General features: G+C 35.9%; 28 protein-coding genes, 1 long non-coding RNA gene and 1 pseudogene across 42 annotated transcripts in view; 13 read left to right on the top strand and 17 right to left on the bottom strand.

Annotated features, from left to right (window-relative positions):
* Nucleotides 1-7,428: 7,428 nt before the first annotated feature.
* Nucleotides 7,429-10,944, top strand: LOC121261585 (G-type lectin S-receptor-like serine/threonine-protein kinase SD2-5). 2 transcript variants are annotated; one of them, XM_041164021.1, is made up of 3 exons: nt 7,432-7,588; nt 7,705-7,706; nt 8,631-10,944. In XM_041164021.1, exon 3 carries the CDS (start codon nt 8,703-8,705, stop codon nt 10,746-10,748), a length of 2,046 nt encoding a protein of 681 aa, XP_041019955.1. In that variant the 5' UTR covers nt 7,432-7,588; nt 7,705-7,706; nt 8,631-8,702; the 3' UTR covers nt 10,749-10,944. The 2 variants fall into 2 exon arrangements, with proteins under 2 accessions (XP_041019954.1, XP_041019955.1); XM_041164020.1 differs by having other exon boundaries at nt 7,429-10,944.
* Nucleotides 10,945-11,676: 732 nt separating this feature from the next.
* On the top strand, nt 11,677-15,626 carry LOC121260729 (putative L-ascorbate peroxidase 6). Of its 2 annotated transcripts, none has more exons than XM_041162724.1 (10): nt 11,677-12,045; nt 12,151-12,268; nt 12,473-12,600; nt 13,481-13,551; nt 13,841-13,883; nt 14,005-14,071; nt 14,328-14,411; nt 14,484-14,605; nt 14,943-15,000; nt 15,402-15,626. In XM_041162724.1, exons 1-10 carry the CDS (start codon nt 11,802-11,804, stop codon nt 15,502-15,504), a joined length of 1,038 nt encoding a protein of 345 aa, XP_041018658.1. In that variant the 5' UTR covers nt 11,677-11,801; the 3' UTR covers nt 15,505-15,626. The 2 variants fall into 2 exon arrangements, with proteins under 2 accessions (XP_041018658.1, XP_041018657.1); XM_041162723.1 differs by having other exon boundaries at nt 11,678-12,045; nt 13,975-14,071.
* A 9,100-nt stretch (nt 15,627-24,726) lies between these two features.
* LOC121259786 (protein WVD2-like 6) lies at nt 24,727-28,921 on the top strand. 4 transcript variants are annotated; one of them, XM_041161531.1, is made up of 9 exons: nt 24,727-24,880; nt 26,257-26,521; nt 26,607-26,849; nt 26,949-26,989; nt 27,201-27,269; nt 27,399-27,501; nt 27,587-27,658; nt 27,740-27,850; nt 28,131-28,921. In XM_041161531.1, exons 2-9 carry the CDS (start codon nt 26,270-26,272, stop codon nt 28,608-28,610), a joined length of 1,371 nt encoding a protein of 456 aa, XP_041017465.1. In that variant the 5' UTR covers nt 24,727-24,880; nt 26,257-26,269; the 3' UTR covers nt 28,611-28,921. The 4 variants fall into 4 exon arrangements, with proteins under 4 accessions (XP_041017465.1, XP_041017464.1, XP_041017462.1 ...); XM_041161530.1 differs by lacking the exon at nt 24,727-24,880 and adding an exon at nt 24,905-25,199; XM_041161528.1 differs by lacking the exon at nt 24,727-24,880 and adding an exon at nt 25,244-25,487.
* Nucleotides 28,922-29,149: 228 nt separating this feature from the next.
* Nucleotides 29,150-31,106, bottom strand: LOC121259787. Of its 2 annotated transcripts, XR_005939633.1 has the most exons (4): nt 30,516-31,106; nt 30,252-30,424; nt 29,763-29,897; nt 29,150-29,650 (listed from the first exon to the last, which is right to left on the bottom strand). XR_005939633.1 is itself a non-coding variant. In XM_041161532.1 (3 exons), exons 1-3 carry the CDS (start codon nt 30,996-30,998, stop codon nt 29,825-29,827), a joined length of 729 nt encoding a protein of 242 aa, XP_041017466.1. In that variant the 5' UTR covers nt 30,999-31,105; the 3' UTR covers nt 29,150-29,824. The 2 variants fall into 2 exon arrangements, 1 of the variants encoding a protein (XP_041017466.1); XM_041161532.1 differs by having other exon boundaries at nt 29,150-29,897; nt 30,516-31,105.
* Nucleotides 31,107-32,824: 1,718 nt separating this feature from the next.
* LOC121259195 (EIN3-binding F-box protein 1-like) lies at nt 32,825-37,315 on the bottom strand. The gene is made up of 2 exons (XM_041160701.1): nt 37,031-37,315; nt 32,825-35,584 (listed from the first exon to the last, which is right to left on the bottom strand). Exons 1-2 carry the CDS (start codon nt 37,053-37,055, stop codon nt 33,663-33,665), a joined length of 1,947 nt encoding a protein of 648 aa, XP_041016635.1. The 5' UTR covers nt 37,056-37,315; the 3' UTR covers nt 32,825-33,662.
* A 6,751-nt stretch (nt 37,316-44,066) lies between these two features.
* LOC121260877 lies at nt 44,067-48,557 on the bottom strand. 2 transcript variants are annotated; one of them, XM_041162938.1, is made up of 6 exons: nt 48,271-48,557; nt 47,932-48,054; nt 46,240-46,498; nt 45,518-45,605; nt 44,474-44,540; nt 44,067-44,377 (listed from the first exon to the last, which is right to left on the bottom strand). In XM_041162938.1, the coding sequence occupies exons 2-6, from the start codon at nt 47,938-47,940 to the stop codon at nt 44,324-44,326; spliced, it is 477 nt and encodes a 158-aa protein (XP_041018872.1). In that variant the 5' UTR covers nt 47,941-48,054; nt 48,271-48,557; the 3' UTR covers nt 44,067-44,323. The 2 variants fall into 2 exon arrangements, with proteins under 2 accessions (XP_041018872.1, XP_041018873.1); XM_041162939.1 differs by having other exon boundaries at nt 46,240-46,493; nt 48,271-48,542.
* A 1,241-nt stretch (nt 48,558-49,798) lies between these two features.
* Nucleotides 49,799-52,263, bottom strand: LOC121260319 (phospholipase D alpha 1-like). The gene is given in 3 exon segments (XM_041162143.1): nt 49,799-50,307; nt 50,395-51,885; nt 51,888-52,263. Coding segments are annotated over 3 exon segments (2,301 nt in total). The 3' UTR covers nt 49,799-49,873.
* Nucleotides 52,264-58,868: 6,605 nt separating this feature from the next.
* Nucleotides 58,869-63,829, bottom strand: LOC121258977 (phospholipase D alpha 1-like). Its single transcript, XM_041160437.1, is given in 5 exon segments — nt 58,869-59,429; nt 59,432-59,554; nt 59,657-61,505; nt 61,637-61,690; nt 63,734-63,829. Coding segments are annotated over 5 exon segments (2,433 nt in total). The 5' UTR covers nt 63,827-63,829; the 3' UTR covers nt 58,869-59,115.
* An 8,224-nt stretch (nt 63,830-72,053) lies between these two features.
* LOC121259033 (phospholipase D alpha 1-like) lies at nt 72,054-76,443 on the bottom strand. Its single transcript, XM_041160512.1, has 6 exons — nt 76,354-76,443; nt 75,964-76,128; nt 74,822-74,899; nt 72,845-74,696; nt 72,291-72,742; nt 72,054-72,260 (listed from the first exon to the last, which is right to left on the bottom strand). The coding sequence occupies exons 2-5, from the start codon at nt 76,060-76,062 to the stop codon at nt 72,303-72,305; spliced, it is 2,469 nt and encodes an 822-aa protein (XP_041016446.1). The 5' UTR covers nt 76,063-76,128; nt 76,354-76,443; the 3' UTR covers nt 72,054-72,260; nt 72,291-72,302.
* Nucleotides 76,444-87,078: 10,635 nt separating this feature from the next.
* Nucleotides 87,079-94,954, bottom strand: LOC121259076 (annotated as a pseudogene).
* A 9,338-nt stretch (nt 94,955-104,292) lies between these two features.
* Nucleotides 104,293-112,185, bottom strand: LOC121259036 (phospholipase D alpha 1-like). Its single transcript, XM_041160515.1, has 5 exons — nt 111,987-112,185; nt 107,658-107,711; nt 105,673-107,518; nt 105,091-105,571; nt 104,293-104,456 (listed from the first exon to the last, which is right to left on the bottom strand). The coding sequence occupies exons 1-4, from the start codon at nt 112,077-112,079 to the stop codon at nt 105,129-105,131; spliced, it is 2,436 nt and encodes an 811-aa protein (XP_041016449.1). The 5' UTR covers nt 112,080-112,185; the 3' UTR covers nt 104,293-104,456; nt 105,091-105,128.
* Nucleotides 112,186-113,647: 1,462 nt separating this feature from the next.
* Nucleotides 113,648-114,836, top strand: LOC121259002 (ethylene-responsive transcription factor SHINE 3-like). The gene is made up of 2 exons (XM_041160469.1): nt 113,648-113,929; nt 114,063-114,836. Exons 1-2 carry the CDS (start codon nt 113,850-113,852, stop codon nt 114,595-114,597), a joined length of 615 nt encoding a protein of 204 aa, XP_041016403.1. The 5' UTR covers nt 113,648-113,849; the 3' UTR covers nt 114,598-114,836.
* A 2,259-nt stretch (nt 114,837-117,095) lies between these two features.
* Nucleotides 117,096-130,046, bottom strand: LOC121261372 (RNA-dependent RNA polymerase 6-like). Of its 2 annotated transcripts, none has more exons than XM_041163712.1 (3): nt 129,798-130,046; nt 118,757-121,503; nt 117,096-118,244 (listed from the first exon to the last, which is right to left on the bottom strand). In XM_041163712.1, the coding sequence occupies exons 2-3, from the start codon at nt 121,478-121,480 to the stop codon at nt 117,369-117,371; spliced, it is 3,600 nt and encodes a 1,199-aa protein (XP_041019646.1). In that variant the 5' UTR covers nt 121,481-121,503; nt 129,798-130,046; the 3' UTR covers nt 117,096-117,368. The 2 variants fall into 2 exon arrangements, with proteins under 2 accessions (XP_041019646.1, XP_041019645.1); XM_041163711.1 differs by having other exon boundaries at nt 118,757-121,497; nt 129,798-130,045.
* A 5,903-nt stretch (nt 130,047-135,949) lies between these two features.
* LOC121261336 (SPX domain-containing protein 1-like) lies at nt 135,950-139,075 on the top strand. The gene is made up of 4 exons (XM_041163658.1): nt 135,950-136,015; nt 136,215-136,697; nt 137,797-137,923; nt 138,486-139,075. Exons 2-4 carry the CDS (start codon nt 136,395-136,397, stop codon nt 138,920-138,922), a joined length of 867 nt encoding a protein of 288 aa, XP_041019592.1. The 5' UTR covers nt 135,950-136,015; nt 136,215-136,394; the 3' UTR covers nt 138,923-139,075.
* A 1,217-nt stretch (nt 139,076-140,292) lies between these two features.
* On the top strand, nt 140,293-141,360 carry LOC121261334 (probable carboxylesterase 17). The gene has a single exon (XM_041163656.1). The coding sequence runs from the start codon at nt 140,332-140,334 to the stop codon at nt 141,268-141,270; it is 939 nt and encodes a 312-aa protein (XP_041019590.1). The 5' UTR covers nt 140,293-140,331; the 3' UTR covers nt 141,271-141,360.
* Nucleotides 141,361-142,354: 994 nt separating this feature from the next.
* On the top strand, nt 142,355-147,597 carry LOC121261333 (DEAD-box ATP-dependent RNA helicase 15). Its single transcript, XM_041163655.1, has 12 exons — nt 142,355-142,389; nt 142,548-142,663; nt 142,912-143,012; nt 143,769-143,941; nt 144,062-144,293; nt 144,388-144,506; nt 145,002-145,058; nt 145,143-145,327; nt 145,685-145,829; nt 145,908-145,991; nt 146,087-146,150; nt 147,176-147,597. Exons 2-12 carry the CDS (start codon nt 142,551-142,553, stop codon nt 147,184-147,186), a joined length of 1,284 nt encoding a protein of 427 aa, XP_041019589.1. The 5' UTR covers nt 142,355-142,389; nt 142,548-142,550; the 3' UTR covers nt 147,187-147,597.
* A 3,781-nt stretch (nt 147,598-151,378) lies between these two features.
* Nucleotides 151,379-153,576, top strand: LOC121261335. Its single transcript, XM_041163657.1, has one exon. The coding sequence runs from the start codon at nt 152,383-152,385 to the stop codon at nt 153,286-153,288; it is 906 nt and encodes a 301-aa protein (XP_041019591.1). The 5' UTR covers nt 151,379-152,382; the 3' UTR covers nt 153,289-153,576.
* A 10,755-nt stretch (nt 153,577-164,331) lies between these two features.
* LOC121261332 (probable sugar phosphate/phosphate translocator At5g25400) lies at nt 164,332-165,822 on the top strand. Its single transcript, XM_041163654.1, has one exon. The coding sequence runs from the start codon at nt 164,505-164,507 to the stop codon at nt 165,552-165,554; it is 1,050 nt and encodes a 349-aa protein (XP_041019588.1). The 5' UTR covers nt 164,332-164,504; the 3' UTR covers nt 165,555-165,822.
* Nucleotides 165,823-166,025: 203 nt separating this feature from the next.
* LOC121261331 (pentatricopeptide repeat-containing protein At4g21065-like) lies at nt 166,026-168,607 on the bottom strand. The gene has a single exon (XM_041163652.1). It carries the CDS (start codon nt 168,555-168,557, stop codon nt 166,704-166,706), a length of 1,854 nt encoding a protein of 617 aa, XP_041019586.1. The 5' UTR covers nt 168,558-168,607; the 3' UTR covers nt 166,026-166,703.
* Nucleotides 168,608-177,621: 9,014 nt separating this feature from the next.
* On the top strand, nt 177,622-180,969 carry LOC121261330 (adenine nucleotide transporter BT1, chloroplastic/mitochondrial-like). The gene is made up of 3 exons (XM_041163651.1): nt 177,622-178,477; nt 179,884-180,045; nt 180,124-180,969. Exons 1-3 carry the CDS (start codon nt 177,935-177,937, stop codon nt 180,595-180,597), a joined length of 1,179 nt encoding a protein of 392 aa, XP_041019585.1. The 5' UTR covers nt 177,622-177,934; the 3' UTR covers nt 180,598-180,969.
* An 859-nt stretch (nt 180,970-181,828) lies between these two features.
* LOC121261329 (cellulose synthase A catalytic subunit 1 [UDP-forming]) lies at nt 181,829-190,098 on the bottom strand. 2 transcript variants are annotated; one of them, XM_041163649.1, is made up of 14 exons: nt 189,804-190,098; nt 188,478-188,673; nt 188,143-188,324; nt 187,695-187,827; nt 187,409-187,595; nt 186,627-186,893; nt 186,178-186,523; nt 184,870-185,007; nt 184,652-184,777; nt 184,183-184,395; nt 183,819-184,083; nt 183,506-183,702; nt 183,062-183,412; nt 181,829-182,820 (listed from the first exon to the last, which is right to left on the bottom strand). In XM_041163649.1, the coding sequence occupies exons 1-14, from the start codon at nt 189,882-189,884 to the stop codon at nt 182,233-182,235; spliced, it is 3,270 nt and encodes a 1,089-aa protein (XP_041019583.1). In that variant the 5' UTR covers nt 189,885-190,098; the 3' UTR covers nt 181,829-182,232. The 2 variants fall into 2 exon arrangements, with proteins under 2 accessions (XP_041019583.1, XP_041019584.1); XM_041163650.1 differs by having other exon boundaries at nt 187,695-187,815.
* Nucleotides 190,099-192,479: 2,381 nt separating this feature from the next.
* LOC121260318 (60S ribosomal protein L12-like) lies at nt 192,480-193,490 on the bottom strand. The gene is made up of 2 exons (XM_041162141.1): nt 193,400-193,490; nt 192,480-192,790 (listed from the first exon to the last, which is right to left on the bottom strand). The coding sequence occupies exons 1-2, from the start codon at nt 193,488-193,490 to the stop codon at nt 192,480-192,482; spliced, it is 402 nt and encodes a 133-aa protein (XP_041018075.1).
* On the bottom strand, nt 193,287-195,498 carry LOC121261327 (transcription factor HY5-like). The gene is made up of 4 exons (XM_041163648.1): nt 195,284-195,498; nt 194,726-194,906; nt 194,452-194,608; nt 193,287-193,774 (listed from the first exon to the last, which is right to left on the bottom strand). The coding sequence occupies exons 1-4, from the start codon at nt 195,378-195,380 to the stop codon at nt 193,703-193,705; spliced, it is 507 nt and encodes a 168-aa protein (XP_041019582.1). The 5' UTR covers nt 195,381-195,498; the 3' UTR covers nt 193,287-193,702.
* A 7,839-nt stretch (nt 195,499-203,337) lies between these two features.
* Nucleotides 203,338-206,013, top strand: LOC121261326 (UPF0481 protein At3g47200-like). The gene is made up of 2 exons (XM_041163647.1): nt 203,338-203,513; nt 204,530-206,013. Exon 2 carries the CDS (start codon nt 204,566-204,568, stop codon nt 205,871-205,873), a length of 1,308 nt encoding a protein of 435 aa, XP_041019581.1. The 5' UTR covers nt 203,338-203,513; nt 204,530-204,565; the 3' UTR covers nt 205,874-206,013.
* An 8,905-nt stretch (nt 206,014-214,918) lies between these two features.
* LOC121261325 (UPF0481 protein At3g47200-like) lies at nt 214,919-217,710 on the top strand. Of its 2 annotated transcripts, none has more exons than XM_041163646.1 (2): nt 214,919-215,184; nt 216,227-217,710. In XM_041163646.1, exon 2 carries the CDS (start codon nt 216,263-216,265, stop codon nt 217,568-217,570), a length of 1,308 nt encoding a protein of 435 aa, XP_041019580.1. In that variant the 5' UTR covers nt 214,919-215,184; nt 216,227-216,262; the 3' UTR covers nt 217,571-217,710. The 2 variants fall into 2 exon arrangements, with proteins under 2 accessions (XP_041019580.1, XP_041019579.1); XM_041163645.1 differs by having other exon boundaries at nt 214,919-215,249.
* A 3,782-nt stretch (nt 217,711-221,492) lies between these two features.
* LOC121261324 (TATA-binding protein-associated factor 2N-like) lies at nt 221,493-222,995 on the bottom strand. Of its 2 annotated transcripts, none has more exons than XM_041163643.1 (3): nt 222,843-222,995; nt 221,912-222,426; nt 221,493-221,811 (listed from the first exon to the last, which is right to left on the bottom strand). In XM_041163643.1, the coding sequence occupies exon 2, from the start codon at nt 222,416-222,418 to the stop codon at nt 221,927-221,929; it is 492 nt and encodes a 163-aa protein (XP_041019577.1). In that variant the 5' UTR covers nt 222,419-222,426; nt 222,843-222,995; the 3' UTR covers nt 221,493-221,811; nt 221,912-221,926. The 2 variants fall into 2 exon arrangements, with proteins under 2 accessions (XP_041019577.1, XP_041019578.1); XM_041163644.1 differs by having other exon boundaries at nt 221,912-222,422; nt 222,843-222,964.
* A 5,257-nt stretch (nt 222,996-228,252) lies between these two features.
* On the top strand, nt 228,253-233,910 carry LOC121260317 (mucin-2-like). The gene is made up of 4 exons (XM_041162140.1): nt 228,253-228,462; nt 228,550-228,787; nt 230,510-230,785; nt 233,594-233,910. The coding sequence occupies exons 1-4, from the start codon at nt 228,253-228,255 to the stop codon at nt 233,908-233,910; spliced, it is 1,041 nt and encodes a 346-aa protein (XP_041018074.1).
* Nucleotides 233,911-235,365: 1,455 nt separating this feature from the next.
* On the bottom strand, nt 235,366-241,116 carry LOC121261323 (acyl-protein thioesterase 1-like). Of its 3 annotated transcripts, none has more exons than XM_041163642.1 (10): nt 241,010-241,116; nt 240,307-240,398; nt 240,038-240,152; nt 238,922-238,958; nt 238,702-238,771; nt 238,368-238,472; nt 237,426-237,576; nt 237,173-237,255; nt 236,366-236,459; nt 235,366-236,277 (listed from the first exon to the last, which is right to left on the bottom strand). In XM_041163642.1, exons 2-10 carry the CDS (start codon nt 240,335-240,337, stop codon nt 236,196-236,198), a joined length of 768 nt encoding a protein of 255 aa, XP_041019576.1. In that variant the 5' UTR covers nt 240,338-240,398; nt 241,010-241,116; the 3' UTR covers nt 235,366-236,195. The 3 variants fall into 3 exon arrangements, with proteins under 3 accessions (XP_041019576.1, XP_041019575.1, XP_041019573.1); XM_041163641.1 differs by lacking the exon at nt 241,010-241,116 and adding an exon at nt 240,866-241,000; XM_041163639.1 differs by lacking the exon at nt 241,010-241,116 and adding an exon at nt 240,851-240,994.
* Nucleotides 241,117-245,343: 4,227 nt separating this feature from the next.
* Nucleotides 245,344-246,273, bottom strand: LOC121260316 (U-box domain-containing protein 2-like). The gene has a single exon (XM_041162139.1). The coding sequence runs from the start codon at nt 246,271-246,273 to the stop codon at nt 245,344-245,346; it is 930 nt and encodes a 309-aa protein (XP_041018073.1).
* A 1,342-nt stretch (nt 246,274-247,615) lies between these two features.
* LOC121261322 overlaps nt 247,616-248,366 on the bottom strand; it is a 1,184-nt gene continuing 433 nt past the window's right edge. Inside the window, exons 2-3 of the long non-coding RNA XR_005939872.1 lie at nt 248,173-248,248; nt 247,616-248,082 (exon numbers count right to left, since the gene is read on the bottom strand). This is a non-coding gene — a long non-coding RNA (uncharacterized LOC121261322). The remainder of the gene's footprint in view (nt 248,083-248,172; nt 248,249-248,366) is intronic.

Genomic DNA, 248,366 nt, shown 5'->3' with positions numbered 1-248,366 from the left:
CAGTTATCGCCATGTGTCAGTCATGACGAGTACTTTCAATACCAAGTTATAAGTTTTGGGCTGGGTTCAGTTGGGCCCTACTCTATTGGATGTGAGTTGTAAAACCCATCATCAATCAGGCCCTCAGATTCTAAAACAGAAGGTCACTTTATCTCTGGGCCCAGACAATACATATGACATACTTACGCATGATTCACATCCGGCCCCAAACTCAAAAAGGTGTTAGTCTCTCTCTTTACTTTTCTTTTTTAGGAGGAGATAACGACCGAGACCAATCATATATAATACAATCTCAAAGGCTGCCTTTAAAAGCAGCATCATTCATTTTGAGTTCGGCCACTTGTAAGTTGACGTGTAACTGTGTAAAATGTAAATACATGGTTTAAATGGGATCGCATCACCTATCTTTTGTTGCAGTCGTGAATATATAAGAGTCGTACAATCACTTAAAAAAATGAATAAATATGAGATTTATATGAAAAATTAATTAATTTTTTAATAGTAGACCATACTCTTTTTCAAAATGACTACATAGTAGGCTTGTGCATAAAGGGCTTTGGCCTGCATCGTCTGTAACATCCGATCCGTCCAACCAGAATAAATACGGGTTTATCGGGTCAAAGTTTAATAACGGGTTTAGAGATGTCGAAACCGAAAACCTCTATGAATCTCCTCTCCACTGTGAAACTCTACTCATTGTCGCCCTCTTCAACTTCTCTCCATTTCATTTCAGTCCATTAGTCTTCACGTCGAGCACCACCAACGCCTTGCCACCGGTAATCTCTCTCTCTCTAGACTAAGTCCGTTAGTCTATCAGTCTCTATGAATTGATTTTTGCTATATTTCTTGATGATATTTGCCATTTGGGAGAGTTGTTATTTTTCTTTGGGGCCGATTGCATGCATAAAAATGGGAGAAAATCATCTACCTTTACAAAATAAAAAATTAAGGAAAAAAAAAAAGAAGAAAGAAATGGGTCTGGAAGAATTACCTCTCCTATATGCTTTGGGTTGTTTGGATTTGACAAGCAGCACAGCTTCAGGGTAGGCCAGGATTTGGGCTCTTCAAGCAAAGGCATGTATCTTTGCCTATCATCTGCTTTGGTGCATCTTTGTTGGGAAAAAACTAGCAATAAATGAAAGTGAACCTTGTTTCACCAAGGTCAAAGTCAGGCTAATCCTTCAAATAAATCGTTTTGGAAGATGCAGAGAACGAAGTAGTAGTAGAGGAAACAGCCCCATTGAGTTCATATAGAGGAGCTTTTAGGAATCTTGTAGAAACATCATTTCTAAACGGAGCACTTTTCTAAACCAAGGCCAACGTGAATTAGAGCACTTCACTTTCTTGCATTTCTTGGCAGTACTCTCCTCCAGAGCTTGCTCTTGTAAGTTGGATCTAAAGATCTAGGTGAGATTTGAGATATTTATCTCTTCGTCTTCATGTTTATTGATGTATGGTCCCACTCTTCATGTTTCTGTGCATGACTTGGGCCTCTAATTAAGTTTGATGTAGCGGGCAGAAAAAAAATAAAAATAAAAAGACTCGACCCGACCTGTTTAGTACGGGGCGGATCGGATCGGGTGGGCGCGTAAATAATGTCAGGTCGAATTGGGCCCAAACCTGGTTACTGTCCATCAAGTTGCAGGCCTACTACATGGCACTTTTGTACGTCACGATTGTATGTAGCATTATTCTATATAAAAATAAGATAAATATATACAACTTGATGGATCGAATCCCACCTGGCTTATGAGCCGTTATATCCAATCCCAATAAATCTTTGCCCTCGCGAGTCTTGAAAATTTCCAATTCTTTGTTCCATGATAAATTAATAAGAAAGACAAAGTTAAAACTTATTCAGCAAGTAATAAATTAATAACTATATATCTCCCTCTCTCTTGGCTCATATAGTCTTCCCCATTTAGCTAGCTATTTAGTATAATAATTGGAAATATAGAATATCAAAGAGAAAGAGGCACATTTATTTAACAAATAATTTGGAAATTTGTGATTGGACTATGACCGCTAGTGACTTTTTTTTTTTTTACTGTACTCTGAGTCTCTGACGTTGCTCATGAACGAAAGCAAAACGCAAAGTTTTGAAATTAACGAACTGCGCACAATTATTATGCAGAAGTTCAACCATTTTACAATAATATTGCATGCCTTTGTTGAAAATTGGGATGGAAGTTTTAAAGACTACCTAATGCATATTTTATGTGCAAGTTGTTTTTGTTTTCTTTGTTGCAAAGATGCCCACTTTCGAAAGTAGGTATAAAAAATGTGGTGCATTTCTTCATGACAATACAATTAGTTGAAAATCCCATGCTCAGTCTCTTTCAGTGCTAAGCACATTGACCTCGACCCTTCCATTTATCTAATTATAGTACTACTCTGAAAGTCAAAAATATAATTTCCAGATTTCAACTGAGTGACCTAAGATGGTACTACTTTAATTTTCCTAAATCCCACTCTATTTTAATTAATGTAGTTTTATCGATCGAGATGGCCGTACTAATTATGATGGCTTTGACACGACTATTTAATATGACTAATGATCAATACATTATTAAATTTAATATACACTTCGATATTCATTTTCAACATCAAAGGCACGAAAATTTAGACCCAGTCTTACTTTTAATTAATTAGGTATCCGACGTCGATATAAGATGAAATGAGTAATATTATATGAATAATAATAAAATAATTTGTAAATTATAATGAAATAACTTGAGTTTAGATGTTTGATGGAGTTTTAGAAAATGAAAAAGAAAAAATTGAATAAAAAAATTATAAAATTAAATTAATATAGTTAGAATATAATTGTTATTTTGAGATTTAAAAAGTTATATTATATTTTATATTTTGTTTTGAAATTTAAAAAAATTATAATAATTGGATAAAAAAATTTAAAATTTAAAAATATTTATATTTAATATAGAGATGAGATGAGATCGATTCATAACATTTCAACGTACAAACGGCACCTTAATTTCAAATACATGCTCATGCGGGCATTAATTCCTTCCCACGGCCCCATGCATGCAAGTATTTCGTATTTTATTCTTAGATATTTTAACTCCTTGTCGTTTCTCCTCAATATCACTATAATTACTACGGGAGACAATTAGGATCGATCGTATGTGGAGTCGATTTGCGTACGTGGCTAAATTATGTATTATATATTGATCAAATGATATTAATATTTATTTTTGTTTCATATTTTCAAAATCATCGAGAAAAAAAAAAATTATAAAAGTGATTGTTGCATTGCCGATCGAGATCTATAAAGGTTGGTAGACATACAATTGGTCCGAGTCATTAATTAAATAGAATAAAATATGGCAGTAGGTTCATGTGTATCATGCAGCACTAGGGCATACGTGGTGCAATCTATGAGCCATGACGACATCATCATGACTGAAACTCCAGCTGGCTGCTTACCACGTACATTTGCCTTTCATTTACTAGTCATTTACTAGGCAGATCGAAGAAGGTACGTAAACGAAGGTTGCATTGCAAAATAACGTTTAATTTCTAAACCCCTGGAAAAAAATAAATCCAATAATTCATTATATATATATATATATATCATATAAATATAAACGGGTTAGATCATTAATATTCTATCTATTTGTCACGTGGCTCATTGAAAAATTTATGTTTTATACTATTAATTAATATATCATGATCATGAACAACCATATTGGTTGCATGTGAGTCAGTACTACTCGCAAGATTTAATTTTTTTTAAAATTTTTAAATTTTCTTACCATTTTAATTTATTGAAAATTAATGTAATTCATCATCTTATTAATTATTATTATTTATTTTCGTAATTAAAACTTAACAATAATTAAGATAAATATCCTATATTATATGTACCGTACTAGCTAGCTATATATTTAATTTGCATGAACTGGCATGTGCTTGTACTAGTTCGGCGTAGTCGAATCAGCTAGCTTTAACTGTTATATATAGTGCTTAGCCATGATATATTCATTAATAAAACACGTACGGGGAAGGATTATTGAAAGTGACGTGGACAGTTATTAAATACAAGCAAGCTTCCAAACAAATTGACACTACGAATCCAACATCAGTTGTACTAATTACATCCAATAGAAACAGGCCAATACAACCTTGTACATGAAATTAACATGTTCATAAGTATGCTACTTAATAATTGAAATTATGAACTTTGGATATCAAAAAGTCACATTAAATCACCAAAAACATTTTAGAATAATTATTATTACGTAAAATGGTTAAGAACTTCAATGATGTGATCTGTCAAAACATCCACAGAAGCCGGCATGGATCAATCTTCTGGACAAATTGCAGCAGCTCCTAACTGCAAGAACTCCTATGAAGGCAAGTCAACTAGTAACATATGCACACCTCATATTTGGGAGGACTGATATGATAAATATAGAAGATGTGAAACAACAAAGAAGCAGTTAATATTAGAATCATAGTTGTGAGAGAGTATTGGAAGAAAAGGAGACAGATGAGAGGCAGAGCACAAAATCTTTAGCTTAAAACATGAATCAAAACCCATTTCATGTTAAGCATGAATCAAGCATCAAACAATGGGTTGATTTCCTTATTTGTTAAGGATCAATTAACAAATAAGCATTTCAATGGGCATGAATTAACAAATAAGCATGAATTAAAACCCATTTGTTAAGCATGAATTAAAACCCATTGGTTTTAACAAATCAAGCATCCTTATTTGTTTATTTATTTTGACGCTTAGTTTGGATTTTAATTCATGCTTAAACCCCATTTGCATATTTGATTCGATGCTTAGTTTGATGCCAAAGACATTTTAAACCATATCAAAATAACAAATGGGTTTTAAGCATGAATTACTTTATAGAAATGGGTTTTAACTTCTTTATATCCCCTGTACTACTGAATCATGGGATAGATCTACAACCTAAACTACTACAAGATATGAACCCAAAATAAATATATACGGGACGAGCTCAATAAACTAACCTGGGATTGATAAGCAACGAAAATCGTACCAATGCAAAATGGGTTAAACTCGAGCTTTAGTTGTCCCAACACCTCCAACCTTCCATGCGAACCAAAAAATTATAAATAAATACTAAACTTGGGCTCATTTCAAACATCCAAACTGTAGACAGGCACTTACCGAAAGGCTGACGATGAGATACCCACTTTCGAAAGTACGTATCATAAAATAAAATGTGGTGCATTTCTTCAGGACAATACAAGTAGTTGAAAATCCCATGCTCAGCTTCTGTCAGTGCTAACCACAATGACCTCGACCCTCTGATTATAGTACTACTAGTCTATCTGAAAGTCAAAAAATATAATTTACAGATTTCAACCGGGTAACCTAAGATGGTACTATTTTTTTAAAGGAAAATTCTATATACTATACTACTATTTTATTTTTATTTCACTAAGTAAGATGTGACATATTTATCACCATTAAATGATTATTTATTATATATTTCTTTATCATCTAATATTGATAAATATGTTACATACTATTTAATATGATCAAAATATGTTAAGAGTATAACGTATAACATTACTTATAATTAATATGACTAATGATCAATACATTATAAAATTTAAAAAATGTTTGTATTTAATGGTATTCAATATGATTGATATACTGCAATAGACACTGCCACAGACACTTTTCTTTCGGGGCCTCAGATTCAAGAAATATGCAATGGGGGATAGTTGAGGGGGAGGGGGCAGGTGTGAACCTGTGTGTTATTTGTTGAAGATGAGCAGGGTGAAGGAATTGGGATCGAGGGCAAAGAGGGACAAAATTGGAAAGCAAAATGTTAGATAAAAAAATACTATTGCTTTTCGGATAGACGCTTTTATATATAAAAGATTTATATACTTTTGTTTTGGGACAAAAAGTATTTGTGTATATATATATATATATATATATGTATGTATGTAGATTTTTCTATGCCAAAAAAGAAAAAATAAAAAAAGATAGGTTGAAGTATTGAGAAAGCTAGCTTCCGATCCACTTCAAGATCGAGTTGATCTATAATATCCTCCCTGGATACATGAATGATGATCCCAATTAATTAATGCTGTTAATTTAGCCTCCTGCATTCGGCCTCTTTCTATTTGCTTTAATTTTTATATCCTGTGCTTTCGTTTGTTTTCATTGATGTAATGAATTGAGATAAAAGTTAAAAGTTAAATAAAATATTATTAGAATTTTTTTTAAATATTATTTTTATTTTAAAATTTTAAAAAATTAAATTATTTATTTTATTTTATATAAAAATTTAAAAAAATTATAATAATTAAATAAGATAACGATTACTAACTTACAATACCCAAGATATATCGAAGGAATCCCGCAACGAACCATGTTATTGCAGGTTCATACAGCAAGCGTGTATTTGTTATTCGCATGATATCAACAGCTAGCGTGATCGATCCAATCGGTCATGGCCTGCAAGCTGATTGACTTTGTTCAAGATGAGGCCAAAAACTAAAAATAAATAAATAAATAAAAACATTTCAGAATTGAGATTATTTTGAAATTAGTAGGTGGAATGGGAATTAGTGAGGGGATTTCACTTTTCTTTCCCATCAGTTTGACAATGGAAATTAACAATTAGGGATCAGTGAGAAATGGTCCAATATCCTTTGATTATCATCGATGAAATATTTAAGTTACGTACCCACAAACATATATATAGACAAAATTAATATTATTTATATATATATTGACATATTAAATTATGAAAATGTGTAATATTATGGATAGTAAATATTATTGACCACCCTGTCTGGTTGGATGGGCGTATTGTGACGTAGTTGAAATAAATTTTCACAACCTCTTCACATCCCACACTTTATATTTTTTTTTAATTATTATTATTTTTTTCTTTTATCAAATATTTATTATATGAATAATGAATAAAAAATTTGAAATAATTTAAAAAGAATAAACTAAAAAAAAAATTTAAAAAAATATTAAAAAATTAAAAAAATGTAGAGTGTGGAGTGTGGTGGAAGTTGTGTAGCAAAACTCGACGTAGTTGGTTGCAAAAATTTCCAACCCTTCCCCAACTTTCTTCCTAGTTGTATTTAATTAATCCCAATTTATTAGTTTATAGCATAATTTGTTTGGAAAGATGATTGATTCTCTCCTGCTCACATATATTGTCAAACAAACAACCGTTATAATACCAATTTCCATTTTCTTAGTTAAAATATGATATATGCTTTGAAGATATAAGGGGGTTCATAATTTTATAGTTTTATAAGATTAAAAAATAATTATATACCGCAAATTGCAATAAAAAGGAAAATAAATAATCGTGTATTTTCATTCTGCTGGGGAGAAAATCACGTGGGAATATTATTTCCTAGACTGTTACTGTATACTATACTGCCTTTATAATACGGTCCAATCTCAGATCTCCAAACCTTTGTGACAGAAGCAGAAACAGATGTAAAATCCTGAGAGATCCATGTCCGCAAATTCATTTCTTTCCTTCAATCTCACCAACGTAATGGGGTGAGAACTCCTCCGTCTGGTATATACTTGAAGTCTTTCGTTGTTTGTGTCCCATCTTTTATCCACTTCTTGTTGTGTGTTTGATACTTCTTTTGACATTATTTTCTGTGCTTTCTGCAACATGCTCTCTCGTGCCATGGCCAAATGAGTCAAGTCAGTGGTATCTATTAACTGTGACTTTTCCCTTCCTCTCCCAGCCTTTAATTCAACTGATTGGTTTTCTTTCAATTTATGGCTAAGTGAAAAGATCCCCCATTAGGTGCCAGAACAGCACCCCCATTAACTGTGGGCGGTTCTGTTTTCAATTAATGGCCAACTGAACAGCACCTATTCATTCTCACTATCAGAGCCCTTTATTTTCTGGCCTTTTGATGCTAAAAGACAGAACTTTTCTGTAATTGTAGTGCTTGAGCTGACGTTTCCTGTTTTGTTTTTTCAATTTTATGACTTTGGAGCTTTTCAAGCCCTGTAGTCAAAGTTAGGATCAAAAGAGATCTGGGTAGATAGAAAAGTTGAAGATACTTTGAGATAATTGTGAACATATCCATCCACATATAGTCTGTTTTCCGCTGTATTTAGGGTTTCGGTTCGGTTATATCTTCATCTGTAAACGGTAGAAGGGCGATGTTGCTCTTTTTAAATCCTCCTTCCCCTCTTTCTCCCTCTGTTTTCAATACTTCATTGTTTTCATTGTTCTATTCTTCTCCCTAGACTTTCCATTTTCCCACGTTTGGGTGAATGGAATATTAAGTTCTTACAGTAGGCCATGGACACTTGGAGTTTCTTTCGTTTCAAGGGCTTTGTGTGGTTTTCTGTTGTCCTTCTGTCTGAAAAATGTTTTGCTAGCATTCAAAGTATTGGAAAAATTCAGCCTGGGTTTCAAGCGTCTCAGATGAGATATATTGATAATGGTGGGAAATTTCTTTTATCGAACAACAGTCAATTTTCTTTTGGCTTCCACCCAACCTCAGATGTCACATTATTTCTACTAGTAATCATTCACACGCAGAGTTCAAGAGTAGTCTGGTCTGCCGATAGAGGTTCCCCAGTTGCAAATTCTGATAATTTTGTGTTCGATGAAAAGGGGAGTGTGTTCTTGCGAAAAGGAGACAGTGTGGTTTGGTCAGTAGAAACTGGTGACAGAGGAGTTTCTGCAATGGAATTGCAAGACTCGGGGAATTTGATTTTGCTTGGGAATGAAAGTACAGTAATTTGGCAGAGTTTTAGTCATCCCACGGATACCCTATTATCTAACCAAGATTTTGTTGAAGGACTTGAACTTGTAAGCAATCCTAACTCCAAGAACTTGACTTATATTCTTGAGATCAAGTCAGGCGACATGATACTTTCTGCTGGTTATCAAACTCTCCAGCCTTACTGGTCTATGGGAAAGGACAGCAGAAAGATTGACAATAAAGATGGTGGCTTGGTCGCTGTTGCATCTCTCAATGCTAGTTCATGGAGGTTCTATGATAAAAACAGAGTCTTATTGTGGCAATTTATTATTTCGGGCAACACAGACTCAAATGTCACTTGGATTGCAGTCTTAGGAAATGATGGCTTTATCTCTTTCTACGATCTCCAAGATGGGCCGTCAAATGGTGCTTCACCAACAAAAATACCAAGCGACCTTTGCAGCACCCCGGAACCTTGTGATGCGTACTTTATATGTTCCAGTGACAACAAGTGCCAATGCCCTTCAGTTCTTCCCTCCCATTCTTGCAACAGTGGGATTATCTCTCCGTGTGATCCCTCCAAGGGTTCTACGGAGCTTGTAAATGCTGGGGATGGGCTCAACTACTTTGCACTTGGGTTCCTTCCACCTTCTTCTAAATCTGATTTTAATGGTTGCAAAGCCTCCTGTGATGGTAACTGCTCATGCCTTGCTTTGTTCTTCCAGAACAGCACAGGAGATTGCTATCTGTTTGACAGGATAGGTGGCTTCCAAAACTCAAATAAGGGTTCTGACTTCGTTTCATACATTAAGGTCTTGAGTGATGGAGGCCGTGGCGTAAATACTGGAGGAGATGGTAGCAGCCAAAAGCGCTTCCCATATGTTGTTGTTGTTGTAGTAATTTCAGTTATTATTGTCGTTGTTGGTCTGCTTATTGTGGGATTTCGATACTACAGAAGAAGTAAAAAATTGCCCGACTCTCCTCATGGGTCTTCTGAAGAGGATAATTTCTTGGAGGGCTTGTCCGGGATGCCAATCCGTTTTACTTACAGAGATCTTCAAACTGCAACTGATAACTTCTCTGTGAAGCTTGGGCAAGGAGGCTTTGGCTCAGTTTACCGAGGGGTTCTTCCTGATGGGACTCGACTGGCTGTGAAGAAGTTAGAAGGAATTGGACAAGGAAAGAAGGAGTTTCGAGCAGAAGTTAGCATCATTGGAAGCATCCATCATCTCCATTTGGTCAGGATTAAAGGCTTCTGTGCTGAAGGAACACATCGGCTTCTTGTTTATGAGTACATGGCAAATGGATCTTTAGATAAATGGATTTTCAGGAAAAATAAGGATGAGTTCCTGTTGGATTGGGACACTAGATTCAATATTGCATTGGGAACAGCAAAAGGACTAGCTTACCTACATGAAGATTGCGAGTCCAAGATTGTCCACTGTGATATAAAACCTGAAAATGTGCTTCTTGATGATAAGTACCTCGCCAAAGTCTCAGATTTTGGTTTAGCTAAGCTAATGAATCGAGAACAAAGCCATGTTTTCACAACCCTGAGGGGCACCAGGGGGTACCTTGCACCGGAGTGGATCACAAACTATGCAATATCAGAGAAGAGTGATGTCTATAGCTATGGGATGGTGTTGTTAGAGATAATTGGGGGAAGAAAAAACTTTGATCCAACTGAAACTTCAGAGAAATCCCATTTCCCATCCTATGCTTTTAAGATGTTGGAAGAAGGGAAACTAAGAGGCATCCTCGACTCATGGCTAAGTACAGATGTAAATGAGAAAGTTTTTGCTGCTACCAAGGTTGCATTGTGGTGCATACAGGAAGATATGCATCTAAGACCATCAATGACCAAAGTCGTCCAAATGCTTGAAGGTCTCTGTGCTGTTCCTCAGCCTCCAAGTTCCTCTCCGCTGGGTTTCTTTAAATCAATCAGTGAGGAAGGCACGTCCTCCGGACCATCGGACGGCAACGGCGATGCCAATCTTTCTGCAGTGCGGCTTTCTGGCCCAAGATAACAGTAACTGAAGATATCATGGTTGAGTTTGTCATGGCTTAATTTCCACATTAATGTTCCTGTATATTTGTGAGAATACTCTAATTTTGTGATACTAGCCATTGCTTGCACTTTCTCACTCGTTCAAGCGCTTCTGCTTGTAAATAGAGAAGGATGATTATGACTAAAACAATGCAAATTCCAGGAATGTTATTCCATTTCATGATTTGAAGTGAATATAAGACGTTATGTCAAGCTGTCAATTCCACCATCCACAGAGCAAAACAGCCCGAAAAGAATCCACCGAAGATGCATCAGTTATGTATGCTGAGGTTTTAGCCACAAACCTAGTCGAAGGGAATAAACACCTTGCCCATTGCTTTTTACAAAATGCATGCGTCCGAGGATTATTTGCAGGGCCAGAAACTAATCGAGCTGACCCTGGTACTTTTGCTCAATATTAGCTTCTTTAATAAATAAATCAAAATCAAACAAAAATTTTGGTTTATTTATAAAATGAGACAAATTCGTAGAAACTTCGTTGTATATATTGTTTTGTGTATTAATACTTTTAATTTAAAAATATAAATATCTTAAAATTTAGGCCTAGTTTGGATAGCAAGTATTATCAAATTATCTCATCTCATTTCAATATCTAAATACCCCAAACACAAATACTTTTTAATTTTAAATTTTAAATTTTTTCATATAATCATTACTTAATTATTATAAAATTTTCAAACTTTTAAACAAAATATATCCCAAAATAAAAATAATTCCAACAAATTATATTATAATAATATTTTTAATTCTATAATATTTTTTTTTCATTTCTTTAAATTCCGTAAAACATATTAATTCTAATATTTTACTATTATTTAAAAATTATTTTAATATTATTCTCGTATTATAGCTCAATTCCCAAATCTCGGCGGCCAAAATCCGCGTGGCACTGAATTTCGCTGAACTACACCAATCTACGCTACTCGCTCCCTCAACCTTAGCCTAAACAGAACCCCATCCAATCACCGCCATCGCCACGACCTTTCCAAAGTGCAGGGAGTGAAGACTAGCAATGATTCATTCTCATCCGTCCGTTAGAGATCGTATCCTAATGACGCCCTTAATACCTCTCTTCGACTTCAACCTCTCTCCCCTTTGCTCCGCCTCTTCTTCCTACTCTCGCTCCTCCCAATTCAAATTCATTTCTCCCTCTGTATCACAACGTTCCCTGCTCACAACGGTCGAATCCCGCGCCAGTACGCCTAGAGCTTCCACACGCATCGCCATTGCCACCAATAATAATGACTCCGGCTCTGGCAAGCCTTTTTTGTTTTCCTTTACTTGATGAAAGTAAACTTTTTTTTTTTTTTGTCCTAAACTACGACATCTTGATTTTTTCCCTTTATTGCTTTATATTACAGCTCGAAATCGCTTTTGTGTTTCAAGTAGAAGGAGAGCGCTTGCATTTGTAGCAACACTACCGACTATTCTTCTTTTGAATGAACCATCGTTGGACGGCTTTGTCGCTAAGGCGGATGGGTTAGTGGAACTTGGAATTCCCACTTTCATTCTTTTATTTACGTGTTATTGGGTTCTATCATACGTTCAATTTATGAATTTGTCGGGTGGAGAGAGTAGTTAAACTGCCTAATAATATGTTATAGAATCGTGTAAGTATGTTTCTCTCTGACGAGATTCTGTTTTCGTTTTTGTTTTTCTCGATGCTCTCCATATACATTGAAGCCTGCCTACAAGTGAATATCTGCTCATGACGGAAGAGGTGAGGAAGGTTTTGTCTAAAGGAAATGCCGCTGGTGTACTTCGTCTGGTTTTTCATGACGCGGGAACCTTTGATATGGATGACAATTCAGGTATTAATTTCGAGAAAATGATCTTGGTAAATTGCCTTCTAGAGTGATAATATAATGTGCATGATGCTTACTAGGAGAATACCTTATGCTTCTTTCTTTTTTTAGTGTAAATTTTACCTATCTGATTGTCTTCAAATAAATTATGAGTCTGAATTATAATTAGTCACCGGATATATATCCTGACGGGTAGGAATCATGTTATAACTGCCGTGGGATGGCAGCAAAGAGAACTTTCCTGGGTAAATTGGTTTTCAATTATGGGGAAAAGAATTAGATGCTTTAATGGTTCAAAGTAGGCTTCTGGAAAAGATTGAATCTGAATGGCTGATTTTCCTTATTTTATTTCCGGCAAGGGAAATCAGGGCTGTTTGGTGTGTTTAATGGAGGCTGAAGTCTAAGGTTTGTGAACGGTATAAAGAATGGGCCATGCTTTTTATTTTCATTATTCTGTCAACAATGAGCGACTCGTGATACTCACGCATATGTCCAAAACGTATCTGTGGTGCCCTTAATTTTGATATCAAGAATGTGGTATTCATGATAGGTACCTGGCTAAACCCATACGCTATTAACAGAAGAAATATTTCCAAATACTACGTGCCATCTATAGCAGAGCTTTCAGCTTTTTATATTCAAAATTCATCTCTTTCACCTTAATGTTCATATTCATAACTGGAACATGCTGCAAATACCAGTGAGTGTTTGAATTTCAGTTGGATTGATAACAGAAAAGACCTCTGAGTGACTAATTTCTAGTAGGCTCTGTTGAGTTGAGTTAAATTCTGCTCTGTTAGCTGATACCAATATAAAAGACAATTACTGATTTTATTATTTATGTAGTCTTATCTACATTTACCATGTATTCTTATTATAACTGCAGGTGGCATGAATGGTTCCATTGTGTATGAACTTGATAGACCAGAAAATGTGGGTCTTAAAAAGCCTGTGAAGGCATGCTCTCTCTCTCTCTCTCTCACACACACACACACACACTCACTCACACTCACACTCACACTCACACTCACACATGCCTTTTACTATCTTTCACAACTTTTTTACTTATAAGCAGTCATATATTGCACACATGTATGTATCTATACACGTATCTATACACGTCCTCTTTTTCATTTTCCATGTGAAATTTATTTCTCTTGAGTTTCTTGAATGCAAACATAAATCCTCACCGGATAACTCAGATGGTTTCTGACCAGCTAACACCCAGCATATGAATATTCTTTAGATTCTAGATAAAGCAAAGACTGAAGTGGATGCGATACGTCCAGGTTGTTGTCGGAGATGCTAATACTTAAAGGTTTCATTATTAAAAGAATATTGTGGTGCCTGCTAACATGTTTTGGATTTTTCAATTATTAGCATCATGGGCAGACATGATTGCTGTGGCAGGAGCTGAAGCAGTTTCGGTATGTGGAGGTCCAACAATTCCAGTACCGTTAGGCAGACTAGATTCAATGTAAGAGGCTAACTTTTTCACCTTAATATATATGACATCGAAGAAAGCTGAAATCAAGTCCACTCAATATCTCAAGATGCTTCAGGAAATTACTCAGGCTCCTTTTTTAAATGAGTATTTGAGTTGTTTAACACTTATGACTACTTTTTATATTGAAGAATCATAAATTTTAATTTTTTCAGCATTTAATAAAATTCGGCAGTATCTATTTATGGACGAATTGCTCATAATTTTACTAGTTACTTGTTCTTACTAGGGAGCCTGATCCAGAAGGGAAACTTCCTCAAGAATCTCTGGATGCTCTTAGTTTGAAGCAGTGCTTTCAAAGAAAAGGCTTAACGTAAGTTTATATATAGGCCTAACTTCATTGATGTCCTAGTTGGAGCAACCTGACTATTGATTTTTTGTGCAGAACACAAGATCTTGTTGCTCTGTCTGGAGCCCATACTGTTGGAAATAAAGGTTTTGGAAATCCAACTGTTTTTGACAATGCATACTTTAAAATTCTTCTTCAGAAGCCATGGAAGTCTTCAGGTAGATAACTGAGATAATATTCGTTTTGTTCTAATTACCATTGGCTTTTCCTCTTGGCCTGAGATATTTGTGTACTAATTCATTCTTTTGTTTTTTTAAATCCTGACATATGCTTCATTATTAGCTTAAGCTACTGGCTAGTATCCAGCCTTTGTAAATGATTAAGATTACTGCATGTTACATTAGGTATGAGTGAAAGAGAGGAGCCAGATGGGGTTGTTTTATTCACTATTTTGTCTTTAACAATCTGTATACATGCTAAACCTCAATGTCAGCAATTTTCTTGTCATCATTTTCTCTAATTATTCATCTATTGATTCTGTTCTTTTGCATCTAGGTGGCATGATTGGGCTTCCTTCGGATCATGCAATTGCCGACGATGATGAGTGCTTAAGGTTCTGTCTTTCAAAAACCTTTTGAGCTTCCCTTGTGACCTGCACTGTTTCACAGTTTCCCTATTTTGCTGAGCACTCAAGAGCTATAGTAGGATATGTGCTTGTTCCACAAAATGTTATAAATATGGTCAGGTGGCATGAAATATAAAATAGATGCATGCTGACAACTAGGTATGGTGCAAAACGATAGCAAACAATGCAAATAATCTATGAACTGTAGATAGCCATGCATTTGTTTTTTATAATTAGAAAGTACTTCCACCTCACTTTGGTTTGAAATCCTAGGTTGTCGAAATTGGTTTGACAATTTTAATATGGTCTTTTTTTTTTTTTTTTTCTGGTGCAATATCTTCTTTATTTTTTTGGTACTTAACTGAAGGGAAACATCTTTAAATCTGCAGATGGATCACAAAGTATGCTGAAAGTGAGAATATGTTCTTTGAAGATTTTAAAAACGCTTATATCAAACTGGTGAATTCTGGTGCAAAGTGGAAGAATTCGTGATATTGTTCTCTTTAATCAGATTACAGACGTATTTACAGAAATTGTGTGCAGGGAGGGAACAGGTACTTCAATGTGGTTAAAAGTGATGTACCAGGAGGGTGTTGTAATTTTTGAAGGAATTACTCTCAACAAGTATATAAACAAGTAAATAAATTACAAATAAAGCTCTCCAATTTAAATTCAATTTTGGATGCTCTGTTTTTGGTTGGTTGGTAAAGTTGCATTAACTTGCTGGGTTGTTAAACTTAAGGGCTTATATGGTTACACAAAATTAAATTATTTCATCTCATCTCATTTCATCTAATTATAATAATTTTTTTAAATTTCAACACAAAATATAATAAAAAATATAATTTTTTTAAATTTTAAAATAAAAATTATATTAAAAAATTATATTAAAATAATATTTTATTTTATTTTCAATAAAATATCTCATCTCGTGGAATGCTTAACAAAATGAGGCCTTAGCAGACGAGGTAGTTGTTGGATCATGTGCTACGTTTTGCTGTTCTTAAAAATTACATTTGTCTTGAACTAATTGGCACATGCACTCAAAACAGGGAGAACTATAATAATTGGCTCTTGTTGTCCCGTTGTGTCGAAGGTGAGCATGACCAAACCTACTCGACAGGGTAATATCGTAAAACTACATTTTTAGAAAAATAAAAAATAAAAAAGTGGCTAATGATTGTAAAGCCAGGTAAATGTGTATATTTCAACAGATGGCATGGTTATTTTTCTCCATCATAATAGTTTATATTTCTTTGCCAAATGAACGATATATATGATAATTATTTTGGAGATTTTATATGATTAATGCCTTGTTTGGTTATACAGATAAAATGAGATGATATGAAAATTAAACAAAATATTACTAAAATATAATTTTTATTTGAGAATTTGAAATAGTTAAATTATTTATTATATTTTATGTGAGAATTTGAGAAAGTTGTAATGATTATATGAGATGATTTGTGTACCCAAATAAGGCCTAACTTTCTCATTTGGATTGAGAAGTTATCTCAACTCATCTCATCTTATTTCATCATTACGACTTTCTCAAATTTCCATATAAAATATAATAAACAATTCAATTTTTTCAAATCTCAAAATAATAATAATATTAAAAAATAATATTATAATAATATTTTATTTAACTCATTTAAAATCATCTCATCTCATTTCTCAATCCAAAAGCGGGGGTCTCATCTTCCACTTATAAAGATGATTATTATTATTTAAATAGGATATAAAATTATAAAATTGTAGTTTTATGGTTTACCTTTTTTCCAAACATAATTTCAAAGAGAGATGTTATTTTCTATCATAAATTTTATTATTTCTAATTATTGGTATGACAGTTATACTTATTATCTAAATGGACAGTTGTATTAAAAATAGAAAAATATCATTTATCACTTTATAAACTTCATATCTTAAATTAAATTCTGAACAATAATTAATTTGCATTCTTAGAACACAGGCTTTGTTAGATTAGGGCATTAAATTGGACAGATGAGTCCCTTTTACGATCAAACACAAAAGGCCGTACTGATCCATCGAGAGGTTGCATTCACCCCAGTGGATAAGGATTCTCACTCATCAACAATTAATTAATTAATTAGCACAGATTAATTGAGGAGATCAAAGGTGCATGATTTAAGAAGTTGTCCAATCACACGAAAATATATCTTAGCCACATCAACCCATGCAAATTGATTTAAAACTGTCGTAAGCTTTCGTTTCTAATTTTTAAGTTCCTATGATCTGTATCCTGGAATCGAAAACAACATGAAGAAAAATCCTCTGGGAAAAAGTAGGAATTGATGGCAACGGATCGATGCAAAATACTGAAAAGTATCCATCATCTTTCAATTTCAACTGCTCCTATCCGATTCAGACCAGGAATCCAATATCCTTCGAATAAATGCTTGCCTGAAGCACGAGATGAGAGTTCATTTTATTGGTGGCTTTTCAGCCATTTTGGCTCTGCTTCACACCTTCATCTGATTATGAAATGAAAGTTCATCAGAGCTAATCCTTGAGCTACCATACAGAAATGAATGAAAAGTACTCGAGAGCATTAAATTAAGGAGGACCCTCCAATACGATAAGGAATATCGATCAGTAGAAAACAACATGAGCATACGTCCAAATATGCCTGTACGACGTGGGTCATGAAGCCTAAAAAACTCAACTTCAATGTCTTAACCTTTGGCTTTGATCCAACTTATTTAATTCTGAACCAACCACAAAAAGAGTACTAAAAGATCACAAAATAAAAGAAAATAGCCAATGCTTCTACATGCATATGAATGAGGGTTGATACAATTATATATTATATATGGGTAATAATATTCCTTTATTATTAAAAATAAATAAACATAATTTTATGTATCGGCTCACATGCAAGGAAGTTTATTTATAGTATTTTAATTGCAAATAATTAATTTTATTTTATGTTAATTGCTTAGATGATCACTCGGACATTATGGAGATCTAGCGTACGTGAGCTTAGGTACTAAAGACAAGATGCAGGAGAAGAGAATGTCATGGGCAGGCTACCCCAGCAAATTAGCACCTCATGAGGAGATGATCAAGTACTATACTACTACTACTTTTGCAGCCTATCGAGTGAATTCTTCAAAAGTTGGCTTTTTTCGCAATTCATTTTAATTCCTCTTATCTTATAATTATAATTTTTTAAAATTTTTACATAAAATAAAATAAAATAAATAATTCAACTTTTTTAAATTTTAAAATAAAAATAATATTAAAAATATATATTTTAATAATATTTTATTTAACTTTTAACTTTAATCTTAATTTATCTAATTTCATCTGTAAAAAAACGAGGTTAATTTCTTCTTAGTTTTTGAGAGCGACTAATACTATTGTCTGGCTGGCCAGGAAAATATTTCCAACCCCCCGCGGGTCTCTTTCATTCGTATAATAACAAAAGATCAGAATTATTCTCTCGTCTAAGCTGCTGTCATTAGGATTAAAAAAATAAAAAAGTGCTATATTTATAAATTTTAAAAAAAAAAAAAAAACCCAGAACACTAATTCATTGAATAAGTCCATACATGTAATTAATAAAAACCATACCTACTTCTTAACATCAAACTTATTTCTCTAATCATAAAATTTAACGTAGGATTAACTGGAAAAAAAAAAACGTGGCATTGACGAGACAGACCCCAAACAAGCATGCATGCCCTATGATTTCGTGGCCCCCGACCTCCAAACATGCCACGTGTTGGAAGACAATCGGATCGAGAACAACCCACTTCGCACCTGCAAATGCTAGGAAATGTTGCGGAGACCAACCGAGGGGAACGTGGTTTTGTCAGCCCCCATGCATGCACCTTTGCCTTCCCTATGCCTCCTCATACTCGTTATCCTTTCCGGGATCAAGTGACCTAGCTAGCTACTGGAATATCATGAAATAAATAAATAAATGCAAATGCTAATTAGAATTTCTAGTCTAAAAAACAAAAAAATAAAAATAAAGCTACGTTAAGAAAAACAAAAAATAACATTTATTTAACAAGGCATATATGCAGATTTCTTAATTATGGTTATTTTTCTTCATCAGCCTCTATCTCTTTTACATTTTTTAAATTGTCATGATTACAATTGATTTGTGCAGGACTAACGCGCGTCATATATAACTATTGCTCAATAATATTTATCAAAAACCTTATTAATTTTTATTTTGTTAACCAATTGGCTTTAGAAGCATTAATAATTAATTACATCTTGTACGCATGCAGTAGTACTGCTATATATATATATATATATATATATATATATAGCAAGCTGGTTGCTTACGTTGATCTCTTGAGCAAAGCAATTCGTATGGTTAGACTGATCAAAACTGTCCGACATGATTTAGTTGGAAGTATATTTTTTTGAAAGAAACATGATATAATTGGACGTATATTGAAAGTCAAGAGAAGCGAAACACAACCACGGTTGGGGGCTTATAAATTTAGGATGACGTTGCATGCATGAGTACTGACGTTAATGCCAATCAGGGGGGGATAAAAAGAGAGGAAGAAAATGAAAAAATCATATAAATACATATATACACATATATTGGGGGCCAAAGTTGTACTGAACAAATTGAATAAATTGTAGGTCCGACTTGGTTTGCCTAACGATTATTTTCCCTTTTTCAAATTCCTAACTGCCCGGTCAATTAAGTATAGGCCAGCCAGCCATGCATGCATGATTGTTCTGTGTCGGGTTTAATTGGTTTGTACGTATTTCAAGTTAATTGGCTCCAATTTATCACCGTTGGCAATATCAATAAGATTTCACCGTCGACGGAACATGCAGATCATTCTGGTATATATATATATATATATATATATGATGTATTTTGGTCGATCGGACATAATTCGACGTACTCATGCTGTATTTATCATATCTTTAAATTCGAACTTTATCCGCAACCTAGAATTCTAATTATGATCTCAACCCAACTGGTCTACTAGTATATTTGACATGCGGTATTTTCTAATATCATCACTACTATAAGAAATAAGGTTTTTTGCGGCGATTTTATGTTTATTGAAAATAAAATCGCCGCAATAACCTTTAATTGTGGCGTTTTTTTACATTGACGTGATTTTTTTACATCAAGTTGGAAAATGGTTTTTTGCGGCGATTTTTATACTTTTTATAACGGATAATTTCACCGCAAATATTAAATTGATCTTTTGTAGCAAATTGTCAATTTTTGTGACGAAAAATTTGCCGATTTTTTTTTTTTTTTTTTTTTTGCGACGGTTAGTTAATCGCTGCAATTGTGAAAGTGGTCATTTGCAGCAATTTTTTATGTTTAAAAATTGCTAAAAAAGATTATTTCCAGCGATTTTAAAATCGTCGCAAAAGTATTCGCTGCAAATACTACTTATTTGCTACGAATTTAAATTTCGCCGCTGAATTTAGCACGAAGTTTAAAACTGTCAATCGAATTCACTGTAAGTGTTTTTCCGGTGACTTTTATTCGCCGCAAAAGAGAAATTGGATCGATATTGTTTTCGTTTAATGACTTTTCCTGGCGAGGTTTGAGGTATTTGCGGCGAGATTAAGACGCCACCAAAAGCTAATAAAATTAAATTGCCCACTCGTCCTCCATTCATTTCCCTCCAGCCGTTCCCCCCTCCCTCCCCTTCTCTCTCCCCAACTCATCCTTTCTCGAGCACAACCCACACCGGTAAGCATTGTCCGGCGCCAACGACCCCACCACGCCACCGCCACCTCACCTCAACGGCCACCCCCTCCTTCTCCCCCAGCCCCCCGCCGATCTCTTTCCTCCCCGAATCTAGCCTCACCTCTCTCTCTCTCTCTCTGATTTCTCTATATTGCCGCCACTAGGGGCGCTGTTCGCCACCACCCACACGTCGACGTCGTCGCCAGTTCTCCGTCGGAGCCCCCTTCTCCTCCACGCCCAGCCCAACAGCCGAGGCCCTCCCTCTCTCCCTAGCTCTGTTCGCAACCCATGACCACCAGCTCTCCCCAGCACCACTGTGCTCCTCCCGAGCCACCACTCCACACCAAGCAACCACCACGACCACCCCTCTCAGCTTCCTCGTTAACAGATTTGGCTTACCATTTCCCAGTAGACGGTATACTCAATTTATATGATGTTTTACAATATCTTTTCTTTGATATGGTCCTCCTTGTATAATGTTTATGTGGGGAATATGTAGGACATGTGGGCAGAGAGCCAGAATGAAGATATGGATCGTGCTATTGCACTTCCTATGTTAGAAGAAAGTCAAAAGGAACTGTGTTTCGATGTAGTTTTTTTACCTGCATTTTACTTTTCTTTCTCTAACCTTATCGTTTGTTTGTTTTAAGGATATTGATGAGAGTAATCAGCAGAATGATCTTGATATGCTACTTTCTAAACCTTTTAGAAATGCATCTTATTTTGTCATATTTCCTAATTTTTATGAACCCAGACACATATCAGCTTTGATATTTGACTAATGAGAACAATTTAAAATGGATTAAGTCAACTTAATTTATTTCCTTCCTAGTTTGTCGTTAATTTTCCTTTTAAAGCAATATCTTTACTTTCTTGGATAGATATATATTGATCTCCATTGTAAGAGAGAGGGACGAATGATTTAATAATAAAAGTTTGTGCTGTTTGCTCCTTTGTTTATCTCTGGTAGACACAAATCTTCCTTTGTTTTATTTTATCTAGCTTCCGCTATGTCACAACTTTATGAACATCAAGGACTAAGTTAGAACCTTAGATGTTTTTCTAGGATTAGTATTTGTGAATGGAAATACATCAATCTTTCTAGTGATTATAAACTATGCATTTGGACTCATTTGCAGGTGCCATTGTAGGCAACAGAAGAGAAATTCTTTTTCAGGTAAACGTTATGAGGATGTTGCCTCATTCAACCTTGTTTTATTGGATCTTAGCTAGTCTTGAATGCTTAAAAGTTAAAATTACTAAAAAAATTGAAGCACATAGATGATGACTGAAAAACATGCTCTACAGGCATTTCAACTAAGGAATTATTTGTTTTTGTCTCAAAACCTTAGGTGGTACATTTGTGGAGAGATGGCACTGTGTATCTTGACATGCATTTTGTACATATCATACCTGAAGCCTAATATATGAAGAGCTTGGTATGTGTTTTTTTTTTTTTTTTTCTATTTTTTAGCTTCTTATTTTATGATAACGTTTCAGTTTCAGCTATAAATTCTTGATGGACTTCATGCCTATGGTGTTGTTCATATGGTTTTGTTTCCTTCTGTAAAACTTGAAGCATGGAGATTAAAAATCATTGCCAATTGTTGGTCTGGATTTGATAGTGTAATGATAGTTAAGGAACGCATGATCGATCAAACCAATATTGTAGCGAGTGTTGACAATGTGCAAACATAATTTATCCCTTGTTAAATAATGTGGTTGGGGCTTTCTTTCCACTAGCCTCACTTAATTGGAAATATAGGGTTTAGTTTTTTTCAAGTCCATTTTGTCAGCAAAATGTAAGTGTAACTGTAAGAACAGTTTGGATTCCATTAACCCATATGGCAATTTTGACTAGATTTTACTAGAAGAGCGAGTGGAACATAACTATGTTTCAAGGTTATGAACTATGGTTGCAAAAGTGTTGTAATGGGGTGTCTGAAATTTGTTGTAACCAGTAACCAGTTGTACGAGAACTTGTCACTTGGTGTGATGATTGTGAGCACCCTTTCACTCTTTTTCTTGTTTGGGTGTTTTTTTGATTTAGTAGTTTGTACATGTATTGAGTGGAGCTAGGTAATGTGAAAAAAAAAAAAAAAAAGATGTGGAATTGGACCATGCATGAGTGCGGTGGAGATTGGGATTGTGTTGCCCCTACAGATATCCTTTCTACTTCAAATAACCTAACTATTTAACTCATAAACCAAAGTGTCAATTGATTTTTGCCATGATTTTTCATATTAATTCGATATATATGTTTATTGTTCTTAGGCACCAGAGTTGCACATGGAAATTCACAAACAAATTCTTGGTCAACAGACTATGGGTGGGGCATCTTCTGCTTTTGCTTTCTGGCTGATGATAGCTGCTATGGATGGATTTGATAAGTGAGCACTTATTTGAAGTAATTCATGAATGCTAGTAAAATAGGCTGTCCAGAATTTATATTGTGAGTCTCACCTTCCTTTTCTCACATCTTTCTTCTATATCTTATGTATTTGAGTGGATAATCATAAGGAATGAAAATAGAATCTGTAAATAGGATTAAACCCACCTTTAAGAGCTCAAAGTATCAAAGGTCGGTTTCCTACTATTGGCCGACTGATTCTCCACCAGTTTTGGACTCCGGCAACCGGTTCTCATCAGCGACGGTCGGTCCCCTCGATTCCTTTCCATCCTATCAGTTAGCATTGAATGGTAACCCGGAAAACATGGTGTTTTTTCGCACTCCTTGGCAAGCCCGACACATATGGCATAATTGGTCGGTTTGTCACGACCTGCTCACTCTCCTATGTACTCTGCCCTAATTATATATATATATATATATATATATATATATGCTCAAACACTAGTTTATTAGATTACGATGAGTGATAAATATTACAATCCACTTTTATATCTATCACTCTCTTTTTATAAATTAAAACTTAATTTAGAGAATCTAATTTTAAAAATTAAAAACCATAAGTACACCCAAGATTGAATTGGTATGGTACAATACAATTTTGGTAGGCATATGATTAATTGTAATACTTTATTTTTAAATTTTATCAATTTTAATCATACTTAACGTTATTTTATAAATCAAAATGAGAAATATCAATTTTACACTTTGTATAGATAGTTGTAATATATTTAGATTATTCTCGGGCTACTCTTAATTATGATCATGCAGTAAATGCCAATGCCAAATTTGGATTAGGTAATTTTCTAAGGAGGCTTTTGCAATACATGCTGAGGGATGGTTATTGGAAGAACAGTAGTCAAGGAAAAATTCGTAACTGATCCAAGAAAAAAAATTATTCGGTTTTATCCAATACAGAAACAGTAGAGGAGGCAGTAATGCGTTTTTACAAAGGAAAATGCTTTGTCTCCCAAGACTTTCTCCCGATATATTATTTATTTAAAGATAATACTAGTCCTCTTGCTCCGCTTTTTTTTTTTCTTGTTTTTTTACTTTATGATTAAAGAAATATTTTTTAATGATGTTGTGATTTGTTTTTTAAAAATTATATTTTAAAGTGTTAAAAAAATATATGTAAAAAAAAGTTAAAAAAACACACTAAAATAACTAACGGGAACCAGTAGTAACTGTAATGCCGCCCTAAAAATTAAAAAAAATGATACTCTTATCACTGGTTCTTACTGCTCGGTGTTACTGTTGGATTTTTTTTCTTTTTACTTAGTGTTTAATGAAGTATTTTTTAATAATATTGTGATTTTTTTATTTTTTAAAAAAAATTAAAAATGAAAAAACATATATGTAAAAAAGACAAAAATAAAAAGAAGATTAATTAAGCCTAAGTAGCTCCTAGCGGAAGTTGAGAGTAGGGGACGTAGCACCGTTCTTTATTTAATGATTAAATAAATATTTTTAATGATATTATATTTTTTAAAATAGAAATATTATTAAAAAAATACAGAAAAAAATGCATTAAAAAAATATGAATTTAGACCAAAATCGGTGGCTGTATTGCCAGTTGCCACCCATTTACAAAACCGTATAACCTGCGGTATTTCCTCGGAAAACCGTATAACCGTAAATACAAGAACCAAACCGTCTTCGACAATCGCACACGCTGTCCCTACAAACCGAAGTATTTCTCTCTCCTGGAAATGGGTTTGAAACTCGACGGCCTCTGATATAAAGTACGCCTCTAACCTTCAATTCCTCTATACCTTTGGCTTTCAATACTATTAAAAAAAGAAGTTAAAAGTAAAAAAAGAAAGGAAATTACCAAAAGTTTCAAATTTTGAATCGGACAGATCCTTTCTTAGGGTTCGGTTCTTCGATCCATTGTCGCCATCTTCATTATCATCTTCTCTCTCTCTCTCTATCTATCTTCTGTGTGTATGTGATGTGTGTGGTGTGCTGCATAGATCTTTCAAAGCGTTCAAGTAAATCTCCGTGATTAAATCAAAGCTAATTCCCCGTTAATGGAGATTTGATTATTGCAAGTTTCTCGAGGTAAGAGCAACGATTTTGAAATATCTGGGCCTGCCCTTTGGGCTGCCCAGAAAAATGAACGAAATTGAAGAATGTTTTGAATCTAATGGTTTCTCTGTTGTTTTCGTCTTTGAAAAATAATGTCTAGATAATCTCGACTGAGATTTGGGATTCTGGATTCTGTTTTCTCTTATTTCCTCCGCAAACAAACAGAGCATCGATTTTCTTTTTTCTAAAAAAGATTTGTCGCATGTTGGTGTATTTAGCAGATCAGTGTGAAGTTTTATCTTCGGAATGTGCTTGCGTTTGGTACTTGATGTGGAAATCCATTTATTCTTAGAATTTTCCTCTTTTTTTTTTCCTTTTCTTTTCCTCTATCTTGCTTATTTGGATATCTTGCTTACAAATTTAATCTGACGTGTTTGATTAGTGTCTGAGTGAGTCCTTAATTGGATATGGTTGCTGAAAAAACGGAAGAGATTAAAATTTTTAATTTTAGTTTGAAACTAGGTTTTTGTCTACTCAAGTGGCAAATTTCCGTACAACTTGCCTTCTTCTACACTTCTGCAGTGGCCAAGCGAGCGTAGAAGGATAGCTTGTGTGCTGATGTGGTGTATTGGTTTGCTATTAATGCCCCAAGCTTTTAGCTTGTGTTTTTTTCCAAAATCTTACGTGGTCAGAGAGTCTAATGCACAGCGAATTCCACACGATTTGCTGAAGATTGTGTCTTTCCAAAGGACATCCATCTGTCATAGTATCCTCTGTAGGAAAATGAACAGAATTGGCTGGACTGCACATTTGATTGCTTGTGTTTGTGTGTGAGATTTGAATTTTAAATGATTTGTTTTCATGCACAGAAGTGCGGTCATTTGAAAACAGAAGAATATGGTGGTGTCTTTATTAGGACTAGCAGCTTATACATTTCCTGCCCCGTGTTGTTTGTCTCTCTCTCTCTCTGTTTTTTTTTTTTTTTTTCCTTTTTTTTACCTTTTAAATTTCGTTTCCCTCTTCGTTCTGGAGTTCTATTCAATTTCTTTAGGAGTAAGCTCATAGTTCCATCCATTTATGCTTTTCGTAGTGTTCTTGGAGTGATGGACTCAGGTGATCTTGTACCTGTGGACGGGCTTGAGACAACACATCAAAATGGTGTTCACGAGCAACTTCCTGCCTATGGAGGGGATGGCGTTGTTTCAGATAATGTAAAAGTGACTGCCGCTGGAAGTTCAGAGACTGCAGTGCCAAATGGGAATTTGGAGAATGTTGCTAAGTTGGATGCTGATGCAGCTATTAACTCATCTACAGGGGAAGTCAATGAGGGATCAGATGTTCCCTCCACATCTAAGGTAGGACGCTTTATTATGTTTGATTTGATTTGTTTGCTGAATAAACCCTTATGATTTGAATACCAATTGTGTGCCCATGGTACAGGACGGGGAAGTGAAAGACGCAGATCATTCAAAGCAATCCAAACCTCAAAAGGCTCAGGGAAAGAGCAAGAATGCAAAGGCCCCGAGCCTGAAAAGTGCTTCAGCAGCTGCGGTGACAGAGATCAATGATGGAAAAGATTTCGAGAGAACATCTACTTCAAATGGTTCAGTTGGTTTGAATTCACGCCCAACACAGCCTAGTAAAAGCAGATCATTCAATGACAGACAGGCTCAATTATCTAAGGTAAACTTTTAAGGTGGCTTGCTTTTTAGCATGGCTGTATTTTAAATTCAGTTTGCCACTTCTACTTCATCTTTTTTTGGCTGTATCCCCTTTTAACAGCAATCTGGAAAGTCTGTTGCAGCACTGTCGGAAGGCCTTGTGTATGTATTTCTTAACCTTGAGTGTCATTTTCTTATCTAACTTGTATGCGTTGGATGCTCTTAACCTTTATCGCCAAATCTGACTAATGTTAAGTTTGTGAGACTGGAGTAGGATGCTCTTACTAACCATCTATGTTTGAAATGTTTGATCAAGTAAATTGATTAAGCTATTCTCTGTGCCTATTTGTGAAATTTGATTTACTGGATGCAGAGATAAGACAAAACCGAAGCCCTTGAAAAAAGAACCTGGTGGTAAAGCTGATGACACGGAACCTTCCTCGTATCCTTTGGATTTTGAACATTTATCTCTCACTCTGTGGGTAAAAGGGAATCAATTGGGTGTCATTGACATTTATTTCTGTGGTTATGAGAATATACTGCAGTCCATTAGTTTATCCTTAAGCACTAGTAAAAGTCCCTCAGGAGGAGATGCCAAATCTCGGAAGGCCGCTGCACTTCCAAACTATGGTTTCAGTTTTTGGTGTGATGAACGAGCTGAGAAGCGGAAAGAGGTTAGTTTTACACTCACTCCTGGTTGTATTACTATGTGGTCTTCTCCTGCTTCGTAATATAGTCTTCTGTTATTATGTTGTACAGTTCTATTCTAAACTTGAGGAAAAGATTCATGCAAAGGAAGTAGAGAGGAATAACTTGCAAGCCAAGTCCAAGGTGATATTTTTGTATGTGTGATGAAATGTTGTCTGCATGCGCAATATGTCCTTACCATGAAAACTTTTCAATTGTTTGAAGGAAACACAAGAAGCTGAAATTAAGATGCTTAGGAAGAGTTTGGCCTTTAAAGCAACCCCCATGCCAAGCTTCTATCAGGAGCCTCCGCCTCCTAAGGTAGAGTTGAAGAAGGTAAGGTTTTATGCTATTTAGCATAAGGCATTTTTTCCTGTCCACAACATGAAACGTGCCATGTATGGTGACATCTATATAGATTTGCTAGCCTGTTCTGGCATACATATTCACGTTTTTTTCCTTCCCCCCCAAAAAGAAGAAGCACAAACCAGCTTACGTACACATCCTCTATGCTAATTCTTTATGCCATGCACAAATGAGACTGGATATTAGCATGTGGGATTGTTATTACATTGGAATTTTTTTTGTTCATTAAGCCTGTGTTACTTCGAAGCAGATACCACCAACAAGAGCTAAATCTCCCAAGCTTGGCCGAAGGAAGAGCTCTGAGACTGAAGGGAACAGTAGCAGTGATAGAATAGGCAGGCTAAGTTTGGATGAGATAGTAGTCACGGAAAATCCTGGCAAAACTCTCATCCATCTGAAGAAGCCACAACGAAAGTCTCTCCCTAGACTACCTTCTGAAAAGACTAATTTTTCCAAACCAGTTGCAGAAAAAACCACTTCATGTAAAGCTAAACATGAGAAAAATACCACCTTGCTCGACACAACAAATGAAGAAGAGACCACCTTGGACAATGCAACAAATGAAGAGAAGATGGATATGTCTGCTGCAACAAATGAACCTCCATCTAACACTCGAGAGCCGGGGGCAGCTCCCACAGCCGAGCCAAGTGAAACTCAAGTGTGTAAAGATTACGGGATGTTGGTTGAAGAGCAGCCTCAACCCACCTTGATTCAAGAACCCACACAATAGGAGCATTAAACAAAATGCAGCAGTAGAATGAGATGTGCATTAATGGAGAAGCTCTCTCTATTTCCTGAAAATAAGAGGGTATAAGACCTGAATTATTTGACGATGAAAGAATGAAGGATTTATGCATTATGGTTTGTAATGTCGTCTTGTCCATAGTCAGCAGCATTGGTTATTTTGTGTGCTTGCTTTTAAAGTTGCTGGTCTTGTCATTAAAGTTTGCATTCCAGCTTGCAGCACTGTATGTAACTATTTGTGAGGTTGTTTTCATTTGTAAGTTTAGCATCAGTTTCCTCGTCTTTGGAAATGTTTTTTTTTTTTTTTTTTTAAATTGGGAGATTCTGCCATCGTATACTTCAGGACGAAATGGTATTGTTTCTTTCTGCACGAGTGGGTATTGACGATGGAGGATTTTGTGTTGGGGGGATCTTGATGACCGTACGAACTCTGAGTTTTTCTAGAATGTTTTAAGAGCAGAATGAAGTTCCAGACCGCTTATAAATTATGGTTTTTTGCCGTGGACTTCGTTATTCATTGGATCCACTCTGTGCGAGTAAAGGATCTCCAATAGTGCTACCGGCGGGGCTTAGGCGGAGGTTTGCGCGAGGGCACCTCTCTGTGACTTTTTTGTGTTTTTGGGTTTGGCTTGAAGATTGGGCCGTTGGGATAGGGACACGTCTACCCAAGCTGAATCCCATTTTCTACTCCCATGTGCATGACGACAAATATCAAGTACATGCTGAGAGTGAATGCAACGCGATCGCATGAAAAGTCAGAATCTTTGTCAACACTTGAGTAAGGAAGAGGATATCGACTATTAAAGGGTGTATACAAGAAAGACGCAACCAAGCAATAGAGGCAACATTGGAAGGCAAGAATATCAAATGCAATGGCAAGGATTAGGATGAGACAAGGCATATCATCATAGGACGAGGACAAATCTGAGTTTGAGAATATCTGTAGCACCAAGGAAGAGTGTGATAGCCATCACAAAGATGGTAGGGATATTTAGAGATGGATCCGTTAACAGGACAAGCAATTTCCTGCTTATTATAACAAAAGGTCCAAAAGCACTCAACCAATGTATTGAACAAAATTCGGGCAAGAGAGATCCTTAAAAAAATGAAGAGAAAATAAGGCTGGAAAAGATGCAACCTTCATATTAGACATTGGTCTGGGAGAACACCCTCGGGAAACATTAATCTGGGATGTAGATTCTAGGGTACTGCCTGCGAACCATCATCTTCATTAGCGTCCCAAAGATATTTAGCGTAGGAACCAAGAACGTAACTGCATCCACAGATGAATCATATTCAGACAATCAACGTTAATTCTTTTATTGGGGAGATGAAGTCATTCAAATATGTATCTTTCTAAATCAAGTCATATTAAGTAAAATACGTAACAAAGATTGATCATTTTTCGGAGAAAGCCAAACCATGATTAAAATTAAACTTCTAAGCAATAGACAAATAAAAATAAAATCTTTGGGGAAAACCAACGGTGGATTACGAAACCGAGCTCACCAAATTTTCTAACAGAATTGAAGGAAATCCATCTTATAAATCACTGAAAAGGATAAAAAAAAAAAATTGTAAACCCATAAATTGGTAAGAGTTCTTTTTTATTTAGTTTTGTTGTTACCAGTCATTAGGGGAAGAGTGAATGGCTCTATCAAAGTAGGACTGAGCACGAGGAGCATCCTTGTGTTTATGCCATATCAAGTCCCCGTAGAGACACAGAACATTCTCATAACCGGGGTCAGCCAAAATTGCTTTTTCACAGTACTCTCCTGCTTTCACAAAATCATCTCGCACCTGAACCCACCCAAAACCTCTCCATTGATCAGAACAACAAATGCATGCACTTTTCAACGCATAGTTTTCGTAGATTGACGGTGGGCTTTACCTCTTTTAAGAAACTGGCATAGTTTCCGAGAAGAAGAGCGTCGCCAGGGTACGCCATGATCATTTTCTGGTAATACTCATCCATCTTGTCACTCCCATTATCCCAATGCCCATTACCTTCGTTGCCATCTCCACTACCGCCACGCCCAACAGTACCACCACAACCAAAAAGACACCCTTTATCCAACCCAACCGAACTCCTCGACGACGCCGTTCCCGAACAAAGTCCCGCACAGAGGTTAATCTTTGTCTTCTTCGCTAGAGAAAGGCTCCTGGGCCTTAGATTGCTGTCCGGCATCGTTCTAGATATCTTCATCGCCCGGTTCTTGTCGATAGGAGAAGATGAAGAACTGGACGAGAGACACATGGACAGGGATCGAGAAGTTGAGATCCGGAGAACCTCATCCGATTCCGGAAACGGTTGGAAAATACTCCTACTAGTAGATGATTTTAAGATTGGTGAGGAAGCGCTTCTGAGAAGCATTTTTCTTTCTTTGTTGGGGTTAAGAATGAGAGATCCTGGGCGTGGTGGAAAAGAACAAAGTTAAGAAACAGGTATGAGTGTGATAGTTGTTTTATAGAAGAAGAAGGAAAGTACCTGGATATTGGACACAACGCTCCTTTTGACTCCGCGTGATCCCTCGACATAATCCGTTGATCTTGATCTCGCTTCATAACTTCCGGCCACGTAAATAAAGTTTCGGTTGGTATATCACTACGCAATCGATTTTGTATTATCTATAATTATAAAATACTCTAGCAAAAAAATGATTATATAAGAATAATCTCACAAACTGATATGGTTTGATGTGATTCATCAAATTGTAAAGTTATTTTATTATAAAATAAATTTAACAGATCAGATGAAGACACATTAATTTATAAGATTATTTTTATGTAATTTCTTTGTGGATATAGTAGTCTTCTATTTAATAATCCACTCACAATTCTTTTATAATTTTTTTTATAGAATCCTATTATAAAATAAGAATATTTATTAAAGTAGTATAAAAATATCTCTAATTTAAAATATATTTGTAAAAAAAAAAAAAAAACTATATGTCTATCATTTAGATTCAGACTTTTGAATCTTATTTTGTTGATTTCATACTTCACATTTGATCAACCCATAATCATGGCCCTCCAAACTAGACGCTGAGATTTCCAGCGAAAATATATTAACACAGATGGATTTCAAAATATTTACATTTGAGAGAAATATTACTTTTTTTTTTTTTTTTGAAAAAGAGAAATATTACTCTTAATTCTACGTCTTGACTCTTGTATTTTAAATAGTACTTCGATAAACTAATTAAATGGCAACATGGTAAATATGACTATAAAATTTAAAGAAATGATAGTTACAGTGAGTGCACAAAAATCGTATAATTATTTTAAAAAAAATGAATAAATACGACTCACATAAAAAGAAATTAATTTTTTTAATAGTAGACCCTATTCTTTTTTAAAGCTACTGCATGATACTTGCGCACTCCATAAATATATGTGTCATTGCTCTAAAATTTAATAGGAAGAAGAAGAGAATTACTCTGAATTTAATTTACATAATACAGTAGGCGGAGTGAGCTTACAGGATTAGGCATAGGCTTATTAGGCAGCCAACAACGCGAGAAAAGCGGTCCTTGACTCAATTCTGAAACAAACGAGTCAGTTACATGCTCTTTTTAAAGGGATTTGGGTGCCAACAACTAGAAAGAGGCAGTCCTCGATCCATAATTTCTTGTCGTTGGTGTGAGACACGCATGCAGAATCTCTAAGTAACTACTGTTCAACAGAGTACAAGTTACAAAACCCAATTTTCCTTTGGAACAAACGTGAGGAAGGAGGAAGGAAGGAAGAATTTTGCCTAATGATTAGAAATTGATGGAAACAAGCAAAAGCACATACACCAATCCATTGCATAACAAGAACATAAAATCTGGTCCATATTTCTTTTCAATCCTGTTTTTGATTGGAATCATAGGCACCGTGACGGATGATGAAAACCGCCACATTACAATCAGCCTTTTCTTTCAAAAACTTCTTTCCCCCCTATAAGTTTTCACGTCCCCAGGTTCTTCAACCACCTAAAACCAAAGTTTTCAATTTCACGCCCCCAATTTGTCCAACACATAAGCAGAGAGAGAGAGAGAGAGAGAGAGAGAGAGCTTTTTCTGTCCAGACGGACGTTCTGACAAACTAGCAAAATTTCCACGATGCTAGATCAAGGGGGTCATGTCCAAAACAGAGATCGTCAAGAAAAAGATTCTTGAATAGGCAAGCACCAGGTTTCATTGACATCCACATCTCTAAACAGAAATAAAGACTACAAATTTTATTTATCATCACCCAAAAGGATGTGAACAGCTACAACACAAAGGGCAGATAACAATTTCAGTACATCGTAAGGAGGTTGCCGATCACAGTTCGCAAACAAATGAAGCCTGAAAAACTAGGGCTTGGTGAAAAAAAACAATCCTCCATGAAGAAGAGATTGTCATGGCAGACATTGTATAACCAGCTGCCACGGCCAAAGCCCCAGAGACACAAGGCACCAAAAACTCAAACTGCCAAGAGCAACCGGAACAGACACCTTAGGAACATAACCTGCCCTTTGAGGAAAACAGAGACCAAACCATAAGTCCGTCACGTCCAGACGACAAGTTAAAAAACGTGAGACTCGGTAAAAGACAATGGACAGACTCGCAACTTGTACAACAGTACAAAAGACTTTGCTTTGATAATAGCTTAGCATGCACCAGGGCATACATATCCGATACAAGGCTAAGCTAAAAACAACAGGTGCTGACACCCAGCAATATAAAAAACCACGATAATTGTAAAGATACCTTAATTCAGAGCCCGGTAACTATATTCTCAGGGAAATGCAGCCATTAAGAAAATGAAGCACCATCATTTGGCGCAAAAAACTGGAAACAGATTTCCTAATGAAGGAAATCTGAAAAAGAGTTAATGGCTGTATTCCCTGGAAAAAGGAGCCGAGTAACTGAATGACTAAAGACCCATAGCTGATGGACCAAAAAACACGACCTGCTAAGCACAACCTGACGGGAATTACTGACACCTGACTAATTCAACCTCGACCTTTCATGACACAGGAATTAGGATTTTTCAGCCCATTCCCAGCTTAGTGAAGGATGTCACACCTCCATAGCTGATCCACAAGCAGATCAACTGTGCTGATGCTGATTGCATTGCAGTGTTGGAGATTCAACCCCAAAAGACTCTGACCCAGTTTTTCCAAGGCAGGCAAGCTTTTGTCTGTCACTAAAGAGCACCCCGAAACTGAGAGGATCTGGAGATTGAATTGGTTTGCCTGGGCCAGGGCTGCAATCCCACAATCTGTGACCGCACACTTAGAAACATCAAGATCACTGAGCAACGGGCAGTTATCAGCAATTGCAACTAAACTAGCATCACTGATCTTGCGACAACCATCAAGATTTAGCATTTCAAGAGTCCACCCATGCAACTCAGCCAAGGATGAAACCACTTTATCAGTCAAATTCACACAACCACTCAGATTAACCTTTACCAGACCAGCTTCACAGCTTTCAAGCAGGGGGAGAAACCCAGCATCTGTTATTCCTTGAAGCCCACTCAGGTCTAAATGCAGCAGTTGAGGGCATAGCTTCCCCAGCATTGCCACACTAGCATTACCAAACCCAGGGCAGTGACGGATGGACAATGATCTCAGGGAGTTGCAAGGTGATGGAAGATGCAATCCCACATTTAGGTCCTTCATACCCAGGCAGTTCACCATGGCAAGGGCCTTCAGTTTTGCACCACAGTTTAAAAGTGCACCAAAAAGACCAACTTGGGTAATCATGTGGCACTCTTCCAGTTGAAGGCTCTCAAGGGACCCAGCAGCTTTAGCAAAAGAGACCAGCCCACCGTTGGATAAAAAAGCACATTTCCGGAGACACAACTGTTTTAGGTTTGGGCAACCTTTCCCTACAGCTTCAAGCCCAGTATCTGTAACTCCTCGGCAAGACGTAACTGAGAAGGACTTCAATTTCTGCAATCCAAGGCCACTGCCCATGACCCAGAAGCCCCTCTCACTTACATTTGGAAGATTAATAAGGACAAGATCAGTTACTGCCTTGCCGTAGTGTCCGAGAACAGCCAGAGATACATCAGTAATGTTCAATGCCTGGAGCTTCAACTTAGTCAAAACATAAGAGGTGGAAGATAACAAGCTTGCAATTCCTTGATCCCCGATATGGGGGCAATCTTTAATTGAAATGGACTTCAGATTGGAACAACAGCGTCCAATAGCTTGCAGACCTTCGTTCCCAATTGAACATGACTCTAGTGTTAAATCAGTCAGATTAGGGCAGTTTTTGGCAATTGCAAGCACAGCCTTATCAGAAACTTCCGGACATTGGCAAAGGTCAAGCTTTTCAAGCAGATGACACCTATTAGCAATTTCAAACAGACCTTCATCTCCTATGGAAGGAACATTCCAGAGAGAGAGGCTTTTTAGGGAAGGGCAGCCACGAGCAATCGCCTTGAGGCCAACATCAGTCACCCTGCAAGCAGAGCTGCTTCCCTTGATCAAAAGCTTGCCCAGTCCACCGCGACTGGCAGTTCCAACAGCAATGGCAGCAAGTCTAACATCTGTTGCTTTCTTTCCTTCCAAGCTCCTAGTAAGGTAGCCATCAGTCTCAATTTCCTGATCTTCAGCCTTATTCTCAATGCTCTTTTCTTCAGGCCTCAAATATCCAGTGGTTGAGTTGCTGCAGAATTCATCTTGACAGATATTGCTCAGAAGCGTAAGCCAACGCTTGGAAACAGAAGCACAGGCGCTCCTCTCCTGGCCTCCAGGCAACCGCCTGAAGATCTCAAAGAAGCATTCATCTGGCAAAACTTCAATAGAGGCACGCTTCTTCTGCTCAAACCTCTCTCCACTGAAAACGAACGGTGCACGGATGCGAGACCTCTTGCAAGGTGGAAAATAGACATCCACGCGATGACCAAGCGGCAAAAAGAGGCTAGATTCCTTGGGGTTTGGGTAAATTGACCCCCCAGTGCAAGAATCACCATTTCCTGAGAGCCAAAATAAACTAATTCAGACTACATACTCCAACCAACTCAAATTATTATCAGCCTTCAATTCCCAAATCAACATCTTTGTGTATATTAATGTGTGTGTGACACTGCAAGGTGTATCCACGATAAATGAAAGGATTATATTAAACAAACAAAAATTTAAGAAAGTTAAGAGAATAGACACCTCAAACTAGATAGTGGAGTTGTATATCTAATGAATATCTTTTTTCGATAAGTACATCTAATGAATATCTCATAATGATTCAAGAACATAGCCATTAATGACGATGCGTTTCACTTTCTACCAGTTGAAATCCAATGACACCAGTCATCTCACAGAGGGCCGCCCTTAAATTGTGATCTTGGAACACCACAGAATTGCATGCAATAAAACTGCCAATCACACAAATCTCAAAAGACCACCTCCAAGATTTCACAACATTTCAAAAGATTACAGTCCAAATTAACTCAATTAAACAGAGCCACAAAAAAAAAAAAGTAACCTTCAAAACAGAAGTTTACAAGTCAGTTATAATATTAAAATCGACTAGTACTTCGTTAAAACTTTTTCTGAAACACATCAAATCAAATACTCCCTCGTGAACAATATACCTTCTAGGAAAATTTTATTTAACGGTAAAAAAACTTCTTGGAAAAGATAAAGGAGGCGAACTTAAATATTTACCGTAATACTCGTCATAAAAAATCCCCGCAATACAGTTTGTACCGTGACGACCCAATCGGCCAAAAAAATACTCCCTACAGCCAGTCTAACCCAACTTTAACACTTATAGGAAACAAACAAAACAAATCACGAACCTCGATCTAGTTTCCTTTTCCTTCTTTCTCACCCACCAACATAACATCAACCAAAAGAGTATTATTAACAGCATAATCTAAGATATCTCGTCAGATCCAACATAAAAAGTGGCTCTCTCTCTTCCAACACATCAATCCATCTTCATCTACTTTAACGAAATAAGGATTTCATGAGAAAACGCATGAATCGAACACATCTGACATAAGTAACACATCTTAGCAGGATGAACATATTCACAATTACAAAGCAAATGAGTAAAAAAATTAAAATGGAAACATCCGAGGCTCTCCCGTGAAAACTTAAATTACACAAATAACACGGCCCACAACCCATAACATCATAGAAACCAAAAAAACCCATCTTATCAACCTCAAAATCACAAGAAAACTAGTTGTATATACTCATGAATTAAAAACAAAAACAAAACGAAACTTGACCCATACCCACAATCCCCATAACCCAGGAAACCCATCTCAAGAACAAAAATATACATCTCTGATCTAGAACTATACCAGCCAAACAACCACAGAATCAGAGATTCCAAACGGACCCACGAAGCGAATCATCATAAAAAAAAAAAAAATGAAATTTGAAACAAATAACCGAAGCAATCGAGAGCTTACCGCTGAAACCGAAGATCTTAGACATGGGTACGGCTGAAAAAACCCCGGGAGGTCGAATCCGCACCGTTTTCCACCAGAAAACCCTCCAAAGAGAGCAAAAAAGAGAAACCCAAAGAAGACTACGGCCAAAATCTCTTCGTACAGAGCTTTAGGGCAGGAGTTCATGAGAGAAACAGAACTACCAGGACATGAAAACCCTATGAGATAGGGCAAAAAAAAAGTAGAGAAAAAAAGAGAGAAGAAAGAAAAGGTGAGGAGCAAAATGATAAGGGCTGGGGTGAGTCAATGGGGAACACTTTTTATTCGTGAGAGGAACGTGGGAGGTTGTGTACGTGACAATACACACAAGGGAAACCCACATGCAATGTATTTGTGCTGAGAAGTGGATTCTCCCACCAAATGAAAACCAGGCATCCTTAAAAGCGGTTTTCGGTTTTGCCTTTTGGTGAATTATGACTTGTTTGGATGCTCGGTTAAGTCTGTCTTCGACCCGTTACATCCTTAGATTAACTACTCTACTCGCAACACCATCAGCATGATATAACGTCATATTTAATACATTATGCTACCTTAATGACACGTTAATTATATTACAAATAACATTATTTTTCTGTTAAAAAAAACATTATTTTCTTAAATTCTCTATCTTAGTGTTTTAATAACAACAAATAGAATATTTAAGTTTCTCTAAATCGATCAAGAGTTTGATGATATGATAGTATATAATTCAGTTCTTTAAATAAAAAATCTAAATTTCCTGTTCCCTGTCTAAAAAAAAATTAAGAAAAATTCATATTTCTCGCGAGAAAAAAGACTTAGATATAGAGGATATATATGAAATGAAATTTACCAATAGAAGGGGGAGGAGAAATAATGGTACGAAAATACACTGAATTTTTGACTACGCGTTAATTGACTTGAAAATGCTTCGTGGGATGCGTTTTGAATAGAAGTTAAATTTCTGCGCAGTGGGAGGCAATGACGCACTGCCTTGTAATAAAGCCAGCGCCTAGATGCATGCACGAGCATAAATAAATATATTTTACGTCTGCGAAACTTCCAGCTTGGAATAAAGCTGGTGTCACGTACGTACGTTCGTTAAACTTGCTAATCCACCTAAATTTGTATTTCTATTTGTATTTGCGATGAAAGGAAATTAATGTTTCCATCGGACTTTCTTGGGGGCGGGGCCCCGAATAATCATCACATACTCCAAACTCTGTTATCTCACCCTGTCACATTCACGTGTGGATCCCATTTCCCATTTGTCTAAGTCCATATCATCTTTTATTTATTTATTTATTTATTTATTTATTTTGTAGATTATCTTCCACAATTATCTTCCCTCTAAATAATTATTTATTCATATATAACTGACGGATCATGAGTTTTACAATATTTCATATTGTAATCATCATTTATTTATCATATTATAAAATAATTTAAGTTCACCCCTTTTTTCACATGGCCTGATTAATATATATGTGGCCATAGCCTCGTAGGTTCCTCTCCCTTGAAAATGGGACCATCCGGCTTAATGATATATGATATTGAAAGTTGAGTAATATTAGTCTAAGTTTAAGGCTTTTTCCAAGTACGTTCCATATATATACGAAAAAATAAATAATACTTACAATCGTAAGAGTGTAAGCGGTGTGTAATTATTTTAAAAAAAATAAATAAATACAAGACTTACATAAAAAGAAATTAATTTTTTAATAGTAGACTTCACTCTTTTTTAAAGCGACTGTACAGCGCTTACGTACTTTATGACTATATGTAGCATTACTCATAGAAAAATACTCTCGTCACAAAATGATTACATAAAAATAATCCTACAAACTGACGTAACTAGGTGTGATTGATCAAATTATAAATTTATTTTTATTATAAAATAGATCTAATAAATTAGATGAAGTCACACACACACCACCTAGTCCAACTAGACATTTTTCAAAGTGTTCCCAACATCGAAAGTTGCACATGCATCAATGATTCATTTGAGCCATCCCGGTACACCTCCCTACCCACACAGATACACTCACACATATATTATGATTCTTGCCAACTTAAAACTCCCCCAAAACTTTACATATTTTTAATGAGTTTTGAGGGATCCAGTTGTGCAACAATGTCCTTTTTCATATAATATATATGATCGAAATCCTTGCTTATTCAGGGGACGACATGTGGGTAATTATGCGCACACACATGATATATATATGCATATATGTATATAGGCAGAGTATCGGGAGCAAGTGGGAGGGCCAGTTGCATTACATTACATGTGAGATAGCTAATTGAGATCATGAAAATAACATTCTTAATTGCAAGTGCTTATAAGAATGGTTTTGTTTTCACGTTTTTCAACACATGAAGGTTTTGCGTAAAAACCATGTCTTATTTATTACTCATGGCCCTGCCTTTTTTCTTATATCTTCTTCCAAAAATTTAAAGCAAAGCCGCCTTGTCACATTTATTAAATTTATAACCCTTTTATTTATATTCTGAAAATGAAAATCCAAAATAAATAAACGTTTTAAGAGGACATAAACATTTTGCCATCTTCACCATAGACAGATATATATAATATATAAATAATTATTTTACAATTCATTCCACAACTAATTATTAATGTAATTTTATTAAAAAATAATCTTAATTTTGCATAAATATATTCAATATTCTAAATAGAAGTAGTACTACTTATAAAAGATCTTTAAGTTTATATTTTTCTAATAATTCAAATGTAGTTGGAATTCCCATTGAAAATATCAACATGCAATTTCAAAGGAAAGGAGACAGAAAGGGCCCAGCTGGCTATCAGGGGTTCTGTATGCAATGCAATTTGCATAGCATGGACTCCCCATACATATATAAGAATAAGAATGGTGGAGTTGTACGGATCATTGGGGGGAGACAGACCTTGTTCATCAACTTTTTAATTAGACCAGGTCCTCGTACCTGTAATATATGTGTGTGTGTATATATAATATTTATGTGGCGTTTTCAAAGTGTAATATTGTTCGACCCCAGCTTTTTGACCCACTTGGGAAGTTGGAACCCCACGCATTCAATCATGTTTAACTTGCTTGTCCAACTTGACAATAATCTAGTATATATTTCCCATCTTAATTAGCAAAGTTATCCCCAATTGCACTTTCTTTTTAATTTTTTCGTGCTTACAATAATTGAATAATCTAAGCCAACTTTAAACCCTATTTATGAATTATTCTTATTGACACTCGCACAAATTAACCATGGTTAACACATCTAATTAGATCCAGGCTCCACCATAAACTTATGATGCAATTTTAGCTAAAGCAAGTGGGTTGGCTCCATTAGATTAGATTAGATATATACGTCATTCATAAATTTAGAGCAATATTATTATATTTTTTTGAGTGGTACTAGATACAATCATAAGATATATAAGTCTTGCATATTTTTTTTTTAAAAATTAATTTTTTTTATGTAGATCTCATATTTACTCATTTTTTTCAAAATAAATATACGAGTCTAGCATATTTTATGACTGCAATTATCATTTATCTAATTTTTATTACAAATAAAATAATAAAAAAAGGAAAAACAAATTAGTGGTAAGTGATATGGAAATTCATCTATGAACTCCATGATCTTTGCCATATGTAGATAATCATGTCGATACTCAAGTAAAGTACGAAGGCTATATATAGACAGATGGGGAAATGGACATTTCTGATTATATATGGTTTTTATCGATGATGTTCATAATATTATTGTATCAACGCATGAGGTTCTTGTCTCGAAACCTGAGAGTGATCAAGGGCATGCAGTAAAATCTTAAATGGAGTAACGCGAGTGGCGTTATGAAAAACACTTGACATTATAGCGTGCGGGCGTGCGAGGCTTATGCCTAATTTATAGATTGAAAATGAATTACTGCTGCTGCTTGTCTTAACCAAAAAAAGAATGCTATCAACTATCAAGCCTTGTGGGGAGGAGAAGTTTGCCTGTGGGACTTTGTGGTAAACTCTAAACTGTATCTTTGAATGTGTGGTAAACTGTAAGAACGCCCCCACCCCATTCCCCACTTACGTACGTACAGGTCAATGTCCCATGTGATGTGCCAGTGCCACCAAAGAAATCCACGACTCCCTTCATTTTTTTTTTTCCTTTTCTTGTAAAATATGGACATTTTGATTAGTCTCTACAGTACTAGGCTTTAGTTTTTTTTAATATATATATATCTATATATTTATGTAGACACACACACATGAACATTATGGGCATCTGATCAATGACTTTTTAGGGAATATGACATATTTATAAGTAACATGGCATAGAAGCTTTTATTTTATTGACTTCAATTACTTAGCGTCATGATTTTCATCACATTATAAAACTAAAGCACAAACACGTACAACATGAGCGGTTCAGCTGTCTGGTGGGAATGTGGCATATAGACAAGCCTCTTCCTAAGCCCCATCTAATGCCATTTGGTAGAGGTTCTAAAATCTGTGACAAAAGGAAACCTCTCCACACTTTCATCAAGTCTACATCCTTCTTCCTTCACCTTTCACCGACTAAGAAGCAAAAACATTTTTGGAATTGAAAAATGATAGTTGTAGTTATGAATATATAAATATTGTACAATCACTTTAAAAAAAAAATAAATATAAAATTTACATAAAAAATTAATTTTTTAAAATAATTATATGACGCTTGCACACTCTACGATTATACGTAACATTACTTTTAAAGCCGCTCCATATCAAAGACCCACGTTTCATTTTTCTGTTGGTATTATTTAAAGCTAAGCATGGCATTATTAGCATGGGAGCAGCCACCCACCTACTCAGAATATTACCGGAGAACTCTACCACGGTATCCACGAGGATTACATAAAAATCAGCCTCTCCGGACTCTCCTTATAACTTAAAGCATATTAAAGTTGTGTTTGGATCTTCTTAAATTGATTTTAGATAATTTGTAAATAATAATATTTTATAAATTTTGTTGAGATGTATTTAAATATAAATAAATTGAAATATATGTTTGAATATATAAAATAGGTTGAGATGAGTTTAACTATTTATAAAAAATTAAAAAAATAATATATCTTATTAGTGATCAATTGGAAATGAATTGAAATGATAAACCTACCCTAACTTTTATGGCCCAAAATGCATCCCAACTTATTCATTTTTCTGCTTTATCTGACTTTATTTTTTTATTATTACAGTAATACACCACTTGCTTCCATGCACAAATATATACTCCATTCTAACGTCTGGAAAAAAAAAATATTTATAAAATGTGGGAGTGCATCATCTCAACAGTTGTAAAAAATATTGGTATTTTAGTATTTATTTTAACTAAATGTGTTCTACAATAAGTGATGTACTAACACGCCAATTTATCTATAACAAAATTCTTAAAAACTGTATAAAAGAAAATGATAAAAATATATTTTATATCTGTCAAGAGGAAGAGTAGCTGCTGAGCGTGCCGTCTAGGTAAAATTTATTTTTTTTAATTTTTTTTAACATTTTTTTTAAAAAATATAACAATATACTAATAGTCATTTTTTTAATTAGTAAGTAAAAAAAAAATTTTAAAAATTAAATGGAATCAAAATGAATAGATAAAATGAGAGTACATGCTAACATAACAACATTATTCTAAAAGGAAATGAAATGAAAGATAACGTGGTATTGCTATAGTATTGATTACGTGTTTGCAAGAGAAGAAAGCAAAAGACGATAAACTCCTCCTAATTCAATATTATTAGAAAAGTGGGCCCAACAGAGGAGTTCCTTTTTTAAAAGAAAGGTTCGTCAAATTCAAAGAAGGGATTTTCGCTCTCCATCGTCTTCAGAAGTAGCAACGTCCCTTCGCACATGGGATGTGAGCCTTTCTTGTTCGAGAAAATAGGGAATTCTTCGTTTCTGCATAATTGTACCATTGGTCTGGGCGGTGAGAAAAATGGGGGTAAATAAACGAAAATTGAGTTTTTTTTTTAATAATAAATTTTGCAGCGTAAATGATTTAAGAAAATACTTTAGTCACAAAAAAATTACGTAAAAATAATTTCATAAGCTGATTTGCAGTTTTGGCTTGATGTAGATTGTCAGGTTAAAAAATTATTTTTATTATAAAATAAATCTAACGAATCAAATGAAATTAAATTAATTTATGAGATTAATTTTATGTAATTCTTTTATATATATAGCAGTACATATGAGTTGAGAGTTGAGAAATTTGAAGGGAGTGATAGGAATGCCCTTGAAATACAGACACGGACATAAATGGAGTACGTTTTTAATAAAGCATGAAAGAGTTTGAAATCAACACACGGTTTCAGACGCCACTAACTATAGTTAATATGATATAATCATATGAACTTAGTTACCCTTTTTTTTTAGATGAACTTAGTTACCTGAAACATAAAAAAGACAGATATTGCATGACCCGTGGCCTCATATTGGCAATAAAAATGTGAAACACACTGCTTTAACTTTATGTCCGCTTATGGTGGCTGGGTTCATCTGCACCAGATTTCCTCGTTTCTTCAACCTTTCCCATTATTCGTATACCATTAACTCATTCGTATACCAGTAAAATTTTATTAAAAAAAAATATGCGTTTCTGAGCACTAAAATCATTGTCATCGCAGCATCAATATAACAAGGGAAAAAAACAAAAGGAAAAGAAGGATTTTAATAGATCAGTTGGCTCACATATTTTCTGATTTTAATTTCAATAATCCCAGAATAATCGAGTGAGTGAAATGATTGTAAATTGTTGGAGATTCCAAGGAATCCTTACATAGTTAAACTAAAAATACATCCAAATTGGAGAACTCGGAAAGGGTAACCAACCCCCCTCACCCATTTCCTTGTGTTGTTGCTATGATGGATTGATCCGGGATTAGGAGAAGAATTATTAGACTACAAAAGAATTGATGAACAATTAACAGACAAGACTCTTGGCAACAAAGAGAGGCTGGACGACTACTTTAGTTAATTAGTAAGCCTCTAGGCAACATACAAAACCCTCCTGCATGGCAAGCTGTGATTTGATTTGTATCTAAAAAAACAGGCTGACAGAAAGCCAGAGAGAAGATGCCACAATAATACAATATATTTCTTCAAGCCCATCCATAGAGAACCTAAGCATTTTCAGATGAGCATAGATTGCAAATATACAGTAGTACTCAGATATGTAATTAGTACAAATGGAGAGTTAAAGAAGAACAAGAAGAAAAAAAAAATTTATACAGGTTTCGAGTTTTCCGGGTTTGTGCCCTCAATCATACAAACCCTCCTGATCCCAAATATCTACAAGGAAATCTATCATTTCCTGTCATTTAAAATCAGATAAACAGTCAGGAAATAGGGTAACCAACATTTATGACCTGTAAAAATAGAGGAAACAACATAGTTAATGACATCTTACAGGAAGGGGAATGGGCTGGGGGAAAGGCTTGTTGGTCGTGAGTAGACTTTCATAAGTAGCATTCCAACTGCAGCAATGTAGTGTTTGATCAAATATAGATAATAAGCACCAATGAAAGATATTAAACAACAAAATAACTTGACTCAGGCTTACTAAAGCTGCGGGATTGTAACTATTTAAGCGTTCACATAAAGGATTCAAGACCTCTAAAACTGGTGCACATTCGTGCAAGGGCAAGTATTAAAATAATGTAGAAGTAAATAAAATACTAAAGATTACTTGATTAGGTCACTACAACTGAGCAAATTATACATGCTTGATATTGTTAACTGTTAATACTTTTTTTTTTTTTTGTGTTTTTTTTTAGGGGGGGGGGGGGGGGGGGGGGGGGGCAGAGACAACCCCATTAGGCTCAGTTTGGATACCAAAATCATTTCAACCCATCTCATCATTACGATTTTCACAAATTCTCACATAAAATACAATAAACAATTCAGCTTTTTCAAATTCCAAAACAATAATAATATTAAAAAAAATATTCTAACAATATTTTTTTCAACTTTAATCTAAAACCATCTCATCTAAACCCCACCTAAATCAACAGAAGAATCTATTCCATATAAACTTGCATGACAACAGCTAAATAGAATACTCTAAATAGTCAGTATTGAACAGTTGAAGTTACTCTGGGATAATGTGATGCAGCGCTTTTCTCTTATGAACTGTGAAGTCCATCCAGCATGTGTATCAAGAAGGTATCAAAATTGCAGATGGGCTAGCAAACTCGGGGGCTGCAGGTATGTGGAGCAGCTACCTAAGGATCTGATTGGTCATTTTCCCTTAGACAAGTCTGGACTCCCAAGCTTAAGAAACTAGCTTCTGCTTTTTTTTTTTTTTTTTGTCTGGTTCTCACTTCTTTGCTTTATAATCCCTTTGTTTGATATATACAAATCTTATACTAGTTGTAACCACAGTATTCCTCCGCCACATGTCATAAAAGTGAGGTATAATTCTCTTTGATTAAAAGAAAAAGAAGTTATTCACCTTATTCTGGGTTCTAGAACTTGCGGATGGCTCTTTGACCTTTTGTTTCCAAGCCACTGCAGCCTTGTCTGGTTCCATAGAAGCAGACCTGTGTACATCAAATTTTGAATATTAAAAAGAGTTGGCTTTGACAGACATGTTAGCAAATGGAAAGAGAGAATTAATGGTGAAATTTGTTTTTTCTTCTCTTTTAAGAGAGAAACAATCTATAAGACAACATAAAAATCAAGCCACTGTATTACATCAAGGAGCAGGAGCATGTCAAAACCTATTCACTGTCTCCACTATATAGGTGCCGAGAAGTACAATCATATAGATCATTAGAGTGGTTAAACTGACACCAGGGAGATACAGAGGTTGCAGAGAAAAAACAAAACAATAATATCGAAAAAAATTAAACAAAAATGAACAGAGAGAGGAATAACAAGCTCGAGAGACCATTTATCATGGTCTTATTTTTTATTCCTTTTTTAATTATAAAAGAGTGGGACAACAAGAACAGAGAGCAGTACTAATACATGAACCACACACAATTTGGCACAGAAGCTTCTTCAATACAGTTGATTAGAGTTCCATCCCAAGGCCCTTTCATATTCGAAACGATGGGTGCAAATATAGAGACAGCTAGCTCAGAAGGTCTCTCATAACCACTAGTCTTGGCAAGATTGTTATAAACCCTAATGCCAAGCGTCAATAAAAGAAGTTAAAAAATAAGAACTTGCCATGATTTATGAATTCTGATGGGTTGCTCATGCTGCCACCACAACCCTGGGGATCAAGGCAATGGTTTGGCGTGATGACTGATGAGATGCTTCTCTGGGAGTGAATTGCACTGATGTCCATTTCACAAGTGCTGGTGCTCCAGAAGTCCTCTGATACACTAGATTTCTTCAAAGATCGACCTTGATTTCTCCCCTTTGCTGGCTCATCTACTGTGACAATTAATTTAGGTTCAGGATAGGATCCAAGGCAGCCCCTGCTCTGTTACAAATCAGGTTTTAACCACATAAAAAGATTAGTACCGTATACAGCATATGAAATAAAAATAAAGAGTTTTCAAGCAATTATTTCCCGATTTCCTTACTGCATCTCACCCTGCCACGAATATACCCCTCCCCCAAAAGAAAAATGAGGAAAAGAGAGACCAACTCCGCCCAAACTTACATTTATTGATCCCACTATAATTACTGAAAAACATAAAGAAGAGGAAATTTAGTTATTTATTTATTTTTTTTTTTTTTTTGGGGGGGGGGGGGGGGGGGGGGGGGGGGGGGGGGGTGGGGGGGCCAGGGATGAAATGATTTTGCAATTGATCTCCCAAATATATTAGTATTTGGCAAAGCAATGAAAACTGAGAGAAATCCTTGCTACCAAATTGCCCTATGAAAGCATACGAGATTAAGAATTGAAATCACCACATTATGCCATAAACTTAAAATGACCAAATATGCATCACCAGATCACTATTTCCAATTCAAGCCATGGTTTGCAACATAATTTATAAAAGCAAACCTCTTGTAGTCAAAAGAAGAAATCAATTTCAAATATATTTTATTTCAACAAAAACACAAGTGAAAAAATTACTCTTTCTTTCACTGAAAAGTGCCTTCCATTTAGTACTGAACCAAACCTTTCCCTCATCAAAAGCATAAGAGCGCAAAGATATGATCCAGGAAACATCATACGAACCGCAGGGTTTCTTCCCAATGGATCTATCCTATTGTATCCCAAATACAAAAGCAAAAATCTGACGTATATATTCTAAACAACATCCCAATACTCCGGAAAAGGAATGGAAAATGAATACAAAAAGGCCCCAACAAATCTCCCTGTTCGCTGTATCTCAAAGATCGTTTACGGAACAAGCAAACACAAACCCGAAATATTCCATAAAGTACCAAGAAATCATAAAACACTTCGAAATTGGAAAGACACAAGTGGTGATTGAGATCGAGAACCTAGCGCCCTTGTGTTTGGACGCACAGAAAGCTAAGGAAAAGAAAAGAAATAGAATCTCAAATCTTATATTTATTGATATCTCATCGCAAAAATTTCCAAATGAATTCAACTGGACCAATCAGAAACCGTCTCAGCCGTGACAAGAAATTTTATACTCTAGTGCGTCAATATAATCACAATTACACAGCATCTCAACTTCTGAAAAATTTTGGTTAACTTGATTAGTTGATTTAATTTGTTTCCCCTTTCTCAGACATTTTTCTCAGCAAGCAAACATTCAAAAGTTATTAAGCCTCCGTTGGTTCGCTTAATAACTTTTGAAGTAATAATATATTTTGAAGTCCTATCTTTTCCTCTCCCCCCGTTTCCACAGCAACCAAAGAGGGCAATAGTTATGTTGATGAATAAATTAGAAAAAATAAAAGGAAAGAAAAGAAAAGGAAGAGAAAACTCACCCCATGCATGCGAGAAGATAAGAGAGCCAAGGTGGAACGTATCTGCAGAGTTGCATTTATGAACGTCCAGGAAGAGATCTCTCCAAGAAAATCCTAAGTCCAGGAAGGATTGTTATTACAGTCCTGCAAATTCTATTACGAAGTAAAACACCACTCAGAACTCAAAAATAACGAAATCAGAAGGGAAAAAGAAAAAAAAAAGATAGAGGGAGAGAGAGAGATAGATCAAGATATAGCCTTGTTTAGTTCCCTAAAAGAAAAAGAAGAAATTTCATCACTTTTCCTCGAAATCTCATTACAAGAAAATAAAAAGGGAAAAAAAAAGGGCTTTGCTCAGACCTGAAACATGGCATGTTTAGATTGCGTCTTACGGGTTCCCGGCCACGATGAAACAATTGGCCCTCTGGTATGGGGAGTAATTCAACCAAAGGGCTCCCTCTTGCTTTTTTTATTTATTTATCCTTTATTCTTTATTCATCTATTAATTTATATTTTCCTTCCATTTCTAAGCAGTAATGCCAGAGCAACGAGTGGAAAGCAAGGAAAGTTCGGTGAAAGGGGAAGAAGGTCACTATTCGTTGGATATAAGAAAGGGAACAGATGGATAGACATCCAAATAGAAAAGCATTTTGGTTTCATATTTTGTTTGTACGTTACAACAAATTAACGCTGTCATTCGTTGTGTTTTACGGGTTTGTTGGGGGGTTCACACGGGATAAACGAAATCGTCTTGCTTCCCATATTTCGCGTTGGGAAAATATAGATAATTCAAGCCAAAGTTGAATTTTTTTTTTGCGGTAAGAATGAAAGAATAAAGCTCGTTTGCCGTCCCAATTATACTATTCAGTTTGACCGCTTACTAAAATATATATATATATTTTTTTTACTTTGTGATTAAAAAAATAATTTTAAATGTATTGAGATATATTTTATTTTTATTTTTTTAAAGCAAGCCCGACTCAGAATGAAAAGCAAGCATAATTTATGGTGGAAAAGTAATACTACAGACTCATTTCTTCTGGAATAAGTTTATTGACCAAAGGATAGTGACTGTTGCAGAGACATTCTCACTTAAGATAATTACTCTTCCGTTATAATAACAATCTTTATGAATTCATCATATATACCTATTGACAATATAATAGAAACAGTACCATAAATTGACTTTTATGGTTTTATATAAGCGAACGATGCATGTATTTGCTCAGAAACCAAAAAAGAAAAAAGATGTTGCATATATGTCCTTTTTGTGGGGTTCTTTCACTCAAAATTCAGAATAATTCTTGTCACAGAATAAATTATTGGAAGTAAAAATGTAAGGTAAGAGGATAAGGAAGACGAGAAGGATCGAAGTTATCAGTTGCAGCAGTTGTAACTACAGAAAACCGATGTAGTCATCGGTTTTGCATCTTAAGAAAACTCCACTGGTTGTTTTCAGACATAGACTGCTAGCTTGGTGGTTTGAAAGGTAGATAATGTCATTTTTCCACGTATAGTTGTTGTCGCGTATATTTTTTAATTTTATTTTATATTAGTTTAGTTTTGGTTTAATTGTGGTTGAAAAACTTGCGCTATAATGCCAATAAACAATTTCTTTCACCCGTACAGTTGGATCCCAAAGCCGAAGGGTAGCGGCATGCATCTATGATGAATACACATAATTCATATAGAAGAATAGGATCAATGCATTAAGTAAATAAAAATATCTATCAAATTAAACCACGTAATTCAAATAATAAATTATATCCCTTTTATTCTTCTGTTTCATTAATATTAATTGTTTACAACCCTTCCAACCGATGGCAGCATTTAATCATGGGTACGTAAATGCCCAACAGTTGGACTTTATGACAAGTACTAAGCTGATTAACTCTAAAGAAATGAGAATTACACGTGGCAGGTGGCCGGTTATTATTGATCTGGTGGGCATGTCGGCCACTAGCTAGGTGGTGAGGATTGCAGGAAGGTATTCAGACTTAGTACCCAGAACACGAGCCTTGGTGTCAGGGAAGAACTCAAACCCTTGCAATGTAGTAATCTCTCCACTGTTCGTAACCTGGACTGGGTAGGGTAGTAGGTGACCTTCCATATCTCCATCGGATTTCTCCTTTGTATATGATTCCCAGTTTCTTCGGGCCTGACCCTTCACCTTTTCGATGCATGACTTGTTTTCTGGATTCAGATAAAACTTGTGAAACCCACCAAGATGCTCTTGCCACAATGCCTTTCTGAATGCGTGGATCTGCCCATTGGCAAGTACGTTGGAGGTTAAATGATATGGTTGGAATGCCCCCATTGCAATCTCAGAGTCCCTTGCTCCATCCATTGACCTTTGGTTGATGTTGGCGGATCCGATGATTATGTACTCATCGTCAACTACAAATTAAACAAAATTTGTCAATTAAACATGATTAACGAAGCATTATGAAAGATTGAAAGAGATAACACAAGTCAATTACTTACCTATCATCATTTTTGCATGAACATATATCATGAAGCGACGAGCCTCCTGAGCTCTACTATAATCACTGTTAAGTTCTGGTTTCTCTGGAGGTACATACTCTCCAGATTTCCTTCCCTCCCGATTCCCAAGACAGAAGAAATTCAGATAGTCCTGGGGTTTGGCATCATTTCCTTTTCTTTGAAGGGCTTCAGAGATATCAGAATACATCATTTCCATAGTCCTCCTTTGCCAATCTAGTATTGCCTGAACAGAAGCACTCTCAGGTAGACCTTCTGGCCACATGGGGATCACAATGTAGACAGCAAATTCCTCCCCTGCTTCAATCTTACTCACAATCTTTAGTGAGAGCTCTTTTGGTATTAGATGCAAAGCACCAATATCCTCAACCTTGATGTCCTTTGATCTCCAGTTGAATGAGCTTCCTAAGAAATACTGGTTCTCGATATAGATGAATTTCTTGGCTTGACGAATAGCATTGATGTATGCATCTTGAATGCTCCGATCGATGACACTGTCCTTCCCACTAACAAGGCCCGCTGCAGATGCAACCTCAGGTTTTTCAGGAAAATCGGAAACGGCCCCACCATCAATGGATCGAAAGATTTGAACATTCCACGTCTCAGAGTCGGTTGTTAATGTAACTGGTGATGGGTCCGTCTCAATTCCATAGACCTTGATTGGTGGAATTGGAAACTTGTCCCCTACTTGTTTTATCCACCTTTGCTCAAAATTTTTTAGAACATCCCAAGCAACAGGCCCTTCCAGTTGGCAATGAATGTCATGCCAGGGCTCCCTTGGACCACCTTTATTGATTGAAGCCCCTGGAAAATTTGGTTGATGGAAATCATCATGGTGGATTGTGCTCAGAGTACTAAATAAAGGATGTGCTCCTGTATCATATCTCCCATCACAAAGATCAATACCACCAATGAAACTTGCAATCCTCCGCTTTTGTGATCCTCCACTAGACACTTCCTTATCAACAACTACGATCTTTTGGTGGTGAGTAAACATGTTAGAAATTTCGAAACCTTGAACTATGCTCTTCCCATCGTCAGGGTTACGAGGGCATAAAAAACAATTCACTTTCGTGTTTTGAAAGTATTCCTCAGTTTCTTGATCGTGAGTTGCCATCAAACCATCGTTCTTAAGTTCCTTGACAGTGGTTCTATCATCCCAAACAAGCATGAGAACCAGGACACCTTCATTAGCCTTTTTCTTAAGCAGCTCCCCCAATGTCAAGTTGCCTTCTTGCTTTGGCCTTTTCGGATCCCTTATCAAGGTTATCTTGGTATATACAGACCATCCAGCTATATAAATTATGTGTCTTGCATTCTTGATTGCATCAAAGATGTCTTCCCAACATCTCTGAGGCATATAATTTTGTCCTTCAATGGTTGTTATGGGGAAATCTGCTGAGACATGGGCATCTTGGTATAGGGAAACTTTGCAACCCTGTCTTTGCTTGAAGAATGTGCGAGGAACTCCCCAAAGTCGGGAGTTCTGATTCCCTTAGACCAATGAATGTCTTCATTCACATTAAAAAATTGCAACTTAACACGGATTTTAGAATATCTGGGATTCTGGTTTTCACGATCTAGTATATCCACCCATCTTTCAACCTGTGACCCTCTTATAACATCTCCAACTGGTACATAAGCTCTTCCAATTAGTGTTGCACCAACAGGGTTATCATCTTTGACTGTGAATACTATATTTGAGATATGATGGGCACAATATATTTTGAAGGACTCGACCCATCGAGGGTTGTTGGGTTGATTTTCTATCATTCTAGTTCGCCCGACACGTGCCTTATCTAAATCAATTGTTGCATAGAGTTTGGATCCATCAATCTCTACCGTCTGCATGGTTAGATCCAAAATGAAGAACATCATGGATAATAAAATTAATAATATATAAAAGAAAAATAAACTATTTTATCAGTCAAGTAGAGGATAAAAGTAATTTACCTTTGATGACCCGCACATCAGCCATCTCAGAAACTGTTGGGTAGATGGAGTTCCCAAATTTCAAGCAAAAGAAAACGCAGAGGGTAAAAAAGTATATAGGAAAACACACTGAAAATGGTATAATTTGCATTGGTATATCAAAATGATACGAGACAGCATAATGCAAACGGAGAAATTCATCATATATATATATATATATATATATATATATGCAGCATATATGAATGATCTGCTAATAATTTTTTCCTGAATATAATGAACAGATGATCAAAAGCTTTTATCACATATATAACATGACTCATCAAAGATGACTTTCCAATATGTTCCTAAGACTAATGTATCTAATATAACTTTCGTGTAAAAGTTGCAATTTGCAGAGTTCCGGCCACTACATGATCATGAAATTGAAAGCTCAACTCTTATTCTTAATTACTGGTCTAGAAATGTAGTTTTGCGTTTCATCATGTGTTGCCATCAAATAATCCGTCAAAAATAATATAACAAATATTTTGTTAATTATTTATTTGATGTAATATAATAATTACTAAAAAGATGATGAATAATAACTTATAATTTTACAATCTAACATAGTATTATATCAATATGTATAAGTCAATTTGAAAATTTATTTTTACAGACTCTATTTGTAGATAAATAATTTCTCTAAACGATAATAAACCTTGAATCCACAAGGTATAGATTTGGCATACATACCAAATAAGAGAAAAAAAAATAAGGACCACTATTTTTAGCGTTAATTGCTTCTTATCATAGAATAAAAACTTATTTTAAAAATGCATGAAAATTATGATAAGAGAAGTTTATATTGAGATCAAAAGTAAGCTTATAAACTAGTGCAATTTAATGCGGAGAACTAGTGCTATAGATACAAAACAATTATACGAAAATAAAATTTTAAAGTGATGTAATTTCATGTGATCCGTTATATCTATTTTATAATAAGAGAAACTTTACAATCTACATCACTCTGTAGATTTATTTTTGTATAATTTTGTTGTGATTAAAGTATTTTTCTTTAATGCGAGATGCTATATATATTTCACAACAAAAATTATAAATTTTTTTGTAAGATCTCTATATATATCAAGTATTTTTCTGACAGTAATTAAAAAACCAAAAGCTTTGCTTTTAACGAGCAAGATGTCCCACGTCAAAAGATGAACACTACTTACTTGATTCTCACATTTTATCCAGGTTTGGAACAAAGGAAAAAAGTATGGGTCTTTTGTGGCGTTACGGATCGATAATTCAGCTTTGGGTCCAATTCAAATGTGTATTTATGTCGAAAGGTTGAGCTTGGGGAGGTATCCGTACTTCTTTCTTTTCTTACCTTTTGCGAGTCGAGCTTGTCATTATTTCTACGCATTATAAATCATAATTTTTTTTAATTTTTTTATTTCTAAATTAATTGAATTTTTTTACTCATAATTCATATATCACATATTTAATAAAATAAAAAATAAAAAATAATATGTAATATGTGGTATGAAAATGATGAATAAAATTTTTCTTTCCAGCAGTGATATGCTAACAATCCATTTACAACTTAAATAACTTTAAATATAATAATATTCTTTTTTGAATTTAATCACATTAAATCAAAAGTAAAAATAAAAATAATATTTAAAATAATATTATTATATTATATAGTTGTATACAAATGATTATTTTGTGGTAAGTTTATCATTTCTCTACTTTTCCACGTGACCAAAACCTTTTTACTTATCATCTGTTTCTCTACTTAATTACAGGTCAGCACCATGACGTCATTCTCATGACTAGGTTCGATACTACGGGCGGACTAGTGGTGTGTTGTTTAATTCTTAGAAGAATCATATCCATGATTTTTTATTCAATCCTTTAAATGGAAGCTTTGAAAAAAATAAAATTCATTTTTAATTTTATGAGATTTTTGTAAAAGTGGTGGTATATCTATCGAAACATTTGTTTAGAGATGCAGGATGCTTTTTATCAAGATTTGAAAAACAATGCTTTTTTATATAAAAAGTTCTAGAAAGAACGAAATGCAAACCCACCACGTTAGCATACAGAAATGTCAAATTTATCCCCATTTAAAAAGCATCCTCGTATTTTTTCAAAAACTCACCCACGAGAGAAAAATCTCAAAAGTAAAGTTTATGATCTTAAGTCATTCGAATGAAAGAATCACGAAACCCATAAGCACAAATCCATTAAAACGAGCTCAAAACAAGTTATAAAAAAAAAAAAAAAAAATGAAGAAATGTGCATTTTTTCTACCAATGGGTTTGAGAGTGTTTTATATGAACAAAAACAATACTGCCTCATGAATCATGATCTGGGAAATCAAAGGGGCATTTGATCCCAATGGATGCTCCAAAAAACAAATGGAAAATAATGGAGAGAGAGAGAGAGATGCTCCTTGAACTTTCAATTTGACGTGTATGGTTCAGTAGGTAAGAGAAAAAGAAAGAACTAAAATAGCAGAGAAATGAGCTTTTGGGCGGGAATGGACGTATGCGTGCTACGTGGTCTTCATTTTCAGGATTGTGACTTTTTTTTAGGTGAACCTGGGCGGGATGATCGGAGAAGCTGTGCGGGAGAAAACATGGAGAAGAAGTCACAAAGGAGAAGCTGTTTTAATATTTTTGTTTTGTTTTGTTTTATTTTATTTTATTTTTAACTTATCCACGCTAGCTATTTGTGCAATTCGTGCATTGGGTTTTGTTATGCATCAGTCATTATTTATCTTTAAATTCCATGCAAACTTCTCTCTCTTATCAAGCGCTTTCTCTCTCTCTCTCTCCTCAAGCTCTCTCTCTCTTTCTCTCTCCGACCTCCCTTCAAGCGAATCGAGATGGAGAGATTGGAACAAGAATCGGTTCACTTGTTAGTAAACACGGTTTGCTATATAGGGTAGGGGTGCTACCCGCCCCCTATGGGCGAGGCCACCCTTATCCCACCCCCGCATGGGCAGGGGTTGGGATTTTTCTCCCGGGGCAGTGGGGGCAAGGTACCCCATCCGTTGACGGGGGTGCGGGGGTAAACCTCCAACCGTCTGCCCCCCCACCCCTCCAATTTCTACAACAAATTACAATTCAGTGATTCACAATTTCACAGCATATTCATTGAGCACAATCAAGCAATTCACAAAACCACATGCATAATCAAATCCTCTACAATTCACAATCTTGTTCTCCTTTAATCCCATCCTCAATCTCCATCCACAAATTAAAAAAATATATATATATATTTATATATATATATATGGGGCGATTGATGAAGAGATTTGGGAGTGAGCCATTGAGCCCTACTTACATTCGCTCGGCGTTGAGGTTGAGACGGTGATGGAAATCTGCGACAACTACGACGACTCGAGATGACAATGGTGATTGGTCATTGGTGAGGCAAACAGCAACTTGAGAGTAGTAGAGAGAGAGATAGAGAGAGAGGAGAAGATGCATTGCAAGGAAGAAGAGAAACAGGGACTGAGGGGGCTTTTCGACTGGGTATTAACCCATAATCAAAACGCCGTCGTTTTGTGTCTGGGTATTTCTTTTTATATAATACGTATTACATATAATGTTTATAATAATATATATATTATAAACAGAGTAGGGCAGGGTATATACGGGACATGGGTATAGATGGGGCAGCGGGCCCACCCCTAATATAGGTGGGGTATGGAGTGTGGAGTAATGAATAGTGAATGATGAGAAGATTTATTCTTTGTGCATTACATGAAATTTCCCAGCAACACTGCTGTTTTTATATATTGATATAGAAACTTGGTGTATCAACTTACTAAAAAAAAAAAATATCAATACTTTTATATATTTTATGAATATAATGTATTTTACAATAATTTATGTGCTACACACCAAGCGATTATAAATATCACAATTCGTTTTGATTCATAGATGAGTTGAGATGGTTTTAGATTAGTTAAATAAAATATTATTAGAATATTATTTTTAATATTATTATTATTTTAAGATTTGAAAAAGTTAAATTATTTATTATATTTTATGTAAAAATCTGAAAAATTTATAATAATAAAATGAGATAAGTTGAAATTAGTTGAGGTGAGTCTCGGATCTAAACAAAGGCTAAAAGGATATAAAAGTACAAGCGCCTTTAAAATTATTAAGAGAAAAATAGAACAACATAAAATAATAAAGAAAAAAGTCAACAGGTATAAAGTCATGTAAAAAGCTAATTAATATGAATCTTTGCAAGGTGAATACACTTGTAATTAATTGGATGATGTGAACATGCAAACGTGTACGTACGTACCTTTGCAAAGCATCCTTGCTGTGGCTGTTGGTGCGTCCTTTGAAGTTCGTATACGGTAGCCGAAAGTGTCCCGTGTAGCAACTGGCCTTCCATTAAAATATAAATACTGTACGAATATATTATTATAGGCGTACGTGTACGTATATCTGTACCAAAAAATTCATATTAAGTTTTGCAATAACAGTCAATATAAAAATATAAGTAATACTACATACGTATAGTCGTAGAATATACAAGTGTTGTACAATCGTTTTGAAAAATAGTAAAAATATTATTAAAAAATTAAATTTTTTTTATGTAAATTTCGTATCTACACACTTTTTTAAAGAAATTATTATACAATATTTATATTTTACGACTATAAATATTATTTTTCTAAATATAATACAGCTACCAGCATGCATGCACACACGGACGTGCCAATATATAAATATATATATATATATATATATTAATGTAGATCATATCACGTAGAGAATTACAAAAACAGGATGAGGTAGGAAAGCAAAAGAAAGTACATGGTGTGTAGGCGGGCGGGCAGTAACGTTAGTGGATAACTTGATTGTGTTGAAGATGAGGTAGCACATGTTGGGGTGGAGAGGATGGATGGATCTACATATATATAGAGACGTACACACCTAAATTATATCTCACGAAAAGAATTTATTCAACTTTTGTTTCAAGCTAGGGCACTCAATGTATATTTACATATACATATAATATATAAGAATCATGTTCTCGCCTTTGCTTCCAAGGACTTGCTTGGAATTTACAATATTATACATATATATATAATATTTATGTATGTATAATGAATTCGTAGGTCGGGGCATCCAAGGCAGGGATAAGGACAACTTAGTTTCCACGGAATCCGGACTTCTACTCTGCTCACACGTGTTCTGTAGCTTCAATTCATTGTTTTCGATTCCGTTTAGATACGTAGTAGGTATCGTGGACTCTCCTTCAATTTGATCTTATGTTAATATTTAAATATTATTTAGATACAAATATTTTTCAATTTCTTTTTACTACTTTTTCATATAATCATTATAACTTTTTCTAACTTCCATATAAAATATAAAAAAAAAATGATCTATTTTTCCAAATCTTAAAACAATAATTATATTAAAAAATTATATTATAACAATAACTTAACTTTATAATATTTTTTTTTTCAAAATTTTCTACCTCCTTTACTTTTATCAAAATCCAATAAAAATCTTAATTCAAACTATTTTATTACATAAAGTACTATCTCTCATTATTATTTATAGATTTTTTATTTCATCTGACTATCCAAATAATGCCTGCCAATCTCAAGTAATTTATATATATATATATAATACGCATACTTCATTCAGGATTATTCGCATATTTCAAAATAATAATAATAATAATAATAATAACAATCTAATTATTTGTCTAAATTTATATTGCTTGCATTACAGTCAAGTAGTATAGCACTACATCCCCATATGAATAAAATAATGGTATTAATTGAAAATATACATATTTTTTAAAGTATTTGATGTCATAAAATCTTTTTTTTTTTTTATTTTTTGTGAAAGTTGATTTATTTATTCTTTTTCTTCATAAAAAATCTTTTGGAAAATGGTCCGATTGGCCAGAAAAATGAATATTGGGTCAAACATGAATAATATGCGATAAATGCCACACAACCTTAATTAATTTAGAGCTTATATGTATATCTAGTCATTTTAAGAAGCATTTGAATCGCAGATTCAAAAGAAAAAAGATGAAAGGCATTCTTTCCACATGGAATAATGTTACGAACCCATGCAAAGGGGGCGCAATATCCTTAAATTATAAGTTTTTAACAGTTGATTGTAAATTAAACCAACTTAATTATTATAAGTATATACCGTCTGACCATAAATTTCCAAATACCAGCTTGGATGCAGTGTTTTAAAGACAAAATCATTCAAGTATATATTATGTCGATACAAATTTATCAAATGTAGCAATGGCAGATCATGTTACAAATAGAGAAAGCACTGAATGATCAATTATAAAAAAAGGAAAAAAAATAAAATCCCTCTTTTTGTGTGGTAGTTACGACTAAAGTGTAATCCAAATTAAAAGGCCGTTTCTTAGAAAGTGAAAATTGAAAGGTCTTTTGAAAATTAAAAAAATGAAAGAGTCTTTAATTTATGGAAGAGATTGTAATTTGAAAAAATGAAATGTTTTATTTAGACAATATATATAATATTAATAGATAAGTACGCACTCCACGTACGTACGTAGTTCAGTTCTCGCTAGCTAATACATGAGTTGCATTCTTAGGTCTTTGATGAGTCTCACAACATGCAGATTACAATATATATATAGAGGTAATCATCAGATTCATGCTAAAGAATTACAAAGGGCATGCATGTATATGATTACTTATACGTACCGGTACGTACTTTGATGGGCATGCATGCATGCCACTAATTAAGTGGTGAGGATTGGAGGAAGGTAATCAGATTTAGCACCCATAACATGAGCCTTGGTGTCGGGGAAGAGTTCGAACCCAGGTAAGGGCAGTACTTTAGTCTTTCCCATATCAATAGTAAGTTGGATGGGGTATGGTAGCAAGTGACCTTCCATATCATGGAATGTCTCTCCCACATATAAATCCCAATATTGTTGAGCAAGAGTGTTCACTAGAGAGATGCATAACTTGCTTTCTGGATGTCGAAAGGACTCCTGAAATCCTCCAAGGTGCTCAAGCCACAATGCATTCCTGAATTCGTGGATTTGCCCCTAGCTGGGTTTGTGGAGGCTAAATGATATGGTTGGAATGCCCCCATTGCAATCTCAGAGTCTCTTGCTCCATCCATTGACCTCTGGTTGATGTTGGCAGATCCAATGATTATGTATTCATCATCAACTACAAGTTAAAACATGTTTATTTTGCCGATCAAATGCGATAATATTGAAGCATTGGGACAAATTAATTAGAAGAGATGACGAAAATTTGTTAGTAAATTACCTATCATCATTTTTGCATGGACATATATCATGAAACGACGAGCCTCTTGAGCTCTTTTATAATCTGTGTCAGGTTCTGGTCTCTCTGAAGGTATATACTCTTCCGCTTTCACTGTCTCTCGATTCCCAAGGCAATAGAAATTCAGATAGTCCCGAGGGTCTTCATCAAGTCCCTTTTTTTGCAAGACTTTAGTGATGTCAGAATACATCATTTCCATAGTCCTTCTCTGCCAATCCAATATTGCTTGAACAGAAGCACTCTCAGGTATACCTTCTGGCCACATTGGGATCACAATATAGACAGCAAACCTCTCTCCTGCTTCAATCTTACTAACAATCTTTAGTGAGAGCTCCTTTGGAATGAGGTGCAAAGCACCAATGTCCTCCACCTTGATGCCATTTGGGCTCCAGCCGAATGAGCTTCCTAGAAAATACTGGTTCTCAATGTAGATGAAGTCTTTGGCTCGCCGAATAGCATTGATATATGCATCTTGAATGCTTCGATCGATGATGTGATCTTTCCCACTAACAAGCCCTACTGCATATGCAACATCAGGTTTTTCAGGAAAACCGGAAACGGCCCCACCATCAATGGATCGAAAGATTTGAACATTCCATGTTTCAGTATCATTTAATGAGGAAACTGGTGTTGGATGGATTACGATTTCATCAAGTTGGTCTAGTTTAATTAGGAACCTGTCCCCAACTTGCTTTTTCCATCTTTGCTCAAAATTGTACAAGACATCCCAAGCAACAGGCCCCTCTAGTTGGCAATGAATGTCATGCCAAGGCTCCCTTGGACCACCTTTTTTAATTGAAGCAGTTGCAAAATTTGGCTGATGGAAGTCATCATGGTGAATTGTGTTCAAAGTACTGAATAAAGGATGTTCTATTGTATCATATCTCCCATCACAGAGATCAATACCACCGATAAAACTCACAATCCTCCGCTTTTGTGATCCTCCATCAGACACTTCCCTATCAACAACTATTGTCTTTTGATGGTGAGTAAACATGGTAGAAATCTCAAAACCTTGAACCATACTTCTTCGATCGTCAGGATTACGAGGGCACAAAAAGCAGTGCACCTTCGTGTTTCGAAAGTATTCTTCAGTTTCTTGGTCGTGAGTCGCCATCAAACCATCCTTCTTCAATTCCTCGACAGAAGTTCGGTCATCCCAGACAAGCATAAGAACCATGACACCTTCATCAGCCTTTTTCTTAAGAAGATCCCCTAATGTGAGGTTGCCGTCTTGCCTTGGCCTTTTAGGATCCCTTATCAAGGTTATCCCAGTATACACAGACCATCCAGATATGTAAATTAGGTGTCTTGCATTACTGATTGCGTCAAAGATGTCCTCCCAGCATCCTTGGGGCTTATAACTACCTCCTATGGATGGCAAAAGCTTAGGCATAACATCTTGGACATGGGCATCTTGGTATAAAGTAACTTTGCAACCTTGTCTTTGCCTGAAGAATGTGCGAGGAACTCCCTCAAAGTCGGGAGTAATCATTTTCTGAGACCAATCTTGGGCAACATTAAAAAATTGAAGCGTGACGTGGATTCTAGAATGTATAGAGTTGTAGTCTTCATCTTGTATGTCAACCCATCTATCAACCATAAATCCCCTCATGATATCCCCAACAGGCACATAAGCCCTTCCAATTAATGTTGCCCCAATAGGGTTATCTTTTTTTACCGTGAATATGATATACGAGATATAATGGGCACAATATATGCTGAAGGACTCAAACCACTGGGGGTGAGATGCTTGATTTTCTACCATTCTGGTCCGCCCAACCCTGGCCTTATCTAAATCAACTGTTGCATATAACTTGGATCCAACAATCTGCAATATAGTGTTTTGATTTGTCAGAAAATAGTTAACAAATGGTTATAATTAATGAGGTTGATATTAATGTACAAAAAAAAAAAAAAAAGATGAGTTCATTGGTTGGTTGCAAAGGAAAAACAATTTACCGGAGGCCTGCCTAGCACTAGTCCCTTGAGTTGGGACAGAAACCTTTTCCCGGACTGTTCCGTGGCCGCAGTTTCCAAATTTCAAGAAAAGAAAATGCACAAGGGTTAGAAAGAATTCTGAAAAACACGCACAGTTAATAGTGGGTGGGTATAGAAAACTTACAGAATTTGATCTGAAGATCAAAATGTTCATAATGATATTTTATATTATATATTATATATATATATATACACATATGTAAATTATTATTGATATAAACAATTTAAGGGCTTCAAAGGATCAATCCCTTTTCTTCTAATTATAGCATGCAGTGGACTGATAAAGAAGAACATTTTACATATGTGCTTAAAATTAAGGAGTACCTTCTTGAAAGGATCATCGATGTTGTTATTATGTACAGGCTGCATGATCCGATGTTAAACGTCATGTGATCTTTTTTATTAATGTGTTTGCCAAATTAACCAGGGATCGTAGTGAAACCGAACTAATTATTACCTAATTTATGAAATGTATACCAACATGGCACATCCATCTTACTGATCGTTTTGCTTAATTTTCTCCGGCCAGTACCAGCATGTACGTACAACAGATCCAAGTTTTTTGAAATAATCGTTCGTGTTCAACTTGCCAATTTCAGATCCAAACACTACAAATATATACAATTTTCAATTTCTGAATACCACAAACATAAACACTTGTCAATTTCAAATATTCTTCAACTTTTTCATCTGATCATTATCTAATTATTACAATTTTTCTAAACTTCTAAACAAAATATAAAAAATAATTCAATTTTTTCAAATCTTAAAATAAAAATAATATTAAAAAAATAATATTATAACAATATTATAACTTTATAATTTTTTTATTCAATTTTTTCTCACTTCTTTCCCAAAACCCCATCAAATATTTTAACTTAAACCATTTATAAGTTATAACTCATCTCATCTCAATTCAAATATTTAAATATTATTTATAAATCATCTCAACTTATCTCATCTTAATTTACTATCCAAACTAATGATCTAGATGAAGCGTAACACTATATATAAATACGATCGTTTCCTCATGTACGTTGCTAGGAAAGGAAGAAGTACAATATATTTATAGTACTTTTACAACTAGGTGATATATGTGTGTGTATATATATATATATATATATATATATATGTGTGTTAAGAATATAATACAAATAAATAAATCTAGATATTTCTATATGGTGACTTCACATATTATCAGATCGAGCAAAGGTCTTGAGTTCGAATCGTGACTTTATACTCTATCCTATTTAATTAAATATTCCACGTGTTGGGCTCACTCATTGAGGGAGAATCTGGCTCACACGTGAGGAGGAGTGATAAGAAATAATACAAATAATTAAATCTATTTATTTATATTAGTTTAAGCTTTTGAAACAACTGGTAATTTTATAATATATATATATATATATATATAGATATAGATATATATGATCTTCTTTTGAACAGGATAAGAACAACATTCAATATTTATATTGATATTAGAATTCAAGTATTTCCTATAATTATGTAAATAGGTGAACGAATATGGTATTCCCTACAAAAAAAATTATTTATTTGTATCAAGTTATTTATTATTAAAATAATTATTTTTTATTAAAATGAGTTTATTAATTCTCGTCACAAATAGTTATTATTTTAATAAATAACTCGTCATATATCACATTTTTCTTGGGTTCATGATCTCCTATAGAGTACTATCAGTAATATCTCGATCATATATAATTTCTTAATTAATTACTAGCTACGTACTAAGCTGCTAGCTGGTACGTACACGGCCGATCGATCATATTCTTATTTATAACTATCCTCATGATCAATCTAGATCTCTCTAATTAACACATGTCATGATCGATTCCTTCATTGATAACGTCTAAAGTACCATCTAACAACTCATGAACTGAGACGTACGTTCATGATGAATTAGAAAGAAATCGAAAACAAAACCTTAATATATAAATATACTAAATCCCAAAAACGATCAAATACAGAAATTAATTATGGCCAAAATCATAAAAAAGTCTTTGATCTTGAGAATTCAAAAAACTAGGTACGTACCTTTTGGAGGACGTTGAAGCCAAGGCCATAGTTTATCCTATCGACTTCGTAAATGGTTGCCAGAAGTGTCCCGTGCAGCAACTCTTGAGCCATTGATCCCAGCTAGTGCTCGTTATAAATTTTCCTAGCTGGATATATAGGAAATGCAGTAGTACTGCAAGAAAAGGCCGGATTATTAGGATCTAATTTAAATATTAAAAAAAATATTCTGTCGTCTAGAATAATTAATTTCGTAATTAATCCCAATAACAGAATTAAATTTACCAGATATTAATATACATTAACTATTAATTAATTAATTGTTAGAATCATATGTAAGAATAATTGAAATAACAATTTATAATTAGATAACAAAAGCAAAAGAAAGGCATGCAGCACTAGCTAGCTAGCTAGATCATCACCTGTATATATAAATGAAAACAAAATACGATGGTAGTATCTGCAGCTAGGGCCGTTATATATTAAGGAATATATTTAGAGAGAGAGAGAGAGAGAGAGAGAGAGAATAGGATGGAGTTTTGAACGAAGGAAGAGGTATTATTAAATATCTACGTTATACAGAGAAGTCAAGCAAGAATCAGTTCCCGCCTTTGCTTCCATCCATTCTTGCTTAATGCTTATATTACTCTCTCTCGAGGGAGAACCCTTTTAAAAGGCCACCTAATTGGTTGCCTCCGAATCGCAACTACGTGCGTCTGTCTTGCCTATTATTATTTACTATAAAATAAAATAAAAAGTTAACATACACATAATAAATTCTTTATTATTTATTTTATTATATATTATTGATAATAAATTACTAATTATATATTATTGCTTAACGTAGTTGGGAAAGAAAAAATCATATTCTCGCTCTCTTCCTTTTCTCTCTACACAGCTGTCCCTCCCCTCAAAAAACTTAGACAAGAAGAGGGGGGTTCGAGCTTTGACTCCTCCCTCCACCCTCATTTCCTCCCTCATCCCTCCTCTCTCTACTCTCTAGTTTTTTCTTTTATTTTTCAGGTTTTGTTTTGTTTTTTTTCGTTTACAGTAGGGTGAAATGCATATATGTTGTTCTCCGAAGCCAGGCGACCACCACGCGCCCCACCGCAAGATTTTCAAAGTGCCGATCCTTCAGAAGGACGAAGAATCTCATCGAACGAAACAACGCGTGAGCCACTCGCGCGGCCCAAAGTGCGCATGTGACATCCAAACGCCATCGCCAGGAGAGCTCTATCGCCGCCACCCGCGGCTTTTCTGGAACCAAGACTATCGGTTTCTTTAGACCTGACGTTCTGCCGTACTTCCAATGTGGCGCATGTGCCTCGCGTGCCACCACAGTCTCTATGTTTGCATTTTGATTTCTTTTAAAATTAAAAATGCGGATCTACAGCTCAAAACATTAAGCTCGCTATCTCGAGAATATTTTCTGAGCCACACAACAACATTGTCAGGGATCATGTGGCAAAACTATCGTAGGACACTTTTATCCTATTATAGCATGCTTAAAAAATTCATGATTATTTAATTTTGGAATTTTAACTATGAAATTCATAATAATATAAGCAGTGTCGTCTAACACTTTTCTGATTACAGAAATTCATCTATTATATAATATAATATAATAATAATATAGATGAAAGAATTATCCTTTGTATTATTCTATTATCTATTCTATGTAATAAGTGCCAATAGAAGCAGGCTTCGTCTAACACTTTTCTGCCAGTTTTGTCCTTGATTTTGAATTTGCTTCTCGTTTCTGTCCCTCAGCTCTATCATTTATACCGATTTTGCCCCTGCTTCTGTCTTTTTCCCCCTTTCTGTCCCTAGCTGTGTTATTTTCTCTTCTGTTAACATAATTTCATTCGGAGACTTTCCCTTCTTCAGAAGGGTCAGACAAATGGAGATTAGACCAATAAGAAAAGAACCAGCAAAATTTTAAAATCATACAGATCCTTGACTGACTTGAGCTCCCCAAGAGCAAGGCCGGCCTATATAAAACAAAATGAGCAACAACGGTGAAAAAGGTAATTGCAGTTTTGGAGAGTGAGTTGAGAATTTTATATTTTGTTTGAAAGTTTAAAATATTATGTTTTAATATTATTATTATGTTGGGATTTAAAAAAGTTGAATTTAGATTTGAAAAAGTTAAATTGTTTGTTATATTTTGTATGGAAATTTAAAAAATATGTAATAATAAGATAAGATGAGATGAGAATTTTATATCTCCTCCCACCTCCAAACCATTTCTTGCTTGCAAAATTTCTGAACCAAAATGGGTTTGTTCCCTTTTTCATCTGTACTTTTTTCTTATCAGTAGCCAAACTGCAACATCAATTTAATAGAAGGATGACAATCATAGTAGCAAGGTAGTTACTCATAATTTCTACTTTTTTTTTTTTTTTCCTTGGATGAGGTTTATAGACCAACCTTATTACTGGGTTGTTCCCACATAAAAGATCTAGCGCCATATTGATTGATTAAAGAATCAATATGTTACATAATACCTTGAAGATATATTTTGTGGAGGGATATAATATTAAGCCCAAGATTGGGCCTAGCCACAGGCCACATTAGAGGACAAGATAAAGGAATAGGAGTGGGGGACAATGGGGGATGTGGAGCAGGCAGGTGGTAGAAGACTTTAGAGCGAGTCAGAGGAAAAATAGGATGAGAACGAAAGCTGACACATGCAAAGGAGTTAGGTCCCATCACTGCAGATTGGCACACGCAACAAGGATATTTATAAAAAGCCTTCAGCCATATGACTAGTGGGCTCGATCAAATCTTCTTCTTCTTCTTGAGCAACCTCTCGAGGAAGACAGTGTATCCAACAGGAAAAACTCTAATTTTATTTGTACAGTCAGATATGAGGGACCATGAGTGGCTATAAACAAATATATTATAGTGGAAACTCCCCTCCCCAAACACCCGTGGACATAGCCCTAGTGCAGAATCACGTAAATCTTTGTGTCCATCTCTCTTTATTTTCTCTGCACTTATGTTCTATCCATCGTCATGGACGTACTCATCGTCAATGTATAGCCGCACCGGAACACTGCTTAGGGCTCCAAACAATACCGATCAAGGCTCAGTCGACTTAGTGGGCCGGAAAAGACTCTTTCTTTCCCTCCGGCCTATTGTGCGATTTTTTTAGCATTAACAATGGCGCCGTTTATGGGATTCGTTTCACTTTCTAAGCTAGAGGTGAGAGAATGAAGATTTTTTAGTTCGCTGAATAAATCTCTGAATGAACCTTCCTCCAGATAAGTGCTCCCAACTTTACTGCTCTTATTTTTATTAGATGACATCGCATAAATCGGGCTCGCCCATAAGGGCCTGCACATGGCACTTGCAGCTCAAGTGATCGGGCCGCTCACCTTTCCGACTCGGGGGTTTAGTTTGTGCCCAGAACATGTGCACTAGTGGGCAAGTACTGCACACCCGATGTGCAGTGCCACACAAGACACTGTGCTCGGTATGCACAGTGTCATGAACGTATCAGCCATGCATGGCATGCACCATGGCAGCAAGATGGGTGCACTTCTCGATAGGGAAGCATCGGCCACCATGAAGTTTGTTGGCCTTCTCTATCGCAGCTAGAGTGGTCATTGGGAATAATGGCCGCAGCTAGAGTGGTCATCGGGAATAATGGCCCTGCACGGCGGGCGCCTTTTAAGTGTTGCCCCGTATGCCTGAATGGCTCAAGGCGGTAACTGTGAGCCCACCAGATCCTCCAACGGTCACGACTTGGACCGTCAGAGGTTTCTATTGATGAGAGACCACCCCCGACGGAGGTAGCACCGCCGGGGGAGTCGCATGCACAGCCTTGCAAGCAGTAGGAGACGTGAAGCCCAGCCCTGCTATGGCATGGTTGGGCCTCCAACGACCTCCAAAAGGGTTGTCGGCTCTGTCTGCCTCCCATGAGGTGGTCTCCGACTAGACCACCCTAGTCGGTCGGCGGCAGCTATTGGCTGCGTGGTTCATTAACTTGCATTTAAGCTCAAGGCATTGTCGTGAGCTACGTGGACTTGATGGCAGTTACCACTTGATCGTCGGGGCTTCTGAGGGTGGTTACCGACCACCCCGATCAACTAATGGTGCCGTTGGCCGTGCATGATCTTAGTGCAAGGGATGTACACCAAACGGATTCGGACCCGCTGTGCAACCAAGAGGTTCACGGCTGACCCCGTGATCTTGTTGGACCTGCTGGCGTCCACCACATGGCATGCCGGTAGTTTCTTTCCTTGACCACACGTCCCCCGTCGACAAAAGTCCCACACATCGTAGGAGGCAATGGGGCTGGATATCATGCACACGAGGGGAGCCCCTCCCCTCCGATGGCCATAGCAGGCTGACAGGTAACCCAGCCTCCACAATTTGGTGCCACTTAGCTTGGCAACCCTGCAACCGAGCTCCTTCTCCATAGCTTTGTGCCACCCCACAACTCTGCAACCCTACAACTGAGCTCATCTTTCACAACTTGGTGCCACTCGGCTCAGCAACCCTGCACCCGAGCTCCTCCTCCATAGCTTGGTGCCACTCGGCTCGGCAATCCAGTAACCAAACTCCTCTTCCACTAAGTGGTGCTGCTCTGCTCAGTCACCATGGACTCAGTAGCTTTACCACTTGCATGCGACTCGAGCTCGGAGCAAGCCCCCATAGCTTTGACCAGGCACTAACATGCACAAAAGCTCGGACAAGGCCCTCAGGACTTGGATAGACTCGGACCAGCTGCACTGCACGACTCGGACCAGTCCTAACCACCCAAGGGCCGACCCTAACCACCCAGAGACCAACTACTATTTGAAACTCTCCCTAGCGGGCTCATCCAAGCTCCCCCAACGGGCTCATCCTGCAAGTCCAAGTGGGCTCACCCTGACTCCCTAGCGGTCTCACCCAGACTCCAAGCAAGTTCATCTAGGCTCCCCCAATGGGCTTGTCCGGACTCTCCCCAGCGAGCACATCCAAACTCTACCCAACAGACTCATCCAAGCTCCCCCGAAGAGCTCATTCGGGGTTTCCTAGCAGACTCGTTCGAACTCTCCCTAGCAAGCGCATCTGGACTCTCCCCAGCGGGCACATCCAGACTCTCCCCAACGGGCACGTACGAACCCTACCCAGCAAACACATCCAAACACTCCCCAGTGGGCACATCCGGACTCTACTCAATGGGCCCATCCAGACTATTTTAGTCGAGCCTCAACAGTGGCGCATCTCCAACCTTCGCCTTGCTTCGACAGAGTAACTCAACACGAACAAGTGCCTCGCACTACAAGCCCAGTCCCTTGGCTGGCCACGATGCATTAGCTAAGGGCCAATGCCTCCTGAGCTTAGCCCCTTCACAGCCAGTCAAACATAAGTCACTTGACTCGCTGACCTTCGTGCTACAAGCCGTCTCTACACTCACCATGATGCATGATTGTTGCCAATGGGTTACCTCCTGGAACGAGCCTTCAGAGTTAACAGGCCTTAGAGCTCCACAACTGTCTAGCACGGATTACCTTTGAAAACGAGCCGACGGGCTCAGCAACCGCCTAAAGTGGACCCAAGGGGTCAACGGACCCTCCGACCGCTTTATGTGAGCTACTTTACACAAACTCCAACACTAACAACAAATAGAAAACAAAGGCATCAAACGAACATACACTTTACAAATAACAATAAACATCCAAGCTCTGCACTCGCACCATATGCTGTCGAGTCAACCTCCCACCACATCAAAGCTCTGTACGTGGTCGAGCCAGTCTCCCTCCACATCCTAGCTCCTCGCTCGCACCATACGCGGTCGAGCTAATCTCCCACCACATCTAAGCTTTTCGCTCGCATTGTATGCGGTCGAGCCAATCTCCCACCACATTCGAGCTCCTCACTTATTTCATACGTGGTCGAATACCTCCCCCCCCCCCCCTAGGGTGAATTCGCCCCTGGAGGCATTTATTACTTAACACAAGCGGATTATTTTGTTGACGACTCTATGCTGCATATTTTATCGTAAAGTTTCTCAATAACTTTGTTAGAACAAGTTGTCCTTAAGAATCGCAGGCTTCTGTGGAGGGATAAAATGTTAAGCCCAAGATTGGGCCCAATCACCAAACCACATTAGATGACAAGATAAAGGGATAATAGTGGGGGACAAGGAGGGACGTGGAGTAGGCAGGTGGCAGAAGGCTTCAAAGCAGGTTAGCAGGAAAATAGGAAGAGAAGAAGAGCTGACACACGCAAAGGGGTCAGGTCCCATCACAGCAGACTGGCACACATAACAATGAGATATATAAAAAGGCTCCAGCCAGATGACCAGTGTGCTTGATCAAATCTTCTTCTTCAGCAATCTCTCGAGGAAGACAGAGTCTCCAACAGGAAGAGCTCCAACTTTATTTGTACAGTAAGATATAAGGGACCATGAGTGGTTGTAAACAAATATATTATAATGGAAACTCTCCTCCCCAAATCTCCATGGACATAGGCCTAGTGCCAAACCATGTAAATCTTTGTGTCCATCTCTCTATATTTTCTCTGCACTTATGTTCTATCTATTGCCATGGACGTACGCATTGCGATTGTACAACCGCACCGAAACACTTCCGGGGGCTCCAAACAGTACCAATCAAGGCCCAATTGACTCCGTGGGTCAGGAAGAACTCTTTCTCTCCCTCTGACTTGTTGTGCAATTTTTTTCCGCAACAACATATTGTGAGCTTGTAATTAGTCAAATATATTTTGTAGAGGTTTGATAGGTGTATAAATATATAATGTAGCTTCACCCCTGAATTACCACCTCTTTTGCATCACACCATCAAAACTTATAAATTTCGTATTCAAGTACAGTTTTATAGCATTATCGTTCGCCATAGGCTGCAGAAACTCGAGGACAAATGCATCATAGAGCATAATCATCATTGAAAGTGACCAATTTTCTACAATTGAGAACATTTATACCGAAAAGAGACTAAAAAGGAACAAATACACGAATGCATTGCCAAAAATTAAAAAAAAAAAAAAGTTTGTGATGCTTGAATATTAAAAAAAATTATTACCTATTTATTGAAACACCAAACAAACATAGTAAATATAGATACACACCTGCATATAAGTTGAAGAATTCTAAAATATAATCATGACGAGTTCCTCCAAGGAGTGAAACCAATACTTCATCGGCAAAAGATACCAAATCACCAGGACTAATGCAGAACAAACTTGATCTTTAATCTCGAGATACGATATGTAATTTCCCAAGGAATCGAATCCCAGAGACAGTACTCGGATTAAAAGCAACAAAATTGATCTTTGAACTTTAAAGGGCCTAAATAGCAAGGGGAGGTCTTGATTTTGGGGGCGGAAAGATGGAAAGCAAGGTGCTGCTACTTTGTTTATACGAGTGGATGGAAGCAACTAGGGCATCAAAGCTAAATACCAAAAACTAAAAACTAAAAACTAGGGCATCAACTCTGAAAGCGCCACATTCACTACAAGATAATGGGTTTTTTGTGTACTATATAGTGTGTAAAATGGACCAATTGGCCATGAACAATATTGGGTCATACATAAATAATATGCGATAAATGCAATACAACCTTAATTAATTTAGAGCTTATAACCTAGTCATTTTAAGATGCATTTGCACCGCATAATCAAAAAACAAAAAACGATGAAAGGCATTCTTTGCAAATGGAATGTTACGAACCCAAGGGGCAACCTTAAAGACAAAATCATTCAAGTATCTTGGATGCAGTGTTTTAAAGACAAAATCATTCAAATATTATGTCGATACAAATTTATCAAATGTAGCAATATATGGCAAATGACTAGGAGTTGTAATATGTGACACGACCCATAAATCCAACACGAACACGACACGAAATTAGCGGATTTGGGTTTGATGTTAACGGGTTCGGGTCAAAATGGGTTGACCCATTGAGACACGACTTATAAACAGGTCAATAACATGTCATGTTAACATATTTCTAATTAATTATTAAACGTGTCAAAATAAATGATACGACAAGACCCGTTATCTAAATATGTTGAGTTAAGATTTAGAAATTTGACATGTTTAACTTAACGGGTTGGGTTTAGATTGACTTATATAGTTGAATGTTCATAATTTGAGATGATACAAACACACGATTTGTCACCCCTAGGCATCATGTTACAAATAGAGAAAGCGGTACTGAATGATCAATTATAAAAAAAGGAAAAAAAAAGTACCTCTTTTTGTGCGGTAATTACGATTGAAGTGGACTCCAAATTAAAAGGCAGTTTCTTATAAAGTGAAAATTGAAAGGTCTTTTTAAAATTAAAAAAATAAAAGTCTTTAATTTATGAAAGAGATTGTAATTTTAAAAAATGAAATGTTTTATTTAGACAATATATATAATATTAATAGATAACGCACTCCTTGTACGTAGTTCAGTTCTCGCTAGCTACTACATGAGTTGCATTATTAGGTCTTTGATGAGTCTCACATCATGATTACAATATATATAGGTAATCAGATTCATGCTAAAACTAAAAGTATTAATGGTGATGAATTACAAAGGGCATGCATATATACGTACATATTTTGATGGGCATGCATGCATGCCACTAATTAAGTGGTAAGGATTGGAGGAAGATGATCGGATTTAGTACCCATAACACGAGCCTTGGTGTCAGGGAAGAGTTCGAACCCAGGCAGGGGCAGTATTTTAGTCTCTCCCATATCAATAGTAAGTTGGATGGGGTATGGTAGCAAGTGACCTTCCATATCATGGAATGTCTCTCTCACGTATAAATCCCAATATTGCTGAGCAAGACTATTCACCAGAAAGATACATGACTTGCTTTCTGGTTGTCGAAAGGGCTCCAGAAATCCTCCAAGGTGCTCAAGCCACAATGCATTCCTGAATTCATGGATTTGCCCCCTAGCTGGGTATGTGGAGGCTAAATAATGTGGTTGGAATGCCCCCATTGCAATCTCAGAGTCTCTTGCTCCATCCATTGACCTCTGGTTGATGTTGGCAGATCCAATGATTATGTATTCATCATCAACTACAAGTTAAACATGATTATTTTCATGTCAGTCAAACATGATAATATTGAAGCATTAGGACAAATTAAAAGAGATGACAAATTAATTAATCATTTACTTACCTATCATCATTTTTGCATGGACATATATCATGAAGCGACGAGCCTCTTGAGCTCTACTATAATCAGTGTTAGGTTCTGGTCTCTCTGGAGGTATATACTCTCCCACTTTCACTGCCTCTCGATTCCCAAGGCAATAGAAATTCAGATAGTTCCGAGGGTCTTCATCAAGTCTGTTTCTTTGCAGGGCTTTAGTGATGTCAGAATACATCATTTCCATAGTCCTTCTCTGCCAATCCAATATTGCTTGAACAGAAGCACTCTCAGGTATACCTTCTGGCCACATTGGGATCACAATATAGACAACAAACCTCTCCCTTGCTTCAATCTTACTAACAATCTTTAGTGAGAGCTCCTTTGGAATGAGATGCAAAGCATCAATGTCCTCCACCTTGATGTCGTTTGGGTTCCAGCCGAACGAGCTTCCTAGAAAATACTGGTTCTCAATGTAGATGAAGTTTTTTGCTCGTCGAATAGCATTGATATATGCATCTTGAATGCTTCGATCGATGGTGTTATCTTTCCCACTAACAAGCCCTACTGCATATGCAACATCAGGTTTTTCAGGAAAACCAAAAACCTCCCCACCATCAATAGATCGAAAGATTTGAACATTCCATGTTTCAGTATCATCTAATGAGGTAACTGGTGATGGATGGATTAAGATTTCATTAAGTTGGTTTAGTTTAATTAGGAACTTGTCCCCAACCTGCTTTTTCCATCTTTGCTCAAAATTGTACAAGACATCCCAAGCAACAGGCCCCTCTAGTTGGCATTGAATGTCATGCCAAGGCTCCCTCGGACCGCCTTTCTTGATTGAAGCAGTCGCAAAATTTGGCTGATGGAAGTCATTATGGTGAATTGTCTCCAATGTACTCATGAATAAAGGATGTTCTGTTGTATCATATCTCCCATCACATAGATCAATACCACCAATGAAACTCACAATCCTCCGCTTTTGTGATCCTTCATCAGGCACTTCCCTATCAATAACTATTGTCTTTTGATTGTGAGTAAACATGGCAGAAATTTTAAAACCTTGAACTATACTTCTTCGATCGTCAAGATTACGAGGGCACAAAAAGCAATGCACCTTCGTGTTTCGAAAGTATTCTTCAGTTTCTTGGTTGTGAGTTGCCATCAAACCTTCCTTCTTCAGTTCTTTGACAAAAGTTCTGTCATCCCAAACAAGCATAAGAACCATGACACCTTCATCAGCCTTCTTCTTAAGAAGATCCCCTAATTTGAGGTTGTCGTCTTGCTTTGGCCTCCTAGAATCCCTTATCAAGGTTATCTCAGTATACACAGACCATCCAGCTATGTAAATTAGGTGTCTTGCATTGGTGATTGCGTCAAAGATGTCCTCCCAGCATCCTTGGGGCTTATAATGATCTCCTACGGGTTCCAAAAGCTTAGGCATAGCATCTAGGACATGGGCATCTTGGTATAAAGTAACTTTGCAACCTTGTCTTTGCTTGAAGAATGTGCGAGGAACTCCCTCAAAGTCAGGAGTTATGATTTGCTGAGACCAATCTTGGGCAACATTTAAAAATTGAAGCTTGACATGGATTCTGGATTGTATAGGGTTGTGGTCTTCATCTAGTATGTCAACCCATCTATCAACCATAAATCCCCTCATGACATCCCCAACAGGCACATAAGCCCTTCCAATTAATGTTGCCCCAATAGGGTTATCTTCTTTGACAGTGAATATGATATGTGAAATATAATGGGCACAGTATATGCTGAAGGACTCGAACCACTGGGTGTGAGAGGCTTGAATTTCTACCATTCTGGTCCGCCCAACCCTGGACTTATCTAAATCAACTGTTGCATAGAGCTTGGATCCAGCAATCTGCAATATAGTATTTTGATTTGTCAGAAAATATTTAACAAATAGTGATAATTAATGAGGTGCTTGATAATGTACAAAAAATAAAGATGAGTTTGTTGGTTGGTTGTAGAGGAAAAACAATTTACCAGAGGTCTGCCTTGCACTAGTCTCTTGAGTTGGGCTAGAAACCATTTCCCGGACTGTTGCGTGCATAGCCGCAATTTCTAAATTTCAAGAAAAGAAAATGCTTAGAAAGAGTTCTGGAAAACACTTACAGTTAATGGTGGATGGGTATAAAAAATTTACTGAATTTGATCTGAATATCAAAATGTTCAGAACGATATATTTATATAGATCCATTAATTCTAAACTGATCTTAACTATTATTGATCTAATTGAAGCGTAGCACTATATAGGTACGTAATTGCTAGGAAAGAAATAAGCACTATATATATCTATATATATATATATATATATGATCTTCTTTTGGGTCCTGTTCAAACAATATTCAATTATATTGATATTAGAATTCGTATATTTCTTATAATTATATAAAGAACAATGCTAGGAACAGACTCCATTTAGAGACTGCAATGCAAGCTTAGACTATTTTAGCTTTAAAATTTTTTAAAATTACAAAACTATCACTCCTAAAATGATGTTTTCTCTCATTTAATAATGTGCCTGCACATGCAGTCCCTACTTGGAGACTGCAAATTGAATTTCTCTTATATAAATAGGTGAATGAATATGGTATTCATGATTACAAGAAAATTATTTATTTATGATAAGTTATTTACTGTTAAAATAATTATTTTTTGTCAAAATGAGTATATAAATTATCTTCACAAATAGTCATTCTTTTTACAAATAACTCCTCATATATTATTATTATTATTATTATTATTATTATTATTATTATTTGTAGTGACTCCTCTTGGGTTCATCTCCTATAAAGTCAGTAATATCTCGATCATATATCATACCTTAATTAATTACGAGCTACTAAGCTGCTAGCTGGTACGTACACGGCTGATCGATCTTCTTATATATATATATTTAAAACTATCCTGATCAATCTAGATCTCTCTAATTAATACATGTCATGATCGATTCCTTCTTTGAAAACTAAAGTATCTAACAATTCATGAATTAGAAATTAGAAATCGAAAACAAAACCTTAATATATAAATATACTAAATCCCAAAAGAGATCAATTATAGCTGAAATTAATTGCGGCCAAAATCATAAAAGTCTTTGATCTTGAGAATTCAATAAATGTACGTACCTTTCGAAGGACGTTCCAGCCAAGGCCATAGTTTATCCTATCAACTTCGCAAATGGTTGTCAGAAGCGTCCCGTGGAGCAGCGCTTGATCATCAGCCATTGATCCCAGCTAGTGCTCGCTATATATAAATTTTCCTAGCTAGATATATAGGAAATTAATGCAGTACTGCAAGAAAAGGGATTAGGATCTAATTTAAATATTAAAAAAAATTCTGTCGTCTAGAATAATTAATTTCGTAATTATAGCATGCATTTACCAGATATTAATATACATTAACTGTTAATTAATTAATTAATTGTTAGAATCATATCTATGTAAGAATTGAGATAACAATTTATAATTAGGTAACAAAAGCAAAAGAAAGGCATGCAGCGCTAGCTAGATCGTCACCTGTATAAATTCAGGAAAACAAAATATGATGGTAGGGACGTTATATATTAAGGAATATATTTAGAGAGAGAGAGAGAGAGAGAGAGAGAGAGATAATAGAATGGAGTTTTGAATGAAGGAAGAGGTATTATTATCTACTTTATATAGAGAAGTCAAGCAAGAATCAGTTCCCGCCTTTGCCTCCATCCATGAATTCTTGCTTAATGCTTATATTACTTACTCTCGAGGGAGAACCCTTTTAATTGGCCACCTAATAATTGGTTGCCTCCGAATCGCAACTACGTCTGTTATATGCCTAACTCTTTTGCATCATTGCATGCCAAGCTGATTACTTAAAGATTTACAAATTTCCATACCAAATTTTTTAAACACTTTTTCTAAATATTTTTTTTGATCTAAATATAATAGATTTGAATTTCTATTTCTAGAAATTCTTATACCAAGAATATAGGTGGTTTCACCTATATATGTATTTCATTTCAAATTTAGATTTCAAGAATTCTTTTGTTTCATTTATCATATCTAGACAATTACTTGTTAGTAATATATCATCAATATACGATGATAATAATGTTAATTTATTATTATTTTTTTACATGTATACACAATGATCTAGTAGACTCGTTTCATATCTCATTTTCAAAATGGCTGGATGAAACTTTAAGTACCACTGTCTTGAAGATTGTTTAAGCCCATACAATGACTTTCTCAACTTGTAGACTCTCTCTTCATATTCTTTAATTTGGAATCCTTCTGGTTGACTCATAAAGATATCATATTTTAATTCACCATTGAGAAAATATGTTTCTACATCTAACTGATGCAATTCCAAATACATCATGGCAATAAGAGACATGATGATCCTTACGGATGTAAACCTCGCCACAGACAAATATGTATCCACAAAGTCTACACCCGGTTGTTGATTATATCCCTTGGCCACTAACTTTGCTTTATACATTTCCAAATTACCATCAACTTTATATTTTTTTTCTGAGAACTCATTTACAATCAAGCCATTTTTTTCTGTTAACTCCCAAATATTATTTTTGTTTATTGATTCTATTTCATCTTTCATGGCTTTAAGCCATTTATCTGATTGATTACCTTAGAAAAATTTTCAGGATCATTTTCTAAATTTTTCAAACTGGTATTTAGCGCATAATAATTTTGAAATAATATTGATGGTCGTTTGGTTCTTTTACTCCCATTATCTCCAACATCAATACCTAAAAATTGATTTTTATTTGACTTTCTTTTATTTTTATTATTCTGTATTTGAATAATATCAGAATTTGTATTGTCAGACTCTGTGAAGATCTATTTATTTTCTAAATCTATCTGATCAACAGGAGAAGAAAATGGCACCCCTACTTTCTATCAATTCTCTTTCAGAATGATAAAATCTGTAACTACTTCTGTTTTCTACATACCAAATAGACATGCATTCCCAGATTTTACATTTTAATTTATCCTTTAGTGCCCTTGAGATAAACACTTATGCCTTACAACTCCACACATTGAGCTTGCTTAAGCTTGATTTATGTCTCATCCATAACTCGTAAGGTATAAGAGGTTTTGTTTTGGTTTCAACTCTATTTAATATATATATATATATATATATATATATAACAGTTAATAATGCTTCACCCCAAAAATGTGTTGGTAGATCAGCATATGTCATCATCGATCACACCATATCCAATAGAGTTCTATTTTTATTTTCTACAATATCATTATGTCGAGGTTTATCTGACATAGTATAAATGTGTCTTATACCATTCAATTTGCAGAAATTATCCAAAACTTCAAATTCCTCTCCTCTGTCACTATTCAAACTTTTAATGGGCCTACCCAACTGGGTTTCTACATCTAATTTAAATTTCTTAAATTTCTTAATTACCTTATATTTATGTTTGAATAAATAGATATGCTCATATCTTGAATAGTCATCAATGAAAGTAATAAAGTACTACATTCCTCTATGACTTTTAGTTTTAAAAGGTTCACAAATATCATAATGTATAATTTCTAGTAAATCTGTGAATTTTCAATTTTTTGAAAAAAGATTTACTACTCATTTTTCATTTGATACATGATTCACATATATCAAAATTATCTGAGTTTATTTGTGGTATTAATCATCTTTTATACATTTTGATCATCTTAATTTTACATATATGGCTTAATCTTAAATGTCATAAATATGCACAATCTGTAGATAAGTACTTTATTAATATCAACATTTAATACATATATATCGTGATTTTTCACGCCTTTCACTGACACATTACCCTTATTTATTACAACAATTTCAGACTTAAACTCAACTGTGTAGCCTTTCTGATCTAGTACAAGTATTGATACTAAATTCCTGCAAATACTAGGTACATATAATACATCATTAAGTAAAATAACAGAATCATTCACTTTAAATTTACATGTAATTTACCCCAAGACATCACAATATGTGTTATTACCCATATACACTATGTGCTCTCCTGTTTGTTTATCTTCAAATTAACAAACATATCTTTATTCCTGCATATATATCTTATTACTGCAAAGTCAGCCCACCATGAATCTGACGCTGGTTCCACTAGTATTACTTTTGAGACTGTCATCACAATTTCCTTCTGTTTTTTCCTTATTAGGACATTATGATTTGTAATGCTCATTCTTTCCACACTTAAAACAGTTTCCAGTAAATAGTTTTTTTTTTTTTTTTTTTTCAACCATTTCTTTTTCTTAAACTGTTTTGGTTTCATCTTGTTCTGGTTCTGTGTAGAACATTTATCTTGAGCCATCAATAAATTGAATGATTCACTATCTTTATTCTTTCTCTTCATCATTTCTCATTCAAGTACTAAAAGTACTGGAAGCGATGTCATTATTATTTCATTTTCACTGTATGTTAAAAAAGTAACAATGTGATCCTAAGATGAAAGAAGACTATTTAGTATGGTTGTAACTTGCATTTTATCAGTGAGAGGATGACCAACATCATGTAATTCTTTTGCAATTAATTCCATTTGAAGTACATGATCACAAATATCATCATTCTCTTTCATACAAGTCCGGTATACTTATCCAATAATAACTATATATAAGTATCTAACCTTAAGCCACACTTCACTTCAACTGCATCTATAATTTCTTTAGCAAATTCATAGTCTTCAAATAGAGGAATAATGTGATCACTCATACAATGCAAAATTAAAACTTTTACCCGTGCATTGTATTCTTCCCATTTATCATCACTTGAAATGCTACTCCCACTTTCATTTGCGCTATTTTCTACAATTTTTAGTGATTTTAGTGTTGTTAATGTATATAAGGTCTTTTTATGGGTTAAAAGAAAAATTATATGCCTTTTCTAGACCCGAAAATTTCCTCCATTCAGTTTTTCTATTGTCGAGGGATCAATGCTTTTCTTCGGTGCCAAGAAAATAAACCTTAAAAAATCAACAACAAGAAGAACGTAGAAATAATAAATGTGTACTATTGAAATACAATAGTTCAGCTGTGAAAAATTAAAATTACTACAAACTTGATAGTAATAATAATCATTGGATTTAATCCAATGTGACAGCCTTAAAATTCTCCTATTATATTTTAATTCTCAAAATTTTCCAATCGAGAATTTCCACAACTTTTCCTTGATGTTTCACCTCTTTCAAAGAATTTTCGACGATAATTTCGACCAACAAGTGCGTTGTAATGTTTTGGCACGAAATTTGGAGTACAATGGCTTTTGAATGGACCAAATCGGACTTGAAATGATTTCGAACGGCTAGAAAAAAGCAAATCTATCAATAATCGGTTCAGAAAATTGAGTAAATCGGTTTAGTCTGTTCATACCAGGTTTAGGAAAAAATAGGCGATCGACGGCTAAGTCAACGACTCGGCTCGGAGATTGGCTTGTGACTCGGCTGGAAGGGATGTAACGGCGCCGTTTGAAGGTGACTGTTATGTCTCTTTAAAGGCCAAAGCAACAATGTCGTTTGGCACTCCCTTGGGCTGAACGACCACTCAAATTTTGAATCTAATGACCATTCGTCTAAGGTTTTCTTCTTTCTTACACTAGACATTTTCTAAAACTATGAAGCTCTTGTCTCCACTTTCGTCCGGCGAGATGATGATCGGCGTTGAGAATTCTGACGTGCTCCTGAGATCCACAAAGTCCAACAGCGGTGATGAACTCTAACGACCTCTCGGAACAGTGACAGTGGGTGATGAAAAATTAGAAAATGCACTATTTCTTTGTGTAAAAATATTCCAATAATTTTCTTCAAAATAATAACAACTTACAAGATTTTGAATATTCCCAGTGTACTTTAATCCTCTCACTGAGATTTGCAAAAGTTTATCTCTTGGATTTTCAAACCTTCGAAGATGATTATAATATATAAGTGTGGTTGTTAAACCAAGCACTTGTCTATTTATCGTCTTCACGATGCACGAAAAAATTCCTTCTAACATGACCTAGCTCTTGATATCACTGTAGAAGTATGAAGAACAAATAGTAACGAAATTTGGCAATATGGTAACACTCCTGTGAGGGTATTTGTTCCACAAGTTGGTGATGGACAAAGGGAATTGAGTGAATGAATTTGTGCACCAATAACCCCTATTTATAGGCCATCATGCACTGGTTGGTAAATGGCACAACCATTAGTAACTTAATAGTTAATTGGCAAATGATACAACCTTAAGAAGAGACAACCTTTTGATTGACTCTTGTTACTTCCTTAACAATCACTTCTTATTAAGGCTAAAGTTGACTCATCATCCAACTCAGCAACATCACAGTCTGAGCTTAGCAAGAAATCCACCTCAGCAGAAAATATTCCAGAGGAGTGCACTAAATGATTCTTCCAGAATACTCTTGTAACAGAATACCCAATACGTGTCTCATTGTAAATGGCCACTGTCCTTAGTTTGTTATACGATGATGCCTTTATAAGGAAATGTTGTCTGTATCAATTCAATGAGAAAAGGAATCATTTCATCGTGCTATTGTTCTCTTGTTCTGCCTATGGCCTTTTCACAAACACCTTGTGTGTGTCTTCCTTTTCAATACTTCAATATGGTATCAAAGCCTGCTAGACCTACGTCTCCTCCATGGCAAAATCAGATAAAACAACCCCACCCTCACCTTCCCTTAACTCGTCCATTGCTACCGCTGCTTCTCATCTAGTCACTGTTAAGCTTACAATCGACAACTATCTCCTTTGGAAGGCTCAAATATAACCTTTTCTTCGTGGTCATCAACTGTTTGGTCATCTTGATGGCTCTGTTTTGGCACCTGTTCAAACCATCGATGGCAAAACCAATCCTGCTTATACATCTTGGTCCCTACAAGATCAATTGATCTTATCAGCTCTTAACTCAACCCTCTCTGAATCTGTTCTCAACCAAGTTCTTGAGTGCAAAACTGCCCAACAGGTATGGCAAACCTTGCAGAACCTCTTTACTGCCCAATCCTCTGCCCACATAATGCACACTCATTTCCAACTAGCTACCCTAAAAAAGGGCTCTGAATCTATTTCCGAATACTACAACAAAGCAAAATCTCTCGCTGCCATTCTTGGTGCCGCTGGTCATACTCTCACTGACCAGGAATTTACCATTTACTTACTTGCGAGTTTAGGGTCCGATTATGAGTCACTTGTTACTCCCCTTACTACCAGACCTGATCCTCTTACCCCTCATCAAATATATAGTTTCCTTCTAAATCATGAGTCTCGTCTTTCTCATCAGACCAGCTCTCTGCTCTCTGGGACGACCATTACTGCCAATAACACTCAAATTCGACCTCCTAACACTGGTTCTGCTACTCGTGGACGTAACTCTCCTTTCTGAGGAGGTCGTCGAGGCCGTGGCTATGGTCGTCGAGGAGGTGGTCGAGGTTCTTCTCCTCAACAAAGCTACTTTTTTCCAAAACTCAAATTCTCGACCACACTATCAAGTCTACCATAAACTTGGTCACACAGCTGCCACCTGTTACTACCGCTATGACCATTCTTATCAAACCCCACCACCACCATCATTTGCTGCTAATTTTACATCCATTCCTCCACCCATGTCTCCAAACACAGCTTGGTTTCTTGATACCGGAGCCTCCCATCATTTCACCCCTGATTATACAAAGCTCAACCTCGACTCTGCGTCTTATCAGGGATCTGATCAAGTAAGCATTGGAGATGGCAGTTCGCTCTCGATTCAGCATCATGGTTCTGCTATTCTCAACTCCAACTCTGGCAAATTTCTCTTACATAATTTACTTCATGTTCCTTTAATTTTGTGCAATTTACTTTCAGTCCGTCAATTCTGTGAAGATAATGACGTTTTCTTTGAATTTCACTCCCGTTCTTTTTTTGTGAAGGATTCTCGTTCCAGGGTGGTGCTACTTCAGGGAACCGTTGAGAATGGCCTCTATGTCCTTCACCCAGCCAACAATCCATCATCGTCTTCCTTGTCTCCTCAAGCCTGTGTTGGTACTCGGACTACACCTTCTCTTTGGCATCTCCGATTGGGTCATCCCTCCTCTCCCACCACTGCATTCACTCTGCACCATTTTCGTCTTCCTACATTGGGTACTAGTTTTTCTGCGTGTTCAATGTGTCCTCTGGCTAAGGCCCATGTGCTTTCACATCTCAGCTCTATGACCCGGTCCAATAAGCCTTTTAGTTTACTTTTTCTTGATGTATGGGGTCCGGCCCCTTTACTTTCCACCAATGGATGTTGTTACTATCTCTCTATTATAGATGATTTTTCCAAGTATATTTGGCTTTTTCCCATGCAAACTAAATCTAATGTTTCGGCCTTAGTTCTTGCATTCTTACGCTTTGTTCAAAATTTCTTTTCCACCACAATAAAATCAATCCAATCTGATTGGGGTGGAGAATTTCGCCCCTTACGTTCAATTTTTCAAACTCATGGTATCCAACATTGTATCACTTGTCCATATTCTCATCCCCAAAATGGAAGTGTTGAGTGCCGTCATCGACATATTGTCGAGACAGGCCTTGCTCTTCTAGCTCATGCATCCATGCCTCATCACTATTGGGCTGAGGCTTTTTAAACGGTTGTCTACCTTATTAATTTTATGCCTACACCTCTACTAAAAAATAAATCTCTTTATGAAATTCTCATGGGTCATGTTCCAGATTATGGATTTCTTAAAGTCTTTGGGTGCACCTGCTGGCCCAATCTCCCACCTTATTACAAAAATAAATTGGCCCTCAGATCTCTTCCTTGTGTCTTCATGGGCTACAGCCCAGACCATAAAGGATATCTCTGCCTCCACATTCCTACAGGTCGTACATACACCTCACGTGATGTCAAGTTTCATGAGTCTAATTCTTCGTTTGCGTCTGGGTCGGGTCCTACTCCTCCTGTTTTGCCTCCCACATCTCCAACTCACGGGTCTTTCTTTCTTCCGCATATTACGGCGTCACCTTCTGAGCCCACTACACAATCTCCACCCAGCCCAAATACCCAACTTGTCCCTTCAACTCCAACTTTTTCTAGGGCTTCATCGCATTCCCAATCTCTCCACTCGTCCTCTTCTTCCTCTCCTATACTGGACTCTGATGTGCTTTCCACCATATCTCTCCCTGATCAGCCTCCTTCCACTACTACTCATCAAATGGTCATCCGAGCTAAGTCTCATATTCATTGTCCTTTGATTCGTACTGATGGTACCGTGTCCTGGCCTTGCCCGAAACCCTCGGCATCTTACTCTCATACCTCACCTTCTCCTCTACCCCGAGAAGAACTTACCATCCCAGAAGAACCCACATCGGTTTCTAAAGCTTCCAAATACCCCGCATGGCGTCTTGCCATGCAACATGAATTTCAAGCCCTTCTTGCTAACCACACTTGGGATTTAGTTCCACCATCACCTCAGTTCAACATTCTTGGCTCGAAATGGGTTCTCAAAACCAAGAGACGAGCTGATGGGTCTCTTGAGCGTCGCAAGGCCCGCCTTTTTGCCAAGGGATTTTATCAACAACCGGGCTTGGACTACTTCGACACCTTCGGTCTTGTAGTGAAACCAGTTACGATCTGTCTTCTTCTCTCCCTAGCCGTTACTTCTAAATGGCCTCTCCATCAACTGGACATTCAAAATGCCTTCTTACACGATGACCTCAAAGAAGCAGTCTACATGAGGCAGCCACCTGGGTTCGTGAATCCAGATCATCCTTCCTACGTCTGCAAGTTACGCAAGTCCATCTATGGGCTGAAACAGGCCCTTCGGGCCTGGTTCGCCAAACTCTCTGACTATTTACATTCCTTGGGTTTTCATGGTTCTCGTGCTGACACTTCTTTGTTCATCCATCGAACTGCCACTGATTGCATTTACATTTTAATTTACGTAAATGATATTATAGTTACTGGTTCAAATTCTTCTTTGATTTCTCAGTTTATTACTTCCTTGAGTCAGTATTTTCCGGTTAAAGACTTAGGAATTCTTCATTACTTTTTGGGCATAGAAGTCACACGCACTCCCTCTGGACTATGTCTCACTCAGTCTAAATACATATCTGACTTGCTACATCGCATAAATATGCATTAGTCTAAACCAGTTAGCACTCCCATGGCTTCTTCTTCTTGGCTCACTGCTTTAGAAGGGTCCTCTTTTGAAGACCCTCAACTATATCGTAGTGTGGTCGGGAGTCTTCAATACTTATCTTTTACTCGTCCAGATATTTCATTTGCTGTAAACAGGGTCTGTCAATATATGCACAATCCTCGACTGCCCCACTGGTAGGCTGTTAAAAGAATTCTCCGCTACCTCAATAATACTCGATCCTTTGGTCTTCAGTTTTCTTCCACCTTTTCCATTAGCTTGGCTGCCTTCTTTTATGCGGATTGGGCTGGATGCCCTAATGATCGTAGATCGACGGGTGGGTTTTGTATCTATTTTGGGACTCATCTGATCTCTTGGGGTTCTAAGAAACAACCCACCATAGCTAGATCATCCACTGAGGCGGAGTATAAAACTGTTGCAAATACCACTTGTGAGCTATTATGGATTCAATCTCTCCTTCAAGAGCTTGGTATTTTCCTCCCAAAACCCCCTACACTTTGGTGTGATAACTTAGGGGCCACTCATTTGGCTATTAATCCTGGTATGCATTCTAGAATGAAGCATGTTGATCTTGACTATTACTTTGTGAGAGATAGAGTTGCAGCCAAAGCTCTTCAGGTCTCATTTCTTTCCAACAAAGACTAGCTAGCAGATATTCTAACCAAACCCTTATCAATAGCACGTTTTCATCAGCTTCGATCAAGCCTCACTGTGGGGCCAGTGCCGCTTGCATCACGGGGGGATATTAAGGCTAAAGCTGACTCATCATCCAACTCAACAACATCACAGTTTGAGCTTAGCAAGAAATCCACCTCAGCAGAAAATATTCCCACTGAATGATTCTTCCATAATACTCTTGTAACAAAATACCCAATACGTGTTTCATTGTAAATGGCCACTGTCCCTAGTTTGTTATACGATGATGCCTTTATAAGGAAATGTTGTCTGTATCAATTCAATGAGAAAAGGAATCATTTCATCATGCTATTGTTCTCTTGTTCTGCCTATGGCCTTTTCACAAACACCTTGTGTGTGTCTTCCTTTTCAATACTTCAAAGCTTCTCATGGGTACCATCACCATGGAGAGATTGTTATTTCATGGGATACATTGTTTAGTGATCACATCCCTTAAAATTACAAGATCCTCCTTAACCTTCAATTTGACGCCTATGGTTCGGTTGGTAAGGGAAAAAGAAAGGACTAAAATAGCAGAGCAATGAGCTTTTGGGCGGGAATGGAGGTATGAGTAGTACGTGCTCTTTAGATTCTGATATTTTCAGGATTGTGATTTTTTTTTTTTTGGGTGAACCTGGGCGGGATGATGGGAGAAGCAGCGTGGGAGAAGCTGCGCGGGAGAGGAGAAGAATATGGAGAAGAAGTCACAAAGGAGAAGAAGCTTCTGTTTTAATACTTTTGTTTTGTTTTATTTTTTTTCTTTTAACTTATCCACGCCAGCCATTTGTGCAATTCGTGCATTACATGGATTTTCCTGTAGCACTGCTGTTTTTATGTATTGATATAGAAACTTGCTGTATCAACTTACGTAAAAAAAATTTATCAATACTTTAATATATTTTGTGAATATAATGAATTTACAATAATTTATGTGCTGCACACCAAGCGATTATAAATATTACAACACAAAAAAGATCTAAAAAGTACAAGCGCCAGTAAAAAGTACAAGTGGTAAATATAACACTTGTAATTAATTGGATGTTGTGAACATGCAGACGTGTACGAATACGTACGTACTTAAAATAATGTACCAGATTTTTTTAATTTTATAAAAGCCTATTTTTCAGTATTTTCAAGAAAAAAACATATTGAAAAAAACATATCACTAATTCCTTGTAGATTGAATATTTTCCAGAATAATAAAAATATACCAAAATAGAAAACTAAGTTTTATTTTATTTTTATAAAAAAACCTATATTTTATTATTTTTTTAAGAGTCATGTTGAATAGCATATTACTAATGTATTGAACATTGTCCAAAATAATAAAAATATCAAAATGAAAAACTAAATTTTATGTCAAAATTAAGAACTAAAGCTAGAAACAACTAATTAACTTTTTAACAAAATGCATATAAAACAAAAGAAAATTCAATATTCATCACGTAACATGCATACAACACACAATACAATCTATTACATATATATTACAATATTGGTATTTATAAATTACATTACAAGACACAACATATATAACAAGAAATGAATTATACAATCAGTAGCACGGTCTTCGATGATCAGTGATATCTCACACCAAATAGTCCATTGTCAATTCATGCTGCCAAGAAATCAGAAAACTCATTAACTAGTTTTGCATATTATATTCAAATAGAATAGTAAAAGAGAGTATAGAAAATGAGTATAAAAATTGATAGTTTTATGTATAAAGATTGCAACACTTTAAAATGGTTTTGAAATTAATGACATCGATACATCAAAATAATGTCAAAAAATGCACCCAAACCGTCTTAACTAAGGGCAGTCAAATGTAGCAATATTAGATCATGTTACAAATAGAGAAAGCACTGAATGATCAATTATAAAAAAAGGAAAAAAATAAAATCCCTCTTTTTGTGTGGTAATTATGATTGAAGTGGAATCCAAATTAAAAGCTGGCCGTTTCTTTATAGAAAGTGAGAATTGAAAGGCCTTTTGAAAATTAAAAAATGAAAGTCTTTAATTTATGGAAGAGATTGTAATTTTAAAAAATGAAATGTTTTAGAAATTATATAGACACCGTGTACGTATAAGTTCAGTTATCGCTAGTACTACATGAGTTGCATTCTTAGGTCTTTGATAAGTCTCACATCATGATTACAATATATATAGGTAATCCGATTCATGCTAAAAGTATTGGCGCTGAAGAATTACAAAGGGCATGCATATATATATGATTACTAATACGTACCGGTACGTACTTTGCTGGGCATGCATGCGTGCCACTAATTAGGTGGTGAGGATTGGAGGAAGGTAATCAGATTTAGCACCCATAACACGAGCCTCGGTGTCAGGGAAGAGTTCGAAACCAGGCAAGGGCAATATTTTAGTCTCTCCCATATCAAAAGTAAGTTGGATGGGGTATGGTAGTAAGTGACCTTCCATATCATCATGGAATGTCTCTCTCACATATAAATCCCAATATTGTTGAGCAAAACCATTCACCCGAGAGATACAATACTTGTGTTCTGGATGTCGAAAGAACTCCCAAAATTGTCCAAGGTGCTCAAGCCACAATGCATTCCTGAATTCATGGATTTGCCCCCTAGCTCCGTATGTGGAGGCTAAATAATGTGGTTGGAATGCCCCCATTGCAATCTCAGAGTCTCTTGCTCCATCCATTGACCTCTGGTTGATGTTGGCAGATCCAATGATTATGTATTCATCATCAACTACAAGTTAAACATGATTATTTTATCGGTCAAACGTGATAATATTGAAGCATTAGGACAAATTAATTAGAAGAAAAGAGGAAAACTAGTCAGTTACTTACCTATCATCATTTTTGCATGGACATAAATCATGAACCGACGAGCCTCTTGAGCTTTACTATAATCTGTGTTAGGTTCTGGCCTCTCTGGAGGTATATACTCTTCCGCTTTCACTGTCTCTCGATTCCCAAGGCAATAGAAATTCAGATAGTCCCGAGGGTCTTCATCAAGTCCTTTTTTTTTGCAGGGCTTTAGTGATGTCAGAATACATCATTTCCATAGTCCTCCTCTGCCAATCCAATATTGCTTGAACAGAAGCACTCTCAGGTATACCTTCTGGCCACATTGGGATCACAATATAGACGGCAAACCTCTCCCCTGCTTCAATCTTACTAACAATCTTTAGTGAGAGCTCCTTTGGAATGAGGTGCAAAGCACCAATGTCCTCCACCTTGATGTTGTTTGGGCTCCAGCCGAACGAGCTTCCTAGAAAATACTGGTTCTCAATGTAGATGAAGTTTTTGGCTCGTCGAATAGCATTGATATATGCATCTTGAATGCTTCGATCCATGATGTTATCTTTCCCACTAACAAGCCCCACTTCATATGCATCATCAGATTTTTCAGAAAAATCAGAAACGGCCCCACGATCAATCGATCGAAAGATTTGAACATTCCATGTTTCAGTATCATCTAATGAGGTAACTGGTGATGGACGGATTAAGATTTCATCAAGTTGGTTTAGTTTAATTAGGAATTTGTCCCCAACCTGCTTTTTCCATCTTTGCTCAAAATTGTACAAGACATCCCAAGCAATGGGCCCCTCTAATTGGCAATGAATGTCATGCCAAGGCTCCCTTGGACCGCCTTTCTTGATTGAAGATGTTGCAAAATTTGGCTGATGGAAGTCATCATGGTGAATTGTATTCAAAGTATTGAACAAAGGATGTTCTGTTATATCATATCTCCCGCCACAGAGATCAATACCACCGATGAAACTCACAATCGTCCGCTTTTGTGATCCTCCATTAGGCACTTACCTATCAACGACTATTGTCTTCTGATTGTGAGTAAACATGGCAGAAATTTCAAAACCTTGAACTATACTTCTTCGATCGTCAGGATTACGAGGGCACAAAAAGCAATGCACATTCGTGTCTCGAAAGTATTCTTCAGTTTCTTGGTTGTGAGTCGCCAGCAAACCATCCTTCTTCAGTTCCTCGATAGAAGTTCTGTCATCCCAAACAAGCATCAGAACCATGACACCTTCATCCGCCTTCTTCTTAAGAAGATCCCCTAATGTGAGGTTGCCATCTTGCCTTGGCCTCATAGGATCCCTTATCAAGGTTATCCCAGTACACACAGACCATCCAGCTATGTAAATTAGGTGTCTTGCATTGGTGATTGCATCAAAGATGTCCTCCCAGCATCCTTTGGGCTTATAACGATCTCCTATGCATGCAAAAACCTTAGGCAAACCTAGGATATGGGCATCTTGGTATAAAGTAACTTTGCAACCTTGTCTTTGCCTAAAGAATGTGCGAGGAACTCCCTCAAAGTCGGGAGTTATCATTTGTTGAGACAAATCTTGGGCAACATTTAAATATTGAAGCTTGACGTGGATTCTAGAATGTATAGGGTTGCGGTCTTCATCTAGTAAGTCAACCCATCTATCAACTACAAACCCCCTCATGATATCCCCAACGGGCACATAAGCCCTTCCAATTAATTTTGCCCCAATAGGGTTATCTTCTTTGACAGTGAATATGATATAGGAGATATAATGGGCACAATATGTTGTGAAGGACTCAAACCACTTGGGATGAGAGACTTGATTTTTTACCATTCTAGTCCGCCCAACCCGGGCCTTATCTAAATCAACTGTTGCATAGAGTTTGGATCCAGCAATCTGCAATATAGTGTTTACTTTTGATTTGTCAGAAAAATATTTAAAAAACGGTACTGCTAATTAATTAATGAGGTTGATATTAATGTACCGAAAATAAAGGACGAATTTGTTGGTTGGTTGCAAAGGAAAAACAATTTACCATAGGCCTGCCTTGCACTAGTCTCTTGAATTGGGCCAGAAACCTTTTCCCGGACTGTTGTGTGATTTCATGAAAAGAAAATGCACAAAGGTTAGAAAGAGTTCTGGAAAACACGTACAATTAATGGTGGGTGGCTATAAAAAAAAACTTTCTGAATTTGATCTGAAGATCAAATTATTATTAATATAAACAATTTAGGGGCTTCAAAGGTTCAATCCCTTTTCTTCGAATTATAGCATGCTGTGGATCATGATAAAGAAGAACATTTTATATATGTGCTTCAAATTAAGGAGTACCTTCTTGAAAGGATCATCGTTGTTGTTAGTATGGACAGGCTGCATGATCCGATGTTAAACGTCATGTGATCTTTTTTATTAATGTGTTTGGCAAATTAACCAGGAATCGTAGTGAATCCAAACTAATTATTGCCTAATTTATGAAACATACACCAACATGACACATCCATCTTACTGATCCTCGTGCCTAATTTTCTTCGGCTAGTACCAACAAGTACGTACAACAGATCCAAGTTTTTTGAAATAATCATCCGTCTTAAACTTACCAATTTCAGAGCTTCCATATAGCTATCTACTTGATCCATTAATAATCCTAATCTAGATCTCTAAGGCTCCTTTTAGAACTTGGATTGAGCTGAAATCAACTCAATTCAGTCTAATTTTAAATTAAGTCTAACATCTAAATACTCAACTTTCAAATTACTAAACTCATCTCAACTCAAAACCTCTTTACGTGTGGGACCCACAACCTTTTTCAACTCAATACATTTTTACAGGTAGGACCCACAATCTTTTTTAACTTCCTATAAATACATTTAAATTTATCTTAATATCCAAACACATCTAACCTCATCTTAGGTGAGCTCCACAAAACTTACTCAACCATCTCAACTCGCTAATGTTCATATAGAACTCAACTCAGCTCAACATCCAAACGAAACCTAAATCTCAACTCATCTTAACTATTAGTCTAGTTTGGACAGAGAGATGCTTCCATCTCATCTCAATATCCAAACACCACAAATACAAACACTTTTCAATTTCAAATATTCAATTATTTCATCTAATCATTATTTAATTATTACAATTTTTCTAAATTACCAAACAAACAAAAAAAAAATCACTTTTTTCAAATCTAAAAAAAAATTATATTATAACAATATTTTAATTTTATAATATTTTTATTCAACTTTTTATCTCTTCTTTCCCAAAATCCCATAAAAATTTTTAACTTAAATCATTTATAACTCATTTCATCTTAATTCAAATATATAAAAAATATTCACAAATCATTTCAATTCATCTCATCTTAAGTCACCATCCAAACTAGTGATCTAGATGAAGCCTAGCACTATATCTTCTATATCTTAAAAGCGCCTGTCCTCTTATGAACAATAAGGTGAACAGTAATGAATAATATTTTCTTTGGACACTTTTTATTCCCCATATACCCCTATATTATTATTATTATAATTGTACCATTTTAGGTCTTCAATTTTACAAAAAAGTACATAAATAGCTTACTATAATTACAAAAATTGCCATTAAAAATCCTTTGCGGTGTAGTATCTTCCAAGAATAATTCTACATACAACTGTGAAGTGTGTAAACGTCGCGTAATCGCTTTGAAAAAGAGTGGGGTCTACTATTAAAAAAATAATTATTTCATGTGGGTCCTATGGTTTATTTACTCTTTTTAAAATGATTACGCGACGGTTGCACAATTCACAGTTATAAATATATTTTCTCATCTTCTAAAAGTTTTGAACTCTTTTAGTGTATTGACAAAAGATGACCCTGACTTTTTTAGATGGGTTGGCGTGCGTGCAGTATGACATAGTCACATAAGCTCATACGTATATAAATACTAGGCAGGCGTAATTGTTTTTGGAAAATATTAGTCTTCCTGTTGTCTCCGATTGGAATTTTTTTTATATTTATTTTTATTTGGTAATTAAAGAAATATTTTTTTAATGATGTTGTCTATTTTAAAAAATATATACATTGAAAAATGTTAAAAAAAATGCATGTGAAAAAAAGTAAGAAAAAAAAAACACATGAAATATACTAGCGGGAGCCCTCAACAAAGCAGCGGTGACTGTAGAGCCACTTTTTAAAAAAAAAAAAAATTGTAGCCAGTGAAAAAGCAAAAAAACAAAAACTAAAAAACACATGAAATACACTAGCGAGAGCCCTCAACAAAGCAGTGGTGGCTGTAGAGCCACTTTTTTTTTTTTTTTTTTTTTGAAAATTGCAGCCAGTGAAAAAGCAAAAAAAAAACACAAAAAAAAAACATATGAAATACACTAGCGAGAGCCCTCAACAAAGCAGTAGTGGCTGTAGAGACACTTTTTTTTTTTTTTTTGAAAATTGCAGCCAATGAATAGTATGTCTTGTTAGAAATAAAGCTAACTATGCTATCATGTATATATTTATGGAGAAGAGTCAAAATTAAATTAGAAAAAGCTAGCTAGCTAGCATATAATTATATATATCATGTGGTGACGATCAAATCATCACTAGCTAGCTAGCATATAATTATATATATATATATATATATATATATTACGTGCATGAACGTAATTGGTGAGTGAAACCAAATTATTTATTTCATATTGCATTATTACTTGATCTCTATCTTATTTGCGTTTCTATCATTTCTACCATGCCCTATAAATTGCCATTTGCAGCGTCGATCAGTTTATTAATCTGATCTAGACTCACTAATCTTATTTCTATCCGACTCTTTTATTATATAAATAAATTTGGATTCGTCGACTTTTAGTTACTACATATCGTACACTGCCATGCATATATTGGACAATTATATTTGATTGTAACTTCAACATGCATTATTATTATTATTATTATTATTATGTTGCTTATAAACTTGATAATATTTATGTAAAAAAAATGTGTTTATAAACTTAGTGATTTTAAATATGCAACTCCCATGAACTTGTCAAGTGAATGGTGATTTTGTATGTTGGCCTATTTATGTAAATAATGGTATTTTTAATTAGGTATTGTTCAGAATCTGCTTTTAAAAAGCTTTTATTTAATTAATGAATTGTTACTATTGTATGCTTTTACAAGGAGATTTTAATTTTGTATAAATTTTTTTTCCCTTCAACCGGATGCTTCTTACAAGGGCATACGTGCCTTGCACATAGCCTCCTTACTAGTATGTGCATATATATATATATATATATATATATGCACACACACACGTTGGTTTCCACAGGTACGTTGCTAAGAAAGGAAGAAGTACTATATATTTCTAGTACTTTTACAAGCAAGTGATATATATATATATATATATATATATATAATACAAACAATTAAACCTACGTCTTCTTATTAGTTTAGAGTTTTGGGACAACCGGTAATTTCACATTATATCAGATCGAGCAGAGGTCTTGAGTTCAAACTCTGACTCTACATTCTATCACATTTAATTATATATTCCATGTGTTGGGCTCACTCAGTGAGGGAGAGTCTGTCCCACACATGAGCAGAGTATTAAGAATATAATTCAATTAAATAAATCTACCTCTTCCTATTAGTTTATGCTTTTGAGACAACTGGTGATTTCACAATATATATATATATGATCTTCTTTCGAAGAGGACCCAAACAATATTAATATTCAATTATATCGATATTAGAATTCATATAGTTCCTATAATTATATAAATAGGTGAATGAATATGTTATTTACTACAAAAATTTATATATTTGTGATAAGTTATTTACTGTTATAATTATTTATTATCAAAATGAGTCTATGAATTCTCGTCACAAATAGTTATTTTTTTAACAAATAACTTGTCAAATATATGATTTTTTTTCTTTGTAGTGATTTATCTTGGGTTCATCTCATATAAAGTCAGTAATATCTCGATCATATATCATATCTTAATTAATTACTAGCTACTAAGCTGCTAGCTGGTACGTACACGGCCGATCGATATTATTATATATATTTATAACTGTTCTGATCAATCTAGATCATCTCTCTAATTAATACATGTCATGATCGATTCCTTCTTTGATAACTAAAGTAGTATCTAACAACTCATGAACTGAGACGTACGTACTTGAACTAGAAATAAGAAATCGAAAGCAAAACCTTAATATATAAATATACTAAATCCCAAAGGAGATCAATTATAACTGAAATTAATTGCGGCCAAAATCATAAAAGTCTTTGATCTGGAGAATTCAAAAAACGTACGTACCTTTCGGAGGACGTTGCAGCAGCCATAGTTTATCCTATCAACTTCGCAAATGGTTGTCAGAAGTGTCCCGTGGAGCAACGCTTGATCAGCCATTGATCCCAGCTAGTACGTACGATGGTAGGGACGTTATATATTAAGGAATATATTTATAGAGAGAGAGAGAGAGAGAGAGAGAGAGAGGGAGAGAGTGGTGTTTTGAATGAAGGAAGAGGTATTATTATCTACTTTATATAGAGAAGTCAAGCAGGAATCAGTTCCCGCCTTTGCTTCCAGCCTTCCATCCATGAATTCTTGCTTAATGCTTATATTACTTGCTTAATTAAAAGGCCACCTAATTGATTGCCTCCGAATCGCAACTACGTCTGTTATATGCCTATTATTATTTATTATAATTTACTATAAAATAAAAATAAAAAGTTAACATGTACAGAATAAATTCTTTATTATTTATTTTATTATATAGTATTAATAATAAATTACCAATTATGTTGAGTATAGTAAGTTGACAGTCATGATCTCTCAACCCAACTTATTATTAATGAGTTATGTTACATACAGTCACTTTTACGTATCTTTTATATATTTTATTGATATAATTGACCAATAGAGTTATTTTATATTAAAAAAATGATTCAACCAATTACATTAATAGAGTGTACAAAAATATACGTAAAATTGACAGAACATTAAAAATTTTTATTATTAATTGTACGCTGCAAGCCCAATAATGAAATTATGTTCCCATTTTTTTGATCTTCTCGGTCCCTAACACATTTGCATCATTGCATGCCAAGCTGATTACTTCCTGTACACATCAGGCCTTGATGAACGAAAGCTGCTTTATTCCAGTCGTCTGCCGCTGGAGAATTAATACTGCAGCACGAAAAAATTCATACAATTCGGCTCACCTGCAGGAGTTAATTAGGATAGAAAAAGGTCCAATTGTAAGGAGTTAGACATTGGGTCCTACGTACATGAAAATGTAATCAGTCCTCTGCATCCTTTGGGTCTTCCCTTCTAACCAAACTACTCAATCCTTACATTCTGGTCTGGAAAGTGAAAGCGGGCAGCAGAAAAGAAAATAACAACAAAAGTCGCTCAATTTAGTATAGGATTCATACTACAAGAAATCGATTCATTAAGTGTTAATTTGTATGACCATTGACATCCACCACCCAATTCACGTTTGTAGCAGAACTCCTTCTAAATTGAAAAAAATAATAATAAAAAAAAAATTAAAAAACAAAAACTTATATTTGCAAAGGCCGGCTTTCACTAATTATTAACTCCCCCACTTGTCCAAAAAAAAATTAAAAATAAAATAAAATAAACTTAATTGCTGCATTCCAATTTCCACGCTCCAAACTTGTGATATTTTATTTTTTAATATTTCATTGCAAAGAAAATCATTTAATCTCCAAATATCCATTGTTGACCTTCAATTGTTTCCTCAGATGCATATTAATTCACTTAACATGTGGGTGCAAATTTATCAATATATATAGCAATTTTAGATATTAGTAAAGATTAGTGAAAAGGATTGTTTCTGTTCTTTTATTATTATTATTATTATTATTATTATTATTATTATTTTGTCTTCGTTGTACTGTGTTGTTCATATATTTCTAACTGTTGGGAACCTATGGTTTGTGCTGATAAATCTCACATTGGAGTGTGGCAAAAGCGCGCATGGGCACGTTCAGCCTCAAATTGGGTGATGAGAATTGAGCTCGGGAAGAAGCAGACACAAACTCTGGAGGATGGCTTATCATCAGGATCTAGTGGACTCGTTTCATATCTCATTTTCAAAATGGCTAGGTGAAACTTTAAGTACCATTGTCTTGGAAATTGTTTAAGTCCATACAGTGACTTTCTCAATCTATAGACTTTCTCTTCATATTCTTTAATTTGGAATCCTTCTGGTTGACTCATAAATATATCCTGTTTTAATTCACCATTAAGAAAATATGTTTTTACATCTAACTGATGTAATTCAAAATACAGTCTGACAACAATAGACATGATGATCCTTACGGATGTGAACCTCGCCACAGACGAATACGTATCCACAAAGTCTACACTTGGTTGTTGATTATATCCCTTGACCATTAACTTTTCTTTATATATTTCCAAACTACCATCAACTTTAAATTTTTTTCTGAGAACTCATTTACAATCAATAGATTTTCTATCTTTTGGAAGATCTGTTAACTCCCAAACATTATTTTTGTTTATTGATTCTATTTCATATTTCATGGCCTCAAGCCATTTATCTGAATCAATACTATTGATTGCCTCAGAAAAATTTTCAGGATCATTTTCTAAAATTTTCAAACTGGTATTTAGTGCATAATGATCTTGAAATAATATTGATGGTTGTTTGGTTCTTTTACTCCCATTATCTCCAACATCAATACATAAAAATTGAATTTTATATGACTTTATTTTATTTTTATTATTCTGTATTTGAATAATATCAGAATTTGTATTGTCAGACTCTATGAAGATCTATTGATTTTCTAAATCTATCTGATCAACCGGAGAAGAAAATGGCACCCCTACTTTCTATCAATTCTCTTTCAGAATGATAAAATCTGTAACCACTTTTGTTTTCTACATACCCAATAGACTTGCTTTCCCAAATTTTACTTTTTAATTTATCCTTTAGTGGCCTTGGAGTAAACAATTATGCCTTACAACCCCACACATTGAGCATGCTTAAGCCTGATTTATGTCTCATCCATAACTTGTAAGATGTAAGAGGTTTTGTTTTGGTTTCATCTCCATTTAATATATATATATATATATATGACAATTGATAATGTTTCACCCCAAAAATGTGATGGTAGATCAGTATATGCCATCATCGATCGCACTATATCCAATAGAGTTCTATTTCTATTTTCTGCAATATCATTATGTTGAGGTTTATATGGCATAGTGTAAATGTGTCTTATACCATTCAATTTGTAGAAATTATCCAAAATTTCAAATTTCCTTTCTTCTATCACTATTCAAACTTATTCAAACTTTTAATGGGCCTACCCAACTAGGTTTCTACTTCTAATTTAAATCTTTTAAAATTCTTAATTACCTCGGATTTATGTTTGAGTAAATATATATGCCCATATCTTGAATAGTAATCAGTGAAAATAATAAAGTACCTCATTCCTCTATGAGTTTTAGTTTTAAAAGGTCCACAAATATCAGAATGTATAGTTTCTAGTAAATCTGTGAATTTTCAATTTTTTGAAAAAAGATTTCATACTCATTTTTCCTTTGATACATGGTTCACATGTATCAAAATTATCTGAGTTTATTTGTGGTATTAATCCTTTTTTACACATTTTGATCATCTTATTTTTATTTATATGGCCTAATCTTAAATGCTATAAATATGCACAATCTGTAGATAAGTACTTTATTAATATCAACATTTAGTACATATATATCGTGATCTTTCACGCATTTCACTGACACATTACCCTTATTTATTGCAACAGTTTCAGACTTAAACTCAACTGTGTGGCCTTTCTGTAATATACTAGTCATAGATTTGGGATATATAAGTAAATCTTCTAGTTATTTTTCTATTATTATTATTTTTGTAATCTTATCATATTTTACATTTATTAATTTTAATAATTAATATTATAATTTTGTTTGAATTTACAAAAGTTCTATTTTTTATTATTAATAATTATTACTAGATTTTATCAGATTTTACGTCCCTCTAGAATTTTGGTTTGAATTCAAATCTTAGTTCTTCCTATCTCCACCGAACCTCATCTTTTTATTTTATAATCCTAAACTCATGCTTATCCTTATCCCCTAATTTGGTAAATTCAAATCCTAACAGGAGACCAACTCATATCTGAAAACCTACCATATATTCTTCCTATCATCTATAAGAATCCCACGAAGCCCTCTGAAACAAACACGTCGAAGACCCAATCCCGTCTATATATATTCACCTTCCTCCCTCACAAAATCTCAATCAAGCCACCTCATTGTCGACCGTTTCCTCTCATAGCTTTCTCTTCTTCTTGATTTCTTCGTCGTCTAAACCTCCGTTTCTTTGTAAAATAAAAAGAGGTCGTTAGTTATGACCTATAATTATGGGTAGGATGTTTTGAAATTACCGAACCTGCCATCAAAAAGTTGATTCACATCGTTACTTTTTCAAAACATTAAAATGTCTTTAGCTTCAGTTATACTCATAGTTAACTTTTCAATATTTACAAAAATTGCCACTAAAAAGTTGGCCATGTAACCCTCACGTAAGAGCCTTAAACTTTTAATTTTATTTTTTACCAAAAATGACCCTATTTCTTTTTAGGATGGGCTGTCTCGCATGACCTCTTCTTCTCCAACAAATATTTCGTTCCCTCAAGCCTTTCAGTTTTATTTTTACTTTATTGGAAAGTATATGTAACTACAAATTTGACAAAGTCTTGCTGCAAGTCGTTCCCTTAAATCCCGAGCCTCTGTTTTCTCCTCCTGATATAAGTTGGGTTTTTTTTTAAGTTTCAGTTTACTGCAAGTGTTAAATAAAGATTATTTCAAAGATCCCTTGATCCTTGATGCGTAAACCCCGAGCCCTTTGTTTTATGAACTACTTGTAGTATTTTAATGGGCCTTGGGCCTTAAGCCCGCTTCTGATTTCCTCATGTGGGCTGTATTTTATTTATTGTTGGGTTGGACTTAATATTTTAAACATGAGTTTTTACTTAAATAAATATATTAGTCATAGACTTATTTTATAAGAAAGTGTTTAAAGAATTGGAAATATGTTTTAAAGTATACTATTGAGCCTAATATTTTAGTTAATATTTCCTTTGTCAATTTAGTAGGATTTTAATAAAATTATTATGTTATACTTTAAATAGAAAAATTAAGGAATTTGTTATGAGTTTTTCAATAATTATATTAAGAAAGGAAACCTATTTTAAGAATTAGGATTTTTATGACTTATATTAAAATAGCTCTAGTATCCTACTAAATTATAATATATTATTAGTATTTAAATAATTTAAAATATCAGGATTTATCGATTATGGTGCTACACAAAGATTTATTTGACTATCTTTTGGATAATGAATTTAATTAAGTAAGATATTAGTACATGTTGTTCCTAGACAAATTTAGTGATAGTTAATATTGCGTATAGGTGACGAGCTACGAAGTGAGATTCAAGAAGAAACACAGCGAGGTAAGTAATTTGATCACAAATTAGGATCATCACAGTTCAACTTATATATAAGTATTATTCAAGCTAGTTCATTTCCAACCATTATTTATGCACCACTCATATCATATGCAAACATGTCATCCAGCATAGCATACGATTATGTCATTCCGTATCATGTTCAAATTCAGAAATTATAATTATGTATGTAATATGTCATGCATCTCATGTATAAGTTACATAAGCTATCGTAAGTTCAAGTGCAAGATAAGATAAGATCAGTTAATTAGATGGTTATTCAGATGCATGGTACCAATGCAGTTCAGTTTTAGGGTGGATGTGCAAGCCACGGGCTCAAGCGTGATCCACCATAGTATGCCAGAATACTATCAGCGGCTCCCCTCGTAGCCGTAGGATGTCAGGCCGGTGCACAACCTCGCACACAGGGTTAAGTGTGTTGGCCAGTCAGATTAATCAGTTAAATCAAATAAATCAGTCAGTTAACTCAGATAAATTAGTCATGCATAACATAAGCATCAGGATGAACAATCATGAATTTAAACTCTCAGCATGAAAACTTTTATGAAAGCCTTATGTTTATTATGTTTACGTTGTGATGGATTTCTTGCCGAGTATTCGACTCATTTGAATTTATTTTCATGTTTTTAACCACCCAGGTGAGGATGATGAATACGAGCAGATAGGCCAGGATTATAAGGAACAATTGATTTAGTTTCAAACTTTCTAGAATAAATTTACTTTTATGACATAAATTTATTCAGTTTATTCATTTAATATTTTTGGAAGACATTTTATTAGACATTTTTCTATAAAATAAATTCTAATTTCATTTATGAAATATGAGATCAATTGCCGGGTCTATTTTATGAAAAATACGTGACACTCCTAAGCTACGGGAAGGGGGTGTTACACTTTCTGATCTAATACAAACATTGATACTAAATTCCTACAAATACTAGGTACATATAATACATTATTAAGTAAAATAAGGGAATCATTCACTTTAAATTTACATATACCTTGCCCCAAAACATCACAGTATGTGTTATCACCCATATACACTATATGCTCTCCTGTTTGTTTATCTTCAAATTTAACAAACATATATTTATTCCTGCATATATGTCTTGTTGCTGCAAAGTCAACCCACCATGAATCTGACGCTGGTTCCACTAGCATTACTTCTGAGACTGTCATCACAATTTTCTTGTTTTCTTGTGCTTTTTCTTTATTAGGACATTATGATTTATAATACTCATTTTTTCCACACTTAAAACAGTTTTTAGTAAATAGTTTACATTTTTTTGTTTTCAACGATTTCTTTTTCTTAAACTGTTTTGGTTTCATCTTGTTTTGTGTAGAACATTTATCTTGAGCCATCAATAAATTGGATGATTCACTATCTTTATTCTTCATCTCCTTCATTTTTCCTTCAAATACTAAAAATACTGAAAGCGATGTCATTATTATTTCATTTTCACTGTATGTTAAAAAAGTAACAATGTGATCATAAGATGAAAGAAGACTATTTAGTATGGTTGTAACTTACATTTTATCAGTGAGAGGATGACCAACATCATGTAATTCTTTTGCAATTAACTCCATTTAAAGTACATGATCACCAATATCATCATTCTCTTTCATACAAGTCTAGTATACTTATCCAATAATAACTATATATAAGTATCCAACCTTAAGCCATACTTCACTTCAACTGCATCCATAATTTTTTTAGCAATTTCATAGTCTTCAAATAGAGAAATAATGTGATTACTCATACAATGCAAAATTAAAACTTTTACTCATGCATTGTGTTATTCCCATTTATCTTCACGTGAAATCCTACTCCCACTTTCATTTGCTCCATTTTCTACAATTTTTAATGGCTTTGGTGTTGTTAATGTATATAAGGTCTTTTCATGGGTTAGAAGAAAAGTTATATGCCTTTTCTAGATCCAAAAATTTCTTCCATTCAGTTTATCCCCGAGGGATCAATGCTTTTCTTCGCTGCCATGAATAATAAACCTTAAAAAATTAACAACAAGAAGAATGTAGAAATAATAAATGTGTACTATTTAGATACAATAGTTCAACTGTGAAAAATTAAAATTATTACAAACTTGATAGTAATAATAATCATTGGACTTAATCCAAGGTGACAACCTCAAAATTTTCCTATTATATTTTAATTCTCAAAATTCTCCAATCGAGGATTCCACGACCTTTCATTGATGTTTCACCTCTTTTAAAGAATTTTCGACGATAATTTCGACCAACAGGTGCGTTGTAATGTTTTGGCACGAAATTTGGAGCACAAAGACTTTTGAATGAATCAAATCAGGCTTGAAATGATCTCGAACGACCCAAAAAAGCAAATATGTCACGAACCGGTTCAGAAAATTGAGTAAACCGATTTAATCCATTCATACCGGGTTCATGAAAAAATAGGCGATCGGCGGCTCTGTCAATGGCTCGGCTCGGAGATCGGCTTGCGACTCAGTTAGAAAGGATGAAACGGCACCGTTTGAAGGTGACCATTATGTCTCTTTAAAGGCCAAAACAACAATGCCGTTTGGCACTCCCTTGGGCTGAACGACCACTCAAATTTTGAATCTAATGACCATTCGTCTAAGGTTTTCTTCTTTCTTGCACTAGACATTTTCTAAAACTGTGAAGCTCTTGTCTCCACTTTCGTCCGGCGAGATGATGATCGGCGTTGAGAATTCCGACGTGCTCCTGAGATCCACGAAATCCAACAGCGGTGATGAACTCTAACGACCTCTCGGAACAGTGACTGTGGGTGATGAAAAATTAAAAATGCACTATTTCTTTGTATAAAAATATTCCAATAATTTTCTTCAAAATAATAACAACTTACAAGACTTTGAAGATTCTCAGTGTACTTTAATCCTCTCACCGAGATTTGTAAAAGTTTATCTCTTGGATTTTCAAACCTTCAAAGATGATTATAATATATAAGTGTGGTTGTTAAACCAAACACTAATCTATTTATCGTCTTCACGATGCACGAAAAAATTCCTTCTAACATGACCTGGCTCTTGATACCACTGTAGAATTATGAAGAACAAATAATAACGAAATTTGGCAATATGGTAACACTCCTGTGAGCGTATTTATCCTACAAGTTGGTGATGGACAAAGGAAATTGAGTGAATGAATTTGTACACCAATAACCTCTATTTATAGGCCATCATGCACCGGTTGATAAATGACACAACTATTAGTAACTTAATGGTTAATTGGCAAATGATACAACCTTAAGAAGAGAACCTTTTGATTGACTCTGGTTACTTCCTTAACAATCACTTCTCATAGAAACCATCACCATGGAGAGATTATTATTTCATGGGATATACTGTTTAGTGATCACATCCCGTAAAATTACAAGATCCTCCTTAACCTTCAATTTGACGCCTATGATTCGGTTGGTTATAAGGGAAAAAGAAAGGACTAAAATAGCAGAGCAATGAGCTTTTGGGCGGGAATGGAGGTATGAGTAGTACGTGCTCTTTAGATTCTGATATTTTCAGGATTGTGATTTTTTTTTTTTTCTTTTGGTGAACCTGGGCGGGATGATGGGAGAAGCTGCGCGGGAGAAGAATATGGAGAAGAAGTCACAAAGGAGAAGAAGCTTCTGTTTTAATACTTTTGTTTTGTTTTATTTTTTTTCTTTTAACTTATCCACGCCAGCCATTTGTGCAATTCGTGCATTACATGGATTTTCCTGTAGCACTGCTGTTTTTATGTATTGATATAGAAACTTGCTGTATCAACTTACGTAAAAAAAATTTATCAATACTTTAATATATTTTGTGAATATAATGAATTTACAATAATTTATGTGCTGCACACCAAGCGATTATAAATATTACAACACAAAAAAGATCTAAAAAGTACAAGCGCCAGTAAAAAGTACAAGTGGTAAATATAACACTTGTAATTAATTGGATGTTGTGAACATGCAGACGTGTACGAATACGTACGTACTTAAAATAATGTACCAGATTTTTTTAATTTTATAAAAGCCTATTTTTCAGTATTTTCAAGAAAAAAACATATTGAAAAAAACATATCACTAATTCCTTGTAGATTGAATATTTTCCAGAATAATAAAAATATACCAAAATAGAAAACTAAGTTTTATTTTATTTTTATAAAAAAACCTATATTTTATTATTTTTTTAAGAGTCATGTTGAATAGCATATTACTAATGTATTGAACATTGTCCAAAATAATAAAAATATCAAAATGAAAAACTAAATTTTATGTCAAAATTAAGAACTAAAGCTAGAAACAACTAATTAACTTTTTAACAAAATGCATATAAAACAAAAGAAAATTCAATATTCATCACGTAACATGCATACAACACACAATACAATCTATTACATATATATTACAATATTGGTATTTATAAATTACATTACAAGACACAACATATATAACAAGAAATGAATTATACAATCAGTAGCACGGTCTTCGATGATCAGTGATATCTCACACCAAATAGTCCATTGTCAATTCATGCTGCCAAGAAATCAGAAAACTCATTAACTAGTTTTGCATATTATATTCAAATAGAATAGTAAAAGAGAGTATAGAAAATGAGTATAAAAATTGATAGTTTTATGTATAAAGATTGCAACACTTTAAAATGGTTTTGAAATTAATGACATCGATACATCAAAATAATGTCAAAAAATGCACCCAAACCGTCTTAACTAAGGGCAGTCAAATGTAGCAATATTAGATCATGTTACAAATAGAGAAAGCACTGAATGATCAATTATAAAAAAAAGGAAAAAAATAAAATCCCTCTTTTTGTGTGGTAATTATGATTGAAGTGGAATCCAAATTAAAAGCTGGCCGTTTCTTTATAGAAAGTGAGAATTGAAAGGCCTTTTGAAAATTAAAAAATGAAAGTCTTTAATTTATGGAAGAGATTGTAATTTTAAAAAATGAAATGTTTTAGAAATTATATAGACACCGTGTACGTATAAGTTCAGTTATCGCTAGTACTACATGAGTTGCATTCTTAGGTCTTTGATAAGTCTCACATCATGATTACAATATATATAGGTAATCCGATTCATGCTAAAAGTATTGGCGCTGAAGAATTACAAAGGGCATGCATATATATATGATTACTAATACGTACCGGTACGTACTTTGCTGGGCATGCATGCGTGCCACTAATTAGGTGGTGAGGATTGGAGGAAGGTAATCAGATTTAGCACCCATAACACGAGCCTCGGTGTCAGGGAAGAGTTCGAAACCAGGCAAGGGCAATATTTTAGTCTCTCCCATATCAAAAGTAAGTTGGATGGGGTATGGTAGTAAGTGACCTTCCATATCATCATGGAATGTCTCTCTCACATATAAATCCCAATATTGTTGAGCAAAACCATTCACCCGAGAGATACAATACTTGTGTTCTGGATGTCGAAAGAACTCCCAAAATTGTCCAAGGTGCTCAAGCCACAATGCATTCCTGAATTCATGGATTTGCCCCCTAGCTCCGTATGTGGAGGCTAAATAATGTGGTTGGAATGCCCCCATTGCAATCTCAGAGTCTCTTGCTCCATCCATTGACCTCTGGTTGATGTTGGCAGATCCAATGATTATGTATTCATCATCAACTACAAGTTAAACATGATTATTTTATCGGTCAAACGTGATAATATTGAAGCATTAGGACAAATTAATTAGAAGAAAAGAGGAAAACTAGTCAGTTACTTACCTATCATCATTTTTGCATGGACATAAATCATGAACCGACGAGCCTCTTGAGCTTTACTATAATCTGTGTTAGGTTCTGGCCTCTCTGGAGGTATATACTCTTCCGCTTTCACTGTCTCTCGATTCCCAAGGCAATAGAAATTCAGATAGTCCCGAGGGTCTTCATCAAGTCCTTTTTTTTGCAGGGCTTTAGTGATGTCAGAATACATCATTTCCATAGTCCTCCTCTGCCAATCCAATATTGCTTGAACAGAAGCACTCTCAGGTATACCTTCTGGCCACATTGGGATCACAATATAGACGGCAAACCTCTCCCCTGCTTCAATCTTACTAACAATCTTTAGTGAGAGCTCCTTTGGAATGAGGTGCAAAGCACCAATGTCCTCCACCTTGATGTTGTTTGGGCTCCAGCCGAACGAGCTTCCTAGAAAATACTGGTTCTCAATGTAGATGAAGTTTTTGGCTCGTCGAATAGCATTGATATATGCATCTTGAATGCTTCGATCCATGATGTTATCTTTCCCACTAACAAGCCCCACTGCATATGCATCATCAGATTTTTCAGAAAAATCAGAAACGGCCCCACAATCAATCGATCGAAAGATTTGAACATTCCATGTTTCAGTATCATCTAATGAGGTAACTGGTGATGGACGGATTAAGATTTCATCAAGTTGGTTTAGTTTAATTAGGAATTTGTCCCCAACCTGCTTTTTCCATCTTTGCTCAAAATTGTACAAGACATCCCAAGCAATGGGCCCCTCTAATTGGCAATGAATGTCATGCCAAGGCTCCCTTGGACCGCCTTTCTTGATTGAAGATGTTGCAAAATTTGGCTGATGGAAGTCATCATGGTGAATTGTATTCAAAGTATTGAACAAAGGATGTTCTGTTATATCATATCTCCCGCCACAGAGATCAATACCACCGATGAAACTCACAATCGTCCGCTTTTGTGATCCTCCATTAGGCACTTCCCTATCAACGACTCTTGTCTTCTGATTGTGAGTAAACATGGCAGAAATTTCAAAACCTTGAACTATACTTCTTCGATCGTCAGGATTACGAGGGCACAAAAAGCAATGCACATTCGTGTCTCGAAAGTATTCTTCAGTTTCTTGGTTGTGAGTCGCCAGCAAACCATCCTTCTTCAGTTCCTCGATAGAAGTTCTGTCATCCCAAACAAGCATCAGAACCATGACACCTTCATCCGCCTTCTTCTTAAGAAGATCCCCTAATGTGAGGTTGCCATCTTGCCTTGGCCTCATAGGATCCCTTATCAAGGTTATCCCAGTACACACAGACCATCCAGCTATGTAAATTAGGTGTCTTGCATTGGTGATTGCATCAAAGATGTCCTCCCAGCATCCTTTGGGCTTATAACGATCTCCTATGCATGCAAAAACCTTAGGCAAACCTAGGATATGGGCATCTTGGTATAAAGTAACTTTGCAACCTTGTCTTTGCCTAAAGAATGTGCGAGGAACTCCCTCAAAGTCGGGAGTTATCATTTGTTGAGACAAATCTTGGGCAACATTTAAATATTGAAGCTTGACGTGGATTCTAGAATGTATAGGGTTGCGGTCTTCATCTAGTAAGTCAACCCATCTATCAACTACAAACCCCCTCATGATATCCCCAACGGGCACATAAGCCCTTCCAATTAATTTTGCCCCAATAGGGTTATCTTCTTTGACAGTGAATATGATATAGGAGATATAATGGGCACAATATGTTGTGAAGGACTCAAACCACTTGGGATGAGAGGCTTGATTTTTTACCATTCTAGTCCGCCCAACCCGGGCCTTATCTAAATCAACTGTTGCATAGAGTTTGGATCCAGCAATCTGCAATATAGTGTTTACTTTTGATTTGTCAGAAAAATATTTAAAAAATGGTACTGCTAATTAATTAATGAGGTTGATATTAATGTACCGAAAATAAAGGACGAATTTGTTGGTTGGTTGCAAAGGAAAAACAATTTACCATAGGCCTGCCTTGCACTAGTCTCTTGAATTGGGCCAGAAACCTTTTCCCGGACTGTTGTGTGATTTCATGAAAAGAAAATGCACAAAGGTTAGAAAGAGTTCTGGAAAACACGTACAATTAATGGTGGGTGGCTATAAAAAAAAAACTTTCTGAATTTGATCTGAAGATCAAATTATTATTAATATAAACAATTTAGGGGCTTCAAAGGTTCAATCCCTTTTCTTCGAATTATAGCATGCTGTGGATCATGATAAAGAAGAACATTTTATATATGTGCTTCAAATTAAGGAGTACCTTCTTGAAAGGATCATCGTTGTTGTTAGTATGGACAGGCTGCATGATCCGATGTTAAACGTCATGTGATCTTTTTTATTAATGTGTTTGGCAAATTAACCAGGAATCGTAGTGAATCCAAACTAATTATTGCCTAATTTATGAAACATACACCAACATGACACATCCATCTTACTGATCCTCGTGCCTAATTTTCTCCGGCTAGTACCAACAAGTACGTACAACAGATCCAAGTTTTTTGAAATAATCATCCGTCTTAAACTTACCAATTTCAGAGCTCCCATATAGCTATCTACTTGATCCATTAATAATCCTAATCTAGATCTCTAAGGCTCCTTTTAGAACTTGGATTGAGCTGAAATCAACTCAATTCAGTCTAATTTTAAATTAAGTCTAACATCTAAATACTCAACTTTCAAATTACTAAACTCATCTCAACTCAAAACCTCTTTACGCGTGGGACCCACAACCTTTTTCAACTCAATACATTTTTACAGGTGGGACCCACAATCTTTTTTAACTTCCTATAAATACATTTAAATTTATCTTAATATCCAAACACATCTAACCTCATCTTAGGTGAGCTCCACAAAACTTACTCAACCATCTCAACTCGCTAATGTTCATATAGAACTCAACTCAGCTCAACATCCAAACGAAACCTAAATCTCAACTCATCTTAACTATTAGTCTAGTTTGGACAGAGATATGCTTCCATCTCATCTCAATATCCAAACACCACAAATACAAATACTTTTCAATTTCAAATATTCAATTATTTCATCTAATCATTATTTAATTCTTACAATTTTTCTAAATTACCAAACAAACAAAAAAAAAAATCACTTTTTTCAAATCTAAAAAAAAATTATATTATAACAATATTTTAATTTTATAATATTTTTATTCAACTTTTTATCTCTTCTTTCCCAAAATCCCATAAAAATTTTTAACTTAAATCATTTATAACTCATTTCATCTTAATTCAAATATATAAAAAATATTCACAAATCATTTCAATTCATCTCATCTTAAGTCACCATCCAAACTAGTGATCTAGATGAAGCCTAGCACTATATCTTCTATATCTTAAAAGCGCCTGTCCTCTTATGAACAATAAGGTGAACAGTAATGAATAATATTTTCTTTGGACACTTTTTATTCCCCATATACCCCTATATTATTATTATTATAATTGTACCATTTTAGGTCTTCAATTTTACAAAAAAGTACATAAATAGCTTACTATAATTACAAAAATTGCCATTAAAAATCCTTTGCGGTGTAGTATCTTCCAAGAATAATTCTACATACAACTGTGAAGTGTGTAAACGTCGCGTAATCGCTTTGAAAAAGAGTGGGGTCTACTATTAAAAAATTAATTATTTCATGTGGGTCCTATGGTTTATTTACTCTTTTTAAAATGATTACGCGACGGTTGCACAATTCACAGTTATAAATATATTTTCTCATCTTCTAAAAGTTTTGAACTCTTTTAGTGTATTGACAAAAGATGACCCTGACTTTTTTAGATGGGTTGGCGTGCGTGCAGTATGACATAGTCACATAAGCTCATACGTATATATATACTAGGCAGGCATAATTTTTTTTTGGAAAATATTAGTCTTCTTGTTGTCTCCGATTGGAATTTTTTTTATATTTATTTTTATTTGGTAATTAAAGAAATATTTTTTTAATGATGTTGTCTATTTTAAAAAATATATACATTGAAAAATGTTAAAAAAAATGCATGTGAAAAAAAGTAAGAAAAAAAAACACATGAAATATACTAGCGGGAGCCCTCAACAAAGCAGCGGTGACTGTAGAGCCACTTTTTTTAAAAAAAAAAAAAAATTGTAGCCAGTGAAAAAGCAAAAAAACTAAAACTAAAAAACACATGAAATACACTAGCGAGAGCCCTCAACAAAGCAGTGGTGGCTGTAGAGCCACTTTTTTTTTTTTTTTTTTTTTTTGAAAATTGCAGCCAGTGAAAAAGCAAAAAAAAATACAAAAAAAAACATATGAAATACACTAGCGAGAGCCCTCAACAAAGCAGTAGTAGCTGTAGAGACACTTTTTTTTTTTTTTTTGAAAATTGCAGCCAATGAATAGTATGTCTTGTTAGAAATAAAGCTAACTATGCTATCATGTATATATTTATGGAGAAGAGTCAAAATTAAATTAGAAAAAGCTAGCTAGCTAGCATATAATTATATATATCATGTGGTGACGATCAAATCATCACTAGCTAGCTAGCATATAATTATATATATATATATATATATATATATATATATTACGTGCATGAACGTAATTGGTGAGTGAAACCAAATTATTTATTTCATATTGCATTATTACTTGATCTCTATCTTATTTGCGTTTCTATCATTTCTACCATGCCCTATAAATTGCCATTTGCAGCGTCGATCAGTTTATTAATCTGATCTAGACTCACTAATCTTATTTCTATCCGACTCTTTTATTATATAAATAAATTTGGATTCGTCGACTTTTAGTTACTACATATCGTACACTGCCATGCATATATTGGACAATTATATTTGATTGTAACTTCAACATGCATTATTATTATTATTATTATTATTATTATTGTTATTATTATTATTATTATTATTATTATTATTATTATTATTATGTTGCTTATAAACTTGATAATATTTATGTAAAAAAAATGTGTTTATAAACTTGGTGATTTTAAATATGCAACTCCCATGAACTTGTCAAGTGAATGGTGATTTTGTATGTTGGCCTATTTATGTAAATAATGGTGTTTTTAATTAGGTATTGTTCAGAATCTGCTTTTAAAAAGCTTTTATTTAATTAATGAATTGTTACTATTGTATGCTTTTACAACGAGATTTTAATTTTGTATAAATTTTTTTTCCCTTCGACCGGATGCTTCTTACAAGGGGCATACGTGCCTTGCACATAGCCTCCTTACTAGTATGTGCATATATATATATATATATATATATATATATATATATATATATATGCACACACACACGTTGGTTTCCACAGGTACGTTGCTAAGAAAGGAAGAAGTACTATATATTTCTAGTACTTTTACAAGCAAGTGATATATTTATATATATATATATATAATACAAACAATTAAACCTACATCTTCTTATTAGTTTAGAGTTTTGGGACAACCGGTATTTTCACATTATATCAGATCGAGCAGAGGTTTTGAGTTCAAACTCTGACTCTACATTCTATCACATTTAATTATATATTCCATGTGTTGGGCTCACTCAGTGAGGGAGAGTCTGTCCCACACATGAGCAGAGTATTAAGAATATAATTCAATTAAATAAATCTACCTCTTCCTATTAGTTTATGCTTTTGAGACAATTGGTGATTTCACAATATATATATATGATCTTCTTTCGAAGAGGACCCAAACAATATTAATATTCAATTATATCGATATTAGAATTCATATAGTTCCTATAATTATATAAATAGGTGAATGAATATGTTATTTACTACAAAAATTTATATATTTGTGATAAGTTATTTACTGTTATAATTATTTATTATTAAAATGAGTCTATGAATTCTCGTCACAAATAGTTATTTTTTTAACAAATAACTTGTCAAATATATGATTTTTTTTCTTGTAGTGATTTATCTTGGGTTCATCTCATATAAAGTCAGTAATATCTCGATCATATATCATATCTTAATTAATTACTAGCTACTAAGCTGCTAGCTGGTACGTACACGGCCGATCGATATTATTATATATATTTATAACTATTCTGATCAATCTAGATCATCTCTCTAATTAATACATGTCATGATCGATTCCTTCTTTGATAACTAAAGTAGTATCTAACAACTCATGAACTGAGACGTACGTACTTGAATTAGAAATAAGAAATCGAAAGCAAAACCTTAATATATAAATATACTAAATCCCAAAGGAGATCAATTATAACTGAAATTAATTGCGGCCAAAATCATAAAAGTCTTTGATCTGGAGAATTCAAAAAACGTACGTACCTTTCGGAGGACGTTGCAGCAGCCATAGTTTATCCTATCAACTTCGCAAATGGTTGTCAGAAGTGTCCCGTGGAGCAACGCTTGATCAGCCATTGATCCCAGCTAGTACGTACGATGGTAGGGACGTTATATATTAAGGAATATATTTATAGAGAGAGAGAGAGAGAGAGAGAGAGAGAGAGAGAGGGAGAGAGTGGTGTTTTGAATGAAGGAAGAGGTATTATTATCTACTTTATATAGAGAAGTCAAGCAGGAATCAGTTCCCGCCTTTGCTTCCAGCCTTCCATCCATGAATTCTTGCTTAATGCTTATATTACTTGCTTAATTAAAAGGCCACCTAATTGATTGCCTCCGAATCGCAACTACGTCTGTTATATGCCTATTATTATTTATTATAATTTACTATAAAATAAAAATAAAAAGTTAACATGTACAGAATAAATTCTTTATTATTTATTTTATTATATAGTATTAATAATAAATTACCAATTATGTTGAGTATAGTAAGTTGACAGTCATGATCTCTCAACCCAACTTATTATTAATGAGTTATGTTACATACAGTCACTTTTACGTATCTTTTACATATTTTATTGATATAATTGACCAATAGAGTTATTTTATATTAAAAAAATGATTCAACCAATTACATTAATAGAGTGTACAAAAATATACGTAAAATTGACAGAACATTAAAATTTTTTATTATTAATTGTACGCTGCAAGCCCAATAATGAAATTATGTTCCCATTTTTTTGATCTTCTCGGTCCCTAACACATTTGCATCATTGCATGCCAAGCTGATTACTTCCTGTACACATCAGGCCTTGATGAACGAAAGCTGCTTTATTCCAGTCGTCTGCCGCTGGAGAATTAATACTGCAGCACGAAAAAATTCATACAATTCGGCTCACCTGCAGGAGTTAATTAGGATAGAAAAAGGTCCAATTGTAAGGAGTTAGACATTGGGTCCTACGTACATGAAAATGTAATCAGTCGTCTGCATCCTTTGGGTCTTCCCTTCTAACCAAACTACTCAGTCCTTACTTTCTGGTCTGGAAAGTGAAAGCGGGCAGCAGAAAAGAAAATAACTACAAAAGTCGCTCAATTTAGTATAGGATTCATACTACAAGAAATCGATGCATTAAGTGTTAATTTGTATGACCATTGACATCCACCACCCAATTCACGGTTGTAGCAAAACTCCTTGTAATTTAAAAAAATAATAATAATAAAAAAATTGAAAATCAAAAACTTATATTTGAATTTTGCAAATGCCGGCTTTCACTAATTATTAACTCCCCCACTTTTCCAAAAAAAAATTAAAAATAAAATAAAATAAACGTAATTGCTGCAATCCAATTTCCACGCTCCATACTTTTGATATTTTATTTTTTAATATTTCATTGCAAAGAAAATCAATTAATCTCCAAATACCCATTGTTGACCTTCAATTGTTTCTTCAGATACATATTAATTCACTTAACATGTGGATGCAAATTTATCAATATATATAGCAATTTTAGATATTAGTAAATATAAGAGAAAATGATTATTTCTGTTCTTTTCATCATCATCATTATTATTATTATTATTATTTTGTCTTCGTTGTACCGTGTTGTTCATTTATTTCCAACTGCTGGGAACCTATGGTTTATCAGAGTTGTGCAGATGGAAACTTTTATTGCAGTACGTACGCACATTTACTTCGACTTTCCCACCAATCCACCGACAGTTTACATAATTGGTCACGCACATTGTTCGTTCGTTTAATCTCCTCCCCTTACTCATTTCTGATCTCTCGTACTTATGATCACTGCAACCCTGATCGATCTCTCTCTCTCTCTCTCTCTCTGACATAAGATGGTGCATTCAAAGAAGTTTAGAGGAGTCAGGCAACGCCAGTGGGGCTCCTGGGTGTCAGAAATTCGCCATCCTTTACTGTAAGTTCACCCATTCCCATTACTACAACGATCCTTATTTATGTATATATTCACCATGTATATATGCGCGCGTCATAATTCTAAATTCTCGTTCTGATCTCTCTCCCACATCTTGTTTTTCTTTCTTGTCTAGGAAGAGAAGGGTATGGCTGGGCACATTTGAGACAGCTGAGGCTGCGGCAAGGGCATACGACCAAGCAGCCATATTGATGAATGGCCAAAATGCCAAGACCAACTTTCCTACGGCAAATGGCCGCCATGAAGACACAAAGGCTTGCGGTGACTACCCCTTGTCTCCCAAAGCTCTTTCGGAGCTCCTTAGCACCAAGCTTCGCAAATGTTGCAAAGACCAATATCCTTCCCTCACATGCCTAAGGCTTGATGCTGATAACTCTCACATTGGAGTGTGGCAAAAGCGCGCAGGGGCACGTTCAGCCTCAAATTGGGTGATGAGAATTGAGCTCGGGAAGAAGCAGACACAAACTCTGGAGGATGGCTTATCATCAGGATCACCGAGGGTCGAGATTCATGATGCTGGAAATGGAATGGATGAAGAGGATAGCATTGCAATGCAAATGATAGAAGAACTACTCAACTGGAATTGTCCTGCTCCAAGTAATTTCCAAGAAGAAAAAGGGAATCTTCCTTGTCTCGGTACTTGGAAATAGCCATATATATTTGTGTCCTCTGCAATATTTTCTTCATTTACTGCGGTACTTTTAGTTTTCTTTTACCTTTTTCTCAGTTTCCAATCACTGACTGCCTTCTCAGTTTACTTTGGAGACACTGAATTCAATACGTAGTGTTGTGGTTGGTGAGTGTGATTACTGCATAAAAAGATAAAGCACACGTGGACCAATATTTAACCAATATCGTCAAGCGTTACAGTGAATTAATACTTGTTAAAGGAAGGCCACGAAGCATCAGGTACAAGTTATGGATCATGTCAGTTTAAGGGTTGCAACTGTCAAAGTGCGATCACATGGTACAGTGTGATCATTCATTATTGCACCTATAATATATATATATATATATATATATGAGAAATGATTGTAAAGGTTATATATATATATATATATATATATATATATATATATATTTGGCCCCCAAATTGTTTGGTATTTCTTTGTCGATGCAAGTATCCTTAAATGAGTGTTTCCTTTGTGAAACAGAACACTTATAAACCCTATTGTATGGTAGTTAATGGCAACACATGATTTGAGTTGCAACGTGAAAATGCATACTTAAAGTAGCTAACTTCTGTCTCTTTTCCATATATATATATATATATATATTAGTCTCTTTGATATCAGGTATCTCTGTGCTAATATGCTATGTTGTTGGGTTAATATATTGTTGTAAATTAATTACTAGTAAGTAATTCTTTTCTACTTTATTTTGCAAGTTATTTAAAACTTGAGTAACTACAATTTTTTGTATAATAAAATGATATTTCTGAAAAATGATGTTACTTTGATAAGTTGTTTTGAAAAAAATCTCTTTATTTAAAATAGGATTATGAAAATGATTGTATGTGTATCATTTTCTTAAAAACTTACTTTCTGATCCGCTGCCATTATTGCTTGCCTTAATACATAATTGATATTAAAAGTTGGCTATATATTTATGAATTATCGATCAAACACTTCAGAAAAGCATGCCCTAAATCATTTACACCCTAGTTTTGGAACAGTACGTATCGACTCTATAAATAAACAAAGAAACCCCCTCATCTCTCACGGAGGTGAATGGCCTTCCAACTCCAATGCCTAGTTTTACCAAAAAAAGATCAGCAATATTTCGATCGGTTTATCTCTCTGGCCTGGACACAACATGTTTGGTAGAAATTATAGGGAGAAATCGTCCGGCCAATGAAAGAATCCTCTGCCGTACATGTCTCCTTCATATATAACCCATCGTACACACTTTCCTTTTAAACAAATTGATATATAAGAAGTAAGAACCAATGAAGCCAACTCGAGAGTAATGCTACTCATCATCTCAACTTTCATTATCCTTTTATTATTTTATGATATCGTATTAGGTGATTAGAAATTATTTATTACATTTCACTTGTGAACCTATCATATAAAACCACATCATATGATGATGAAAGGATAATAAGAGTTAGGATGATGAATAAATTTTTTCTATCTAAAAGAGGATAATGATAGACTTGTTTTTCTCTTACTACTCATTTAATACTACTTTTTTATATTTGATTTTTTTTTAAATTTTTAATTTTACTTTTAATGATAGGGTAAGTAAGTTATAGTTTTGAAATTTATGATAATTAATGCAAAGCAGCCGGCAACTAGTTAATTAAGAAACAAGTCAACCAGCTAGCTAGCTAGCTCATGTTTATTTGGATTTGTTTTTGTACCCTATATACACAAATTTGTATATATGCATGCATGCAGTATGCATATATATATATATATATATATATATATATATATGTATGTATATGTATAATTTCTTCATTTTCGTGTGACGTGCATTAATGATGAGCATATTAATTAAGCACCCCAAATATTGTAGAGCATAGCGATGCTCCAAGTGCTATATAGGGCAGGAAGGATAAGACATAAGTATAGTTGACTTATAATAGGTAGGGTACAGGCACACTAGCACTCTTTTAAGTAGTTGGGTGATATAATCATGAATGCTGGCATACATCAAGGAGCCAACTCATTTCATATATATATCCTTATCAATCAGAAGGGAAAGTTCTCTTGTTATGTTTCGTTAATGATCATCAAAGCAATTTGCAAATTAATGTTTGCTTTAGTTTTGGACTTAGTTATGTTCTATTTCCTGATGGATCAATTCTTTGAGAAATTTGGCTATTTGGGGTCTGTAATTTACTAACACAATGCAATAAAACCATTAGTACCGCCTGGGTTTTGATTCATTTTATCCGTTCATAACTTGCATGCACGCCTTGATTTGGTTGAACATGTCAGGATATAAAATGTTTTCCAGATAAATTAAAGAAATGCATCTTGGAACCACCTATGGCATAGCCTTGGAACCACCTATGGCAGCTATGCCATAGCTGCCTCTAAAGATGCTTAGCCTGTTTAGAGAAACATAATTTAGACATTCAACTTCCATGCGGATACATCATCATATACTATGTACTAACATAAAAAAAACACGCCAGTGGATAATTGTCACTACAATCTCAGAGAACTCGGAGGCAGAAAGAAATATCCAATCAAAGCACAAGTTTCAACAGTTTGACCAAAGGCAAGGAACATTTTGTAGCATCGACTATAACAGGTCAAACGGAAATACCAGGATAGAAAGGGGGGAAAAAAAATGGAAATACCTTGAACACATAGATGCAAACCTTCCTTTAAACATGGCAGAGAGGCCTGGCTGCCAAAAAGTTCCGAGTGGCAACAAGAGAGCTCTAGACAGCACTAAGATCTGGTCAAATTCGATCCATAAGGTACCTTGCCAGAGAGTTAATAGGCTTACTATAGTCAAAATTTACCATCCTGCGGCTTTTAATCTTGATCCGAGCAAGGTAATCAGCTGCAATCCAGGAAAAACTCAACATCACTACATTCTCTGGACCATCTGGCTCTTGCAACTCCAGAGATCTCTTCACCCATTTAGGATGGTAAGCGACCTGATACCATGCTGATGCCTTGCGCTCATAATATACGTTCTTCTCGTCATCAGTTAGTCCCTCAAAATCTGAGTCCATCTTATCAAAAACTAGCCTAAACTCTTTCTTTAGAGCACTGTAAGACTGCTTGAGCTTCTCCTTGAGCTCCCCTTGCTTCCTGCTGTTGTACTTTGGCATGGACCAGATGTGCCCAGTCACAATCTCTTCTTCCCTCTTCACTTTATATTGTCCTAGTAGACCATTCAGCTGCCCATCATAAGAGCACTTCTGATCCCATGCATCCATAATGAAATGGGCAGATCCTGGAACCTCAAGGTCTTTATCATAAGGAACATCAGTGGGAACAACATCTAACCGTGCAGATGTAACAACATCTTCATCATAGGCATCCTTAACCTGGCGATAAAGTCTTCCTAAAATTTTGGTTGACTTGTAGGATTGGTAATCCTCTTTCCCCATAAAATCAGGGTACAATTTTGGTTTCAGATGTTGAGGCATGATGACAATGTGCCCAGTCTTGGGAAAATCAACAGCTTTAGCTGCTAAATCAGCAAGCGTTAAGCAGTTCTCATCCAAAGCCCCGTACTCACTGCTGTCAGCATGAACCACATGTGCATTGCAGATTGTTCCCAGGCTCTCATTTACCATGTTTCTTGCAAAAAAGTCAATTATATCCTACGGAACAAACACAAAATATAAATTTAAGAGAGTTTCTTTGTTGCATACTTGGGGTTCTAATATATTGTATGTGTAAGAGTTTCATCAAATGTCTATCCTATCTTACTTACTCGTTCCTCAAGATTAACTACTGAGAATTTTATCCCAATTTTTTATCGGTAAACAACACTTTACTGATCATAATAATAGGCAAGAGCCCAAGAAGTATACGGAACATATACAAGCAACGCCAACGCATGCTAGTTTAGTGATACTAGAATATTATCCCATTTCATCACATGCTTTTGTCAGTCTATATTGAAATTGCTTATTAATGCAATAATGCAGCAGTTTCTTGAAACCAAACCAACTAACAAGGGAACTCCATCGTGCTAATCTAATTGACTTAGTTGTGTCATTGGCTTACATTGTAGCAACATTCGCGTTATAAATTTCATCAAAACACCATCCCAGAATCCAATTGTTCATAGAATATAGTAAATTACAGTCGAGCAATGCAGATCAAGTACCTGAGTAGTGACCTGGCGTGCTGAAAGTTTGGTTTCTGCCGGAGTATACTTCATGGGCGGCCAGCTCTCCTTGCTCGGGGGAATGAGATTTTCATCCCATGTCACAAAGTAGAGGTCCCCATCAAGGTCACTTCCAGATGCTTCATCCATGTGGGGCCTATCACCCTTTTGAGGGAAAACAAGGCAATCAAATAAATGGTGTAAACCAGGGTCATCAACTGCTTCCAGAATCCTTATATCTCCTGGGTGAAGACAAGGATTTTTTGCTATCACCACATGCCCTTTAATTACTTGAAGATTATTTGCTTTCTCAGTAAACCTGGAACCATGCTTTGAGAAACAGTTTTCCAATGACGGGGTAGACACTTGGATAAAGCATTGGCCTTGCTCAAGGACGCTTAGCTCATCTAAGCAGCCCATTAACCACCTACCTGAAGGAACAAAAATCCTAGCCTTCTCCCTAAGGCCCCAATGCTGAGCAGCTCGTATACAGGTTAACATGCCTCGTAGATGAGGTTCACTTTGAGGCTCAAATCCCGCACTCAGCATAATTGCAGCTGCATTTCCTTGCTCAGCACAGGATGCTGTCAGGACATCAAATGCAACATCTGTGTCCACAAGCATTTGGTTTAGTCTGGAGAGCATAGAGTCCTGCATTTTCCAGAATATTTCATCAGGAACATTCAAAGTTGAAAGCAGTGTCACAATCTGCCTGTTTAGGAAACCAGGCTGAAACCTAGTCCAAGAACAGATTTCAAGAGTAGTATGGTCAGAAATGAACTTGTTCATACTAGGCCTTAAAGAAAGTCGCACTCCATCACCTTTTGCTGGCCAACGAGCCACAACACCCTTAAAACCAGCATATCTTATCTGATAAGCACATGGAGGGTTCCCGTCCAATTTCAGTTTCTCTGCAACTTCATTTGCAAGATCAGGAGTAATCATACCAATCCCATCAGAGAAAATGTAATTATTTCTCTCTACATCAGGAAGCTCGGGATTCACTTCTTTTGGTGGAACTTCTACTGTAGCATACGTAGATGAGAAGCACTGACCCATCCTGGCAGCACACTTCGCAATGTTCTTCTGGGTAAACTTCCCCATCCACTTTCTGATGTTAACAACATTCGTCTTTCCATCTTCAGCAAAAAACCAGGCAGAACGGTCCCTCAATTGATTGGATGAGAAGGCTAGAAAAGAATACTTCCTACCACAAACATGAAATCCACTTTTCAGAATGGTATTCACCCTTTGGAATATTTTTGTTTTTTGTGGATAAGAGTTTGATGTGATAAGCTTTACAATAGGAGCAACGTAGGAGTTAAGAACATTGGAATTCATTGTCTGCAATCCTTCATCCATAAAAGTGACCCTTAAAAACCTATCAGCAACTCCTTTATACTTCCTGAGAACTCTGTTGGAAAGCTCCACTTCTGGTGGAAGACAATATGCTTTTGCTGGTGTAATAACCAACCTCCTAACTTCAACAATATCATCAAGCTGTCTACGGCTCTTAAAAAGCTTAGGATTCCGCAACAACCAATCCTGGACTGTTTTCAGTCTCCTGAACGCATTGAACACTGGGCGTCTGTAAGAACATATGTGCTTTAGTGCAGCAATGTTGACCTCTTTGGGTTGGCTTCTCAATAAACTGAAGAAATTGTCTGACAACTGGTGCTGACTGAATATGCCTTTATGCAAGACAGCATTCACCAAGAACATTATCTCAAAAGCTATCCCTTGCTTGTACTGAATACAGAAGAAAGGATCTGATAAGGGCAGCCCAAATTCAGGTTCATCCCTGATCCTAAGTGGCTTTTCAAGGCAGATCTCGTGCACTCTTTGTTCTTTAAGATATTCCATTGTACTTCTCAACTTGACACCATGGCGGGGTGGGATTGAAACTCTATAAGAACTACACCGACCAATGGCCCCACTTGGTGTAAAATCTGTGGTTCGGATCCAAGGATCATCATCATCTAACAAATCATACGGCACAGATTCTTCAATATCATCATCAGCCGTTCTATACCAAATGCAGGGAGATGCAGCAAGGTGCAACAAAATTACTAGATATGATGTATCATTATAGCGTTTGATCTCATTGATGTCTCTTACCACAAATTCCATCTTAAAATTACATTTTATCTCCGCATACTTGCTTGTGCTTTTAAAAGAGAAAACAGTATCTCTTGTGAAACAAAACTTGCATGTCCCATCAAAGGGATCTACCAGAAAGTCAACCCCATAAGGTGCTCCTCTCCAAGCAACAAAAAACTCATCCCGGCTGACCAAGGTTCCAACCTCGACAAGCACATCAGACAACTTATGAGGAGTTGTAGTCCTCCTCCTCTGCCTCAGGTGGAATGGACTTTGGAAACCTAAACTAACCTTCAATTGTTGCTTGTTCAGAAAAAGATCACAACGCCCTGCAGCATCCAAAGCCCAATCTACCGATTTAGGTGTGGCAAAATGCACAAATGCATGGGGCTCCACCTTTTTATAATCATCTTCTATTTCAATGTCTGAAGTGTCAATGACCTCAAATGTTGGATAAGATTCTGGAGGAGTCCAAGAAGTTTTCAGTCTGCACCTAAAAACAGTTCCAACTTCGTATTCTAAGCATTCCACAAGATCTTTCGCTCTGACATTACTGTCAAACCCACCAAAACTAACTTGAGTCACCACTGTTTCTCCATCCCTTTCATTTCCTTTCAACTCCATTTCTTTTCTTCAAAGTTCTGTCACTTTCAAATGCAAAGATTGTAAAATAGATCACTCTTCCAAAAAAAAAAAAGACCTCAAAGTTATCCTGATACAAAAACCCTCAAAATGCAGAGAACCTAAAAGCACATTAAAATTTTATATGACACCTCAGCCCTTAGGACTAAACAGTTCCTGTAACAAATAAAAGTATAACCCTTCTTTTGGTATCCCAGATCACGGAGGACAATCCAACAGATAATCCACAAGAAAGCAATATTTCAATTTTTGACATTGACAGTTGAAGATATATTTCAATAACTCTCATGTGATGGACTTAATGTCATAAGAAGTCACTGAAAACTAAGAGAAAACTCCCTTTAAAACCAAATAGATCAAAGGGTACAAAATTCTAGGAAAGACTGTTTAGTTGCTGTCTTACAATAGCATGTGGAAAGGTAGAATATAATTTTTTTTGTTTTCTTGATCATTTCCTTTATGTAAAGCATTTCCTTTACGTAAAGGAAAATTAGTTCCTTTCTCTTTTTTTTTTTTTTTTTTTTTGCGTCTGTATAGCAGAATTTCATTTGTCTTGCCATTTTTTTAGCGCTAAAGAAAAAGTACATAAAATATTACAAGAAGAATTCAGTATTGGTCTTCTCCTACAAATGATACAATCTCCCTGTAATATGATGTAGCAGTAAGACAATCAGGCATGGGAAGATCAAGCTTAGACAACATACTTTGTTACCGCTAGTCAAGTCAACTCATCTTACCCAAATCAAGTCGAGGCAACTGCCACATCTCTAGCAATACAGTAAACAGGGGATAGGAAATGAAAAGAGTATACTTGAGGGAGCTTCCTTGACAGCGACCTTGGCTATTCTGCAGTCCCCGCTCATGCTATACCAGGGGATTCAACCTATTGTCCTAGACATCACAAGGTGCCTCAAGTTGCTTAAAGGTTGCCAGGCCAAGAAGATTACTTGGTTCTTAAACCGACTTAAGGATTCAATTGTGCAACCAGCAACAACCAAATTCCAATTTTGTAGCATTTCCCTAATCAAATTACCCCTGTGTACTTGTTGGGTTTGCTCCTTTTGAATCTCACATCGGTAGGAGAAGAGTGAAAGGCAAGGCTCAGGAACGATATAAGGGGGCTTAGTTTCCTTGAGGCTCATCTGATCTCTTCCACCTTCCTATGAGCATATGAAGCCTATTCTGAACATGGGAAGGAGAAAATAATTTTTTCAGAAGTTATCAGTAAACTCTATCTGAAAAGAGAAGACTAGGTGGTGGAAGAAATGGTCCACCTGAGAACTTAGCAATGGTAGCAGCTGGAAATGAGAAGAAGAATAACTCCATGAAGAATAAAGTAGTCTACTGGGTGTGTGGACAATCTGGGTACGTCAGAAAAAATTGTCCAAGAGTTGGAGCAGGTTCGGCAAGTGGCTCCAAGTCAGTAAATAGAGATACTGATGATAAAGCTAATTTTTTCTCTCTCCATGGAAGACAATTTCCTTTGAAGAGAGACATGTACATCATCATGGGATGTCACTAAATCTCAAAGTTGTCATGATAGAAGATGTGTTAATGTTAGCTGGTCCACAAGTTTGCACACGGGCATTGTGGGCCGAAATTGAAATGCTTGGAATTGGTTTATTCTGAGTGGTATGCTTTTATGGTGGAGCATGATAGCGAAAGCTATGAAGATCTTCATTGTGGTGGAGCGTGGCTGTGGGATCAGCCAAAATCGCAAGTTGGAGATTGTTGGGTTTGCTCCTTTTGAATCCCAAATCGGTGGAAGAAGAGTGAGCAGCAAGACTCATGGCCTATATAAGGGGGCTTAGTTTCCTTGATTAAGGCCTCGTTTGTTTTCAGAAAACTTCTCAACTCATCTCATCTCATCCTATCTAATTATTACAACTTTCTCAAATTTCAATACAAAATAAAATAAAAAAATTCAACTTTCTCAAATTTCAATATAAAATAAAATAAAATAATTCAACTTTTTCAAATTTCAAAACAAAAATAATATTAAAAAATATATTTTAACAATATTTTATTCAACTTTTTAACTTTAATCTCAACTCATTTCATCTCATCTTTGAAAACAAACGAGACCTAAGTGCACCAAATCATAAACTTAACTAGTAACTTGTGACTCTAGTAAAATTCCTCTGCTGCCCTTTTGTAAGAAGCGGAAGAGATGAGAATCAAAGTTTTGCTAGTGGCTTTGTGGGTGTCTGTTACACACCAACATCGAAGTGAAGAGAACAGAGGGAGTGAAGTGTTGTGAGGAGTCGGGACTTTAGGGTTCCTTCAGAAGACATGTTCCTGAGTTAAGTGTGATCGTGCGTGGGCTGGGCTGGTGCATGGGCCATAATAAAGGTCAGATGATATGGACATTCGTGGGCCTTGAATGGGCCAAGAAGACCTGATGCATGTTTAATTCTTACTTTACATTTCCTTTGAGTTGTAACCAAATAACCTAAGGGTAATTTGGTCCTTTTACATTTCTAGTATATCTAGCACAGTAACGGAATGAGGAAGCATCCAGAACCTGAGAATCATTTTGTTATTTTCTGTTTTCATCTATGGAGGAGCTCCCCTCGAAGAGAGCCTTATCTTTTCCTTCTCAATACATATGAAATATTCATCAGATTGTGCTTTTTTCCTTAAATCCCTAGTTTGATCTATTACAAGTGGTATCCAGAGCCCCTTTCCTGCCCTGTTCACCATGGCTGAAAATACTCGTATAAAGGAATTACAGGAAGGTCTCAATGCTCAACGAAAAACTACAAAACAACACATCAAAAATACTGATAGCCAGTTTAGTACAATTGGAGTGGAGATGTTGGCTATACGGCGTCAAATGGAGACAATGTTGAAGCAGTTTTCTGGTATGGCAGCAGATCTGCACAGTGTGAAGACAACTCTATCAGGAGATTCATCTAGCCATTCACAGAATAACCAAAGTCTAGAAAATCAAGAGTCACAACTCGTACCTCACAATACCAACATCCAGCCAAGGCCCATTCGATTGGACTTTCCAGTTTTTCACGGAGATAACCCCCATGGATGGCTATTTAAGGTAAAACATTTTTTTACCTATCATAATATCCTTCCTCAGCATAAATTACGTTTAGTATCCCTCCACATGGAAGGGAAGGTACTTGTATGGTTTCAAGACTTGGAAGAGTCTGGGAGAATAAACAGTTGGAAGGCCTTTGTGAAGGCATTAATTGTCAGATTTGGTCCAACCACTTATGATGACCCAATGGAACAGTTGGCTAAGTTGAGTCAGAAGGGTAGTGTGGATGATTACAAAACTGATTTTGAAGCCTTGTCTAACAGGCTGCGTGGGTTATCTGAGAATTACAAGCTTAGTTGCTTTCTCAGTGGCCATAAGGATGATATAAGGTTGTCAGTTAAGATGTTGACTCCAACTGACCTGCTTACAACCTATGGACTTGCAAAAATACAAGAGGAAAAAATTTTTTTTACAAAAGAAACCTCCATACCAAATAGCTACACAAAACACTCAACCATCCTATTTTAAACCTGCCCAACAGCCACAAACCACAGACAGCCACCAAAACCATCCCAAAGCCATTGTTCCAGTCCATAAAGTTAGTCAAACTGAGATGAGAGAGTGCAGGGCAAAAGGCCTCTGTTATTCATGTGACTCCAAGTGGGCCCCGGTCACAAATGTTCAAGTCCAAAGCTATATTTGATTGAGGAAATTAAGGAGAATTATGAAGTGGTTGACATTGACACTAAGAAGGAAGAGGAACAGATCACACAAGAAATCTCTGGTGCAGCTCCAGAGATCACCTTACATGCTATTATAGGGTCCTTGAACCCTTAAACTATGCGTGTTGTGGGCAGAATTGGTAACCAACCAGTGACTATTCTCATTGATTCCGGAAGTACTCACAACTTCCTGGATCCTTCTTTATTGTCAAAATGTTCCCTACATGTGTTAACTAATGACAAAGTGAGGGTGAAAATTGCAAATGGAGACCAAGTTCAAAGTGAGGGCAGAATTAAAGATGTTCCAATGGTTGTCCAAGACATGAGGTTTTCTGTGGATATGTATTTGCTAGTGATGGCTAGTTGTGATGTAGTGCTGAGTGTGCAATGGTTACAAGGGCTAGGGTCAATTCTATGGAATTTCCATAACCTCACTATGCAGTTTAACTACCAGGACACTGTGATCCTTTTAAAGGGGCTACGAGGCAGCGCTTTAATGGAAGAAGGGCCATTTAATAGAGCTACGGCTCTGGAAAAAAAAGGTGTGCTTCTACAGCTCATTGAACAAGTTTCCCAAGCCCAAACACCTGCCCCTGTTCCTAAACCCATCCAGCAGCTTCTTGACCTATATCCTGACATCTTTGCCCTCCCTTCTAGCCTCCCACCAACCAGATCTCAAGACCACAGTATCACCCTATTACCTGGTACTCAACCCATCTCTGTGAGACCCTATCGTTATCCCTATTTTCAGAAAGATGAAATTGAGAAAATCATTAAAGAGCTGCTGGAATCTGGTGTGATTCGACCTAGTCAAAGCCCGTATTCCTCACTTGTTTTATTGGTAAGGAAGGCAGATGGCACATGGCGTTTATGTGTTGATTATCGTGCCCTCAACCATGTCACAGTGAAAGATAAATATCTAATCCCAGTGGTGGAGGAATTGATGGATGAACTACATGATGCCAAGGTGTTTTCTAAACTCGACTTAAGGTCGGGATATCATCAAATAAGGGTAAAAGCTGAAGACATCCCTAAAACCGCATTCCTTACACACGAAGGACACTACGAATTTTTTGTGATGCCATTCGGCTTAACCAATGCGCCTTCCACCTTTCAAAGTTTGATGAATCAGGTTTTTAAACCTCATTTACGGAAGTTTATTTTGGTTTTTTTTTATGATATTTTGATCTACAGCAGGGACGAGGAGGCTCACCTACACCACCTACAGCTCACTTTTGACATTTTAAGAGACAACCAGCTTTATGCTAAGCTCAGTAAGTGCGATTTTGGCTGCATGGAAATTGCATATTTGGGCCATTTAATTTCTGGCCAAGGAGTAAGGGCAGATCCAGAGAAGATAAAGGCTATGTTGAGCTGGCCACCACCCAAGTCTCTTAAAGCATTACGCGGTTTTTTAGGCCTCACGGGCTATTATCAAAGGTTTGTGAAAGGATATGGAGCTACATCAGCAAAACTGACCAGCTTACTCAAAAAAGACAGTTTTATTTGGGATGAGGAAGCCTAAACAGCCTTTAACACACTCAAAACAGCTATGACTGAACCCCCAGTCTTAGATTGCCCAACTTTCAAAAACCTTTTGTCATTGAATGTGATGCGTCGGGTGAGGCTATCGGGGCAGTACTTATGCAAACAGGGAGACCCCTCGCATTTTTTAGTCAAGCTTTAAAAGGAAGATCCTTACAACTCTCTACATATGAAAAAGAATTTCTGGCCCTAGTTTCAGCAGTTCAAAAGTGGCGCTATTACCTTTTAGGCCAGCCGTTTATTATCAAAACGGATCATCAAAGTTTGAAATTCTTACTTGACCAACGAGTGGGGACAGTTATGCAGCAAAAATGGATTGCTAAACTCATGGGATATGACTTTGCGATTGAATACAAAAAAGGCAAAGACAACATGGTGGCGGATGCTTTATCTAGACAAGGGATAGACTCCGAAGTTACTTTGTCTCTCATATTTCTGTTCCAAATTGCGACTGGATGAATGATATCAAATCCTTGTACTCGAGTGATGATAGAATTAAGGTTCTTTTGGAGAAACACAAGCAGGGCCAGCTGCAGTCTCCTTACACAGTGAAGAGTGATATCCTGTTTTATAAAGGCCGAGTTTACATTCCTACAGTTCCTTCTTTTATACACAAGCTCCTGGAGTTGTTACATGGGAGTCCCTTAGGGGGTCACTTGGGTTTTGACAAGACCCGTTATAGAGTCAAGAAGGACTTTTATTGGCCTGGCCAGAAGTTGGATGTGAGAAATTTCCTAAAAGACTGTGACATTTGTCAAACTATCAAGGTGGATAATACACTCCCTAGTGGGTTGCTCCAACCCCTACCAATCCCATCGACACCATGGACTGACATTACTATGGATTTTGTTGAAGGATTACCTAACTTTGCTGGATTTAATGCCCTATGGGTAGTTGTTAACAGGTTTACAAAATACTCCCATTTTATTCCAATTTCCCACCCATATATTGCTAAGACGATCGCCCAACTCTTCCTCAAACACATCTTCAAATTACATGGCATGCCCAACTCTATTACATCAGATCGTGACCCAACATTCACTAGCAAGTTCTGGCAGGAATTTCTGTCCTTACAAGGAGTTAAGTTGGCTTTCAGCACGGCATACCATCCACAAACAAATGGCCAAACTGAAGCTGTTAACAAATGGGTGGAAAATTACTTGAGGTCCTATGTCTGTGATCGACCTACGGAGTGGTCTAAATGGGTGCCTTTGGCAGAATGGTGCTACAATTCAAGCCAACATGCTTCGAGTAAAATAACACCATTCCAAGCACTGTATGGGTACACACCACCTAAGCTAACAAGTTATACAGCAGGCACTGCAAGATTAGAGGAGATCGAGCTTACACTGCGGGAAAGAGACCAGCTTTGGGCCCTGTTGAAGCAAAACTTGGTCAGATCCCAAGAGAGAATGAAGAAATATGCGGATAAGAACAGAAAGGAACAACATTTGGAAGTCGGTGATTCAGAAAGTTGGGGAAGTAGCCTACCGAATCCAACTACCCCATTCTTCTCAACTTCACGATGTTTTCCACATCTCGCAATTAAAGAAGAAGTTGGGCAACCAAGTCAATATCATACCCACTCTACCACCCATGGACAAAAATGGCGTAGTAAAACCGGAACCCGAAGAGATCCTCCAACGCAGACTGAAGAAAGTGAGGAACTTACCCGTCGTCGAGCTCTTGGTTCGCTGGACTGGTCAGACGCAAGACGAAGCCTCCTGGGAACCATACACACAGTTGTGCACCGATTACCCACACCTTGTGGGCAAGGTGTTGTGATGGGGGGGAGAGTGTTACACGCCGACATCGAAGTGAAGAGAACAGAGGGAGTGAAGTGTTGTGAGGAGTCAGGACTTTAGGGTTCCTTCAGAAGACATGTTCCTGAGTTAAGTGTGATCGTGCGTGGGCTGGGCTAGTGCATGGGCCATAATAAAGGTCAGATGATATGGACGTTCGTGGGCCTTGAATGGGCCAAGAAGACCTGATGCATGTTTAATTCTTACTATACATTTCCTTTGAGTTGTAACCAAATAACCTAAGGGTAATTTGGTCCTTTCACATTTCTAGTATATCTAGCACAGTAACGGAATGAGGAAGCATCCAGAACCTGAGAATCATTTTGTTATCTTCTGTTTTCATCTATGGAAGAGCTCCCCTCGAAGAGAGCCTTATCTTTTCCTTCTCAATACATATGAAATATTCATCAGATTGTGCATTTTTCCTTAAATCCCTAGTTTGATCTATTATAGTGTCCTTGGGGTGAGGAGAAAAATTGTATGATTGTAACAATTTTTCACATAGTAGATTTTCTTCTCTGTGCCTAGTGGTTTTTCTCCAATTGGGGAGTTTTCCAAATAAATTCTTATGACATTATTATTTCTTTGTTTTTCCTGATATTCCTTCAAATGCTGGATCCTAGGGGGTAAATTTGGGAGGTCCAAATTCTCAACAGTTCTATCCTTCCATGGCGGTAAAGATCCAACTTCCATGCCATTGTAATCAAACTATGCATTATGTTTTCCTTTCATGCAACATGATTAAAAAGAAAAAGGAAAAAAAACATAAGAGAGCACCTGACCGAGTTAAAAGTCGCGAAAGTAGTCAGATATTACCAGAACACCTCTACAAAAATTGCCTCAATCAATATAAAACCGTTCATAAAATCACAAGAATTGAGATCCATCCATAACGGAAATCCTGTCAATCATGCCATGTGCATAAACTTTTGTTTTTAACTTTTCTTTTCCAACATTTTCTTGGCAACCAAACGGAGTCTTTACCCAGACCAATTAACCAAAAACAAGGCCCAACACACAAACCCCATCATCTATTTCTTTGACCCACATTTTTCCCATCAACCAAACACAGTATCAAACGCAGTGCACATCAATCAACGATAATTATTATAATACAAAAACTTCCACAGTAAAAACCGAAGAAGCAACAAACATATGTTCCCCAACTCAGACAAAAGGAAAAAGAAAAAAGAAAAAGATCACGGATTTACGAAGTTGGGAGAAACCCTTCTGACCTTTCAAGTAATTGATCATGCAAGCATGGAAGCCGTCCTGGAAAACTTGATGAGAAAGGGAGAGAGAATGCGCCGACGTGCGTTTAAGCACACTTACAGACATGAAAGGTCCATCAGTTAGCTTATTGAGCAAGTTTAACTTCCCTCTCACTAACCCCGCTCTTGTAATAGATTCCGCTTCTTTTATTCCTCCTCCTAATAATAATAATCATAATATTTGAGTGCTTTTTCTTGGTACGGAGAAACTTGTTGGGGAGGGGATTCTGCCTTCAAATCATTAGAAAATCACCGTCTTTATATTAAAAATAAATAATAGTTGTTATTTTTTTTTTTTTCCTAAAGAAATAATAGTTGTGATTACTGATTATAACAAGTTTTCTTCTTTCACACTTTACCTTGGCTGAATAATTTCAGTAAAAATAGCACTACGCAATTATTACTAGTGTGCAATTATATAATAAAATATTGTTTTCTATTTGTTGACTATTATTTTTAATTTGAGTGTCTTTTAAATTCAAAAAAATTAACATTTTATTATAAAGAATAAAATAGTTGTGTTCATACTACTTATGGAGATTTAATAATACTAGTGCGGAGTAACGTGTTATTGCCTAGTTTAGTGAAATGATTAATTTTAAGAAATAATGTGATTCTTACAAATATATATATATAATAAAAAATTTCAATTTCAATAAACAATTTGATTGATTTCTATGTTGAACAATACAAGCAATCAAATTATCTATACTTTAAATAAAAAATGAAACAAACATAACAAAATTACAAATCAAATCAAAAAATACTAAGAAAATGAAACCTATAAAAGAATAGATCAATATCACATATGAGAATTCTTAAATAAAATATTTTCCAAAATTTATTTGTTTTTCAAAACAAGTAGCGAATAAAAATTATAAGCAGAGACCAACTTATTATATTTTTAAGCATATTCTTTACATTTTTTAGCAATAACAATTACAATACTTATTATAATATTTGATTAGCTGGCATTTCATAATTTTAGAGTTATGATAATAACTAACTAATTTTTATTTTTATATTTCCAGGTAATGCATGAGTTTTTCTATTGGATAGAGACTTTTATGAAGTTATATTATCCTTATTAATTTATAATTTAGTGATTATATATTAGTAATGAAAAAGTCAAAAGTCTAATTGTCTTAAAATATTGGTAAAAGCGGTTAATTGGTTTAAAATATTGTCTCTTTTTTTTTTCCTTAGCTAGGATTGATTTCTTGGCCATTGATTAGAGGCTTAGAGCAGGTTCATGGGTTGTCTTGAAGAGAGAGAGAGGAAAAAAAAAAAAACAAAGTTAGCAATGTTGCTCTATCTCACATATATACCATATTTTAATGGCCAATGAGTTTGCTCGCAACCCAAGAAAAATATCTCTATATATGTAAAGTTGTAGTATAGAAAGATGAAGATACTCGCAAGTCTGGTCACATTCGTAAACAATGATAGTACAATTTCAACCCAAAGCACAGAAAATGATCATCATGATCTTGGGATTCTACTGTATCTTCTTCTTAGATTATCGTTAATTTCAAAATCCTGACCAACTTCATAATCATGTGGAGAATTTATTAGAGTGATATTATAATAGTATTCTTTGTTAATGGTCATGGTCATGGTCATCTAGCTAGCTAGCTAGAATGTATATCATCAAAAATTATATATAGAATTATCATGATGGCCTGCAACTTGCTTGCCGGATATCAATATAATCATCTATTATTACTTGTAAAACTAAAAAACAATCAGCTGTCATCAATTGTGTCAAGCTAAGTGATAATTTGTCATTAGTTTTTTTTTTTTTTAAAAGAACAATTAAGAAGCTGTAGTATATCTATTCCATTATATATAAGCTAGAGTAAGATGATTTTGGATTTGGCACAATGCAAGTCTTCTTTGTAATTTCATCAAACCCACCATACTCTTGAAATATTATAGAGCAATATTAGGAAAAAAAAAAGAACTGAATGATATTAAAGATGAACAATTACGAAAAGAAACGACGACATATATAGTTACTTAAATATTAAAGCTAGCTAGCAATAGCATAATTAAAGTGGGCACTATTTCTTGATTTTAATGGAGATGGAAGATGAAATCATAAAATCTCTGATCAATTAAAGCTACATAGAGTGTTGATAATTCATGTGTTACCCAAATATGTGCTTTACACTTTTAAGCAATTGGTGGATTTTATTGATTTGAGTGACATTAATATTGTTACATTGTACATCATGTACATTGTAAGCAATTTCATACATATATATATATATATGGATCCAAATAGAATAAAACAAAAGAATTCAAAAAAATTGAGAAAATAAAATTGAAGGACACGTCATGAACAGGGGATGAATGATCATCAAAGATATGATCTGGCGGAGGCCCTCTGTCTATAGCCTCAATATATGGCATCGATGAACTAATCCACGGTGGACACTTTCATTCCCCTCCCCCCTAAGAAGCACATTTAAAAGGGTTCTTCCTTCTCCGTTTCTAATTCTCTTGAGAGCATTCATATTGGCTTGGTCAAATAAAAAAGTTAGTTAAAATTTATATAATTAATATCAAAAACACCTTACATTAGATTGACTAAATCTAAAATAAGATAGACTTCTGTTATAGTTATTGGTCAAAGATAGAGAATCACAATTGATTCATCAAATATTAAAATATTAATTTTTCACTCCAAACAAACATTAAAATATTAGTTTCTCACTCTAAACAAAAATACTATTTGATTTGTAATTAAGAAATTTAAATGAAAATTTAGATGAGTTTAATCAAATATTTTTTGTTATTAGCATTAAATGACTTTTGAAAATATGATTTTTTTAATATTAATTTAATTAGGATATAATTATTATTAATATTGAATTGGTAGAATTATAAAATGTGATACAAATAAATTAAATAAAAAATTATTAATTTAATAATATTTTATTATTATATAGGGAGTGAATGGCTAATTCAATGTGGAGATTGAATTTAAATGGAATAGGCAAATATAAAAAAGTGTGATATTGGCTAAATTTTGAAGATGCATTTGACCAAACCAATGAAAATGTTCTGAAAGCTCTTTCTTTGAGCTCCATGTTTTTGGTCTATGAACAAACAGAAAAAAGATGGGATCCATTGGGTGTCGCAGTGCATGGGTAAAAATTTATTCGTTGTTTGTTTAAAGTTCAATAGATCTACACCTTATAGTCTATATTCAAAAAGTTTGAAGATCTATTTATTTTTATATATTGTTCAGCTTTATGATTTTGACCTTTTAGTTTTGAAGAATTTTTTGTAGACATTTTAGTCTAGATCCAAGAGGTTATACTTTAGATCAATCGTTCTATTTACCTAGATCTATTATCTCGTGTATTGTTCACATCTAAGATTTTGATCTTCTAGTTTTTTTAAAAAAATTGTTATTGTTTGTAAACTTGAACAGATGTACATGTTTAGTGTAGGCCTGAGAAGTTTGAAGATCTATTTATTATTATGTATTATTCAGATCTCTGGCTTTGACCTTTTATTTTTGGGGAAAGAAGTTTTTTTTTTTTTTTTGGTTCTTTGTTAACTTTAACAGATCTAGACGTTTTAGCTTAGATTCGAGAGGTTTTATTTTAGAATTTCTACCGGCTAGTTTTTTTTGTTTAAATCGTTTTTTAGAGAAAGTTCTCGATTTTAGGCACGAAGAAATATGTGAATTTTGAAAAATCTTAAATTTTTTAGAAGTTTCCCTATTTACATCTACATGTTTTATTGATTATTTTAATAGCTTATTTATTTATTTTTTGTTATCTTTAGAAGCTTTGTGACATGTGCATAGTTTACATTTGATAAGTTTTGGTTAATAAGTTTTAATTTTAGTTTAAATTGGAGAAGTTTTAACTTAGATCTGAAATTTAGACCCATCAATTTACATGGCTAAATATTTTTTTACTCTATTCTTTACAATTCTACAAATGAAAGCATTGAGAAATTTACATTTAACTGAGAAATAATAAAAATGTATTTATATTTTAGATGTGAGTATTGGGTTTTCAGATATGAAAATTAGAACTTCTCGATTACTAATCTGTTTAGGCTTAATTTTTATTTCTTACCTGTAATTTCTACTTTCTTTGTCGTGCATATATCTATTCTATTATGAACTTGTGTAAATATCTTGTACTTGTAAGTATTAGATCTGAAAGTATCAAATACTTAAAAAAATCTAGAATATAAACGTTAGGTTGTATATATTGTATGTTTTTTTTTTTGTTTGTGACAAAAATCATTTTTGCCAAACTTCTCCAAAACACAGATTTAAAAACACAAATTTCTTTTAGATATTTCATATATTGTTGATTCTGTTCGAACACAATGCCATCCTTATACACAACACCAACGAAGCCACAAACACAGTATTAAACAGGAAAATAATAACTCAAAAAGAGATTTCCATAAAACATTTGATTTTTAGATTTTTTTTAGATGATTCTTATAATATACTCACAATTTATGTTAGGTTGTATATATTGTATGTTTTGCTTGGTTTGTGATAAAAATCATTTCTGCCAAACTTCTTCAAAACACAATTTGTGACAAAATCTTATCTAAAACACTCACAATTCAATAAAATAGAGAAATAATTATAAAACAAATGACGTTACAAAATAAATAACACAAGATTATATGGAATAAATGTATTTATTCCTCAACCAAAAGACTTGAAGACAAACAACAACAAAAAAAAAAAAAAAAAAAAAACCCTACAGAAGTTAACATTCCCCCCCCCCCCAAAAAAAAAAAAGAGGAAGTCATAAAAGATTATACCAAACAATTGAATTTTTCTCTTTCGAAATATGTTATAAAAAATGTGTTGTGTAAATATAATTGTTAGGATTATGGACAGATTGAAATAAATAATAAAAAATAAAAAATAAATTACAGAAAAAATTTATATAAAAAAGACTAAAAATCAATATTACTTTACACTTGCAAAGTGAGAAATGACCAGTGGTTTTCAAGTGAAATGTGATTCAAGTGATTTTTAAATCAGAACTAAAATTTGTATACTTAAAAAAGGGAGAAGTTGAAACCCATTTAATATTATTTATTATGCATTGCATACAAGTGCTGTTGTTGAGGTTTCCTTTAAAAATTAAATTCAACTAAGTTTATTTCAATTTATCATTACAATTTTTTTAAATCTTAATACAAAATATAATAAATAATTTAATTTTTTTAAAATTTAAAATAATAATAATATTAAAAAATAATTTTAATAATATTTTATTATCTCAACTCAATTTAACTTAATCAATTTAACATTTAAAGGCAATCTGAGTCTTGGTTTGCTGATTACTCTCTGCTGGCTCCCTGCCCATCAGAGTTACTTACCTTTGGGCCTTGAAAGCACGTGGCTTTTGGTCCTGCAGATCATTGTTTTTTGCTCGAATGCGGCTGTATGAGCCACGGATGTTTGCACTGAAGTGTTGGAATAGGTTATTCTGGCAGTATGATCAGACTAGCCACTGGTACATTATATTCGCGTGGCATAAAAACACAACTCTACCCACAACAAAAAAGTCTCGTCTTTTTTCTTTATTTTTTTGTCGTTTAATAAGCAATCCCTTGGAGCAAAAGCAAGATTCCATGTAAAAGGGAAAATAACAATTCGTAAAAAATTGAGATTGTTTTAATTGAGTTGGGTAAAATATTATTTTTTAATATTATTATTTTAAAATTTTAAAATTTAAATTATTTATTATATTTTATATAAAAATTTTAAAAAATTATAATAATAAAATGAGTTAAATGAGTTTACAATCTAAATTGGAAATAAGTGCGAAAGGGGTAAAAATATTCCAAGCCAGTTATGACTAGTAGTTTCGTTTGATTACTCAACTCATCTTAATTTATTATTATAATTTTTTTAAATTTTAATACAAAATATAATAAATAATTTAATATTTTTAAATTTAAAATAATAATAATATTAAAAAATAATATTTTATTATTTCAACTTACTTCAATTCAATTTAATTTAACATTTAAACGCGACCTGAGAGTGAAATAAAAGAGAGCAAAACATAACAACGATTTAACGGTCTCGGCCGACGTGGAAGCTAGGAAATCGAGAGAGAGAGAGAAAGAGATTCCTTTGTAGCTCGTGTCGAACAAACAAGATAATAAAAAAAAAATAATGTTAGATATAAGTTTTAAATAGGTAAATTTTATATAAATATTTATAAAAAAGTAAATTAAATTATACTTTAAAAAAATATTATTTATTAATAAAATTTATTATTTTATAAAAAGTTTCTATAGAACTTGTTTATTTAGATTTGTATATAGTATTACTTTATAAAAAAAAAAAAAAAAAAAAAAAAAAAAAAAAAGGTATATTCCCCAGAATTCCTTTCTTCCGAATATTCGAATTTCTCTGATCTCTACGACCATCCGTTCATTTTAGTTATTTCCATCTTGGCCATCTTCTTCTCTTTCCTTCTCTCTCTCTCTCTCTCTCTCTCTGCGGTCTGTTGGTGGAGGAGGATTTCATCCGGTGCGAGCGGGGGCACCATGAAGTTTTGGAAGATCCTCAACAGCCTAATCGAGGAGACCTTGCCGGAGTGGCGGGACAAGTTCTTGTCCTATAAGGACCTCAAGAAGCAGCTCAAGCTTATCTACCCCAAGGACGACGATACCCACAAGATGCCTGATAAACGGCCCAGATTGGATTCGGACCCCAACGTCGACGCATCTTATTGTCCACCCGAGCTGTCCAAGGAGGTCGACGATTTCGTCAGGCTCTTGGAGGACGAGATCGATAAGTTCAACGGCTTCTTCGTCGACAAGGAGGAGGAGTACGTTATTCGGTGGAAGGTAAATTCTTTCTTTCTTCTTCTTCTTTATCTAGAAAAAACTAGCACTCGTTGAATTGTTTACTTTTTTGGGATATGGGAAACTTGTTTGTTGATTTATGGAGTTCTTTCTTTTTTTAGAAGATTCTTAATTTTCAAAATTAAGGAAATTATCGTTTTCTTGTTGAAGATGAGAATTGAAAGGGTGTGTGTTTCTCAGAAGATGGGAATTCTGAGGGAATCTTTTTGTTTGCGGCTTTCATGTCTAGAATATGAAGGATTGTGTTTCTGATTAGGATTTGGTAATACATGCCTATATGGGTTTCTTCTAAATTTTGGTCCGGTAGATGAGAAATTTGATGGGGTTATTTGTTTGGAAATGATCATTTGACCTTTGTTGGGAAGATTAGGAATTATATGTCTGGTGGTATTTTGAATCATGATATTGAATATGAGATATTACGCGATTGAATGGAAGGCGGATGAAATTCACTCGAGGAAACTTGTGGGTTTTGTTTTTCTTGTAAATTTTGTGAATGACAAAATTGACTGGTAAAGAAGCAAGAAAATAAAAATGTACTAGCTTACTCCTGCAGGAGTTGGAGCTTTATGATTGCCCGAGGAACGAGGATGGTTAGCTAAAGCCATATTCTTTGATAAGTTCAGTTTCATGGTGTACATGTGTCATTGATGCGATTGCCACTTCTCAAGGACTGCTTTGGTAGTTCTTACACTTGGCACCAGTGCTGAATTTAGCTTTTAATTGCTTCAAATTCTGCGTCCTCTGGTGTGTTCTTATCTAATTCAAATCTATATTTTCTCAACTGATTTGCGTGCATGTTCCAATCCCCCTGCTTGTCCTACATAATCATGTATTTCCTAGCACTACTACCCTGATCCAAATATCATGTTTTCTTGTTTGGCATTTAATCACACTCGGTAATGTTGTTCTTCACATGATTCAGTTGGGATGCTGGTTTAACTTGATTTAGAAATTTTAGATTCACCTTCTTGACCATCTTCTACTCATTCTTGTTTGGGGCTTGCCTGTTGGTTAGGCAAGGAACTAATATGCATGGTAAATGTTCTAAACTGTCGTCTGGCTTGTGGTTGGAATGCAGGAACTGCAAGATAGGATAGCAAAGGCAAAGGATTCAAATGAAGAGTTGATGCAAGTAGGGAGAGAAGTAGTGGATCTTCATGGAGAGATGGTTTTGTTAGAGAATTACAGTGCACTCAACTACACAGGTACTTGCCTCTTAGTGCCATATTACTAGCGACTAAATAAGCAAAGTCCGGTACCTATGATGCATGGTCATGAAAAACTTGGAATATTGATCGTGAAATTTTTATGTGAGGAACAATCTATGGTTAATTCTTGTAATGATAGTAATGCAAAATACTTTGCGAGAATTACCCAGTAAACCACTTTTAACATAGAAAATAGCATACATTAGTTCAGTGAAGAGATGAAACTGTGAAGTATTGTGGGTTTAGTTTTGCCCTTCACAATTTTTCCAACATAATTTGCACACCCATGTGTTTTTTCTCTTCTTTGTTTGCCGAAACCCTAAGTTGGCATGGGAAGCTCTGAGTTCTATGTAAATATTAGACAAGAAAGAAGAAAAAATACAGCATGGCTTTTGGGCAGTTAAGAGAGTTGAAGCATCTTGATGATGCTTAATCTTCATATGGACAGCATTAACTGACCGAGCATTACGTATACACATTCATGCAGAACTTCGTTCTGGGATTCAGCATTAAAAAACTTTTCTTCTCTTTGATATTCCTGACATACTATAATATACAGGACTAGTGAAGATACTGAAGAAATATGAGAAACGAAGTGGTGCTCTCATTCGCTTGCCTTTTATCCAAAGGGTCATGCAACAACCATTCTTCACTACTGATGTCCTTAACAAGCTTGTGAAGGAGTGTGAGAGCATGCTGGATCAAATTTTCTCCAGGAATGACCCGTCAGGCCCACTTGAAGGAACCAATAACGAAGAAGGGAGTGATTCTAAGGCTGTGACTGAAAGTAAAAAAACTCAACTTAAAGTTCCCAAAGAACTTGAAGAAATCAAGCATATGGAGAGCATGTACATGAAGCTAACGATATCGGCACTCCGTGTCCTGAAGGAGGTCCGGGGCGGAAGCTCAACAGTGAGCGTGTTTTCATTACCCCCTTTGCAAAATAATACAAGGGAGATGAAAAATATAACAGTTCTAGAACAAGCAGCCAAATAGTTTTGGAATAGTACTTCTCTGCTCCCTCTCACACTTTCACGTTACATTGGACATAGGTAACAACGCATTTGTATGCTAAATACCGCGGTCTTGTTGATACATTGAATAATCCTTCGCCCTCTTTTGTATAAAGTTTAAAATCTGTGCCTGTGATGTTTATTTTTATTATTATTTTTTTTTTGTAAAATGTTGCCGTTAGCTTTTGATCAGGAATATATCTCTAGCTAGAATCTGACCTACGGACTACTGAATCTGAAAGCTGACTGTAATGCGATGGATGTTGTTCTGTACTTCTGGTTTTTTCAATGTGAAATTGAGTTAACCAGTAATAACACAAAGAACGATGCTGGCTTTCCAATTGTGTATTACTTTATATTATTTAGTGATAATTTTGACATAGATTTAGCGGAAAATATGACAAAAAAAGCATTTGATTCTTTACAGAGACATATGTAGATGCATGACTGCCCATCTCAAGGTTCCAACCTGCGAAACTTTTTTTTTTTTTCTCTCTTTCGGAATAATCAAATTCATTAAGAGTATATCAAATAATGAAACCCAAAAAAATGCTCCATAGCCATATTGGTTAAAACACTAGAATCAATAAATGGGATCGTGTACACAAATAATGTGCCCCCATCGAGTTGCATTCATCTTTTTTATAGGGTATCGAGTTGTATTCATAAGCCAAGTAACTACATATTGTCAAGACCAGATGACCCTTCTCTTTTGGGCAGGGAGCACACAACCTTTCTTATAATAAAAAATTATAGTTTGCTGTCATAGATAACCATCGATGATGATGATGATAAATATTCAAAACTCTGCCTTTGTTATCTGATAAAATAATACGTATTTATTTTGTTGACCGGCATTTGTGTCTTTATTTGATCAAACATAGTCATTCTTGTTTCGGTATGTTTGATCATTGTTCATTGGAGTCCATCCGAAATATTTTTATCGGTTTTTGTCGCCTGCTTTCTTTGACTTCTTTGGCGTGTTTATACATCAGTATCACAGGTTCAAAATTCCACACTATTTCTGGCGCCTCTCATTGTAGTCGAGAGGGAGTTTTCTTGTGCTGTTATTTTCCAGGTTTGATCGACTTCTTCGTTTTTTCTTCGCATCATGTATTCACTGTAAAGTTTTTGGCTTTCACGTTTGTAGAATTTTCATCCCGGTAGAGATTTCCTATACAGAGATTCGTGCCATGATTTTCTTTTTCAATTCGGATTCGTTAAAAGTTTGTTGTTTGGCTTGCCTTTCGGGTGTAAATGATGGTTATGTCTAATCGTGACAATCTCAGTTACAGAAATTAACCAATAATTTAGCTGTTTTTTTAATCCGGCTGTAAATTTGGAATTGTTCTTCCGCCTGTGACATTCGGGATTCTGCTAGCATAACAAGAAATGTCCATTGTAGCTGAATTACCAGGTTACCTTCAAGTCTTGTCTGATGGATCTGTAAAACGCTTTGCGCGTGAGATTGTCCCAGCCTCGTCAGAATCAATCAACGGATACAAGTCCAAGGATGTGATTATTGACACATCAAAGCCAATCACAGGAAGGTTATTTCTTCCGGGTACCCTGAGTATTGGGTCCTCAGATCATAAGCTTCCTCTTATAGTTCATTTTCATGGTGGTGGCTTTTGCTTTGGATCCGCTACATCGGTTGGCAGCCATAATTTCTTGGGAGATTTGTGTATCACATCCCAATCCATCGTTCTCTCTGTTGACTATCGTCTAGCTCCAGAAAATCGTCTCCCCATAGCTTATGAAGATTGTTATAGCTCATTGGATTGGCTTGGCCACCAGGTAAGCTCTGAGCCATGGCTCGAGCAGGCTGACCTTTCTCGTGTGTTTCTGTCAGGGGACAGTGCTGGAGGAAACATTGTACACAATGTTGCTATCAAAGCCATTCAGAACAACAATTGTCCTGTCAAAATCAAGGGTCTATTACCGATACATCCTTATTTTGGGAGCGAGCAGAAGACCGAGAAAGAGAAGTCCGAGGGAGCAGCAAGAGATTTTGCAAACATTGACTTGTGTTGGAGATTAAGTATACCAGAAGGCTCAAATCGTGATTATTATGGTTGTAATTTTGAGAAGGCAGAACTGTCTGCAGCTGAATGGAGCCACTTCCCTGCTGTGATGGTTTTTGTGGCTGGCTTGGATTTCTTGAAGGAAAGGGGAGTAATGTATGCAGAATTCCTACAGAAGAAAGGTGTAAAAGTGGTGAGACTGGTGGAGGCTGAGGGTGAGGCGCATGTTTTTCATGTGTTGTATCCTAAATCTGATGCGACTCGCTTGCTCCAACAGCAAATGAGCGAGTTCATGAAGAGCTCTTAACCTCCTCCTAAACGGACTGAAGAATTTATGGTCCTCTATCACTGTCTTTGGAGTTCTAAATAAATCAATGAAAAAGGCTATTTTTAGCAATGCATTGCATGCATGGCAAACAAAAACCCAGTTACTAACATATCCACGCCCCAAAAAATGGAAACGCTAATTCATATGCACAAACATATATCGATCTGCTATGAGGATAATGAGGTTCAAATCATACTTTTATATCTGGCATAAGCACTTCTTTCTACTTCATTCAGCACATGACTTCTATTCAACAAAAGTGCTCTTGCAACCTTCAACAAAACCAGCTCCTTTGCAATTTCCAAAACAATTAAAAATTTGAAACATATCCTATTGAGATTCTTGATGCTAAGAACACAAATTCTATCTTATATTGTTTAAAACCGTGTGATCCAAGAACGTCCTTCCTACTAATGAGCCAACAAATCAGTCTATACAACCAGCAGGCGAATTTTCTTGTGATTTATAGTATAAATGTTTTTTTATAATATGTAAGATTATGGCTTTTTTTTTTTTAATCATTTTTAATTAGAGGATATTTAGGATATATTTATTCTCCTTATAAGTTACGAGTAAGATGAGATGTGATATGTCAAGAAAAATGATATAAGAACAATTATACTATAATTTATTTATAATTAATTATAAAAATTATTATTTTATTTATTTTGAATTACAATAAACATAAAAATTTGGAATTAAAATAAAAAATATTAATACTTTAATGTATAATAGTAAGTTGTAATATAGTCGTGGTCATCATTGTCTTATAGCCAATTATGGTAAACTTGAAGGGCAATCACGGAAATACGGTATAATTCGTGCCTATATAAGACCGTCCCCAAGCTCCAAACCCTAATCAGACGCTACAGCTGGAGTTGTTTAGTAATCAAGTCTATCCATTTGCTATCGACGAGGTCTCCGCTCTCGCGAAATATATAAATCTTTACACAAACTCTCGCAAGATCTCTTTCCCCAAATTTTTAATTTTCAGCTAACTATTTTCCTTTGCAGACTCTACAAACCCTAACCCTAACCCTAACCGCCCCCCCCCCCCCCCCCCCCCCCCCCGGTCCCAACTTATTCACAGCCTCACAGGTAATTTCGATCTCCTCAACCTCTCCCTTTTCCTTCAATTTCATATGCCGAATCCCTAATCCCTCCTTTAACCTCCTGAATCAATTTGATTCTTAATTCCTATCTCTTATTCTATTTCTCGAAACCCTAAATACTGATATCCGTGTGTATGTGTGTAGGATATGGGAGAAACCAGGGAGAACGATGGGTACGAGGAAGAGCTTGTAGACTACGACGACGAAGAAGCCCATGCCCCAACCTCAGCGCTCAAAGTTAATGGCGAAGCCACCAAGAAGTGAGTAGAGTAGTCCTCGGAACATTCATTTCGATGTCGGATTTCTTGTACCTTTTCGGTCGATTTGTTTAGGAAATGATGGCAAATAACCATCTTTTGCTTGGGTTCGATGTGAATACAGGAAATAGTGTGCTTAGTATTAAGATCTGTTCTCTTGCATATTTCCATAGAAAATTTTGAAAAAGATGAGAACGAATTGTTCGGTGTTTGTAAATGCGCTTATTTTGTGCCTTTTTGACCTGGTGCAGGGGCTATGTTGGAATTCACAGTTCAGGATTCAGAGACTTCCTTCTGAAGCCAGAGCTTCTTCGAGCTATTGTGGACTCTGGATTTGAGCATCCTTCGGAAGGCAAACTATTTACTTATTTTGTAACTCTTTTTATTAGCGAAGCTATATCAGTTGATAAACTTTTGGAACCATACCAAAAACAAGTTTAAAAGAATTTTTGAATGGCTTGAACCATATTTGAATATGCTACCTTGTTTGAGAGGTTTCTGTACTTAGTACGTACTTATGAATTATGCTAGAGTTTCCTTTTGTTATTTACCTATAAAAAAAAAGTTTCCTTTTGTTATTTGACTTGTTTATGTATTCACTCAATCCTAATTATTCATTATATTACTTTTCTGTAGATGATTTATCTAATTGCATGTTTACAAAACATTTTTTTTTTCTTTGATAGAGTAACATTTTCTCTGCGTCCTACTATTGTAGTTTCTCACCCGTTGAATTTCTTTGGTCTAAATGAAAAAAGGACAGTCTTTTTTTGGAAAAATTGTTCTTTGTCGTGCATTTGGCCCTTTTGATATGGTGTTCAATATAGATTGGTTCTCTCCATATTTATTGAATCTGGCATGATTAGAAATTGCTAAATATGGTGGTTTTTTTCATTGTTTTGTATCTTATCCTTTGTGTCCTTTTCCTGGATAACATTTTTATTTGTTAGTAATTTTTGGATGCTTTATTTTTCAGGTAATATTCTATTGTTATAAACTTGATTTTGGAGAACTTGGTCTGGTAATCCTTTGCATTAAAGGATCGGAGAGGTTATATTTTTACTTACCGATGGTTCCTTCGATGCAATTTTCTTTGGTTCTTCACCAGTGCAACATGAATGTATCCCTCAAGCCATCCTGGGAATGGATGTCATTTGCCAAGCTAAGTCCGGAATGGGCAAAACTGCTGTTTTTGTTCTTTCAACATTGCAGCAGATTGAACCTGTTGCTGGGCAAGTTTCTGCGATTGTGCTTTGTCATACTAGGGAGCTAGCTTACCAGGTATATTCAATATTTGCCATTGTTACAAGGCTCATAATTTTAAATTCACTTTTGCTTACATTGCTAGTCTTATCAGAGTTTGTAGCCCATCATTTAATTTTGTACCCCTCTATTTTGCAGATTTGTCATGAGTTTGAGAGATTCAGTACATACCTACCTGATCTCAAGGTTGCCGTCTTCTATGGCGGGGTAAATATCAAAGTTCACAAGGATTTGCTGAAAAATGAATGCCCTCATATTGTTGTCGGAACACCTGGAAGAATATTAGCACTGGCAAGAGATAAGGACCTTTCTTTGAAAAATGTGAGGCATTTTATTCTCGATGAATGTGACAAGATGCTTGAATCACTAGGTATGATTTAATATCCCCCCCTTTAAATTAACTTATTTTTTCAGTGTTATGTTTTTGCATAGCCTTAATCATCATGTGCTTGTATGTTCTGCAGACATGAGGAGAGATGTGCAGGAGATTTTCAAGATGACTCCTCATGATAAACAAGTTATGATGTTTTCTGCAACACTCAGCAAAGAAATCCGGCCAGTTTGTAAGAGATTTATGCAAGAAGTAATGTTCCATGGCCCGTAATACTTGAATTTTGAAGTCTTTCATAAAAATCTGGTGCTTCCTTCATGTTAGGTTGCCATTGGCGTTGTGGTTTCGCTATGTATCCGGTAATTTTACAGGGGTTGAGTAGCAAGGTGGAAACCTTTTAGTCCGCTCAAAATTGTGTGGGATCGGTGTCTTATTGTTCCGCACACAAAATTTTTCCTTCACTCTTGTTGTAGTTCCTTTACTTTCTTAACTTGGGTGCTGGGTGTGCCTTTATTTAAGTTATTGAATCAAGAGAAGGGGATGGGGAGGGTAGTTTTCCATCTGGGTTGTGCTGTCAGTTATGTAGTAGATTACTGGTGTTTGATTGGCATGACTTCCTGTGGGGAGATAGCAGATGGAGCAGGATCTTGATTCAGGGGATGTGCATCACTCATTAATTTCGTTCTGGATTCCATTAGCATGAGGAAAGGCCCTAATATGATTTACTGTGACATTTGTTCGTTTCAGCCAATGGAAATTTATGTTGATGACGAGGCCAAGCTGACTCTTCATGGTCTTGTTCAGGTATTATATCCTTGTCAGCTGATCATCAGTTTTGCTTTAGTAGTCTTTGTGGATATAACTTACGTAGCAAAACTTAAATGGCAGCACTACATCAAATTAAGCGAGTCAGAGAAAAATCGCAAGTTGAATGACCTCCTCGATGCGTTGGACTTTAATCAAGTTGTTATCTTTGTCAAAAGTGTTAGTAGAGCAGCTGAGCTGAACAAGCTACTGAAGGAGTGTAATTTCCCCTCCATATGCATCCATTCTGGGATGTCCCAAGAGGAAAGGTTTGTTTCAGCGAATAATTGTATGTCTGTTGAAATGATTCATGCTTTTGATTGTTTATTTTAATTTTTTGTACTCTGTAAAGGTCCATATTTTATAGATTTTTTTACCATTCCCTGCCTTGTACTGTCTATTGGTTCATGTGTTTTATGTTATATTGTTCTGTATTTTACCAGTAAAAAAAACGTTTTAAGTTATATTGTTTTTAGATCCATATGGAAAATTTGGTCAATCTTTTAAGTCCAATTACATGGATTTATCTTTTCAATCTGTTCTGATTCCTGGTACCCAGTGTGGGATTTTCTCATATTGTGCAAACATGGACTTCCATCATTATTTTCATTGGTATTTATTTGTAGATTGACACGCTACAAGGGTTTTAAGGAGGGGCAGTCGAGGATTCTCGTGGCCACAGACTTGGTTGGCAGGGGGATCGATATCGAACGTGTTAACATTGTCATTAATTATGACATGCCAGATTCTGCTGACACTTACCTGCACAGGGTAGGTTCAAAATAATATTGGCTTTTATTTTATTTAGGTTGTCATATTCATTCCTGAGGTTTCTGACTGCTCCAACAGGTTGGTAGAGCTGGTCGGTTTGGCACCAAAGGGCTTGCGATTACATTTGTTTCATCTGCTTCTGACTCGGATGTTCTCAATAATGTATGTATTCACTTTTTAGTTTTTAATGCTTCTTTTCTCAATTTATTGGTGGTTTTATTTTATTTAATTTCATTTTTTTGGTTGGATAATTGCAGGTTCAAATGAGGTTTGAGGTGGATATAAAGGAACTTCCTGAGCAGATTGATACCTCTACATACAGTAAGTTTTCTATGTGATCGCAATTCCTTCTCTCCTTCCATAATTTGATCTGCCTTTTCGTTATTTGTTCTATTATGAGAAACCGGGACCTTTTGGGCGATTGGATTTCATGAGTTAAGAAATATGAGGTCTGGTTTAACTGAAGTCTTATAATCTTGTTTTTGTGCTTGCCTGTTAACTAGGTGTGGGGTCATGGATGATTTCTTCTTCTTCTTCTTCTTCTTTGCTCTTTTAAATTTAATGTTAGTATTTTCTTAGTAAACTTTCTTTGCTGATAAAACATGAAGTTTTTCTGGGTGATAAAACAAAGCCATCGTTGTTCTTTTTCTGGGCTGATAAAACAAAGCTTAGTTGTTGACAATTGTTGCTTGTTTTATAGAGGACTTTATAACTTGTTTTCATTGGTGTTGCAAATACAATTGTTCTCTAGTGCTGCCGCTGCTGCCGCCACCGCCGCGGCCGCCGGGCCCCCTCCCCCCCCAAACATCATTAGCTCCTTTTTTTCCCCTGCCCAATTTTGAGTCTGACGGTGGATAAAGAAGTTTGTAGCAACATTTTCTTTGAGCAAAGAAAATGTAGGGTCGTTGCTTGGGTCGATGTGGTCCAAATACATTCTGTTTTTGGCTCAAAAGTTCTGCCCCGAAGTTCAAAAAGAAGAAAAAGAAAATCGTCCCGGGTTATCTTGAGCATACTCTCTTATATCATCCCGTTTACTACTTGTTAGATTATAGTTTAGTTTCACCAGGTGTGGGGTCATGGATGATTTCTTCTTCTTCTTCTTCTTCTTTGCTCTTTTAAATTTAATGTTAGTATTTTCTTAGTAAACTTTCTTTGCTGATAAAACATGAAGTTTTTCTGGGTGATAAAACAAAGCCATCGTTGTTCTTTTTCTGGGCTGATAAAACAAAGCTTAGTTGTTGACAATTGTTGCTTGTTTTATAGAGGACTTTATAACTTGTTTTCATTGGTGTTGCAAATACAATTGCAAGGGGTATACTAACCATTTCCAAACTTGTTACTTGCAGTGCCATCGTAAGTGGGGGATTCACATTGGTCCGTAATATCCATATGGAAGCTTCACATGGGAACTGTAGGCGGGTGTGCTGCAGAGCTATCGTGTTCTGTTTCAAATTAATGTGAAACAATTGGCTTGAGAAATGGCAGTTGCTCAGATCTGGTGTACACTGAGTTGATGTAGCTTTTAAAAAAACTGTTCTGAGACGAGCAGAATGCAGCGGAATTAGGTTTTATTCTACTAGGACTTTGCAATGGAGTTGCATTCCGGTTTGTGAATTTTTATTATGTAGCAGCCATATATGCATTTTTCAACAATTATTATGTTATATGTGGAACTTAGGACCTATTGTTTTAGGAGTCGGGAAAGATTATTTGGCCCACACAAACGATGCCTAGTTTTTGAAGATGCATGCAATTGCCGCCTTCTTGAGATTGTTGTGCATCATGTCTACTTGCATATGGATATCAGAGATGTCGTTGTCATTTTAGGTGCATGCTGTGTGCTGACCGGTGCTGAATAATATGCTGTGTTTTGCGAGACTTGAAAGACGTAGTGGTTGTGTGATTTAACATGGGATTTTTAAGGGATACGATTCAGCAGCTGCACCAATTTGTTGAGCTCTTGTAGCCGCAGCAAGGGCATCTTGATAGCCGTTTGAGCCATATTTCTATTAAGGTGCGCCCCATGGTGTGTGTCACCTTCTTAAGAGTCCTCCATGATCTTCTCTTTCTTTGTCTGAGTTCTCCACTTGCATGTGTATTTCTCACCTGGGTCTCTTTGATATGTTGGTAAACCCGTCGCCTGGTTGGATGGAAATGAATCTGTTCTATCCTCTAGCGCTGCTGCTGCCGCCGCCGCCGCCGCCGCCGCCGGGCCCCCTCCCCCCCCAAACATCATTAGCTCCTTTTTTTCCCCTGCCCAATTTTGAGTCTGACGGTGGATAAAGAAGTTTGTAGCAACATTTTCTTTGAGCAAAGAAAATGTAGGGTCGTTGCTTGGGTCGATGTGGTCCAAATACGTTCTGTTTTTGGCTCAAAAGTTCTGCCCCGAAGTTCAAAAAGAAGAAAAAGAAAATCGTCCCGGGTTATCTTGAGCATACTCTCTTATATCATCCCGTTTACTACTTGTTAGATTATAGTTTAGTTTCACCAGGAAGACCAAACCCTCCCTTTCGTTTCGTTAAAGGAGTAACAATATCCTCTCCTTTTCAATGGACGAATGACGGGCTCAACCCTATTACGTCTTAATAGCCCTATCTGTTCTGGGCAAAAAACTCGTATCCGTACGCAAATTTATCTCAGTTTACAACTCGCGGCAAAAAAATGCTGAAGGTAGTGTGGAAAGAATGAAGAAAGATAAGAGGACGCTTTCAGCCAGCGGTATGTTGGTAACCTCTGCATTTTTAGCATAAGATCATTATTAGTAGTAGCCTAGCTATTTTTTAACTAAAATTTGATTAGGAAATTCATTTTTTTTTTTAATTTGGTTACCTACTTTTCAATAATACTAACTAAAAAATTCTCTAAATTTATCACTATTTTATTAAAATATTTATTTTGAGATTTTTATTTATTATAATTGTAATTGTAATTGGTGAATCCCCAAGACCACCAAAAATCACAAATCACAAATCAAAAACCAAAAATAACGAGACAACCAGCAAAAATCCCAACTCAACTCTCTCTCCCTTACGGCACAACCAGGAACAACCAACGACCAAAAATCCCAAATAAAAAACATAAACAATCCGCAACCAGCAAAAATCCCAAACTTGCTGTTTATTTGATCATCGATTTTGGTTGGTTACATTTGGCTGAAGTTAAAATTACTGTTTATTTGGTGACTACAAGTGCTCCTAAACTTTACCCAGGCGGATGGCTTTGATACACTGGAAAAGAAACAAAAATTGTAAGCTTTCCAAAACAGATGAAAACCTCGCTTCCCAATCGTCGTGAGTAATCAAAGCCCAATAAGGGTTTTCTTTCTGATTTCTTCTATAAGACTATACGATTCTTGGTCCGGCAGTAACAATATTAGGTAATGAAAGTTTTTGCAAGGTGTAGTCGCAGGTAGGGGTGTAAATTCAAACTAGAAAACCGGTTCAGACTGGACTAGACCGGACCGGTTTTACCCGTTTTGAATTGGTCCGGTCCGGGACCGGTTCTTAGAATGTGAAAACCGGCCGGTTCCGGTTTTAAGATTTTTCGGACCGGATCGGTTGATAAAAAATATATATAAAAAATAATATTTGTATTATTGTATATATAAGTTTTATACAAAATATTATATATATATATATTAATATATATAAGTTTTATATATTATGTGTAATTATAAATTTTTATGTGAAATTTTTATATATAATATAAATAATTATATATATTCATATATGAAATAATTTCTTATTATAATTTATAAATTATTACATAAAATGTTAATACTAAATCACTAAAAGTTTATAACTAATACTAATATATAATTTATAACTATACCAATAGTCTAATATTAATACCATTATATAGTTTAATATATTAATAAAAGTATAAAACATATTTTTTTAAATCAGTTTTTTTTTTATAAACAAATTTTTAATGACAAATTGAAACTTACATTTAAAAAAAATCGAAAAATCGAATCGGACCGGACCGGAAATTGGTAAAACCGGAAATACCGGTTTAGGAGAGTAACCGGTGCGTAATCGGTTTTAGAAAATACAAAACCGGTACATACCGGTTCGGTCATAGATTTTGTCCAAAACCGGACCGAACCGAACCGGTTATACCCCTAATTGCAGGGTTGCTGTGGAGTCTTATGCAAGAGTGTGATCGTGTTGATAAATGGTACAAGTAGGGAAGATAAAACGCTGCGTTGAAATCAAGTAGTGCTGCAACAGAATTAACTGTAGAATAATGTAGACGGTACGTTTTGTAGTTAAGTGGAGCGCTGCGTTTCATGTAGTGTAACGGCGTCGTTCTTGTCTTGCATTAGTTCAGTGTATAAAAGTGCGCCAGCCTTGAAAGGAGAGGGTGTTCAGAATCCTAGAAGTTGATTTTGTTTTGGAGGTTAGAGGTTCCTCGAAAATCTCTGAGCAATTAGAGAAGTGTTGTGGCTTCTTTCTCATTTCTTCATTTCTTGTTCTTGATCAATCTCAGTTCTTGTTATATTCTGTTCTTTCCTTATTTTCTATCGTGGGAAGTGAGGAATACCATTACAGTTTTGAGGGTCTTCTGTTTGAAACTTGCAGGGCAGTTCGTCTAAGTTGAATCAGAGAAACCGTGCATTAATTTTGAATCCCCTCCCTTCATAGCAAGGAGTGTACTCAAGTGGGTGTAGAAGTTGATCCCAATTACTTTGTGGTTGATTCCCCATAGCCATCATATAACTGTTCAAAGGAGCATTCAATATTATTTGGTGTTCAATGTCGAATTGAAGTAGAAAAAATTGATTCATCCTATAATTAATTCAGAGCTCCGGGCATGGAACCAGCAAGTTAACCTTCCAGTAAGTTCTTTTTCCCCCCTTTTCACATATTGGAAAAAGCAAAAGAAGCTTTTTTTTTTTTTTTTTTTGTTTTGTTTTGTTAATAAGATGCTTATAGTAATTATTTTGAGATCATATTTGTAGTTTTAATCAACGACTTAGAGAAGCCCATAAAAAAAATAATAATAAATAAAAAAATTTACAACCTAGACACTAGACAGGGGATATTTGGCAAGTAAATTAATGGGTTAGAATGCCTATCCCACACAACATCTTATATAAAGGACATGAAAAAAAAAAGGGATTTGAATAATAAAACTTGTGTTTTATTTAACGGTCAGTCATTGCTTGGGCTGTGTGCATGTTCACAAAGTTCACTGGTCAGACATGCTTTTTACCCTACATCGAATGTCAACTCCTGCTCTTTTCTATTAATTAATAATTTATATAAATTTCAAATAGATAAGTCTAACAATAATAATAGTAGATTTCACTTTAAAAAAATTAAAAGAAAATTATTATAGATACAAAGAGATTATATAAAACAAACTCACAAACTGGTGTTGCTTCATAAAATCTGTTAGATTTTTTTTATAATAAAAATAATTTTATAATCTGATATACCATATCAAACCCCATCAATTTATGGCTTTCTTTTTGTCTAATTCTTTTGTGACCAAAGTACTTTCGTTTGAGATTTTACCTAACATAGTTTTGCTATTATTCCAGTACAAAACTGGGCTATACGGCAGGTAGTTTGCTTGTTCACTCTCTTTGTAGCTTTATGAAACAAGACTGTAGATGGAACACCTCTGCAATTTTAGCAGGGCAACTGGTTGGTTAGCTGTTCTGGGCCTAGTTGATATATCCAAGGGACCAAGTTTATAGACTTTGATCATCCAAAATTTCTGAGTTCTTAGGGTAAGGTACTTGCTTTTGAAATCCTTTAAATCTTAACAACTCATTTTAACTTCAATTGTTTAGCAATTTAGATCTATCATATTCACTAATTCAGCATTTATCATATTCATCAAGTAGTTCCAATAAATGCTGAGTTGATGAAATCTGAACCATTAAAATTGAGATTAGGATTTTTCCAAAAGTTCATCAACCAGCTAGTACAATTATTCCTGTCGTTCTCCCTAATGTGAAAAGACTTAATTATTGAGCTTCAAATAAATCTCGAAGCCAAAAGATGTAGGTATTGTGACTGTGCACAGGAGAAGTGGTCAAATTCAATGCAAGTTTAGGTTCATAAATCCTAAAGTGCATTAGAATTCGGATGTCATTCATGGCCAAGATTTTGAGTTTTTATGCAATTAAGAGTGCTTATAGTGAAAAGAGCCATAGAAGGAAAGTTCATTAAAGCACTAGGAGTGTTCTTATCTGTCACTGGGAAATACATCTGGACTTTGCAGAGGAAGTCTGGAAGATGCCACAAGCACTTGTATCGGTTATAGTCACACAAAAGAAGAGATTTAAAAGACGAGCACGCAAACACTGAAAGGGGATTAGGATTAAAAACAAGTTGTGGGCCGGAGTTCTTTTGACATGTCCTGTCAGAGTACTGGGCAACCTCGTATTGATGGCTCAGGGAATTGCTACGCTACACACACGCTCCCAATTTTGACCATACCCAATGCAGATCCTGTTTGCCACATCTTGCCGTGAATGGCCCTTCTCAGGATATATAACCAAGTGATCCATCCCCATACTCCCTTGCATTCGTAGGTTATGCCAACAACCATTGCATTTGCTTCCATTCTTTTTACATTTTTCCTTCTTCCACATACGCACATTTTCATGATGGCCTCAGTTAGCCTCGAGGAGCTTCATCATTTCCACAAAATTGATAGGGATGTATTCTCTCGACTGGTCATACAATTTAAGCGCGACCCTGCAGAATCCTTACTTGTCATGGCTGTTTGGCTGTGGCTTGAAGAGAAGGGTTACCCGAACATTGTAGTAAAAATGGTTGGGTTGCCTGATGCTGTTGTGATTGCATTAGCAAATGAAGCTGTTTTATGTTTGAAGTGTCTAGAATCCAAGACTCCTTTTGTGGCACCAGGTGGTGGCATTCCCCTAACTGCAAGACTTATGGAAAGGGACATTTCTTTGCAAATGTTCAACCAAAACAGATTCAGTGCAATCAGTGGGATAAAGAATTATCTTAACAGTGTTTGTTGTCATATTTTTAACGATATTCTACAACGTGCTCTGGATGGCACTTCCCAAGTAATTTTGAACCAGCCTCTTGTGATTCCTAGTTCTACATACCCATTATTTGGTACCATAACTGTAGTGCCAAAACCAATGGGTAGTGATTTTTCTATTGGAGGATTATGGGGTTGGCAACCAACTGATGGTGTTACAGAGGATGATAGGACAATGTTTCTGACTTTCTCGCGGGGCTTTCCCGTGCTGGAAGAGGAAGTGAAGGAGCATTTTACAGAACTTTATGGTGATTGTGTGGAGAGTGTCCAAATGGAGACCGTCCCTTCCAATGAGCAACCCTTGTATGCTAGAATGGTTTTGCATTCTGTTACTTTTGTTGATCGGATTTTGAATGGGAAACGCATATCCAAATTTCGGGTCAATGGCAAACACATGTGGGCTCGGAAGTATGAACGTCGAGAATAGATCATCTAAAGAGATCAGCCTGATTCGAGAACTTTTATTTTCCTTTTCTTTCTTTGCATATCGCATCTGTAATAAAACATGGTCCTGGGGCGGTGGGTTTTGGATATCCCTTGTCTTGAATCAGATGCACGCTTCTTTATGTGGTTCCTGAAGAATTTACTTCGACCATTTTCTTGGCAATTTGTTTAGCCGTACATAACTTCCTTTTTCTAAGAAAGGTCAGTATAACGTTCTTCTTCTTGAATGGGCTCTTGTCTTTTCTATTTTTTGGGTCCAGAATGGACTTCCGTCAGTGTATGTTTTTCTACGAGATCCCGCGTATAGTTATAATTATGTGAAAAATTCTTTTCATAAATTATTATTTATTATTTCACATTTTATATTCTATATAAAATACTCTCATATCTTATAAAAAAAAATTATAGATATAAAATATGAGAGTGAATAATAATTGATGATTAGAATTCCTCTAGTCATATATAGAGACAACAACTCCCATTATTTTGTCAGTTGCAAGTATGGAATTTTGGATTTCTAATCATTCAAAAAGTAATGTTATATATAGTTATAGAGTGAGTGAATACCGTACAATTATTTTAAAAAATAGTATAGTCTATTATTAAAAAATTAATTTTTAATTATGTAAGTCTCATATTTATTCAATTTTTCTAAAAAAATTAGATAACACTTGCGTAATTTAAGAAGATATATGTCATGTCCCTCGTTCAAAACTCTTTTGAAGGGTTAAAATTTCAGAAACAAACGCTAAGAACAGCGAGCAAGTGTAATTTTTGTGTTTATACGAGGAACTCATGAATCATTTGATCCTTTAGATTTGCTGGGAAAACATATTTGTTAGCTGTCAAATAAAATGCAGGTGGCGTTGTACGGAAACTAGCCGTGGATCTTACACCTTCGTGAATGAATTCGATCCAGACGGAAACCACATTGGAATCGGCACATCGAGATGACACATCCGGTTTCAGCAAAGAGTCTTAACAACATCGGCATTGACCTCTAAAGTGGAAGAGACATCAAGCTCGTTATGATGATTGGAATGATCATGTGCTTGATGTTTCTCGGCCATTTAATGAAGATGACGTCTGACACGGTTCCAAGTTCTGTTTTTGTGGGCTTTACGGAGTCACGGACTCTTAACGGGACTCTCCTGGAAGGCCATCAGGTAATTGATTGGGTCTTCACGTCACTGCCATTGCCATTGATCCCTTCCATCGACAAAAGGCTTCAAAAGGATGACAAAATTAAGACGTTATGTAATAGAGAACACAAGTGTCTAAATATCGTATAATTATTTTAAAAAAATAAATAAATATAAGAGTTTTATGAAAAAAATTTATATTTTAATAGTGGACTTTACTTTTTTTTTAAAGTAATTGTACGGTACTTTCACACTTCACCACTGCACGTAACATTACTCTATATAATATTTACATTGTTCTTCCAGTTTCCATGGTTTTGTTCATGGAAGTTATTTGCATCCTTCCATCAGTTCTAAGAAAGCTAAAGAAGAAAAATCAGAGGGTAAAGAAAGAGAGTGAAGGGGGATAAAATATCTCAACCCAGTCCATCAAAGAGCCTTACCAGAAGACAACAAAAAGAGAGAGGAATGAGAGATAATGAGGGGATAAAGGAAAATAAGGTGTCAGAGAAAAATAAAAGAAGAGACATAAAAGAAGAGAAAAAAAAAAGTAAAGAAAAGAGAGGAGGTTAGACATGCAAAGAAAAAAATGGACATTCCTTACCACTACTGAGGGGCATGCGTAAAGAGGGATTATATCAGATAAAAGGGGTGGGTCAGACGACTTTGAGGGGCTTTTTTGACTTCTTCTATAGCTCAATCAATCTCACAAAAAGATCTTCAGAAAGAATATCACTTCTACCAAATAGATATATGGCTTCTATTGTACAGTGAGAAATGAAAAATCATAAGAAACTATAAAATACTCATATTATAGTGAATATGCCCTACAAACGACCCTTGAACGTAGACTCAGTACCAAATCACGTAAATCTATGTGTCTCATTTTTCATTTATTTTTCGTGTATTTATTTCTTGTTCACCACTATGGATGTATGTACAAACATTGTATAGCCATTCCGGACCGATACTAGAGGCTCTAAACCACGCCGATCGAGGCTCGAAACACCATCGTAGGCAGGGAATGACTCTTAATTTTCTTCCGACCTGTTGTGCAACTTTTTGGTATTAAATAGAGGATATAGAAAGTTGTTCAAGGAATGTGGCAAATGTCATTAGCTAGTATGTTTATGTACAAGCAACTTTCGAAGGCTACTCACAACTTAAGGAAAACCTATTGGGCAGGGGTGGATATGGAAGTGTATATAAAGGCATCATCTTCGATCCTCCGAAGACCTAATTAGTTGTTTAGATAAGAGTGGTTGGTGGGCTGGGTCATATATAGTTGGCAGGCTACTTTGGAACATGACCAAGCCTCGTGCCAAGGTGTGAGCGAGTGAACTAAAGATCTTTATATGCTGCAGTACTTCAGCAAAAAATGTCATTGGAAAGTATAAATATGTCAAAAAAAAGAAAGGCGTGAGGAGACAAAGCAGGACGGGTGGTGGTGAGAAAGACAAAAAAATGAAGGTCCCATGAAAAGTAAACAATCGAATGAGAAAACTTCATACGTACAAGGTTATGAAGAGACAAAATTTTGTGGGAGCCCCACCCCCATGTCCATAATTTTATTCTATATACAAAGGTTGGTGACCAGTACTGATCTAACACGTCAGAGATTAGTCATAGGAAAAAGGGAATGGTACAGTATATTTTTATGGATAATAATATATTTACAACTACTTTATAATTAGTTTACAATTCATTTTAATCAACTAATATAATTATGATACTTCATTAAAATATAATTTTAATTTTACTTAATTACCTTTCATTTTAAATAGAATAATAAACTAGGTGACTAATTGTAAGCTTATAATTTCCTTTTTTTTTTTATTTCCCAATGTTGTCATAATTTAAATTAACGTAATTTTTTTTTCATTATAACGTAACCCCCAACATCCTTAACAAAATTAACCAGCACTCGTGATTGGGACCCACTGTCTCTCTTTTTTTTTTTTTTGTGAAAATCATCCATTCATTGATAAACTGTTCTAATACCAGAACTAGAGACAGTTTGGAGGCACCTCCATATTAACTACACATTCTGTTACAAGTAAAGCATTCTTTCCTCAGTTATGGGCAACTGAGTTGCCTTCTCTGTGCACATACCTAAAGTTACATGATTGAAACTGTGCCATTAAAGCTTTTAATGTTTGATATGATCATCCCATAGTAGTTGTCCTTTTGCTTCAACTGTTGGATCTCCTTTACCACTAATTGAGAGTCTCCATCCATTATTACCTTTGTCATGCCCAATTCAAGTCCAAAAGTGATTGTTTTTAGTGTAGCCCATGGCTTTTGTTATTAGAGGGTCAAGAATAGATGCATGTTTCTTCCTCATAGTAGCCAAAAAGTTGCCTTGCTCATCTCTAACATCAACTCATATTTCTATTTTACATAGATTCTTATCTACTGCCACTTCCCAGTTGATCTTGCAAAATTCTTGTAGTGGACATTCCCAGATAACCCTCCTTGTATTAGTAGTTAAAATCTGATTGTGGTTTCTCGAGTTGGCAACTGTTATATCAATCATCATTTGACTCGCCTTGTGTAACACAATCTGAGGATCAATGAGAATATTCCTAAACGCTAACTCATTCCCCCTCGACCATAAATTTCAGAGAGTCAGTGATAATTCTGCCATTTCTTCCTTGTCTAGCTTTTTAAACATCTCTTGCAGTAGCTGCATGAAGCTTCTTTGTGACAATTGACTCTTCTGAATTTTCCTGGAGCAATCACCCAATACATCATTTGCTGAGACACATTCCCACATAATATGTTTTGTAGTCTCTAGTTCTCTTGTAGGCACATTGGGCATATGGAGTCATCCAAAATTTTCTTTTTGCACAAATTAACCTTAGTAGACAATATGTTCCTGCAAGCTCTCCACAAAAAATTCTTAGTTGCTGGTAGTATGGCTAGCTTCCACAGTTTAGTCCAGTCTTCTCGATGGTATGTTTTGTGAGAATTTTATGCTTTTTTTTTTTGTTTTTTTGTCCTGCAACTCCCCTTGTAAATGATATGCATTTCTCACTTTGAATTCTCCATTTGCATTGCCTCTCCACAGTAGTTGATCTTGCTGACTAGCTTGGCTGATTGGAATTTGGCTAATAAGTTCTACTTCTTGGCTATTGAAGATTGCTTTAATTAAAGGAATGTTCTATCCTTAGTATCAGCTTGTATAAGAGCCTTCACTTTAGCATCATTCCCCAACAAATTAATTCCACTTTGAGGCTTGTACAATGTTGGTTGCGGCATCCATGAATCTGTCCAAATTATAACCGAGTTTCCATTACCAATTCTCCATATGATCCCTTACTGCAGTAGGTCTCTAGCAGATAAGATGCTTCTCCAAATATATGATGGATTGCTACCCATTTTAGCCTTGAATAAATCTGAGTGAGGAAAATATATAGCTTGCAAAACTTTAAAAGCTAAGGAGTTTGAATATTTAAGTATCCTCCAACCTTTGCTTATTAGCAAAACAAGATTGAAGTTTTCAAAATCTCTGAATCCTAGACCCCTTATCTCCTTGGACTTACCCATTTAAGACCAACTCAACCAGTTTAATTTTCTCTCCTGGTTTACCTAACCCATCGGAATCCTCCCATCAGTTTGTTAAGTTGTTGCAGCAAGCTTTTAGGAAGTTTAAAAACTCCCATAAAGTAAGTTGGGATGGCTTGGAGAACTGATTTTATCAAAATTTCTCTCATTGCTTGTGATAAAAACTTCAGCTTCCAGTTACTCATTTTGACTCTAACTTTGTCTAAAATATTTTTAAAATCCTTGTTTCTTGATTTGCCTATCAAAGCTGGAAGTCCAAAATACTTCTCACATGAACTTGTTATTCTGACCCCTACTATACAAGTGAAGCTATCCCTTGTTGAGTTTTGTGTATTCTTGCTAAAAAATAAAGATGAGTTTTCTTTGTTCAACCTCTACCCTGAAGCTAATTCATATTGGCTTAAGAGGTGAAGCAACCTACTCCATTCTAGAGATGAAGCTTTGCAAAACATCAAGTTATCATCTACAAAAAACAGATCAATCCATCTTCTATGAAAACACATCCTCTCCATCACAACTTCAATAAAATAAAACTTCATTCCAATCTATCATAAGTTTTACTCATTTCCAACTTAAGAGCCATATGCCCATTAATCCTTTTCATTTTACACTGCATAATGTGCAAAGTTTCAAATGCAATTATAACATTGTTTGCTATAAGTTTCCCTGGAACAAATGCACTTTGAGTTGGGGATATGATGTGAGGCAAAATGTTTTTCAATTTGTTGGCCAACACCTTAACCATTAGTTTGTATAAAACATTACATAAACTAATAGGTCGAAATTCTGTGACAATTTTGGGATCTTTTGTTTTTGGTATTAAGACTATGAAAGTCTCATTAATGACATTGTCCCAACTGTTTGTATTTAATGCCATTGTAACAGTTTCACAAAGATCCTTACCTACTGTATCCCAATGCTGTTGAAGAAACTAGCTGAGAATCCATCTAGTCCTAGAGAACTCATGGGGTTCATTTCTAGAGCAGATTCTTGTACTTTTGAAAAAGCAAATTCTTTTATAAGGTTGTTGTTCATCTCTTCTGAAATCATTGATGGCATTGATTCCACACATCGTTGTTGGCTCGAGGGATTAGAAGTAGCATACAAATGAGTGAAAAAATTATGAAAGGTTTGATTTATGCCTTGTGAAGAAGTATGGATATGATCCTCTCCATCACTTATCCTGTTGATAAAATTATTTTCTCTCCTTTGAGAAGCACAAGTGTGAAAGTATTTTGTATTCCTATCCCCCTCTTTAAGCCATCTTTATTTTGATCTTTGTTTCCATTTTAATTCATCTTTCTCCAAAATGAGATAAACTTGTTTCTGAATCTATTTTATTTCATCCTGAGTTGTCCCTGTGTTCATCTCTTGAAGTTGTTTGACTTTGTCTAACTGATTCTCAATGTCTTCTCTGGTATCCTTCTCTTGGCTGTTCTTTAATTATTTGGATTACAAAACTGAATTATTTGGATTATTCTTAAGTAGTTTATCCCCACCCTTTTACGTACAAGTTGAATTATATGGATTACAAAACTGAATTATTTGGATTATAAAATTGTTAGAAACCTTTATATCCTCCTCCCTTAGCATCGACCAACAAAAGATGGGTCCATTATCCTGCCACTAAAAAAATAAAATGCATTATTGCTTTGATTTTTTTATTTGTTTAAAATGCTCTATCTGGTTCTGCGCGTATATATTCTCTGCAATATAATGAGTTTTGCGTTAGATCTCAGTCAAACCATGCAAGCTCAAATAATGCATGCAATATCAGGAAAGAAAAGTCTTTGAAAAGCGGTGTCTGAAGTGGCGGATAATATTATCATATACAAAAATGGGGTATATTTTGTTTTCGTTTAGAAATCATTATAGAAGAGAGCGATCGATCAACTGATCATCAGCGGTCCCATGGAAGCTTTGAATTATATGACGTATCTATATCCATGAACGTTCGTCGTCCATTAATAGTCCTTTGAAGAAAACAAATATGACTAATTTTTCTTATAATTAAAGGAGAAAGACTTTACCTATAAAAAGATTACACAAAAATAATTTTATAAATTAATATAATTTGATATGATTCGTTATATTATAAATTTATTTTTATCGTAAAATAAATCTAATAGATTAAATACAATAAATAAAATTATTTTTATATCATTTTTTTGAATTAAATTCTGGCACACATGCAGGCTGCATGCAGCTATCATGTGTTGGTTGGGCACCATATTTGACTATTTCACACACCAAACCTTTCTGTTTTGTCTATCGATCATTTTTGCATATAATATTAATTCTGTGGTCATTCAGATACAGCATATTGAGACAGCTTCTGTAAACATTGATTAGCTCTACGGGTCCTCACGTTACTAACTTGCAATTACCTACTACGTACCAAAAAACAAAAATACAAAAAACAAAACAATGAGAAAATTAACAAATAAATACCATAAATAATGTCTAAGTGCTTTGAAGTTTGATCCATCTTTGAATGAATATATATATATATATAGAGAGAGAGAGAGAGAGAGAGGCTAATTTAGTCCATATACAATCAATGGCTGCTTAGTAGGCTGATAAAGATCATATCATGCCTTGTGGAAGGACTTTTTTTCCTTCCTTCAAGAGCCTAAAAACTGTTCTCCATTTGAAATTCTATCATGTCTTTTAGAGTGATGGATCATGGGAGAGACACTTTTCCAGCTACCCTGCCACGTCGATCCGTCCTCGTGAACACGTTTTTATTACCAGTGGTGCTGCTCTACCGACCGTTCATTATGCTGCTTAATGTAAATTATATTTTTTAAAAATATTTTTTAAATATAAAAAATTAAATTAATAGTTACTTCTTAATCATTAAAATAATTAAAAAAAATAAATAAATAAATAAACAATTAAAATAGTAAATTAAAGAGGTATAGTAACATTATCCTTTTATTAATTAATTAAGCTGGTAGCAGCTTGTTCATGCTGTGCCTGAAAATTACTTTTGACCGTTCATATAAACTAGTTTTAGCATTCTCTTGCTACTTGCTTTATTCAGCAGCTAGCTAGCGTTGACAAACTATTTAAAATCATGAATATATATATATATATATATATATATATATATATATATAAATTCTTCTCATTATTTTTATTCATTACCTCATATTTTCATATCTTATAAAAAATATATTTACATCTTATAAAAAAATTATATGTATAGAGTGTGAGAGTGAATATATATATAGAAAATTCTATACATCATTTTACCATTTTACTTTCATCCTATTAATTATGATGTGACATATTTATCATTATTAAATAATTATTTATTATATTTTTTATCATTTAATGGTGATGAATGTAATATATATTATTTAGTATGATTAAAATAAAATAAGAATGTAGCATATAATATTACTTATATATATATATATATATATTTCTTAGCATATGCTTGGAAAATCAAGAGAAGGCTTTACGTTTTCTTATCCTTCTCCCGCCCTAGGAGTCGGAGTAGAACAAAAAATTAGGGATTAGCATTATTGACCTAATGATAAAGATAACACCTTCCCCAGATGTTATGTACTAGCTTTGGAATTCGAGCTATAGAACTAATTAAGTGGACTAAAATAAGTAGTAATTAAATTCTATTTCTAAGAATATTAACGTAAGATTCGGATAATATTATTATATTATATGATGAAAAGTTGCGTGAATGACAACGTTATGCATTGTTATCAAACAAATATTTTTGATAACCGTCCTGCACCACAGTACTTCTAATAATGTAAATTTTTATTTTATTTTTTGTTTATTTTCAGTATATAATAGTAAAATTTTTCTTCAATTCAATTATTCACACCAATTTCTTTACCATTGGGCTTTCCATTGATGATGTTTTATAGCATTGACATTGGCCTAGCCAAATGCCAGTGCCATCCAAATATTTGCCTAATTTATTTCAAATTTACTTGCATTAGACTAGCCAAAGCAATAAGTTTTTGGCTTTGAGCTACAGTGACAAGTATCTGCTGGTCATACTTAGCGAGTTCCTGTACATTGACCAAACGAATAAATTATTCGACAAAATCCCATCCAAACCACCCTGTTTCTTTTCCTCGAAATTTTTTGTTTTGTTCCCTGTTTCTCTCCCTCTTCTCTACATCCTACTCTTCACTCTTCACCATTTTCTCTCCGTCCTCTATCCAGAAAAGCTAAGCTGGAAGTTTTCTTGTTGGTGGTTTCTTCTCAGGCGTGTGCAATTTCCCTCAATCTTGATTTTTTGCCCTAGAATCCCTCCCCATCGCTACATACATTTCCAAGTCGAAAACCCTTCATACGACAAGGAAGAAAGCATTAGCCATAGCTTGCCATCTATATCCATTTTCTTGCGCCAAGGAAGAAAGAACTAGCCATTGTGTCCCTTCGCTTCTTTCCTTCCTCCGTTTTCTTGTCCTAGAAAATCCTGGATTCTACTGCTCCATTGCACCAAAGCTCAGTTCTGTCGAGATGGGTCTCTGGGATTCCTTTCTCAATTGGCGCCAGAGGTGACCTCCTTTAGCTTTTCTTTTCCTTTTTTTTTTTTTTTTTGCCCTTCTCTATGTGCCTTCTTCTTGTTTTGTGCTTTTGATTTGTGGGTTTTGTTTTGATTGTATGTGTTTTGTTGGAAATTCTGCTCCTGTTTGGTTTGCCGAGAAAACACCAAAAAATAGTGAAGTTTTGTGATGTTTGTCTAGTGCTTCCTCCGAAAATGTAGAACGCAATATAATAAGTGCAAGAGACTTCTTTAAATGGATTTGTGCTTATATTTGATCGTACGAGGAGCATATGTGGAGGAAACTCTTAATTCAACCCTTCCTTATCGAATATTTGGTCTTTGTTTTCCATTTGTTACTTGAAAAGATATAATAGTTTAATTGTTTGGTTCTAGTTGTGGCAATGTATGAATGATCACATAAGTAATTTTAGGGATGTGATTTTTTAGGTTTTAGGAGGAGGAGGCCAACAAGTCTGAGGTCCGTTTGACACCTAATTTTAGGCAATTCTGTATCTTTCTTCTCTTGAGTTAATATTCATATGTTTATTTGATACACCTTATCTTTGTTCTTTAAAAAGGTGACCAGTTGCAAGCACAAGTTTCATTTGTATTCTTTAATGGTATTGCATATGAATTGAAGAGCATCAAGTTATCCGCCTTTCATGTAATGTTTTTTGGTGGTGGGGAGAGGATGTTAACCCCACCATTTTAGGGTGTTAAATCCTTGGGAGTTGAGAGTTATGTTAATGCTGTATTTTTTTTCTTTATTTTCTAGGGCTAGTACCTGAAAACTTGGGAGGATGTGCTTGTTCCAAGTTTGCAATGGATTGAGATATTGGAGGTCAAGTATTTATTTTGCTCTGCAAATCATAGTGATGCTTTTCATCTGAAATCTATTTGGTCTATCCCCAAAGTCTCTTTTCTTTGTTTGGATGGCTACCATTGAAATATATCTAAGGTTTGTCTTAGTAAATTGGTGCCGTGCGTAGAAGGGAGGGGAAATTATGGTGGGTTGGATTTAAGTTCCAAAATGTTTTGTATTTGCACTAAGTTTAGACTTTGGTTTGTGTATAGTTATGTTTTAGCATAGAAGCACACACATACTCCACTGATGCAGTACTATGGAGATGCATAGCAGAAAACAAATAGAGGGTGCATTTAGCACATGTTTGGGATGCTTATTTGTTCCCTTTCATTAATGTGTGGTTGCTTTGGGTTGGTTCTAAGAATAGGTAACTTAGGATTAATGGACTGAAGTGGTGGTGGCAGAGAGTTCTCCGTATCTAGTTTGCCATGACAACCTTGTTGGTTTTTTTTTTTTTTTTACTTCACATTTCTGTCCTTAGTTTTCAAGTTCTTCTTCTATATTGTACTTTGCAACTTTTATATCTTTTGTAGATGAAAAAATAATAAGTTGAGGAAAAAAAATAGTTAGAAAATAATAATTTAAGTATCAAATTAAATTATTAATTAACATATGATTAGTGTAATTATAAAATATGAAAAAAATAAATTAAAAAATATTATTATTAAAAAAATAATATTATATTATTATTTTTACTAATATTTATACTTTGACAATAGCCTGGACATTACTAATGCTCTTAACGGGCTTTATTTGCGTAGGGATCATGGCTCATGATTGATTGACATTTGGACATAGTTTTTTTCCTTTCTGTTTTCCTAAATTATAAAAATTAAATAAATTATTAAAAAAAACAAAAGAGTAGAGAAAAGTGAAAGTGAAAACCCAAAGAGGCCCATTCTCTGCCTGTAGACACATCAACGTAAAGTCGTAGAGTTTTATGCCACATATAACTCCTATCTCCCCTGGTCTCCTCTTCCTAATATATATATAATATTATTCCTTTTCAGGTTCAGTCTCAAATTCCACTACTGATTTTCGAATCTGATCGCCAGAGTGAGGCGAGAGCGAGAGCGAGAGCAACAGCGTCGGCAACAATGGGCAAGGGCGGCGCTTCAGGCGACAGCGTCGGCAGGAAGATCTGTAAGTCCTACACCTACGTTTTCATCTGGATCGTCCTCAGCTTTTCGGTGATCGTCTACAACAAGTACATTCTGGACAAGAAGTTGTACAACTGGCCCTTCCCAATTTCCCTTACCATGATCCACATGGCCTTCTGCGCTTCCATCGCCTTCCTCCTCGTCCGCGTCCTCCGCCTCGTCGAGCCTGTCTCCATGTCCCGCGAACTTTATCTCTCCTCCGTCGTCCCCATCGGTGCCCTCTACTCCCTCTCCCTCTGGCTTTCCAACTCCGCCTACATCTACCTCTCCGTCTCCTTCATCCAAATGCTCAAGGCCCTCATGCCCGTCGCCGTCTATTCCATCGGCATCCTCTTCAAGAAAGAGTCCTTCAAGCCCAACACCATGGCCAACATGCTCTCCATCTCCCTCGGCGTCGCCATTGCTGCCTATGGAGAAGCTAAATTCGACTCCTGGGGTGTCATTCTCCAACTGGGTGCCGTGGCTTTCGAAGCCACGAGGCTCGTCATGATCCAAATCTTGCTCACCTCCAAGGGTATCTCCTTGAATCCCATTACCTCCTTGTACTACGTCGCTCCCTGCTGCTTCGTTTTCCTCTCCGTGCCCTGGATCTTCGTGGAGTATCCGTTGTTGAAGGATTCTTCTAGCTTCCACTTCGATTTCTTCACCTTCGGCACCAATTCTCTCTGCGCATTCGCTCTGAATCTCGCGGTGTTTTTGCTGGTGGGAAAGACTTCGGCTTTGACCATGAATGTGGCCGGCGTGGTGAAGGACTGGTTGTTGATCGCGTTTTCGTGGTCGGTCATTAAGGACATGGTGACACCCATTAATTTGTTTGGGTACTTTCTTGCTTTTTTGGGTGTCGCCTATTACAACCACTCGAAATTGCAGGCTCTGAAGGCGAAGGAGGCGCAGAAGAAGGCTGCCCAGGTCGATGAGGAGGCTGGGAGGTTGTTGGAAGAAAGGGAAGAAGATGGATTGGGAAAGAAGAGCGAATTGCAAAATTGATTTAATTAGGAGCTCTAGAAATTTTAATTTGTGGAAAAAATGAAGGAAGAGTATGGAAATAACGAGAAAGGGATGAAATTGTGCTTCTTGTTCTGCCAACTGTGGTCGTTCTTCAGCAATGTTCAGGGATTTTAGGTTCGGTCTGTTGCTTATAGTCCATTACACTGTGTCTTAAAGAGTAAGAGTATCAAATACCCTCTTTTTTTCCCTGGATTATGTTTGTGTAGGAACTCGTTCTTATAAAATATTTGCTATGGTTATTTCTTCATATTTAACGCTATTATGATTTGGTATGAGGCGGATATCTACATGACATGATAGTTGGGCTCACATTTTGGGGTCATTTTGTATATTTCGTTTGATAATGTAACCTTTATCTCGAAGTTTAATTTTGAGTCTTTGAAAGAAGGAAAAAACGTCTCTTTGAAATAGGAGAGCGATTTCTTCAGAGATAGACAAACGAACAACAACTTCATGAGGCACTATAACACTGAATTAGTATTTGCACAAACTCGCTTATTACACCTAAAGGTCTCCAGAACTTTAGTTCGGTGATTGCACTATAACAAATGCGTACTCATTTGGAGCTTCTTAGTTCTTATCATTTGGGGAGTCATGCTCTGTGCTGGTTTGTTAACCTTCTCTTTCGTCATTGCCTTGTGCTGGTTCTTAACCAATGGATTGTACATCTCTCTCTCGCTTTCTCTCTTGTCCTGTGGCAACAGAGCTTACCTCAACTACAAAATCTTATGTCAGAGTATTTGTTGCACCACCTCCTGATCAGCACGGCAGACTGATTTTCCAAGGCCAACCCTCTATACAGAGTATAAAGCACAGTGGTAACATGGCTCTCTCTCAAATAAGGAATTCAGATCAGTGGCACCCACAGTTTTGTCGCACACCGGATATATTACTAAATTTGTTCTTCCGACAGTCAGGCCTTCCGATCGAACTTTGGGGAAGAAACTTGTCCAGTTGTAACGTTGATAGATGGATCAAACTTTGGCACGGTTACCTGAATGATCATGAGAGGGGGGTCAAGGAGGTTCTAATCCCGCTGCAGTTCTCATGAGATTCCATGAGCAAAAAAATTATGGCTTCATTTAGAAACTCAAGAATAATGAAATGACAATTAGATTAAAAGCATTGTCACCAGAAGTCTTTACACGAGCAGAACCCTTCCTTGAAATGGTGAAACCGGTTCCGGTCCCTCACCACTATTTCTCGATTATAAATCCTAGAGATGAATTTAGTAGCAGAGTGGCAATCATTACAAACTCGCAAATTCTTCACAATCCGAATAGGAGTTCCTGGTGGTGTATTAAGAAGGGCAAAAGCAATAGCCAGCTTTTCGCTGTGCCTGTTCAAGGCGTCTTCCTTGTCTTCTTCATCAATATCCAGTAAGACCTCTGACGTGGTGGGAGCATAACCTGCTCTCTTCAACTCCCTCCCCATTTCGTCCACCATTTCATAAATTTCCTTGTACTGTCTTTGTGATTTATCTCCAGCTACAAATTCATAGATTTCATTATCGAGCTCAATCATAGTGCTCCCAGGAGTCTTTGTCATCCCCTTCTTGTCCATCACCTCTCTAATTTTGGTTTTCTTATCCCAATGGGACATTTTTGCATAGATGTTGGAAAGTAATACATAGTTGGATTCATGCATAGGCTCATTTCTGATTAGCTGTTTAGTGATGTTCTCTCCAATCTTGAGCTCGCCATGAGCATGGCAAGCACTGATCAGGGTTCGCAAAACTATTGGGTTTGGCTTAATGGGCATTTTTTTAACAAACTCCAGTGCCTCTTTGACATGTCCTGCCCTGCACAGCATATCCACCATACATCCGTAGTGTTCTATCGTCGGCACAATTTTAAATTCTTTTGTCATTGAATCAAAATGTTTTCTGCCCTTTTCAACTAACCCCGAGTGACTACAAGCAGAAAGCAACCCAATAAAGGCCACATCATCTGGAGCCACCACAGCTCCTATCATCTCTTCGAATAAGGAAACGGCTTCGAAACCACGACCATGCATTGCCAGACCACCAATCACAGAAGTCCAAGAAACAATTGTTCTCTCGCTCATGTTTCTGAACAATTTCAGAGCTTTATCAACATCGCCGCACTTTGCAAACATGTCAATGAGGGCATTACAGAGCTCCACATTCTTCTGAACCCTCTCTTTCTCAATATACGACTCAACCCACTTCCCAAGCTCAAGCGCACCTAAATCCGTACAAGCAGAGAGAACCAAGACCATAGTGATCTCATCTGGGCGAACTCCCACCATCTGCATTTTCCTAAACAAACCAATCGCATCTGTCGACCACCTCAGTCGGACATACCCTCCAATCAACGCACTCCAAGACACAGAGTCCAACTTCGGCATCCCATCGAACACCTTTCGAGCAAACTCAATCCCTCCACTGCAAGAGCTATACATGTGAACCATAGTATTCTGAACATGAGCATCATCATCAAATCCCAATTTCACAACCGATCCATGAAGGGATTGACCCAAACTCAAGACCCGGAGGCCAGCACAGGCCTTGAGTACAAATGGGTACGTGAATTTATTTGCCCAAACTCCATAATCAAGCATAACATTGTAAAAATACAAAGCTCTTTCCTTTGACTGACTAGTTTGAGCATAGGCTCGAATGATGGTATTGAAAAGGAAGGTATCGTAGAGCTGGGTATCAGCGTCGGGTGAGAATATAAAGGATGAGGCATAGTCAATAGCGTCGAGATCGGAGGAGGTGGAGGCGAACTTGGTTAGGACGAAAGGGTTGTTATGGAGACCCAATTTTAGGATGTGGGTGTGGGTCTGGGCGAGCTTCGGAAAAGTGTTGCAGGTATGGTCCTGGAAGAGGGCCAAGCAGCGCTGCTCTGCTGCTCTTTTACTGGTGGTGGCACTGGAAGGGTTGTGGGGCGAGGATGAGGTGGTGACCGTTGCCACTTTGATGGTACGTAGCAACTTCGGTCTTATGGCTGAAAACATTTTGATTGTAGGTTTAGACTTTGGACAGACGAGTCACAAATCAATTTTCAGCAAAGAGTTACTGCTAACGAGTGACGGAGGATAAAATAAGTACAAAAATTAAAGAAAAATGCGTCTTACCACATTTTTTTTTTTTTTTCATTTAAAGAAAATTGTACACTCACTTTTCAGTCACGGCTGTTTATCATCTATATACAGTGAATATGTTATAAAAATAGTCATGGGAGCTAAGTTTCACCTTTACAATTAATTGATTCTAGAAAAAAAAATTCAAAAGAAAAGGAGAACAAATGGAAAGGTATATTGGTATAGCACATAATTGGTAAAAATCTATACTTCATTCTTTGTGTAAATGCCCCTTATACAAGCTAATCAGAGAATCAATCATATATAGGTTGTTACATTTAGAAAATTTAAACTATCCGATGCCCAATACTGAATAGAAACTAATTAAAATCGATCCAGGGGATCTTGATCTTGAAGAAGCATCTATTTGGATGCATGCAAGACCGATTAATCCTCTAGCAACTGATCATGATGAGTCTTTGGCCACGGTACTCCCACATCAATTTCTGCAAATACAAAACATATCAGCATTAATGCACGCCGATTGGCCTGTAAAAATGATTGTTGTCAAAACAGAGATACAATATTGATGGTGGACGAGGCTATTACTGTATAAACACGACGTTGATTTTGGAGCTATACATGGAGAGGGCGCGAACGGCTTTAAGAGACACGGCCCTTGTTGTTGGGCATGGGTCCTCTCGACAATGATCAAGTACCTGCACCACTATGTATTCGCCGGTGCATGGGCTGTACCGGGGATACGTGCCATAACGGTGAGAACGGCCACGATACCGGTAACTGCCATTGATGCACTGCATTCGGTATTTCCGACCACATGCCCCTCTGTTGTCCCATAAGCCCTCCGACACTACCGCAAAATATCCGTCCGTGGGGAATTGGTTCTCGTCAGTACCGTTGCATTACGTTGCTTTATCCGAAAAAAAAAAAAAAAAAAAAAAAAAAAAAAACTTTTTAAAGAAAAAACCACGGATAATACAAAGTGATTTTTATACTAATTAAGGAAGGCAGTAAAAAATACAAGAAGAACAGATCCATGAAGAGAGAAGAAAACAATACGTACGTAAGTGCGTGCGTGCGTGCATGCATGGGATGGGAGGTGGAGGTGTTTGATGCTAGAACTAGCTAGCTACTTACGCAAGTAGGGAGGAGCATAGTACTTTGCCGTCCCAACGTCCCCGAGAGCTCCAAGAATAATATCAAAGCATATGCAAATTACTAGCGGAAGCAATGTTGTTAAGAAGGCCGCCGGCCTCATTTCGATAGTTTTTCTAAAGTCTATGTATGTTGATGATCACCCAGATCAGCATGCATATATATATATATATATATATATGCTGCCTAATTAATTTCTTTAATTGTTTAATTTCCATCATGATTTATATATATACTCGATCGGCGATAACATCGATCGATCGTATATGTGGATCATAACTAAGGTCAATGTTTCATGTTTTTCACGATAATTTTGTGAAAGTTTCAAACCGTAGCGTGTGGGACAGCATTAATATAATTCCTTTCCATTTTATTTGGTTTTGTTTTTCTCCCCTCTCAAGATCATGATCACGAAGTGTTAAAATCCAATCCACCCCTAAATAGAAAGTAATATATGGTAATTGGTATTTCAATATATTTTTTCTTATTAAAAAAAAAAAAAGATCTTTCGATAATTAAGGGTATTCTTTATATATGTCATGAGTTGAATGACTTCGATCCACTATATATTAAAATATGGCATGAAGTGGAACATGGATTAAAATATCACATGTGATGGCTATCATGATTTCGGCCACCTTGCATTTTAATAATTAAGGTGTTTATTAATTAAAAATATAACTAGGGTTTTTTTTTTAAGAATACGACGGTATTCCAAATTTATTGATAGTCCTAATTTATGGCATAAGAAAATTGTGGTTATAGATAGACAATTGAGAGTTACAAATAATTATAAAGGACCAAAACTCAAACATCCAAGAAAACCTAAAATAAAGCAACAATAAACAAATATTCAAGGATTACAAGTCAATCAACGATAAAGCAAACCTTAAAAACTAAGAAAGAAGACAATCAAGCAGATAAAACGTCAACTCACACCAATAACAATAATAATAATAAAAAAATAGGTGCAGTTTAACAAATACCGCATTACAAAATTCGTAAATAAAGAATTCTAATTCTATCAATGTGAAGAAAATCTCTCAACTTATTAGGCAAAAGATCTCTGTCTTCAATCCAGTCCATGTTTGCATCCTTAGCTCCCTGCTTAGCTAAGAAATCAATTACAATGTTTCCTTCATGAAACACATGACTCATTTTATAATCCATGCTAGGCAGGTCAGATAACTGGAGGCTTAGGCTGCGTTTGGATGTTGAACTGAGTTGAGTTGAGTTGAGTTGAGTTGAGATAATAAAATATTGTTAGAATATTATTTTTTAATATTATTATTATTTTAAAATTTTAAAAAGTTGAATTATTTATTATATTTTGTGTTGAAATTTGAAAAAATTATAATGATGAGTTGAGATAGATTGATGAACCAAATAAACCTTTGTCCACTAATTTGGACCACTTCAAAGAAATCATCATCAACTCCAACACTATGTGATGAGAAAAACCACAATATTATGATCGATCAGGTGATCATATACCAGAAGCAATAATGTACGTGGAAATCATGTCCCATTAATGCCTATATATATATATATATATATATATATATATATATATATATCTTTATCTCCTTATACTTAAAAGATGCTATAACGACTTGAACAGTAATGAACAGTAATCATGAACAGTAATAAACAGTGGTGAACACAACAAAATCACAAAACTACGGCAAAACCACTATATCTCTGCATCCCTCTCTGCATCCTCAAAGTAAATCCACGGCAAAATCACCACAAAATCACAGCAAAATCATCACAAAAATACCACAAAATAAAAAAATCACCACATAAATCACAGTGGTGGAGGAGAAACTGGTCGTGTGTGAGAGGGAGAGATGCCGTGAGAGAGTGAGGGAGCATAGGTGGCAGATCGGGGCCATAAGTGGTTGGGATGGGTCGGTGGTGACCTGAGGATGCCGGAGAGGGTGGTCACACGTCGTGGGTGGCGGCGTACGGTGGTGGAGGTGGCGTAAGGGGAAGTGAGCGTCCGTGAGGGAAGGTGAGCATGCATGGTGGCTTGGCTGGACATGGGGATGGCTACGAGAGGTGGTCGGTGGCCAAAGGAGGTACCGGTGGTGGTGCGGTGGCCAAAGGAGGTGGAGGTTCGCCGTGGGTGTGGAGAACCTGTGCAAGAGAGAGGTGGACTTCGTGGGGGCAAACGGCAGGGAGATGGAGGCCGAGCTCGTTGGAGGAGGATGGCCGGTGGGAGGGGAGGCTACCGTGGAGGTGGTGGCACCGGAGGATGGCGCACGGCGGCGCAGCAACATCAAGCCCATTCGAGAGAGAGGAAGAAAGAGCGTGAGAGAGGGAGACCAGTGTGGGGGGACTCGCCGGAGTGAGGTGGTGCCGATGGAAGGGGCGGTGAGGCTCACCGGCGCACGGCGGCGTCAAGCTGGGCAGTGGAGGAATTGGGCATGGGGAGAGCTGCGTACGACGTACGCTGAAGGAGAGGGAGGAGAGAGAGGGAGAGAGCCGGGGGAGGAAAAGTGTGGGAGAAAGAGAGAGGGGCTGAGATTTTATTGTATAATCCAACATCTGGGATCTAAAATTTGTTTAAAGATATTGTGCAAATTTTACACACTTTAAAATTATATAAATAATTTCTATTAAAATTTAAAGATACAATTATAAGACTGTAATATTTATTACTATAATAAATAATTTATCTTGTTAAAATTTATATATAAATAATTTCTCTTATTACAACACTGATTTAAACTAATTTAAAATTTAAATAATTTAAATATAAATAACATATCATACATAAACTATCAAATTTAATTTATAAAATACTAATATTTCATCATTAAATAAATGATGAAATTTTATTAAATATTTTTAAGAAATTAATCTCTACCCTTCATTTTAAGTCCTTAGATAAATATTTTAAGTCCTTATTAAATATTTTAAGTCCTTATTAAATATTTTTCAGAAATTAAAACCATATAAATATTTAGAGTTTTAACATAATTTAAGTATGATAATATCCTTAATTAACTAAATAAATAGCATATGATACATAAAATTTCATCATTTATTTAATGATGAAAGATTAGTATTTTATAAATTAAATTCGAACAGTGATACATAAACAGTGCTACACTACAGTAACGAACAGAGCTACAGTAATGAACTGTGCTGAACAGTGCTACATAAATAGTACGTGCATCCGCGTCCATCTCTATATCCTCATAGCAAAATCACCACACAAATTACCACAAAATCACCAAATCACCAAACAAATCGCCACAGAAATCAGAAAATTACCACATAAATCACAAAATCACCACACAAATCACAAATGAGGAAAAAATGAGGGGAAAAGTGGGTTTGAGATTTTAAATCTCAACCCTTCATCTTCAATCTCCAGATTTGATCCAACAGTGGAGGTTAGACTAACTTAAAATAGATAATTAAAATATAAATTCAACTTTAATTTATAAAATATTAATCTTTTATCATTAAATAAATGATAGAGTTTTGTTAAATATTTTTAAGAGAGTAAAATCATATAAATAATTAGAGTTTTTAATATAATTTAAATCTCATAATATTCATAATTAACTAAAATCATTTAGATAAAATGATTTTCTACCATTATAATATTTTTGGAGTTTTCAAAATAGAAGAGACTCACTTTAATGATGAAAAAATGTGAGAGCAATATATAAATAAAAGATTCTATATTTTTTCAGTGCTCTTTGGGTCATTGAGTATTGTGGTTGAATTCTACACAATTCATATCTTTTGCTAAGAAAACTATTGTTAAAATATCAAAAATCTTTTAATTTTCATACTACTCATATTACTGTAATGTTTTGTTATCATTATAATACTTGTTAAAATTTATTTTATTGCTCTGTGTATTAAATTATTAACTAATTATTTTTCTTTAAAAAAACATATTATTTTTACACATCATATTATTTTTTTAGACACATCATTTTCAATTAGACAAATGGACAAACCTGCGTTGCACGTTATATAACTGCTAGTGTGTATATATATATATATATATGTAACCACGTGTGACAGTTAAATGTTAGAAAAACGTTAAAAAAATATTTAAAAAAAGGTTGATTACACTAATTAGGGCATGCCCAACGGTAAAAATTGAACGGCACAATAACATATATAGTCCATATGTATATAAAGCGGCATGCTTAGAGTAATCGATTTGTGGATGCTATATATTCCAATTTGCATCCAATTAAGATATTATTATCTAGAAAGTTGAGGACTGAAAAATATCTACTTGGGCGATCTAGCAGGTTGAAGATCATGTTTTGAAAGCTACTTCTTTTTATTCGTCAGCACGAGTAGTACTAATTAATTTGCTTTGACTCATTATCCATTTACATTATAATCAAATTAATTAGGATATATGGTAGGGGTCAAAAACAATAACTCGTTTGTTTTCATCATTTCTCTCGACTCATCTCATCTTATCATTACAACTTTTTCAAATTTTCATACAAAATAAAATAAATAATTCAATTTTTTCAAATCTCTAAATAAAAATAATATTAAAGAAATATATTTTAACAATATTTTTATTCAATTTTTAAGTTTAATTTCAACTCATCTCATATGCAAAAACAAACGAGATTGTTTATCGTGTTTCCTAGTACTGCATGTGATCATGATCTGCTTGTAATACTTGAATCTTCCGATCTTTATGATCCTCTCTAAATACTTCTAAGTCCTGAATCTGCGTTCTAATAAGAAAGTTCACACGAGTATTTTTAGAAAGAAAAAAAAAAGGTTACTTTTTCCCATGTTCTAGATGGAGCATTATATATATAATTCTCATCGATTTGTTTTTTTTTTTAATATTTGAAAAACAAATTACAGTCGTTGGCTACTCTCTATGACTGTAGCATCATCCTATATAAATTAAGATCATGGACTCAAGGGGATCTTAAAAAATTAAAATATGTATATATATATGAGCCGATCTGGTGTTGAAAAAATGAAAATCAAAATCGGATTGATTTCGACTAGTTTTGAGAAAAATAGAATCACTATCAGACACAATCCACCAATTCGGTCCGGTCCTATTTACCAATTTACCAGATTTTTTTTTTTTCACTCCTAATCATAATTAATTAGATTGGAGGTGGGCCGGGCACCCTAGTCGGGCTGCCTCAAAAATGTTCGGTAGGAATTAGTTAAAGCAAGAAAATAGTGCTGGCCTGCCAAGAAAGGGTGATCCAATCCGGCTAGAGCAGGCCCACTTTCTATTTAATAGTAATTAATTGGGTCCCAATTACTTGTTTCGTTTAGTTACATAAATGAGTGAAATAAAAGTTCAAAGTGTAATAAAATATTATTAGATTAGCTTGTAGAGTCTAACATTTGGATAGTGAGAATACTTGAAAAATGTTGAGAATGTTTATAAATAGTTATGAGTAGAGATTGGAGTGAGTGTGTGGGTCCCATTGAGAGTATTGAGTTGTTTGAATATATGAAGTATGTTGAGTTGTTGACTTTTGGATAGATAATTAAAAAATGTGTGGATCCCATCAATAATTGATTTTTTTTAATGATGATTTTATTTATATATAATAGTGATAAATATTTTAGTGATTTTATATATTTTTTTATATATAATAGTGATAAATATTTTAGTAATTTTATTTATTTTTTATATATAATAGTAATAGATATTATAATGATTATATTTTTTATTTATATATAATAGTGATGAATATTATAGTGATTTTTTTTCTTTCCTCTCTCTCTCTCTCTCTTTCTTCTAGCCCGATTCTCCTTCAGCCCAGCCCAGCGCTGCCGTGCGCCACCCAGCCTCACCGCCACTACTGGCGACTCCCCCTCACGCCAGCGACTAAGCCAGCCACCACCGATCTCCCCCACGCGTAGCTCTCTGTCCCTTGCGGTAACCCAACCGAAATGGGTGAAACTCATTTCTCTCTACTTGCGCTGCCGTACGCGGCTACCCAACCATCATTGATCTCTCTCACGCGCAACTTTCTCTCTCTCCCCTGTGGTAACCAAGCCGAAATGGGTGAAACCCATTTCTCTCCATTTGCGCCGCATTACACGGCCACCCAGACCACCGCACCTCCACCATCTCTTGCAAACCCAGCCACCATGAACCTCCATCTCCCTCTCCGTCGTACACTGGCATTCGTACGCTATCAATGAACTCTCGGCTCAAAAACACAGTAGAGAGACTTTGGAGAGACCTTGGTACGAAGATGATTCACTGTGTTTGGCATGTAGAGTATTTTCATCCGTACGAAAATATTTGAAAAGTGTTGAGACAAGCGCAAGGCATGCTTTTCAAGCGAAGAGTGTTTAGTTTTGAATTTGAATATAATTTTTAATATAATTTTTATTTTTAAATTAAAAAAATAAATTATTTATTATATTTTATATAAAAATTTATAAAAATTATAATAATTATAGAACATCAGATCATTTCGTCTATAACAAGTCAAACCAGGCTTAGTAGGTCCTTATATTATAAAAGTTGGTCCACTGACTGGAAGAGCTATAGAGGGAGTTGGGAAGTATAATTGCAGCCTTTGCAGGTAGAGTTCCCTCTCATAAATTTGGAGCTCCACACATTACACATTTTTTTTTTAATTTTTTTTTTTTTGGTTTTATTATTTTTAAAATAATTAAATTCTTTTACACATTTTTTTTTAATTTTTTTTTGGTTTTATTATTTTAAAATAATTAAATTCTTTTATTTATCATTTATGTATTACATATTTAGTAAAATAAAAAATAATAAAATAATAAAAAAAAATAATGTATGATGTGTGAAACTTATGAATTGAACTTCCAAACAACAACGTAAGACCAACATAACTTCTCCGTCATTCTACGGTCCAAGACTGACACTGGTCTTCGCTTTATTTTCTGTCATTCAAAGGTCCAAGACTGGTCTACTGTCTACCTCTTCGCTTTATTTTCTTCTGTTTCATTCTTGCGCATTCATTTTTAATGTATCATTGCTCCAAAGCAATTAACTCTCTGCTTGATTTGAAGAGATTATAAAATAAAAATCGAATTGATTAATAAATAAATAGAAAAATCAAGTTTTATTTTTTCCCCTTGAAACGTGGAAATTTCGATAGATCCAAAAAGCACCCCCCCCTCTCTCCAAAACTGGTATTAAACAAAGTAATATATATGTTTAATTTCGTAGACAAACTATGTAACAATCTACAAAACTAAATGCAATTAAATTATTACAGGAGAGCCGTACCTCGTTTTTTTTTTTTTTTTTTTTTTTTTTTTACGGAAATAGGAAAACCATCTCAAGGGAACGTTTGGCGGTTTAGGTTGGGTGATTTGCAGCATGAATAAGGTGCGTTATAACTTGAGATGAGGAAATTAAAAAAAAAAAAAAAGGTGCGTTATAACTTTATTAACTTATAATCAAGTCAAGTGGATCTCAAACCATCCCATGACACAGAACTAGGATCGACGTCCAAACAGAGCCTTAGGTTACGTTTAAATAGTAAAAATATTTGAGAAGTATTGAGAATATTTGTGAATAGTAATAAAAAAATAATAAAAAATTAATAATAAAATAATAAATAAAAGATAAAAAATAAAAAATAATAAAAAAATAAATAAAAAATAATAATAGAATAAAAAATGATAATAAAAGTACTTTAGATATTCTTGGTACTCTTCGTTTCAGGATTAATTTGGTAAAGTGGTTTGTGAATAGCAACGACATTCTTTATTCCTCCAGGAAATACCTTTGTTATCACCCACCTACCAAGCTCCAAGGCAAAGAAAGCTGACGGCAAACCTAACAAGTCGCAGCAAAGAATATCGGTAACACAAGCTTTAACAGACCGAGAAAGGGTGAAAAGAGAGGGAGAGAGAGATTACCTAACCTCTCCTCTCTCTCTTTTGTTATGTTTTGCTCATTCTCCTTTCCTCTCACAGTCCCTTTCTCTATTTTTTACCACCTCCAAAATCGGTGTTTCCTATACACCGATTCTCTCACATACCCATTTATTCCAAAAACCGAGTCTCTCTTCCAAACGCTCCGAGTTTACTTAAACCCATGAAAGCAAACGGCTTTTGTTCAGAATCCTCAAAACAATAGCACATTTGCAAGGCTCCGATTGATGGGTAGGAGACTTTTCGACGATAAACGAGATGGGCTTTTCTCTGTTTGTGATTTGGGCTCTCAGTGGAGCCTCCAAGAGGGGTTCTTTCACCCTGGAGGCTTATTCGCCAGCGTCGATCAGGTCGGAATGGGGTTCGATGTTTCGCCGAATCCTTCAGATTCCCGTGACAATGGGGGTGTGAAAGTACCGTACGCAGATTTGTACGCCAAGTACATGTCGTCTCTGGAGGGATTTCGGATAGTTGGGGTACGGGACGAGGAGGGGGTTGGGAAGAAAAAGACGAAGAAGGGCGTTCTAAAGTTGAAAATAAAGGTCTCTAATCCGTCGCTCAGGAGGCTGATAAGCGGCGCGATAGCCGGGGCGGTATCACGGACGGCGGTGGCGCCGTTGGAGACCATAAGGACGCATTTGATGGTTGGGAGTAGTGGCCATTCTACGACAGAGGTGTTCCACAATATCGTGAAGACTGATGGGTGGAAGGGATTGTTCAGGGGTAATTTGGTCAATGTGATTCGGGTCGCACCTAGCAAGGCGATAGAGGTACTAAATGAATTATCTTCAATTTAGATCACTTTTTTTTTTTTTTGGATATAACGGCTATTGCGTTGTGGATAAATGGTTGCTTGGTTTGCATTTTGCTGCAATTCGTTTGTCTGTTTACTTAGGTACTCATGTAAGTCACGTTGCTTACATATTCTGCAAATAGACGAGAACTCTTGTCGGTTGGTTACGATGCTTACACATTCTGAAATGGACGTCCTTTCTGTTTTTGTGCCATGCGACAATGAAGTTTAGGATCAGTGACGTATAAATGGTTAAGGTAGCGGTTTTTTTTTTTTTTGTCAATTTTATTCTGTTTCCTTGACATCGTCATAATTTGTCTTTGACTTGAAAGTAAGATGATTGGATTGTGGAACTGCATTTCTTGCCGCTTTTTCAATGTGATAATTTAAAGATGAGTGTTTATGTTCAACTGAAAGAGAGGCAAATCTCTGCTTCTTTAAGATCCCATGGTTTTACAAGCAGAGGTATTTTACATCTTTTCAAAAGGTGTTATATTTACAGTTGCATATTAGTTATGGTCATTTCGACGTTTCCACTTACTATATCATTAGTTTACTTACTCATATGGTAATGTTATCAATACTGGTGGAAGTAATTCTTCATGTCGTTCTTATTATCCAGCTCTCTTCTCTGGAAGTAGTTGTATGCGTCATTGTGAATGCCCAACTCTTGATTCACATTGATATGCTTTTGGCATGACAGCACATAATCCTCAAGCATAAACTTGGATCATTCACTGAAAATTGTTAAATTTCTTGTGTGGTAAATGTTATATTTGTAACACTTTTGTTGCTTTATAAGAAAGAACTTGAACAAAGTGGAGAAATTCATGGTTCTTTTATGTGGGTAATTCCTACGTATCAAAAAACTTTTGTGGGTTGTTCCTTTGCACCCTGACACCCTTTCTGTTCCCACTTTTCGAAACACAATATATATCTTGCATCTTTAAAAATAAGAGCCACCATCTCTGTGGAGATGGTCTCTGACTTCTAATTAGCTATGATTGAAAAAAAGCAATCTATATTGGAGGTGTCCAGATTTTCATGCAGTTTGATTTTGGACAGAGAAAAGGTGTTTTATGGATTTTTGTGGACATCAGTTGTACTTGGTTTCCTTAACCTAGAATGTATTTAGGTGTTCTTCTGTATACTTCATGTGTACACGGGCTATGCCTATTTCATTCGTATGAATAAAATCTAGTTATTACTTATAAAAAAAAAACCAGTTGTACTTGGTGATTCTCTTGCAGCACGCTCCGTAGTCATCAAGTAGAAAAAAGAGAACTAAACTTTATATACATCAAGGGTAGTCAACTTTCAAGACCTTAAATATAATAATTGTTTCGCTCTGTATCTAAACATTTGTGCTACTCTCAATACCAGCTATTTGCTTATGATACGGTCAACAAGCAATTGTCACACAAACCTGGGGAACAGCCCAAACTCCCGATTCCTGCCTCGTTAGTTGCTGGGGCCTGTGCTGGTGTTAGCTCAACTTTGTGCACATATCCTCTCGAATTAGTCAAGACCCGACTAACCGTTGAGGTACATGTAGATCTAAGCTTGAAATTGTGCTTCTCTCTTCAGTATAAATGCAGTAGTTAAATTAGTGGTCTGTTGCAGAGAGGTGTTTACAAGGGACTATTTCATGCATTTTTAAAAATACTGAAAGAGGAAGGACCTGCAGAACTCTACAGAGGCCTTACACCTAGTCTTATTGGGGTAATTCCATATGCTGCCGCTAATTACTTTGCCTATGACACATTAAGGAAAACCTATCGTAAAATATTCAAGCAAGAGAGAATTGGCAACATCGAAACCCTTTTAATTGGATCAGCTGCTGGAGCTATTTCAAGTAGTGCGACTTTCCCACTTGAGGTGGCTCGCAAGCACATGCAGGTGGGGGCTCTCAGTGGAAGGCAGGTATATAAGAATGTGATCCATGCACTTGTAAGCATATCTGAACAAGAAGGGATCCCGGGTTTATACAGAGGGCTGGGCCCTAGCTGCATGAAGTTGGTCCCTGCCGCTGGGATTTCTTTCATGTGCTACGAAGCATGCAAGAGGATACTGATAGAGAACGATGAGGAAGCATAAAAAGAGTTTTTTGGGAGTCCCAAACAATTTCACAAAATACATCTCTCGGAGCAAAGAGGGAAGAACTCATACACCTTTTTTACGTGCCTTGGTTAAGTTATTGTGTTCTTTTACTTTTTTTACTCACCTCTGAATTATTATTATCATCATTAGTATTGTTTCCCCCCCAATTGCGACTCAGTTCAATGAGCCTTGTTTGTAAGGTTAGATCTGATGTTTTTAGAGTTGAAATGACTGGGAACACCTCGCAACGAGGTGCCAAAATTTTGTATGCTTTAGAACATTGCCTTGAACGTTCAGACGTACATCAGTTTGTCATCAGGCTCTTCATTTTCAGGATAAATAAATAAATAAAAATCTTTTTTAAAGAGATTTTCAGACAAATTCAACACAGCTTTTATACTGTTTCCATTACTTTTCAAGGTAAAAAAACTCCCTGTAGCTTTCTCAGCGTTTTCAACCATAAAGGTTGGAGGATGGTTCGGATGCATCAGCTGATCGTCAAGCAGATGACCATTGACACCACTCCCACGGGATTCATTGACAAACTCTTGGTTGGGGATGTCGCTAAAGGCAACACAAAAGACGACAAAGGTAAGCACTCTGCCCAATCAACAACAGCATTAAAACGGTCTGAATGAGATGCTCAACCAAGAGAGGGCACAAATTTCCGCACATACTTGAGAACAATGGGGTGACAACAGTTCATTTAGAAACAAATTTGAATACTGAATAACGAGTATGTGTAGTTTACAAAATTCCTTCAAGAATTACGATGATAGCCAGTAAACTTCACTAAACAAAGCCAATCTAACAGATTGCAACTGCGTTGACCTAAGTGATTAAATTGGATGATTGGGATTTCATCAAATGTACCAGTACAGCCATCTTATACTTGAAACTAGAGCACCGCAACCTCGAGCAGCCGAGGAAAGAAAAAAAAAAGTTCCTCACCTACATTCTCTCCACTTCAATCAGAAAGTATTAGCCATGTCTGTCTTACCAATATCAAAGATCGATCTTACGGGCTGGCGATAAAGATGTTAAATCTTACTTTATAATAAAAATAACCTTACAATTCCATGTATCCTATCATATCATATCAGTTTACTTTTGTGAAATCTCTGCATTTCTAAAATAATCCCTACCAACCAATCTCTTTAATTGGGTCTGAGATGAATAATACATATAATTTAATTCTTATTCCACCATCGCACCAAATATCTAGACATCAAAGAATAACAAGCCTATTTTATTTCCAAGTACTGAAAGCACCTGCATTTATAGGTTCTATATGCTCCGTGTCCTGACAAAAATTTGTCACAATACAACAAAATAATAACATCAGACGAGTTGGAGACACCTATCTTAAAAGACGCCAACAAAGACACTTCTGAAGAGAATGAATTTAAATTTAAAAAATAAAAATACCAAAAAGGGTCCCGTCCCGTTTTCATCCTTCCAACTCCTTTCATACATAAATAGAATACATGACCTTTGATCGTGCAGACACTATTTCTTTTGGGAGAGGGGGGCACAGATTCTGCAGATAACTTTGATACCTTGATTTCTTGTTACACTACACTGCTTCAGTGAGAAGGATGGCATATACGACGACAGAATAATTGCAATGAACTAACAATTAATGCCACATTGACCTATTGCTGCAGCTTTTGCGGAGTCAGAGGTGAAGGGATCGATCCGTACCCATAACAAGGAGAAAATCGAAGCAAGAAGTATGGACCAGACAATGACAATTGTTGGGGTACGATTTTGCCGACCCAACAAACCCTTCAGGAATGGGTACAGATGGGCAATGACCCATATAGCAAAGAACAGCTTGCCGAAAAGGGGACCCCAGGACTGGTATCCACTGTTTATGGCATATGAAACACCAGCCACAATACCTACCAAGTTAACAATAAGGACTGTGGTTGGAGGGATGAGAAGTGATGTCCATTTGAACACATAAAGCTCTGCAAAGTCTCCATCTTCATCAGATGCCTTTGAAGTGACAGTGAAGTTGGTGTCAATCCCAGCAAGCACTTTCAAAAGCCCTTGGAAGACTGCGAAGAGATGGGCAGATGTACCACCAATGACCCAGAATTGCTCATTCCTCCACCAGTCCTCAATACTGACCCCACTCCACCTAAGCTCAAGAATTCCAGTAGCAGCAATGGAGACAAAAAGGAGAATAAACCACATGCTAGCAAAATTACTTATCTGCATAAAAAGGAAATTAATCTTTTAATCACATGAAAAAACAAAAAGTAATTATAGTATATCCTATAGACAGCATGAAGGATCCATGTCAACTACTTTTATAATTTGTGTTCTTGCATTGAACATCTCCACAGCCAAAGTTTTCAACCCCACCAATATAATGCGCATAGAAAGATGAGAAAACGAATGAATGCACATCAAGTCATCGGATTGACTGTTAGTAAGTAGAACCATCACTTACCTCAGGAATGATAAATTTCCCAGTGAGAAGGCAAAAGGCAGGAAGCATACAGTAGGCAATCAGTGGGATTGAGGTCAGCGGGTACACGATAGTATTTATGTACGCCAGTCTCTCCAAAAGCTTCAGTCTCCCATTGTATCCATACCACAAGGGGCAATGCCTACTCAGCAAAATCTCAATTGATCCCAAGGCCCATCGAAGAACCTGGTTCAATCGATCAGACAGATTAATCGGAGCAGATCCCTTGAATGCCGGACGAGCAGGCATGCAATAGATTGAGATCCACCCACGGGCATGCATCTTGAAACCAGTTAAAATATCTTCTGTGACAGAACCATAAATCCATCCAATCTGGTGGTAAAAGAAAAGGCTTAGATGACTTAATACTTGAGCACTATGTCAAATTAGTAGCTTGCTAGGTTCTATATTACTATACTAACTGACCTCTTTTCCCCATTCAGTCTTGTCTTCATATCCACAGCTGATAACATGGATTGCTTCCTTTAAAAGAGTTGCAGGGTTGGTTGATGGCGGAATGCCTCCTTGTTCCATGAAGGTGGCTGCAATAAAAACTGGAGACTGACCAAAACGCTTCTCTAAGCTCTTCTGAGACATAAGAAGCAATCTCTCGTCTTCATATCCTGCAGAACAAAGGGAGTGGGGATAACATTACAAGGCATGTACGCGCCAGACCATCATAGACCATCATCTGGTTTGACAATTATTCTTGTCAAATTTAGGAAAACAGAAAGCCAACCTTCAACACCCTCCTCAATGTCTTCCATATTGAAAATGGGAATGGTGGATTCAGTTCTTTTCATTGCCCTCTTCTTGTCAATGTACTTCTTATTGCTATCCCTTCCCTTCTTTCTTGAACCACAGCAACTCTTGACAATAATATTTGGTTCCAAATCTTCCTCAGTTAGAACTGGATCGTACCCATATAAAGCTTGCCTGTTGAAACAGCAACCTGTTCCCACGTAGACAGGACCCTGGATGCCATCCAGCCCTTTCAAGTTGATCTGCATAATACAATAAATACAGGATTGTACTTAACCAAAGCCCAACCATAATAAACAAAACATGAAATATTTTGCTGTGAAACATCCAGTGGAACCTACATCAAAGAAGACAATATTGCGGTTAGCATATCGATCGTGCAAGTCTATGCCATCGAAACGCTGTGGGAACTGTACGTAACAAGTCTTCTTTCCAAAAGCAGGGTCCATCATGAAACACATGGCTTCTTTAAGAGCTTTGCTGTTATTAAAGTAGTGATCACAGTCGACATTCAGAAGATATGCACCATTTGTTAGGACAGCAGAAACTCGGATCTGCAATATATAAGATAAACAAAGTCAGAAACCATTGATTCAACAACATCTTGGTATGACAAGCCACTCCAATCAATCAGGCAACCAATGAAAAATCACATCACCGCCAAACTATGGTACAAATCTGTGTGATATCTCTATTTTTTCAAACAAATCGCTGATTGCACTACCTAGAATGGTGGACAATGGTAGCTATTATGGCTGTAAATGAATAAGATATCTAATTATAACAATAGCAGGCCATCAGTAGACAAACCAATGCATTCATTGCTCCAGCCTTCTTGTGATGCTGGAAGCCAGGTCGCTTCTCACGAGAAACATAAACAAGTCGGGGTAGCTCATTTCCATCTGTATCAAGCCCCCCACTGTGGCCTAAGAACACCTGTTTTTCCACACAATTGAAAAGTAAACATGGCAGTAAAAATATGAAGAAAACTATCAAAATCTTGAACCACTTGGGAAAAATGAGAATACCTGAATCATTCCAGGATGATCCCTAGGATTATTTCCAGGCCATGGAGTGCCATCCTGCATTGTCCAACCTTCTTCCGGCGTCTTCTGTGCTTTGGCAACAAGGGCATTGATCCGTACCTTGAATTCTTCATATTCTCTCTACGAAACAAAATGGTTTTGAATGTCTAAAAAATCAAAGACACCATAATCCTAATACTAAAACCATCTGCCTATATACAAATGTGCAAAGTCCTAGACCTGTTACATGATCCACTAAAAATTGCTCGAGAATACATACGAATGGAGTCAATAAGGTACTTTGCAAAAACAATGTGATCCTAACAAATATTAATGTAAGGAGTCTTTATATGGCCTAGTTTACTGCAGATGTTCCAGAAAAACTGTACTTTTTTTTTTTTTGATAAGTTTTTATGGTTGCTCTCAGATCAAAACTGTATTTTTAATAGGCAACAAAACTGTAATTTACTTATTACCCTCTTTTAAACAAATTAGTTTGCAAAAGTTTCAAATCTCTCATACACCTCCTCATATATTTCAATCAAAAAAATGTTATATAGCATAGGGTGAAGCTCTATTGAAGTCAAAACTCAAAAATCCTGTCTCCATCTACTCTACCAAAGACCCAACAATTATTTTCGGTTTACTCATGCCAAAAAAAAAATCTGCTGACATATAAAAAATATTGATATTTTATGAACAGTATATATGTCGTTGATAATATAGGGAACACTTTCAGTAAAACAAGCCTTAAAAATCTTATTAGAATTTCCCATACAAGTATGGTATTTGCTACTGGTTATTTCTACTATTTCTTGTGAGATATCATCAACTTATCATAACAGTAATTTTTTTTTTTTTAAATAATAAGAATTTTTATTAAGACAAGTAAATAGGCATAGCCCAAGTAGAAAGTATACCCAGTGGAAAATGGGTGGACTGAAAGTTTCAGTCAGGTTCAAAAATCTCCCTTTGGACCGACTGGACCGGACCGATTACACCCCTAAGTATACAAGCGGAAACACCTAAATCCAAGCTAGGAACTGGGAGCTAGAAAAAGCTATAAGAAAATCATGAAGATTATCCCCATTCAATACAAGAACATTCGCCCAAAGACATTAATTTTTATTTATAAGACACAGCAATAGTTTTTATCATTGATGAACGAGACAAGAGCAGACAGCTTCAAAAGCCCCATACCATGGCAATCATAAAACTTGCATTACCACCATGCACCACATAATAAGAGAGAGAATAATGCTATCCAAACCACAAAAAAAAATATTGATCCATCATAGCAAATTCACTCACCTTCATTGCTCGCCTCTCTTTCACAAATGACGGTTGTATTTTGTCTTTCAAGTAGTCAATTTTCTGGGCAAAGTAGAACTCAGGGGCCCTAGGCTCAATGTTATGTTTCTTGCAAAAGGGCACCCACTTCCTAGCAAACTCTGCAGTTTCAGAGAGGGCTTCAAAGGTCAACATTGCTGACCCATCATCTGATACATAGCAAGAGACCTTGTCGACAGGGTAATCCACAGCAAGTATAGACAAAACAGTGTTTGCTGTTACGAGAGGGGGTTCTTTTAGGGGATCTACGGTACTGACAAAAACGTCTACAGGAGCCAGTTGCGATGGCTCTCCCTCCCTATCGTACCTGAAGGGTATAATAACAATTAACAAGAAAACTAGATTACTTCCTCATGTTCAAACCACACACAATACCATACAACATAACAAATAGAATGAAGAAAACTAACCTCAATACAAGCCTGTCAAGATAGGTCTCACGGTTGATCGGAGACCATTTTGGGAACTGATCCAGAAGCCAGGATAAAGCAAACCAGATCTCACAAATAATTGACGTTAGCCACAATGGGTATGCATCTTTCACTGGGTGAGTCACACGGTATTGTAAGAAAAAGCCCAAAATAATAAGCCGTAGTATGATAACGACACGATAAGGTGTCAGATGTGAAGAAGAAATAGGCACCACACGACTCAAAGGTTGCCGAGCATCATCAGCCCTGAGAGAGAGAGAGTTACAATACACCAAAAAAAACAGATAAAAAAATGCTTGATACACTGAGTCGGCAAAAGAAGCCATTCCATTGTCAATCAACAGATTAAAAAAGGCACAGATCCATGTTTCCACATTATCTCATTGTGATATTGCACATTAAATAAATGGCATGATATGAAAAAAAATATATGAAGTCACTGATGGAGACGTGAAGTGAAGGTGTCAGCAACAATGAAAACAAAGATCATGGCTGAATATAAAACTTAATTTTACACATTTACTTATAAAAAAATTTTTGATTGGTATTGGTTACATTTACTTATAAAATTTCAAATTCAAGGAGATATAAAACATTCCAGATGCTATTCAAGCCAAAGAAATTTTCCATTAATTACAATGAGGCATTGAAAATCATCATCATTTGTGAAATCCATTCACCAGGGAAACGGTGATACTAAATAAAACTCATAACCACCAAAAGTGCAAGGCAAATAAAGTTTTCATATATGGGATGCTCACATTTGGAGTTCTTCTCCATTGGAACCTGTGCCTTCCATATCTCCCTTCCCTTCAGCATATCTACTGGTCATATGCATCATATTTTTCTCCTGTTTGAGTTTCCAACCTTCAACCCTTTCCTTCCAGTCAACATTTCCAAGGCCATAAGAATTCAAGTCCTTTGATGGGTCAACAATTCTCACTGGAACTGTAGAAATAGATGACATGACAGCTTATCAAGCAATACAAGTGATACAAAAGCTTGTTTGAGGATTTATAAATGAACAAACTCGAGTTATTTGATTACCTGGTTGCTTTGGATCAATATAAGGAAGGGAGTGAACATGCTTTTCTGAAGGACCCAAAGGACCTGATGTGGTTCGCACGGATTGGTTGTCAGATATAACAGATGGAATTTCACCAGACACCTGAAGTATTATCTTCATATCAGAAAGAGAAGGTGGATAAATCACCAGGACTATCAATAGGAAAAATCAATCATAAAAAACACGACCGTTTTGATTATTCTTCCAAACATGGTAAGAACAGTTAGTGGAGATAACATCAAAAGCCGCAAGTGACATAAAATTTCTTTTTTTGATAATCGTTATTCATAAACTCAAAGGCACAACAAGTGACATATAATTTCTGAAAGAATACGAGTGATGTTAATCGCCCAACCTGGACTGCAATCCAGAAATAGTGCTAGAAAGATGTAAACATAAAAAGGATAATGGATTGTTTTAAGTGCCTACCGATTGCCCATTTGTGAGGAGGGGAATTGGTGGTTGAGATTCATGTCTAGAGGAAGAAGAGAGGTCGGCATCTTCCCCCTGCCACTGGCGTCTTGCCTTGCTATTCCCTTGAGTGTAATTGAACTCGTTCTCTAAATCATCAACATCATCCTCATCATCATCTCCATCCACTCGAGGACTCCCTAAAATACATAAACAGTATTAATTTCATTCCTACATGTACAAATACAATTTTTATCTTATCGGTAATAAATTTTCATTAAAAACAGCAAAGAGGCACAAGCCAAGTACCAGATACAAGTACAAATGAATAATGGGGAACAGGGCAAGCTAACCTTTCTGCCTCTTATATCTAGTTTTGCACTGAGGACAAGATTGGTTCCCCTCTTTTCGCTCGTACTCATAACAAGGCCGACAAACAGGGAAGGCACACTCATTGCAAGCAACAAAGACATCACCAGAAGCTGTACGTCCAACAGTATCACCACAAATTTGACATATTTGGCCATTCAAATGCTTCAAGGGCTTGGGCTGCATTTTTCAAAGACAATGTAAGAATCAACATTACAGAAGAAAAATAGATTAACATTATGGTAATATACTGGAAGAATAAATTCTTGAAAATTTGTAAATCAACACGTAACTACATTAACTAGCCCCATTTTCAAATTATAGCTTCTACCGATGATGAGAACGCAATGGCACGCCAGTTTCCATTGTGCAAATCAGGATGGCATTCGCTAGGCATACAGAAGAACATATTCAGGTAAAAAAATATATAAATTCTTTACGCCTAAAGATTACATTAATCCCTTCGGTTAAAAAAAATTCAGGAAACCCATAAGACTAGATCCCAGCTCAACACAGCAGTAGCAGATCTCGTCAAAAGTCTGGCCCAACAGTATTGTGTGGTGGGTAATTGCTTATCTCAACTACGTTCAGGGAAAAGAGTTGAATGCCACCGAACTGTAATATTCGGATCTCAGCTTGAATGCTCCCTAATAAAAGCCATCATTTTTTGAAGGACAACCAATCACTCTCGCTACTAGGACTAGGTATACAAAGGAGATACAAAGGAGAAAGTAATAGGAAATCTCGTTAACTAAGCCATCACAACCGATTACCCCAATGGTATATCGAAATCAAGGGAACAGCCCAAAAACAAAGGCACTGATTTCACAAGATCATAACTGCAACAAGTTGAAATTTAGAGACCCACGTGGCAAATCCCCACAACCGACTGAAACAGCGACTACCTGCTATCCATTCCCACATAAACGGTGTGAGCTTGAGCTCAGCTCACACTCACTCGCTGACATGTTTTTAAGTGAGTGTGCAGGGTGTGAGGGTTATATCTAGAATTTTTCATAAACAATAAGATCCAAGCTTCACAATGAAACAATGAAAAACATGTAATAATCACTATGCCGAAAAACCAAAATATACAAAATCGGAAGTACGACCACCACAATTTCCCGACTCGTGTATAAACCAAAATTAGGAGTTCACGGACTCGCATTCCACACTACCCAACACCCAGATCCACACGCCACAGTGAAGGACAGGGAAAAAAAAATATAAATAAGATATAAATAGAATACACAAAAGCAGAACTAGTATGGAACTGGAAAATCCGAAATGGGTATGTCGAGAACACAAACCCCACTGTCGGAATCGTGGCGAATCCGGACCAGCTCGTTCCTCTTGTAAGACCCAGCCACCATTCCCGCATTTGCTTCCATGTTGTTTTCTCAATTAGTTCTTTCGTTTAGGGAAATCCCCCCTCTTCTGATTTCAGTATTGTGAGGGTATAGGAGGGGATGAGCCGAATAGATTGGTGCAAAGGCTGTGAATTCTTCGCCCATTCAGGACGCCATCTCTCTGTATCTCTGGTTTCAACACTTCCAGAAATGTATCAAAGACTAGAGCCTGTCTTTTTATCAATTTCTTTTTGCGTATTACTTTATCATCTCTAAGAAATTATAGTAAAGCAATGGTGGCTACCGGCTGGAACGGTAGCTGCTTGTACCTAAACGCAACGCGGCTCTCAGGACAGCAACGGGCAAGGGGTAGGACCGTGGGGCTCATTTTAATCCCCAATATATAAATATATATATATATATATATATAATATATGAGTCGTTATTGAACGGATAGATTTATTAAAAATATTTATTTATCATTCTTTTATAAATTTATGTGATATTTAATGATAAATTTAAAAATAAAATATAATAAATAATTTTTAATTATTTAATACTATATTGTAATGAAAAAATAATTATAAAAGAATGATGAGTGACATTATTTAAATTTATTAATTATAAAAAATTGAAATATTAATATATTTTATATTAAGTGAATATAATGAGTTTATATATATATATATATATATATATATGTATTTATATCTATATATGATTTTTCTTTATATTTTATCAGCGAACGATGAGACTTTGAATTCGAAAGGGCAAAGGCATACCATACATCCCCCTTTCTTTCTATAATTTTCTAAAACCAATTTGTAGCTCTCATTTGTACAGTGTATTAATCTATTTTCTTTTCTTTTTTCTTATCCTTTTTCCTTCCTTCCGTTAGTCAGTCAGTGTCAAGGTGGGGTCCAGTCGAAGGGGACAAGCGTCGTATATGCTTTCCCAATTTTTGCAACATTTCCGTTGCTGTTAACAGGCTGTCCTGTCACCTGTGGGTTACCTACTAGGTGTCGGTAGCTTCCGGTTTTCTACTCACTATGGCTGTCGGTGGACTAATGGCAATTTATCTTAGAATACGGGCAAATTCTTTAGGATAAATCTACTCCTTCCGCTGGGCTACCGCTGGGTTTTTTTTTTTTTTCAAAAAAAATTTATTTAATGATTAAATAATTATTTTTAAATAATATTATAATTATTTTTAAAAGAAAATTTTTAAAAAAATACATGTAGAAAAGAAAAAAAAAAAAAAAAAAAACTAAAAACAACTAGCAGGAGCTCCGAGAACCACCCAATTCTTTACCTTTTTTTTTTTTAACAGTTAAAAGAAAGTATCATTTCAATGAATTTATAATTTTTTTAAAAATAGTATTTAAAATAATTTTAAAAATACTTTTTAAGAAACACATAAAATTAAAAAGTGAATTTGCCTTGCCCTAGCAGTTCCCTTTATCTTACTGCATCAGCTTTATTTACATATATTTATGATATGCTAATTAATGAGGTTGCTCTTTAAAAATATTTTGAATTTATTTAAAATATTAAAAAAAATACAAAAATTTATCAGTAATAATTTTTTTAAGCATTAAAAATAACTAAAATGCATTGCAGGCACTTGGGGCAATAACATTTTAGTATTGCAGATCTACAGATAAATTATACAAAATAATTTTATAAACTGACGTGACTTTATTTAATTTGTTAGATCTATTTTACAATAAAAATAACTTTACTGTATGACCTATTCGGGTTTGGAGTGAGAATACCTTTTGCTTCCATTCAGAAGATCTTTTTTTTTTTTTTTTTTTTTTTTTTTTTAATAAGTATCAATTCGGAAGATCTTTATCACTGCCTAGTTCAAAAAGAATAAAATAAAAAAATAGAAATGCTAGATACAACCGACATATACAACCTTTATATAATCGGCTGACAAATTGGGTCCCACTTCAGCCTTTCCTTCTTCCTATTTCTCTCTCACTTCTTTCCTTTTTCTGTCTGTCAATAAAAAACTTACAAACTTAATCAATATTTATCGGTAATTCCACGAGGTTTGCAGCCTCTCTACCTCTCAATCTCTCTCTCTATCTCTGGTCAAGTCCTCTGTAACCACACTGCGCCACCTTCATCTATATCTTCCTTTGACTCTCTATAACCACAGTAACCACAAATTTCACTACCGTTTAGTAACTTGTTTCAATATTCTCAGAATTTTACTTGGAATAGAAGCAAAATTTCTTAAAGTTTTAGACACACTCTCTCTCTGTCTCTTGATTTCTTCCCTTCGACTGCCATCACCAACCAGCCTCAAGTTATGACAGGCCATCACTCACAAAAGACCCAACCCCACTGCTAACCTCCATCGCAATGAAATTCAAGTAAAAAACTTGTTTTTTTTTTTTTTAACAATAATCAATCACCCAGCAAAAAGAAATCATACTAACACCGTAACTCCATTAACATAATTAAATTAGCATACAAATCCCTGCAAATATTCTAATTTCTAAAACATAGTAAACCATACAATCCCCAAATTATCTAAAAATAAATAAATAAACTATTTTTGAAAAAAAAAAATCCTCAATGGGGAACTCAGTCCAGAGGGATTTCGACATCACCATCAGTGATCTACTACTGCAAGTCCTTGGGGTCTTTCCTATCGATCACACAACCGACAGACATGCACATACCGAGGATCTCCTTGACGGTCCCAGAGAGGTCCTTGGCCATGGACCTGTGCCACATGACCTTCGCGATCTCAATGACGTCGTTGAGGAAGATGTTTTCATTATGCTTGATATTATTCGTCTTCTTACAGTCGCGCTCGGGTTCCTTAAGGGCCTTAATAATGAGGGCGGCAACAGAGGAGACAACGAAGACCTTGGCTTGAAGGTTCTGGACCATGACGCGGAGGCCCTTCCAATCCTTGGCAGTCTCCTTGGCTATGAGGGAATGAAAAAAACTGATAGAGAGAGAGGAAACAAAATGAGAGAATGGGACAAAATAAAAAATTTTTATGCAACCGATTACGCGAGAGTCTCCCAGCCAGTTGCAAGTAGAGTTTTTGATAAAAAAATAACTGCCACCATTATCCTTAAATTGCACATCAGAATTTTTCCAAATTATTGTAAATTATTATTTCAACTTGAATTAGTGATACACACGTGAAATAAAGTTAACATCTAAAACCCTGGTATTTTTGTCCAAATTTAAATATACTGTAAGATTGTACCTATCTCTCACTTGCTTAAAATCCTCAAATTCATTTAAACACTCAAGACAATATTTTCCCGTAAATTATTATTCAATGGAATGCGCCCAAAACCAGCTATTTATTTCGAGTTAAATATGAGGAAAACAACGACATTGTTCCAGCTAATTCATACACATTGCTATTGTCAATAGTTTGAGCTTAACTTAAGAAGCAGCACAAAGAGAAACAAGTAACCACCAGCTAAAATTGACATATGCATGCCAAATATATTCTGAAGATGAGGATATACAAATGGAGATTCTCCAAAGAAGCTTACTTAAGTAAACTGTTCACCCACCTAACACACACGCCCCTATTGCACTTTCCACTCCACCAGTCACCGCCACTTCTGCCATTGGCACTACAACCATAGTCACTGTCGCCGCCATCATTGTTTGATGGCATAGCTATTAGCCAGGCTAGCATTACATGGCATACGGATATGAGAAAAGTGGGAAAAAATCCCTAGGAAAACACTAACCTAGAATTAAGCATGTCGAGATGCTCTCAGTTTCTGATACTTCATAATGTACCTAATAGTATTAAATACACTTGCATCCTCTCTACACTCTTACCAACCCTGCTCTTCCTTTTTTTTGTCTCACAAAGACCCATCATTGCCATTAGCACCACTACTTCCTCCTTTCTTGCTTGCTGTTGTGTTTTTCAATATCTGAAAAAATAAAATCGATAAAGTGCAAAAAATTAGATGTCATGCAACTTGCGGTTTGAGATAAGATAGCGGTAAATCACAGGTGCCAACTCCAATAACCTGAGAAACTTCATATACCAAGTCCCCAAACAAAAATTCATTAATAAGCATGACTTGCTCGTCGCTGACCGGTTTGGCCAGGCTCACTGAGGGCGTGCATTAGAAGTTGTAATTCTGTTGTAGTATTTAATTAGCCACTTCTGATTAGGAGTGAGTTAGTTAAGGTCAAGCTGGTGTATATACATAAGCGTACATCTCCATTTTTGAGCCACACAGACAGAGAGAGAGAGAGAGAGAGAGAGAGAGAGGGTGGTTTACAACCATGATTGACACGTCAAGGGAGAATATGAATTATGGCCATTAGCCTCCTCCTTTTTCTTTTTTTGTGTTTTGGTAGTTGTTTTGGGGGGTGGGGGGAAGGTTGGCGTGTTCTATGCCACTATGCCTATTCTTGTATGGCCACATCGAATATGCTTTGATCACGTGGACCCTCACCCACCCAATCAGATCATTATCAACAAGCTCATGGGCGTTTTCATCATTGATGGAAAATGATAGGACTACATGCCTAATTACCATGTATCTCAACAACCATTTATGATGGCTACTGTGGTATGATGTGATGGTGAAGTACATACCTGTCTGAGCATCTGATTCTCATTCTGCAAGGTGGACAACCTCTCTTCGAGCTCAGAGTTCTTCTCCTCTAACTCTTTCACCCTCGTTTCCAGTTCAGTCAAGTATGCTTTCTTCCTTTCCCTTGCTTGCTGTGCTGAAACTCTGTTCCTCAGTAACCTTTTCCCAATTTTTTGCAGCCCCCAAATGCACAATGTTATATACCAAAAATGCCAGTGGACCCATAGAATAAAGCGGATAGATCGGGAAAGGGGCAGCAGAGCTATAAACTAATACCTCTTCAGCCGCCTGCTTTCTTTATCAGCTGGACTTCTGCCTCTCTTCCTCTGACCTTCCCCGTTGACTTGAGCCCGGTCTGGGCCGGCCACCGAACCCGTGTCCCGCCCCGAGGCTGAGGTTCCAGCAGACTCACCACCTATCTCTGGTACCCTCCTGATCTCTTCATCACTCTCCAAACCTAAATATAAGAAAGAAATATTAAAAAATTGCCAGGGTGGGAGTAATGGTAATCCCGGGGATTTCCCAGGTAGAAGTGATACCCATGAAAATACAGAATGTCCCAGTTGAGAAAAGCTCGACTTTGTACAAAACCCGGAAGGGAAATTTCAATTGTCTTGACATCATGAATAATGCTGATCATACAAAGGAAAGAGGAAAAAAAAAAAAAGAAGCTGCAGAATTTGCGGAGGAATTTCACGCGGAGAAAATTTTCGACATTCCAGAAAGCCAAGATTGGAAATCAGAAAAAAAATATTAAAATAAAAGAGAGAAGCACCAAATTGATAATCTGTTTGACAAAAGAAAAAAAAAATCCCAAAGCGAGAAAGTTCCGACCTTCTTTGACTTCAGGCTGAAGAGCAGAGCTCGAAGATCTTTCGCTGCTCGAAGGCAGAGAACTCGCCGCAATGGAACTCGTTGCTTGCTCTTGCATTGCATCTACAAGCAATAGATCGAGAGAGGGGAAACGCAGCAAGCCAAATATTCTTGGGCTTTCAGACACAAAAAAGAGCGGGACTTTAATGTTACGGCAAGTTAATACAAGGGTGTTGAGAAAATAATAGTGATGATAATTATAATAATAATTAAAACAATAATATGACGTCTATTTTCAGCCGTTAGATTCGTCTCGATCTGACGGATTTGAAAGTGAGAGCGTGGAGACTTATGAGCCATGAGGAGTGGCGTGAATCAAAGGTTTGCAGAGGACAATGGTGGAAGTTCCCAGGCCGTTGGATTGAGTACGGATCCGACGGATTGGGACCGAAATTGGAAGCGGTAATGCAATGAGTTGGGACCACCGGTCTCGATTCTGGGCAACTCTGGGTACCGAATATTTTTTTTTGAAAAAATAAAATTTACAAACTTAATAGAAAACAGTTTCTTAATTCTACTCATAGGCCTTATTAAAATTAAAACAGTTTCTTAATTCTACTCTTAGGCCTTATTAAAATTCAAATTAAAATAAAATTCGGTAAACAAATTCTGTGGGAGTAGTGTTTCTCCTTCACAATTACGGTTAATCTGAGAATCTCGATCCCCGGGATACCTGCATGTGCTACACAAGTGCGATATACTTGTGGGCCCTCTTCATATCAATTGCCTTGAAGGCTTCGATTTTCCTATGTTAAAGGGAAACAAAGTAATACCGAGCGGGCTTATCACAGGTCATGGCCTAGTAAAATATGTGATAATAAACAGAACATTTGCTCAGATCTAATAATTTATAAAAAATGATAATTGCAGTTATGATTGTGTAAGTGTTGTATAATTATTTAAAAAAGTAAATAAATACAAAACACATATAAAAAAATTAATTTTTTAATAATATATCTCACTTTTTTTCGAAACGACTGTACAATATTTATATATTTCACGATTATATGCAGCATTACTTATAATTTATATACAGTAGAATATACATTCTTTTCTTCTAGTATACCATATGCATTCGAAAGAAAGAAGTGAACTTTGGAACCTTTTTTTTTTTTTTTTTTTTTTGTGTTCAAAGCATTAGTCACCTGCGGACTGCTGCAGACCGAAATTATTACTGCCAGACAAAGTTTTTGTTGCTTCAAGCGATCTCACATATAATTATCCATAGAAATGCTTCAGAAGGAAAACTCTAGCAATAACAACTCCTTGAAAATTTGCCCCAAGTAGCTTACAAATCAAAACTTAATAAAATGTGACCTCAACCAGACAGCTAACCTTAAAAGCTTTTTGTACATGTTCTACAACATCTTATGAACCAAATTCTGTGTTCTAATACGTATGAGAGAGAGAGAGAGAGGCCAAAAAAGACAAGAAATGAACGAAGGGAAAGTAACCGTTATTCAAGACGCATGTTTTTAACTCATAAATAGGATATCAATTCTTCCTAACCCGAGTCTTCCATATCATAATTATTAGATTGCTGTCTTCAGTGAAACTAGTAATTCTGAGAAAGCCAAGAAATGAGAATGTGTTACCTAGAGAAAACTAGAGTGGAATCTCCAACAGAAAGAGTATCATGACCCTGAAACCATATGGAAACCTAGGGTTGTACAAAAAACCGAGAAACCAATATAGACCGACTCAGACCGACTGCCAGAGCTCAGAATCAGCCGAAACAGGTGGAGAACTAGTTGGTCTGCGATAGCAAATAGGAAAAACCGATATCGGCAAGTTTGGCGTTGGTTTGAATTTTGTTCAAACCGCTGAATCGGCCGACTAAAGAAACTATTTTTTTTATATATATTTTGTACTCAAAACGACGCCGTTCCAACTTAAACGACGTTGTTTGGTATTAGTCGTTTAATTCATAACATATAAAAAAAAATTAAGTAGAACGACGCCAGAGAAATGAAGCAACGGTTTTGGCCGATGTTTCTCCTTCCCGTCGACCGGTTTCGGCCGGTTTTATCTCCCAAAAATTAACTTTCGGTTGGCATCAATTTTGTCCAAAAACCGAACCGAAGGGATCGGTTTTCACCCCTAGGGAACCTACTTACAGGTAGGTTTTCTAATTAATTCATCAGAAAAGTATGAAGCATTTTCATTTGCAGCTAAAGGAAGAAATGTTGTGGGCATATTGTCAAGGCCACAGTGTGAAGAGGCTCGGGTTTGATCAAGAAGGGAGTCTTCAGTTTAGATTTTACGTTGTGTGGGGAATTTGTGGTGCTTTATAGGGACTTGTGGGGAGTTCAGTTCGTAACTTATAGGGTATGGAGGGGTACTTTGTTTCAGTGGGATGGGACCTGGCAGGTCTAGCTGAATCCCATTTGCTGTTTTTCTCCGTCCTTTTGTTTAGGCAATTCTCCCGTACATTTATCGTGTACTTGGATACAACCTTTGGTCTCCTTCTAACCTCACAATAAAACAGGTCTAACAGCACAGCATTCTTGATGAAAGAACGAAGAAGACATTGTCGTCTGCCCCCCCTTCTGTCTCTCTCTACGTTGCATGTGCACTTAGCAGCTCTTGAACCTATAATCTCACCCTCTACCTCATTTCCAAGGGGAAGGAAGTCATTTCAATTAGAACTCTTGCCAACAACCCTGAAATTATTTTATGGGATAATTCAGAAACACACGAAACAAAATTTGAAGCTGCATCGAGAAAATCCTAAAAGATTCATGATATTGCAATGCATTGATAAAATTTAGGCAGCTGATACGTGAACATCAAGAGATATTTTCCATTAAAATTGAACACCAAAGTGGGTTAAATCAGTTTATACAGTAGCCTTGATCGGTTAGCAATAGATGAGAAAACAAAAATCTCGAACATGCAAGTTTACAGTATTGAGGCAAAAAAACAAAAAAAAAAAAAATTAAATTAATTACAGTGGGGGCTCGCTTTGTTCTTCTATAAACTCTTTCAAGGGTTTCAACTTGTACTGGTTCATTCTTTTCTGAGCAGCCAATCTTTGTTGCATCACACGAATAGGCACTTGAACCTTGGTTCTAGGTTCTGCAGCATCCACACTTGTTTCACAAGGATCAGTTTTCTGTGGGTTTGGTTTCAGGAACTGATACTGAGATTTATACTGCCAGTGCAGGTTCATCAGGTAAAGCAGCGCATCATTAGAAGATCCAAAGAGTGTAACACCAAGCCCAGCCCAAGCTAATCGCAGTTTGTATAAAACTTTTGGGTTAATATGTATGAAAATTCCGCTTGAGTTTTAACAAAAACTTTTGGAATAAGCTATGGCCCAGAGTATGGATTTTATTGGGCTTGATAATAAAGTTAAAATCTTTTAAAGGACAAGTAGGAATTGACCTAAAAAATTTATTAGATAAGTTTATAATATTTTTAGAGGTTTAGTCGAGGCCATAACACATGGAAAAAAAAAGACCAAACCACGTAGGCCCAAAACCCAACCCGTGAAGAACCAAGTTCAACCAAGTTCAGACTCCACGCCATGCACGTCTCCCTCCCACTAAATTCACGGCAGTGCCTGTGCATATTTATATTTATATATATATATATATATATTCACGCATAAGCTGGTTGGTTATTTTCCTAAGCCAGGGTCACCGCACATAGTTTTACCAGTAACCAAACCGCAGACCACCAAGCCGTCATCCAACTCCACTTGCACATCCTCGCCATCATGGAAGCCCAACCCCAAGTGCGTCCACCGCACGGAACTACCCTACCCAACCAGCGCCACCAAAGCCCGCCCACACTCAACCAATTAGCCATTGCCCAAGGCCTAGCCTAGCGCACCTCCACAAGCCGCCAGCCCACACCCAGCATCCATCGCGTAGCACAAGATCCCTGAACAAAAACCCAACGTGTCGAGATCTTCCCTGCACGACAGAAGCTGCTGGGCCCACAGCTTAAACCTCCGCCCTACACCACCTCGCAGCCACCGTGAGACTCTCCCTACACACCACTACCCACCTTCTGTAAAACCACCGAAAGCCCCTGTTTCCCCTACAACAAAACAGAGCACCCCAAGCCATCCACAACCCTTCCACACAAACATCTCAGCCACCAGCCACGACATGGTGAAGCCCAACGACGTCATTAGCCCCTCCACGTCGCCTCCACCTGCACAGAAAGTGCCGTTGGGCACTTCACGCCACTCCAGGTCTGCCGTTTGTTTTTCCTCTTGGTAAGCCCGCTACCTCTTGTCCGTTTCTCTCTCTCCGGTCGGTCAGTGCATGCAATCTAAGCCATCTACCTAAGTATTAATTTGAAGCAATGAAGCTGAGATGCGTACATGTAATACTTGAGAAATGTTTTTTAAGTATAATCACATATATGCCGCCGGATTCGTCAGTCACTTGAGTTTAGGTTATTTGGATCCCAGGAAAGAATAGACTTAGGAAAATTGACGAAATGTCAGAAAATTAAAGTTGGATACATGAACACTAGGTTTATGACTTGAATGTCAATATTATGGAGTTAATATGATTTTAAGAATTAATCACGAAATTATTTAGAGAAATTATATGAAAATAAAAGTATTTTAGGGAGTAACGATATTTGAAGGTTCTAATTATTTTTATTTTTTATTTTTATACATGGAGAGGGGGATTCGATCATTAGTTCTCTGAGTGAGAAACTAAGGTGTTGCCAATTGATCTAAAAGATCTTAGCAGGTTCCGATGATTTTTAGATATTAAGGAAATATAGATTTTTATATCTCAAATTTTAATAATGAAGTATGTATTCAATTGAAAATTAACGCAAATTACGTAACTATTTTATAGGTAATTGATATTCCCTTGGCACTGTTGTGAAGAAATTCATAAAAGTTAAAAGGTTCAGGTAAGCGGGATTCCTATACTAGACTTTGCATAAAACAATTGAACTGAGGTTGATTTTATGAAAAATATGCATGTTTTGTTATGAAAAGAAAAACTTGAAAACAAACTCGGTTATTTTATCAGCATTCGCGTGAAATTCCATTTAAGAAGAGAAAAATATTTTATGTCATGATAAGTGTAAACATGAGCTATTTTTGACATTCTATTTCTGAACTATGTAAAAAAAAGTGAATATGCAAATTTGTGTATGATTATATAAAAATGCTCTGAATTTATTTTGATTATGAAGATGATATGATTATGTTCAGTACTTTGTTTTGATAAGATGTGACATCTGAAAACTTTAGGCATGACATTCTGATTCTGTATATGGTTCTGGTTCTGTTTCTACTCTGCTTTAATCTGTTTCTACTTTGCTCTGTTTCTGATTTTGTATATGGTTCTATTTCTGATGCACCAACTTTGGAAGTAAAATAGTTTTCTGTGTAATATTTCATGTGCGCACACTCGGATCTCTAAGAATTTAAATGAAAGATTTCACATTTTATTTCTATTTGATTGGTCGCTGGGGTTTCACAACCCTACCATGCCAAAATAAATTTGAATAAGAATATTTCTGAATTTTTACTATGATATTTTTAATAACATGTTTTGATTCTACATTCTGAAAATAAAAATGCTTTGTTTTGCATTCTGAACTCTGTAAATAACATGTTCTCATGTTAATAACTCACCCTTTATCTTCACAATATTTTTCTGATAATTTTGATGGTTCAGTTAAAAATCAAGAGTAAGAAATGTTAATAAGGTTTGATGATCGTAGAAGAATAAATATCAAATGATACAAGTATTTATTGGAGAGTCCTATTTAGTAGATTTATTATTTTATGTTATTTTGGTATTTTAAATCATGAATATTTTCGAGTCTTTGTAGAGATTTTAATTTATTTTATTGAGATATTTTTTTGGTGTCTATGTGGAGGAACATGGATATTTATGTTGAACAAATAAGTTAATATTTTATGGAATCGTTGGAATATATATACTTGTGTTATTAGAGATGATTTTAGATAACATGAGCTAATTCTCCAACCCTCTTGGACCGGGGCGTCACAGAGAGGGTCACAAATTAGTTCAAGAACAACAGCCCTATAAAGACAAAGCTCAGCAGCAAGACTTTTGATCTGAAAAAAGAGGAAATTGGGGACTCAAAACAAGAAATTGGGCACACCTTACAAGCGCAGATTAAGAAGCATCTATCACGCTGAAAATGCACGTCAAAGGGGGTTCTGCTTCAGATTTTGATCTCCCTTCAGCTAAACACTTGCGCATGGCCTTCTAACTCGTAGATTGCTTTCAAGCAAAATACAAAAGAAAAAATATTGAAAAATAAACTAAGAAACTCAGAACTTTAATGTATTTGGTTCATTCAGATATCCCATGCATCCTAGCAGAACCAGTTAGATGCGATTTTGCTTTCCTTTCTTTCCAAGTATGGAAGCCGTCTCTACACGAGTATTTGACATGGATGAGCATTGCGATCAAATTTCAATTTCCAAGCACCCCACTAAATCATCAAATGGAATTGAAAAGATACATTTAGCAAAGCCCAGGTTAGGAATAGGCCACTTGCCAAATTAACTATTGGAATAGAGTATCATAATCGCCTAGTACCTTGTTCAAGCCTGGAAAGATCGTCATCACTTACCTAATGATTACCGTCGTCTAGGGATTGCTCCATCACTTTTCAAATCTTCTTCCAGTAGACTAACTACTGTGCCTACCTCAAATGCATCCTCATCTCTATCATCACCCTCTATATCATCATTACGCGGCGCACAAATTTCTATAAGAAGAAAGATATCGCATTATAATAGTACATTACACGCCATAACAGTCACAGATTTCCGAAAAGCAAACAGTCCAAAAATTTTATCTCCTAGTAAGGATTGGGCAGCAGGAAATATCGAAGCCAAAAAAAAAAAAAACAGAAATAAAGCTTAGTTTTCTAGTGACTCAAACAAATTCAAGCTACCTTACCTACTTTTTCTTCGATGATTAAGATGCGGGAGTGGAAGAGCTGGGGGTTTCCGCGGCGAGAGAGAAAGAGTAAGAAACCGGGGGAGGTGAGGGAGATGTGGCAGAACCAGATGAGTTGGGAGGGATGGCCATGAGGAGGCGGTCGCAGAGAGAGTATGAAAACATCGAGAAGCGCTGCTGAACCGCCATGGTTGAAGTGAAGTTTAAACCGTTGAATCAAAAGGCAAAGAGGCTTGAGAGCTTCTGCCTTCCATCTTCTTCAGCCTTTAATATAAGCTCTTGGAGACGCACCGTTTAACTGATGGGCTCCGCGACGCAGATATTCTTTCTTCCGCTCCGTTTGGGAATAAATGGGCCTAATTGTAGGGACAGCCCAGCCCATAAAACTCACACTAACACAAGTTATATCACGGAATCTGTAATTCTGTATCATTTAAAGGCTTCAAAATGTGTGGCATAAGAGCTACAGTTCAAGTGTAGACAATTAGAATTCTTCCAGATAAAATCATAATCATGTATTATGTAAATATCGTGAATTTTTTAAGAAAAATAATATATTGAAGAATAATCTTATATTATCTATGGATAAAATTTTAAACATATTTATAAAAAATGAGCAATAATCTCTTATTGAACTGATTTTATGAAATGAGTTAGGTTCATAAATTTTTTCATGATATTAGAATCTACTACATAATGAATGGGGGTCTACACTACTTATTCCGTGATAAGAAATAAAAAAAATATTAGTCTGCAAACGAAGGAGGGTGTTGAGAAATAATTTTATATTGTTGTGGATAAGGTCTTATACATATTTATAAAAAATGAGTAATCATCTCTTATTGAATCGATTTTATAAAATGAGTTAGGTTATGAATTTTTTCACAATAAAATTTATTATTAAAAAATTAATTTCATCATGTGATCCTTTATTCACTTACTTTAAAAAAAATCACAATATTTACGCATTCTCATTACAAATATCAATTATCTGATTCTGTCCAATAAGGTTGAGAACCCGGTTGGGGCAGCTGGCCGTTGGGCGGCCTGCGTTGTATCATACTTTAATTTGGGAAAGTTTCGGGAAACGGGAAAACAGATAGAAAATAGGGCTGACTTGACTTTAGAGAAACTTGTGTTCTTCTAAGAACTGGCCAGGGAGAATGTACTCTGATGTTTTGGTCATTCGCGGGAGAAGGAGCTCTGCTCTGTTTTGGTGACACCGCAAGACTACATTTCATCCATTATAAAGCTAGCTAGCAAAGGTCTGTCTATTCAACTTTTTCCGGTCAACTACAAGAGGCAAATTAAGCAAACTTCTTTATTCCAGGTTCAATACTCTTTTGTTGTTGTTGATGATGGATTCATTCACTAATTCTAATCCTTCCGATATCTCTTAGTTGTTGTATATGTTTTAATGTTAAAACCTCGATTCGATCTCCTAAAAACTTGAGCATCACTGCTCCGATATTGTATGTTGCATGATTAATTATGCCCAGAAGCTTAAACTTTGTCGGAAGAGCTAGATGAACTTTAAACATTTCATTTGTGTTCTAAGATTTTAACATATTCCAAACCTTTGGTGTCAAAGCTCAAAGTTGCATTTGTTTACTGCAATGGTAATTTCTGGTTGTGGTATGACATGTAATTGTGAGTTTGACCCATGATTTGATCCTTTTTTAAGTTTATAAAAAGATGAAGTTTTTCTTGATATGGTAGGATTAAGTGGAAGTGCTGAGATTTCAATTCGTATGGTACCTGGCACATACACCCTCTTTTCTTTTCCTTCTTTTTTCCTTTTCCCCTTGATCCCCAAATAATAAAAAAATGATTACAATTCGTTTGAAGAATTTGGTTTCTTTTCCGTTTCTTAGCAACCAAAAGTAGTATCAAGAAGGCACCAATAAGTGAGAGAAAACAACAGGCCGGAGAAAAGAGATGATATGAGAGTTTGCATTTTTGCAATTCTCTCTCTTTTCACAAGGATTCGGATTCGTATGCATGCATGGATTGCATTACAAGTAAAATTTTTATAAAGATACTGCATGTCTGGAATTCCAACCAAAATTATAGGCACGACTGACTCGGTTTACGCAAGAACTTGGAAATTTGTGGAAGGTCATCGTTCTGAGCAATTAGCTAGCTTTGCCGTTTTACATTGCCAGGGCTTTGGCCTCGATTGCTAGATAAAGTTTGATCTCTATGTTTGTTCAATGCACATATCAAGAACATATTTTTTTTTTTTCTTGTAAGGTTATATCTTGAACATAACTATTTTCAGGGCTTTGCAAGAGAGAGTTGTCTTTCTTGAAACCAAATGGATAGAGGCAACTGTTCTTCATTCGACATAGAAAACCCCTGTTATAGCTTGGCAAAGTCAATGAAGACGGAGTTGGAAAGCTTGTCCCGTCTGTCCTCTGAATGTAGTATCTATAGAGTTCCTGAGCGACTACGTCGTGCCAAAGAAAAAGACTATACACCTCAGGTAGTCTCCATTGGCCCACTTCACCATGGCAGGGAAAGCTTAAAAGCCATGGAAGAACACAAAATGAGGTACCTGAAAGATTTTATAGAACGTTCCCAGGAATGCTTGGAGTTCTATATTAAAGTTGTCGAAGAAGAGGAAGTAAGACTGCGTAGTTGTTATGCAGAAACCATTCCGTTTAGATGTGATGAATTTGTTAAAATCATTGTAGTGGACGCTGCCTTCATAATTGAGGTCTTACTGAGGTCCTATTTCCCAGAACTGCAAGATAGAGATGACCGCATATTTTATAAACAAAGAATGATACAGGATGTATGGTCTGACATGCAATTGCTTGAAAATCAGCTTCCTTTCTTTATTCTTGCGGATCTGTTTAAACTAAGCAAAGTAACAATCCCGTACCAGCTTGGGAAGAGACCTTCCATCGTTGAGCTTTCATATAATTTCTTCAAAGAGCGAATGCTTTTGGCGGTGACAAAAGACAATTTGATGAAATTCAATTCTGATAAATTTGAACATTTTGTCGATCTTTTGAGAAAGCTATATCTACCTTCACAGGCAAGAAAAGAAAGGAAACTTCAAACACTAACGATGCCCTGCATGACAGAGCTACACCAGGCTGGAGTCAGGTTTGAGGTGGGATCAAGCAGAAATGTATTTGACATAGAGTTCGTAAAAGGGATTCTGAAGATCCCAAAGCTTATTATATGTGGCGAAACAGAACTCTCCATCCGAAATATGGTTGCCTTTGAGCAATGCCATTGTGATAAGAATTACATGAATGATTATGTTGTCATCATGGATCGCCTCGTGAACACTCATAAGGATGTGGATTTGCTGGTCGAGTATGGAATTGTTGAGAATAGGCTAGGTGACAGCAATGAAGGGGCAATTCTTATTAACAAACTTGCTGATGGGGTGGTTGTGGAATTTGAGGAATTCTACTTTGCTGGTCTTTCTGAAGATCTGAACACTTACTGCAGAAGACCCTGGCACAGGTGGAAGGCAAATTTGAAACAAAATTATTTCAACACGCCATGGGCCATAATTTCTGTTATTGCAGGTTTCATTCTCATTATACTCACTTTGATTCAATCGGTGTGTTCTGTTATCTCCGTTGTTTTTGATAAGCAGAATTGAAATGTGACTATGTCATCACTCCCTGGCTGTTGTTTCTATAATTGTTGCAGTTAAAACTTCTTGGTGAATTTGTATCTATGCTGGTTCCATGTACCAGTTTTCTTCCGCAACGATTTGATAAGATATTACTATTGTTTTTGGAAGATAAGAGCTTTTACTTCTCTTTTGATGCATCATATTGTTGAAGTACGGATTTCTTGTAATTTGCTGCTTTTCTTGCCCGCAAATGTAGATCTTCTGAATAGAATCGGATTTGTCCAAAAGAAAAGAGAGAGAGAGAGAGAGAGAGATGTGCCGGCTTCTCCGGAAAATTTAATTCGTGTCACCCCAAATGCTACTATCTCTTAATTGCTAAGCACAGGAATGCTTGATCGATCGAGTAAAGCAAGCAAAGAACCAATTTCTGCAGTTGATGACATATATATGGGGAAGATAAGTATGAGTTTTTGAAATATAATGGACGTTGGGCACAGACTGAGATGGGTTTCGTGATAGGTATGGGCACTCTTGACATATATCTAAGTACTTTAAGGGCGCGCTAATGTAGAAATTGAAATGCAAGGCAAATATTGATTCTTATCATGGGCCTTCTCGACCAAAGAAAAAGGAAAAGATGAAGTCTGGAACATGTTATGATCGATCTTTAGGGTTAAGTGTTTAATTGATCTCTCTGTATCTGCTATTTTTAGGACTTCTGATCAATCAATGGCTAGCTCCCTTAATAAGTTATAAATATATACAAAGAGTTGAAAATTTTCTTGAAATTGTAGGATTCAAGTAGAAACATGCATTGAGACACCTTGAATTTTGTGTAGTATCTGGCATTTGGTACCACACACACACACACACACACATATATATGTAGTATATCAATGCTCTTAGGAGGTAAAAGGAGAGAACGTGTACACACAAACAGCAGCCTCTTGATTAGGAGGTAGAAGCAGAGAATTAAACATATACATGAAAGAATAGGCCAGGGAAAGAACTTGAGAAAGTAAAAAATGAATGCCGAAACGGTGCATGTACATGAATAGTTGATGCTTTATAAAGATCGATATGTCTTTGGTTTGAAGCAGAAAGAATAGTTGGAAAAAAAACTCAAGAAAGTAAAAGAAAAAATGCCCACTTTATAAAGAAAGAAAAGGGAAAACTTTAAAAAGCTCAAGTCATTTTTTCGTGCCTTGAGTTGGATAAAAGCTCCCTTGTTTTTGCTACCATTGACCATCACAGTACTTTGATTAGTTTTCCGATCACTCTCGTACTTAGTCCATTGAATTGTCTATTTGTCTGGTTTTGATAGCTTTCTCAGGGCCCGACTGACATTTTAAAATCATGGTTAGAGAGATGTCGTTCATGTTGTTCTTTCATGGGCACGAGTCTGCCACGTCTTCATGTCTCTCTTAGATTGGGATACTGCACCAAGAAACACACGAAGCAACAATTATATATATATATATATATATATATGTTTTTCCATTCGTACTGAATCTCGAAATAATTTCCCAAAGCCTGCTAGCTGGCCTCACGCTCATGTTTATTATAAGTAATCGGAAACAGTTCTCTCTCTCTCTCTCTTTTTCACCTTTAATCCACCAATGATCGATTCAAATATTGTTTATAATATTTCATTAGGATTATTCACAATTACGGTTAATCTGAGAATCTCGATCCCCGGGATACCTGCATGTGCTACACAAGTGCGATATACTTGTGGGCCCTCTTCATATCAATTGCCTTGAAGGCTTCGATTTTCCTATGTTAAAGGGAAACAAAGTAATACCGAGCGGGCTTATCACAGGTCATGGCCTAGTAAAATATGTGATAATAAACAGAACATTTGCTCAGATCTAATAATTTATAAAAAATGATAATTGCAGTTATGATTGTGTAAGTGTTGTATAATTATTTAAAAAAATAAATAAATACAAAACACATATAAAAAAATTAATTTTTTAATAATATATCTCACTTTTTTTCGAAACGACTGTACAATATTTATATATTTCACGATTATATGCAGCATTACTTATAATTTATATACAGTAGAATATACATTCTTTTCTTCTAGTATACCATATGCATTCGAAAGAAAGAAGTGAACTTTGGAACCTTTTTTTTTTTTTTTTTTTTTTTTGTGTTCAAAGCATTAGGCACCTGCGGACTCCTGCAGACCGAAATTATTACTGCCAGACAAAGTTTTTGTTGCTTCAAGCGATCTCACATATAATTATCCATAGAAATGCTTCAGAAGGAAAACTCTAGCAATAACAACTCCTTGAAAATTTGCCCCAAGTAGCTTACAAATCAAAACTTAATAAAATGTGACCTCAACCAGACAGCTAACCTTAAAAGCTTTTTGTACATGTTCTACAACATCTTATGAACCAAATTATGTGTTCTAATACGTATGAGAGAGAGAGAGAGAGAGGCCAAAAAAGACAAGAAATGAACGAAGGGAAAGTAACCGTTATTCAAGACGCATGTTTTTAATCCATAAATAGGACATCAATTCTTCCTAGCCCGAGTCTTCCATATCATAATTATTAGATTGCTGTCTTCAGTGAAACTAGTAATTCTGAGAAAGCCAAGAAATGAGAATGTGTTACCTAGAGAAAACTAGAGTGGAATCTCCAACAGAAAGAGTATCATGACCCTGTAACCTTATGGGAACCTAGGGCTGTACAAAAAACCGAGAAACCAACGTAGACCGACTCAGACCGGCTGCCGGAGCTTAGAACCAGCCGAAACCGGTAGAGAACTAGTTGGCGTGCGACAGCAAATAGGAAAAACCGATATCGGCAGGTTTGGCGTTGGTTTGAATTTTGTTCAAACCGGTGAACCGGCCGACTAAAGAAACTATTTTTTTTATATATATTTTGTACTCAAAACAACGCCGTTCCACTTAAGTGGAACGACGTCGTTTTCAACCTGTAGTTGTGTTTTAAACACAACTTAAATGACGTTGTTTGGTATTAGTCGTTTAATTCATAACATATAAAAAAAAAATTAAGTAGAACGACGCCAGAGAAATGAAGCAACGGTTTTGGCTGATGTTTCTCCTCCCCGTCGACCGGTTTCGGCCGGTTTTCTCTCCCAAAAATTAACTTTCGGTTGGCATCGGTTTTGCCCAAAAACCGAACCGAAGGGGTCGGTTTTCACCCCTAGGGAACCTACTTACAGTTAGGTTTTCTAATTAATTCATCAGAAAAGTATGAAGCATTTTCATTTGCAGCTAAAGGAAGAAATGTTGTGGGCATATGTCAAGGCCACAGTGGGAAGAGGCTCGGGTTTGATCAAGAAGGGAGTCTTCAGTTTAGATTTTACTTTGTGTGGGGAATTTGTGGTGCTTTATAGGGACTTGTGGGGAGTTCAGTTCGTAACTTATAGGGTATGGAGGGGTACTTTGTTTCAGTGGGATGGGACCTGGCAGGTCTAGCTTAATCCCATTTGCTGTTTTTCTCCGTCCTTTTGTTTAGGCAATTCTCCCGTACATTTATCGTGCACTTGGATACAACCTTTGGTCTCCTTCTAACTTCACAATAAAACAGGTCTAACAGCACAGCATTCTTGATGAAAGAACGAAGAAGACATTGTCGTCTGCCCCCCCTTCTGTCTCTCTCTACGTTGCATGTGCACTTAGCAGCTCTTGAACCTATAATCTCACCCTCTACCTCATTTCCAAGGGGAAGGAAGTCATTTCAATTAGAACTCTTGCCAACAACCCTGAAATTATTTTATGGGATAATTCAGAAACACACGAAACAAAATTTGAAGCTGCATCGAGAAAATCCTAAAAGATTCATGATATTGCAATGCATTGATAAAATTTAGGCAGCTGATACGTGAACATCAAGAGATATTTTCCATTAAAATTGAACACCAAAGTGGATTAAATCAGTTGATACAGTAGCCTTGATCGGTTAGCAATAGATGAGAAAACAAAAATCTCGAACATGCAAGTTTACAGTATTGAGGCAAAAAAAATAAAAAATAAAAAATAAATTAATTACAGTGGGGGCTCGCTTTGTTCTTCTATAAACTCTTTCAAGGGTTTCAACTTGTACTGGTTCAGTCTTGTTCTGAGCAGCCAATCTTTGTTGCATCACACGAATAGGCACTTGAACCTTGGTCCTAGGTTCTGCAGCATCCACACTTGTTTCACAAGGATCAGTTTTCTGTGGGTTTGGTTTCAGGAACTGATACTGAGATTTATACTGCCAGTGCAGGTTCATCAGGTAAAGCAGCGCATCATTAGAAGATCCAAAGAGTGTAACACCAAGCCCAGCCCAAGCTAATCGCAGTTTGTACAAAACTTTTGGATTAATATGTATGAAAATTCCGCTTGAGTTTTAACAAAAATTTTTGGGATAAGCTATGGATTTTATTGGGCTTGATAATAAAATTAAAATCTTTTAAAGGGCAAGTAGGAATTGACCTAAAAAATTTATTAGATAAGTTTATAATATTTTTAGAGGCTTAGGCGAGGCCATAACACATGGAAAAAAAAAGACCAAACCACGTACGCCCAAAACCCAACCCATGAAGAACCAAGTTCAACCAAGTTCAGACTCCACGCCATGCACGTCTCCCTCCCACTAAATTCACGGCAGTGCATGTGCATATATATATATATATATATATATTCACGCATAAGCTGGTTGGTTATTTTCCTAAGCTAGGGTCACCGCACATAGTTTTACCAGTAACCAAACCGCAGACCACCAAGCCGTCATCCAACTCCACTTGCACATCCTCACCATCATGGAAGCCCAACCCCAAGTGCGTCCACCGCACGGAACCACCCTACCCAACCAGCGCCACCAAAGCCCGCCCACACTCAACCAGTCAGCCATTGCCCAAGGCCTAGCCTAGCGCACCTCCACAAGCTGCCAGCCCACACCCAGCATCCATCGCGTAGCACAAGATCCCTGAACAGAAACCTAACGTGTCGAGATCTTCCCTGCACGACAGAAGCCGCTGGACCCACAGCTTAAACCTCCGCCCTACACCACCTCGCAGCCACCGTGAGACTCTCCCTACACACCACTACCCACCTTCTGTAAAACCACCGAAAGCCCCTATTTCCCCTACACCAAAACAGAGCACCCCAAGCCATCCACAACCCTTCCACACAAACATCTCAGCCACCAGCCACGACATGGTGAAGCCCAACGACGTCATTAGCCCCTCCACGTCGCCTCCACTTGCACAGAAAGTGCCGCTGGACACTTCACGCCACTCCAGGTCCGCCGTTTGTTTTTCCTCTCGGTAAGCCCGCTACCTCTTGTCCGTTTCTCCCTCTCACGTCTCTCTCTCTCTCTCTCTCCGGTCGGTCAGTGCATGCAATCTAAGCCATCTACGTAAGTATTAATTTGAAGCAATGAAGCTGAGATGCGTACATGTAATACTTGAGAAATGTTTTTTAAGTATAATTACATATACTCCGCCGGATTCATCAGTCACTTGAGTTTAGGTTATTTGGATCCCAGGAAAGAATAGACTTTGGAAAATTGACGAAATGTCATAAAATTAAAGTTGGATACATGAACACTAGGTTTATGACTTGAATGTCAATATTATGGAGTTAATATGATTTTAAGAATTAATCACGAAATTATTTGGAGAAATTATATGAAAATCAAAGTATTTTGGAGAGTAACGATATTTTAAGGTTCTAATTATTTTTATTTTTTTATTTTTATACATGGGGAGGGGGATTCGATCATTAGTTCTCTGAGTGAAAAACTAAGGTGTTGCCAATTGATCTAAAAGATCTTGCAGGTTCCGATGATTTTTAGATATTAAGGAAATATAGATTTTTATATCTCAATTTTTAATTACGAAGTATGTATTCAATTGAAAATTAACGCAAATTACGTAACTATTTTATAGGTAATTGATATTCCCTTGGCACTGTTGTGAAGAAATTCAAAAAAGTTAAAAAGTTCAGGTAAGCGGGGTTCATATGCTAGACTTTGCATAAAACAATTGATCTAAGATTGATTTTATGAAAAATATGCATGTTTTGTTATGAAAGAAAAACTTGAAAACAAGCTCGGTTATTTTATCAGCATTCGCGTGAAATTCCATTTAAGAAGAGAAAAATATTTTATGTCATGACAAGGGTAAACATGAGCTATTTTTGACATTCTATTTCTAAACTATGTAAAAAAAATGAATATGCAAATTTGTGCATGATTATATAAAAATGCTCTGAATTTGTTTTGATTATGAAGATGATATGATTATGTTCAGTACTCTATTTTGATAAGATGTGGCATCTGAAAACTTTAGGCATGACATTCTGATTCTGTATATGGTTCTGGTTCTGTTTCTACTCTGCTTTAATCTGTTTCTACTTTGCTCTGTTTCTGATTCTGTATATGGTTCTATTTCTGATACACCAACTTTGGAAGTAAAATAGTTTTCTGTGTAATATTTCATGTGCGCACACTCAGATCTCTAAGAATGATAAAGGGAAGATTTCACATTTTATTTCTGTTCGATTGGTCGTTGGGATTTGCACAACCCTACCATGGGAGTTAAACATGGAATTCTATTTTGATGTAATGTTTCAGTTATGTTATGCCAAAATAATTTTGAATAAGAATATTTCTGAATTTTTGTTATGATATTTTTAATAAAATGTTTTGATTCTACATTCTGAAAATAAAAATGCTTTATTTTGCATTCTGAACTCTGTAAATAACATGTTCTCATGTTAATAACTCACTCTTTATCTTCACAATATTTTTCAGATAATTTTGATGGTTCAGCTAAAAATCAAGAGTATGAAGTGTTAATAAGGTTTGATGATCGTAGAGGAATAAATGTCAAATGATACAAGTATTTATTAGAAAGTCCTATTTAGTAGATTTATTATTTTATGTTATTTTGGTATTTTGAATCATGAATATTTTCGAGTCTTTGTAGAGATTTTAATTTATTTTATTGAGATATTTTTTTGGTGTCTATATGGAAGAACATGGATATTTATGTTGAACAAATAAGTTAATATTTTATGGAATCGTTGGAATATATATAATTGTATTATTAGAGATGATTTTAGATAACATGAGCTAATTCTCCTAAACTCTGGGACCGGGGCGTCACAGAGAGGGTCACAAATTAGTTCAAGAACAACAGCCCTATAAAGACAAAGCTCAGCAGCAAGACTTTTGATCTGAAAAAAGAGGAAATTGGGGACACAAAACAAGAAATTGGGCACACCTTACAAGCGCAGATTAAGAAGCATCTATCACGCTGAAAATGCACGTCAAAGGGGGTTCTGCTTCAGATTTTGATCTCCCTTCAGCTAAACACTTGCGCATGGCCTTCTAACTCGTAGATTGCTTTCAAGCAAAATACAAAAGAAAAAATATTGAAAAATAAACTAAGAAACTCAGAACATTAATGTATTTGGTTCATTCAGATATCCCATGCATCCTAGCAGAACCAGTTAGATGCGATTTTGCTTTCCTTTCTTTCCAAGTTTGGAAGCCGTCTCTACACGAGTATTTGACATGGATGAGCATTGCGATCAAATTTCAATTTCCAAGCACCCCACTAAATCATCAAATGGAATTGAAAAGATACATTTAGCAAAGCCCAGGTTAGGAATAGGCCACTTGCCAAATTAACTATTGGAATAGAGTATCATAATCGCCTAGTACCTTGTTCAAGCCTGGAAAGATCGTTATCACTTACCTAATCATTACCGTCGTCTAGGGATTGCTCCATCACTTTTCAAATCTTCTTCCAGTAGACTAACTACTGTGCCTACCTCAAATGCATCCTCATCTCTATCATCACCCTCTATATCATCATTACGCGGCGCACAAATTTCTATAAGAAGAAAGATATCGCATTATAATAGTACATCACACGCCATAACAGTCACAGATTTCCGAAAAGCAAACAGTCCAAAAGTTTTATCTCCTAGTAAGGATTGGGCAGCAGGAAATATCGAAGCCAAAAAAAAAAAAAAAGAACAGAAATAAAGCTTAGTTTTCTAGTGACTCAAACAAATTCAAGCTACCTTACCTACTTTTTCTTCGATGATTAAGATGCGGGAGTGGAAGAGCTGGGGGTTTCTGCGGCGAGAGAGAAAGAGTAAGAAACCGGGGGAGGTGGGGGAGATGTGGCAGAACCAGATGAGTTGGGAGGGATGGCCATGAGGAGGCGGTCGCAGAGAGAGTATGAAAACATCGAGAAGCGCTGCTGAACCGCCATGGTTGAAGTGAAGTTTAAACCGTTGAATCAAAAGGCAAAGAGGCTTGAGAGCTTCTGCCTTCCATCTTCTTCAGCCTTTAATATAAGCTCTTGGAGACGCACCGTTTAACTGATGGGCTCCGCGACGCAGATATTCTTTCTTCCGCTCCGTTTGGGAATAAATGGGCCTAATTGTAGGGACAGCCCAGCCCATAAAACTCACACTAACACAAGTTATATCACGGAATCTGTAATTCTGTATCATTTAAAGGCTTCAAAATGTGTGGCATAAGAGCTACAGTTCAAGTGTAGACAATTATAATTCTTCCAGATAAAATCATAATCATGTATTATGTAAATATCGTGAATTTTTTAAGAAAAATAATATATTGAAGAATAATCATATATTATTTGTGGATAGAATTTTAAACATATTTATAAAAAATGAGTAATAATCTCTTATTGAACTGATTTTATGAAATGAGTTAGGCTCATAAATTTTTTCATGATATTAGAGTCTATTACATAACGAATGAGAGTCCACACTACTTATTTTGTGATAAGGAACAAAAAAACTATTAACCTGTAAGCGAAGGAGGGTGTTGAGAAATAATTCTATATTGTTGTGGATAAGGTCTTATACATATTTATAAAAAATGAGTAATCATCTCTTATTAAACCGATTTTATAAAATGAGTTAGATTATGAATATTTTTACAATAAAATTTATTATTAAAAAATTAATTTCATCATGTGATCCTTTATTCACTTACTTCAAAATAAAAATCACAATATTTACGCACTCTGATTACTAATATCAATTATCTGATTCTGTCCAATAAGGTTGAGAACCCGGTTGGCGCAGCTGGCCGTTGGGCGGCCTGCGTTGTATCATACTTTAATTTGGGAAAGTTTCGGGAAACGGGAAAACAGATAGAAAAATAGGGCTGACTTGACTTTAGAGAAACTTGTGTTCTTCTAAGAACTGGCCAGGGAGAATGTACTCTGATGTTTTGGTCATTCGCGGGAGAAGGAGCTCTGCTCTGTTTTGGTGACACCGCAAGACTACATTTCATCCATTATAAAGCTAGCTAGCAAAGGTCTGTCTATTCAACTTTTTCCGGTCAACTACAAGAGGCAAATTAAGCAAACTTCTTTATTCCAGGTTCAATACTCTTTTGTTGTTGTTGATGATGGATTCATTCACTAATTCTAATCCTTCCGATATCTCTTAGTTGTTGTATATGTTTTAATGTTAAAACCTCGATTCGATCTCCTAAAAACTTGAGCATCACTGCTCCGATATTGTATGTTGCATGATTAATTATGCCCAGAAGCTTAAACTTTGTCGGAAGAGCTAGATGAACTTTAAACATTTCATTTGTGTTCTAAGATTTTAACATATTCCAAACCTTTGGTGTCAAAGCTCAAAGTTGCATATGTTTACTGCAATGGTGATTTCTGGTTGTGGTATGACATGTAATTGTGAGTTTGACCCATGATTTGATCCTTTTTTAAGTTTCTTCTTACTTGAGAGAGTTTTTGCTAGTGCTAAAAGTCGAAGTTTTTCTTGATATGGTAGGATTAAGTGGAAGTGCTGAGATTTCAATTCGTATGGTACCTGGCACATACACCCTCTTTTCTTTTCCTTCTTTTTTCCTTTTCCCCTTGATCCCCAAATAATAATAAAATGATTACAATTCGTTTGAAGAATTTGGTTCTTTTCCGTTTCTTAGCAACTAAAAGTAGTATCAAGAAGGCACCAATAAGTGAGAGAAAACAACAGGCCGGAGAAAAGAGATGATATGAGAGTTTGCATTTTTGCAATTCTCTCTCTTTTCACAAGGATTCGAATTCGTATGCATGCATGGATTGCATTACAAGTAAAATTTTATAAAGATACTGCATGTCTGGCATTCCAACCAAAATTATAGGCACGACTGACTCGGTTTACGCAAGAACTTGGAAATTTGTGGAAGGTCATCGTTCTGAGCAATTAGCTAGCTTTGCCATTTTACATTGCCAGGGCTTTGGCCTCGATTGCCAGATAAAGTTTGAACTCTATGTTTGTTCAATGCACATATTAAGAACATATATTTTTTTTTTCTTGTAAGGTTATATCTTGAACATAACTATTTTCAGGGCTTTGCAAGAGAGAGTTGTCTTTCTTGAAACCAAATGGATAGAGGCAACTGTTCTTCATTCGACATAGAAAACCCCTGTTATAGCTTGGCAAAGTCAATGAAGACGGAGTTGGAATGCTTGTCCCGTCTGTCCTCTGAATGTAGTATCTATAGAGTTCCTGAGCGACTACGTCGTGCCAAAGAAAAAGACTATACACCTCAGGTAGTCTCCATTGGCCCGCTTCACCATGGCAGGGAAAGCTTAAAAGCCATGGAAGAACACAAAATGAGGTACCTGAAAGATTTTATAGAACGTTCCCAGGAATGCTTGGAGTTCTATATTAAAGTTGTCAAAGAAGAGGAAGTAAGACTGCGTAGTTGTTATGCAGAAACCATTCCGTTTAGATGTGATGAATTTGTTAAAATCGTTGTAGTGGACACTGCCTTCATAATTGAGGTCTTACTGAGGTCCTATTTCCCAGAACTGCAAGATAGAGATGACCGCATATTTTATAAACAAAGAATGATACAGGATGTATGGTCTGACATGCAATTGCTTGAAAATCAGCTTCCTTTCTTTATTCTTGCGGATCTGTTTAAACTAAGCAAAGTAACAATCCCGTACCAGCTTGGGAAGAGACCTTCCATCGTTGAGCTTTCATATAATTTCTTCAAAGAGCGAATGCTTTTGGCGGTGACAAAAGACAATTTGATGAAATTCAATTCTGATAAATTTGAACATTTTGTCGATCTTTTGAGAAAGTTATATCTACCTTCACAGGCAAGAAAAGAAAGGAAACTTCAAACACTAACGATGCCCTGCATGACAGAGCTACACCAGGCTGGAGTCAGGTTTGAGGTGGGATCAAGCAGAAATGTATTTGACATAGAGTTCGTAAAAGGGATTCTGAAGATCCCAAAGCTTATTATATGTGGCGAAACCGAACTCTCCATCCGAAATATGGTTGCCTTTGAGCAATGCCATTGTGATAAGAATTACATGAATGATTATGTTGTCATCATGGATCGCCTCGTGAACACTCATAAGGATGTGGATTTGCTGGTCGAGTATGGAATTGTTGAGAATAGGCTAGGTGACAGCAATGAAGGGGCAATTCTTATTAACAAACTTGCTGATGGGGTGGTTGTAGAATTTGAGGAATTCTACTTTGCTGGTCTTTCTGAAGATCTGAACACTTACTGCAGAAGACCCTGGCACAGGTGGAAGGCAAATTTGAAACAAAATTATTTCAACACACCATGGGCCATAATTTCTGTTATTGCAGGTTTCATTCTCATTATACTCACTTTAATTCAATCGGTGTGTTCTGTTATCTCCGTTGTTTTTGATAAGCAGAATTGAAATGTGACTATGTCATCACTCCCTGGCTGTTGTTTCTATAATTGTTGCTGTTAAAACTTCTTGGTGAATTTGTATCTATGCTGGTTCAATGTACCAGTTTTCTTCTGCAACGATTTGATAAGATATTACTATTGTTTTTGGAAGATAAGAGCTTTTACTTCTCTTTTGATGCATCATACTGTTGAAGTACGGATTTCATGTAATTTGCTGCTTTTCTTGCCCGCAAAGGTAGATCTTCTGAATAGAATTGGATTCGTCCAAAAGAAAAGAGAGAGAGAGAGAGAGAGATGTGCCGGCTTCTCCGGAAAATTTAATTCTTGTCACCCCAAATGCTACTATCTCTTAATTGCTAAGCACAGGGATGCTTGATCGATCGAGTAAAGCAAGCAAAGAACCAATTTCTGCAGTTGATGACATATATATGGGGAAGATAAGTATGAGTTTTTGAAATATAATGGACGTTGGGCACAGACTGAGATGGGTTTCTTGATAGGTATGGGCACTCTTGACATATATCTAAGTACTTTAAGGGCGCGCTAATGTAGAAATTGAAATGCAAGGCAAATATTGATTCTTATCATGGGCCTTCTCGACCAAAGAAAAAGGAAAAGATGAAGTCTGGAACATGTTATGATCGATCTTTAGGGTTAAGTGTTTAATTGATCTCTCTGTATCTGCTATTTTTAGGACTTCTGATCAATCAATGGCTAGCTCCCTTAATAAGTTATAAATATATACAAAGAGTTGAAAATTTTCTTGAAATTGTAGGATTCAAGTAGAAACATGCATTGGTACCACACACACACACACACACACACACACACATATATATATATATGTAGTAGATCAATGCTCTTAGGAGGTAAAAGGAGGGAACGTGTACACACAAACAGCAGCCTCTTGATTAGGAGGTAGAAGCAGAGAATTAAACAGATACATGAAAGAATAGGCCAGGGAAAGAACTTGAGAAAGTAAAAAATGAATGCCGAAACGGTGCATGTACATGAATAGTTGATGCTTTATAAAGATCGATATGTCTTTGGTTTGAAGCAGAAAGAATAGTTGGAAAAAAAACTCAAGAAAGTAAAAGAAAAAATGCCCACTTTATAAAGAAAGAAAAGGGAAAACTTTAAAAAGCTCAAGTCATTTTTTCGTGCCTTGAGTTGGATAAAAGCTCCCTTGTTTTTGCTACCATTGACCATCACAGTACTTTGATTAGTTTTCCGATCACTCTCGTACTTAGTCCATTGAATTGTCTATTTGTCTGGTTTTGATAGCTTTCTCAGGGCCCGACTGACATTTTAAAATCATGGTTAGAGAGATGTCGTTCATGTTGTTCTTTCATGGGCACGAGTCTGCCACGTCTTCATGTCTCTCTTAGATTGGGATACTGCACCAAGAAACACACGAAGCAACAATTATATATATATATATATATATATATATATATATATGTTTTTCCATTCGTACTGAATCTCGAAATAATTTCCCAAAGCCTGCTAGCTGGCCTCACGCTCATGTTTATTATAAGTAATCGGAAACAGTTCTCTCTCTCTCTCTTTTTCACCTTTAATCCACCAATGATCGATTCAAATATTGTTTATAATATTTCATTAGGATTATTCACTACAATGAATATTTTTTATTAAAATAAGTATATTTTCGTCGTAAATAGTTACTCTCGTCGTAAATAATCTGTCACAAATACTTATTTTTTTTATAGTGATTATTGGTCATTCTCAAAATATAAATGTGTATGTTGTAGCGAGCCTCGTCTTATCACATCATGATATCATATTATTAAAATTATTTACACAATCAGTGCTACATTTTTATCTATATATTGTGATAGAGTGAAAGTATCTTATATCTATTAATTACTCTTCAAGTACCGGTCATGTATAATATATAAAAAAAAAAAAAAAAATTATGTGTACAATTTATATAAGATGAACCAAAAACAATATATAAAACTATAATTAATGCAAGGAAGGAACGTCAGAAAAATCTGTAGAAGGAATTAATTAGTCGGAAGGCAGGTGATATCATGATTGAATGGGAGGTACGTACTTACCTTCGCAAACACCAACAAAGCAAATGAAGTAACATAAAGTTAAGCTTAAAGTGAAATATGAAAGAATCTTGCTAAAAGCTAAGTAATGGAGTGTAGTAGCAGACACTAATGAATGTGTGGTTACTTTTTGACCAATGAAATAATTTGTACTAGTTATGCATATATACCCACCCTTTGAGGTCAATGAGGGAACGCATGAAAGGTTTTGGCTTAAAAGGCTTTGGAATCCAATGTGCATAATAATATATATATATTTATACTTTAAATTAATTACATGTTCAACATCATAAATATCTTCTTGATCGGAAGTTCATTAAATCAGTTAAAAGTCTAATAGTTATGTCCGTTTAGATATAGAAATTATTTCATCTCATTTAATCATTAATATAATTTTTTTAAATTTTTACATAAAATATAATATACAGTTTAACTTTTTCAAACTTCATAATAATAATAATAATATTAAAAAATAATATTATAATAATATTTTATTTAACTTTCAACTTTTATATATCTAAAATTATTTCATCTTATCTTATTATCCAAACATATCCTTAAACATTACATTAATTAATGAATTAGGTGATAACTGATAACACAAATGAATGATGTTTTGCTAAGAATTAATTCGTTGGCGTGACACGAGTACTATGTATATATATACTTGCTCATCGATATCCTTTCTTTAAAAAAAATTAAAAAAATGATTGCAGATCATAATGATTGCATATCGCAGGAAAGAGAGAGAGAGAGAGAGAGAGATGAGTTTGATTTAGCTTTATATAATACCCATTTTTGTGTTAACTCAGTACGTCCATGATTGCTCAAGTACACGAATAAATCATTACATGCATATCGCCTAATTTCCATGATATATAATTAACCTAAGAATCTTGCATTGATTGACCTAATTATTAATTTCTAATTGTCTTGCTAGAGCACAGTACAACACGAACATTAATTATATCTCGAAATTAACTTCGTTAATTGTGAGTCGTCTGATCTTTGTTTTGCTTTCGCGCGTGTCATAATCATATATCTCGTTTTGGCCGTTAATTAATTTTCAAGATCTCCAATAATATTTTTGTTCTCAACAAAGCAAGAATTAATAGTAGATAGATAGATATATATATATATATATATCAAAGCTAAAATAGTTCAATTATGCCATGCATGCATCCATCATTGTCTACATGCTCATGTACTCGATCGTAATTAATTAAGCAGAATGATCAATTAGTTTGATAATCATATTCGTACAAAATAAGAGTTTTTTTCTCTTACAAGAGGCGGAACGTGATCACATTTAAAAATCAGTGCAAAGGCAATCTATCATTTGATTTATTCCCATGCATGGAGGATGGCTTTAAGTACTTTGAGAACTTGAGAACCCATGCACGTACGTACTCCCAAATTTTTAGACGAAGGGATCGAATATTGAAAGGAAAATTATTAATGAAGATGCGCGCGCGCGCACACTTATATATATATGTATGGAGTTTCATGAATCGCTTTGTAAGTGTCGACATGACACGCAATATAATGTACGTATATTAATTATTCGATCGATTCTCATCTTTAGAGATGTGAGGTATCGTGAAGTCGTGAAGGTAGTAATATTGCAAGGCACGTACAACACATTCGAACATGATATATATATTAGTTATAGAATCCAATTTGTTAATTGTCAAGGAACATTAATTGGCTTAACCAAAAGACCCGAGTGTGGTCCATGATCAACAGCTCTTTAATCACTTTGAAGTCAAATATTCCCAGCCCCAGTAAAAGCCAGAGAGAGAGAGAGAGAGAGAGAGAGATCTTGAAATATATTCTCAACATAATTAGCTAGCTAGATAGAGGCCGCCAGAATGATCAGCACCTCGCACCAATAATATTGAGGCAAGAAAGAAACCCTCACAAACACAAGGACACCATGATGATAATATTATATATTAGATCGATACATGACCAGATGATCAACAACCATACCTTTAGATGCTAAAATATATAAGGAAGCTCACAGAATGCTGAATGATTTAGACTTTCATTAACCAACAAGAAAAAAGAACAAAAAATAGATCATGTGGTGGCCAAAATGAGAGTAACTTCGGATATCATGAACATGATGAACTTTCTTCATTATTCTCTCCACCTTGGACAGCAGTACCTGCAAATTAAATTCGTGAATATAATTAATAGCTAGGGATCATATACTACAATGGAGGAAACTGTAAGTTCATATATTTGAAGTGGCCAAAGATCCTTACCCACAAATGGAAACTCTAGGATGAATATGGAGACCTGCCGCTTGAGTCCCTCGGTGCATTGCACCGGAAACATTCCATCCTGCTAGCGAAATTGTGCTCGTTGCAGCCCGACCTACTGCAAATCCAGTCACCAGATTTCCAGCCAGAGCGAGTACTCGTACTGGAGCTGCCAGAACTGCCACTGCCAAATCCAAAACCTCTCATTCTAGGCCTGTCACCTTCATATCCCCCACCGCCGGAAGATTCATCCTTGGAGGCACCGCACTTGAAGCAGCTTGAGCGGTTAGCAAAGTTGTGAGCCCCGCAGGTTCCGAAGGTGCAGTACCAGTCGCCAGGGCGGACATCCGGGCCTGTATTGAACCCAAATGTTGGGCTGCCTCTTCCCCCAAAGCTTCCGTAGTCACCTCTCTCGGCTGGTCTTGGCTCCCCGCACCGCTGGCATGAATCCCTTCTTTGAAAGTTGAGATGGTTGCATGATCTGCAATTCCAATCTCCTGGTCTGCTCATTTTCCTTTCTATTATAAATTCCAGAGAGAGAGAGAGAGAGAACTTCATTAGTCCATTACATAACAAAGAAAGACGCCGACCAGCTATATATATATGATTGAGCTATCTAGCCAGACTAACAATTACACTGCACTATTGAAGTTAATTAATTATATATTATTCGTTAAAGGTCATTTGAAAGTATCATGATCAACTGATATTACATCTAGGCGTTACAAGCTGGAATCAAGGCCGAGCAAAAAGGAATTAATAGAAGTAATTATAAACTTAATGGAATTTGTACGTAATAAGCATCGAGCTTGAAACAAACCCGGCCGGCCATGATCAACCTTTGAGAGCAGAAATGATCAGCAGCCTGCTCGGATATAATATGCATATGAAAATAAAAACATCTATGCGTATGTGTGTATGTTAAAGGACTTACCTAGAGAAAACAAAGTGAGTATGTGAAGGTTAAGTTGCTTGAAGTTGAAGACGGAATGTATGAGGAATTTATGATTGTTGAATGGCCATGGACTGGAATGAGTTTATATACTTCCTTAAGATCCTCGGGAACCGGGCAGATTGAGGTAGCCAGTGGAGGGTTAGCTAGGTTGTTCTTTTTCATATTCGCTTCACTTTGCTTCCTTGAACCATGGAATCACAAAAACCAAAACTCAGGAAAAGAGATCAAAGTAAATCCTATTCCAAAGGAAAAAAAGAAAAAGAAAATAACAGTATATATCTAATGCAACCGGCCAAAATCATTTAATCATAGATCTGCTAGCTTACTTCATAAAATTTACTTTATAATAAGCCATGTGGATCTCTTTGTGATTAAAACATTTATCAAGTATATACCCTCTTCAAATAATATATATGTTTATTCAATCCCATGCAATATTCTTACGAATTAATTATACTAGCCAACAATATCCTCTAAAGAAAACACATAAAATTATAAGAGATTACACTTTTCTCATCCCGACCCGTTGAAATGGTGAGAAGACTGGAATCGTCCATGCTTCAAGAAAAAGTGCATAGACATGATGCATGTTCATTTAGGTTATTCTGTTCAACTTTGTCAAGCTAATTAAGCTCCGGCCTTGTCCCCACGTACATGATAAAGCAAATTAGCAATTTAACATTAGTGTAACCTCTAAACACAGCAAAAAAAGCTAGCCCCTCTCCAACATCTTTTAGACATAGAATTAATTCATGAACGACCCTTTAAAATACTTTTTGACTATTGCATTTAACCAGGACTCTCATTCGACAAGTTGGAAAAAAAAAAGGCATGCATGGTCGGCCAGCTCCAATATCCCAAACACCATATATGGCCTAACTGCTTGATTTCTTGTTGATTCAGGATTAGATAATTACAAGTAAGAACAAAATCCACTATCTCTTACGGCCAGACAGACAACATGAATATGAGAGCCCGCAAAAGAAACAGTCACTATGTATGAAAAATGGTGGTTGCTTTTCAATTTTGAATATTCCTTTTATTGTACTTGGAACCCAAAAAATATATGAATATATATAAGTCAAAAGCGTTTAACTTCTAAGACAACATATTTTCGAATTTTGATCGAGTGATTAATAAAGCGTGCATTAAAGTAAGGGCTGTAGTAGTACTCATGCATGCTGCATGTGTGTCCTCCTATCATGTGTGGTTTCATGAGTGGCCTCATCATTAATCAATTCAATTGATTGATCTTGTAATGTTTCGCAAACCTCTAGCTAATTAATTTGGCCTTGAACCTTAATTCAGATCTCTGTGTACAAATCATCAGCTTGATCTTTAGCTATAAAATGATAAGAAGATTTATCTGCATGGAAGTACTTGAGGAAACGAACCAGAAATTCAAGCAATATTTGATTATGTGCGGCAGTGTTTTTTAAAATGATGAGTTTTTCCCTTTTCACTTTATATACATTAAGCGAAGACTGCGATATATATTAATGAAAGAGAAGATCAATTCTCTTTTTATGACCGAATTTTCACGTGAAGGGATATATAAATAATCGAAGGACGATATTATAGCTAAGGGTTCAACATGATCAAAATATATGTAGGAAAGTATATGCATGAGGTAGAGTTTCGATAAAGACAGTCGAAGTTGATCATCATCATGATGGAAGAGAAGTCTTCGAGGTTCAAATTTTGACCATCTTTTCTTTTTCTTTTTCTTCTTCATTGCTGGTATGGCTTTTTCGCTGTCATTTTCTTTTTCCCCTTTTCTCTCGAGCTAGAGAATGAAGAGAGAGAAAGACAGTACTACTGGCTGGCTGGCTGAGAGACAGATAAATAAATACAAGTTTGAAAACCTAAGATAGCGCTATTTATATATAAGATATCATTCACCCACCATTATTCTTGGGGAATGGTAAAGATCAAGGCTGTAGCAAACTGTGAAAAAAGCAAAAAAGAAAGAAAGCTGCATGGGGGTGCCTGCAGACCGATTCGATTCTCGCTTTGGGAAATGCTTCCATGCATGACCATGACCCAACGTACCCTATACACCTAACGTATTCCATTCCACTTTCAACTTTCTCTTTAATCTCCCCCCACCCCCCCCCCCCCCTCCCCACCCCCCCCCCCCCCCCCCCCCCCCCCCCCCCCCCCCCCCCCCCCCCCCCCCCCCCCCCCCCCCCCCCCCCCCCCACACACACACACACACATGACGTATATAAGATTAAAGATATATACGTACAACTGATCTAGCCAAGTACCCACATAGTGAATACTTAATTTAAAGTATACTAATTTATACATATATATATATATATATTTACATATGCGTGCATGTACATTTGTCCACAAATTCTCCTTTGGGAATTACATGCGTACGTGACCTATATATACATGTATATATTAACAAACTGTGACTAAAACCACCGGAGTAATGCACATTTTGATCACTTTTCAATATTGTGATAAGCAATGTTATATTTCTTTACCATAGATTTCGTTATTCTCATCACATACATACATATATATATATAGGGGTGCTACCCGCACCATAATGTGGTGGGTAACCCCCAATCCCCAACTCCACCCCACATGGGTGGGTTCACCCCTGCCCCCCGCCCCCGCATCCCGGGAGCGGGGGTGGACTCTCAATCCGCCCCACCCCCGTCCACTTCAATAATGGACTACAATCTATTAGGCTCAAAAATTTATAAATATGACTATAATTATATATAGTTTGTAAATTTGCTAGTATATATTTTGTGTAAGTTATAGTATAATACAAGAGTCTCACATTGCTTAAGTGTGAGATCATTTGCATTATCAAAACAATCTATAAAAGGATCACTCTACTATACTACAGCTTACACAAAGTATTAAATAAAAGTTCTACTTAATACATGATATTAATATATTTATATATAGTAAAAATAATAAATATTTATATAAAAAAATTTAGGTGTGGGGTGGGGGATGGAGCGTCAGGGCCCGCCGGGGCCATACCACCCCCCGCCCCATGCCAGTGTCTTGCCCTACAGGGCGGCGCTAACGGGGGCAAGACAGCAGGGTGCCGGGCTCCGCTGCCCTATATATATATATATATAATATGCATATTTTAAATGATGTTTTATAAATTAGCTGCTTAAATGAAAGTCACTTAAAAGTAGGACACATCCGTCAGTATATTTTCTGCTTAAGTAAATTAAGATAGCTATAGACATTGGAATTATCTTAACTGTAATTGGAATTAATTATTAGCCAGCCTATAACGTTGTTTATAAGTATTGCCAGCAAATTAATGAAATTGCTGAATATTCTCGCATGAGTGATCGTGTCGGGTTAAGAGACGTACGAGAAAGGAAAAAAATATATCGAATTTCGTATTGATCTGCTAATATATTTATATATATAAGTTTTGGTAACTCGCTCTTGGGTCGACTCGCATGCACGTGAGGTGTAGATCATCAGCTGTGTGTAGTATAAGCACAATGATAAAAGCTATCTCCTTTCTTTCACTTTTTAGACCCGGCCTCCAATATCTTTTTCATTGTGCTCTGGGAGTCCCCAAATGTCCACCCCTTTGATGCTGCACATATTTCTAGCCAACTCCTAGAAATTATCTATGCATACTAGTACTACAGGTAATTAATATTGCATATATGGAATCTTTGATTATTCCTATTAATTATTCAATTCCTCGCGTGGTTTCGCGATAACATCAAGAGTACGTGTGTATAAGCTATTCTACTCATCATCTCTACATTATATACCATACATTTTTTAAAATTTTAAAATCTAATCGCCAAAAACAACACATTTGGTAAGGAAAAAAAAATTATATATGATGTGTAGTGTAAAGATGATGTATATAATTTATATATATAATGTATATATATATATACATGTGCGCGCACGTGCTTGGGTACATACCGATGATCTATATTTATTATCAATGAAGATAAACACTATATATTTAGGTTTACACATATTTAAGTCTGGTTCCTCTTCCATATATGTGAAATGTATGATGATTATGATCTCCAAGAATTCCTCTAACTTGGCCCCGGCCCCGGCTACTTGCATAATTGTATGGGATTTAGAACTTTGAACTCGGAAGATGATCGATCTCGTGGTTAGGCGTTTGATATTTTACATATTCTAGAATATGAGAGTAGATCTACTCTCATTCTACTTTATTAATTTCCACTATGATGAGAAAACATTACTCATCAATCTCTATTATCATTTTTTTACAAAAATAAAAAATAATCCAAGAATGATAAAGGTCCAATATATTATATAGTAAAATGAGAATGTGGTATATACTATCACTAATAACATTTTTAATCATCTTCACACACAAAAAAAAAAAAAAAAAGATTATTTTGAATCTTAAGGTCTGAAATATTACTCTTGTAAAGCATTAGCATTGGTATATGTATATGCATATGCAAAATCACCTCTTTTACATAACTACTTTGCCATTCAAGCAAAATTTTCACATTGGCTTATGCATATTTGAGACAAAATAATAATAAAATATTATTATTTTTTATTAATTTTTTGCTAAAATCAATTTTTTTATATATTATATTAAAAATATAATAAAATGAAAAAATATATATTATATATTATAATAATAAAATGAATGTGCATGTGAAGGTTTGTTGTGTTGTTGAAAGAGGGAGAAAAGAAAATGATTGTGAGAGAGAGTGTGTGGGAGGAGAGAGAAATAATGATTAAAATATATTTTGTGGAGTGAATAGTAGTTATCCAAATTTAGATTAGCATTGTTCATAACTAGCTAAATATTTGGAAATGCATAAGTCAATGTAGAGGATTTTAAAGTCATATTATGCAAATATGACTTTGCATACATATATATATATATATATATATATATGCATAGACCAATATGGATGCTCTAAGGATGAGGTCAATTGTAAGTGTGAAAAGGTAATGAATCTTTGAAAATTTCAGATTTGGCCCAATGTTTAGCCCAATTTATAGCTTGAGCCGAGACGGAGAAAGCCCATATGGCCCAATTCAGAGTCACTTTCATACAATTCATTGTAGTAATCCTAAACAACTTAGGCCTAACCCAGATATCCACCGCACTACTATTGTTGTGTTTCCCACCCCTTTAGTTTTAGTTGAAATGCCTGCCAGTTTAGCAAACGTTTCTCTCTCTCCCCCTTTCACAAAAATACTCGTAAATATCTGTTTTCAGTCCAGGTAAATAAAATAAATAATAAAAACTATGAAAAAAAAGAAGTTTTGCGTCCTCGTCCCTCAATCAGTTGTGGAGAGACACAGAGAGAGAGAGAGAGAAAGGAAAGAGAGATGCGGAGTGTGTTTTCCAGGATTAGGGTTTCAGGTCATGGTTTCTTCTGAACCCCCAAAGATCACCACCACCATCGTTGTGTTAGCCTCTGCAAAATCTCCTCTGCAAACCCCACAGACCACCACCACTAGCGCTGTTGCAACATCTTCAGAATCTCCTCCGCAACCCCCACAGACCACCACCACCAACGCTATTGCAGCCTCTTCAGAATCTCCTTCGAAACACCCCCAGATCACCTCCACCAACGTTGTTGAAGCTTCTTAAGAATCCCCAGAGATCACGTCCACCAATTATGTTGAACCCTCTTTAGAATCTCCTCTGAAACCCTCGGAGATCACCACAACTAAAGCTATTGAAGCTTCTTCAGAATGTCCTCCGGAACCCCAAGAGATCACCACTACCAATGCTGTTGAACCCTCTTCAGAGTCTTCTCCGGAACCCTTAGAGATCACCATGACCAATGTTGTTGAGCCCTCTTCAGAGTCTCCTGCGGAATCCCCAGAGATCACCGATTCACCATCAACAACGATGTTGCAGCCTCTCCAGAATCCACTCCGTTCCAAGCAATCCAGTCCCTTCGATTCCTACAAATTGACTCTCTTTCTCTCTCCCTCAACTCAATTCGTGTCCTTGGCACTGTGAATTTAACTGCTCATAAAATACGATGAACAATCAATGTCTAACGTATAAGTGTTTTCTTTAAATTCAAGAAACCCATATATTTAACTTTATAAGCAAACTATCGTCGATTAAGCTTGTCAAGGCTGCAATGATAAGCTGCAATTGTGGAACAAGATTTCCATTGGCTTAATTTTCCTCCTTTTGGAGTCACATCGCCACGTCTACGTTTGTCGCAAAGGTTTGATATGCCTTGGGTCTTCTTTTTTCAAAATTTTTAATAAATTAGTTGACTATTTTATTTAAAGACCGATGGGTATGAATCATTCTTGGTTTGAACATTGATTACGTGACAATCATAACTCTTCATAAGACTCAATACCCTGGATCGTCCGCTGGAATTCTGCATTTGGACACAAGTAATTTGGAATTCTGCGCTCTGCATTTATAATGTAAGATCAGTAACACAATGTGGTTTGGGGGGCGATGATTTTTTGCTTTACATTTTTTGGTTGCCATTGTAAAGGGCTATGAAGTTGCAGAATGCAGTAGGTGGCCAACAGGAGGATAGAAATTGTACTCGATCACTATCTGAACAATCAATAGATAGTTCAGGGATATGAAGATTATTAAGTTGTAAATTATTTATTTACACGTGTACAGTTATGTTTTACATTGTATTTTATGTTTTACAGTCTTTAGGGCATTTTAGTCTTTTGTCATTAGCAGGGTTAAAAGAGTCTTTCTCTTCCTTGTATAAATACTTGTACCATTTACGTTTAATTCAATTTGTTTTTTATGATTTTAATCCCAGACGGCTTCTTGAATACATTTTGCCTTTTAGGGTTTCTTCATTCTTGATATGGTATCAGCAGTCCTTTGAAATTCTTCTTCTTTTTTCATGGCGCCGACAGATCCACCCCCCTCTTCGCCTCCTCCCTCTTCCTCCCCTGATGATGCGAGTCCTTTCTTTCTTCACCCCAACGATAACTCTGGGGTCGTTCTGGTCACACAGCTCCTCATTGGCGACAACTATCACACCTGGTCTCGCTCCATGACCATGGCTCTCTCTGCAAAAACAAGTTAAGGTTGGTCGACGGTACGATTCCTAAACCCGCCACCACCGCATCTCTTTTTCCTTCATGGTTAAGATGTAATAATATGGTGATTTTGTGGTTGCTTAACTCTGTTTCTCCTGAAATCGCTTCTAGTGTGTTGTATGTTACTACTGCTTTTGAGATTTGGACCAATCTAAAGGAACGGTTCTCTCAACAAAATGGACCTCGGATCTTTCAGATCCAGAAATCCATTTGATCGTTATCTCAAGGACAACTTACTGTTAGTGCGTATTTTACGCGATTGAAGGCACTTTGGGACGAATTAGTTAATTACAAACCATTTCCATTGTGTTCTTGTGGTGCTTTCACTCTCTTGAACTCTTATGTTCAACAGGAACGCATTTTGCAGTTCTTCATGGGACTTAATGATTCTTTTTCTTCAGCTATGGCTCAGATCTTGTTAATGGAGCCTTTACCGCCTCTCAACAAAGTTTTTTCCTTTGTTCTTTAGGAAGAGCAATAGAGAGAAATCTATGTTCCTCCTTCCCTTACTAATGCTCACGCTTTTGTTGCTAACTCTGATTCTTTAATATCTACAAAATCTTTTCTAAAAAAAGATAGGCCAGTATGCAAATATTGTGGCATAACTGGTCATGTAATTGATAAATACTATAAACTACATGGTTTTCCTCCGGGATACAAGCAAAAGTCACGGCAGCCAATCACGGCCAACACTGTTGCTCTCAATGACAACACTTCTGCAGCCTCTCCATTCTCCTTGACCGAGGCACAATATAAGCAGTTACTGTCTATGATAGCTTCCAATCCTCAGCCTAAGCCTGATGATTCCAGTCATGTGGTCAACACCGTAGCTTCCTCCCACTCCTTATCTGGTATTATTTCCTATACACATTATGTTTTTCATTTTTCTAGTAATGCTTCTTGTACTACTTATAACTCTGGTTGGATAATTGATACAAGGGGCCACAGCCCATATGGTCCCCTCTACTAGTCTGTATACATCTTTTATTCCTTTTCAAAATACTTCTATCCAACTACCTAATGGTCAAAATGTTATTGTTACACATATTGGCACTATTAATCTTACTGAACATCTTACCCTTAAAGATGTACTTTGTGTGCCAACTTTTCAATTTCAATTTCAATTAATTTCAATTAGTAAACTCACACAATCTCACATTTCTTGTTTTTTCTCTTCTAACTTTTGTCTCCTTCAGGACCTGATCACCTCGAGGCTGATTGGAGTGGGTAAACAATAAAGAGGCCTCTATTTTTTACAACAATCAAGGACTCATTTTTCCCCTCAATTACCTTTAATTTTTTCAAATAATCAATGTAATGAGACTCCTACTTTACTACCATCTGCTTGTTTTACTTCTTCTAAACAATCATTGTTTCATCTTTGGCATAGTCGCTTAGGACATCCATCTGCTTCAAGAATGTCCTTTCTGTATAAATTGATGCCTAATTTGACTATGTCTAATGATACATGTGTTGTTTGCCCATTAGCAAAACAGAGAAAGTTACATTTTCCAAATTCTAATAATCTTTCTCATTTACCTTTTGACCTTATACATTGTGATGTTTGGGGACCCTTCTCAGTCCCAACTATTGAACGCTATACATTTCTTTTAACCATTGTCGATGATTGTTCCAGGACTACTTGGGTTTATCTTTTCAAGCACAAATCTGAAGTTTATTTTCTCATTCAAACTTTTTTCAAAATGATTAAAACTCAGTTTGGTACTAAGATAAAAAAAAATTCGTACTGATCATGGTACTGAATTTTTTATGTCTTCCTACCTCATTTCTAAAGGTGTTCTCCACCACCATAGTTGTGTAGAAACTCCACAACAAAACTCTGTTGTGGAAAGAAAACATCAACATATCCTCAATGTTGCTTGGGCCTTATTGTTTCAATCTCATTTACCTCTCAAATTTTGGGGTGATGCTGTTTTAACAGCTACTTATTTAATTAACAGATTACATTTTCCCATTACTCACAATAAATCTCCTATTGAAGTTTTGTGTCACTCCTCTCCCTCCTATGATCATTTAAGGATTTTTGGTTGCTTATGTTTTGCATCTACTTTACAAAGGGCGAGAACAAAATTTGACCCGGGAGCTAGGCTCTGTGTTTTCATTAGTTATCCTTTTGGGATCAAGGGTTACAAATTGTATGATCTAACAACAAATCAATCTTTTATTTCTCGCCATGTCATTTTTCATGAAACTATTTTCCCTTTTAAGTCTTCAAATAATGACTTGCCTTCTCCTTCTTTCTCTCTTCCTCTCCCTATTCCTACTCAATCCTCCACTATTGACATGTTTAATGTCCCTTCAACTACTCCTCATGAAGCTTCTTCCCCTACTGTTAATACCCCACTTACTTAAACTTCTCTCCCAAATGATTTTTTAACTACACCTTCCCAACCTTTATCCCCAAGAAGATCCACCCGTATCCGAGGTGCTCCTGGTTACTTACAGAATTATTATTGTAATTCATCCACTGCCCACTCTCAATCAGCTCTCCTACCAGGTCACATTCCCTTATCTATTAAATATGATATTTCTCATTTTATTTCTTATGATCACCTATCCCTTGCTCATAAATCTTTTGTTTTTGCTATCTCTGTTGACATTGAACTTGAATTCTACCATCAAGCAGTCAAGCATTCTCATTGGAGAGATGCCATGACTGCTGAGATTGCTGCTCTAGAACAAAATAATACTTGGAATGTTGTCCCTCTATCCCCTGATAAACAACCTATTGGTTGTAAATGGGTGTATAAAATAAAATATCGAGCTGATGGTTTTGTGAAATGTTCTAAAGCAAGACTGGTTGCTAAAGGTTATACACAAAAAGAAGGTTTAGATTATTCTGAAACCTTCTCTCATGTTGCCAAAATGACCACTGTTAGAACTTTGCTGGTTGTTGCTGCTGTAAAAAATTGGCATCTTATTCAACTTGATGTCAATAATGCCTTTTTACATGGTGATCTTTCCAAAGAGTATACATGAAATTACCTCCTGGGTTCCATATTAAAGGGGGGTCCCAAGTGTGCAAACTGAATAAGTCCCTATATGGCCTTAAACAAGCATCTCGGCAATGGTTTTGTGCAATCCAGATCTGATTATTCACTGTTTACCAAATCTGATGGTCCCTTTTTTATTGCTCTTTTGGTATATATAGATGACATTTTGATTGCCAGTAATGATATGACATCTGTGAATACTTTAAAATATTTACTTGATGAAAAAATCAAGCTGAAGGATCTTGGGCCCCTCAAGTATTTTCTAGGCTTAGAGGTGGCCAGATCATCTCGTGGAATTTCCCTGTGTCAGCGAAAGTATGCTCTTGAAATCTTACAAGACGCTGGTTTTTTTAGCTTGTAAACCAGTTTCTTTCCCTATGGAGCAAAATTTAAAACTAAGTAAAGATACTAGTGCCTTATTGCCTGACCCTACAGTATTTCGAAGATTGATTGGTAAACTTCTTTACCTTACTCTCACAAGACCAGATTTATCTTACTTTGTTTAAAGGCTTAGTCAGTTTATGGATCGTCCTAGAATGCCTCACCTGACAGCAGCTCACATGATTTTACAATATGTAAAAAATGCTCCTGGTCTTGGTCTTTTTTTTCCAGCTCATACTTCTCTAACTCTCAAAACTTTTGCAGATTCTGACTGGGCCTCTTGTCCAGATAGCCGAAGATCAACCACTGATTTTTGTGTTTTTCTTGGTGGCTCTCTGATTTCTTGGAAGACTAAGAAACAACAGACTGTTTCTCGCTCTTCTGCTGAAGCTGAATATAGGGCCATGGCTTCTACCACTTGTGAAATAGTTTGGCTTTTAACTCTTTTATCTGACCTTCATATTCCTCATTCTCATAGTCCTCATCTTTTTTGTGACAGTCAAGCTGCACTTCACATTGCTGTCAACCCCGTTTTTCACAAACGGACAAAGCACATTGAGCTCGATTGCCATTTCATTTGAGACAAGCTTCAAGCTGGAATAATCAAAACATTTCATCTTACATCTCAGCATCAGCTTGCTGATGTCTTAACCAAGCCATTGGGTTCTCAGCAATTTCACTCCTTGATTTCCAAGATGAGAGTTTGCTCTATTTACTCTCCATCTTGAAGTGGGGTATTAAGTTGTAAATTTATTAAATAAGTTGTAAATTATTTATTTACACGTGTACAGTTATGTTTTACATTGTATTTTATGTTTTACAGTCTTTAGGACATTTTAGTCTTTTGTCATTAGCAGGGTTAAAATAGTCTTTCTCTTCCTTGTATAAATACTTGTACCATTTATGTTTAATTCAATTTCTTTTTGATGATTTTAATCCCAATCGGCTTCTTGAATACGTTTTGCCTTCTAGGGTTTCTTTGTTCTTGATAAAGATCTCGGTGAGAATGCGGAAGAAATCTCACATAACCTTGTTGGAAACATTATCTTGCACGACCCTGAGGTTAATCTAGCAGTTCTCCATTCATCCGCCGAGTTCCTCTATGTATATCAGTTTTCTCTTGAAGTATTTTTGTTCGTAGGAGCTATGGTGTTCTTATACGAGTATCAGATCAAATATTATAATATTATTATGCTACATACTATGGATAATAATTGTGTGAATCAAAAATTCAAAATGGTTTTCACATTCGTATACGATAGGCTTTATGGTTCTTAAAGAGTTGAACGGGTGTAAACCCGACAGGTTTGCATATAATATAGAGAAGTTTGTATGTATGCTTGTGTATTATCACATATGTATTAATGCATAATTGTCCAAGTCTGTCTCTTATTGTTGTTGACAGGTCGCAGGTTGTCTCGCTAAATAATGAACAAAATTGGAAGCAGAATTTGCTACTGCACTATCATTTGTAGTCTTCCTTCTCATATCTTCAATATCATGTCTCTGGTTTTTAGCGTTTCTTTATTCAATCAAGTGTTTTACTTTGCAGCTCATTTAGAACACCTAGGCCTAGTTTACTGGGTCAAATGAGTTTTATTTGCAAGTCCCGACTTCTTTCTGGCTTCTTACGTTCTAATTTTGCACCTGCATTTCTCCGATTTTCAAATGGTCTCTTTGAGAATGAAAGTCTCCCTCGCATGCTTAAAACTTTGCTCGGCCCTACTTCTCTCCAGCTTCCTAAAATTCACTTTATACATTGAATCAAACCAGTACGTTCCGAATTCTTATGAACAAATCCGTGCATTAGTAAGAGTATTATGAACAGAATATTGCTACAATCACAAAGATTACACAAAAGTAATTGCATGTAATTCATTAAATTTCTTTTACAATAAAATTAATTATACAATTTGATGAAATACATCAGTTTATAGGATTACTTTTATGTAGTCCATTTATGGTTAAGAGTATTTCTATTATGAACAAGTTGAATCAGAAAGTTCTTTAATTTACTTGCCTCTGAATAAAATAGATAAAATGAATTAGTAGATTTTTCTCATGCATATATCTTTAACAATTCATAAAATATATATATATATATATATATATAAAGAAAAAAAACATGTTGATACATAATCCCAATTGCTACGGAAACACCATTTAGTTGACCTGTGCCCGTTTGAATAGCCTCAATTAATCCTGTCTTTCTTTGATAAGAATCAATATGATATTTGGAAAAAGCATTATCTAGTTGAAAGGTTCTACACATCTGCCCTTTCTCGCTGATCTAATCCGAATATCGAACTTTTTTGGTAGTTAAAAGAAACCAGTTACTCGTTGGGTGGATCCAATCCCGTAGAGGTAGCCCCCACCCACCCTTGTCGAAAGTTGAATCATCTATACTTTCTTGACAAAGATACATCCACCCGGCATTGCAGACACTGCTCAAATTTGGGATCTTTATAATAATAGTTAAGGCCACAGGACAGATGACCCTTGGTATGACCAACACTGCTACTCTGAGCTCGGCCTATTACAACTTGGACCGAGCACGGCCCAAGACTGCGCACATAATTTCAAGCATTCTATCCTGCATTCAAAATTTTCTCCAATACTGCGCAATGTATCAAAAACATTATGATGTTTCATCATTATCAAAAGAAACAAAATTTCTATTCATGTAGAGTACACCAATCCCCACCCCCCCAAACAAAAACCAAATACAAGAGAGCTTCAGTTAAAAAGCTTATTTAGGAAAAGAGCAACCGTGCCGCCAATCATACTATCCATTTCATCTATTCTGGAGTGCCACTCCGAACCCTTATTTTATATGCTTTCCTTCCATCCTATCCCACCGGTACGATCAAGATCCCTCGAGTCCTAAAGTTGCAGTCAACCAACTACAGACTTCATCGGTCTCCTCCGGGATTGTGTAATGACCTAACCTGCATAGCAATATTGCACATGAGAGACTAACTTTTGAGAAGAACAAATATCAGTCTCCTCACTCCATGCTGAAGGTAGTTTGAATACCCATTATAAGTCCTAAATGTGAGATTTTGAAATCCAGCTGAGCTTAACATCTGCGCTGATCTCTTTCCATGTTCATATGCAACGACATCATCACCTGTGGCATCAAAATGAAATGTATTTCCATTTATAGAGAGCAATTTCATTTTTGTTTTGCTTTGTTTTGTTTGAAAGCACTGTGATTATGAATTTTTTCTTTTGGTCTCATCTCTTGTTGTGCTTTGAAGAGAAAAAATACAATGGAACGCAAATATGCATGAACTTGACTAAAATCCACATCATACAAGTTGAGCCGCAGAATCAAGACATAATCAAGAAACTTGGCCAGATGAAAAATAAAGCAGTAGTAACACAATTTTACACAATCAAGGGTCATCAACAAATTTCGCTATAGATGAAGTTGTTGAGATGGATGACTGAGTGACAAAACAATGAGAAGATCGGTAATCGCCAAATAATAAGTTTCCATGGAAAGGATATATTTGTCTGTGTGCATGGTAGTGTGTATCTGTATGTGTGGGTGTATACTAGAGTGCATTTTTTCCCATCATCACAAACAGTTCTATCATAACAAAGCAGATTTTCAAAGGTTTAGGGTAAATTGTAATTAAAACAAATATTCAACTCCGTATCAATAGAAGTGTTTCAGCAGCTTTGCCGCTCCTGAAGCTGCTCCTTGGTATGACTTGAGTGATAGGAATGAATAACTTTAAACTCGCACCAGCAGAAATTAGCAAAAAAGGGGGAAAAAAGTTCCAGTAAAATGAGTTTAAATCACATCACCAAAACCTGATGGATTAATATGTATACCTAGCCCATGACAGAGAAAAACAGGTAATGATGCTGCACGCCTTGCTGCCTCATGTGACCCTTCCACTCGGCTCCTCAAGATCCTACAAAAAAAACATTGGCTGATACACTGAATATATTCCTTGATAGCAAGGAGGATGTCTTTTGTTTGGATAAGCCTGATAACAAAGAGGATATGATGGTCATGTTTACAAGCCAGTGCGTTGGTTTATTACACGTTTGCCTGTGTACATATATATCATAGAAGTCAAACCTTGAACATGAGAGCCAGCCACTAAGACCAACAATTGCACTTAGGTTGACCTGGTAAAGGTTTCCATTTGCATAGTTTCCTGAAACAAAGCACATGGCAGAGTGGAGTGCAGTTGCAGCACCCATACTGAAGCCCCCAACACCAAGTTTGACTGTAAAGGCAAAAAAACATGGTATAAGCTATAGAATAGCACTGTAAAGTAAGAGGCGAAGAAATACTGTAATTCAAATTTAGTTTTCTTCGTCGAAAGGGGATGATAAGGCACAAATCTTTCCGCAGCTTTCACAAAACTTCAAAACTCTTCATTTCCCAGTCAACTAAAGATACATACATGCACACAAATACACATGTATATATATTTTTACAGGAGGGGTTCAAGTTACACCAACTTGATAATTTTCTGCTAAATCAATATTTTTTACTGAAAGCAATCACGTATGTCAAACTTTCAACTATCTGATGTCATTTACTATGCAAAGATAAATGCATACAGCGTGTGCGCACGCGCATGTTGGGTCCAAATTACAGAGACTTGATAATTTTCTTATATCAATATTTTTTTACCAAACACAATCACACGCGTCAAACTTTCAACAACCTGATATCATTTACTGTCAGATGTACAAACTTGCTTATCATTTTAGTAAATTTGAGAATAAGGAAAACTATAATTTTGAGGGCCTTAAAGACAGACAAGGTAGTTCCCAATGTTTAATCACACCTTGATATTTAGTAAGCATCAGGGAAAGACACTTTAATTGTCTTGTTGACAAAATTATGTTTTTTTTTATACATTGGGGGAGGGGGTCGAACCCATAATCTCCATTTTGGAGATGTGGGTCTTGTGCCATCAGGCCACAGGCCCTTGGCTTTGACAAAATTATGTTAGGTCTAAAAGAAGAGTGTGTTTAAACCTATCAAGAATTCAAAGGAGAAACCTACCATCAGCAGGCTCAGTCGACAATAGGTTGGCAACATGTGCTGCTGAAGCATCCAATCCCTCCAAATCATCAGGGGCATCTTCTGAAAAATCTCCAACGTCAAACCCTGATATAAATGACCAAAGCACTTTAAACCATGTTCTTCAAAGTTCCAAAGAGAAAGGGTAATATGGAATTGACATTAAGTTGTTGGGATAGAACCAGCCATAAATGTCTGGATAACTTATCTCTTGTGCATGCACTGCCAAAATCTTAAACTTGCAGTTAACATGAATTTAAAGGCGTCTTTGAACTTAATAAAACAAAGTTGCGATTTTTAAAGCAGTAAATCTTACAGGCAGCGCAAGGAAATCCGCCAAATAATTTTACTGGTCGTGTAGGAGCTGTGGGGCAAATCCATTTTATCTGAAACATAAATTTCAAGAGAAACATCGTTTACTTATCAAAAATAAATAAACAAAAAAATTTAAAGAGAAACAGATATAAGGGCTGCGGGTGATGCATGTGCATGCATTTAGAACCTATAAACAATGGTAAAAGCATACACATACTTACATTTGGTAGAGGAAGGGCTTCCAAGATCTGGGACCAGCTGCAAAGCAAAGCAAAGATATATGAATTAACCTTAGTCATTGTTAGCTAACTTCATTTAAACTGACAACATACTTGCAGGAATAACAAAATGATAGATTACTGAGATGGTTGCCAGAACACCTCATGAAGTTTGGAGACCAACAACCATCTGATAAACTATATATAATCATATTAACTTTCTAAACTTGGGACCACTTACAAAGTTGAGAACAGGCCTTCCAAAAAATGTTATAAATCATACAATATGCTGATATATATTTCTGTTCAATATGGTCTTTTTATATTTTAGCAAAATAAGATCTAATTAACTTAAGCCTTAGTATGATATATAACATTAATGAATAATATATTTCTGTTGCCATGTTTAAAGGACAACCAAGTTAGTGAAGAAGTGGTCCCTCATTCCAGGCATTGGCATATAAAGTTTTTGGATTCAAGGCTTTCCAGAATAGCATAGAATCAGAAAGAGAGGAAGGAAGAATAGGACAAATAGACTTGTTTTAGTTGATGGCACCATTGCCCTTCCCTTTCAGATCAACCATAATAATAATCCTTCCAAAAAGGGATGTTGAGGTCAAGAACTTAATTAAAAAACAAACTTCAGCAGAACAGGACAAGGCATTGACATTCTCTTATTCCCTCTGGTTTTTTTTTTTTTTGGCACAAAAGAAGTTGACGACTTAAAAGAAGGCATGTGTTCAAGGAAAAGAAAAAGGGATCGACTTAAAGTCTTAAACCAAATGCTGCTAAAAAGTATGGAATAAATATATTCATGTAGCTGATTGTTAACCCACACAATTTTCAATAATTATTGATCCATGCACGTTCACAGAACCATTGATGAGCAAAAGCGTGATAGTTTAACCACATAATGGTATGGTTAAGTCAAGCACGTGTATGACTTCCAAATCTACTTACCACCTAACTTATAAAATGGTATAGTACTTCCTTCACGGACTTTTCATAAAAAAGGGGAAAAAAATAAAATGGATACTGCTAAAGAGAAGAACCATCCCAAAAACCTGTTATTGCAAAATTGCTAGTTTCAGCAAGGGTAGATACAGTAAACATTAATACCTTGAGCCCTTATCACCAAGGCCATGCAGCCAAATTATAGTGGCCTGGTGCATCCCTTTAGGCCTCACCACATGGGTCCTTCCGAACTCAAATGTCCTTGTAGCTGTTCCACTACCTAAAACATTGAAGCGACAGAGTTATTACCCCAAGACACAGAAGGATTAAAGATTAATTAACTGGATAGAACTAATAGCATTACTCTACACTGAAATTGCATGAGCTTCATACGTATATAGATAACAGAGACATTGGCAGGGACAAAAACTAACCAGAACCTATATCGGAGCTGCCGTAACTCATTCTTTCTCACTCAAATGTTTGCACGTTGCAGGTTACGTGTTGCAATGGTTAAGATGAGCTCCTGCAATGAAGAAAATCAATACTGACTATCTCTACTTATACCCTTATGGGAGGGTGTAAATGGAAATGAAACCCACGAATCTGCATCAGCTATTGCTGTTTGCAACATTTATGCATGGTCTGAAACTTCCTAAAAAACATATAGAAAGTGAAAGGCACCCAAAAAAAAGGAGAGAGAGAAGAGGGGGGGGGGGGGGGGGCGGCAAAAGGAACTCTTTATGAGCGAAGAATCCACAAACATATCAATGCAGAAAATGAGCAAACAGAGTTCTGGTTTGCAATGCACAGAGTGAGGGAATCAATGCTAGTGGACAGTTTGTAAGGCAAAGCACTTCAACTACAGCAACCAAGAATATTAACCCCCGTGTAACAAAGGAAAGACCTTTCCCCCTCCCATTTCACAAACACAAAAGCGTTTACTTAAAAAATTTGGTTTTTCTGGATGAAGATGACCGTTAGCTAACGAACCCAGAAATTCAACATTCACAAGGCCAATGAGGTCGTCCTGAAAACGGCAAGAACTTGCAGGTATAGAAAGGATCTGATAAAACAATGAAATTGAATATGGAGAGGTGAAAAGGTAAAGTGGGGTTTAAGCTTTTTTGTACCAACCTGGGGCGGAACAAACCCAAAAGCATATGGGCTTTTCTCTTTCCTCTTTGATAGTTTGATCTGCTTTTCTTTGTTTCCCACAACTCCCCTCACCTCCTTCACTTTACTTTTGTTTGTTCATGCTATTATTAAACCCCCGTCATTTTATTACAAATTACTGTTTATATGACGAAACTGCCCTTCTATTTTCTTACAACTACTATTTTTATGACTAAACTACCCTTCGGATATGTGCATATTTGCAATTTTTTTTTTCTTTTTAATCCCGGACTCTATTTATAAACTTGGAACAGGAAAGTGACATTTCTTTTCGAAATCTCAATCTCAAACGTAATCCGGTAAAATAGACATTCTTTCATTTAGATTTGAAGTGTTATATTTATAAAGCGATAAATTATTTAAAAGTAATATTTCATTATGAACTATTGTAACTTTTAAATTTTATTGTTTTATTATGAACTGTTATAAATTTTAAGTTTCATTTATTTTCTTACATATAAAGATATAAACCGATTCAAGTCTCCACACAAATATATTATTTCAACTTTTATATTATTTTGTCAAATAAACCGTTTTGAATTTCTCCACTATAAAACTCGGTCTCTCTCTAAATCTCCCTCCTTCATATACAAAATACACAATAATCCGCGCATTGTGTGAGTTAGAAGCTCATTATATTAATTTGTGAGTTTAATTTTATATAATCTTTTTGTGACTATAGAAGTTCTCAAGCCAAGAGTAATTAGAGGCAACCTCAATACTTAAACTAGAGAAGAGCCTATATTGAACTTGTGACATGACATTAAGAAAGTTGTTATATACATGAACTACACTTGGTGCCAAATTTGTGCAGTAATGTAGTAGCAATGAGAGAGAGCTTCCACGCAATGAGGCTGTCTTGAGGCGCCATTCCTTGGACGCATCACTGTGGACTTTATAAGTGTATTATCATAATGGGGGACAAAAGATATTTATGAAGAATGTGTAGTTGCATCGATGGAGGGTCATCAGTCACAAGTCGTGCGATTGAGACATGTATTCATTCATATATATCTAATGTTTGGCTTCATTGATTTGTTGTGTACGCCCTAGTGGCAATTGACATTATCTTCATTCGGTGGGTTTTGTAAAAATGAAATGTTTATGGACAGAAATTCACGAGTTTTTTTATAAAAATTGTCATAGATCTCTTTGATCTATACCCTCCACAGCATAAGTGGGAGAATTAGAATCAATCATAAACAAATTATTTACGTAAAATCTGTTAATTGTAGCCAAAGCCGCCTGTACGTAGATGTAGGCTAGCCTTTGCCTTGAGAATAAATTATATATAATCACGAGATCGATGGAACTGGTTTGTGACATTATTATTTTAAGGCATGAACATGAACATATATATATATATATATATGCTGATACCTTGAATTTGGTCCAACAGTAGTGTAACACATGAATTAAGAAACTAATTTGTGACAGAAGGAAGGATGGCTGAGAATGAAGGTTGGACAAAAAGATAGAGATTAGTAGTTTATATGGTTTGTTGGGATTTTTAAATTACTGCGACATTCCACATGTTCACCACAAATATTGTCCGTGTTCTGACATCTTTTCAAGGTTTCATATGCTCAAAAGTAATGTGCCAGTTTTTATATATGCAGATGATCATCGACAACCACGACTAGCTAGCTATCGCTTTTCAGTTCGCTTTTAAGCAAGTTGCTGCTAAGGAAAGCGCGCGCGCGCCCATATATATATATATATATATATATAGAAATTATTTACATCAGCCGTTATAGCCGCAGCACACTGTGATGAAGAAGAAAAAAAAACATCACGTTGAGTGTGCAGAGAGTGCGGCTGATGTATATCATTGCTCATATATATAAATATATATAGGCACCTAGCTAATATTTTCCGTGTGCTTGTATTAATTAGTATATCACCCATGCATGGCGGCTGTTTTTAATTTTCCTACTCACAAATTGGTGTGTAAATGCATTAGTTAGGTTAGGTTTGAATAGTGAGTTGAAATGAGATGAGATGAGTTGAAATAAAAATTGAAAATTGAATAAAATATTATTAGACTATTATTTTTTTAATATTATTATGATTTTTAGATTTGAAAAAGTTGAATTGTTTATTGTATTTTTTGTAAAAATTTATAAAAATTATAATGATGAGATGAGTTAAAAGTGTTTCTCAATCTAAACGGAGCTTATTGCACATGATGTGGAGATTATTACAATTTAAGAAAAAATTAAAAACACCAATAATTTTTTACGATAACATATGTTTAAGTTTTTTTTCATTGACAACGTATGCGAGCTGGCTGTGTCAAGACTCAATAAAGAGATTTATAGATTATTTTTAAAAAAATTAAAAGAGAAAAAGATAAAGATTAATGGGGAACAAGTGAAAGGAGCAGCATCTTTTAGTAGTAGTGTTGATGGATTCGTGGAGCCTCGGTTTTTTATGTGAGTATACTAAGTTGATTCGTGTGAGAGGAATCTGTATATATAGCTGTATGTATATATGCTGCATGTATCGTTCTATTCTGTCAAATGCTTAATTAAGTCTCTGGGTATTTCTCACTCCCTTGCTCCTCTTACCTCCTTTCATCTCAGTGGCCGGAATACTAACCCTATATTATTCTTGCAGCTTTCACTATTGAATACTAGATTGTCATGCAGCCATACTTTTTAAACTTATACCATTCTGATTGTTATAAAGTTTTTGTCACTTTCTTCCACAAAAAAAAAGGCTCAAATATCTTTTACAAAAAACTATATTTTTAATCAAACGAGACTTGGAAAATAAGATGCTAATTAAAAAGTAGTAGGGCGAATGAAGGAAAATTTTCATTAGCATCCATTAATCTACCCCGCCAACATTCTCTCTCTGGCTCCTCTCATCTTTCTGCCCAGAGAAGAGGAAAAAAAATAAATAATAAATAATAATAATAATAATAATAATAATAATCCTTTCGTCTTTTGTTAAACAAACATCATTTGGGCTGGCAATAGCCGCCATCTTGAATATTCTCCATCTTGTCTGTCAATCTTTTGTTGCTCTTACTTCATCTTTTTCTTAATAATACTTGGCAAATCAATTTGCGCCAGTGCTTCGTGGTAATTATCAAGAGTACTTTAATGGTAAATACATAAAACCCATTACCTAAATAAATTTATAGACTCAATTCATCTCAGTAAATCAGTTTTATAAGAGAGAATTATTTATTTCTTATAAACATATATAATACTTTGTCCACAAATAATGTGATATTATTCCTCAACACCCTCTTTCACGTACAGGTCAGTATTTTTTTCCTAGTCATTGTCACAAAATAAGTAGTATAGACCCCCCATCCATTATGTGACAGGTTCCGATTACATGAAAAAATTCATAAACCTAATTGATCATCTCATAAAACCGATTCTGTAAAAGAGAATTGTTTACTCCTTATAAACATGCTCAAAACCTTCTACGTAGACAATGGTTCGTGACCTCTTGGAAGGAGGAAAAAAAACAAAAACAAAAAAAAAAAAAAGGAAGAACAAATTTGAGATTGAGAGAGAGTCATTTCGTGCATTGTTTTGTAATATTTTATCTGTTTCGAGCATGGTAATTCAAATGATCTTACGATGGTCAAAGCTTAATTCTGTCCAAGTTCAATGTCCTATTGAATGTTGTATCTCTAGTTTATTACAGAATAAAAAAGGACGATAATGGTTTAAGATTCGTAGCTTTATATATGATATTAATAGATCGATGGCCTGGGAGGTCCAGGAGGATGGAATATCTACGTAGGAAAGATACCTCAGATGAATTTGAGATGAACAATTTACAGCTTTACCTCGAGGCTAACCTTGTAATTAATTGTATGGGACAAATATTTTAAATAATTAGGCACTCTCGAGTATAGATGACGAGATACTCTCACTTTATCACAACATGTCATATAATTAAAATTATTTATATAAGTTTTAATTGATGTAATATCTATAACAAAATAAGAGTACCACACGTCCGTATTTTAAAAATTAGATAATAATTGCTCAAAATTAATTTATATTAATTTTTGGGAAATCTGGACAATTATTTTTCGTTCTATTACAAATTAATTTTCTGAAACATCTTTCAAACTAGGAACCTAAAATCATACATATGAATGATGTCTACAGGAAAATTTCACCATACAGAGTCTGTAGAACAGGTATTGATTACTTTCTACGCTGGTCATGGAGTGGTTGGATAAGATTATGATCTCTGGCAGGTGTTTAATCTAATTTAAAGTAGTCTCAGATGCCACGATTCCAACTATCATTTCTCTAATCTTATTTCCATTGGAAATTAAACATGGATTCCCCATCCACATCAGAATCCACGTTGGCTTTTATCATTTTCTTCATTAGCAAAGTAGCCTTCTCTCGAGCTTTTGCAGATCCTCTCACAGAAAGATCTGCTAGCAGCGCGGTCAAGGAGTCGGGCGCTCTGGAAGCATCTCTGATGATGTCCTCACTTTCATCAAACAGGCGAAGAAGTATCTCTGCCGCACCCTCCTTACTCAACATGCACCTCCTTTTCAACACATTGATCATCAAACTCACAACGTCCTCAGTCTTTCTCAATGCATTCAATCCCTCGTCAAACCTACCAAGGAGACCGAGAACAGCTAGAGAAGTTCCGGCTAGATCCTCACCATCATTGTTCTCCACTATTTGGATAAGCACTGGAACAGCTCCGGATCGAACAGCCACGGTGCAATTGCCATGGAACTGGACAAGTTCAGCCAGAGAACTTAGGAGATGATGGGCAGCCGGGCCACGATGCCACGAGACTGCCTTGACCAGCAACTGGATGGTACCAGCTACTCCAAACTTGGCTTTGTTCTTGTCAAGCATTGCCAAACTGCAAACCAATGATGCGGCCAATCTGCTGGATGCTGGAGAGCTTGGTAAGAGGATCATAGAATTGAGGAGAAAAATGGTTTTCATATCTGCTAGAGACTGCTTTAGATCAGGGTTGAGTGAGAGGTTGAAGAGGATGGACAAGGAGAGAGTTTCAATCATGGCGGATGAAGACTTGGAGAGGTTAAGGAGGGCAGGGATGGCATCATTTATTTGTGCAAGCAAGCTCCTGTTTTGAGGACTAACCTTGGTGATAGAATCCAGCATTTGAAGCGCTTTCTGCCTAGCTTCGTGGGAACCTGAGAGCGCCTCAGAGAGACAATCGGTCATAGTTTCACGAAGCTGAGCTGCTGACATTGTGTAGTCAGGCAGAGAAATTGTTGCATAAAGCAGAGTAAGGAAAATCTGGTAGAACAGCCAATCTAAACCTCTTAAAGCGCAATGAGATATACCACTCTACCAGAAACTGATAATTAAACGGGGCCGGGGCGTCGATGGGTCCAAGGGTCCATAGCATTGGAAAAACCTTCAATTCTTGGGAGAGAAAAGACAAGACTTCCTAGTTTGGAGCATTCTATTTAACACGCACGTTAGAGAAAGAAAAGACAACAAAAAACTTATGCCAGCAGGCGAGGCGTACAACAAACCAAACAATAAATCTAAGACAAATTCTTCCAAGGTGGATCACTGGTGATCATCATCTCCATGGCCATCGGTATGACCTCCAGGGCCAACCACTTCCTGCTAAAAAACAGAAACAGTATTATGTGAAGCTTCTTGTATTACTTCAAAAATACCCACAGTGAGATAAGATGTATAGTAAATAAATAAATAAAAATAACAACTAAAATGGAAACTGGAATAAATTACCATGAAATGTTGCGAACAGATGGGGCATTCATCATGCTCGTGCTCATCTTCTGTGAAATTCTTACAAATTTCAAAACACTATCAAGAACTAAAGTAAAGGAATTCTGCTATTGCATTAATAAGGGGGAGAATTGGATAAATGAGAAGAATGTCTACCTTGCTCACCACCAGGGCATCTGACTATTCTTTTGTCAAAGACAGACTTGATGACAGCAGGTGTTTCCTACAAGCAAAAAACATTACAGAAACTAGGCATTTGAGGACATCTTTCAATCTCTCTAACCCTTAGGGGTTGGCTCAAGTGATAAAGGCCTTGGGCTTGGGAGTATGTTCCCCCATGTCTAAGCTTCAAATCTCCTTGGGTGCAAACAATCTCTAGGGGCCATCGGATTGGAAGATTTTTCTCTTGAATTACCCGACGTGCACTTGCGGGAAACTCTTTGCCGAGGGCCTGTGTACCCCTGGGATTAGTCGGGACACTATTCCTGAACACCCGGTGCCAAATAAAAAAAAAAAAAATCTTTCAATCTCTATAAACCCATATTAGTTTTTTTCTATGACAGAAAGAACAATCCAGACTATGCCAACGTCTACAGTAACATAATCTCTATAAATCCAGATTATGCCAACTATAATACCATAATCATTAGCTCAATTGATTCCCAAACCAGGAATTACACATGTAGAACATTCAGCATGTTGATTCAATTGCGTATATGTTATTGTTCACTGGGCTATTGTACATACAATAATTCATACAAAACCACGACAATTCCAACTAACAGAGTAGCTTCTAAAAAAATCCCAAGTTTTCCATCTCGACAGACTTCAGAGAGAGAATAATATTTGCAAAAGGTAATGAAAAATGAATCCAGAAAAACTGCAGGAACATACCATTTTTTTTTATCGGTAAAACTGTAGCAGCATACTTCAACAAACGAACATTACACAAAAGCCTCTATGCAACCATTAATGATCGATTATAAACTCGTAAAAGCTACATGAATAAGTTATAGGTGATGTAGTCTCATTTCCCAATTAATCAAAGTTGTTCCCAATGTCTCAATTATCAACACCAAAAAGAAAAAATCTCATTCCAAACCGGTCAAAGTGACATAAGAAGCATTGATCCGACACTGGAAAAGTACATCAAGAGCCGATTAAAAATCTACAATTAAGTATTTAAAGGTTCATTATAATTTATAAACACCAAAGTAAAGATTTTTAAGTTCAAACGACACTGACCTTAGTACCGAAAGGGCCGACTGGATGATCGATTTCAAGAAAGTCCGCGCCCTGTATACAAAAAATCAGAACATAACATTGAAATACTGGACGAGATTAATCAATTATAAAAGTAGAGATTCAAGCAAATAAATAAGCAACCTGAAGCACAACCTCAAGTTCCTCTCGCTCAAGTTCCTCAAGTTACATCTTCGACATTTTTTTTTCAAAATATCACCTAATGCAGACCAAAAAAAAAAAAAACGAAGGGCTAGGAATGAGAATTATCGAGCAAACTACTCCATTGGTTTATAAAATTAAGCGGCCATGGAGCACCTTAATCAGACATAAGCCAA

The sequence above is a fragment of the Juglans microcarpa x Juglans regia genome, chromosome 4D (genome assembly GCF_004785595.1).
Source record: "Juglans microcarpa x Juglans regia isolate MS1-56 chromosome 4D, Jm3101_v1.0, whole genome shotgun sequence".
In the NCBI taxonomy this organism is placed as follows: Eukaryota; Viridiplantae; Streptophyta; class Magnoliopsida; order Fagales; family Juglandaceae; genus Juglans; species Juglans microcarpa x Juglans regia.
This window is presented reverse-complemented; position numbering and strand designations above follow the sequence as displayed.

What these genes read in the sequence shown, in the direction of transcription:
- LOC121261334 (XM_041163656.1), top strand. Translation starts at nt 140,332, where the DNA reads ATGTCCATTGTAGCTGAATTACCAGGTTACCTTCAAGTCTTGTCTGAT.
- LOC121261329 (XM_041163649.1), bottom strand. Translation starts at nt 189,884, where the DNA reads ATGGAAGCAAATGCGGGAATGGTGGCTGGGTCTTACAAGAGGAACGAG. An exon ending in TATTGATCCAAAGCAACCAG is followed by an intron (nt 187,596 to 187,694) that starts GTAATCAAATAA and finishes CTATTTCTACAG; the next exon opens with TTCCAGTGAGAATTGTTGAC. An exon ending in AGACTGAATGGGGAAAAGAG is followed by an intron (nt 183,413 to 183,505) that starts GTCAGTTAGTAT and finishes TTTTACCACCAG; the next exon opens with ATTGGATGGATTTATGGTTC.
- LOC121261330 (XM_041163651.1), top strand. Translation starts at nt 177,935, where the DNA reads ATGGGTAGGAGACTTTTCGACGATAAACGAGATGGGCTTTTCTCTGTT. An exon ending in CACCTAGCAAGGCGATAGAG is followed by an intron (nt 178,478 to 179,883) that starts GTACTAAATGAA and finishes TCTCAATACCAG; the next exon opens with CTATTTGCTTATGATACGGT. An exon ending in AGACCCGACTAACCGTTGAG is followed by an intron (nt 180,046 to 180,123) that starts GTACATGTAGAT and finishes GGTCTGTTGCAG; the next exon opens with AGAGGTGTTTACAAGGGACT.
- LOC121260318 (XM_041162141.1), bottom strand. Translation starts at nt 193,490, where the DNA reads ATGGCGGCGACAGTGACTATGGTTGTAGTGCCAATGGCAGAAGTGGCG. An exon ending in AATAGGGGCGTGTGTGTTAG is followed by an intron (nt 192,791 to 193,399) that starts GTGGGTGAACAG and finishes ATTCCCTCATAG; the next exon opens with CCAAGGAGACTGCCAAGGAT.
- LOC121260729 (XM_041162723.1), top strand. Translation starts at nt 11,802, where the DNA reads ATGATTCATTCTCATCCGTCCGTTAGAGATCGTATCCTAATGACGCCC. An exon ending in AGTGGATGCGATACGTCCAG is followed by an intron (nt 13,884 to 13,974) that starts GTTGTTGTCGGA and finishes TTCAATTATTAG; the next exon opens with CATCATGGGCAGACATGATT. An exon ending in TTTCAAAGAAAAGGCTTAAC is followed by an intron (nt 14,412 to 14,483) that starts GTAAGTTTATAT and finishes TTTTTTGTGCAG; the next exon opens with AACACAAGATCTTGTTGCTC.
- LOC121259786 (XM_041161528.1), top strand. Translation starts at nt 25,429, where the DNA reads ATGTTGGTGTATTTAGCAGATCAGTGTGAAGTTTTATCTTCGGAATGT. An exon ending in ATGTTCCCTCCACATCTAAG is followed by an intron (nt 26,522 to 26,606) that starts GTAGGACGCTTT and finishes CCCATGGTACAG; the next exon opens with GACGGGGAAGTGAAAGACGC. An exon ending in GATGACACGGAACCTTCCTC is followed by an intron (nt 27,270 to 27,398) that starts GTATCCTTTGGA and finishes CTTAAGCACTAG; the next exon opens with TAAAAGTCCCTCAGGAGGAG.
- LOC121261372 (XM_041163712.1), bottom strand. Translation starts at nt 121,480, where the DNA reads ATGGAGTTGAAAGGAAATGAAAGGGATGGAGAAACAGTGGTGACTCAA. An exon ending in CACGCCAGGTCACTACTCAG is followed by an intron (nt 118,245 to 118,756) that starts GTACTTGATCTG and finishes TTTGTTCCGTAG; the next exon opens with GATATAATTGACTTTTTTGC.
- LOC121259002 (XM_041160469.1), top strand. Translation starts at nt 113,850, where the DNA reads ATGGTGCATTCAAAGAAGTTTAGAGGAGTCAGGCAACGCCAGTGGGGC. An exon ending in GAAATTCGCCATCCTTTACT is followed by an intron (nt 113,930 to 114,062) that starts GTAAGTTCACCC and finishes TTTCTTGTCTAG; the next exon opens with GAAGAGAAGGGTATGGCTGG.
- LOC121261326 (XM_041163647.1), top strand. Translation starts at nt 204,566, where the DNA reads ATGGATAGAGGCAACTGTTCTTCATTCGACATAGAAAACCCCTGTTAT.
- LOC121259787 (XM_041161532.1), bottom strand. Translation starts at nt 30,998, where the DNA reads ATGCTTCTCAGAAGCGCTTCCTCACCAATCTTAAAATCATCTACTAGT. An exon ending in ATGCCAGTTTCTTAAAAGAG is followed by an intron (nt 30,425 to 30,515) that starts GTAAAGCCCACC and finishes GGGTGGGTTCAG; the next exon opens with GTGCGAGATGATTTTGTGAA. An exon ending in CACTCTTCCCCTAATGACTG is followed by an intron (nt 29,898 to 30,251) that starts GTAACAACAAAA and finishes CTGTGGATGCAG; the next exon opens with TTACGTTCTTGGTTCCTACG.
- LOC121261331 (XM_041163652.1), bottom strand. Translation starts at nt 168,557, where the DNA reads ATGTTTTCAGCCATAAGACCGAAGTTGCTACGTACCATCAAAGTGGCA.
- LOC121261325 (XM_041163646.1), top strand. Translation starts at nt 216,263, where the DNA reads ATGGATAGAGGCAACTGTTCTTCATTCGACATAGAAAACCCCTGTTAT.
- LOC121261323 (XM_041163642.1), bottom strand. Translation starts at nt 240,337, where the DNA reads ATGAGTTACGGCAGCTCCGATATAGGTTCTG. An exon ending in GGCTGGCTCTCATGTTCAAG is followed by an intron (nt 237,256 to 237,425) that starts GTTTGACTTCTA and finishes TTTTTTTTGTAG; the next exon opens with GATCTTGAGGAGCCGAGTGG. An exon ending in ACATTTAGGACTTATAATGG is followed by an intron (nt 236,278 to 236,365) that starts GTATTCAAACTA and finishes ATTGCTATGCAG; the next exon opens with GTTAGGTCATTACACAATCC.
- LOC121260316 (XM_041162139.1), bottom strand. Translation starts at nt 246,273, where the DNA reads ATGTCAGCAGCTCAGCTTCGTGAAACTATGACCGATTGTCTCTCTGAG.
- LOC121261333 (XM_041163655.1), top strand. Translation starts at nt 142,551, where the DNA reads ATGGGAGAAACCAGGGAGAACGATGGGTACGAGGAAGAGCTTGTAGAC. An exon ending in AATGGCGAAGCCACCAAGAA is followed by an intron (nt 142,664 to 142,911) that starts GTGAGTAGAGTA and finishes GACCTGGTGCAG; the next exon opens with GGGCTATGTTGGAATTCACA. An exon ending in ACTCGGATGTTCTCAATAAT is followed by an intron (nt 145,992 to 146,086) that starts GTATGTATTCAC and finishes GGATAATTGCAG; the next exon opens with GTTCAAATGAGGTTTGAGGT.
- LOC121261324 (XM_041163643.1), bottom strand. Translation starts at nt 222,418, where the DNA reads ATGAGCAGACCAGGAGATTGGAATTGCAGATCATGCAACCATCTCAAC.
- LOC121260877 (XM_041162939.1), bottom strand. Translation starts at nt 47,987, where the DNA reads ATGCAACTCTGCAGATACGTTCCACCTTGGCTCTCTTATCTTCTCGCA. An exon ending in TATCTTCTCGCATGCATGGG is followed by an intron (nt 46,494 to 47,931) that starts GTGAGTTTTCTC and finishes GTAACAGAGCAG; the next exon opens with GGGCTGCCTTGGATCCTATC. An exon ending in ATCAGAATTCATAAATCATG is followed by an intron (nt 45,606 to 46,239) that starts GCAAGTTCTTAT and finishes TGATGTACACAG; the next exon opens with GTCTGCTTCTATGGAACCAG.
- LOC121259195 (XM_041160701.1), bottom strand. Translation starts at nt 37,055, where the DNA reads ATGTCTAAGATCTTCGGTTTCAGCG. An exon ending in TAAGATCTTCGGTTTCAGCG is followed by an intron (nt 35,585 to 37,030) that starts GTAAGCTCTCGA and finishes TTTGGCTCTCAG; the next exon opens with GAAATGGTGATTCTTGCACT.
- LOC121259036 (XM_041160515.1), bottom strand. Translation starts at nt 112,079, where the DNA reads ATGGCTGATCAAGCGTTGCTCCACGGGACACTTCTGACAACCATTTGC. An exon ending in TAGTGCAAGGCAGGCCTATG is followed by an intron (nt 107,519 to 107,657) that starts GTAAATTGTTTT and finishes ACTATATTGCAG; the next exon opens with ATTGCTGGATCCAAACTCTA. An exon ending in CCATGCAAAAATGATGATAG is followed by an intron (nt 105,572 to 105,672) that starts GTAAGTAACTGA and finishes TTTAACTTGTAG; the next exon opens with TTGATGATGAATACATAATC.
- LOC121261332 (XM_041163654.1), top strand. Translation starts at nt 164,505, where the DNA reads ATGGGCAAGGGCGGCGCTTCAGGCGACAGCGTCGGCAGGAAGATCTGT.
- LOC121261327 (XM_041163648.1), bottom strand. Translation starts at nt 195,380, where the DNA reads ATGCAAGAGCAAGCAACGAGTTCCATTGCGGCGAGTTCTCTGCCTTCG. An exon ending in TCAGCCTGAAGTCAAAGAAG is followed by an intron (nt 194,907 to 195,283) that starts GTCGGAACTTTC and finishes TCTTATATTTAG; the next exon opens with GTTTGGAGAGTGATGAAGAG. An exon ending in AGAATCAGATGCTCAGACAG is followed by an intron (nt 193,775 to 194,451) that starts GTATGTACTTCA and finishes TTATTTTTTCAG; the next exon opens with ATATTGAAAAACACAACAGC.
- LOC121261336 (XM_041163658.1), top strand. Translation starts at nt 136,395, where the DNA reads ATGAAGTTTTGGAAGATCCTCAACAGCCTAATCGAGGAGACCTTGCCG. An exon ending in AGTACGTTATTCGGTGGAAG is followed by an intron (nt 136,698 to 137,796) that starts GTAAATTCTTTC and finishes GTTGGAATGCAG; the next exon opens with GAACTGCAAGATAGGATAGC. An exon ending in CAGTGCACTCAACTACACAG is followed by an intron (nt 137,924 to 138,485) that starts GTACTTGCCTCT and finishes TATAATATACAG; the next exon opens with GACTAGTGAAGATACTGAAG.
- LOC121260317 (XM_041162140.1), top strand. Translation starts at nt 228,253, where the DNA reads ATGGTTTCTTCTGAACCCCCAAAGATCACCACCACCATCGTTGTGTTA. An exon ending in CCCAGATCACCTCCACCAAC is followed by an intron (nt 228,463 to 228,549) that starts GTTGTTGAAGCT and finishes AAACCCTCGGAG; the next exon opens with ATCACCACAACTAAAGCTAT. An exon ending in TTCCTCCCACTCCTTATCTG is followed by an intron (nt 230,786 to 233,593) that starts GTATTATTTCCT and finishes AAACTTTTGCAG; the next exon opens with ATTCTGACTGGGCCTCTTGT.
- LOC121261585 (XM_041164020.1), top strand. Translation starts at nt 8,313, where the DNA reads ATGGACACTTGGAGTTTCTTTCGTTTCAAGGGCTTTGTGTGGTTTTCT.
- LOC121259033 (XM_041160512.1), bottom strand. Translation starts at nt 76,062, where the DNA reads ATGGCTGATGATCAAGCGCTGCTCCACGGGACGCTTCTGACAACCATT. An exon ending in GCTGGAACGTCCTTCGAAAG is followed by an intron (nt 74,900 to 75,963) that starts GTACGTACATTT and finishes CTTGAAATTTAG; the next exon opens with AAATTGCGGCTATGCACGCA. An exon ending in CCATGCAAAAATGATGATAG is followed by an intron (nt 72,743 to 72,844) that starts GTAAGTAAATGA and finishes TTTAACTTGTAG; the next exon opens with TTGATGATGAATACATAATC.
- LOC121261335 (XM_041163657.1), top strand. Translation starts at nt 152,383, where the DNA reads ATGCCAACAACCATTGCATTTGCTTCCATTCTTTTTACATTTTTCCTT.